At 37.8% G+C, this 288,358-nt stretch overlaps 1 protein-coding gene and 1 long non-coding RNA gene across 6 annotated transcripts; one reads left to right on the top strand and one right to left on the bottom strand.

Moving 5' to 3' along the window:
• The first annotated feature begins 54,048 nt into the window (after positions 1–54,048).
• Positions 54,049–232,754, top strand: ncam2 (neural cell adhesion molecule 2). Of its 5 annotated transcripts, NM_001127425.1 has the most exon segments (19): positions 54,134–54,269; positions 153,473–153,547; positions 162,320–162,526; positions 163,597–163,740; positions 165,859–165,996; positions 174,389–174,506; positions 175,630–175,790; positions 178,819–178,964; positions 181,290–181,440; positions 183,221–183,408; positions 184,422–184,461; positions 184,463–184,518; positions 186,966–187,139; positions 188,895–189,014; positions 191,364–191,485; positions 194,053–194,233; positions 198,319–198,523; positions 224,166–224,282; positions 231,258–231,701. In NM_001127425.1, coding segments are annotated over 12 exon segments (1,431 nt in total). In that variant the 5' UTR covers positions 54,134–54,217; the 3' UTR covers positions 184,474–184,518; positions 186,966–187,139; positions 188,895–189,014; positions 191,364–191,485; positions 194,053–194,233; positions 198,319–198,523; positions 224,166–224,282; positions 231,258–231,701.
• LOC116408756 lies at positions 104,425–114,358 on the bottom strand. Its single transcript, XR_004221210.1, has 3 exons — positions 114,221–114,358; positions 113,962–114,045; positions 104,425–104,457 (listed from the first exon to the last, which is right to left on the bottom strand). It is a non-coding gene; the product is annotated as an uncharacterized LOC116408756 (long non-coding RNA).
• Positions 232,755–288,358: the final 55,604 nt, after the last annotated feature.

Raw genomic sequence — 288,358 nt, 5'->3', positions numbered from 1 at the left:
CCTTACTGGCCCAGAAATCTAGTGATCAAATACTGTCCCTATTTTATACTGTATATGGGAAGCACCACCTAGTACCAGCAGGGCATGTACTAGAATATAGTAATACAAATAGTAGGCGGTACCACACAGGAAACGTTTATTTGGTGCACAAAACAATCATAAATGATTCCAAACTTCAAGAGGAACGGTGCTCAGGTACCATGGAATCTTGGATAGATTTATGATTGTTTTGTGTACCAAATAAATGTTTTCATGTGTGATTCTGCCTAACCTTTGTATCATTACTACTGTATATTGTATATTCAGGGTCTAGGGCAGTATTCACATGTACATCAGATGGCTTACTTGTTATAATTGATGGTTGTGCCTGTATTAGAAGCCTGAGCATATCAAGTTCTGAATCCATCAAGCTCTGAACCCTGTGGAGACCAACAACATTAGAAATGCCAGTGAACAGGGACCCTGTGAATAATCTAAATACAGTGAATGGCATCTTCTGTCATAGCGCTCTAATAGGTGTTGTGAGGTACAAGAGTAGCATCTGCTCCACCAAGGATTAGTAATGTGGAGTTAGTACCCCTCTTGATACCCATGAGTACACAGTGAGAACCTCTGCTAGTGCTCAATAAATCTCTTATGGTTAAGAATCACTGGTCACTAATCATTTCTCAAAGGACTTGTATTTGATTGTGAAGATTCTCATTGTCTCATGATCATGGTATATCTGTAGTAATAAGTCAAAGCAACTGGACTTGCTGTGTTTCTCTTGAAGGCATTTAACCAGTCATCCAACTGGCTTTCTCAATTCAGAATTGAGAAAGCCAGTTGGAAGACTGGTGAAACGTCTTCAAGAAAAACACACCAAGCCCAGTTGGTTTGACTTATTACTACAGATAGACTTGCATTTGAGAGCTACACTTTGGCTTTCTAAACCTTTCATTTACCATCTTTCGAGGGCCCAAATGACAAAGGAAGTCACAATGCAATATTATTTTGCTAGTCAGAGGCTGTGGTTTTGAGGGAAAATCATTGACCACCCACAAACACATCTTACACAGAATGAGACTGACAGTAAATGAGGCTGTCCAGAATGAGAGTGATAATCACTTGTAATAGAATAAAGAGTTCTGAATTAGAATCCATTTAAAATCTCCAATACAAAAATATTGTAAACTAGCGGGATCCAGGACAGACACTTTCTTGGCTTTAAGGCAGTTTATTTACACAGGGGTGCCCATTTCAGCATACAAAACAAATCATAAAAATAAATCCTGCCCTCTGGGCACTACCTTCACACATTAGATTGGTTCCCTTACTAACCTGGGTCCCTTGTGGAATACCAGTGGGAAAACACAAATGTTGGGGTCACCCCTGTACTCACAACACTTCTGGGGAATTAGCTCAGCCTCCTGGCTTTCCTTTCAGCTCCTTAGATCCTCAGTCTCTTGGCAGCTTTCTCAAGTCTGGGCTCCCTCTGCTTCTGGCAGTGGCAGGCAGCCCCCCAGCCCCTCTGGGAGTCCAAACACAGAGAGGTATCCTTCCTGCTCTGTGCCCTGCTCTGAGAGAGGGTCTCACACCTTTCTATACCATTAAATACCTTTTCCACAGGACAGCCTTCCTGAGGAAAGTAAGCTCCAATAGGTGAGCTGGACTACTGGAATGGATCGCCTGATCCGTTTGTTCCTTCCAGAACCCTATAGGTTTCAGGGCCAGACAGCACAACCTTTTAAACAGAGCAAACCTTCTCGGTTTATCATCCTCTCCCTTAGAGATTACATCTCCCACTACGGAGAACTTGAAGGGAAAACTCACCTTTTCTCTCATTTGTTGGGCCATTCTACCACAATATATATATTAAAACTTAACAGGTTAGTGTGGTTTTAACTATTATAAGGGTGAATTATCTAAGCCAAACTAAGAATAATATTCTGAAGTAATCCATTGATTGATAATCTTCAAAATGTAGTTCATCTTGAAGAGGGATTGAGGTATAGAGAAGAAACCAGAGATAAAGAAATCATCTATCATTCACTATGTACTGTAATTCAGTTCACACTGATTGAGTCCTATTGATGTGCAAATCAATACAAATTCAACATAAGCCTGTGTGAAAAAACATAAATCAATGTATGGCCTGTAAATAACCTTAATTTCAATTTGATCAGAATTCACATGAATCATTTCAAAGTTCTTTATTTAAAAACCTATACCATATATTATCTATTTTTAGTTACTTACAGAATCACTGATTTCAGAGAACTTCTACAGTACGGTATATTCTTTTGAGGCAAAAGTCAGAAGACATCCTTGTTGGTGGCTTTGGAGCTCTTATACTGTTTTCAGATATGTTTACTGGGCTTTATTTATGGTGATTAATTGAATTGAAGTATTATAAATGCCACATCCAATCCTCACAAGGCACCATTGGCACAATGCCTTGAACAAATGGTAAATAAAGGGGAATCGTTGTGCATTTTTCCTGTATTGTAGGTGTTTGCTGTAATGAACTCACAAACAAGTCAAAAGGGTTAAGGAGACTGCCTCATACGTATTCAAATAAGTCAAAAGGGATTCTGGGAACAAATTCCTTCAGGCTCTTAGAAAAATCCCATTTACATGGGTTTATCCTATAGGCTAAAGCTCACCCACTGAGTTTTGAAGCTAAGGCCAGGATAATAGCTGATCAGACTCCCACCTACAGACCGGTTTCACCCTTCTTGGGGCTCATCAGTGTAGTGCAGGGTTTTCTGATCAGCTTAGGTAGAGCCAGGAGTGGGGATTCACTAACAAGTCATAAGGGTTGAGGAGACTGCCTCATACGTATGCAAATAAGTCAAAAGGGATTCTGGGATTTTTCCCAGAATCCCTTTTAACTGTAATGAACTGTAACTGCTAACAAATAAAGGCCATGTATGTGTGGCCCTATGTCATGCCTGCAAATCACCCCATCCTGCCCTTGCACAGCCTTTGCTAATGTATACACATTTTACAAAATGGGGTTGGTCTTTGCACCTCCATTATTTTTTATTTCACTTTTACTTTACATAGTCAAAATGTGACTTCAGACAATAGTCCAAATTTGAACAGCCCCTGTCAGAAAAAATAATCATTTTTGTAAATCATCTTTATTATTTAAATTGTTTAGTTTTAAAGCTACAGGTGACTGCTAAAACTCTCACCAATCTGCTCTCTGCTCTCTCAAGGGGATTTCCCAGAACAGGACTAGGCAGGCAGCTAAATAAAAAAGATCACACTAAACATGTGTGTAACATACCTTTCCTCTCCTGCTTCATTTGTATATATGATACAATATGGGGCACATTTACTAATCCACGAACGTCCGAAAAGCGTCCGAATGCGTTTTTTTCGTAATGATCCGTATTTTGCGACTTTTTCGAGCGCTCAATACGAAAGTCGCGACAATTCGCGAAAGTCGTACTGGCTATGAAAAAGTCGCGACAATTCACGAAATTTGTAATGGCTATGAAAAAGTCGCGACAATTCGCGCAAGTCGTAACGGCTACAAAAAAGTCGCAAAATGTTCGTTTTCCAATACGAATTTTTCCCATTTGGATTCGTGGATTAGTAAATCAGCCCCTATGATTCAGCCAATTGGATAAATGAAATGCAAAGGAAGTAGGAGAGGGAAGGCATGCACAGTAACCATTTCAGTGTCAACTTCCTGTTTGAGCAGAATCCAAGTAGGTGTTGGTGATCCCTTCCAAAGAGAGAGCAGAAGAGAGAGAGTTTTAGCAGTGCTGATCCTGGTTTGTAGCTTCAAAACTAAACATTTTAAATAGAAAAGATGAATTACAAATGTGTTTTAGGGGCTCAAATTCTGTTATTCAGTATTGTCTGAAGCTGAACATCCGCTTCTTTAGCAGCATTAAACCTTGCTACTTAACACTCTGAAATTAAAAACCATAACAGTTAAATAAACAACCAACACATTAACATAATAGAACGTAGAATATACTTGCCCTTTTGTTTTTTCTTTTGTGCTGATTTATTCAGCCACCATCCTGTTAGTAAGCAGGCTCACTGGAGTCCCTGGGATCTATTTATATTGCCATTTAGCTACAAATTGTGAAAGGTCAGTGAGCAAAGCATCACATATAGATTTGGCAATGATAATCTATGTTTAAACTATATGAGCAGTTTGAAGACTGTTTTGCCATTCTTGCTGAACACTGGTTAATTGTTCTTTTTTTTCACCACTGGCAAATCCTATGTATATTTATCTATTGAAGTTTTTGATTTTTTTCAAATACCAAATTCTTTGGTGGCTTCTTGTGTAGGAGGAACAAAAGTGCATTCTAATCAGGGATCTACAGACTATTACAGATATCTAGATTGCAGGTAAATAGCCTTTTGTTCTGCAAATATTTTCTGAATGTTTTCTGATTTTGACTGTCCCTAAGGGCAAGTGCACAAAAAAGCTATTCAATGTTCTTTCCGCCTGTGGATTTTAATCAGGTGGAGAGAAGTTGATGCACTTTAATCAGAGGCTATCTGTATCTGCATTGAAAAACACAGCTTCTTCCTGCATGGGGCTACACGGAGTAGAGTTGGAGATTGGTCGGAAAAATGCAAAAGCATGCCCTAAGCTCCTTAAGTTATATTTCAGGATTTTTACATACAACAGCTACTTCAAGAACATCTAAAGGCTTATCAGATGCAGCTGCACTGGTTTAAAGGTGGCCATACACGTAGCAACAATGATCTTTTGGTCTCAGGAAAAATCGTTCCCCCCCCTCCATTGAAGTTCAGGGCTGAATCAGATATGGAGGTAGAAACAATAAAATTCTACCTCCTTCTGCCGATTCAGCCCTAAACGTAGATTTCCAGGCGCCTTCAATGGCACCCAATCAAAATCTTTTAACCTGCCCGATCGATGAGACGACTGATATCCGCAGCCTTTGCAATAATGGTCGTCTCGTCAAGCCCAATCAAAATCTTTCATACAATATTATTGGTGCGTGTATGGCCAGCTTAAGGAAGTAGTCTCATTTAGGATTTCAGAAGCCTGAAAACAAAAGGAATTCTTTCTTGAGGTTCATCAGTGTAGTGCAGGGTTTTCTGATCAGCTTCAGAAAACCCTGCACTACACTGATGAGCCTCAAGAAAGGCGAAACCGGTCTGTAGTTGGGAATCTGATCAGCTATTGTCCTGGCTTCAGCTTCAAATCCAGTGGGTGAGGTTTAGCCTATAGGATAAACCCATGTAAATGGGATTTTTTTAATAGTTTGGAATTCATTCCCAGAATTCCTTTTGTTTGCTTTTGTCTGTATGAGGCAGTCTCCTCAACCTTATTTATTTGTTTGTAGAAGCCTGAAAGCAACTCCTAAACAGTAAAAACTCTAAAGTTTAGTGTAGACTTTTCCCCAGTATAGCTTTCATTGTCAATGTTGTTAAGTTAAATATTTTTGTTTAGATTTTTTGGCTTACAAAGCTCACAATTCTAATATTATATTATCTATCCTTTCTTGATATCCTCATGCATTTATTGCTGTTTGTTGTCATTAACCTAGATATACCCAGCCCTAACGGGGAGAGTCAGTACCATTTTTTCCCTCACTATAAATCACAAATAGTAATTCAGTACCCGGCTTCCTCGCTTCTTGAGAGACTTATTAAGATACTATCACATTTTTTTTAATTAAGTACTGCCACCAATACACACCCAAAGACTTTTAGTTCATTGTTCTTGGAAATTTGAATTCAAATTAAGAACTTCCGACGTTTTTTCTCATTTAAATATAAACCTTTAGCAGTCCGTACACTTATCTGTTGCAAAGCATTAGCTTCAAGTGAGGCACAGTGATTCATTTAGCAGTTGGGATGTCACCAGAATTTAAACTCTGATTCATCAAAATAAATATCCACCTAAAACTGCTATAAGGGAGGAGAGGAGGGCATAAATAATCAATCACTGGACAAGCCAACACATTATGCATGTCTGGCCATTTTCATTGACCCTTAGATGATGTTTAATTTACTAAAAAGGTATTTTTGCTATTGGAGAGGAGAGAAAATAACATTCACTATACCATGACACAGGGGGGCAGACTTATCAAAACGTGAGAGTAAAGCTCACAGCAGAAAAAGTCACCCACTTTTTATTAATTCCTATGGGATATTTTGATGCATATTTATCAATGAGTGAGAACTTCTAAAACAGTGATCCCCAACTTTTTTTTACCCATGAGCAACATTTCAATGAAAAAAAAAGCTGGGGAGCAACACAAGCACAAAAACGTTCCTAGTAGGTGACCAATAAGGACTCTGATTGGTTAATTAGTAGCCCAGTATGGACTGGCAGACTACTAGAGGCTCTGTTTAGCAGTACACATAGGGGCTCATTATCAACACTGGGCAATTTGCCCGTAGGCAGTAACCCATAGCAACCAATCAGCGATTGTCTTTTTTCAGCCTGCTGCAGGTTGAACAATGAAAGCAACAATCTGATTGGTTGCCATGGATTACTGCCCACGGGCAAACTTGCCCAGTGTTGATAAATGACCCCCATGGTCTTTAAGCCTCGAAAACTTGCCTCCAAGTCAGAAATTCAAGAGGGCACCAACTTGGAGCCCACTGGGAGCAACATCAAAGGGGTTGGTGAGCAACATGTTGCTTTCAAGCCACTGGTTGGGGATCACAGTTCTAAAACATCTTTGAAAACACCAAAAACCACAAAGCAAAGAAAGATCTTCCAACTGTAAAAGGGACATCTGCCATTGACTTCTACATGATCTCGACAGGTTTTAGATAGAGTATTTTTTTCAGAATCGAAATTGTCACAGTTTTGTTGCATGATAAATCTTGGAAATGTTTTGGGGTCTTTTTCCTGCAACTTTTTCAGGTGTTCGGTGACAAAAACACCATGCGGTTTATTTGTTGACTTGTATGAATTGTTCCCTTCAGTATGTGGGCTGTACTATTCGTCCACTTAAACATAGGATGCGGGAGCATATTGCACATATTGTTGCAAAAAAAGTAATAGTCCAGTTTCTAGGCACTTTATGCCTATAGTATTGTTGCAATAGTAATGTTGCTTTGCTGCAGATTCAGGTTATTGACAGGGTGTTTCCAGATGAACGAGGTGGGAATCTGTGGACAAAACTTTTGCAGAGGGAAGTAAAATGGATATTTACATTGGGCACGCGCCAACCACATGGTTTAAACTCTATGGGCCTGATTCACTAAAGTTTATCGCACGCTTTTTTGCGGTAAAAAAGACGCGACAATTAGCGCGCGATTCACTACAGCATTACCGCATGCGATAAGTCGCATTTTCGCATGCGGTATTTCTCGCGCTAGTTTTACCGCATACGTTCATTTCCGTGCTGAAACGAATATGATCGCATGATTCACTATAACTTTTGCGCGCTAAATATCGCATTCGGCTATGCGAAAATTAACACCTACTACAGGCAGGCGAAAAATTATACAAAAGTACAGTAAATGATTTTTTGCAATAAAATATGGACTTACAGTGTTATTTATTCAAGTATGTGTTTCCCCTAGAGTGACGCAGCCGCCAGTTTGCAGCGAAATGTTCATTTTTAATACAGTAATTTTCTGCAAGTATTGGCGTGTATGGCTAACATGGCATGCGTTCATTTGCGTGAATATTTATATTTGGCTACAAGTGATGAAATGTTTCGCCAGGCATGGATTCGCAGCGAATTTTTGGACGTGCGTTGAATTTTTTTGCGGCGGATTTTTTCATGCGTTTCGCAAAACAATCCGCCAATGGCGAAACGCCTGAAAAAAATTGCCACGCAAAAATTCACCGCACATACAAAAATGTATACAGTACAAGCGTCAAAAAATAATAGTCACAGCAACAATTTTTTTGCCCGCACAACATTTTTGCCGTTTCGTGGATCTTTCGAAAGATTTGCTAATTTTCACTAAAGAAACCAGAACACATTTGCTCATCACTAGTGGCTACTATTTATAAGCATCTACTATTTATATGTGGCTAATATTTATATACACCATTTATATGCGGCGACAATTTTTATACACTATTTCTATGCTACCATTCATATGCGGTGACTATTCGCGGGCGTAATTTAGCACATGCACCAGCAAATACCGCATTGAAATAGTCTTCGCGAGTTAAATAACGCATGCAATATCGCGCGTAAAAAAGCGCGAGTATGCTTATAGTGAATCGTGCGAAAAATCGCCAAAATTAAGACGCAGTAAAAAATTTAACGCACGCTATAAATAGCGCACGTTAAATCGCACTTTAGTGAATCAGGCCCTATATTTGATATTAATTGTTAAGTTCCCTCAAAGTGACGTTGCCAGAGAATTGTATATGTCATGCTGGTCTATCTTTCTTTATTTTGTTCCGTTTCATTTTTATACACATAAAGATAAGAGGAAAAAAAATAAATAAAAAAATTAATGTGATGTCGTTAATTGATAGGCTTTATATAGCATGTTACTGTCTCAGAATGCAAGCCTATGATTAAGTACCGGTACGCACGAAACGCATCAGGCATTCTGGGTTTTTAAGAATGTAAATAAAGTTCGAGTTTTATTCATTTTCTGGCTGACCCCGGTGCTTTGCGAGTTGCATTCTTCAAAGATTCGGTGACAAAAAACCCAACTTCAAAAAGTTGTGGTTTAGAAAATGCCCCCATTAGTGTCTTTTATTACATTACCCCACTTGAGGTTTGACAAGAGGTTGAAACTTTTCTTTTTGTAAAGAGGAACATTAGTTTGTCCTTTTCTCACGTCACCCAGATCCGTGTACTCACAGGTGTAATCTGGATAAGATGAATACTAGCACTGAAACCCCCTAAGCGGCTGTTCTGTCTGAATGGCATCCAAATGGCGAATGAATTTTCTGCATTAACGTGTCTGAAACATCAGTTCAGTCCCAGCCTTTAATCTGAGTTAACCAGGAATGATGTGAGCAGCCCCATTTCTCCAAAACCTTGAATTTAATAACTTTAGCAGGTGTGAGCCTTGTCAGGTTGTTGCCAAAGCCGGAAATCATTTCTCGTTTTTTTTTTTTTATTTGCAAATCTTCCTAGACACCTGCAAACAATACATCTTTTACAGAGTGGATTACGACTACTGTATATATTACTACAGGATTTCATATTTGGGGGGGAAAAAGAAGGCATAAAGGAGCCGATTCACTAAAGGTCGATAACGCTTATTGCATGCTTTTTTTTGCATTAAAAAACATATATAATTAAGTCCTGATTCATCAAAGTCATTTTGCATGCGTAAAGACGCATATCGCATGCGCAAAAAAACGCACTGCGTTATTTACCTCGCATTGTGTTAATTAGAGAATAGAAATAGTACTAACGCATGATTCACAAACACATTTGAATTGTTAAACACGCTAAATATCGCAATAGTCTGTGGAAATATTAACACCTACTTGAGGCAGGTGGTACTTAAAGAAAATTGCGGTTCGGGAGCTTTTGGCAACACAATATGGACTTTGCAGTGGGATTTATTCAAGTCTGTGTTGGCCCCAGAGTGATGCAGCCGCCAGTTTGCAGGGAAATGGGCATTTTCAGAACAGTAGTTTTCCGAAAGTAATGGTTACGTGGGTAATATTGCGCGCTAATATAGCATGCAGCGAAATTAATCGCACAGCAGGAAATAACGCAAGAAAAACGCTCATCGCGAGTTAAATAACGCAAAGAACATTGGGCCCGATTCACTAAAGTCCGAAATAAGGAGTGCTATTTATAGCATGCGTTAAAAATCTTATCACTTCTTATTTTTCGCTCGATTCACTAAAAGGACACTTGTCATAATTAAGAAGCGATGTTCTTGGCGTTATTTATCTTACGATGACATATTTTAATGAAAAAAACTATGCGATAAGCGTTATAGGGGCCGATTCACTAAAGGTCAATAACGCTTATCGCATAGTTTTTTTCATTAAAAAGCATGCGATAATTAAGTACCTATTCATCAAAGTCATTTCGCATGTGTTAATCCGCATATCGCATGCACAAAAAAAACGCATGATTCACAAACACATATGAAGCGTTAAACGTGCAAAATATTGTGTTAATCTGTGTGAATATTAACCCTACTTGGGGCAGGCGGTACTTAAAGAAAATTGCGGTTCGTGGGCTTTTGGCAACACAACATGGAGTTTGCAGTCGTATTTTTTCAAGTATATGTTGGCCCTAGAGTGATGCATCCTCCAGTTTTCAGGGAAATGGTGGTTTTCAGAAAGTAATGGTTACGTGCGTAATATATTGCGCTCTGCATAAAATATTGCGCGCTGCGTAATATCTTGTGCGCTGCGTAATATATTGCTTGAAAATATGTCATCGTAAGATAAATAACGCCAAGAACATCGCTTCTTAATTATGACAAGTGTCCTTTTAGTGAATCGAGTGAAAAATAAGAAGTGATAAGATTTGTAACGCATGCTATAAATAGCACTCCTTATTTCGGACTTTAGTGAATCGGGCCCTCTGCGTCTTAATTATGACGCCCGTCCTTTTAGTGAATCGTGCGTTAAGTCGTAAAAAAGCAATAAAATTTTTAACACATGCTATAAATGGCGCTCGTTTTATCGCCCTTTATTGTTTTATCGACCTTAGTGTTGAAATTACAGAACAGCAAGGCTACTATATCGGTATGTAGCTCAATGCAAGTAAACAATATCCATATTCCACTAAATAAATGAGACTTGAAATTTGCACATTCATAGGTAAAATTAATGGTAGCTGTCTCACCTGTTTGATAAGTGGGGAATGAGTGGCTAACGAGTGGATGATCACCATTTACTACTAAAGTTGATATTAATCACGTACTAATTTCATCATTATGCCATAATCGGATCATAAAGCATAATTAATGATTAACAAATTGGTAGTCAATCCATCTTGGGTTATAGTTAAAGGAATACTGTCATGGGAAACATGTTTTTTTTCCAAAACGCATCAGTTAATAGCACTACTCCAGCAGAATTTTGCGCTGAAATCTTTTTTAAAATAGCAAATGTATTTTTTTATATTTAATTTTGAAATTTGACATTACCTTACTTTCCCAGGTGGCTACAACCATGTGACCTGTGCTCTGATAAACTTCAGTTACTCTTTACTGCAGCACTGCAAGTTGGCGTGATATTCCCCCCTCTTTTTCCCCCAAGCAGTCAATCAGCAGAACCAAGGGCAGGTAACAAGATAGCTAATAGAACTGCTGGCACTGTCCTGAATTTTAGCCAGTGGTAAACAGGCAAAACTGCCTATACTGTCTCCCAATAATGTAAGGTGACATTAGGTATTTCTCTCCAGCTAAAATGCACTGTCCCATAGCTGCCCCATGTGTCTCTATTAGCTTACACAGTAAAGAAGATGCAGACTGTATATACACCCAGTATGGAATGGTAAATTGACTTCTATGATTTTAGTATCACAATAGCCTTGGATACTGTGCTTGTTCAAGAATTCATCCAGGCCCCTCTTATAGGCATTAACAGAATCTGCCATCAGAACATCAATAGGAAGGTGAGGAACCCCCTACGCTGCTTCACATGGAAGCTCTGCTCCTCTAATCTAAAGGGGGGGCCTCTGGTGCGTTGATTGTTTTTATGGGAAACCCCCCCCATCTGCCTATAATCCCCTCTAATGTACTTGTACAGAGTAATCATGTCCCCTCGCAAGCGCCTCTTTTCCAGAGAAAACAACCCCAACCTCGACAGTCTAACCTCATAGCTTAACCCTTCCATCCCCTTTACCAGTTTAGTTGCACGTCTCTGCACTCTCTCCAGCTCATTAATATCCTTCTTAAGGACTGGAGCCCAAAACTGCCCCCCATACTCAAGGTGAGGCCTTACCAGGGACCTATAAAGCGGCAAAATTATGTTCTCATCCCTTGAGTCAAGACAGAACTTTATCCGTCTCAATTAAGGATCCCCCAACACACTACCATTTAGTGTATAACTTGCATTTTTATTACAACTTTGCACTCTTTAACGAAGAACCTCATTTTCCATTTTGCTGCCCAGTTTTCCAATTTTGTCAAATTGCTTTAGAAAGTGGCAGTGAGGGCGCTCCAGTGCCTACATGGTAAATATGGCTATGTAGATAGCTAGACAGACAGACAGAAAGATAGATAGATAGATAGATAGATAGCACTAGAGATATTACAATAATTCCAGCTGAAAACATTATGTCAGTGCTGCTGCTGTGACCAATATGCCTTAACCGAAGTAAATGAGCATTTTCACACTGCTACTTCTTCATACTAATGTACAAAAATAATTAAACAGCCTGCAAGTTGGTCCATGACCTTAACAATCAATCTATGAATACAAATATTTTGGGAGCCATGAGTTTTATTTTTTCTAAGTGACTAGTATGAAGTCATGGAACAATAAAGACATCTTTTGACAGCTCAGTCTGGAGCACTAGACAATTTCATGGGAGTTACAAGAATAGTTGGCAGAACATAACCAGAGTGAAAATGAAGCCTAATAATTATACACAAAGATAAATATAGAGACAGTATCTATTTGACATGTCAACCGAGGTAATATCACTGCCTGTTAATCAAGATTCTTTTTAATTGCAAGTGTCTCAGCTGTTGCAGAATAAGTTTTTTTGAGCTTGGAGAGGAGAGCAGTGCGTGCATTCATCCATCTATTTCTTATTTATTAACCAACAAATAGGTAAAGACGGTCCTACTATCTGTCAAATTAATCAGTGTTATTTTCTTGCACTTTGTACATAGCACAATGGTCTGCAGAAGTTTATGACTAATTATTTATCCCCTTTGTATGAATTACTGCTTCCAACAGGCAGCAATGGATTAAGCTAATGCAAAACATCTACCTGTGGTCTAAATATCCATTCACTCTATTACATAAATTCCAACTGGAAATACTGTATATCTGTGCTACTGCTCTGACCAATATGCCTTAACACATTTCTATAAAAGGTACTGGCTACGAAAAGTTGACAGTGGGTTGGGTAGGTGTCTGTCATGTCATGAAGGTGGAAGTAAATTTATCTTTAGCTTGTCTGGCTAGTCAGGAGGAGCAATTTGCAAAAGTGCCGGAATTAAGACAAAATGAAACTGGAGATGGACTTGTGGGATTTCCTGCCAGATTCCTAAACCTCTATCTCTACTTTTGTAAATTTGTTTTTTTAAAGGACATGTAAACCCCATACACAAAAATTTAATCAGTAAACAGCCTCTTTCAATACCTGCCACTCTGGTTGCCCAGAGGTTAGTAGTAAGGCTGCAGCATCCCCTTAATCATTTAAATTTCCTTCTTCTCCTGTAACCCACTCGGCCCCCTCCTTCAGGAATTTGCTTTGACTTCTGCCTTGTGGGCATGCTCAGTTGTTCTAAGCTCAGATTACTAAACATGCCCTCCTGTTTAGCAGCCAGTGAAGAGATGGCATTGCTGGTTCCCTTAGAAACTCAGCTCTAGCTGTCTGCTTCAATTTTTTTCTCCTAACCTCCTCTCCTGAGCTCAGCTCAAACACAGCAGAACTTTTATCAAAGACACTGCTGCTTGTGTAAGACTGCATTCTTAATGAAATGTATGCTGAATAAGGGTCTGTGTGTATGCTGTTTGCAGATTTAAATGTATCTGATTATGTGTCAGAGGAAAAATGGCCACTGGGTGAAAACTGCTGTTTGCTTTAGGAAAATGTGATGGTTCTGCCAAGCGGAGGGGATATATACAGTACAAATGATGCCATTTGGGTGGGGGAGACGTGCCCAACTGATATACATTGTAGGCAAATGTAGGCTTTACATGTCCTTTAAAAAGACAGTTTTTAGATTTTGTATTAAAGATTTGTTTACATTTTAAGATTGGTTTGCCATCCCATTGGTAACATCCTGCTTGGATTTGAATCAGTGACCTACAGGTTCCATGCAGTCTGTTTTATCTCTGCTCTATATAATCAGATCTCTAAAGGTTCCTGGTTCAGTTCCTTTGGTATCCATGGATTCTCAACTGGGTATGGCTTGTTTCAACTGCTGTGAATCTGCTTCCCTGGTCCTGTCCCTGTGTTGTTTCCTGGTTTTTACCCTGGCCTGTTCAAGTATTCTATTGGGGTTATGTAATAAAACATACTATTGCCCTGGAGCAGTAACTTACAGTATTTTATCTTGTAAAAATCCTGAGAGTATTGTGATTTTTATAATCTATAATTACATTTTGACTTATATTAGGATAACGTTATGATCTTTTATAAGGAATCCAGATATTCAGAAAGCTCTTAATTATGGGAAGGTCATCTTTATTCAAGTATCTCCATGATTTAATTTTTCTCTGTAATAACAAAACAGTCCCTTTTAATTGATGTTATCCAAGTTAAAGGAACAGTAACACCAAAAAATGAAAGTGTATAAAAATAATTACAATATAATGTACTGTTGCCCTGCACTGCTACAACTGGTGTGTTTGCTACAGTAACACTACTATAGTTTATATAATAAGCTGCTGTGTAGCCATGGGGGCAGCCATTCAAGCTGGAAAAAAGGAGAAAAGGCACAGGTTACATAGCAGATAACTAGTAGATAAGCCCCATATAATGGGGGTTTATCCGTGATCTGCTAAGTAACCTGTGCCTTTTCTCCTTTTAATGGCTGCCCCCATGGCTACACGGCAGCTTACTTATATAAACTATCGTAGTCTTTCTGAGGCAAACACACCAGTTGTACCAGTGCAGGGCAACAGTACATTATATTGTAATTACTTTTATACACTTTCATTTTTTGGTGTTACTGTTTCTTTAAGCTAAATTTCCCTTCTTCTGTTTGGAAAAACTTGATAGACAGATAGATAAACAGACAGACAGACAGACAGATGATAGATTTCGTCTTGTAAAAGTCTGGAGAGTGTTGCAATTTTTATAATCTATATTTATTTTACACACCTAAAAAGTTATAGTGCAGATTTCTTCCAATAAAAATGGCAAATAGTGTCCATAGGTCCAATCTGCTTGATATACAGGTAAAGGTAAAAAGAGGAATAAAAAGTTACCACACAATAGTATATTATGCTTTGGACAGCAAGATGGAGCACTCTCTGTTGGAATCCTACTAACTCATTATAGTATAAAAAAGTAGCACATCTGCCAAGCGTGGGAGAAAGAACTTGATACCAATATACCCCCATTCCTATGGGATAAGATCTTTAGATTAACGTACAGAGCATCTAGAGCTTCTAGAACCAATGAAGCAATTTACAAACTGATAACCAGATGGCATCATACTCCAGCTAAATTACATAGAATTTATCCCAATAGTTCCCCTCTATGCTGGAGGTGCAACAACGCTGAAGGCACACACACCCACATATGGTTGAACTGTAAAGAAATAAAGGAATACTGGGACAAAGTTTTAGACACAATAAACTCAATTACCCACCTCTCCCTCAAAATAGAAAACTGCCCTACTATAATGCTATATATCACTCAAGACAGAGATAATACAATAACAGACCCACTTACCTTACACCTCTTGCAAGCAGCAAAATCGCTGATTCCGCAGAAATGGAAATACCCAAACCCGCCAACCTACAAGGAATGGCTAACAAAAGTAGAAGAAATAAGAAAATTAGAGGAAATATCACATCTAATACACAATAATAGCAATACTTACCGAAAAATCTGGAACCCCTGGGCAGATAACCTAAATAAAATGGGTAAATAAATAAATAAAGAAACAGATGCTACACAACATCACACCTAATAATGTGCTCGACACCACCCCCATCACACAAGGTAACTTTCTCTGGAAAATTAAACATGACTATATACCTGAAGATGTATATCTACGGATAATGACTGTAAACTGCAATATAGCAAGAACTTGTTGTTAGCTTAGAAATTTTGACTTTGAATGTACAACATGTTTTTTTATGCTCCCCCCACCCCCTCCTCTTCTTTCTGTATCCCTCTCCCCCTCCCTTGTTGATAATCTGAAAAATAAAAAACAAAGAATTTAAAAAAAAAAAAAAAAAAAAGTAGCACATCAGTTTACACTCTCTCCCACCGTCTTCAACCACTTACTGCACTCAAATATCTTTATTATTTGCCCCCGGGGAAGGAAAGTGCAATAGTGTAAACCTTTCTCTTAAGCGCCCCAGTATCTCAGATTCTACTTACAGTCCGCTTGTTGAATCCACTCATATCTCATCCACACCAAATGTCAAAAGGTTGTTCACCTTTTTCTTTTTTTTGAGGTTTACCTTCATACTTCATATGAATCTACTAAGTGTGTTGTTGTTCAGTAGCACAGTTGTACAAATCCATATTGGTGGCAAAACAATCCTATTCTGTTTATTTAGTGTTTGAATTATTTTTAGAAGACTTAAGTCAGGGATCCCCAACCTTTCTTACTTGTGAGCCACAGTCAAATGTAAAAAGACTTGGAGAGCAACACAAGCACCATAAAAGTTCATGGAGGAGCCAAATAAGGGCTGTGATTGGCTATTATGCAGCCTCTATGCACCCTATCAGCTTACAGGGGCTTTATTTGGTAGGAAATCTTGTTTTTATTCAACCAAAACTTGCCACCAAGTCAGGAATTCAAAAATAACTCCCTGGTTTGGGGAACTGAGAGCAACATCCAAGGGGTTGGGGAGCAACATGTTACCCCAGAGCCACTGGTTGGGGATCACTTACTTAAGGTATGGTGATCCAAATTATGGAAAGACTCCTTATCCGGAAGACCCTAGGTCACAAGCATCCTGTATCTTTCTTGCTGTTCTGATGCACTGAATGCCTCCCACTTGTGGCTGCAATAATGCTGGAAATTTGGCAAAAACACTACATTATGGGTTAAAACATGCCAATTTGTGTCTAAAATAGCACTTTGCACTTGCTTTCGTCAATGTGGTGATTCACTAAATCTATCATAGTTCTGCCAATTATATTTGATTACATCATAAACGCTCTTCCTCTTGTTGTTACCCTTTCATTTGCCACCATTTGTTTAACCTAAATAGATACCTTGATTCTCTTTGTACAAAAATCCCAAACATCTCTTTATTGACGCGACTTCCTCAGTCCCCTACTGTATATTGAATTAACTTGCTTTTCAATGCCATTTATAAAACATACTTTCCCTGTTTGAGAGGCATTTCTTGGAACTGTTCTTAAATATATATATAGATTTAGCCTTCAATTCACACTGAATATGTACTCACAGTAAACCAGTGTATGCTAGCCATGAATTAATGTTGAACAATTCATTTGTTTCCTCAAGAAGTCGATAAAAAAAGAAAAAAAAACCTCAGCTACGCGCTCTTGGCTTCATGCTTTAAATGTTTTTGTGAGTTTATAGTTTTGAAGAATGAAAAAAGGTCAGCGGGTTATAACGGATACAGCGCTGAATATTCTAAGAAATGTTTGAATGTGTAGATTCTCTTTCAATCCAAACAAACCACAATTTTGGCAGTAAGATAACACTTCTATGAGATGCCTGTATTATATGTACAGGCTTGTTAATCTAATGGGGGCATTTGCTATAGCTCGATTTTTTTGGTTCAGAATTTTTGACACTGAAAACCCAATTTTGTGGAGAAAAAACACATTCATTATGAGACAAAACCGCGACAAATCTGAATGCAAAAATACGCCAGCTAAAACCTGTCTAGATCATGTAGAAGTCAATTGCAGATGTCTCTTTTCCAATTGGAAGATCTTTCTTTGCTTTGTGGTTTTAGATGTTTTCAGGTTTTCTAATGTTGACTTTTGTGCGACAGTACGACAAAGTTGTGGTTTTCGTCCGTTGAATCAAAGAAGTTGCAATTTTCAATGATGAATGGAACTCGCTATCTTTTTCATTTTTGTAGTCTCGACAAGCAGGGGCGATTCTGGACATATCGCCGCCTAAGGCGGCTCCTGGATGCCGCCCCCCCCCCCCCCCCCGCTCCACAGCGCTTACCTTCTGAGCGCAGGAGCGGGTCCGGGGGCGGTGAGATCGCTAGTGCAGAGAGCACAATTGCGCTCTCTGCACTAGAAGAGACGAATTTCAGGTTTAAAAAACGGAAATTCGGCTCTTAAAGTTACCAGGAGCGGCTTTTTGCCACCCCTGGTAACTGGGGCGCTTCTGCCGCCTGAGGCGAGTTTCTCAACTCGCCTAATGGCAGAAGCGCCCCTGTCGACAAGTGTGCACATGTTCAGAGCTTTTTAAGGTGGAATTACCTCTGTCAAATAGGTCATATACCCATAAGTCCATAAGTAAATATACCTTTATACCCATAAGTAAATCATTAAACACAGAGGGGTCATGCAGCCACAAGTGTGGTCACATAAAAAAATGTTGTGTGTATTGACCATTAAAGTTACTTCTGTCCAAAGAACACTCCTTGAACTTTCATATTGTTGTACCAAGCACCACTGCATCCACAAGTGCACCTACTGACGCAAGGAATCACTAGATCTATGGCTAACGAATGGCTAGTCATTTATTAAAAGATCCAAAGTGAAAAAGAAAGAATGAAAAAAGCCAGTACACAATGTTGGTTTCCCATTTCTGTACTATAAATGTATTGTGCTTGTGAAGGTACTCATCATTATAAGCACATAAACCGTATACTAGTGATGAGCGAATTTGTCCCGTTTCGCCGAAAAATTTGCGAATCTTTAAAAAGATTTGCGGAACGCCGAAAATGTCCCGCATCAAAAAAAATGTTGCCCGTTGTTGTTCTTTTGTCGCCTGCGGCTTTTCTTTTGTCGCCTGCAGCTATTCTTTTCTCACCCGCGGCTATTCTTTTGTCGCCCGCAGCTATTCTTTTGTTGCCCGCGGCTATTCTTTTGAAGCCCGCGACTATTCTTTTTTGACGCGGGTGACAATTTTTGGATGCACAATTTATGCCTGACAAAACATTTCGCCCATCACTACAGTATACCTCTCTTTTACTAGGCCATGTAATATGCATCTTTTCCACAATTATCCTGATGCCAGAAGTAATTTGTGTTTCTCTATTTTCTTACCCTGGTTTACCCTGTCTCATAGCAAGGGTAGGAAAGCAATTCTTTAGGAAAACAAGCCAAAGGCTGCGTTGTTATACATTAACTTGTATCTACTGCATTGATTTCTTTTTCTGATTTCTATGTACATTTGGAAATTTAGGAAAAAAGACACAAGGTTACAATTATGGTTAATAAATAGTGTGCCATTCACAGATACTGACAGCAATCAGAAATATTTAATTATTGTCCTGCCTTGTCTTGTAGGTCCTATTTTAGTTGTTTTTCTTGTACCAACTAAGGAGCAGTCAAATACTTTAACCTCTTAAAAGGAATTCTGTCATGGGAAAACATGTTTTTTATACAATATGCATCAGTTAGATAAACTTCAGTCACTTTTCACTGCTGTGCTGCAAGTTGAAATGATACCATTTCTACCCTTTGTACCCCATCAGCCCATTAGCAGAACAATGGGAAAGTAGCAAGATAACAGCTCCCTGACACCTGCAATGCTAGAAATGCTCCCATGCCCACCTAGTGGTAGATATGGTAACAGCACTCAATAGTAAAAATCCACCCAATTCATGACTCCTCCAGTTACACTAGGGGGCACATTCATTAGTAATACAGGCCCAATTACAATAAATTCATTTCTTTTCTAAAGTTTACAACTTTTGCGTATTTCCTGCGATGTTTTCGTTAATTTGCGCAACTTTTTCGTACTTTGTGACAATTTGTGCGACAAAATCGTGTTTGTTGCAACAAGCCCTATGGGAGGCTTTCCTTGGGCCAGGTTGGAGCTGCAGAGTGCCATTGAGCCCTATGGGAGGCTTTCCTTGGGCCGGGTTGGAGCTGCAGAGTGCCATTGAGCCCTATGGGAGGCTTTCCTTGGGCCGGGTTGGAGCTGCAGAGTGCCATTGAGCCCTATGGGAGACTTTCCTTGGGCCGGGTTGGAGCTGCAGAGTGCCATTGAGCCCTATGGGAGGCTTTCCTTGGGCCGGGTTGGAGCTGCAGAGTGCCATTGAGCCCTATGGGAGACTTTCCTTGGGCCGGGTTGGAGCTGCAGAGTGCCATTGAGCCCTATGGGAGGCTTTCCTTGGGCCGGGTTGGAGCTGCAGAGTGCCATTGAGCCCTATGGGAGACTTTCCTTGGGCCAGGTTGGAGCTGCAGAGTGCCATTGAGCCCTATGGGAGACTTTCCTTGGGCCGGGTTGGAGCTGCAGAGTGCCATTGAGCCCTATGGGAGACTTTCCTTGGGCCAGGTTGGAGCTGCAGAGTGCCATTGAGCCCTATGGGAGGCTTTCCTTGGGCCGGGTTGGAGCTGCAGAGTGCCATTGAGCCCTATGGGAGGCTTTCGTTGGGCCAGGTTGGAGCTGCAGAGTGCCATTGAGCCCTATGGGAGACTTTCCTTGGGCCGGGTTGGAGCTGCAGAGTGCCATTGAGCCCTATGGGAGACTTTCCTTGGGCCGGGTTGGAGCTGCAGAGTGCCATTGAGCCCTATGGGAGACTTTCCTTGGGCCGGGTTGGAGCTGCAGAGTGCCATTGAGCCCTATGGGAGACTTTCCTTGGGCCGGGTTGGAGCTGCAGAGTGCCATTGAGCCCTATGGGAGGCTTTCGTTGGGCCAGGTTGGAGCTGCAGAGTGCCATTGAGTCCTATGGGAGACTTTCCTTGGGCCGGGTTGGAGCTGCAGAGTGCCATTGAGTCCTATGGGAGACTTTCCTTGGGCCGGGTTGGAGCTGCAGAGTGCCATTGAGCCCTATGGGAGACTTTCCTTGGGCCGGGTTGGAGCTGCAGAGTGCCATTGAGCCCTATGGGAGACTTTCCTTGGGCCGGGTTGGAGCTGCAGAGTGCCATTGAGTCCTATGGGAGGCTTCCAAAATCATGCATTGAAGTGTCAAAGTCAGAAAGGATCAGCATTCGCAAACAATCAGACAATTTTAGAACTTTCCGATCTTAAGAACGAAATCTTCGTATTCAAACGAAATTTCGTGACTTTTGCAGTCATCTGAAATTATAGGATTTTGTGATTCGGATTCGTACTTCAATAACTTATCTGAAAGCAGTTCTATTGTGTAGTGCTGGCTCCTTCTGAAAGCTTGGAATCAGGCACGATGACCTGAGATGGCGCCTACACACCAATATTAAATTTAAAAATGCATTTTTTGGTTCAAGAATAAAATTTTAAATGGTAGTATAATTTAGTAATAAAAACTACATTATAAAAATCATGACAGAATTAAGATAAACCATATAGCTCTCTAGTTGGTTCCATTAAGCACTGTCTGAGATGGCAGGCATCCATAACTTCTATTTGGCAAAGGAATAGTCAGTAGATGTAGTTGATTGTACAGTACAAGATGATATTAAATTGTGTCTTCTGAATACTCTGCGCTCAGCAACAAGGTAGGAGAACCCCTGAACCCTCTGCTTCTCATTCACTGATTGCTGCAAAGGAACATTTCTAAAGAAATAAAAGCTTATTTTAATTTTATGCATAAAAAATTCTCATATTTTAAAGCTCAGGTTTAATAGAAGGATTGAAGTCATATGCATCAAAAGTGGCATTAGCATAGTAATAACCATTCCATTTACCTGTACGAGACAATCTTAGTTCCCCATGACATAAGCTATGAATCTCTGTTTCCTTATTATTAGACAAAAAAAACATTAAAGGCAGAAGATTATGGCAGAAGGTGCAAGGTTTGCTTTTCCCACACTTCATCGCCATTTGTTAGTAATCCTTTTAGACTTGTTTCACTGTGCTTTCATGTTTCATACAAAGCCAAAATACACGGAGACAAACAAGCTATCATAGTTGACAGCATAAACTAAAATGTGCAAAAAAAGTCAAAAGAACATATTCGCAAATGCACCTTGTGATCATCTATATCAGTGCTGTCCAACTTCTGTTGTACCGAGGGCCGGAATTTTTCCGACCTACGTGGTGGAGGGCCAGTTTTGACCACTCCCCTTTTGGAAACCGCACCCACTTGAAACCACACCCATGTTATCACATGACCATACCCATATTAATGGTTGTAGTACAGCAAAAACCTGCCATACTCTGCAAAACCCTGCCTGTGTGTGTGTGCCATACTCTGCCTGCCCTACCCTGCCTGTGTGTGCCATACTCTGCCTTCCCTACCCTGTCTGCGTGTGCCATACTTTCACTGTGTGTGCCATTCTTGGCTGGTTTGTGCCAAACTTGGCCTGTGTGTGCCATACTCTGCCTTCCCTACCCTGCCTGTGTGTGCCATACTTTGCTTGCCCTATGCTGCCTGTGTGTATGCCTACAGTGACACAATGCTGGCACTGCTCCTACAGTCTGCACAATAACTATATATTAAAAAACTTTTTAATTGCAGTACCACCTCCGTATATGTTCTTTTGGTAGTATGCAGGGATTATTTGTGGGTTTCTACTGCTACTGAGGTGTGAACAGGGGAACAATGTGGGTGATTACAGCCTGAGCCTGAGGTGTGAACACTGCAGGGGGTGAACAATGCAGAGATTAAAAGGTGTCAACAACACAGGGGATTACATATTTAAACAATACAGCCTGATTACAGCCTGAATCTGAGGTGAGAACCATGCAGGGGGGGGGGGGCAGTTAATCACAGTACTGATACCATTTAAAGCTTACACAAGAGTAAGCCATCAAAGCAGCCAGACAGGTGGGGGGCCACACAGAGGGGGTCGTGGGCCGTCAGTTGGACAGCACTGATCTATATCCAAACGGTGACAACCAGCAACTGGAATTAGCACCTCATATATAAAACTTACACCAGATTAAATTGTCCATACGGTGCAACAGGGGCACTTGCAACTTATGGACTACTGTTATGCTTCTGGCAAAATCATGTACATTTTTGAATAGCCGGCCAATAAACAACACAATGGTTGAAGCCATGTAATGTCTTTCCATGTTGCTGTTACCTTAATACAACATCCACAAGCACAGTTCTGGCCCCAACAATTTCCTCTCAGTCAGTTGTGTGTAAATCCACTTTCAATAAATGTACTTGTGTCAAAATGTGCTCCTTGCATGCAGGTATAATTGCACTCGATGCTGCTTAGTCCTTCCTGACTGAATTTGGCACTGTTGCACCTAGGGATGCAGGGCATAACTGGAGGCTCCCACCACCTGCAGACCAGGCAGTAGCTCCAGGATTCCCTTAATGCAGTGATCGCCAACCATTGGATCATGAGCATCATGTTGCTCACCAACCCCTTGGATGGTGCTCCCAGTGGTCTCAAAGTAGGTGCTCAGTTTTGAATTTCTGGCTTGGAGGCAAGTGTTGACTGCATAAAACACATTGTAAAGCCAAACAGAGCCTTCTATAGGCTGCCAGTCCACATAGGGGGCTAACAAGTAGCCAATAATAGCTCTTATTTGCACCCCCAGGAACTTTTTTCATGCTTATGTTGCTCCCCAACACTTTTTCCATTTGTGGCTCACAGGTAAGAAAAAGGTTGGACATCTAGGACAGAAAAGGAGTGATCTTCTATCACCTGAACCCCACAACCTCCTCCCACATCCTCCAAACTTCCCATGACTGCATTTCTAATGCTGAAAGCAGCACCCCCTCTCCATTTTGCTGCTCTGCCCCACTACATCTGACCGGTGAGCTTTATGCACTATAAGCACTGCCTGACACAGCTATGATCATTGGCTCTTGCTCATGGTTCCTTCAGTTCTGGACTTGGTAAATAATAATTGAATTATGGTTTTAGGTCTGGTAATATGTATACAATTATTTTGAAGCTCTTCTAAGGAAATATATTAAGGGTAAAATGTGTCACTGTGATGTTGAGTGGACGACCGTCAATGCGGAAAAGCCCAAAAAGTAGGCGTTGAACGTAAGAATTTGGCATGGCGCACTGAGCGCACCACAGGCCCCTTCCTTTCCCCATATTTCACTTTGGAGATCTAAAACCTACGGATGAGCAAATATGTCCCATTTAGCCAAACTTTTGCAAAGTGGGTTTTTTTGGAGATGACTTTTTCTATGCTGTGCAACTTTTTTGCAGCCATTGGATACTATGGGTGTTAAATTAGCAGCGAAACCTTGTCGTGCACAAATATTAACGTTACATGCCCATGTATTTATTTATTTTCTTTTCAGGCAAAGAAAACCCTTACTATAAACCAGAAGTTAAATATTGTAGTCAACATCCTAATGACATAAAACGAACTCATGCTGCGTAATTAGGTCTGTAGTAGACGGGCCAACAGGCAACAATGTTGTGCATCAGTGCGGCACCAAAGAGACGACTTTATAGAATGAATGAGCCGACTGGTAAAGGCAGGAAAGCTAAGCACAAACCCAAGCAAGCGACCCACACGGACTTTTAAATGTCTGATTTATAAACTTCCATTGTAAAGAACTTTACAGCTTTATTTAAGCCTCTGCAAAGAGAAAATTAAATGGGATCATCGGGAAAGAGGAAAATGATGTGATTTAAATAAACGACGCTTAATGCACTGCTTAGTGACAGAGTTCAGCAGCTGATTGCCGTAACCAGCCAGTATTTTAGCTCGGCTATTTTGCCTTGAGAGACTGCAGCATTTCAGAAGTACTTTGGTAGCATCTCAAAGAGGATATATTTACAAAGAACGGTTTTAATCCAACGTAAATGTGCACAAATGCGTAAGAAATTCATTTCTCCTTCTATCGTCTTCCCCCTACACTATATACATTAGGGTTTTTTCCAAGTTTAGTCTCTATTCTGCTCTAGTGACAGGGATCATAAATCCCCATTACCTCATTTTGGCAAGAATATGTTACAAGATTTATTCATGCTTTTAACTGTTGCTTTGTAGATTTAACTGCGGTTAAACATTTAATAGTTATGACTAAGATACTGTAATACCGCTCATTAAATACAACCTGAATAAAATTTTAATGAGCTCATTACCATCCTCATTTTGAACAATATGGAGTTTTTACTGTCTAAGAATAGTAAAGAATAGGTATTTACTTTGCAATGGGAGTTTTGCACAAAGATTTGTGTCATTCGGTTCAGCTCAGTGCAGTTTTACCCTTTTCGATTCCAGTACATTTTTCCCATTACATTTTACGGAGTTACAAAGCATGTTTTGGTAGAAGATTATCTACTTGTTGTTGTCATTATGACCACTGTGAGATTGTAACTCAAGGAAAATAAAGATTCTTTATTTCCTTTTCTTAAATTAGAATGAATAACAGGTGAAAATGACAATGTATACATAACAAATAATTAATTATACCATTTAAAATGTTATTCTTGAAACAACAAAAGTATTTTTTTTAGCTGTAATATTGGTGTGTAGGCGCCATCTCAGTGCATTGTGCCTGAGTCTGAGCTTTCAGAAGGAGCCAGTGCTACACATTAGAACTGCTTTCAGCTAACCTATTGTTTCTCCTACTCCCATGTAACTGGGGGAGTCCCAAGCCGGACTTGGATTTCTTACTATTGAGTGCTATTTTCATATCTACCACTGGGTGGGGCATGGGAGCATTTTTAGCAATACAGATGTCAGGGAGCTGTTATCCTGCTACTGTCTTATTGTTCTGTTGGTGGGCTGCTGGGGGGGGTGATATAATTTCAACTGACTGAAGTTTATCAGAGCATAAGTCACATGGATGGGGGCACCTGGAAAACTGAGAATATGTCTAGCCCGATGTCACATTCCAAAAAGTACAAAGACTTGTCAGTGGTTGAGGCTAGTGGCAGGCAAAGGTAGAGTCCAGTAACAGGCTGTGAGCCAGGGCTGGTGGAAGGAAAGCACAGTCAGGAGACAGGCTGGAGGTCAAAACCAGGAGATCCAAAGGAATCAGACTAGGAAGAACAAGGTAGAGACTCAGAAATAAGGCCCTTAGAGGCCAGGTAGGGAATCAAAAAAGTTCATTGGAATAACATGTTGGGGACCTTTATTGATCAAGCAACTAGGAATTGCATGAAGCAGGCTATTAAAGGCCCTTGATTCATAGATTGAAGACTCATGCTAATAACGAGATAGGAGGAGAAAACTATGAGGTACTGGATGCCTGTTAGGGAAATTAGCCAGCCCAAAACTAAAAGCCCTCCAGTGACTCAATGGAATAATGCAAAAGTGGTCTAACACACAGTCCAACGCTCAAGTCCAGAAAGATCCTGATATAAGTGGTGGCGCTGTTTGCTTCTAATGGTCTGCTACCCTTTCACTGAGAGTGGTTCAGTAAGTTAGGCCTGTGCCCACACCCAAATAGTGGTAGAGTAGGGACAAACTTATACATTAAAGAATAAGCAAGTTTACTGCTGCTTCTTTAAGGACTAATAATAATAAGTGTGTCTTACACAGCGGAGGCTGAGGAATATAACAGAAAGCAATAATTAGATACATGTCAGAACGATAATATTTTATTGAGACTTTAAAACATTTTTGCCAAGTATGGGAATAACAATGCCTATATTTGGGCTGAGCACTAGTGATGAGCGAATTATTTCGTCAGGAATGGATTCGCAGCAAAATTCCGCAGTTTTGTGCAAAGACGCCCTTTACTCTACACCTGTCTTGAACAGGTAGTAGTTCTTGAGGGTTCCCTGCGCTTTTTGCTCCTACTTGCAGCAAATACATCACAAGCACGTGGTGTCATTGTGCCCCCACACTGTGCCCCCATCATCCTGCACCAAAGGTTTGCACCAGTATTAATGAATTTATTTCAGTTTTTTGCATGACTGCAATTCTGCTGCAATACTGGGTACAATCTTGCCTTGCTGGCAAAAAAACACTGAGATATGCACTGATATTTAACACTTTGCTAGAAGTTCTATTTTAATAAGGTAAACCTCTTGCCTAGTACTAGATCATAACTAAACTTACATGAATCCAAACTTATGGCAAAGCAATCCTATTGGGTTTTTGTAATGTTTAGATGTTAACAAGTATCTTAAGGCAGTAATCCCCAACTAGTGACCCAAGGAAGTGATCCTCAACCAGTGACCCAAGGCAGTGATCTCCAACCAGTGACCCAAGGCAGTGATCCCCAACCAGTGACCCAAGGCAGTGATCCCCAACCAGTGACCCAAGGCAGTGATTCCCAACCAGTGACCAAGTCAGTGATCCCCAACCAGTGACCCAAGGCAGTGATCCCCAACCAGTGACCCAAGGCAGTGATCCCCAACCAGTGACCCAAGGCAGTGATCCCCAACCAGTGACCCAAGGCAGTGATCCCCAACCAGTGACCCAAGGCAGTGATTCCCAACCAGTGACCCAAGGCAGTGATCCCCAACCAGTGACCCAAGGCAGTGATCCCCAACCAGTGACCCAAGGCAGTGATCTCCAACCAGTGACCCAAGGCAGTGATCCCCAACCAGTGACCCAAGGCAGTGATCCCCAACCAGTGACCCAAGGCAGTGATTCCCAACCAGTGACCCAAGTCAGTGATCCCCAACCAGTGACCCAAGGCAGTGATCCCCAACCAGTGACCCAAGGCAGTGATTCCCAACCAGTGACCCAAGGCAGTGATCCCCAACCAGTGACCCAAGGCAGTGATCCCCAACCAGTGATCACTCCCCAACCAGTGACCCAAGGCAGTGATCCCCAACCAGTGACCCAAGGCAGTGATTCCCAACCAGTGACCAAGGCAGTGATCCCCAACCAGGCAGTGATCTCCAACCAGTGACCCCAGTGATCCCCAACCAGTGATTCAAGGCAGTGATTCCCAACCAATGACCCAAGGCAGTGATTCCCAACCAGTGATCACTCCCCAACCAGTGACCCAAGGCAGTGATCCCCAACCAGTGATTCAAGGCAGTGATCCCCAACCAGTGACCCCAGGCAGTGATCTTAAAACAGATGCTCATTTTTTAATTTCTGACTTAAGGTGGCCATACACTTAGCAATTCCGATCTTTTATGTTCGCATGAAAGATCGTTCCCACACTCCACTGACATTCAGGGCTAAATTGTCGATATGGAGGTAGAAACAATAGGAATTCTACCTCCTTCTGCCGATTCAGCCCTAAACATAGATTTTGCTCGGGCGCCTTTATCAAAATCTTTTAACCTGGCCGATCAAGACGACCACAGCCTTTTGCGATATCAGTCACCTCTTCGAGCCGCCATGCACGCACTGAATATCGTAAGAAACAAGGTTTCATACAATAATATCGGTGCATGTATGGCCTGCTTTTGGGGCAAGTTTTGGAGGTATAAAAACCATGTGTAGTCCAGTCAACATTGGGCTACCAAATAACCAATCACAGTCCTTATTGGTCACTCCCAACTTTTTTCATGCTTGCATTGCTCTCTAAGGGTTTTTTTTTTTTTATACTTATATGTTTCTCAGAGATAAAAAAAAAAAAAAAGGACCCCTGGTCTTAAGGTATAGAACCCCCAACAGAAATAGACCTTATCCAGAAAAATCTTTTGCCCAAGCATTTAATAGATCCTATACCTGTATCAGGCAACTTCAAAAATAAATAAATACATAAATACGTGTACCTTATTGTTTACACAGTCAAAGAGAAGAGGTCCTCTGCACTACCCCTTTATTACAATTTGTTATTGTTACATACTGGAGGTGACCATCTGGTTGTTGGCTAAGATTAACCTCTACAATCTATTCTAATGTTATTTAACCCTGTGGTTTGCATTATTAGCTGTTGGAATTGCAATTAGCCAATGAAATGATGAAAACGAAATTTTAAAAAGAAAGTATTCAATAATAAATAATTACACCTATTTTATTTATTAACATTGTTTTGTCTTGTTCCAATGGATCAAGCCACTGAAGACAAAAAGGTGTAACTTGTAGCGACATAAATCTCTAAATTGTTTAATTTATAAAATCCACTTATCCCTATTATATGCTCATCTAATGTGTCATTAAGCACAACTACTGTAATTTTTATGAGATGCTGTAATTTTGCAAGTATTATTACATTCCAAGGTCTCAGTGGCTTCGGCATCCTTGTAATATGGATTCTTGCCACTTGCTGATCACATCAAATGTGTTTGTGTGCTACTCTGTGCAACCCTTCAATGAATTATTTATTTTCTGCTTTTATATATTTCAGAATCATTTCTAATATTCCAGACACACAGAGAGCTACTTGGTGGCTGTAACTTTACTCAGATACTATTAGCAGCATAGCCTCATATACATACCCACAGATACAGGTATTGGACCCCTTATCCGGAAACCCATTATCCAGATTGTTCCAAATTATGGAAAGGCCATCTCCCATAGACTCCATTTTAATCAAATAATTCACATTTTTAAAAATAATTTCCTATTTCTCTATAATAATAAAACAGTACCTGTACTTGATCCCAACTAAGATATAATTACCCCTTATTGGGGGCAGAACAGCCCTATTGGGTTTATTTAATGGTTAAATGATTCCCTTTTCTCTGTAATAATAAAACAGTACCTGTACTTGATCCCAACTAAGATATAATTACCCCTTATTGGGGGCAGAACAGCCCTATTGGGTTTATTTAATGGTTAAATGATTCCCTTTTCTCTGTAATAATAAAACAGTACCTGTACTTGATCCCAACTAAGATATAATTACCCCTTATTGGGGCAGAACAGCCCTATTGGGTTTATTTAATGGTTAAATGATTCCCTTTTCTCTGTAATAATAAAACAGTACCTGTACTTGATCCCAACTAAGATATAATTACCCCTTATTGGGGGCAGAACAGCCCTATTGGGTTTATTTAATGGTTAAATGATTCCCTTTTCTCTGTAATAATAAAACAGTACCTGTACTTGATCCCAACTAAGATATAATTACCCCTTATTGGGGCAGAACAGCCCTATTGGGTTTATTTCATGGTTAAATGATTCCCTTTTCTCTGTAATAATAAAACAGTACCTGTACTTGATCCATACTAAGATATAATTAATCCTTATTGGAGGCAAAACAATCCTATTGCATTTAATTACTGTTAATGTTTTTAGCAGACTTTAGGTAGGCGATCCGAATTACGGAAAGACCCCTTATCCGGGAAACCCCAGGTCCCGAGCATTCTGGATAATGGGTCCCATACCTGTACAAACATATGCAAGATGGCTACATTAAAAAATACATGTTATTCAAAATGCTCAGGACATATGGTTTTCCTAGATAAGTGGTCTTTCGGTAATTTGGATCACCATACATTAAAGTAATAGTAACACCAAAGAATGAAAGTGGTTTAAAATATCTAACATAGTATTTACTGTTGCCTTGCGCTGGTAAAAGTAATGTATTTGCTTCAGATTATATAAACAAGTTGCTGTGTAGCCATGGGGTAGCCATCCAGTCCAAAAAAGGTTCAAGTCACATAGCAGATATACTCTGTAGAATATAATGGTGTTCTACAGAGCTTACCTGTTTTCTGCTATGATGTAACCTGTGCCATTCTGCCCTATTTTAACTGCCCCCATGGCCACACAGCAGCTTGTTTATCTGCACTATATATATATATATATATATATATATATATATACACACACACACCTGTTTTACCAATGCAGGGCAACTGTACACTGTATTTGAATGACTCTGATGCACTTTCATTTTTGGTGTTACTGGTCCATAAATAAAAGAAGCAGGGCAGAAATGTTGCCCAAGGCAACCACAGCCTGTACCCCCAAAATGATGCCCCAGTAGCCCCCATCTTCTTTTCTGCTGATTCCCAGTACATGCTCTGTGCTGCTGTCACTTACCTGAGCTTAGGGACCCACTCACAATATACTCTATATATAGAATATAAATGTCACAATATAAGGCTGATTAGTAATAAATACAGATAATTATTACACGGCAGCTCTGAAACCAGTGCAATTATCATCAGAATGTAATAATCAGCCCTGTAGTATTAGTTAAATGACAGGCCGTCCTCATTTTCTGCTTGATAATTTGCTACAACCCCTAGGCTTAGCTTCTCAGCAGCTGCCCAGAGCCCACTGAGCATGTGTAGTGTCACTGACACTTTCCAAGATGGGGAGCTCCTGTGACAAGTTTAGAGTCCTGGGTAATTGCTGCGATTGAGATGTTGAAACTTTAGTTTGGTGCAGCAAGTACAGTAGATAAAATATGGCATAAACCAATATTTCTTTTTAAGGTTAAGTTTTCCTTTAAGTCTACTAAAAATAACATTTAAAAGTTAAATAAACGCCAAATGATTATTTCATCACCGATAAGAATTAACTATAACTTAGCGAGGATGAAGTACAAGATACAGATTTATCATTACAGAGAAAAAGAAAATGATTTTTAAAAAGGTGGTTATTTGATTAAAATAGGAGACGCCCATCCCCCAATTTCTTCCTGGATAACGCATTTCCAGAAAACAAATCCCCTACTTATCCCCTTAATTTCTTTCCTGTGTATACAATTTTCCTAGATACCCTCATTATTCTTCTCTGTTTCTTATAATCAATTATTGTTTGTGTTAAACTGACAAAAGTGCATACTAGCATACAATCAGAGTTTATAATGTTGGTAAACTGACAAAATGCATATGATTCATGATGATGTTCATTTCCAAAGCTGTTAGAGACAAGCTAAAAAATGAAATTGCCCTTTAAGCTGTGAGTCTCCGTTCCCCCAAGAGACCTGTTTAGCTTATTAGTTACAATTGTACCTAAGTGCAGGCGGGGCTTGTTAACTTTCTGGGCTCTCTGTCTAAAGCTACTTCTTTAAGTCTGAGAAACATTGTATCTATGGGCAGGTGTAGCTTGTTAAGATTTCTGGGCTCTCTGCCAAAAGCTACTTTTTTAATTAAGTTTGAGAAACATTAAATCTTTTTTAGCATTCAGTGCAGGAGATCAAAGGGAAATGAGGGACTTTTCAGAAAGAATGTGGGACTGCGGGCTGAGCTTTTAAAATTGGGACTGTCCCGCAAAAATCGAGACAGTTGGGAGGTATGATTAAAGCTAGGACTCCTTAAAGTAGAAGGAAAGGTAAAAACTAAGTAAGCTGTATCAGAAAGGTCTATGTAAATACAGCCATAAGCACTTACAGTAATGCTGCACTGAGTCCTCTATCAAAAGAAACATGTTCTTCGGTATCTGACTTCCTCTCTCAGAAAAATCCTTCATTCTGGGGGCCAGAGTCTGCACAGCTCTCTCCTCTCTCCCTTCTCCCCCTCCCAGAAAAATTCAGAAGAATTCACTCCCCCTCCCATCAGAATGTCTGATCTTTGCTACCAATGGCTAGAACTGCAGCAGGAAGCTACTGAGACTGAACTAAAATGGCAGCTAAACAAATGGAGGGAGTTTCTAGGGCTGTTTACTCAGGTATAGTAAAGCTTTCTGCAGAATAAATATATTGTTCTAGGTGGCACTAATGTGGCAAATCTATTGGCAGTAAAATTCCAAACTGCACAGTTAAATCCAGGTCCAAATGGACATTAGTGTCAGCATTAAAGGGGCTGTTCACCTTTGAGTTAACTTTTAGTATGAAGTAGAGAGTTATATTCAAGACAATTTATCTTCATTTTTTATTATTTGTAGTTTTTTAGTTATTTCATTTTTAGTTCAGGAGATCTTCAGTTTGGAGTTTCAGCAGTTATTTGGTTGCTATGGTCCAAGTTACCTTACCAACCAGTGAGTGGTTTGGGTGACAGACTGGTATATGAATAAGAGAGGGGCTAAATAGAAAAGAAGGTTACAAAAAGTAACAATACTAATAAAACTGGAGCCTCATACAGTTTTTTTGTCTGCTATGGTCAGTGACCCCCATTTAAAAACTGCAAAAAGTTGGAAAAAGAATCAAAATAATTCAAAAACTATACCAATAAATAATGAAGACCAATTGAGAAGTTGAAGATTTGGCCATTCTATAACATAATAAAAGTTAGTTTGAAGGTGAACCACCCATGTAACTAGCCTCCAGGCTGGACTTCATTACCCAGGTTGAAGGTTTGCACCTGGTCTAGTAACCTACAGTAGCCAACAGTTTGCTTTAAGTGATCCTGTGTTTGAAAGCATAATTGGTTGACAGACCTCAGTGTAATTGTTTTACCTTTATTATATTACCCCATTAGTTTTATATTCTTCACTGGACCTATGGTGGTGCTGTCTCTTGTTCCGTGTTCCATCTTAGGTGCTGTTGCTTGGGAGCTCTGTATTTTCCCAATGGCAATTGAGTATCAAAGGCAATAACACAAACTGGCAGTCGCTAAACACATTTTTTTTTTTTATCTGAAGATATTACTTGCCTAATGGCTCAGGAAACTGATAAGGCCATTACTTTCAGTGCTGCAGATCATATCAACAAAGTAAAAAAAAATGGATTCTATATTGGTATTGGGCAGCCTGAAGGCTTGACTGCAATATGTAATGCAATCTCTAATGTGTTCTATTATGTTCTTTGCTTCCATGACTTGACTAGTGAGCAATGAGACATATGGAATCAAGCGTGTCTGTGTTTCCAATGCCCACATATTTATATGAAGCCCCAGGGGCAACTGAATCTTTAGTGTTTCCTTTATTAGCAGTGCAATCCAAGGTTTTCTAATTTCACAGAGTTGCTTTAGACTCCAAATACTGTATACAGCAGTGATCCCCAACCAGTGGCTCAGGGGCAACATGTTGCTCCCCAACCCCTTGGATGTTGCTCTCAGTGCCCCCAAACCAGGGAGTTATTTTTGAATTCCTGACTTGGGGGCAAGTTTTGGTTGAATAAAAACAAGATTTCCTACCAAATAAAGCCCCCTGTAAGCTGATAGTGTGCATAGAGGCCCCTAATAGCCAATCTTAGCCCTTATTTGGCTCCTCCATGAACTTTTATGGTGCTTGTGTTGCTCTCCAAGTCTATTTTCATTTGACTGTGGCTCACGAGTAAGAAAGGTTGGGGATCCCTGGTATACATTATGCAATTCACAGGAGCATATATACTAAAGAATGAATTTTCTTCTCATCTAACTTCACCTCAGTTCACTTCAAGTCATCAGGCTAATTTTGGCAAAACATGTCATGCTTATTAAAAATTGTAAATTCAATGTTTCAAGTGAAATGTGGTGAATTTTCTCTTCGTGTAAATTCTCAGTGAAAATTCAGCAGTTATTTTCCCATGCAATCGAAGTGAGAACAATATTCTAGAGCATTTGTGCCATGTAGAAATGATGTATGTGGTGTATTAGCATGGAGTAAAAGTGGCTGCTCTGTCTTATTAAAGGAGAAAGAAGATTTGTTCTGTCTGTAATTCATGTGCCAGAGACACGCAGCTCTCTGCTCTCTCCTGCTCCCCCCTCCCTCAAGAATGCTAAGAACTCCCTCCCCCCCTTAGGAATTTCGATCTGAGCCAATCAGCAGGAAGCTGACTCATAGGGGCACATTTACTAACCCACGAACGGGCCGATTGCGTTTTTTTCGTAATGATCGGTATTTTGCGATTTTTTTCGGAAAATTGTTGCGACTTTTTCGTTACTAATACGATTTGTGCGAAAAAACGCGAGTTTTTCGTAGCCATTCCGAAAGTTGCGCAAAATCTGGCGATTTTTCGTAGCGTTAAAACTTGTGCGAAACGTCGCACGAAAAAGGCACAACTTTTCGCGCAAGTTTTAACGGTACGAAAAAATCGCCAGATTTTGCGCAACTTTCGGAATGGCTACGAAAAACTCGCGTTTTTTCGCGCAAATCGTATTGGTAACGAAAAAGTTGCGCCAATTTCCGAAAAGTCGTAAAGACGCCAAAAAAATCGCAAAAAATACGAAAAAGTCGCAAAATGTTCATTTTCAAATCGGAATTTTTCCAATTCGGTTCAGATTTGTGTCTTAGTAAATGTGCCCCATAGTCTAACTAACTGAGCATGTTCACTTGGTCTGGGTCTCGGTGCAGGAGAAAGGCATTATGGGAACTTTCTTTACACAGCTCAGTGTCTTTTCTTCCTGTTTGGCTTCTGATCATCTGAACAGGAGAAATATGGGGAGACCTAAGGGTACTATTGAGACAACTGAAGGTATGCCTGCAGCTTGACATTAACTCTTTATTAGCCTTTCCTTCTCCTTTAATAGCAGTACTCCAGCCTCAACCTGGAGACATATTTCTGGGTGAAAATTAATCCGGAAATTGGAGGATATTCACTGCCGAAATTTCACCTTGAGAAGAAGGGAAATATTCATCAAACAATGAAGTTAGAGCGCGCCACAGCCTGTCAGAGTGAAATTCCGCCACTCTCTATTCATTACTTTGGGATTTTTAAAAGACTTTTTATCAATGGGTGAAAGTCAAAGTTCACTCTTTAATAAATATGCCTTTGAAGATTTGATAGAAGTCGATGGAGAGTGGAAGAATTATACTCTGGTAGACTTCACTCTTTCATAAATAAGGGAATTTACACCATCACAAGGAACATTTTCATCAATATGAAGTTAATTCTACAAAACTTGTACCAAAACTTTACTCCAATTTTGGAGATGGTGTGGAAATTTTTAATTTTTGGCGAAAATGCTCTTAATTTTCCACTTTCACCCTTCAGTATATATGCCCCATGGTCTTGTTGAGCTGCTAATGTTTGTCCATTATATTCATGGTAAACAAAACATATAAATGAACAGGTCAAACCCAGCCAAGGGTTCAATACAAACCGGCATCCTTTATGGTAAATCTATGGATCTTTATGGATAATCTATGGATCTTTATGGATAATCTATGGATCTTTATGGATAATCTATGTTCATATAATGAATGCAAGAGTAGTGATGAACAAATCTGTTCCATTTCACCAAAATATTTGGAAAGCTGCTGAAAACTTTGCAAAAAAAGGCGAAAAATTCCCGAAATGTGGCTACCACACCATTTTTTACGTACCTGACTTTCTTTTTACTTTTCTCACTCGAGTTTTCTCATGGTGAATTTTTGTGGAAAAAATGCAGAATTTCGCAGTGAATCCATGCCTAGTGAAGAAAATTACTCATCGCTATGGAAGAGTATTTATTAATAGATGCAATCTCTACATCCAGCTGTGCATGGGAAAAGTGTTAATAGTGTATACAGGAAGCAACCTCCAAACCTCCAGAATATCCTCTCAAGGTAAAACAACACATTCCTACAACAACAGCCTCCATTTCTCTGCAAATTGTCATCAGTGAAACTGACACAAACAGCCACACTCTCAGGGTCACTGACTGGCCGCCGAGAGTGATCCAATTCTGTCACTGTGTAATGAAATTGGCCCAAACATAATACATACAGTAGCACGATGAAAAATTGCTGCTGGCATTTTTGTGTAGCGAGACAGCAGCCAGTTATAAATACTGCTTCCAAGAAATGTGGCTTCTCTACGATTACGTTGCTCCAAAGTAGCTGTTATGCCTTGTTAGCCATATTGTGCGCATTTTGGCTACCGACATTAGAGATATGAATCACTAGGGCTGCTATTGTAAACCTGGGTTCTGGGATATTCATTCACATTATTATCATCGTCATTATTCTTCTTTATGTTGCTGCTTATTAAACACCACTCTGTAAAGGTTGGCTCTGCTTATCTGCTGTGATCAAAATGTACACACAGTATATACAGGTATGGGATCTATTATCTGGTATAATGGGGTCCTGGGGTTTTCCAGATTTGGGGTCCCGTATCTGTATATAGTAATCTTTCCAAATATAATGTGATATATGTGCTGGACAAAGTATAAAGGGGGTCATTTATGAACACACCCACAAGTGCCAGAGAGCTAAAATGGACACAATGGAGAGCAAACCCACAGTTTATTAATGTATAGGCATAGGTCCTGTTAACCAGAATGCTCAGAACCTGGGGTTTTCCAGATAAGAGATATTTCCATAATTTGGATCTTTATTTCTTAAGGCTCAGAATTTTATTCCGATTTTTTAGTGCTAAAAGTCGCAGAAAAAAGTTGCTAATTGTTTGACATTAACTGTGGACTCTATGGGAGATGGTCTTCCTGTAATTTGAATTTCTGGATAATGGGTTTCCAGATAAGGGATCCCATACTCACAAACTAAAAAAAAAAAAACAAGGCATCAATATTCAACTTGTGAGGTTTGCAGGTAAATCCGACCCACAATTCTGTATGTCAGGGTCATCTAAATAAACCATTGTGCCATAGTTATTAAAAACTTAGCCAGAATCTAACAAATCTTATAAGAATTTAAAAGCATCTGCAGAATGTCTGTTTTATGTACCTGTGAGAAGAGTACAGACAGTCTGAAGTGTCCTTCAGTATTATCAATGTTTGTGATACGCTAGCCAGCCTTTATTTGATTTGCGGCCCAGTTTGCATCCGTTTAAATGGGACATAACTGAATTTAGGTCAGATCAATAAAATGTTTCAGTAAACAAACCTGAGAGAATTCCTGCCGCTTAGTGCTGAGCAGCTCCGCTCCGAGCCATGGGAAGACTGTCAGGTCTATGTTGAACTGATCTGGGACCCAGGACCTAAGTATTCCAGCTTATAGATTCTATGTCCCATATACTGCCTATTAACCAAACGGAGTTGGCGCTCGTAATAGATCCCAGGTACACAATTCTTTTTGTAAAAATAGAAGGTTATATTTTATTATACACAATCAGTACACAGATAAAAAAGAGGGGGAAAAAAACATCCTATACATTCATCATTTCCCACCCCAAAGTCAAAGGAGACATATCCTATAAAAATTAAGAATGTACCAGTGAATTATACTCCTCTAGATATAGAAGGATTGTGCAAAAAAAGTTGTGTTTTGGACTGATTTATTGAGAAATTCCACAAAAACCCCACTAGCCCCGCCCATCTGTTCCACTTCCTGCTGGCTGAATTCTCTGGATGAGCTGGGGAGCCGGCGGCCCTCCGTACACTGCACTGTAGGATAGGAACCAATCAGCAGCTAGGGTGACCTGATAGGGAACTGAAGCCTGTCTGTGCTTGTGTGAGTGCAGGGCTGTGATTCGCTCTCCCCCTCCTACTGTGCTTCTGGCAGGGGCTGTTAGGACACGCCCACTCTCCATTTCAAACTCTGACAGAGAAGTGATAGGATCTATAAGGAGCTCCAATAAAGGGGCCATTGTTACAGATAGGATTAATGTTTAGCCCAAAGGGAAACCAGCACCGTATATTATTCATAATTGCCTACAAAATAAGCGTTTTTCCCATTTATCCAATATGTCTCCTTTAAACGCGTCGGAACTAAATTAGCTAAAATTCAGAGAAGTTCATTAACAGAAAATGCATCAATTCCAAAAGAGGAGTTAAAAAGTAAGTAGGATAATTTTTCAAATAAAATCACACTTAATGATAAGAAGTAGTTTGAGTATCTTAAACAATTCATATGTTGAGATTATATATACAATTCATTCCATAAGGTACACTACTCATATCGGTATCCTATAACATGATTACAAGTTAAGGTTTAAATATACTGCCTATGTAAATTCCCAAGCCAGGGTAGTCATAAGAGAAATGAAATGCTGCCATTGGTCCTAAGTTTTGGCTATGGCCAAATAAACATTACTAAACTGAGCCAGATCTACAGATTGCACTCAGGCACAATAACGGCTGTTTGGGGTGTTTTATATTTATGAACCCATACATATTTAAAAAAAAAAAAAAACAGATATTGTGCTGAATACAAGCAGTTTATTTTTTGTTAAATAAAGCATAAGGAGATTGCAGCATTTATGCATAAGCAGAAAGGAAAATGTTCCAAATGGCATCATTTTCATTTCATTTTGGGTTTCTTGTAGTGAAAGCAGTGGGTGCACGAAAGCTCTGGGCTTAGTACATGCTTTCTAATACAGCCGACATTACAGAGCATTTACATGTACATGATGTTCTGAGAAAGAAAATGACTGTTTGGACTTTGCAATAGGCAAGGATAGGAATACTATAGTCCATTAGTGGGATTTTTGGCACACGTGTGCTTTGTCATTTATCGAGCAGGATGCCACCAATCAAAACCTTCTTTATGTCACCCATTCTCTGCATTAGGCATCGTGTAAATCATATTAGTGATATCTAAGAGCAATCTATGTGGTCAGAATAACGGAGCATATATATATATATATTTGCTTAAAAATAGGGATGACACCCAGCTATGGTTGCCACCTGTCCAGTTTTGACCCGGAAAGCACGATTTTTGGAAGGGCTGTCTGAGTCAAAACCTCCTGTCAATTGCTGATCGCTGTGTCATAGCCCTGATCAGTGGTGTCACGGCCCCACCTCTTCTCCGCCCTGTGACATCACGGTCCTACCTCTTCCCCACCGGCCTAACCTGTAAAACAGCAGCAAAGGCCAGGGCCACTATACAACAGGCAATATATTTGCTGTTAAATTTGTAATAACCTTTTGTTCCACCCTATTTCCTACTCAATATAACCTTTTTCATCCTGATCCTCAAGTCTTTGACCCACAATCCACCTTTCAACCTCATCTCACGTCCTTCAGTCTCATGTACTCCCTAGGGACATCTAGTGGTGATCTTTTCATTGCAGTGGTGACCTTATCTTGCCATAACACAACTGGTTGTAACCAGATACCTTATGGGATCGCTGGTGCTTCATCCATAGCGCCGCTCCTTTATGTTACTGCCCCGCCCATCCGACATCACTGACATGCCCATCTATGTAACTGGCCCGCCCCCTCACAAACAGGCCTAAACATTGTGTGTGCCCCATTATACAAGTAAGCCAACTAATGAGCAAAATTTTTCGCCATGCATGGATTTCCTGTGAAATTCTGCATTTTGCCACTTGAGAATCTTTTCGCCAACGTTTCTTGTGGTGCCGGATACTCAATTCAATAGGCCTATCCAGGCCTGTACTGAAATTCAAAAAGAGGCCCAAACAGCCCCCCACCAGCCCAAATAATAGTGACTGCCTATGGCTTCTTATAGCAGCCCCTCTAGCATTTGACAGAATGTAAAGACTACCGGTCCGGGCCTGGGCCTATTTATGGGAGGATTAACATGCATGTTAGGCTTGCCATAAATATGAATATTTCCACCTACAATATAAACTAAGGCAACCTGGGTTATGTACTGTATATCCAAATGTGAATTCCAACTTCCAATAAACAATAAAGCATTATCTATGTTCAATAAATGTCCTGATATTAACATTACAGGATGCATCTGCAGGAAACACATAGAAGGGATAGAACATTTTATCCCATTCACACAATAGCAACAAAGACCTTAGCAATCTAGTGTTAAGACACAACATAGTCTGTCCAAGTACCAAGTACCAGAGCCATCACCACTGTTTTCGGGAACAAGACTGCTCTTGTTTCACCAAAACTCCCTGTATTTAAAAACCCCATGCATTTTGGAAAGAAAGCAATAATTGATAGTAAATAGAGTCAATGAATGTGCGCTGATTATATTTGTGTGCTGTTTTGTAACAAGGCTCTCATCTGTTATACAGACAATGGAATGAGCCACATTAATGGCTTCAGCGGAAGATCTATTGATATTGAAGATAAAAATATAACTGCGCAAGAGCTCATTTCCATAGCCTTGGGCGAAGTTCTTTATAAACTGGTATGTCAATGCTCTTAATATTCTCTAGAACAATAAACAGGAACCAGGATTATCTAGTGGAGGATCACAGGAAGTAGGTCCCTAAATTAAGGTACAACACTAACCCTTAAATTACAAAATACTAATACTGCCAAACACTGAGTGGATAATAAATCTGTTTTATCTGAACCTTTTCCCAGTTAAGGCTTTGGAGTTGGATTTCCCATCTTGTCCATTTCCATTTTACCTTCATGGACTGAACTGTAGATTTACAGCAATTCTCCAGCCCCCATGTGTAATAAAAGGCACTACGTTTGCCCAGTAGTAGTAACCAATGAGATATTTCTTTTAAACAGATGACCAGTAAATTCTACCTGGTGATTGGTTGCTATGAGATACTGCTTCTAGGCAAATTTAGTTCCTTTTATTACATAAGCCCCTATATTTACAGATTATACTAAACACGGTAAATAGAGCATGGTATTATCACAATAGAGAAAGATCAAAACACAATGGTGGGCAATGGCAAACAGGGCTCAGTGGGGATAAATGTAAAGTAGTGAATGTTCTTCATCATATTAAACAAACCAATGATTAAAAAGGTTTTTCTCTAGACAAATATATTTTAGAGAAACTCTAGGATTGTGGTTTCCAAACAATGTTGTAGCACATTTTCTTGCCATTAAGGAGATAAGCCAAAATGTGGGGGTCAGTTGCAAATCTGTCAGAAAAATGCTAATCTGTTATGGAAAAGGCCTCTATGGAGGTTCAATAAAGTGGTAAAAAGGACATCAGTGACAACATTACCAGCTTTTTGGACATAAAGTGCAGACTAATACAACAACTGGCTGGGTCATCTTGGGATATTGTATCCATGTATGTGCCTAACCACAAGGTACCATTCTGGTCAAATGGCTATTTATGTGACTGAGGCAGCTTTTTGCCTTTACTCCATCCTTAAAGGAGAAGGAACGTCATTTTGGCATTTTACTGCCAATAGATTCGCCACATTTGTGCCACCTAGAACACTATATAAATTCTGGAGAAAGCTTTATCATAAAGAGCCCTAGAAGCATTCTCTGTTTGTTTCAGATTGCAGCTGCCATTTTAGCTTGGTCTTCATTGCTTCCTGCTGCAGCTCTAGCCGTTATAGCTCATATTACACATTCCTAAGGGAGGGGGGAAGTGAGTTTTATGAATTCTTATTGGAAGGGGGAGCAGGAGAGGGGAGAAAGGAGAGGGCTGCACAGACCCGGGCAAAGAGAATGAAGGATTTTTCTGAGAGGGGAAGTCTGATACCGAAGAACATGTTTACAATAAAGGAGACACGAAATCCTATGTTTCTTTTGATAGAGGACTCAGTGCAGCTTTTCTGTGAGTGCTTATGGCTAGTGATGAACAAATCTGTCCCGTTTTGCTTCACAGAAAAACATGTTTGTCGCATGATTTTTTTGTTGACTGCGCCCATTTTGACGTAACACAACTTTTTTGAAGCACAACAAATTTTGCGGCAGGGAACTTTTTCAGAATTTTCGCAAAACAATACACCAATGGTGAAATGTGGAAATTCGCTGCAAATCTATTCCTGGCAAAAAAATTGGCTCATCACTACTTATGGCTGTATTTATATAGACCTTTCTGATAAAGCTTACTTAGTTTTTACCTTTCCTTCTCCTTTAATGTAAGAGTGTCTATTTGAACTGATTGTTATGACAATGGTTTGGACCTTAAAAGATGTGAAAGAACTCAAATCACCCTTCACACTTCCTTGGGTATATAATTATACCATCCCTGTGTCTGCTTAATGTGTAAAATTGGACAACTTCCAGTTTATTAGAATAATAGACACCTAACACCTGAGCCTCCAAACATAAACACCGCTTTGAGAAGTCTCCATAATGGTTAAAAACATCTGGAATCAGGACAAGTAAGGGATTGCCTGTTACTTCCCATCTCTTTGTGCTAACCAAAGCAAAACTAAGAAATGAAAAGACAGAGCCACTTTTGGATCTAGTAGGTCACAAATCACCTGATTTTAATGTCTTTAAAGTCACACCTGGGTAAGAATCTTTAAATTCTACACCGCGGCTTCCATCTGCCCTGCATTTCTCATGTGAAAAGTCGACTGGGACCAGCGATCACTGAACTGCTAATTCGAAAACAGTTGTGGTGCCAGAAACGCCACGGTACATTATTCCTGAAGATACGGCGGCGGCAGCAGGAGAATATGAAAGCACATGGCCAACATGCGAGGATCTGCCAAAGAATTCTCAGCTTGAAACAATTAAAACTGTCCTAGGAACGACGACTGGGACTGCTCATAATGCTTCTGGGCTAATGGGGCCCTAGACTGCTCGGAATGACACCAGCCCAGTCACATATGCTCCCAAAGTGAATCAATGGATTTTCTCAGTTGAGCAATTATATCTTGTTCTGTCTGTCGATTATGCATTGACTTTTGCTTTGAAATATTTCATTTAGTGGATTACTATGAAGTTAACAGGGGTAAGATGTAGAACATGCTCTGAATGTATATATATATATATTATATCTGCTGCTCTATGTTCTCCTTCCCTGGGCTTGTTCAATAGACCTTTGTAAGTCTGATGCCCTTTAATATGTCCTCCTTATTTTTCCCTTGTATGTCAGGGTCTGGTATATTATGTCTGCTGAAAGTGTCAGTGTAAAGTCAATAACTGCTCAGAGAAACATCTTATGCTAAACTGTTCCCCTGTTCATCTCTTTATTATTGTATTGGAAACAGGAAAAAAGAGTGGAGGAAAAAAAAGAAAGTCAGAGCCAGAAAAAAGGAAAGAAATGGCAAATATAATGAGAGAAAACTACAGAGGGGCTAGGATAGATGTATGAAACAAAGTGGGGCTATCTCCCATTGCTAACCCCTAAATCCTGCCTGTATTCTTTATGTTTATAGGGGAACTCCACCCAAACACAGTTCCCCTAAGGACTCTTGAGCCACCCTGGGATGTACCACACTGCTTGAAGCTACAGCCATGGGACCTGTTATCCAGAATGATTTTGGATCTCCATACCTTAGGTGCTAAATATCATTTAAATGTCAAATAATTGTTCTGTCCCCAATAAGGGGTAATTATGTCTTAGTTGGGATCAAGTACAGGTACTGTTTTATTATTACAGAGAAAAGGGAATCATTTAACCATTAAATAAACCCAATAGGGCTGTTCTGCCCCCAATAAGGGGTAATTATATCTTAGTTGGGATCAAGTACAGGTACTGTTTTATTATTACAGAGAAAAGGGAATCATTTAACCATTAAATAAACCCAATAGGGCTGTTCTGCCCCAATAAGGGGTAATTATATCTTAGTTGGGATCAAGTACAGGTACTGTTTTATTATTACAGAGAAAAGGGAATAATTTAACCATTAAATAAACCCAATAGGGCTGTTCTGCCCCCAATAAGGGGTAATTATATCTTAGTTGGGATCAAGTACAGGTACTGTTTTATTATTACAGAGAAAAGGGAATCATTTAACCATTAAATAAACCCAATAGGGCTGTTCTGCCCCAATAAGGGGTAATTATATCTTAGTTGGGATCAAGTACAGGTACTGTTTTATTATTACAGAGAAAAAGGAAATCATTTTTAAAAAGTACAATTATTTGCTTATAATGAAGTTTATGGGAGATGGCCTTTCTGTAATTTGGAGTTTTCTGGATAACGGGTTTTCGGATAACAGATCCCACACCTGTACAGCTCCCTGCAGCCTTGTAAACAATACAGTGTGGGCAAAAAAAGAATTCTACTGTAAATACTGACCCCTGATCTGGCTCATCCCTCACACCTTGAGGGTCAATTCAAAACTTTATTTGCATGTGGTTGCTAAGTACATGTTATTGCCCCAAACGATTAAATATTGCGTTGCTGTATCTGTCTGTCCTTTTTTTGCAAATTGCAGTTAGCAGCACATTGCGCAGAAATATTCGCAAGTAAGATTGGCGTTTAAGTTTGCCCACTGTGCGTGGTCATTGTGCGGGAATACAGTGTTGGCGGTAATCTTGCAAATATATCTCTAAACTGTTTGGCATATTTTAGAGGTGTAACGCCATATTGGGCATATATGGGCAATCTCAGCACAAATAAAAATTTGCAATTCTATAATTCTATTTGCACATTAAATACGCCAGTCGTGTCCAGCTTTATAAGTACAAACATGTGCAGGACGACTATATTCATTGCGTGAATCATTCTGCTCTGTGCTATGTTTATAAATGAGCCCCTTTGTTTTTATACCCTTTATATAATAAGCTCTTTTGAGCGAGGCCCTCTTCACTTCTTTTATTGGCTACTGATGCATTTTGTATGTATCCTGGTTTTCATCTTATCTCTCAGATCGATCCTTCAGTGTCTCTTACAATGGGGAATCATCTTCTCTCCTGCCTCTTTCTGTCGGGGTTCCTCAAGGCTTTGTCCTGGGCCCCTTACTATTTTCTCTCTATACCTCCTCACTTGGCAAACTAATCAGTTCTTTTGGCTTTCAGTACCACCTCTATGCTGACGATACTCAGATCTATCTTTCCTCTCCTGATCTCAACCCAGAGCTTCTAACTCGCGTCTCTTCCTGCCTGGCCACTATCTTTACTTGGATGTCCCAACGTTACCTTAAATTAAACCTCTCTAAGACTGAACTGGTTCTCTTTCCCCCATCCAACGCCCACATTGTTCCAGAGGTATCTATACAGGTTAACAATTCTACCATCACCCCATCTCCCCAGGCCTGGTGCCTTGGGGTTATCCTTGATTCTGCCCTGTCCTTCACTCCTCATATCCAGTCGCTTGTCAAATCATGTCACTTTCACCTAAGAAATATCTCAAAAATCCGATCATTTATCACCCAAGATGCTGCCAAAATTCTTATTCACTCTCTTATAATATCTCGCCTGGACTACTGTAACTCCCTACTAATTGGCCTTCCCCTCCAAAGACTGTTCCCTCTCCAGTCCATAATGAATACTGCTGCCAGGCTCATACACCTCTCCAACCGCTCCTCCTCTGCCGTGCCACTCTGCCAATCCCTGCACTGGCTTCCCCTACCATCCAGGATAAAATTCAAACTAATGACCCTCACATTTAAAGCAGTCCATAACTCTGCCCCACCCTACATCTCTGAACTCATCTCTAGGTACCATCCAACCCGCTTGTTACGCTCCTCTACTGACCTGCTCCTCAACTCCTCTCTCATTCCCTCCTCACACACTCGCATTCAAGACTTTGCAAGGGCTGCCCCCCTTCTCTGGAATTTGCTCCTACAAACTGTCAGACTTTCTCCCAATCTCTCTGCCTTCAAGAGATCTCTAAAAATGCATTTATTTAGAGAAGCTTACCCTAATCTAGTTTAGCAATACCCTGTGCCCCACCTCTCACAACTCTGTCATGTCCATTCCCACACCTTGTGTCTCAACCCTTTCTCCTTGTAGATTGTAAGCTCTTTTGGGCAGGGCTCTTTTCACCTCTTGTATCGGTTATTGATTGCTTTATATATTACTCTGTATGTCCAATGTATGAAACCCACTTATTGTACAGCGCTGCGGAATATGTTGGCGCTTTATAAATAAATGTTAATAATAATAATAATCTGTATGTTTGAGTTATGCAGTTCTATTGTGCAGCTTTCTGGTATATGCTGGCTCTTTATAAATATGTTTAAATAATAAGAATAATAATAGTTTCTCTGCAAAAGTGGACCTGACACTGAAAGACAGTCAACACTGGGCAGCAGGGGAGCTAGGGTGGCCCAGGCAGGGCAGCAGGGGAGCTAGGGTGGCCCAGGCAGGGCCGCAGGGGAGCTAGGGTGGCCCAGGCAGGGCCGCAGGGGAGCTAGGGTGGCCCAGGCAGGGCAGCAGAGGAGCTAGAGTGGCCCAGGCAGGGCAGCAGGGGAGCTAGGGTGGCCCAGGCAGGGCAGCAGGGGAGCTAGGGTGGCCAAGGCAGGGCAGCAGGGGAGCTAGGGTGGCCCAGGCAGGGCAGCAGGGGAGCTAGGGTGGCCCAGGCAGGGCAGCAGGGGAGCTAGGGTGGCCAAGGCAGGGCAGCAGGGGAGCTAGGGTGGCCCAGGCAGGGCAGCAGGGGAGCTAGGGTGGCCAAGGCAGGGCAGCTAGGGTGGCCCAGGCAGGGGAGCTAGGCTGGCCCAGGCAGGGCAGCAGAGGAGCTAGAGTGGCCCAGGCAGGGCAGCAGGGGAGCTAGGGTGGCCCAGGCAGGGCAGCAGGGGAGCTAGGGTGGCACAGGCAGGGCAGCAGGGGAGCTAGGGTGGCCCAGGCAGGGCAGCAGGGGAGCTAGGGTGGCCCAGGCAGGGCAGCAGGGGAGCTAGGGTGGCCCAGGCAGGGCAGCAGGGGAACTAGGGTGGCCAAGGCAGGGGGCAGGCTTGTGTCGGAGGGTCAGGGCCCATGAGGGCTGGAGTCCACCATGTTTTTCTAGGTGTCCCAACGGCCCAGTTTGACCCTGGCGGCTATGTGTCTGTCTGCCCAGAATTCACTGGCTTGTTAGGCTTTCTAATATGAACTCATCGGTACACCCGTGATAATGATATTTCCTTGCCTCCCTTGGTTGTTGAGTGCAGTAAACAAGAAGAAGAAGCAAAGTATCGGCAGAACAAATTTGAAACTTCATCAAAATGCAAAAGCGCATATCTCAAATTCTATTTGGCTTCTCTCCTTGCTTTCCCACATTACCTTGCATTGCTGCCCACAAGATATGCAGTCTAAAACAAGAAAGGATTGAGAAGAATGGCAAGACAAATTTCCCTCCTTTAAATTCTTTCTCGATATCACAGCAGCACGTGAGGCGAATCCCAAGCAGGTCGACAGTCAGTAACGTGATCAGCCGCCAGAAAGCACATTCCTCAAAACTCTCCATCCAAGTCACAATATAAGTTGGCCTCACTTTACTGCTGATCCCTAACTGAATGGGGAATCGCTCTCCGCTGGTTAATTGTAACGAAAGAGGATTTCATTGGAAATTGTACGTACACCTGTGTGTGTGTAAAGAAAGCTGTGTTGTTGCTGTATATTTTATTATTATTATTATTATTCAGGTATGGGACCTATTATCCAGAATGCTCATGACCTGGGGTTTTCTGAATAAGAGGTCTTTCCCGAATTCTGATCACCAAAAATTAAAGGACAAGTCAACTCCAAATTCGCCTAATAAAAGAAAACATAATTCTAAGCAACTTTCCAATGTGAATTTATTTAAAAAAAAGTGAGTGCTTTCAAGGTTATTGGTAAATGTAATATTGAAAGCAGCATTTGCTGAACTCCTGGTTGTTACTTTTTAAACTATGTTGCAAGGTCAGTCTCCTCCAGCAAGTCAGGTCTGTCAGTCTGCTGCCTTGTGTAACATTGTTTCAACAGTCAGAGCCACCAGAGAAAAAGGGAATCATTTTAAAAATTAGAATTATTTGCTTATAATGGAGTCTATGGGAGACCCGGCCTTTCTGTAATTCTGAACTTTCTGGATAACACAGGGGCGGCCAACGGACGGCGCCCTAGGCAACCCGGTCAGCCAACTCCGCCACCTCCCCGCCCCCCCCAAAACGGGGCTATGCCATCCCACCGGCGAACATGTAAGTCGCCGGCGGGATGGCAGACGCGGCGGGGCGATTTGCGCAAATCGCCGAAAAAGCCTCGCGAGTCTTTTTTGGCGATTTGCGCGAAACCGCGCCGCCGCGTCTGCCATCCCGCCGGCGACTTACATGTTCGCCGGTGGGATGGCAGGGGTAGGCAACTCGGGGAGATTAGTCGCCCGCGAACAGGGAGTTAATCGCGGGCGACTAATCTCCCCCGTGTGCCAGAGCCCTTACAGGTCTTACGTAGAAACACTTATGTAATTTATTTGTGGAGAATGATGGTTCGGCTAGAACAAGAGCCTTTCTCAGAGTGAACAAACACAAAACAACAGAAAAAACAGAATGGGGAGCATATACAAAGGGGCACATGAGTATTAGCTGAAAGATAATCATTAAACTGTTAGTATTAGTCTTATCTTCAAACACTACATTATGCAACAAAATAAGGAGATCGAGAAACAGAAAAAGCCCCACCTATGCTAGCCATGATTCTGATAGTGTCAGGAACTGATATAAAACACGCAGCAGTGCTACTAACTAGTACAGGTATGGGACCTGTTATCCAGAATGCTAGGGACCTGGGGTTTTCCAGATAAGGGGTGTTTCCATAATTTGGATCTCCTACCTTAAGTCTACTAAAAAATCAATCAAACATTAATTAAACCCAATAGGATTGTTTTGCATCCAATAAGGGGTAATTATATCTTAGTTGGGATCAAGTACAGGTACTGTTTTATTATTACAGAGAAAAGGGAATCATTTAACCATTAAATAAACCCAATAGGGCTGTTCTGCCCCCAATAAGGGGTAATTATATCTTAGTTGGGATCAACTACAGGTACTGTTTTATTATTACAGAGAAAAGGGAATCATTTAACCATTAAATAAACCCAATAGGGCTGTTCTGCCCCCAATAAGGGGTAATTATATCTTAGTTGGGATCAACTACAGGTACTGTTTTATTATTACAGAGAAAAGGGAATCATTTAACCATTAAATAAACCCAATAGGGCTGTTCTGCCCCCAATAAGGGGTAATTATATCTTAGTTGGGATCAAGTACAGGTACTGTTTTATTATTACAGAGAAAAGGGAATCATTTAACCATTAAATAAACCCAATAGGGCTGTTTTGCCCCCAATAAGGGGTAATTATATCTTAGTTGGGATCAAGTACAGGTACTGTTTTATTATTACAGAGAAAAGGGAATCATTTTTAGAAATTAGAATTATTTGTTTAGAAGGGAGTCTATGGGAGCTTCTGTAATTCAGAGTTTTTGGATAAGGGGTTCTCAGATTCCGGATCTCATACCTGCAGTTTGAATAGAATTTCTGTTTACATTTCTAATTTTTTCAAGGTCTACTTATTTCAACCTTACAGAAAGGCAAAATTCGAATCCATTTTTTGGATAGTTTTGGCTTTTTAATTTCTTTCGGTTTTAGTTCACTGAGAATTTGAATGAAATTCAGTTTCCTGCTCTAATTAAAGAATACGTCTGACAACTCACCACGGAGAGAAAGGGGTGCCCCACCCTGAGCCTTCAGCTAGGGGAGCGGATATCAGCGTTTCTTTGAAGAGCCGCCACTCACTGAGCAAATCTTCAGGCCAATGGTCTACAATTGTCTGCGAACACAAAACGCGTAAGGCGGAACTCCAATAAAGTTACTTTTTAATTAAGAATTCTGCCTGAAGATTTTCTCAGTGAGTTCCTGCTCTTCAAAGAAACGCTGATATCTGTTTCCTGCTCTAATCAAATACACAACATGGTTTGCTGCTTATACGAAGGCGCAGGGATGTCGATGAAGGTCACACCATACATTAGGTGGTCTTTCAACCTGTATGGATTTCTGGATACCCTCTGAAAGCCTGACAGTCAATGCATACTATTTTAATATGCAGCCCCCTTCCAATGATCCCCAGGTGATATCTTTGCCTGTGGAAGCTGAGACCCCTTCCTTTAAAGGAGAAGGAAAGGTAAAAACTAAGTAAGCTTTATCAGAAAGGTCTATGTAAATACAGCCATAAGCACTCACAGAAACGTTGCACTGAGTTCTCTGTCAAAAGAAACAGGATTTCTTGTCTTTGTTTTCCTGTGCCAGAGACATGCAGCTCTCTCCTCTCTCCCCCCCTCCTCAAGAATGCTAAGAGCTCACTCCCCCACCTTAGGAATGTGGATCTGAGCCAATCAGCAGGAAGCTTCCCCATAGTCTTACTAACTAAGCATGTACACCGTTCTTGGTCTCGGTGCAGGAGTGAGGCATTATGGGAACTTTCTTTACACAGCTCAGTGTTTTTTCTTCCTGTTTGGCTTCTGATTATCTGAACAGGAGAAATATGGGGAGACTTAAGGGCACTATTGAGAGAACTGAAGGTATGCCTGCAGCTTGAGATTAACTCTTTATTAGCCTTCTCCTTTAACTGATCAAGGATCACTGGACACTTAATCAGGGCTGCTTCATTGTGCTTTTCTCAATTAAACCTTCTTGGTATCTTACTGAGAGTCCTTATTCTCCTTCATTAAGTACAAGAATATCGTAAATACAGTAAATACAGTATGATATAGACGGTGTCAGTTTAACACAGGGTTAACATTTGCATTTCTTTTTCTAATGTCTTGTTAGAAATAAAGAATCTTTAAATAAATATTTTTAAATCCCTAAAATGAAATAATTAAGATGAAGTTTAAAGTTTCAATGAGAGGCTTTTAATGAGAAAAACTTTCTCTATCTATCTATTGTTATCCTCCCACTGTAATGGGTAGTTTGTGACTTACTCCTTCAGTACAGATATGAGATCTGTTATCCAGAAACCTGTTATCCAGAAAGTTCCAAATTACGGAAAGCCCACCTCCCATAGACTCCATTATTACTTTTTCAAAATGATTCCCTCCCCCCTCCCTTAGGAATGTGTGATCTCAGCTATAAGGGCTAGAGCTGCAGCAGGAAGCTACTTAAAATGGCAGCTGCTATCTTAAGCAAAGGGTGAAAGCTTCTAAAGCTGTTTACTCAGGTATAGTAATGGTTTCTGCAGAATAAATATATTGTTCTAGGTGGCACTAATCTAGCAAACCTATTGGCAGTAAAATGCCAAAATGACTTTCCTTCTCCTTTAAGGTGTGGAGATTCAAATTAAGGAAAGACCTCTTATCCAGAAAACCCCAGGTCTGGAGCATTCTGGATAGCAGGTCTCATACCTGTATCTATAGCCCAAGTTTCTGTCCTTCAATTGCTCAGGTGTATGAGGAAGGCTGGAGAATGAAAGGCCCCGTGAGGTACTGACTGATTATGTTCATTTTTAAAAACATGTTTCCAAAATAACATATTACTCACAGAGCCTGGGATATATCTATAAAGCCCTCAAACTTCTATATACTCCATTGCCCTCAGATTTGTTCTGGCATCACTGAATGTCTATAACACTATTTATCTCTTTTTCTCTATCAATTACCTGTCATCCCTTTCTGTGTGTATCTATTATAGTGACTACAATCACTTTTGTTTAATACACACACAGCCCGTGTGTGCCCGTGTTCCATAAGCTGACATCTAACTTGCACACAATTTAATTAGTTAAACCTGGCAGATGCAGGGTTAAAATCCAGTTTAAGGTGCAGAGCAGCCCTGTCCTTACCACCAATGGATAGGAATAAAGTCCTCTTTCACCCAATGGTGCCTAGGTAAGTATCAGATATGCACACTCAGGGGGAAGGGGCAGTGGGTATAGGGGGCAGTGTCGGACTTAGACCATGGGCCCACTCTCCCAACTATTATTCATTCACTTCTTACTCAGTCTCTGTATTTTCCTAGTTTATTCATCTTTACATACTATAATCTATTATTCTATATATTTCGTTGCTTTTTTCCCATAGAAAAATAAGTAATGACCATGAATTAGGCCAAATGGCTAGAAGCAGGAGGGCCCACTGACACCTGGGCCCACCTGGAATTTTCCTGATATCCCTGTGGGCCAGTCCAACACTGATAGGGGGCCCTGGGGTGGCAGCCTAAGTGGGCCCTGCATACCCCAGTCTGACCCTGAACAGCATTCCCATAACCTCTGCATCTAAATGTCTAACTTAGGGGACAGGTATGGGCAACGTGGGCAAGGAGAGGAGTGCTTAGGTGCAAACCAAGGAATGGAAGTTACTATAACAGATACATCGGGCAAGGTGTGATGGGTAACAGACTGACAGACAAATGATGCACAATTCAGGGAGCGCAGACAGTTGCATAGAGCAAAGAAACCCTGTACTTACTGCCTACCCAATGTATCATTTAAAAATGATCATTTTTCAAGTTCTTAGTTGCCACTTGTGTCTGGGGTTTTCTTAAATGACCCTTAGAACTGACAACATGTTCATCCCTGGCAGCTGCAGCGCCATTACTTGTAGCTCTCATTAGTATTCCTTTACTACATGTAGTTCTTATGGCTGCTCTGCTATAGACATGTATGTACCCTATGGGGCACATTTACAAAAGCACGAACGCTCGATCGTTCATGCGACCGCTCCGAGCGTATTTTTGCCAATTTTTTCTGGCGTCCGCAGGTTTTACCGCTGTTTACAGTTGTTCGGTACGAAAATTTCGTGACTTTCGGATCGCCGATACGATATTATCGTGACTAATACGATTTTTTCGTAAGCATTTTCGTGATATTTGCGATCTTACAAAATTTTCGTTTCCAATACGATTTTTTTCCCATTCGTGATTCGGATTCGTGGATTAGTAAATGTGCCCCTATGTGTCAGATGCTCAGACAGAAAGTCGCAAGGGGCAACAGTGAGCGCAAAATATCGCGCAGAGTCTACATTCGGCCTCTTTTTGCTGTCAGAACTCATTTGAGCGCTCCCTGCTAGGGATGTAGCGAACATCGCCAAAAATGTTCGCGGACCCGTTCGCGGACTTTCGGCAAAACTCGCGAATATTCGCGAACTTTGCGAACCCCATAGACTTCAATGGGAAGGCGAACTTTAAAACCTAGAAAAGCCATTTCTGGCCAGAAAACTGATTTTAAAGTTGTTTAAAGGGTGCCACGACCTGGACAGTGGCATGCAGGAGGGGGATCAAGGGCAAAAATTTCTCTGAAAAATACTTTGTAAAAAAAACCGCAAAAAAAAAAACGCCAAAAAAAAAACGCCAAAAAAAAAAAACGCCAAAAAATAATGCCAAAAAAAAAAACGCAAGCTATTCCTATGTATACGCAAAGGCGAAAAACCGAAGCGAAAAAACGCGGCGGAAAAAAACGAGGAAAAAAAAAACGCGGCGAACCCAAAGTGGCGAACATCGCCAAAAGTTCGCGAATTTCCGCGTTCGCGAACACCCGATGTTCGCGCGAATTAGTTCGCCAGCGAACAGTTCGCTACATCTCTACTCCCTGCGCTGGCGCTTTGTGAATAGCAAAAGATTCTCATTGGGAGCCGCAAAATGACAAATATGGCTACTAACACTGACTACTAACGCCGAAATCGCACTCTGCAGCTGCCAGCCGCACGTCCCACAACCTCCTCTCTCTGCTCCTACCGACCTTGTCTGTAGCCTGCAACGACACTAAACTACAACTCTCAGCGTCACTTTATCAGACTGGAAGATGTAGTTTAGCAACAGATAGATCAGAGATCTTTGCAGAGATTATTCCTTTATTATCAGACGCCTATGACTAACGAGGGCTTCTATGGGTTAGGTTACACGGAGCAATGCAATTAGCGCAGCCATATGCGACAGCAAAGAGCACTTAAACCATTGCCATCTGAGCAACTAAACGCCACATATCCTTATACACTCAATGGTGAAATCTGTTGCAAATGTTCTCCTACACCCAGAGAAGAAATACACTAAAACAGCCCCGGCTTTACTGATAGTAGCCAGTCCGTCCCAGTCTTCCCCTCTCCCGGCCGCGTAGAGATCTGAGCGCAGCCGCTTCACTCGGCGCAGGATGCGGTTTATTGATAACAAGCCGCGGCTCCATCCCTTCTACCAAAAAAAGCGGCGCGGACGAATCCCGGAGCCAGGAAAAGGGGTGACGCGTTTCTTGCGGATGAACACCTTAGCCGCCTTGTGGCTGTTATAGAGCTGCAGTCAGATTGGCTTCTCATCACTTTAGTGCCCGGGACTGGTGCTGCCGGCTGTGTCTGCGCTCTCTCTGCCTTGTGATCTGCATGCAACACACAGGGACAGGGGGAAAACTCACTTACACATTGGCACAGTCACCTTCTCTAGGAACACTCAGCTTGCACCTCCTGCTCATCATGAAAGTCTCCTATTTCTACCTGCTTGGATTACTGGTCAGCAGCGGGCAAGGTAGGAAAGGCAACCCTAAGAGCTTGCAATTAATATACAATGTGTGTGTGTGTTCTGCTGGTAACAGTGAGTTTATGGAATAAAGTAGCAGCTCAGTCATGTTTTGCAACATTGTTGCATGCCTGTGGTTTAGGGAGAGTTTTATGGATGGGATTTTATTTGATGGGTCGTATTCCAAGTACCTACGTGACAGTTCCGTGTAACACTGGTTTAGTCGTGTTCTGGGTGAAATCGGTCATAGTTATTGCAAAATTGATTTCTAATGTATGTATCAAAGCGTACGTGGATTTTAAATTGTTCAGTAGCTTTGCATGCTAATATCATCCCCCCCCATACACTTACACATACACCCCCCCAATTATTTCTCATTCCAATGAGGAATAAACCCCTTAAAAGGTACTTCTTGATTTTAGGAAATGCTGTCTTGGTTAATGTTTTTAAAACCCCCCATATCAGTTGTTTGTCTGCGGCTGGTTTACATAGTGGCTGTGCTCAAAGGCAAGGGTGCAGTCAGCAAGTTCCCCACCAAAAAAACCCAAGTTGTGCATGTGAACAGAAGCCATACAGTTATGCTGTAACTATATCCTATTTGTCCATTAGGGGGCGCCATGGTTCCACTATTTGAGTGCTGAAATGTTTGCCTCAGCTGAGTTAGGCAAGGCATTGATGCACGCCAAGTCCATCTTTCCTCATTCCTCAAGCACAACTTGACATTTTGGACATGAAGCCTTCATTTATTCACACGAGAGCGGGCTAGCATTCAAGCCGATGTCACGATCCCGTGCAGATTAAAGTTCATTGCAAAAAAAAGCTTTTGTGTTGACAAATGAGTGAAACTGCCGAGGAGTAACAACGAGATACATTTTGTGCTTAAGTGAGACAGCAGACCTGACCTGTCACTACCTACATGCCACGGTATAGGTTTAGGAACCAATTAGTGATCCGCGGAAGGCACAGTGACGGACATAATGAGGCACTGTGACCAGAAACATGAATATTTCAGCTTAAAATGACACTTTTTTATTTTTTAATAGGCAGTTAGGGTTTTAATCATCACTCCGCAGAACTATGAAAACCTTTAGCTGCTTAGACATTCATGGCAGCACACTAGGTGCTTCTGTCTATTAACATATCGGTCATTTCGGGAGAATATTATGAGCCAACCAGCCCTGTTTACCCAGACGCTCGCTTGCTGGTGATATCTCTGTTCCATTAATGTGACTTGGGGGAGTAATAAGAAACACATTCGCAATCAATGTGGGAGGAGAAGATGAAAAAATGCATTTTAGTGCCTGGCGTTCTTGGGTTTAATCCGCTAATTAGCTTTATAAATGGCCCAATGTCCATTTGGAAAAATGAATAACAATCATCAAGTAGAATTTTCTATTAGTTTTCAAGCAATAATTAACTTATATTTTGCCCATTGCTCTGCCACCCCCAGTCACAAATCAATATCCACTTAGAGATTGCCCAAAGTACGTCTGGATTTTATATTCCATCTACAGCCCCTCTGTCAATAGCATTTCCCACTGCAACTTTCTTGTAACGAGTGAGGCATTGCAACTGCATCGTCGCTCAGCTGATAAAATAGGGATTTGTAGATTCAATTAGCAGGGGAAGCTCATACATGAGGATTATTTATTTGGAATGAAATACAAGATATTCAATTTATCTTTGTTTCAGTTCCAAGATCATGAAAGACATGATCAGTATGTAAAATATAATATATAGCCATCTGTGTATCTACAGTGTATTATGCAAGTCTGTTATTTAATATTCAGTTATGTGAACTTCCTCAGTACAGGTATGGGACCTGTTATCCAGAATGGTTGGGGTATTCTGGATATCTTTACATAATTTGGATCACATTACCTTAAGTCTACAAAAAATGATTTACACATTAAATAAACCCAAAAGGGTTCTTTTGCTTCCAACAAAGATTCATTATATCTTAGTTGCTATCAAGTACAGGTACTGTTTTATTATTACAGAGAAAAGGGAATCATTTAACCATGAAATAAACCCAATAGGGCTGTTCTGCCCCCAATAAGGGGTAATTATATCTTAGTTGGGATCAAGTACAGGTACTGTTTTATTATTACAGAGAAAAGGGAATCATTTAACCATGAAATAAACCCAATAGGATTGTTCTGCCCCCAATAAGGGGTAATTATATCTTAGTTGGGATCAAGTACAGGTACTGTTTTATTATTACAGAGAAAAGGGAATCATTTAACCATTAAATAAACCCAATAGCGCTGTTCTGCCCCCAATAAGGGGTAATTATATCTTAGTTGGGATCAAGTACAGGTACTGTTTTATTATTACAGAGAAAAGGGAATCATTTAACCATTAAATAAACCCAATAGGAATGTTCTGCCCCCAATAAGGGGTAATTATATCTTAGTTGGGATCAAGTACAGGTACTGTTTTATTATTACAGAGAGAAAGGGAATAATTTGAAAAAATGAAATTTTTTTATTAAAATTGAATCTATGGGAGATGGCCTTCCCGTAATTTAGAGCTTTCTGGATAACAGGTTTCCGGGATAATGGATCCAATACCATTATTTATTGGTGCAATTAGTTCCAAACTCTTAAACGTGACGATAAGATGTCAATATTTTTATATATCTAAAATAAGGATTTACAGAGCATTTGCTCGGTCAGCTGATTTGGGTCATAAAGCGGTAGATTTAGTAGCTTGTATCACAGAGAGGGGCATTTTTGCTTGGTTTGAGAACAGAGAACAGGAGCACTGCTTTTTATTGTTACCGGCATCTCTGTCTAAGTGCAGTCAATAGGTCTTGTTGGGTTATGAGCTGTGTCTGTGTTCATGAGTTCTGCCTCCTCGGTTCACTGTTTCCCACTTAAGTATCTTATTATTTTCTTATTTTTTTTTTTTGCCAGCCTGGGTTCATATACAGATATAGAAGTATCTCATGTTGTGCTATATATGTTGGGGAGCTGGGTAACTGCTGGTCCAAGGAACTAGTATTAATCAGAATGGATTGTATTTGAAACAATCAACCCGAATGCTGGGTCATGATGTGGCTTATTATTATAATTAGCTTGCTTTTTGTATAATAAAAAAAAATGGGGGTATGGGATCTGTTATCCAGAATACTTTGGACCTGGGGTCTTCTGGATAAGGGTTCACCATGGCCATCAAGTACAGATTACTGTATTATTACATAAAATGAGAAAATCAGTCAAGTGGAGAATTATGTGTTTAAAAAGGTCTCTATGGGAAATAGCAATTCTATATTTTTGAAGCTCTCTGGATACAGGGTTTCCAGATAAATGAATCCCATACCTGTACAAAATATACAGCAGGCTCGGACCAAATCATTAAATCATCAAGCAGAGGTAAATGGAATATTGAATACTTATGTAAATACCTATTATATCAGAAAATCCCTGTGTTATTACTCTATCTAAGGGCAATGTTTTCTGGCACTGCCCAGGGTGGGTTCTATATTAACCCTTTAATTAAACATTTCAGTTCTCATTACAAGCTTATTACACAAAACAAATAAAGACTGCTTTCAAATGATCATTTTTTATTGATTTATTTAAACACACATTTCTATGACTTAGTAGGAAGCGAGATATTAAAAGCAATGGTTCCTCTGGCTGCTGTAGAACTGGACTTGTAGTAATGTGTTGGGGCAGCACTAATACATTATGTGAATATGGCATTACATTTTAACCAATTCACAGTCAACGTTAATTGGTTAAAATGTAGTTGGTTGGTTTGATGCAGTTTTAAAGCATAATAAAAGCAAACATCTGTTAGGTGGCTATGGTTTACTAAGTTTAAATGACTATATAGCCCTCAATGAAACTTGTTGAATTGGTGTTACTGAAAGTATTGACTGTATAGATTTTTCTATTGTGGGACTTTTTGAGGTTATTGCTCCAATTCCAATGGGACTTACTATGTTATAGGGTGCATTCTGCCTTGTTCCTTGGAACCAATGCTCTGTGCTGGGGCAGGGAGTGACGACCTCTACCCATTCATTCATACTCTGCATCTCTGAGTTTTTGCCATAATTTGAGCTATATCTTCAAACCATAACATGATTTTCTATACACTCTGTATGTATGACGTTGTTAGTCTGTCCCTGTCTCTGTGTTTGACATCTCTCATTCCCTCATCCCTAGTATCAAGGTCAAAGTCAAGATAAATAGTGGCTTTAGGTATATCAAGGTCATGCACATGAAATATACCCATTCTGTCCATTTTTACGGTCTTTTGTACTGTACATGGAAATGTCCACACTCCATTAACACGCAGAACAGTACCCTGACTAAATCAGTCCAATGCTGAATATTATTGGAATCCCTTTAGATGTATCACCTGTTGTTAGTTTACATATGCTTCCATAAAGAGCTCTCCGGTGCTTGTACCTTTTGTTCTTGTTTTAGATGCTGTCTCTGTAATGCTCATTTTGGGGCATTACGTAGTAAAAGCTGTCACAGATCCTAGAAAACAATCAGCTTATTTCAGATGGCAGTAGATCAAAAAACTGTCAACTTAGTTGCTATGGGCTACTGGACCTGTGCAAATCTTACCCTGTGACGTTTTATATATTTCCCTATGAGCTATACAGATAGGGTTGCCACCCAGCCAGTATTTGACCAGCCCAGCCAGCAAATCTCCAGCTAGGGTCGTTTACCAGCAATATACTTGCCAATAAATCTGTAAGGCTGACCACCCTACCTATAAACCCTCCCTTCTCTAACTCTCCATGACCAATCACCCCCTTTTAAATAGAGACACTATCTGCCCTGTCCATTCCCCGACCCCACACACCCATTTCCCCACACCTCATACACCCATTGCCCCATCTAGCCTGCTCATTTCCCTGCCCTCTGATGCCATTGCCCACCCCAAGTGACATACTAAATAGGTATGTTGCTTATTATACTTTAGCAGGCAACATGGATTTTTGGTAGACTAAATACCAGTGTTGAATAACCTTGAAAACAAATGTATTTTTTTTGCTTCAATAAAATTGAACATTGGAAGTTTCTATAAACTCAATATGGAAACATTCTGTTGAGATGGCCCTTTATTTTTACTAAGTTTTTTAATATATACTTAATTTATTTCTGAATTCTTCAACCTAACTTCCCCCCTGGCTGTAACCAGCACGCGCATGCTGTGAGCCACTGACAAATTTCATCTACTCTGATTGGCTGCGTCCAGCATGAGTTAGGAAACTGCAAGGCACTGCTGACCCACAGCATGGTTGAGCTGTTTGCAGTAGGAAAACAAATGCTCAGTTGAAGAAGCACACTAATAAACCATTTATATCTCATGGTCTCTTAATAAATCTGTTTGTGAGAAAGAATCATTAAACACCCACAGCAGTTTGGGTAAATGTTTATATGAATGACACATTTGATAATGTGAAACAGTATGAAATATATTCTCATTTAAAATATTAAGACCTTTAGAAGGAATATGGCGTTATTAATATTGTGCATCTTATAAGCAATTTAACAGGCAGGGAAAAAAAAAGAGGAGAGATAATGAAAATGTCAGCCGCTAATAAAAAGGAATCTGCCCTAGACTCTTTCTCTGTTATTTAATATACCATATTGTTTAGCTCACTGCAGAGATTTGTCATTATATGCCATAGGAAAAACAGTGACAATTTTCTCAGTTATTCATTTAAAAGGGTTTCTTGGAATGCTTTCTTTGTTCCTGTGGTATTGAAGAAAATTGAAACTAGCTGAAGGGTGGTTTTCAGATATATCATCAATTACCGTTCAGCGCTGGGGCCCTGATTTCAGTTCCAGGCAGGGGAGCATTTGCAAGAAGTTTGTTTGTTCTCCCCATTCCTGGGTGTTCCTCCCAAACTCCAAAACATATGGGCAGGTTAATCAACAGGTCAAGTGGCTGATGATATCTCTTTTACACAATTAAGCCTCATTTTACATAGTTAATGTCTAGGTCCTACAAATAACCCCTAGCACATGGATATATACCCACACACAAGGGAATCTGCCATCACAACATCACCCAGCAGGGCATTCTATAGCCTCGTGGATAAGAACAATTTGCTTCAAGTGAAAATTCTACTTTTCACTTCCTTTCTTGTTTTACTATCCATGTATAATGTTTTCTTCTCCAGAGCAAACAACACAGATATTGAGTCTTCCTCAATGTTAATTATTCATTTACTTTTCCATTATTATTACCTGCTTACATCTCCCCATTCTCTTCAGCTCATTAATGGACAATAATGCCAATTTTTCTAGTATTCCATTGTGTTTCTCTGCACTGAAGACACAGTCCTTTCTTTCTTTCAAACCCCATCTACTTCTCCAGGTGGAGGCATAGAACTATCCTTACTTAGTTACTACGACTATATTACACTCATGGAGCATAATATGACAAAGTTTAATCTATCAATATAACTGTCGAATTCTCCTTCATGGGGTTCTGGTTTCACACACTTTTCTTCAAACAGTAAGGCCTCCTTAAGCTTCTGGCCTCTTAGCCACCTCAAGTGGAGTACCAAGGACAAAGCATGGGAGATCCCTCCCCTTTTTTATCAACTAACAGGAACTACCAATAGTTTAACTTGACCAATCAACAATATATTTCAGCAGTGTATAGGTCACCCCTATGGCAAACAAAGTAAGTCCATACACTCACGGTTCCTTGTAAACTCAGTCCGTTATCCACTGGTGCAAATCCTCCTGATACACCTGGCCAGGTGCCTATAGTAATGAGCACAAGAAGAAAGGGGGAAAAAGGCACACAAAACGAATTGCTGGTGTAAAAAATACCTCCAACCTGTTTATTGTGGAGTGCACATACAGACCAAACGTTTCAAGAGCTACATGCTGTCTTCATCAGTGGAAAAAGTACACACCCCCATGGGACTTTCTGAAACAGAAGCAAAGTAACCTATTTCACATCTCTATGTTGGCATTGACAGGAATTTGCAAGTAACACTTGTTTTGGGGCGAGAGGCTCTCAGTAGTAATGAAGTTTGTCTTTAAGAGAAGACTCAATTATATGGGCACATATAAAATTAGATTTTGATCACAGAAATTATAGTTGAGAAAGCTAAAATGCGAAACGTGAGATTTGCTACTCATATAAAGTACTGTTAGGAATGTCAAATTAAATAGCAACTCTAATTAGGAAAGATTTTAATCCACAGAATCAACAAATAATGTAGCAGTTTGTGGTATCACAACTTGCCTGGTGATAAATCATAATGTTTCTTAGACGTGGATAGAAATCCCCTTGGGTAATATTAAAGAGTTTATTTAGCGAGTGCAAGATGGCTTGTGAAGCAAACTTAATTAGTATTGCAAGACAATTTGCTGAGCTAAAAAAAGAAAATAATTGGCATTATACCTGCTTGTCTGAAGGAAACCCTGTTGGTGGTAAAACTGAAAACAGATCTGAACACAATCTAACGGAAGGATTCTTGTATTAAGCTGCATTCTCTAAGGCAACAAGGTGCTAAGCGTGCCCAGTGTTCAGCATAGACACCTGTGGGTTTGGGAAGAACTTACATGAACCCATAAAGCATCACACTTCTTCAAGTTGTACCTTCATGGGGAAAAATAGGCAAAAAAAAGGGTTTTTTTTTGTAAGACTGCCATTATACAATGTGCATTTTTAGCCTACAAATACTGTTGCTTACACCTTCATGAGTCCATCATCCCAATGGTAGAATATAAAGTGCTAAAATTGTATCCATAAGTTTACAGTCTCGAGGGTAAAGACCTCTAAACATTCATCTACATTTTTTTATCACTGAATTATAAGTATCATCAAATTAACTTTAATGGGCTTATTTATCAATTTTCGAGTTTGGGAATCTGAATGCTTGCTTATTTATTAATACGGTGAACTTATTCCAAAAAAAAAAACTTGAATACCTCAAATTTTTGAGTTTCCAAACTCAAAAAACTCCAATATCTCAAGTTAAAAATATGGCTTGACTTTGACAAGGACAACTCCCATTGACTTCTGCTTGAACTCAAGCTTTTAGCTGCCGAATTTGTACATTCGTGGTTTCAGGTTTTTTTTGCACTTAATAAATAACAGAATAACTCAAATCGTGTTAAATCAACCCCTTAGTTTCTTTTGTCAACTCAGAAAGTCAACTCTTTTTTTTTTTTTTTTTTAACAACTGCATCTAAAAATGCTTCATTTCCAAGTAGATGTCTGTCTGGGAGATTGTTTTAGGCAGCATTAGTGCATATTGCCACTGCTAAACATAGGGGTACATTTATCATGCCTCCTGTACTTTTTGAAAAAGCAGGTACTTTACATTTAACAATTTAGAATTCTTAATAAAACTTGCAAATTTGTCTTGGTGGCCTCAACATTTATGGCCAACACAATAGGGTGACATTCTTGTTTTGGGAGGCTACCAATAAAAGGCTTTTCACTGGAGACCTTATAAATATATTTTAATTTAAGTAATTTCCCCCCATATATAATAAAAGGCACTCAATTTGCCCCGGAGCAGTAACCCATAGCAACCAATAAGAATGTATGCTTTTAAACAGGTGACCAGTAAATGCTGCTTGCTGATTCATTGCTATGGGTTACTGCTCCTGGGCAAACATAGTGCCTTTTTATTATATAACATTTTTATTACATAACCCCAATAGTTTATTTTTGAAGAGGCTAAGGCTGCCCCAATTTCCGCACTTATGAACAATTGCAACACCCCTCGGAGCTGCATTAGTGTTTGAAGTGGCATAAAAAATTTGCCTAAGTGACTGCATTTAGACGGGTAAAGAAAAATTCACACCTTTATAAACACCGTAACTTCTCTTTTTAATTGTTGGCTGCACAGCATAAAATTATATGTAAGGGAATATACACAGCGTTATAAAGATGCCATTTGTTTTACACTGGTGTAAATCATTTAACACAGCTTTATAAATAGACTTATTGATGTGTGTGGCACAGAGCGTAGCAAATCGGCCCATATGTTATATGTGGCACAGAGGGTGGCTAATCCCCTACATGCCAGGTAAACCACCTGCTATAGCAGGACCTGGGAATGACAATACGAGAGCCTTGTATTACTGTTAAAAATGATCTGTTGTATGTTTCTTTTCATGACAGGCAAAGCATTATATATGTTATAGATCAGAGGAAAGATATTATGTAGATACATTTGAAGAATCATTATCTTCTGATCCCCCATCTTAATTGTTTATTTGTAATGAGGTCATGGTGTAATAGCATGATGTCTAGTTAACCAGACTCTAAACTTTACCAAATTTTTTCTTAATCACCTTATTTATACATCTGGGTTGAGGCGGAGCAAAGGGTGTTGCCAAAATATAACAAGATGAGGAATAATAGGGCATGATGTGTATACCTGGGGGTGACTAAGAGTTACCTGGAAGTGATTCCCAGAGGTTGATAAACTGGAATAATTGCTTTAAAACAGAAGATAAAGGCAACTTTTTGACAAACTGAAGCCGCTGTTCAGTTGCACCAAAGGAATAGGGTATACATGTCAAATGTAAAAATATTCAGCACAACTGAGCCCCAGTTGCAACGAAGTGTATGTTCAGTTGCATTAATTTCAGTAACAGCAATGATGGAATTCTGGAAAAACTGCAGTGTGGGAAAAAAACATGGTGATTGTGCTCAAAATTGCACTTTGCTCACTGAACTGGTGGAGTTACATGTGTAGTCATGTTTTTTTTTTTTACCCACATCTCCCCAATCAGCAGTTGTGGCCCATGTGTCAAAATGATGCATTTGTCCTTGCACTTTGATATGAATTGGACACGGTGGCACTGAAACTTGGGGTCACCACTATGGGAATCATTGGGCCAGGTTCCCTTGCAGCAATAGGTGCAACTGCACGAAATTCCAACATGGAGGTCAGAGGAAGGCAGTGGCGCCAAGTGATATTATACAGAAAAGTGCATGTTGGTGCAAATACAGGTATGGGACCCATTATCCAGAATGCTCGGGACCAAGGGTATTCCGGATAAGGGGTCTTTCCGTAATTTGGATCTCAATACCTTAAGTCTACTAAAAAATCAATAAAACATTAATTAAACCCAATAGGATTGTTTTTCATCCAATAAGGATTAATTATATCTTAGTTGGGATCAATTACAAGGTTCTGTTTTATTTCTACATAGAAAAAGGAAATCAGTTTTAAAATTCTGAATTATTTGATTAAAATGGAGTCTATGGGAGATGGGCATTCCGTAATTCGGAGCTTTCTGGATAATGGGTTTCCGGATAAGGGGTCCGATACCTGTACAGTTAATAAATGAGATTTTTCATGCAGTTGACTGCACTGCAAATGTTTTTTTTTTTTTCACCTTTCTATGCTTTTACAATTATTTTGCATCATATACAATCATTTGAACCTTGTCTGAATGCCCCCCATAGACTTGCATTGCATTGAAATGAACACTTTTGGTTTTTCAGGGACTCGGTGTAACTAAACACTCCCTAGGGAACTGCTGGAATCAACTGCTTAAAAAATGTGAATTGATTTTAAAGTCTTGGCACAGCCCGCAGGTTTTGATAGATGTGCCGGTTCATTGAAACACTTTTCTGATCATTACAAACATTTTCTTGACATTCAAAAACATGTTATTAAATGTGATATAATGTAAGCTGTCTACTGGGTTCCCTAGTTCTTTTTATAATTCTGCCCTTTTGTATAAGTGCAAAAACACATTTATATGCTTTGTTCCCCTGTAAGATTATTTTGTGTTCTGTACCAGCCTATAATGCTGTCATAGCAGCTTTGTTATATGTGAATTCTTACTCCCCCCACTTTTATTGCCTAAATCTACATATATTTTCACCATCCCTGCGTGCTAACCTTTATTCCAGAATGTATGGTCTCAGCAATACCTGGGCAAAAAGAATAATGAAAGTATAATGAATTCATTAAGACTTAAATGCCTCGAGCGTTAACCTTTGGGCCGCTGAGCACAATGCTTACAATGCAGTCAGTCTCTAGTCCCCCCGGCTACCCAGGTCCAGAACCGCATGACTAGTTGTAATTATGCCGAACACTCCGGTGAGCTTGGAAGGTTCTTTTCTGTGAAGGAGCCAGGGGCTGCTCTCCATTATTAATGCCTAATAACTGTGGGGTAGAGAGATTATCTCTTCCTTATCCTCGCTCATCTCAGTCCTCACCCATTGTTTAAGTGACAGCTTCATTCCTGCTAATAATGCATTAGGATGGATCCCATGCAAGAGATCACAGGCTCAGACTGTGATGGGAATGGTACGAAATAACAGTAAAAATATATTGCAGAGTTATTTATGTGACTCCCACTAACAGTGCATGGTTTTATGAAAACAGCTCTGCTGTGTCCAAATGGTAGAAAATACTTCGTTTTTACAATTTTTCTATATATTACTGTTTGTGAACTAAGGGAAAGTGGAAATTCATATATGGAACAACTTCTGTACATTTTGTATTAATGTTAAAGAATATTCATATACTATATATACTTTAATACTCTATACTTAATTTAGCACTCATGTACAGCACAGATGTCCAATAATGTATATTAGTTGCTGGCTCAGTGGAGCTTGATATCAATTTTCCTTACCTCCCACACAAAACACACACACACACACACACACAGTCAGTTTCACAGGAACCAGATACAGTAGCCTTACAGAACAGGTTCTGGTACTGCTAGGTTCTGCACAGCCAAGGCTATAATCGGACTCTAGCCCTCAGCCCTGTAAGACAGTAATGCTAAGTATCATGGTACCAGACTATTTGTATTCTTGGAGAGTGGTAAAACAATACACACTGAATGTTAAAGGGATACTGTCATGATTTATATGGGGGTACTTTTTATTACTAAATGACACTGTTTACATAGCAAAATAATTCACTCTACTATTTAAATTTTGTTCTTAAACCAAGAAATGTATTTGTAGCTGTAATATTGGTGTGTAGGCGCCATCTCAGTGCAGTGTGCCTGAGTCTGAGCTTTCAGAAGGAGCCGGCGCTACACATTAGAACTGCTTTCAGCTAACCTATTGTTTCTCCTACTCCCATGTAACTGGAGGAGTCCCAAGCCGGACTTGGATTTCTTACTATTGAGTGCTATTCTGATAGGGATAGAATTTTATTTTGCCCAGACATCTACTAATTTCACAATTTGCACCTCAAACCCGCCCCTCCCACTTACACCTCTTACTCTCTCACAATCTGTTCTCCCCAACCACTTATACAGCTAGTAATAGAAAAGAAGGACTTTGTGGGCAAGAGCTATGATGATTGAATCTACTCCCCAATGCGGGTCCTGGCTTTCTGTTTCTAGCTATATGCTGGGGTTTTCCGGAGTATTTCCATAATTTGGATCACCATACCTACAGTCTAGCAAAAAACATTTTATCCAATAGGATAGTGCCTATGGTAAGGATTAATGATATCTTAGTTGGGATCAAGTACAGGTACTGTTTTATTATTACAGAGAAAAGGGAATCATTTAACCATTAAATAAACCCAATAGGGCTGTTCTGCCCCCAATAAGGGGTAATTATATCTTAGTTGGGATCAAGTACAGGTACTGTTTTATTATTACAGAGAAAAGGGAATCATTTAACCATTAAATAAACCCAATAGGGCTGTTCTGCCCCCAATAAGGGGTAATTATATCTTAGTTAGGATCAAGTACAGGTACTGTTTTATTATTACAGAGAAAAGGGAATCATTTAACCATTAAATAAACCCAATAGGGCTGTTCTGCCCCCAATAAGGGGTAATTACATCTTAGTTGGGATCAAGTACAAGGCACTGTTTTATTGGTAAGAGGAAAAAATACTTAACATTTAAAAATGTCATATTTTATTAAAATGGACTATGGGAAATTGCCTTTCTGTAATTCACAACTTTGTAGATGTGTTTTTTTTTAAATAAGAGATCCCATACCTGAATTAAATATTTAATTCTACAACACACTTTAGAATAGAACATACTGCCTTTGAATGAATCATATAAATCACCCTTACTAAATGTGGTATTGATGTATGTTTAACTTTGGTGCCCTTTAGTTGTATTATTCACTATATACTTATTTTATGTGACAAGTGGTAAGGTGACATGAATGAAACCAGCTTGTACTTCTGCATTTTATGGGGGTGTCTACATAGAAAAATTTAATGAAAGCCCTGGTCTGCTAAGGTTCTCATAACACAAATGAATTTCCTACAGGACAGGGATGTTATACATGGAATAGGCCATTTGTTTTGGGTAGTATTATATGTACAGTATAAATAGCAATTGTACCTGTATTTAGCCTGCCTTGTGGATGTACAGGTATGGGACCTGTTATCCAGAATCCTTGGGAGCTGGGGTTTTCTGGATCATTTCATAATTTGGATCTCCATAGCTTAAGTCTGCTAAAATCATTTAAATATTGAATAAACCCCATAGGATTCTTTTGCCTCCAATAAGGATTAATTATAACTTAGTTGGGATCAAGTACAGGTACTGTTTTATTATTACAGAGAAAAGGGAATCATTTAACCATTAAATAAACCCAATAGGGCTGTTCTGCCCCCAATAAGGGGTAATTATATCTTAGTTGGGATCAAGTACAGGTACTGTTTTATTATTACAGAGAAAAGGGAATCATTTAACCATTAAATAAACCCAATAGGACTGTTCTGCCCCCAATAAGGGTTAATTATATCTTAGTTGGGATCAAGTACAGGTACTGTTTTATTATTACAGAGAAAAGGGAATCATTTAACCATTAAATAAACCCAATAGGGCTGTTCTGCCCCCAATAAGGATTAATTATAACTTAGTTGGGATCAAGTACAGGTACTGTTTTATTATTACAGAGAAAAAGAAAATACATTTTAAAAATTTGAATTATTTGCTTATAATGGAGTCTAGGGAGATGGCCTTTCCGTAATTCAGAACTTTCTGGATAACGGGTTTCCGGACAAGGATAAGGGATCCCATACCTGTTTTATAATAGAAATTGATACTGTATCTTGTCACTTTTTATGTTGTTTTACATGTGATATGGCCCTTGGATACTATGAAGGATTCCATGTAGAAAATGTCTCATTAGCCCCTCCCCAAACATAAAAATCGCCCATTGCCTTAGGGAGCCTGCACTTACTTATGTTTGTGAATGACATACAATCAAAAGCGAGCCAGGAATCCATCTATGTATACGGGACCTTGGTGGCCTAAAAAGACCAGTATGAATAAAGCATTCTTTCTGTGACTGAGCCGAGTGAGTTTTCAGATCGTTGGCTAGGTCTGTATTCAGGTGCAACCATGTGCTTTGTTATCGTATTGGAGCCGCTCTGCTGAGACTGACATTAGGAATTCAGAATCAATCACACAGAGTCTACACTGACACCTTGCAAGCTCCTATCCTTTTTATTTCCATTCATGAATGACTAAAAAAATACAGGTATAAGACTTGTTATCCAAAATGCTTGGGACCTTGGATTTTCCAGATAAGGAAATCTTTCCGTAATTCGGATCACCAGATCATATATCTAAAAATAACTGAACACACTGAATGAACCAAATAATATTTTTTTCCGCAAATATGGATTAATGCAGCTTAGTACAAGGTGTTACCACTACCCACAATAAATGTTTTGCAGTAAACCTTTTTCCTATTTTTTTGGATTTCTACAATTGTATTTGGTTGCAGCACAGAGCAACAACTAGGAACTAAAGCTTTTTTGTCGCAAGTATTTTATACAAAGTTCACCAATCATTTTTTATTTTAGCTTAGTACAAGGTACTGTTTTTAATTAGAGAGAAAAGGGAAATCATTATACAATTTAGCATTATTTACTTATAATGGAGTCTATGGGAAATGGTCTCTTAATGCAATTTGACCTATTTTACTTATAATACAATATTCTTACCCAGCATTCCAGGGAATTGCTCTGGCCACAATATCTTCACATGCCTTTTTATGTTTTATTTGTCAGTACCATTGTAAAAGGTGTGTCTGCTTTATAAATCGAGTTGGTTCCCAGCAATATGAAAAGCATAATACTGTAAATAGACTCACAGTTTTTTTTGTCTCGCAACTGCAAATTAAACATCACTAGCCTGTCAAAATCCAGCTCTCTCAGATAGAACACTTTGATAGTTACGATCCTATCTCTCAGGTAATCCCTCTCTAGGGTGAAGGAACCAAATAATTTATTAACAGGGAGCAGCAAATGCTTTTCTGTATATTCAATATATCAGGTACCGTGGCACACACATATCAAATTCTCTTTGGGGTTCTTTTTACACATAGCTGGTATTGTTTCCCAATGTTCCAGGGTGCCTCATGAGTTTCCAAGGGATTTCATACAGAGTCCCTCCCCACTTGAGTCCCTAACTTGTATCACTTGGGGATCTACCCCACACAATCTTCTTGGTGGAGCACAGGATGCTCTTTTTAGTAACCCTGTTTATCTAACACCCCTGATGTGTTTTATTACAGGACATGCATTGTCTACACCTCATTCGTGGGGTCTCGTTCACCTACTTTACTAAATAAGGGTCCTCCTTCCCTTAGAGTACCAAACGTCATGCTCCAGCATCCACTCTGTGAGGACCATCTCACGCATATTCCCCAGGGCATTGTCTACAGCAAACCAGGACCTACAGGGCACTTAAGTCCTAAAATACCTCACGTGTGTAAAAAAGAAAAAAAAAAGTGCCACCCTAATCTAAATGTTTTATCTGCTATGCATATAAAAGTGGAGGCTGACATGCAGGGATGTATGACATTAAAGAATAAGTAAACCTTTTTTTTCTATCAGTAAAATTACTCTAAACAGCCTCCAGAATTACCTACCTTTGTACCAGCATTCTCTCTGACCTGTTTCCTCAGTCAGAAGGTGTTTGTTCTCTGTTACTTCCTTGTGCAGAATGAAGCCCTGCCTCCACTTTCTGTTCAGTTCTCTCTTCGATTTGACTACCTGTAGTCAACCTGGAGAGCCTTCTGGGCATGCCTGGAGCCAGTCTATACATTAGCAGGGTTTTTTATTTTTTGATGAGAGACCTGAACAGGAAGTGGGGGCGGGGCTTTACTCTGCACAAGGAAGCAAAGAAAAATTATCAGTATTTTTACTGATAGAAAAAAAGGTTTACTTATTCTTTAAGGATAGTTATAGATTCTGAGTCAAATAAACAATGGTACATTTACAAAAGACTTGACACAAGTAGAAGAGCTCTAAGGACTGCAAAAAGTAGCCTAAAGATACATGGAACATACTAGAACAGCAAATAAGGCTGACTTAGCATACTAGCTCTATTAACTATACAGCAATAGTTCTAAGAATTTTCAGTACAATATGTGTTCTTTGCAAATCTCACTTAAACTGACCTTTTACAATTATCTATTGTACTTGGGCCTCTACCACCATATGGCCTGGGCCCCCCTAGGAGGATCAGCTTTGCAGATTGCAAACCACTGCTATACAACATTGGGAACATTTACTGCAACTCTTGACTATGAGGGAAATCACATCAAATTACTAGAAATAGAAGATGAAAGTATTGAGTATATTTATCCATTAGAAGACAGAGCAATCCTGGAATATTAGTAATGCTTTAGAATATAAACCTAGTGAAGAGGAACAAGGCAAAGCAAATCAAGTATAACGCAATTACTGAAATGTCAAAAGGCTCCAATTACCTGGGAATAAATGTGATTCCTTTTAAGGTTTCTTTTTTTATTATTTACTAAAACTAAGCTTAAGAAGCTATTTCAAAATAAAAGTATATTTAAAGTTGTCTAGGTCTATAAATTTTTACAATTAAAGCTCCTAACAATGGGAATGATACCAGTCACAACGGAATGTATTTTTTCCAACTGCGTCCTGGAATCCCTCCATAGACGGACGATGTTACGATGGCACATTATCTTAATGGGATTGGATGATTTCTTGAACAGGCACAATGTCCAAGACTATAGTAAGCTCAAGGGCTACTCTATAGGGCTGTTTTTATTCACAAAAAAAAAAGAAAAAAGCACTGATGCGAAAAAAACCCCAAAAACATCCAAGTATTTTCTGAAATCTTGAATAGTTAAAAAAAAAAAAACATTTACTAGTAAAACTCAGCAATTACAATCTGTCAAGGTTTAATAAAAGTCTATGGGAATATTCTCGTATTTCTTTTTTCGTATTTTAATAGATAAGCCCCATGGGGCAGATTCATCAAAGTATGAGTTCAAATGGGTAAAATTCGGATTAGATACGAGAATTTCTGATGATCGGAAATCGTAATAGTCATGATAATATCGTATTGGCGATCTGAAAGTCACGAAATTTTCGTATCCGAACGACCGTAAACGACGGGAAAACCTTTCTGACTTTGGTCCTTCTGTGCATGTTGAAGCTTGAATGAATCCGAAACTTTGGTACTTGTTGAGACAAATATGATTTTGTCACATAAAATTTGTCGCAAAGTGCAAAAAAGTTGCGCAAATTAACAAAAAAAAAATGCAGAAAATATGCACAGTACGAAAACGTAGAAAAAATACGAATTTTTTGTATTCGGAAACAATCATACTTTGATAAATGTGCTCTAGGGTTAATTCACGGATTTGAATTTTAATAAATAGGCCTCACCATTATGTGCATGTAGATGTATATATATTTTGTGTTTATCTGTGTGCGTGCTGGGCTATCCTTTACAAGTGTCTTTTTTTCAAACCAGATAAACTAGACAGCTAAGTAAATTCCTATAGGCTTCTGTGGCATGGATTTACTTATCTAACTATCAATTACATTTATTGGTAGAATAAGATCATAAAAGAAACAGCTGCTTTGCTCATTGGATAGAATAATTATTGTAAACTCTGATGTTTTGGAAAGAAAATGTGAAAAAATTGATTAATAAAAAAAATATATCTGCTGGAGAATCTATTGTATTCTCAGGCTGTCTGGCTAGGATCGTCCTTATTTCTTTATATAACTCTCCTGCAATGTAATTATCTCCTTGCAAACAAATAGCAGGATGTGTGTTGAAGGTGTGTATCATGTAATCAAGGACACAGTGAAATTATTCATGGAATCACCTCTTGCTTCCAATAAGCATCTCACTTTAATGTTTCTATTGTAGAATGAATTGTTGACTGTATTTAGAGAGATCAAGGTGACCCACCCTAAACAGCATGGAAACACTTTCCAGACACGACCATTAGATTAAAATCCATAGGGGTAATTTACAAACACATTTGCCATTGAAGGACACCTTTCATTTAATGTACTTGCAGCCAAACACACCCCTTGGATTTGTGCATTTTGGTGCCAAGTACCATCATACCTGGCCAGGCTGTTGAGGATCACACGCTAATGTGCTAATTGGTTCAGTGGAATCATTAACCTACCACCACTTCAAAGTCAGCATGTCAATACACATAGCACCAAGCCCCCAAAATGACACCACTGGAATTCTTTTGGATATATATATGTGCAACTGTGAGTGATACACGGCAATGCACAACGAAAAATGCACGTGTTGTGCTAATTTCAGATGCATTTGTGGGAAGTGCTACTCCCCTTGTGGCCATAATTATAGGCAGGGTGGACTTGACGGCTGCCGTTCTCCCTCCCCCGGAGCACCTGAAAGTAACCATATTACACAAGCTTAGAGAAGGGGATTGGGCGGGCAGCGGGGGGTCCCTTGGGGGTGCAGAGGCCACATTGGGGGACCCTGGGTGGTGTGGGGGCCCCTGGGATGGCAGCCTTGGTGGGCCCTGCTCAGGGGCGCTTCTGCCATTAGGCGAGTTGAGAAACTCGCCTCAGGCGGCAGAAGCGCCCCAGTTACCAGGGGCGGCAAAAAGCCGCTCCTGGTAACTTTAAGAGCCGAATTTCCGGTTTTTAAACCGGAAATTCGGCTCTTCTAGTGCAGAGCGCGCAATTGCGCACTCAGCACTAGCAATCTCACCGCCCCCGGCATCCAGGAGCCGCCTCAGACGGCGATATGTCCAGAATCGCCCCTGGCCCTGCTGCCCCAGTCCAACCCTGATTGTGGGAAAAATACTGTATTCTGGGTTTAAAAAAAATGAACTGTGTCTGAAATTGCACTTTGCACAATGAACCAGTGTCATAAATAACACTAAAGGTGGCCACACACGTGGCGATTTGTGATCTTTCGTGTGACTGTCACACGAAAGATCGTACAATCGGCCACAAACGGTTCAGGGCTGAAACGGCAGATAAGGAGGTAGAAACAATAGGATTTCTACCTCCTTCTGCCGATTCAGCCCTGACGGCAGATTTTGGTCAGGCGCCTTCTATGGCTCCCGGTCAAAATCTTTTAACTGGCCCGATCGGTGAGTCGACCGATATCAGCAGCTTCCTGCGATATCGGTCGACTCGCCGACTTGCCATACACGCACCAAATATCGAACGAAACGAGGTTTTGTACGATATTATCGGGGTGTGTATGGCCAGCTTTAGGGCAAGGGAACATGGGACAGATTGTCAGCCTGTGGATAAGCGCAGCCTGGCAATCAACCCCTAAGCTGAAAAGATGTTCTAATTGCGCCTGCACCCAGAAGCATTGAATCTGCCCGGGTACAGGCAAATGCAGCTCATATCCTGATTGCCCATAGGATTTAAGGAATAGCTGCTGCAGGAATAAACAATTAACTCCCACATGTAATAAAAGGCAATCAGTTTGCTGAAGGCCAATAACCCAGTGATACCAATAAGGTGCTTTTAAAGGAACAGTAACACCAAAAAATGAAAGTGTATAAAAGTAACTAAAATATAATGTGCTGCTGCCCTGCACTGGTAAAAGTTGTGTGTTTACTTCAGAAAGTCTACTATAATTTATATAAATAAGCTGCTATGTAGCCATGGGGGCAACCCTTCAAAGGAGAAAAGGCACAGGCACATAGCAGATAACAGATAAAACACTATTGTATTCTACAGAACTTATCTGTTATCTGCTATGTAACCTGTGCCTTTTCTCCTTTTTTCCAGCTTGAATGGCTGCCCCCGTGGCTACACAGCAGCTTATTATATAAATTATAGTAGTGTTACTGTAGCAAACACACCAGTTTTACCGGTGAAGGGCAACAGTGCATTATATTTTTATTACTTTAAAGCCCTTTTATTTTTTGGTGTTACTGTTCCTTTAAACGGGTACCTGTAACCGCTACCTGCCGGTTGCTATGGGCTACTGCATCTGTGCAAATGTAGTGTCTCTTATTACATAGCCCCATTTATCCATTACACAGAAAGTCAAAAGTACACCAGCATAGGTATCCCCCTGCATGGAGAATAATGCAGCAATACATTTTTAGGTTATAGTTGGATTTTTATACCAAGAATAAACATTTCCTTTTAAAACTAACATTTTTAAAGTGATACATTTTGACATTGCAGCAACATAAGTGCAGCAGTACCATTATTGGGCTAAACTATAAAACATATGAAGCAGCCTGCAGTATATTATCAGGCTACTGTGAGTGGATGCATATGAAAGGAAGCATACAGTAATATTGCACTACAATCTAGTTCTAAATATCAAATCTTTCTGCAATGGAGCTTATAATTATTGCATAACATATGGAATATAAATATATTTGCAGTTTTTTTCCAGAAAATGTCTAAGTTTTAATATTTGATGGGGCTTTTGAAGCACATTTCAACTCGGTGAACCCCAGTGCCTTTGAACTTGCAGCTCTCCGTTGCTACAATGTCTCCCTGATCAGAATGCAAAGTGGTGCGGATTCATAAGTCTTTTTTCTCAGTACTGGGATATATTCCAAGTCTGTGTCATCCTTGAACGTTCGAAAATGGCAGATGCAGTTTAACTTGATCATCGGCAATTAGATGAAACAAAGAAATCCATTCAACTGAACTTTTTTTTTTATAACAGAGCTTTTCATCTATGTATTGAGATAGAGAATATGACCACAGCAGCAATAAATTCAGGCTCAAAAATGGCTCCTTATTGTGAAATGCGTTGTTTTCATATTAGTCTATGGTAATCTTTATAAAGAACATATTGCTATAAAAGTATATTTAATTATGTAAAATGCTATATGCTTATAAAATCTCATACAAATACATTCTCTATATTTTATGGATACTGCAGTAAGTCTGTTCTCCTAGCTATCAGCCATGGAACTGCTTTTGTTTTTATTCAGTTTGGCTGCTTCAGGAAAAAAAAAAGCTTTGAGGATAGGAATCTGGCCTGTGGTGTCTGTCTGCGCTTTTATTTATGTATGTGTGTGCTCTCTATTTTATCCATAAAGAAAAAAGACATGATATGGCGGATATTGAGCACTAAGGCACAACAGGATATGGCATTAAAGGTGTTATAATGAACTGTTACTAAGGGGCTGATTTACTAACCCACGAATCCGACCCGAATTGGAAAAGTTCCGACTTGAAAACGAATATTTTGCGACTTTTTCGTATGTTTTGCGATTTTTTCGGATTCTGTACGAATTTTTCGGATCCAATACGATTTTTGCGTAAAAACGCGAGTTTTTCGTATCCATTACGAAAGTTGCGTAAAAAGTTGCGCATTTTGCGTAGCGTTAAAACTTACGCGAAAAATGCGCAACTTTTCGCGTAAGTTGTAACGCTACGCAAAATGCGCAACTTTTTACGCAACTTTCGTAATGGATAGGAAAACTCGCGTTTTTACGCAAAAATCGTATTGGATCCGAAAAATTCGTAAAGAATCCGAAAAAATCGCAAAACATACGAAAAAATCGCAAAGTACCGATCATTACGAAAAAAACGCAATCGGACTCCATTCGACCCGTTCGTGGGTAAGTAAATCAGCCCCTAAGTGTTATTACTAAATTACACTGTGTACATTGCAAATTATTCATTCAACCATTTACATTTTTATTCTTGAACAAATAAATATATTTTTTTAGTTGTAATATTGATGTGTAGGCAGCCATAATTGGTCATTGTGCCTAATCCTGTGCTTTAATAAGAGCCAGTACTTCACAATGCAACTGATTTCAAATAAGCTATTGTTTCTCCTACTCAATGTTACTGGAGAAGCTGTGATCAGAGAGGTGTTTTACTATTGAGTGTTATTCTCTTATCTACCACTAGGTGGGGCATGGGATCATTTTTTAGAAATGCTGGTGTCAGGGACCTGCTATCTTGTTATCTGACCATTATTCTGCTGATAGTCTGCTGGGAGGTGGAGGAAGTAGGGTGTCATCACTCCAACTTTACAGCTGTAAAGAGAGACTGAACACAAGTCACATGACTGATGGCACCTGGGAAACTAATAAATATATGTCTAGCTGCATGTTGAATTTTAAAATGAGAATTTATAATTAGGCTAAAAAAGGAATGATTTCTGCAAATAACACTTCACCTCATTCAAAGTAAAGAGTGGAATGAAGTTTGGGCTATGTATGAGTGAGGCATAATGTAGGAAATAAGCACCTAGGATTGTACAGAGAGGGGCTAAATGAGACTTGTACCCTATAGCAACAAACTAGATATTTGTATTTTTAAGTATTGTAAATGCATTTGAATAATAAAATCTGAGTGGACTGTTGCATGGTTGCCATAGGTTACAAGGTAACTGTAAATGATATCAGTATATGTGCATGGTCCTGTTTTTTAATTTCTTATCTGGGAGAGGAGGCACTATGCTTTAAATGAGAACTAAAGTACCTAATTCTGCAAACATTGTACAGGTATGGAATCCTTTATCCAGAAACCTGTTATCCAAGATGCCCCCATTTACAGGAATGCCATTTCCCATAGAGTTGACACGTCAATAAGTAGGGGGAAAAGGACCAGCTTTCGCTGGAAAGATTAATTTACTTCTTTTAGGTTCATTTTGTGATTATTTCAATGTGTAAGTGAAGTAAATACTTCCTTGGGTAATAAAATACTAATGCCTTTTCCACCCAAATCAAATTTCTTGTTCCTCCAATACAAAAGAATTGTATCCTGCCTCTGAGCTGGTGTGTTTGACAGATATTCCACTTGTGAATCAGTCACAAATCAGCAGAAAAATATCTGTCTACTAATTTTCTGCTTCAAAATTACTATAACATAATAACGCAGTTTGTAAACAAACAGTTCATCATCCCTCATTCTAAAGGAAGGCAAAATAAAAAAAATCTCTAATACCATCTACCAATTATGAAACTCAAAATGTCAACCGGATTTCCCCTGGTTATATGTAGAATTAATGAGTGCTGATTGAATATGTCCCATTTGTTAATTATCAGAAACAATATAAATATATATATATATATATATATAGTAGTAGATAGTGACGGCACTCAAAGGCTTTGTGCAAAATAAAAAAAGTCGAAAAATTTCGGCTTTTTTTATTTTGCGCAAAGCCTTTGAGTGCCGTCACTATCTACTACAGGTATAGGACCCATTATCCAGAATGCCCGGGACCAAGGGTATTCTGGATAAGGGGTTTTTCCGTAATTTGGATCTTCATACCTTAAGTCTATTAAAAAAATCAATAAAACATTAAACGCAATAAGATTATTTTGCATCCAGTAAGGATTAATTATATCTTTGTTTGGATCAAATACAAAGAACTGTTTTATTTTTACAGAGAAAAAGGAAATCAATTTTTAAAATCTGAATTATTTGCTTATAATGGAGTCTATGGGAGACAGGCTTTCCGTAATTCGGAGCTTTCTGGATATCAGGTCTCCGGATAAGGGATCCCATACCTGTACTATAATAACTCTCTGGCACCAAGGTATCAACATGTTAGACGGGTGTGCTCCCCACTCTGGACTATGTATGTGTATATTATATATATATACATTTGAATCAAAATATTTACTAACTGTGGTTTTATTTGAGTTTATACAGATTTGTGGAATGTTTCGAGGTTTTACAACAAAGAAAATTTGCTATAACATTTTTTCCATCTTATTTATGAAATAGAAATGACTTTGTGGAAATGTGTTTTGTAATAGCGAGGAAGTATACTGCCCCTTGTTTTAGCCAGCTACAATATCATACATGTAGGAATCTGAGAAATTAAAATGCAAATATATTGGAATAAATATTTAAAAACTGGCAAGATAGATGATCATAAACAAAGGCTGTCTGTTTTCACAAATGCACTCATACACTGATAGGTACTGACAGGTCTGCAATGGGGATCTGTGCATCCATAGATGAATTCAGATTAGAGAAGGCCCTGGGCAAAATAAAAAAAAAAAAAAGTACAGTGGAATATGAATTCAAGAAGATATGAAAACAGATATAAGGACATGTCTCATAATACAATAAATATAAACTTTTGATTTTTTTTAGAATATAAAGTCAGTTACGGGTGATTAATTACATATAACTATGTACATTAACTATGTAGCTTCGACAGTTATATGAACTGCCAAAAATAATGGTGATGAAGAACACAGAAACAGGTGTAGAACCTTTATTTTTTTTGTATATTCTTTATTTATGAGACGTTCAAGACTTTACATTTTTATACAGTGTAATAGAAAAGAGTTGAGGAAATAACACATATGACATTTTACATCGGTTCAGGCTAACAGATATTTCTCTTGGAGAGTATACTAGTTTATTGAACATACATATGGATTCTAGTATCTTTATTAACTGAAGTCTCCTTTTCGATAGATATAGAATACAGTCTGATAAGCTGCTTTTTGGTTTCAGTTCTTTACATATGGATGCTTCTTTATATAGTTTATCTGACTGTCCTAGCACATTTCTGCGTCAGCCGCTCATCGTATTCTGTTATGTCATTGTGTAAACATCAATTAAACATATAAACAATAATAACAAAAGGAAAACCATCTTTTAAATAGAGGAGAGGAAAGAGGAAAGAAGTTAAGCTTAGAAGATCGCACAGCTGTTCCCGTTGTATTGCTCCAGTCTGTATTTCTGAACTAATAAGTATTTGTTTTGCCCCTGGTTCGCGGTAATACCTTTACATCATTGAGATTCTAAAAACACAACCCACGCTGCCCATGTTTGTACAAACAAATCATATTTCCCCTGAGCACTTGTCAAGAGTTCCTCCATACGCATTATGCAGCCCATTTCTATTACCCATTCGTTCATGGTAGGTGGGACGGTCGTTTTCCAGTGTAGAACCTTTATTTTAAAGTGGTGGTAGCAAAGGGGTGTAGACAGTGATATTTGGAGACAATTTGCAATTAGTCTTATTTATTTTGCTTTTCGTTTATTAGCTCTCTGGTTGGGAATCAGTTCTCTGGTCACTAGGGTTTATTTTACCCTAGAAACCAGACAATGGTTTAGTGAGAGACTTGAAGATGTACAGGAGAGGGCTTAAAAAGATAATGTAGATACATTAGATTAAAAAAAAAAGTTTTTTTGACTGCTGAGGCTCAATGACCTCTTTTTGGAAACTGTACAGAGGCAGAAGAGGAAAGCAAATCATTTATAAGTTGTTTGGAATAGGGCATTACATAATATACTAATATACTAAGGGAGTGATTTATCAACTGTCGAGTTAGATTTTTTTTGTCTCGATCTAAGTTTTTTTTTGTGTATAAAAAGCTTAAATTCGAGTTATGGTTCCCCCCCCTCCCCACTGGCAGCTCTGTACATTTTACAGCCTGATGGTGAGACAGCTTGATAATAGTTTATTTTAGTTAGATAGTGATAAAAGTCAATCAACTTATTGATTTGTTTTGATGCAGCCACCAAGATTGTAACATTTTGTCTTACCATGTCCAGACACCATTTTTTGAGTATTAAATCCTGCCTCTAGATGGTGCTAGAGTGCAAACACTTGGCAGAAAACACCATAAACCATGTGCCACCTGGTGGCACATTTTGGTATTTTTCCCCTGTGTTAACTGGAAGGCTTAACGACACAACATGGGAGAGGAACTTGGCTGCATCTGTATGTTAATTTAAACTGAGCGAAACCAAAGCAAAAAGTAAGAAACACAAAGTCTTTTAGCACAAACTACAGCTGACTTATAGTGACTTAAAATGATAAGTTGTATTTCTGTAATGATTTAGTTATAAATTAACCGTCTCTTAGAAGGTAATCATATTCAAGGTCAGGTATTAGCAATAATTTAGACAGAAGAAAATACTTTCCCACTATAAGCTGTAAATGTAGAAGTTTGAAAGCAAAACATAGCTATTTTTATTAGCAATTTATTTCTCCGTGAGATTTATAACTTGATAGGAAGTTGTAAACCCCATTGGCACAGAGACGAGAAGGAAGAAAGAATAATATCTGTAATGTTTTTCAGCTTGCTATCTGCTAGTATTCCAATTATTTTTCCATCCATGATATGCTGCTTTCTAAACCCTTTATAATTAGCATGTTTATTACTTTGGCTTGGTGCAAAACCTTGTATTTGCATCTAATGAACTTCATCTGCCAGCCCTTCTTAGTTTTAATAAATTAAATTAACTTCGTGTAAATATAGATACTTAGCTCTGAAATATCTTTCACCCTAGCAGGCAATTCTTGAAAAGAATTCAATAATGGAGCCATGAATGTATCTTCAATGAAATGTAGTATTTATCAAAAACTTCTTGATACAGGTATAGGACCAGTTATCCAGAATGCTCGGGACCAAGGGTATTCCGGATAAGGGGTCTATCCATAATTTGGATCTCCATACCTTAAATCTACTAAAGAATCAATAAAACGTTAATTAAACCCTATGGGATTATTTATATCTTAGTTGGGATCAAGTACAGGTACTGTTTTATTATTACAGAGAAAAGGGAATCATTTAACCATTAAATAAACCCACTAGGGCTGTTCTGCCCCAATAAGGGGTAATTATATCTTAGTTGGGATCAAGTACAGGTACTGTTTTATTATTACAGAGAAAAGGGAATCATTTAACCATTAAATAAACCCAATAGGGCTGTTCTGCCCCCAATAAGGGGTAATTATATCTTAGTTGGGATCAAGTACAAGGCACTATTTTATTACTACAGAGTAAAAGGAAATCAGTTTTAAAATTCTGATTTGATTAAAATTGAGTCTATGGGAGATGGGCATTCCGTAATTCAGAGCTTTCTGGATAACGGGTTTCCAGATATGGGATCCCAAACCTGTAATGGGAAAAAATAATTTCATCACAGTGAAATCACGTCCTACCCATCTGCCAAATTTCAAATTAATCTCAATAACTTGAATGGGAAAATAGCGAGAATCACATAATTCCATTATGCTCTGCTCTCCTACAACACCACCCTCTGCCAAGCTAAACAAACCTACTTCACTGCACTTATTAACTCCCTCTCTAAAAAACCTGCACAACTCTTCTCTACCTTTAACTCTCTGCTGTCCCCTCCTCCGCCCCCTCCGTGTGCTTCAGTCACTGCTCAAGCTATTGCTGAGCACTTTAAAAATAAAATTGACACCATCAGAAGTGACATTGCACAACTAAATCACCATAACCATTCCCCTCCCTCCCTACATGCTCCCCAGTCTCTTCTTGGCTCCTTCTCCCCAGTGACTGAAGAGGAAGTCTCAAAACTGCTGTCTTCCTCCCACCTTACTACCTGCCCGCTTGATCCCATTCCTACCAAACTTCTACACAATGCCACCCCCTGTCTTATCAAAGCCTTAACTCATCTATTCAATCTCTCGCTCTCTACTGGAATCTTTCCCTCCCAACTGAAACATGCACTGGTAACCCCTATTCTGAAAAAACCCTCCCTTGATCCTTCCAATCCTACTAACCTCCGACCTATCTCTCTGCTCCCATTCATCTCCAAACTGCTTGAGCGCCTAGTATACAACCGACTGACGCTATTCCTCTCTGACAATAACCTCCTGGATCCCCTACAATCTGGTTTTAGACAACAACACTCCACCGAAACTGCTCTAACCCGACTAACAAATGACCTCCTTTCGGCTAAAGCCAAAAAACACTACTCGCTACTAATACTTCTCGATCTCTCTGCTGCTTTTGACACTGTGGATCACCCTCTTCTCCTCCAGACTCTCCGCTCTCTTGGCCTTCGTGACACTGCCTTATCCTGGTTTTCATCTTATCTCTCAGATCGATCCTTCAGTGTCTCTTACAATGGGGAATCATCTTCTCCCCTGCCTCTTTCTGTCGGGGTTCCTCAAGGCTCTGTCCTGGGCCCCTTACTATTTTCTCTCTATACCTCCTCACTTGGCAAATTAATCAGTTCTTTTGGCTTTCAGTACCACCTCTATGCTGATGATACTCAGATCTATCTTTCCTCTCCTGATCTCAACCCAGAGCTTCTAACTCGCGTCTCTTCCTGCCTGGCCGCTATCTCCACTTGGATGTCCCAACGTTACCTCAAATTAAACCTCTCTAAAACTGAACTGGTTCTCTTTCCCCCATCCAACGCCCACATTGTTCCCGAGGTATCTATAACGGTTAACAATTCTACCATCACCCCATCTTCCCAGGCCTGGTGCCTTGGGGTTATCCTTGATTCTGCCCTGTCCTTCACCCCTCATATCCAATCACTTATCAAATCATGTCACTTTCACCTAAGAAATATCTCCAAAATCCGATCATTTATCACCCAAGATGCTGCCAAAATTCTTATTCACTCTCTTATAATATCTCGCCTGGACTACTGTAACTCCCTATTAATTGGCCTTCCCCTCCAAAGACTGTCCCCTCTCCAGTCCATAATGAATACTGCTGCCAGGCTCATACACCTCTCCAACCGCTCCTCCTCTGCCGTGCCACTCTGCCAATCCCTGCACTGGCTTCCCCTACCATCCAGGATAAAATTCAAACTAATGACCCTCACATTTAAAGCAGTCCATAACTCTGCCCCACCCTACATCTCTGAACTCATCTCTAGGTACCATCCAACCCGCTTGTTACGCTCCTCTACTGACCTGCTCCTCAACTCCTCTCTCATTCCCTCCTCACACACTCGCATTCAAGACTTTGCAAGGGCTGCCCCCCTTCTCTGGAATTCGCTCCCACAGACTTTCTCCCAATCTCTCTGCCTTCAAGAGATCTCTAAAAACACATTTATTTAGAGAAGCTTACCCCAATCTAGCTTAGCAATACCCTGTGCCACACCTCTCACAACTCTGTCATGCCCATGACAGAGTGTAAGCTCTTTTGGGCAGGGCCCTCTTCACCTCTTGTATCGGTTACTGATTGCTTTATATGTTACTTTGTATGTCCAATGTATGTAACCCACATATTGTACAGCGCTGCGGAATATGTTGGCGCTTTATAAATAAATGTTAATGTAATGTAATGTAAATTCCATTAATTTTCAATGAGGTTAAAAAACTTGAATGTTTAATGAACTGGGAAAGGAGATAGAGTTGACAATTCCCATTAGTGATGAGTGGATTTTTTTGCCAGGCATGGATTTGCAGCCAATTTCCGCATTTCGTCATTAGTGAATTGTTTCGCAAAACGTCCGTGAAAATTCGGCAAAGAAAAATTATTTGCGCGTCCAAAAAAGTTGCGGTCGCGCCAAAAAAAAAAAAAAAAAAAAAAGACGCGGGCAACAAAAAAAGTCATGTGCAAAATATGTTTTGTGAATTTTTTGCCATTTCACAAATTTTCTTGCAAAGTGAAACGGGACAGATTCTCTCATCACTAATTCCCATAGTTGTCTTTTGAACCTCACCAGCATTTACTTGACAATTTTCTGTCATTTTTTTTTCTTTAATAAATACTAACCATTCATGGTTCCGTTCTTGAGTATAGTCACATTCATGTTTTTTTCTCTGCCCTTTTTCTTGAACCATAAAAAAAAGTTTTGTGAATTAATTCAAACCATGAGGGTAAACCAGACATAGTTATTTATTCTCTATCACTTATTTTTCAAGGTTTATCTGACATATAATCTATAGCGTTATAAATCTCCCCTCAAAATTATTATTATAATATGATAGAATAGACAATACTGTCTAGTTACTTTTGGAACAATTTCATTTTATATGAATATGCCATATAAGGAGTGAATGGAAGCATCTTTAGACTTCTTAAAGAAGTCATTACCCCATGTAACCCCTAATGGTAGGGGTGGGCCTTGGCTATACTTTTTCATGAGCTTTGAACCGTTTATGTGAATAATTTTGGTGACTACATTTTAGAGCAATTTTTGAAATAAGGGTATTTGTTATATAAAAGGATTTGTACTAGTGTGAGACTACATATTGAATTGTTTGGCTGGAACACATCTACAGGAATCTGAAATGTAGCATTGATTCTGTATACTCCATTTTATATTATAAAGTATCCTATTGGTATCTGATGGAGAAAATCTATATCTGAGCAGGTTTCCTACACTACAAATTCATCTTGAACTTGTGTATTGCTCTTTTCAACTTTTACAAAATGACATACTTCGCTAATATACAGACTCTCATTTAACCCATACTGGTGTCTCAATACATTAAACATGCTCTTTGTTGCATCACATCCATCCATCCACCCATATTTACTGCTTAAGAACGTGAAAATACTTTTAAAGATACAATCTTAACAATTTGAAGTGAAGAGCTGTCATATCTGTCTCTAGAAAGCAGTTTTCTATTTCCCCTGTGCAATTACACTTAACTGCCAACTGTATACCTGTAATAAAAATGAAGTTGCCAAGAGTCCTTCCTCAGTCTCCCCCACCCACTCGATCTTCTTCATACTAGACACCAAACTGCTCAAAAGGTTTCAGTTCAGACGGTAAATTCCCAACTTTTTGTACAATAATGCATGTGTTATATTTCAAGGACATTTCGTCCATATTTTCACCAGCACACTAGCTGCAGGGAGTTGCATACATTTTCTGTTTTACAAAAACATACCAAACAGGCAGGTTTATTGGCTCTTGTGGAAACCAACCCTATTGCTACATTCATGTGCTATGTGTAAATGTGATTGGGAAATAAGACAGTAACTTTTACTGGGGAAGCACTGATGTAAATAGTTTCAGTGTTGTGTACCATGTCAGTATTATATTAACAAAGGATGATAACCTTTAAACCACATTCAGCTTTCCAAACATGATCTACTATCTATGCTAGTAGGGATTCACCAAATTCCGGATTTGGTTCGGGATTCGGGCCGAATCCAGCCTTTTTAAGATGGATTTGTTTCACCCTAATCCACAGTCCCGGCCGAACCGAATCCTTAGTTACATAGTTACATAGGGTTGAAAAAAGACCAGTGTCCATCAAGTTCAACCCTTCCAAGTAAACCCAGCACACACACCCCACACCGACCAATCTATACACTCACATACATAAACTATATATACAGCCACTAGTACTAACTGTAGATATTAGTATCACAGTAGCCTTGGATATTCTGATTGATCAAGAACTCATCCAGGCCCCTCTTATAGGCATTAACAGAATCTGCCATTACCCCATCACTAGGAAGGGCATTCCCCAACCTCACTGCCCTCACCGTGAGGAACCCCCTACGCTGCTTCAAATTGAAGCTCCCTTCCTCTGATCTAAAGGGGGGGCCTCTGGTGCGTTGATCATTTTTATGATAAAAAAAATAACATCCCCCATCTGCCTATAATCCCCTCTAATGTACTTGTAAAATCCTATTTAGTATAAATTAGCGTTTGCTAATTAGCGTCCAGAAAGGGTTACATTTTAGGGGGGTAAAATTTCCGCTGCACGTGCCGCATATTTTAACCCTTCCCGTAGTGCTGGGCAGTATACCGGTATATACCGAACACTGTTTTTTTTAAAAAAAAAAGATAAAAATTTTTAATTTACCGGCATACCGGTGTGGGCGCCTCCTGGCAATTTTTCTTACTATTTCCGGGTTGTGCGCGCTGACGTTACATGCGCGCTGATGTTACGTGCGCGCTGACGTCACGCGCGCAACCCGGAAATAGTAAGAAAAATTGCCAGGAGGCTCTGTGAGCTGTCGGGGGTGCCTGCGGCTGCCTGGCCAGTAAGTTATATTTATGTGAAGGGGATGGGGGGGTGTTTGGGGTTGGATGGGAGGGTGTTTGGGGTTGGGGGGGGTGTTTGGGGTTGGGGGGTGTTTGGGGTTGGGGGGGTGTTTGGGGTTGGGGGGTGTTTGGGGTTGGGGGGGGGTGTTTGGGGTGGTCACCTAATCATGCATGGGGAAAAAAAAATACCGTCAAATACCGTGATACCGATATAATAAAAAAAATACCGTGATATAAATTTTTGGTCATACCGCCCAGCACTACCTTCCCAATCCTAATTAGTATATGGTAATTAGGATTCAAATTTGGTTCGGGATTCAGCAGAATCCATCAGGGTTGGTTCGGCCGAACCCAAAAAAGTGGGTTCGGTGCATCCCTAGCTATTCTCTCCTCCCATGAATGCTAGCAAGATGTTTTCTTGAATCCTCTTTGCAGCTCCCTGTATTAAGAATCGTAAACGGGGAAAAAATTGCACAAATAAGAATAAAAATGTGCATTTTGCAATATAATATTCTTCGTTAGACTGTTATGGCACTGCAATTTTTATTGCATATTGCATACTTTTACGACATGCTTGAAGGAGGTGTATTCGTGTATTCTTTTGGAGCAAACATTACAGCTTTTACATTAAGAAGTTTTATTACATACAGGGCACACTGGTGCAAACTACGAAATTCTTGCTTCCAGTTGGAAGTGGTCACTAAACAGTCCAAGGTTTTCCAAAATCTATATTAAATTTGCACAAAGGAATGTTTGTTAGTGCAGAGGTATACACTTTTGTAAATATTTTTCCCGTTACGACTTTTATTAGATTCTCTCCTTTGCTGCTACTTACCTTAATACCCATATCTTCAATTAAACCTATATCTATTATCCCTAATAGTTTCTAACTCCCACCACCGCTATACTCTTTGGTACACGTTTGTAAGAAAAAATTGCGAGCAATACACCAGACAATAAAGGGGCCATTTAACAACATTCTTATTTCATTTTTTTTTTCATAATTTATTTTTTGCTAAAATTTAATTTGTTTATGACAAAAAGCACACATTTACTACCATTTATTATGCGTCAAAAGCACAAAAACACCTAAAACAAAACTGAACCATCTAAGCTGTTAAGGTCATGGAGAAGTTAATGGGAGTTGTCCTAGGCAAATATTTATTTTATTCATTTTTTTTGGGGGGGGGGGGTTGTTTGAAAGTCCACAGAGATTCGTGGAAAACCGTAAAAACCACAAAAAAATAGTTTCTCATTCTTTTCATTTTCATTCCGCAATTAAATTTCTTCATGCTTCAGTCGGGAACTTTTAATAAATAGACTAGACAGTTGTGGTTTTATTGGATAAGAGTTTAGTTGTGGTTTCAAAAAGAACAAAAATGAGAATTTTAATAAATGGTACTCCGCCATTTTAATAACTAATTGCAATGTGTAAAACCAGGGGATTTAATAACGATGCATAATTATTTTACGCAAATGTGAAGTGAAAACGTCTGGAATATAAAAGGTGTTAATTTGAAAAATGCCAAGTAAAAACGGTTGTAAATGTTGTTCTTTTTATACAAAATTTTACTTTTTTTAAACATTCTTAATTTGTCCAATGGAGTTAAATGAGTTGTGTTGGCTCTTGAGGTGTAAAATTCAGGTTATCTGGTACAAATAATAAATAACTAAATAAACAAACACCTTTATTAACCTTGATAAAATATTTAGCTCCTTGCAAGGATTTTTTTTGTAATCACAATACACTGTTACTCACACATTCACACAGCACAACAACAGACTGATGAATATGCCATTTTATGGTCTTTTAAGCCATTTATCATCACAAAATATTTTACATACTGCTATAAATATGCCTGTATATATCACATTCATATCCTTCTTGGCCCTCCTCTGATTTTGGCATAGTAGACCTGGCCAACACTGCTATATTAAAAAAAACTAATACTGCATGTATCTAATATCTCATGTGACTTAACCTACATTGTGACCATTCATGGGCAGTCTTTTATTCTTGTTTTTATTCACCCTAGTGCAGTATAAAACATGTGGTGCTTTAGAAATAATGAGTGTAATATAATAAAAATTAAATATATATATATATATTTTTTCCATACTGATTTATCAGATTTCCCCTATTTAAATACCAAAACTACGGTTCTATTCATTAAAGTAGGAGTTTGAATCCCGAAATGGGAAAAATTCGGATTAAATACGATAATTTCTGATAATCGCAAATATCACGAAAATGCGTATGAAAAAATCGTATTAGTCACGATAATATCGTATTGGCAATCCGAAAGTCACAAAATTTTCATATCTGATAGATCATAAACGGCAGGAAAACCTTTCTGACTTTGAACCTTCAGTGCATGATTTTGGAAGCCTCCCATAGGGCTCAATGGCACTCTGCAGCTCCAACCCAGCCCAAGGAAAGTCTCCCATAGGGCTCAATGGCACTCTGCAGCTCCAACCTGGCCCAAGGAAAGTCTCCCATAGGGCTCAATGGCACTCTGCAGCTCCAACCCGGCCCAAGGAAAGTCTCCCATAGGGCTCAATGGCACTCTGCAGCTCCAACCTGGCCCAAGGAAAGTCTCCCATAGGGCTCAATGACACTCTGCAGCTCCAACCTGGCCCAAGGAAAGTCTCCCATAGGGCTCAATGGCACTCTGCAGCTCCAACCCGGCCCAAGGAAAGCCTCCCATAGGGCTCAATGGCACTCTGCAGCTCCAACCCGGCCCAAGGAAAACCTCCCATAGGGCTCAATGGCACTCTGCAGCTCCAACCCGGCCCAAGGAAAGTCTCCCATAGGGCTCAATGGCACTCTGCAGCTCCAACCCGGCCCAAGGAAAACCTCCCATAGGGCTCAATGGCACTCTGCAGCTCCAACCCGGCCCAAGGAAAGTCTCCCATAGGGCTCAATGGCACTCTGCAGCTCCAACCCGGCCCAAGGAAAGTCTCCCATAGGGCTCAATGGCACTCTGCAGCTCCAACCCGGCCCAAGGAAAGTCTCCCATAGGGCTCAATGGCACTCTGCAGCTCCAACCCGGCCCAAGGAAAGTCTCCCATAGGGCTCAATGGCACTCTGCAGCTCCAACCCAGCCCAAGGAAAGTCTCCCATAGGGCTCAATGGCACTCTGCAGCTCCAACCCGGCCCAAGGAAAGTCTCCCATAGGGCTCAATGGCACTCTGCAGCTCCAACCCGGCCCAAGGAAAGTCTCCCATAGGGCTCAATGGCACTCTGCAGCTCCAACCTGGCCCAAGGAAAGTCTCCCATAGGGCTCAATGGCACTCTGCAGCTCCAACCCGGCCCAAGGAAAGTCTCCCATAGGGCTCAATGGCCCTCTGCAGCTCCAACCTGGCCCAAGGAAAGTCTCCCATAGGGCTCAATGGCACTCTGCAGCTCCAACCTGGCCCAAGGAAAGTCTCCCATAGGGCTCAATGGCACTCTGCAGCTCCAACCCAGCCCAAGGAAAGTCTCCCATAGGGCTCAATGGCACTCTGCAGCTCCAACCCGGCCCAAGGAAAGTCTCCCATAGGGCTCAATGGCACTCTGCAGCTCCAACCCAGCCCAAGGAAAGTCTCCCATAGGACTCAATGGCACTCTGCAGCTCCAACCTGGCCCAAGGAAAGTCTCCCATTGGGCTCAATGGCACTCTGCAGCTCCAACCCGGCCCAAGGAAAGTCTCCCATAGGGCTCAATGGCACTCTGCAGCTCCAACCCGGCCCAAGGAAAGTCTCCCATAGGGCTCAATGGCACTCTGCAGCTCCAACCTGGCCCAAGGAAAGTCTCCCATAGGGCTCAATGGCACTCTGCAGCTCCAACCCGGCCCAAGGAAAGTCTCCCATAGGGCTCAATGGCACTCTGCAGCTCCAACCCGGCCCAAGGAAAGTCTCCCATAGGGCTCAATGGCACTCTGCAGCTCTAACCTGGCTCAAGAAAAGTCACCATACCGAAGCTTGAATGAATCCGAAACTTTCGTACTAGGCCGCGACAATACTATTTTGTCGCAAAATGTTGTCACAAAGTATGAAAAAGTCGTGCAATTATACAAAAAATTTGCAGAAAATACGCACAGTATGATCACATGAATTTTTTGTATTTCGTACCTGTCGTACTTAAATAAATAGACCCCTACATGTTCTTTACTCAAGTCTATATCGATCAAAAATAGTGAACTATCACTGAAATTTCTCACCATACAACCCTAGACATGATCAACAATAGGTATTTAGCCATCATAAATGCAAATGTCAATCATCCTTAATATCCTAGGTTCGGCCATAATTAAACCGTTCATTAGTAGGAAATCAATTTCTAAGCGCATCATTCTGATTGTATGCCGATATAAACCCTTGCACACAATGGCTTGGGTTTACATTGTTTTATTGAAAACATTTGAATTATTCATGAATTCTTCTTGGATTCCTTGCTGTTCACTGACCTCTTCTGCTGCACCCCTTGCCTCCATAGCGATATGTGTTTCTTTGGCTTGGAAGGTATTTGAAGTGTTTGCCTGTTATTTATGAAGCATATGTCACTCTATGGTAAATTAATGTGTCAGAGAGGAAAATAATATTTGGTGTGCAAGTAAAAAATATATATCCAATAAACTTGATCAGCAGAAATAGACTATGCTATTTTATAGCAGTAGTAAAGCATTAAATAGGATTTTACTTTTACAAGTAAAAATAACTTGTGCATGAATTGTTCATATGTAAAGGTCCATAAGGTCAGAGCACATAACACATAATCGGGGGTTCCATAGAGCAATACAGGTCAAGAGTCATGGTCGGCAACACTTTATTTCCATTTAGAACTCCTCACAGTTCAGTGAACAAGAAGCAGCTAAAAGGAGTAACTGTTAGATTATGGATTATCTCACAGGCATTCGTGCTATGGGTCTAAGGGTCATTTAGAATGCTCCATGTATCAGGACATGTAAGAAACTGAAGTGTGTTAAATATAGCATTATGAAATGTCAGGAGACTTTCTGAAAGCAACGTAACTTTTACAATGTTTCATATCTTCTGTGGGTTTATTGCCATAGGGGAATCAAAAATAGTCCATAATAGTTAAACAGCAAATGTTAATACATGTCGATATTTATTTAATTACTACATCTGTTCAGTTAAAAGGTTTTTTTTGGCTGTTGACATGGAGCATAGCTGTGTAGAGAGTGGAACGGCATATAGTGGTACAACAGTTTCTCTCTTCCTTCAGAAGCACATGTAGATCTACATGGGGGGTGATTTATCAACATTCAAGTTTGATTTGTTCAGGAACATATCCAGTATTTTAGCACTAAAATTAGCAAAATTCAAATTATGGTTCAATAACTCAAATGTCTGACATTTATTAAGGGAAAAAAACTTGAATTTAAAAATTCTACATAAGCGTAAAATTTTTTAGATGCTGAAGTCAATTGTCCTAGGCCAGTCCTAGGCAGCCCCTGGGCCACATCCAGCCTGTGGCTCCCTATGACCAGCGCCCATCTGTCTAGCTAGCGTGATGGCCTACTTTTGTGTAAGCTTTAAATGATCAGAAATTTAAATTACCTGGTCCCCTGCATTTTGTACACCTCAGATTCATGTTGTATATCTGTAAATCACTGTATTGTTCAAATCTGTAAGCTCCTACACTGTTCACACCTACAAGAACCTGCATTGTTCACACCTGTTAGACCTCGGAATAGATTATATATATATACAGTATATATATATATATATATATATATGTAGCCCACTTTATAATTAGATGTGGCACTACCTGCTGATATCACTATACTTGGCGCTTCCAGGAGTCCTGAGCCCCGCTTACTTTGGGGAACAGCTATTTCTTTATACTTTGGCGTGCCTCCACCCAGGATAGGGATAGCTTGAACTATAACTCCCCTCCTGAGAACTTGATACTGTACTGCAGTGTGAGGACTCCCAACACTCCTGGCACCTTGCCCCCTCCCTGGGGTAGTTGCTTACCAGGCAGGTGGATCCTCCAGATATGCAAAGACAGGACACTGGATTGATGTTTAACCCGTGGAACTTATTTATTGTACAGATGTGTTAGACAGGCAGATTGCATACAGGAGCAATGAGGCAGTCAGGGTATACTCCCTCTTCCTTAAGAGACCCTCTCTCCACGAGATATTAGCAGTACTACACGCCAGATGATTCCCTTTAGGGGTTCCCTCCGGTACTTCTCGCCAGAAGCCCCTCTCTAGGGCACTTCCCGGTACTCCCGCCAAGCGGACACCCCCTCAGCAGACTTCACCCCGGTACTTCCACTTAGATACCCCTGGATTAGGCAAATCTCCTATACTTAGCACTTTATACCCTGACTCCAGCTATGAGTGCTGGTGGATCTTAATCCATCACACCTCCTGTCGGGGCCACGCTGCCCAACTAGATAACCTGTCTCCCACTCCTAGAGTGGTCTATAACAACTCTCTAACTATCTAATGCTAACCTGTGGTATACCTCTTATCCAAGAGGGGTCCCAGGCTGAAAGACCTGCAGGCACATGGCTGCACAGCCTTATATACTGTGTGCACCCTGTGGCCTAACTATTGAACTGCAGGGAAGCTAAATCCCAGTTAACCCTTATAGTGCCAAACCACCCAAGGTGTCACACTACGAAGTGTTACCTCCCTGGGGCCTATCCTAGGGGCAACCAATCTAGGGGACCCAAATTTTGGGGAACCCTACATTCTCCCCCCACAAGAAAAATGTCACCTCCCGGCTGACATACCTTTAACCAAAACATTTACATTTTACCATTGCATTTCTTATACCAAAATCACTTCTTCCACAGTCCCTCGCGATGTCTGCGCAGAAACCTGTATGCCTATGGAAGGAAACAGTAAATACAATTTTACCTTTCCCACCACCCCAAAGTCTTGGTATAAGTCCCAAAGTCCTTTTCCTGAAAGAAATTGCACACATACTCAGAAATGCACAGGACAATTATCTCTCAAAACAGAAAAATTTTTATTAAACAGCTCCTTTACTACTCCCTCCTCCTCCTTGAGGGAGTCCTTACCCCCGGGAGATCAGCACCTCCTGGGGTCTTCCACCAACGGGTGGGGATGCTTTAACTGGGCAGCTCCAGCCGGCAGCTGCAATACCCTCCATGGGTCAGAACTCTGTGGGGGCAAACCCCTCCAACTGAACAGCAGCTCCCTTTGTTGGGAGAAGTGGCAGGCAGTCCAGGCCTCCACTAAACAGAAATTTAAACATAGTTCACCTTGGGAGAGTCCTCCTCACACCATGTAAGTGAACCTACTCTTTACATCATCATAGGAGGTGTAATAACGCGGGTGAGGCTTCTCTACCTTCCCCCCATCTGGTAAGGTGTGTTCTATGCTGAAATACCTCGGTTTGGGATTGTGCTTCCCACAACTTTGGACGGCATGTTTGAGCACCGTGCGGCCCCACCACCATTCTTTTTCCCGAGCCCGCACATGTTTCCAGGCCTGTTGCCGTTTGGCCCTGTCAGCAGAATTTAGGATGTTGAGGGGCATCTTTTCCTTTCTTTGAATATCCTCTATTACCCACTCCTCCATCATGTGCTCAAATTTGTCATAGACCCATACCGGTGCATATGGGAGAAAGTAGCCCCACAGCATGTGGACCCGAAAATTTAACACCCTTTGTATCCGGGAGACTGAGCGAAAAACCGCAGGGTCTGCCTGGCCAGGTAAAACCCAAAAGTACTTTTCCTCCTCAGCACTAACTCGGGGAGGGGGCACAAAACTTCGTGGAGAGCCTGCCATGGCCCTTACACTCTCCCCAGCCTCATCAGCGGATTCCTCTGCCCCAGTTGTATATTCACTGAGGGAGCAGACCCCCCTCTGACAATAAGGTGGCGGTGCCCTGCTGGCCGGTTTATCCCTAAGGCTCTGCAGGTAAGATGGTGGTGCCAAAACCTCATCAAGGCCCGACTCTGAGGGTACAGGGGATGGGGGCCCCATTGCCTCAGCCCACGCTTGGTCCCGCTCCCCCTGATATTTATTCTTCTTAGGCCTCCCCCGGTGTTTTCGGGCCCTGGGTAAGGTGGATCTGCGCACCTCCCCCTCTGCAGGTGGTTCCGGGGCTACCCACACATCGCTCTGGGCCCCCCGTTCACTCACCTCTTCGGCCGCCGCTTCCACCGCCTGTGCAGTACCTTGTACAGTAGTGGCGGGAGCGCAGGCCTCATCCCGGTCGACCTCACACTCCGCCGGATCCCCCTCCAGATTGGGGTCCGCAGTGGCGGCATACGGCTCCAGGGGTCCCTCTTCCTCCTCACTGAGGGAAAGTTCCTCACATGCGTCGGCGAGGGCCTCCACCTCAATTACTTGGGCTCCTCTGGGTCCAGCCCCAAACGGCCCACTCCAGAAAGGTCGGTCGCAGGTAGCGCAGATTGCCTCCGGGTGTTTCATGGAGCCAAATGACTCCACCTCGCAGCCCCCGCACAGGGGTACCATCCAGCGTAAGGTATCATCCACCTCCATCTCCGCAAAACAGCCGGACCACATAAATCTTCGGCCAGTGTCGCGTAGCCTCACTGCCATTCTCCTCCGTGCCCCTGCAGGGGTTAGTAATTCCTGCCCAGGTGGCAACGGCTTGCTCAAATTAGGCATACTGATGGTTGCTGTTGGCAAAGTGCGCAGCTCCTCTCTCTAGCTCAGTCAGACACACTCTGCCAAAGTTCCAAAATGGCCGCGGTGACGTCACCGCCCAAGTCGCGCCCTTCTCACTTTGGCGCACTTTTTCAGCCACACGGTTGGCTAACGCTCTAAGGGGCGGCCCCCACAATCAGGAATGTTCTGCCTCCTCCCCCTCACGGGGCTTCCCACGGAATTTCCCGGGTCTGTTTGGCGCCACAAGCCTGCAATCTGATTGGCCCAGGGCAACTCCTCTGCTCTTTTGGCGCCAATTATCCCTCACTGGATACAGATTCAGGGTGCCCAAAATTTATCCCATACGGAGGTCAGGCTTCCCAATTCACAATAGGCCCAAATGCTGTTATGGCCCTTCTGCACTGTACTTGCTGTTCTTTTGCTGCTGTCTCGAAATCTCAGCAGTGCCTCCAAATGTAGCCCACTTTATAATTAGATGTGGCACTACCTGCTGATATCACTATACTTGGCGCTTCCAGGAGTCCTGAGCCCCGCTTACTTTGGGGAACAGCTATTTCTTTATACTTTGGCGTGCCTCCACCCAGGATAGGGATAGACTGAACTATAACTCCCCTCCTGAGAACTTGATACTGTACTGCAGTGTGAGGACTCCCAACACTCCTGGCACCTTGCCCCCTCCCTGGGGTAGTTGCTTACCAGGCAGGTGGATCCTCCAGATATGCAGAGACAGGACACTGGATTGATGTTTAACCCGTGGAACTTATTTATTGTACAGATGTGTTAGACAGGCAGATTGCATACAGGAGCAATGAGGCAGTCAGGGTATACTCCCTCTTCCTTAAGAGACCCTCTCTCCACGAGATATTAGCAGTACTACACGCCAGATGATTCCCTTTAGGGGTTCCCTCCGGTACTTCTCGCCAGAAGCCCCTCTCTAGGGCACTTCCCGGTACTCCCGCCAAGCGGACACCCCCTCAGCAGACTTCACCCCGGTACTTCCACTTAGATACCCCTGGATTAGGCAAATCTCCTATACTTAGCACTTTATACCCTGACTCCAGCTATGAGTGCTGGTGGATCTTAATCCATCACACCTCCTGTCGGGGCCACGCTGCCCAACTAGATAACCTGTCTCCCACTCCTAGAGTGGTCTATAACAACTCTCTAACTATCTAATGCTAACCTGTGGTATACCTCTTATCCAAGAGGGGTCCCAGGCTGAAAGACCTGCAGGCACATGGCTGCACAGCCTTATATACTGTGTGCACCCTGTGGCCTAACTATTGAACTGCAGGGAAGCTAAATCCCAGTTAACCCTTATAGTGCCAAACCACCCAAGGTGTCACACTACGAAGTGTTACCTCCCTGGGGCCTATCCTAGGGGCAACCAATCTAGGGGACCCAAATTTTGGGGAACCCTACATATATATATATATTCTGCCATACAAACTGAATCTTGAAGTGATCCCTGTCTCTTTCCCTACTCTGCCTGTCCTGCTCTTTCCTGCCTAGTCTTGCTGCCCTAAGCTGCCTGCATGTGCCATACTCTGCCTGCCCTGTGCAGTCTGTGCCATACTGTGTCTGTATGTGCCATATTCTGTCTGCCCTGGCCATGTGCCTTACTCTGCCTGCCCTATGCTGCCTGTGGGAGGAGAACCTAGTGAGGGTCTGTTCTGGGAGTTTGTCAGCATTTTGAAATAGTTGTTAGAGGGTTAGTGAGGTGTTTATGTTGTGGGGGTGACTGTGCTATCCACTTCTTTCATATATGAGTGATATCCATGCAGTGAACACCAACCATATTTTTTTTTTTTTTTTGATGTGCTATCACCATTAATGTAGATAAGGCTTTAAAAGCTTTTGAGATAACATGAATGAAGTTTAAAATGGGTATGATTTAAAAAAAGGGAACAGTCAAAATGGTCTTTGACATATGCAATTGGAGACTGGAACAATCCACATTCTAGCAAAGAACCAAGTACACATAGAACGGCAATAAAATCCAAGCTCTCGGGCTGAAAAGTAAAAGCTTCAGGTAGGAAGTATATTTTTAGAAGCTGTGGAAGGTTTTTTTTAGCATTAATAATGTGGAAAGGGATATTGGGAAGAGTATCAAGATAATCACATAAAATAGACCATCTTATTGATCATCTTCTTGTCTTCTTGAAAGTGTCATCGAAGCAATATGTATGGGAGTTTATTTGTATTAGAGAGAGTAAATAATGGTATCAAAATAAAATTCATCATCTTTTTACAGCCATTAGGTGGGGTTTGGGAGCATTTTTAGAAATACAAGTGTCAAGGGAGCTGCTATCTTGCTACCAGACTCCTGAATTGCTAAGCCCCACCTAATGGTAACTATGATAACAGCACTCAATACAAAGGGGCACATTCATTAAAGTACGACAGGTCCGATTACAAAAAAAATCATATTTTTTCTAAGGTTTGCAACTTTTGCAATATATATTCCATGATATTTTCGTAAATTTGATCGACTTTTTCGTGCTAAGCAACAAGTACGAAATGTTTGGATTCATTCAAGCTTTGGTATTGTGACTTTCCTTGGGCCAGGTTGGAGCTGCAGAGTGCCATTGAGCCCTATGGGAGACTTTCCTTGGGCCGGGTTGGAGCTGCAGAGTGCCATTGAGCCCTATGGGAGACTTTCCTTGGGCCGGGTTGGAGCTGCAGAGTGCCATTGAGCCCTATGGGAGACTTTTCTTGGGCCGGGTTGGAGCTGCAGAGTGCCATTGAGCCCTATGGGAGACTTTCCTTGGGCCGGGTTGGAGCTGCAGAGTGCCATTGAGCCCTATGGGAGACTTTCCTTGGGCCAGGTTGGAGCTGCAGAGGGCCATTGAGCCCTATGGGAGACTTTCCTTGGGCCGGGTTTGAGCTGCAGAGTGCCATTGAGCCCTATGGGAGACTTTCCTTGGGACAGGTTGGAGCTGCAGAGTGCCATTGAGCCCTATGGGAGACTTTCCTTGGGCCGGGTTGGAGCTGCAGAGTGCCATTGAGCCCTATGGGAGACTTTCCTTGGGCTGGGTTGGAGCTGCAGAGTGCCATTGAGCCCTATGGGAGACTTTCCTTGGGCCGGGTTGGAGCTGCAGAGTGCCATTGAGCCCTATGGGAGACTTTCCTTGGGCCGGGTTGGAGCTGCAGAGTGCCATTGAGCCCTATGGGAGACTTTCCTTGGGCCAGGTTGGAGCTGCAGAGTGCCATTGAGCCCTATGGGAGACTTTCCTTGGGCCGGGTTTGAGCTGCAGAGTGCCATTGAGCCCTATGGGAGACTTTCCTTGGGACAGGTTGGAGCTGCAGAGTGCCATTGAGCCCTATGGGAGACTTTCCTTGGGCCGGGTTGGAGCTGCAGAGTGCCATTGAGCCCTATGGGAGACTTTCCTTGGGCTGGGTTGGAGCTGCAGAGTGCCATTGAGCCCTATGGGAGACTTTCCTTGGGCCGGGTTGGAGCTGCAGAGTGCCATTGAGCCCTATGGGAGACTTTCCTTGGGCCGGGTTGGAGCTGCAGAGTGCCATTGAGCCCTATGGGAGACTTTCCTTGGGCCAGGTTGGAGCTGCAGAGTGCCATTGAGCCCTATGGGAGACTTTCCTTGGGCCAGGTTGGAGCTGCAGAGTGCCATTGAGCCCTATGGGAGACTTTCCTTGGGCCGGGTTGGAGCTGCAGAGTGCCATTGAGCCCTATGGGAGACTTTCCTTGGGCCAGGCTGGAGCTGCAGGGTGCCATTGAGCCCTATGGGAGACTTTCCTTGGGCCGGGTTGGAGCTGCAGAGTGCCATTGAGTCCTATGGGAGACTTTCCTTGGGCTGGGTTGGAGCTGCAGAGTGCCATTGAGCCCTATGGGAGACTTTCCTTGGGTCGGGTTGGAGCTGCAGAGTGCCATTGAGCCCTATGGGAGGCTTCCAAAATCATGCACTGAAGGTTCAAAGTCAGAAAGGCTTTCCCGCCGTTTACGATCGTTTGAATACGAAAATTTTGTGACTTTCGGATCACCAATCATAAACGATCATTTCAATATGAAAATTTCGGATCATAAATATGAAATTCAAACAAACAGAAATATGTATTCAAACAAACAGAATTTGTGACTTTTGCAACCATCAGAAATTATCAGATTTCACTGAAACTATGTAAACGTAAATACTGATTATGTTTAATAGAAAGCTATAAGAAGTTACAAAAAAAAAAAAAAAGATCAGATTTCGTGATTCGGATTCATACTTTAATGAATGTGCCCCTATATATCCAAGTCTGGCTCACCCAATTCATGACTCTGTTACTTATTGTAACTGGAGGAAACAATAACTTATCTGAAAGCAGTTCTATTGTGTAGTGCAGGCTCCTTCTAAAAGCTCCGGATCAGTCACAATACACTGATATGGCTGCCTACACACCAGTATTACAGCCAATAAAAGTTTTTTGGTTCAAGAATAAAATTGGAGAAATTAACTATTTGTAATGTACAAAGTGTAGTAATAATTGGTAGGATCAAATATTTATCATTTTTAGTGTTGGCTAGTCAGGGTACTGGATTTTTCCCCAGTAGCCCCTGACCTAAGTGGCCCTTTGCCCTTTCTAAAACACACAGCATCTACCTTTTACATGGGGTACTAGTTTTTCTATCTATTTCCAGCAATGAGAAGAAGAGTTTGAGGCCTCTGTGATTGAATTGGGAAAAAATATGCTAAATTTATTCTAATTGATAAGCAGCAGAATCCAGGAAGAAACTAGACTAGGTCTGGCAGTGGAACTTCTCAGGAATTCACAGTGTAAATGGGAGCAAAAGAGTGAATATATATTCAGAAACAACCATATAATCTGGGCATAGGGATAGAGAGGATCACCCTGCACCCTCTTTGTTTGTTAGTTTGTTATCCTCTTCATTCTGTCTGTACCACATTGTGTTGCTCTGGATTCTGGCACAGCTTTTACAAGCAATAACATGCAGAAAAGCACAGTCTCCCAAATGGAATTAGTCCCGGATATGTCTTATTGGAAGCTGTTATACTGGTTGCTGTGATATATGTATCAAATATTTCCCATAGACTTGAACATGAACATGAACTGGCATCTAGTACCTTGGTTTATACTTGATCAATGAATCTCTCAAAGGTGGAGATAACCGATTCTCAGCAAGAAGGACCCTTGAAATAAAGTTCTCTGGTGGGCCCTTTTTCAATAAAAAGAAAAACTAAATCTTTCAGTAGCTACAAACTCATGAGGCTTATGTGATTAAACAATTTTAAGAAAACAAAACCAATGCTTCAATTAGTAGACTAAGGGGCACATTTACTAATCCACGAACGTCGGAAAAGCGTCCGAATGCGCTTTTTTCATAATGATCGGTATTTTGCGACTTTTTCGAGCGCTCAATACGAAAAAGTCGTGACAATTCGCAAAAGTCGTAATGGCTATGAAAAAGTTGCGACAATTCACGAAAGTCATAATGGCTATGAAAAAGTCGCGACAATTCACGAAATTTGTAATGGCTATGAAAAAGTCGCAAAACGTTCATTTTCCAATCCGAATTTTTCCCATTCGGATGCGTGGATTAGTAAATCAGCCCCTTAATGTAATAGCCAAATAAGACTTTTTATCCACAAAAAAAAAAGTAGGCTTGCTTGGTAGACGATGGCATATAAAGGTCACTGCTTGTGAATAGTGATGAATATGTCCTGTTTCACTGAAAAATTTGCAAAATGTGGCTATCGTGCAACTTTTGACATGCAAAACTTTTTGGATGTGACAGCCTTTTTTGACTTAACTGACTTTTTTGATGCAACCCTGACTATTGACGTGCCCACAACTTTTTTTTTTTTTGATGCAACAAAATCCACCAATGGCGCAATGCAGAAATTTGCTGTTCATGCTTGTTAAGAAATATCGCTCATCACTACAGGTATAGGACCCATTATCCAGAATGCTTGGGACCGAGGTTATTCTGGATAAGGGGTTTTTCTGTAATTTGGATCTCCATACCTGAAGATTACTAAAAAATCAACAAAACATTAATTAAACCCAATAGGGCTGTTTTGCCTCCAATAAGGATTAATTATTTCTTAGTTGGGATCAAGTACGGGTACTGTTTTATTATTACAGAGAAAAGGGAATCATTTAACCATGAAATAAACCCAATAGGACTGTTCTGCCCCCAATAAGGGGTAATTATATCTTAGTTGGGATCAAGTACAGGTACTGTTTTATTATTACAGAGAAAAGGGAATCATTTAACCATGAAATAAACCCAATAGGACTGTTCTGCCCCCAATAAGGGGTAATTATATCTTAGTTGGGATCAAGTACAGGTACTGTTTTATTATTACAGAGAAAAGGGAATCATTTAACCATTAAATAAACCCAATAGGGCTGTTCTGCCCCCAATAAGGGGTAATTATATCTTAGTTGGGATCAAGTACAGGTACTGTTTTATTATTACAGAGAAAAGGGAATCATTTAACCATTAAATAAACCCAATAGGACTGTTCTGCCCCCAATAAGGGGTAATTATTTCTTAGTTGGGATCAATAACAAGCTACTGTTATTTTATTAAAGAGAAATAGGAAATCAGTTTTAAAATTCTGTATTATATTAAAATGGAGTCTATGGGAGACTGGTTTTCCATAATTTGGAGCTTTCTAGATAACAGGTTTCCGGATAAGGGATCCCATACCTGTACTTGTGACTTTGCAAAGAGCTAGTTACAGTAAGCCTACATAGGGTATTGGAAGACACACGTTGCTATATTAATATATTATACCATGATATAATTTATATATATATATATAATGGTTTAGAGCAGCATTAGTAATGAGGCCCCTGCTGGCTGTATGCTTATACATTCCCTTGTTCATCTGTTAGCTTTCCTTAATAAAGATTTCTTTCAGCAATGAACTGTGTCTTTACTCTAATGCCTGCTTCTTACTCAGAGCTGCAACTGAGTTTCACTTGGTTAAGAAAGATCAATATGTCAGATGTGGGTTTATTTGAAAAACTGCTTTTATTGACATTTGCTGAGCATGACTTATGCCCTGGTCATTGACTTGTTTCACCTGCGTGGTGACAAATAGCCCAGGGCAATTCAGTGTGACACATTGCAGAACAACAGCCGGCACTAAAATATTACATATTGTATATCCAATATTGTGCTTTTTTTTAAACACAGATTGCTTCATCCCTCCAGATTCTATATTGCATAGGTGTGTGAATATGTGTTCCTATCAAATGTCCTAAACACATACCCGATATTCATGTCTAAAGGTAGTTTTCTCAAACATTCAATTAAATTCTGATTATTATTTATTTTTGGTCCATTTGAAATGTATTTTTACTCCCATTAATTTTACAGAACTACTATTTTAAAATGTTTATGTCTGTTTAAGTTCCAAATATGTTCAGTATGTTACTTTTTTCATAATAAAAAGGTATTTTCCAGTTCAATTTCTCTTGTTTAAGAGAGTATATCTAGGATTTGTATTACTTCTCTTAAACCCAATCAAAATGCCATGAAAGTAAATGAGAAGTGTATAGTCACCATTTAAAGGACAAGGACAGTCATTTTGGCATTTTACTGCCAATAGATTCGCCACATTAGTGCCCCCTAGAACGCTATATTTATTCTGCAGAAAGCTTTACTATACCTGAGTAAAGAGCCCTTAGAAGCTCCCTCCATTTGTTTAACATAGCGGCTGCCATTTTAGCTTGGTCTTCATAACTTCCTGCTGCAGCTCTAGGCATTTGTAGCTCATATCACACATTCCTAAGCGAGGGGGAGGAAGTTTTTTAAATTCTTATGGGAGGGGGACCAGGAGAGAGGAGAGAACTGTGCAGACTCTGGCCCCGGGAATGAAGGATTTTTCTGAGAGAGGACGTCTGATACTGAAGAACATGTTTACAAAAAAGGAGACAAGAAATCCTGTGTTTCTTTTGATGGCGGACTGCAGTGTTTCTGCGAGTGCTTATGGCTGTATTTACATAGACCTTTCTGATAAAGCTTTCACAGAAAGGTCTGTTTTTTGCAAATTGAGACATTTTTGATTTATTAACATTTGATGGAAAAATGATGTGATTTTCTAAATTGCTATATTTTTTCTGGAACTTTATTACATGACTTTATGGCATCTGCAATTTGTGCAATTTTTTTCAAAATATAAAATCTTTATAAATGTGCCGAAAGAGATAATATCGAACTGTGCCACTATTGTGTATTACACAATTACTACAGAAAACATTTAACTGGTTGATTTTCCAAAATATTCATTGTACAGATATTTCACCTAAATCCTATATAAGTAGTAGAGAAAAACATTCTAATTGTCTCCCTAGTTATTATTTCTAGAGATGCAATATGAACATCCTTTCTGACCTTCTGTATTTCTGAGTTTAATGAGGTGTCATATGTGACTCACATGATTATGCTGTAAATTAGTGCCATCTCTGTGCAAATAAGAAATTATACTAGTATGGGATTATTGGCTATACTTATAATTTTCTAGGACGTTAAATAAAACGTACAATGTCCAATCTATTTGACATAACACCCACATTATACATAATTGCCTATATGGTATGGGTATATGTGCATGTGTGCGCATATATATAATAGAAAGAGTGCCGCACACATATACAGTATTTATATATTTGTATTTATACTGCTACTTTTTAATGTGTATATATAAAAACATCCACTAAAATGTTGACTGAGATACATTTTTTATTTTGCTAAATTATTTACCAAGTTCCAATGTGTATCTAGTATTTCTATGTATCATTCTGTGGGGCGGATTTATTACTCTTTTCCCATCTGTATCCAAGTAAATAACTGCTGGTGGTGGGGAATGGGATGGGACATGAGTGCATACCCTAACTCAGTTTTTAGGCATTTGGCTTCTCTGGCTTGCAGCCAAATTGAATTTTTCAAAAATAAGCGGGGTTCATGTTTCTTTGTAACCTGCTTGTGGAAAAAACAAATTTTTAAAAAAATACTATTTAGCGGAAAGCCAAAACAATTATTTTCAGAGAACTCTAGTGGGTTCGGTATTAGTGATGAGCAAATCTGTCCCAAACAATTTGTGAAATTAATTAAAGTCAGTTAAAAATAAGTAAAAAAGCACAAACTAATAAAAATGCATGAAATACAATAACATGAAAATGTCAAATATTTCATTTTTGTAAGAATTTTTGTGCAGTTACAAAAAAAACCTGAAAACTAGTGATGAGCGAATCTGTTCCGTTTCGCTGAAAAATTCGCGAATCTTTCAAAAGATCCGCGAAACAGCTAAAAATTCGCGAAACGGTGAAAATGTTGTGTGACAAAAAAAAGTCGCGCGCGGCTATTGTTCCGTCGCCCGCGGCTATTGTTCCGTCGCCCGCGGCTATTGTTCCGTCGCCCGCGGCTATTGTTCCGTCGCCCGCGGCTATTGTTCCGTCGCCCGCGGCTATTGTTCCGTCGCCCGCGGCTATTGTTCCGTCGCCCGCGGCTATTGTTCCGTCGCCCGCGGCTATTGTTCCGTCGCCCGCGGCTATTCTTTTTTGACGCCGGCGACAATTTTTGGACGTGCGGCGAATTTTTCCGCGGCGAACTTTTCATCCGTTTCGCGAAACAATCCGCCAATGGCGAAATGCGGAAATTCGCCGCAAATCCATGAATGGCGAAACTTTTCGCCCATCACTACTGAAAACACCTAAAGCCATGAATTAAATAATTATTACAATTTGCCTTGGATAAATTGCATTAACTTCAAGACCTTGACAGTTTTAGATGGTGTATTTTAAATTTGCTTTATTTGTGTTTTTTATGCACTCGCCCAGCACCTGATCTGGGAACTGGCACTTATATTGTAGTATCACCCACTGTGACCTACAGCACTTATATTTGCCTATTTGTGTCTGTAAGTTACCCTCCCATATAGATTGTAAGCTCTACGGGGCAGGGACCTCCATCCTCTTGTGTCTTTGACTCTGAACTTATTACAACTGTACCTTATATTTATTTGTATTTATTGTTATACTTTGTATTTATCTATTATTATCTTAAAGGAACAGTAACACCAAAAAATGAAAGTGTTTTAAAGTAATTAAAATATAATGTACAGTTGCCCTGCGCTGGTAAAACTGGTAAGTTTGCAACAGAAACGCTACTATAGTTTATATAAATGAGCTGCTATGTCAACACGGGGGCAGCCATTGAAGCTGGGAAAAAGGAGAAAAGGCACAGGCACATAGATAACAGATAAGCTTTGTAGAATATAAAGGGGTTTTATCTGTTATCTGCTAAGTAACCTGTGCCTTTTCTCCTGTAAATGGCTGCCCCCCATGGCTACACAGAAGCTTTATTTATATAAACTATAGTAGTCTTTATAAGGAAAACACCAGTTGCACCAGTGCAGGACAGCATTACATTATATAGTAATTACTTTTATACACTTTCATTTTTGGTGTTACTGTCCCTTTAATAACCCCGTTTGTATGAATGTATTCTACTGTACAGCGCTGCGTACATAAGTAGCGCTTTATTAATAGATAGATATATATATATCTTTTTTTTTATATACATACATAAAAAATGGCAAAAAAATTCTTTACACTTAGGGGCACATTTACTAAAATCCGATTTTCGGGGGTTAAAACATGATGGTAAAAATTCATTCTATATGCTCTAAAATGCCAAGAAAATGCTTTTATCGGTCATACGAAATTATCGTAATTGCGTTCCGAATGTCACAATATTTTCATACTGAAAAGTTTGTTAAACCACAAAAACCTTTCTGGCTTTGAAGCCTTCCATAGGACTCAATTGCACTCGACAGACCCAACCTGGCGAAAAGATAGTCCTCAATTTAACCAAAGCCTTAATATATTACGAAATGTCTGTAGCCTTTGCGCAAAGTACAGGGCCGGGCTAAGGTATTTTGGCACCCTAGGCAAGGGCTTCAATCAGCACCCCCCCTTCCTGATTGCCCCAATGTACCTGTGCCAGCAGCCATTTTATTGCCCCATATGCCTGTGCCAGCAGCCATCATATTGCCTCCATCCTACTGTTTTCTAACCTTGTAAGTAGAATCTCAATGCAGTCTAGCAATTTACTTTTGTGCTAAGACAATACCAGATGGTATATTGTGTAGTATGTAATTCCATTAAATACAGGTATAGGACCTATTATCCAGAATGCTCGGGACCAAGAGTATTCCGGATAAGGGGTCTTTCCGTAATTTGGATCTCCATACCTTAAGCCTACTAAAAAATTAATAAAACATTAAACCAAATAGGATCGTTTTGCATCCAATAAGGATTATTTATATTTAAGTTGGGATCAATTACAGGTACTGTTTTATTATTACAGAGAAAAGGGAATCATTTAACCATTAAATAAACCCAATAGGGCTGTTCTGCCCCCAATAAGGGGTAATTATATCTTAGTTGGGATCAAGTACAGGTACTGTTTTATTAGAGAAAAGGGAATCATTTAACCATTAAATAAACCCAATAGGGCTGTTCTGCCCCCAATAAGGGGTAATTATATCTTAGTTGGGATCAAGTACAAGGCACTGTTTTATTACACAGAAAAAGGAAATCAGTTTTAAAATTCTGAATTATTTGATTAAAATGGAGTCTATGGGAGACAGGCTTTCCGTAATTCGGAGCTTTCTGGATAACGGGTTTCCGGATAAGGGATCCCATACCTGTGCACCATTAACCTGAAGCTGGAGTACTCTATGGGCACTCAGTTGCGAACACCATTTCAAAATGATTTTGCTTCTGAGCAATAATCTGTAAAGGTGTCACAACTCCCAGATTAATGCAAATACTATTCCCAGTTATACTATTTAGGACTATTAACATTTTGGAATTCTGCTTCAATCTGATAACTGTCAATGGATTTTGTAAGGGGGCATCATTGGTTAACACTAATCAATGTTATGTAGACCATTTAAAAATATTACCTGAGTTTCTTTCCAGTTTAAAGGGGATGTAAACCCTGCTGCACTGCGCTGCTCAACCAAACATTACTGAGCTGTTGCTGGACTACAAATCCCAGAATAATGTAACATAATGAAGCATGCTGGGAGCTGTAGTCCAGCAACATCAGGGTTATATTCTTAAAGCAAAATTGCACAATAAAACTTCCTAAACTTTCCCTCAAATCTCCAGGGCTAGCAGCCGCATTAAAATGCAAGAAATCAACCAATGAGAATCCCAGCTGGTCTGTGTAAATTTGGCTCCCTGTTCCTGCAGTTGTAGTTGGAAGCAATAAGCAGTTTCCCAGCACTGCACAGATCTGTCCTTTATCCCCATGTCTAATTCCTGTGTCATATAATTAAGGGAAAAATGACAATTATCTCTGTATGTAAGGTACCAGCAATATGCCTGACAGTGCTGGGAATCAGCACTCTCATTGGTCGCTTCTCTTGCATTTATAATGAGATTTTTGGGCAGTAGAATTCCCATTGGTGAACTTCCTTGCATCTGTAATTATATTTTTTTAGCTAATTCTATAGCAAAACTTGCGGGTCGCAGTGGGACACAGTGTTATGGTTGGGTTTACATCCCCTTTAATGTTTTGTTATGACATTGAGGAAAGAAAAAGAAATGGTTAGACTTGGCGTGCCAAATGCTTTGTGAATATCAAGCAGGGAGAGAAAGCTCTGCTGGCAATCATTCAAAAAACCATTAAAGAACTCTTCACAAAATCAGCACAATTGTTCTTTATTTGCGTGCAATTTTACCGTGATAGTCACAATTCTAATGGTAGACACTCTGTATTTCTCTGAATTTATCTACATCTGTCCTTTTACGGATATTTGATTTTGGTTTTTCTTCTTATTCAGACACATTACTATGTTTATTACATGAAAATAGTTCTTTTGTGACCTATTTAATTTAAAAGCACGGAACACCATTTCCTGAGGATACAAATCCATGTAAATCAATTCAAGGAGAGTCCCAGTGAGTCAGAAGTGTAATGTAGCCGTTAAGTGATTCTTGTGGCTATTATTTATGTTAAAACACTAGCTTTTAATGTCATTGCCAGTTATATTTCCATAATAAACAGCTCATAAAGTTATTTGACTTGTGAAGCCCTGTAAAAATATTGTCACATCTTTCAGCAGTTTTGCTAATTCTTCAGGGAAGCAAAATGGGACAGATTCACTCATCAAAACAGTTTATCAAAAATATTTTCCATCTTTTCCCTTGAGCCGCCATTTAGTGATGGGCTTTGTGCTCCCTCAGATCACATGACAAGAAATAATGCAGCTGTAACTGTAATAGGAAGTAGTGTGGGAGCAAAAGGCAGAACTCTGCCCATTCATTGGCTGATGGGGCCTAGCATGTATGTGTGCCTTGGCTTGTTTGTGTGCACTGAGAATCCCATGATCCCAGGGGGCAGCCCTTAATTCTTAAAATGGCAATTTTCTATTTAGGATTACCCAATAGCACATAGTACTTATAAAAGTATATTTGTAAAAGTATGAATATGGTTTATCTAGATAAAGTGGGGTTTTAAGACCTACATTGTTCTGGACTATAGTTTTTCTCTGGATTACTACATGTCATTGTACCTCACCCCTTTCCTTCATGTTAATCTTGCATTATTTATATTTTACAGTTTTGAGCATTTTGATTATATTAAAGGAATAGGATAATTTGTCCGGAAACCTGTTATGGAGAAAGCTCTGAAGTATGGGAAGGCCACGTCCATTTTAAACTTTTTTCTCTATAGTAACAAAACAGTGCCTTGAACTTGATCCCAACTAAGATATAGGGGCGTATTTATTATGCTGTGTAAAACTAATTTGCCGAAAAAACGGAGTAAAAAGCTGTGTAATATAAATGGAAAAGATCGCCATCTGAACGCCGGATATTACGCCATTATTTTTCATAAGTTCTGGTGGAAGAAAAAACGCGTAAAACAATTACGCCGATTTTACGTTGTTTTTACGCTATTTTTATACAGCGAAGCCTGGCGATGTGTGGCGAATTTTCTCGCCGTTTTTTACACAGCATAATAAATATGCCCCTAAATCACAATCAAACAATCCTATTGGGTTTAAATAATATCTTAGTGATTTTTTTTTTTTTTAGTAGACACATGGCATAGAAATTCAAATTATAGAAAGACCCCTTATCCAGAAAAATCCAACTCCTGAGAATTCTGGATAATAGAATCCATGCCTGCATTTGTAAAGGATAAACTAGTGTGGACTTCAACTTGAATTAATACATCACAATCACAGAAATAACTCATTACAAATAGAGATGTAGCGAACTGTTTGCCGGCGAACTAATTCGCACGAAAATCGGGTGTTCGCAAGTTCGCGAACTTTTAGCGATGTTCGCAATTTTGGGTTCGCCTTAGCTGGAGCCAAATTTTGACCTTTCACCCCAGAGCCAGCAGATACATAGCAGCCAATCAGGCAGCTCTCCCTCCTGGACCACCCCTGGACCGCTCCCTTCCATATATAAACCGAAGCCCAGCAGCCATTTTACATTCTGCCTGTGTGTGCTTGATGAGTTAGCATAGGGAGAGAGCTGTGCAGGGATTTGAGGGACAGTTTAGGTAGCTTTGCTGACTAGTAATCTACTTTCTACTGCTCTGTATGTAGCTGCTGTGGGCAGCTGTCCTGCTGATCTCATCTGCTGTAACCCAATAGTCCTTTTTATTTGCTTTTATTTTCTGATTACTGATTACAACAACGTATTTTTCAGAGACATTTTTGCCCTTGATCCCCCTCCTGCATGTCACTGTCCAGGTCGTGGCACCCTTTAAACAACTTTAAAATCAGTTTTCTGGGCAGAAATGGCTTTTCTAGGTTTTAAAGTTCGCCTTCTCATTGAAGTCTATGGGGTTCGCAAAGTTCGCACTTTTTGGCAGAAGTTCGTGAACGGGTTCGTGAACTTTTTTTGTGAGGTTCGCTACATCTCTAATTACAAAGAATAAATCAGCATATTTAGGGGCACATTTACTAACCCACGAACGGGCCGAATGCGTCCGATTGCATTTTTTTCGTAATGATCGTTAAATTTGCGATTTTTTTCGGCGTCTTTATGATTTTTGCGTAAAAATGCGAGTTTTTCGGCGTCTTTGCGATTTTTGCGTAAAAACGCGAGTTTTTTGGCGTCTTTACGAAAGTTGCGCAAAGTCGCGATTTTTTTGTAGTGTTAAAACTTGCGCGAAACGTCGCGCCTTTTAAGTTTTAACGCTACGAAAAAGGCGCGACTTTGCGCGCAAGTGTTAACGCTACAAAAAAATCGCGACTTTGCGCAACTTTTGTAAAGACGCCGAAAAACTCGCGTTTTTACGCAAAAATCGTAAAGACGCCGAAAAAAATCGCAAAAAATACTAAAAAGTCGCAAAATGTTCGTTTCCAATCAGAATTTTTCCAATTCGGATTCGAAATCGTGTCTTAGTAAATCAGCCCCTAAGAAAGGAATGTTTTTTTAACTACATTATTTAGCAGCTAAGTTACTGGTGTAATTCAAGTCAAAAGGACAAACTGAGGGACACATTGTTAACCTCTTTGCAAACAACTTCTCAAGTGCAATGAGCAAAGTGCAAGCAATGGGGGCATTTACTAACATTTGAATTATTTCAGTATTTGTATTTTTTGTGCAAAATATGGTTTTATTGTAAAAAAAAATTGCCATTATGTAACAAAAATATGCAATATAAAAGCTGTTGAGATCACATAGAAGTCAATGGCAGGTGTCATTTTTACAACCGAAAGATCTCTTTGCATTATGGTTTTAGAGGTTTTCAGGGGTTTGATACTTCCATATGTGCAGCAAAACAAAAAAATGTGCATTTTTTTGCATCTTTTTCAATTCGGATCTTTTAATAAATGACTAGACATTAATAATTTTAGTGGAAATTAGTTTATTTGCGGTTTCAAAAAACTCTAAAACCATGAAAATAAGAATGTTGATAAATGGGCCTCCCAGGGCAGATTTAGCTAATTGCGAGATTAGAACTCACCGCAGAAAAATTCACCCACTTTCTATTCATTCCTGTGGAATTTTTAGTAGCTTATTTATAAATGGGTGAAAGTTAGAATAATAGAGTAGAATAGAATTTGATTAATATGCTTCTAAAAAATCCCATAGGAATGAATAGGAAAAGGGTACATTTTTCTGTGGTAAACTATCACCATCACATTGTGCTCAATCTGCCCCTAGAGATATGGAGGCCTATTTATCAAAATGTGTGAAATTTTTATATTTTATTGTACTTTAAATAATCTCAAACTTTAAAAATACTTGAATGTTATCTAGTTATTTACAAATCCAAATAAAAAAATGTGATTGAATAAAACACTGGAAAAAATTAGCATTTTATTGGGTCTACAGGTATGCTGCCACACCCCCTAAACTGCACCTTAAGCAGGGGCCCCTTCTGCCTAGCCCTAGTTCTGGCCCTGATGGGACCTGTTATCTAGAATGCTCAGGTCCTGGGTTATATCCAAATAAGGTGTAACATGTAATAAACCCAATAGGATTGTTTTGCTTCCAAATTATATCTTAGTTGGGGTCACTTACAAGGTACTGCTTTATTATTACAGAGAAAAGGGAATCATTTAACCATTAAATAAACCCAATAGGGCTGTTCTGCCCCCAATAAGGGGTAATTATATCTTAGTTGGGATCAAGTACAGGTACTGTTTTATTATTACAGAGAAAAGGGAATCATTTAACCATTAAATAAACCCAATAGGGCTGTTCTGCCCCCAATAAGGGGTAATTATATCTTAGTTGGGATCAAGTACAGGTACTGTTTTATTATTACAGAGAAAAGGGAATCATTTAACCATTAAATAAACCCAATAGGGCTGTTCTGCCCCCAATAAGGGGTAATTATATCTTAGTTGGGATCAAGTACAGGTACTGTTTTATTATTACAGAGAAAAGGGAATCATTTAACCATTAAATAAACCCAATAGGGCTGTTCTGCCCCCAATAAGGGGTAATTATATCTTAGTTGGGATCAAGTACAGGTACTGTTTTATTATTACAGAGAAAAGGGAATCATTTAACCATTAAATAAACCCAATAGGGCTGTTCTGCCCCCAATAAGGGGTAATTATATCTTAGTTGGGATCAAGTACAGGTACTGTTTTATTATTACAGAGAAAAGGGAATCATTTAACCATTAAATAAACCCAATAGGGCTGTTCTGCCCCCAATAAGGGGTATTTATATCTTAGTTGGGATCACTTACAAGGTACTACTTTATTATTACAGAGAAAAGAAACATTTTCAATTATTTGATTAAAATGGAGTCTGTGGGAGATGGGCTTCCCTTAACTAGGAGCTTTCTGGATAATGAGTTTCCGAATACTGGATCCCATACTGTACAAGCATAAACATTTTTTAAAAACTTAAATAGTTTGCATTTTGACTGATAGCCCCATTGATTTCAACATGACCTCGCAAGCTTTCAGATTCCAAAGTTTTACTTTCAAGCATTTCATTTTTTTATGCACAAACGGCATATGTATGCAATATTGACGTACTGTATCCCGTACTGTATAGTATAGATTATATGGTAAACAATATGCATGGGTACGCTTACAAGAGAATGTCTGACTACTAACAGATGGGAAGGGACTCCTAAGATTTATGGTAAATCCCTTATTCAAGGGACATTTTTATTTGGCAAGACTAGAGAGTGCTAGCATATTTTTCTCTGTGTGCGCTGGGCCAAAGCAGCTGTTCAGAGATATTTGCAATCAACTATGTAGCTAAGCCACGTTTGTATAGTGCAAGATTGTTGTGCAGTTTTCACCATTTGCGTTCATGTTTGTGTTTGCTTTAGGCTTCCCAAAGCTTTGCCCTGCCTGTGTACATAACTATACGTATTGAAGGTGTAATATGTAGAGAAATATTTCTTATTTCAGTAAAATAGCACCTGTTTCACAGCCATAGTATAGATTAGAAATTCCAGGTTGCTTTGAAAACCAAGGAAGTTTTATCAAAGGTTGTGTTCATTTTTCCTGTGCAAATTCAAGCAAAATGCCCTTCCTTAAGGGTAAATATTTTTACCATGTCTATTCTGACTCCAATTGCCAAGATAATGGCTGAGTTTCCCCTGAGACCTCTCTCCCTGGGCCTGTATGGAGTTGGCACAACCACTATGGGCAATCTTTCCAGATAGCAGAACTCATCAGACACTTGCAATCCACAAAGGTTCTTTATTTGGAGCAGATGTATAAATCCTGGAGTGGATGAACAAATGCCGGAGGTCAAAAAGAATATTGCTTTCCTAACCCCTGGAGTAGCTTCTCACATGTGGAAAGCAGGAACAGGAAAAGGATGATGGGAGGAACAGGAAAGGGATGATGGGAGGAACAGGGAAGGGATGATGGGAGGAACAGGGAAGGGATGATGGGAGGAACAGGGAAGGGATGATGGGAGGAACAGGGAAGGGATGATGGGAGGAACAGGAAAGGGATGATGGGAGGAACAGGAAAGGGATGATGGGAGGAACAGGAAAGGGATGATGGGAGGAACAGGAAAGGATGATGGGAGACAGGAAGGATGATGGGAGGAACAGGAAAGGGATGATGGGAGGAACAGGAAAGGATGAAGGGAGGAACAGGAAAGGGATGAAGGGAGGAACAGGGAAAGGATGATGGGAGGAACAGGGAAAGGATGATGGGAGGAACAGGGAAGGGATGATGGGAGGAACAGGGAAGGGATGATGGGAGGAACAGGGAAGGGATGATGGGAGGAACAGGGAAGGGATGATGGGAGGAACAGGGAAAGGATGATGGGAGGAACAGGAAAGGGATGATGGAAGGAACAGGGAAAGGATGAAGGGAGGAACAGGGCAGGGATGATGGCAGGAACAGGGAAGGGATGATGGGAGGAACAGGGAAGGGATGATGGGAGGAACTAACCTCATATAAGAAGGGGAATGGGAGGGTCTACAGACTTAGAAATAAACAACTTACAATATGACTTTGGTCACTAGGTGGCAGTATAATGTATATAAACCATGATAGTTAAACCTAATACACAACTGTTTACTGCTGGGGCAGCACAATGTCTCTAAAAATGGAATTGAACTAGAATAATTTTCCTGCACTTTATGGTGCATTATGTGCTCTATGCGATGTCAAAACAACATTTTCTCCATTTGTATTTTTTAATAACTCCAGCATATTTTTTAAACTGTCATCTGCATACATTACCTTTATTCCCCTTGAGTATAAAGTAGATTCTGCTGAACAGTCTCCAGAGACTAACACTGCCTTTGTGCCAAGTTTCTTGATTTACTGAAAAATAGGTTACAGTAGTTTTTATAAAACTGTTGCATTGTCTCAGCTTTCCTGATATACAGAATTATCACTGTAAAAAAAAAAAAGTAATATTCCAGTAATCGTAAATCATAATTTGGACTAGCTAATATAATCAAACTCAATTGATGCAATCCATTTGCCACTTAATTACCTGGGGATAAATGGATCGTGTGGTTTTCTGTTCTTCTGTCTACATCAGCAGATTCATGTATATTTTGTCTTGGTATCTAGTATTGATGAAAGGTCTGCCGAGCTGCATATTTGCATTTTCCCTTTCTTGTAAAGTAAATTAATAGCTGGAGAAAAAGAATGACACGGTGAAATCGGGAAATGAATAATTAGGCGTGTGCCGACAAACATTTCCAGCACTGATACTCTCATTTATGCTTGCTACAGCATTTTAGTAGTAAACGGATTAGGATGATGGCATTATATATATAGGTGCTATCTTGAGGATAATTAAGTAAACATTTGAAGGCTAATAGGCACAAAATTGCACTGGTCAGCGCACAATAAACATATTGGGGGATTATTTATTAACATTCATATTTTTTCCACTATTCAGGGATTTTTTTTGGTGTTCGTCATGATTATGGCACTTCCAGCCTCATGTGACTTTAGGTTGGGCTATAAAGGGTCACTTGCTCAGTCTCTTACACACCTTGCACAGAAGCTAGACTAGCGTCATAGTACCCCAAAGACCAACCAACAACCACAAAATTGATGCCACCTCTCTAACACTGACAATGAGAGATGCAGCGCATTCTAGTAGTAAAAGGGTTAATATAATTGAAACACACACTCTTCTTACCAGCAGTACAATGGTTAATCGGCAAAGAACATGCAGATGGCTAAGGCGCATAGTTACACACTTTCAGGTTAGGATTCTTTTAGTGCATGAAAGTATGCATCAAAGTATGGTTTTCGTATTAAATACAAATTTTTTTGTATCGTGCTTTTAAAAGTACGAAAAAATCATATCTGGAAATACAAAAAAATACAAAAAATCTTATCGTATAATGTCCGAAAAGTATGATTTTTTTCGTATCTGAACGATCGTAAACTGCAGGAAAATCCTTCTGTGCATGATTTTGGAAGCCTCCCATAGGACTCAATGGCACTCTGCAGCTCCAACCCGGCCCAAGGAAAGTCTCCCATAGGGCTCAATGGCACTCTGCAGCTCCAACCCGGCCCAAGGAAAGTCTCCCATAGGGCTCAATGGCACTCTGCAGCTCCAACCCGGCCCAAGGAAAGTCTCCCATAGGGCTCAATGGCACTCTGCAGCTCCAACCCGGCCCAAGGAAAGTCTCCCATAGGGCTCAATGGCACTCTGCAGCTCCAACCCGCCCCAAGGAAAGTCTCCCATAGGGCTCAATGGCACTCTGCAGCTCCAACCCGGCCCAAGGAAAGTCTCCCATAGGGCTCAATGGCACTCTGCAGCTCCAACCCGACCCAAGGAAAGTCTCCCATAGGGCTCAATGGCACTCTGCAGCTCCAACCCGCCCCAAGGAAAGTCTCCCATAGGGCTCAATGGCACTCTGCAGCTCCAACCCGGCCCAAGGAAAGTCTCCCATAGGAGAGACCCGCCCCAAGGAAAGTCTCCCAATGGCACTCTGCAGCTCCAACCCGGCCCAAGGAAAGTCTCCCATAGGGCTCAATGGCACTCTGCAGCTCCAACCCGCCCCAAGGAAAGTCTCCCATAGGGCTCAATGGCACTCTGCAGCTCCAACCCGGCCCAAGGAAAGCCTCCCATAGGGCTCAATGGCACTCTGCAGCTCCAACCCGCCCCAAGGAAAGTCTCCCATAGGGCTCAATGGCACTCTGCAGCTCCAACCCGGCCCAAGGAAAGCCTCCCATAGGGCTCAATGGCACTCTGCAGCTCCAACCCGGCCCAAGGAAAGCCTCCCATAGGGCTCAATGGCACTCTGCAGCTCCAACCCGGCCCAAGGAAAGTCTCCCATAGGGCTCAATGGCACTCTGCAGCTCCAACCTGGCCCAAGGAAAGTCTCCCATAGGGCTCAATGGCACTCTGCAGCTCCAACCCGGCCCAAGGAAAGTCTCCCATAGGGCTCAATGGCACTCTGCAGCTCCAACCCGGCCCAAGGAAAGTCTCCCATAGGGCTCAATGGCACTCTGCAGCTCCAACCTGGCCCAAGGAAAGCCTCCCATAGGGCTCAATGGCAATCTGCAGCTCCAACCTGGCCCAAGGAAAGTCACAATACCGAAGCTTGAATGAATGCGACAAATACAATTTTGTTGCACAAATTGTTGTGTTTTTTGTCGCAAAGTAAAAAAAAGTCATGCAAAAGTACGAAAATATCGCAGGAAATACGCAAAAGCTGTAAACTTTAAAAAAAAATTATGAATTTTTTGTATTCGGACCCGTCTTACTTTGATGAATCTGCCCCTATATGTTATATTGTAAAAGGTTGGACAGTGCATATGTACAAAAAATATGCTACAAAAAATTTGTAGCATACAATGTACAATTACAGTTTATAAAATAAAAAAAACAAAACATACAAAACCTATACTATTACCCAAAGATATAGGATTGTCCTGGTCCTGGATACAAGGGGAAACAAATAGGACAAACTCCCAACTGGAATTGGCCCTCCAAAGTAAATCCAACTCTTGGGCAGAAAGGCTATTTATCACAGTTTGCAGGGGCACCAGGTAACTGGACACTCCCTCTCTAAAAGGAATGATTGGAGGTGTGGCCTATCAGGACACAGCATGAGTTTTTTTTTATAACTTCTTTTAAGTATGGACTGGACCAAGAACATAATGACCATAATTAGTGAACAAATCTGTTCCATGTGGTTCAGTGAATAGCAAAATAGCGAAAAATTCATAACTTTGATGTGTGCAACTCTTTTTATGGTACTGTGACTTTGACTCAATTTTTTTATGCAACCAGGACCTGTTTGATGCAACGGTCATGTTTTTGATGCGACTGCAACTTTATGAAAAAATTTACCAATATCGAAATGTGGAATTTTGAGGCAAATCCATGCTTGCCACAAATAATTAGCTCATCACTAACCATAACTACGTGGAACTTAATAGATATTCATTGGGTTTTTTTTTCCTACCAGTTCATAGTAGCTTAAAACTGATTTCCCTTTTCTCTAATAATAAAACAGTACCTGTACTTAATCCCAACTAAGATATAATTACCCCTTATTGGGGGCAGAACAGCCCTATTGGGTTTATTTAATGGTTAAATGATTCCCTTTTCTCTGTAATAATAAAACAGTACCTGTACTTGATCCCAACTAAGATATAATTTCACCTTATTGGGGGCAGAACAGCCCTATTGGGTTTATTTAATGGTTAAATGATTCCCTTTTCTCTGTAATAATAAAACAGTACCTGTACTTGATCCCAACTAAGATATAATTACCCCTTATTGGGGCAGAACAGCCCTATTGGGTTTATTTAATGGTTAAATGATTCCCTTTTCTCTGTAATAATAAAACAGTACCTGTACTTGATCCCAACTAAGATATAATTACCCCTTATTGGGGCAGAACAGCCCTATTGGGTTTATTTAATGGTTAAATGATTCCCTTTTCTCTGTAATAATAAAACAGTCCCTGTACTTGATCCCAACTAAGATATAATTACCCCTTATTGGGGGCAGAACAGCCCTATTGGGTTTATTTAATGGTTAAATGATTCCCTTTTCTCTGTAATAATAAAACAGTACCTGTACTTGATCCCAACTAAGATATAATTACCCCTTATTGGGGGCAGAACAGCCCTATTGGGTTTATTTAATGGTTAAATTATTCCCTTTTCTCTGTAATAATAAATCAGTACCTGTACTTGATCCCAACTAAGATATAATTAATCCTTATTGGGTGCAAAACAATCCTATTGGTTCAATTAATGGTCTATTGATTTTTAGTATTTTTTAGTTTTTTTATGGAGATCCAAATTACGGAATACCCTTAGTCCCGAGCATTCTGGATAACGGGTCCTATACCTGTACTAACATTCTCAATAACAAATATTCTTGCTTGATTTTGTTAAATACAATTTTTCTGTAAAAATTAGGTAAAACATAACTTATAATTACTATTTTCTTTTTTACTTATCTAAAATACAGAGGGGAACACTTGTTTTCAATTTCAGATGAAAGTACACAACTATGGGGGGGTCTGCATATAGCTTTACAAATAGCATATGCCACCTTGACATTGTGTATGCAATGTTCTGCCTGCTGTTTAAAAATAAAATATTTGCCCTTTACTGTTGTTGACTTTTCTTCTCTTTCCTATGCATCCATGTGTTTCACCATATGTAGCTAGACCAGAGACTTAGTGGGGTGCTAATAGCTTATACTGGATATGCTTTTCAGTGCATAACAGGCCTTAGGGAATGAGCCATCTGGTACCATGGAATGAGGTCCTTGGCACTATCTAATGGCAGGCAGATGTATACTAATAACCTGTAAAGGCTCAAAAGTAAAATAACTGGGTTAGCACTATTTAGACTTTTGTTGGTACTCAGCAAATGAAATTTGCTTCAAGGAAGAGAATCAAGCACAGAGATCAGTAGTGAGTGCATTCAACCCAAATATCCAAATCAGACAAGATGAAAATTGAGAAAAAGTAGATAGTAGAGGGGGTTGGACTGGTGCTAAAAGAAGCTACTGGTGAGCAGAATGTGTACAGATAAAGGTAGGAAGTCTAGTTAATTAGCAGTCTGGAGCAGAAATACTGTAAATATGAACAGATGTAGCAGACTGGGACAAAGTACCAATACCATAAACAGGAACACACCAACACAGTAAAGGCTCTTACACACAAATTAAAGAGTGAGGTTTCTTTTATTTTCTAATATAGGTGTTAATTAACATATCCATGGCAACCTGATTGAATTGAATTGATTACACTCTAACTTAAAGCAGACTGGTCAAACTGAATAGCTTTTTTTTTAGATTTATAACAGACTAGTGCTATTAAGAATTTCTGTTAGGATATCAGCCCCTGGGAATTCAGATAGCATGACTTGTAAAATTCATTGAGTGAATGGCATGAGGAAACTTAGAATAAGAACAGCTACAGGAGAAAGATAACTAATAATGACCAGAACCTTGAGATATAGTGAATCTAATAAAAGTGTAGGTAAGCTTGTTAACTGGTACAGGTATGGGACCTGTTATCCAGAATGCTCAGGACCTGTGGTTTTCCAGATAAGGGATCTTTCTGTAATTTTGATCTCCATAACTTAAGTCTGCAAAAAAATAATTTAAATATGGAATAAACCCAATAGGGCTGTTCTGCCCCAAATAAGGGGTAATTATATTTTAGTTGGGATCAAGTACAGGTACTGTTTTATTATTACAGAGAAAAGGGAATCATTTAACCATTAAATTAACCCAATAGGGCTGTTCTGCCCCCAATAAGGGGTAATTATATCTTAGTTGGGATCAAGTACAGGTACTGTTTTATTATTACAGAGAAAAGGGAATCATTTAACCATTAAATAAACCCCAATAGGGCTGTTTCTGCCCCCAATAAGGGGTAATTATATCTTAGTTGGATCAAGTACAGGTACTGTTTTATTATTACAGAGAAAAGGGAATCATTTAACCATTAAATAAACCCAATAGGGCTGTTCTGCCCCCAATAAGGGGTAATTATATCTTAGTTGGGATTAAGTACAGGTACTGTTTTATTATTACAGAGAAAAGGGAATCATTTAACCATTAAATAAACCCAATAGGGCTGTTTTGCCCCCAATAAGGGGTAATTATATCTTAGTTGGGATCAAGTACAGGTACTGTTTTATTATTACAGAGAAGAGGGAATCATTTAACCATTAAATAAACCCAATAGGGCTGTTCTGCCCCCAATAAGGGGTAATTATATCTTAGTTGGGATCAAGTACAGGTACTGTTTTATTATTACAGAGAAAAGGGAATCATTTAACCATTAAATAAACCCAATAGGGCTGTTCTGCCCCCAATAAGGGGTAAAAATTAGAATTATTTGCTTATATCAGAGTCTATGGGAGATGGCCTTTCTGTAATTCGTAACTTTCTGGATAATGGGTTTCTGGATAAGGGATCCCATACATGTAATTGCAAAGAACACCAAGGAGCTTATATCTAGCCAACTTACTGCATAGGTTAAAATGTAACCCCCCCTTTTTGAAATGAGTTCAGTTAAGTTTATGTCAAAAAGGTGCTGAATTTCCAGAAATAGATATAAATGTATTTTTTTTTTTTATACACAGACATATCTGATTCCAAAGATTGAAAGGAAACCATGCTTGTCTATCTCTGAACACAGGCACCAGTTCCCTATCCCCCCTTAAGCTTAGACTCTAATGCAATCCTGCTCTAATCGTGTTACATTGTCAAGTGATATATTTTATTATATTTATTTTTGCTAGGTCAGAGTGTTTATACCCATTTTCTGTTTAAGTTTTAGTTTAGAAAGGAAATCGGTTTTAAAATTCTGAATTATTTGCTTATAATGGTGTCTATGGGAGATAGGCTTTCCGTAATTCTGAGCTTTCTGGATAACAGGTTTCCGGATAAGGGATCCCATACCTGTTTTGACATGAACATTAAGGGGCCATTTACAATTTTTTTGTGTCAAAACATCAAAAACAAAAAAAAAATGCAGATGGAAAAAATATGCCTTGTAAAAGCCGTCAAGGTCATGTGGAAGTCAGTGGGAGCTGTCTCCCAGGTCAAGGTCAGGTAAATATAAAAACCACAAAAAATTTACAAACATAAGGTTTTTACGTTCTTATGGTATTTTTTGTATTTCCATTTTGTTTGGGCTTTTTCAAATTGGATCTTTTCATAAATGATTTTCACAAAAAATAGGTTTATTTGTTTTAAAAGTCTAAAAACCACTAAAATCCCGATGTTGATAAATCTTTATCGTAAAAAAAATCCACCACAATTTGTTATAAATTGGTCCCTATATCTATGACTATTTTCTGCTATCAGTATCATTTTATGCAATTAAACTTTATTTCCATATCCCAAGCTTGCTGTACAGGTATAGGACCTATTATCCAGAATGCTCGGGACCAAGGGTATTCTGGATAAGGGGTCTTTCCGTAATTTGGATCTCTATACCTTAAGTCTACTAAAAAATCAATAAAACATTAATTAAACCCAACAGGATTGTTTTGCCTCTAATAAGGATTCATTATATCTTAGTGGGGATCAAGTACAGGTACTGTTTTATTATTACAGAGAAAAGGGAATCATTTAACCATTAAATAAACCCAATAGGGCTGTTCTGTCCCCAATAAGGGGTAATTATATCTTAGTTGGGATCAAGTACAGGTACTGTTTTATTATTACAGAGAAAAGGGAATCATTTAACCATTAAATAAACCCAATAGGGCTGTTCTGCCCCCAATAAGGGGTAATTATATCTTAGTTGGGATCAAGTACAGGTACTGTTTTATTATTACAGAGAAAAGTGAATCATTTAACCATTAATTAAACCCAATAGGGCTGTTCTGCCCCCAATAAGGGGTAATTATATCTTAGTTGGGATCAAGTACAGGTGCTGTTTTATTATTACAGAGAAAAGGGAATCATTTAACCATGAAATAAACCCAATAGGGCTGTTCTGCCCCCAATAAGGGGTAATTATATCTTAGTTGGGATCAAGTACAGGTACTGTTTTATTATTACAGAGAGAAGGGAATCAGTTTTAAAATTCTGAATTATTTGATTAAAATGGAGTCTATGGGAGATGGGATTTCCGTAATTTGGAGCTTTCTGGATAACGGGTTTCCGGATAAGGGGTCCAATACCTGTACTAGAGTTTCTGTATGAGGGGCATTTTAATACATACCTTAAAAATACAATTTGTTGAATATGCAGTATGAGCTGTGAACCTATGATGCTGAATGGCTATGTAAAGGTATGAATGACTCTTCTACATAAATTTTGTGATTTGTCTATGAATTTTGTGGTCACAGCCTCAATGTAGCCCCACTTAATGGTTTCACATTTAGTGGTGAATACAGCTTCCCCTTTGTATATACCTGACATTCTGTATAAATGTGACAGGATAGTTGATAAGAATTTGCTCTTTTTATATGGTCAGTATATAATAGTTATTTTACAAGGAGTGGAGTTCTCTTGGTAATAGAAGAATGTTGGCAATCATCTATTATCTATTAGAATGGGCTTTTTGCAGCGGTAACTACTTTTGATAAGGTAACTACTTTTAGTTTAACAGATTTATTCAACTTCTGCCTAAATTCAGGGTATTTTAATAATTAGGAATTTCCTTTTTATTGTTTGCCTGGGTTTTGCTTCCATGGTATTAAAATAAAATGTATGCAGAAGGTATTTATAATCATTTAGTTCAACATAGTCCCAAACGCAGAAATAAATGGCTTCTTATTTTTTATAAATTTAAAGCTTTTATATCTGTACAGATATGAGATCTGTTATCCGGAAACCAGTTATCCAGAAAGTTCTGAATTACGGGAAGGCCATCTCCCATAGACTCTATTAGCAAACAATTCCAATTTTTAAAAATAAAACCTTACCTGTAACTTGATTTCAACTAAGATATAATTACCCCTTATTGGGGGCAGAACAGCCCTATTGGGTTTATTTCATGGTTAAATGATTCCCTTTTCTCTGTAATAATAAAACAGTACCTGTACTTGATCCCAACTAAGATATAATTATCCCTTATTGGGGGCAGAACAGCCCTATTGGGTTTATTTAATGGTTAAATGATTCCCTTTTCTCTCTAATAATAAAACAGGACCTGTACTTGATCCCAACTACGATATAATTGCCCCTTATTGGGGGCAGAACAGCCCTATTGGGTTTATTTAATGGTTAAATGATTCCCTTTTCTCTAATAATAAAACAGTACCTGTACTTGATCCCAACTACGATATAATTACCCCTTATTGGGGGCAGAACAGCCCTATTGGGTTTATTTAATGGTTAAATGATTCCCTTTTCTCTGTAATAATAAAACAGTACCTGGACTTGATCCCAACTAAGATATAATTACCCCTTATTGGGGGCAGAACAGCCCTATTGGGTTTATTTAATGGTTAAATGATTCCCTTTTCTCTGTAGTAATAAAACAGAGTAGAGATCCAAATTACAGAAAGATCCCTTATCCAGAAAACCCCAAGTCCCGAGCATTCTGGATAATGGGTCCCATACCTGTACTACCATATGTGCTTTTTAGCAAGGCCATTAGGGAAATCTGATGTAATATGCACTGAAAGTTTTAAAATGGTTACAAAACTCATGAACCTGTTAAATATGATTGTTGTGATATGCAATTTGCAATCTTAGTTTTTGTTATTTAAAAAAAGATGTACACATTTCAATTGTAAAAAATGCATTCACATTAAAAAAAAAAGTAACATTTACAAGGCAGTGAAAAATCAGGAAAACCATACTATACCTTTCGAAGGCTTTAAAGGGCAAATATGCTATTATGTTTTAAAAAGGACTAGTAAACTAGCAGACTAGCTGGGATTTCTATTGATAGAACAGCAACATTTCAGTCAAAGATTCCCTGATATTTTAGCAACAAAACATTCTATAAGACGGTACTTAATCCTTTTACAAATTAAAACCAAGGTAGCTGTAGTTGATTTATTTTTATACAAAGTTTAGTTTATAACACAAATTAAATTTTTAGCTAAAACACACAAAATCAAATGAGAGTTTCTCAAATGTATGGGACTGAAGCACAAAAAACTTAAATGTAAAATTGTAGCTTCTAAAAGCTAGTTCATGGAGAAGTCAATTGAAGTTGTCTTAGCAAAATGTAATCAATTTGTTTCAAGCTTACATTTGAGTTAAAGTTATTTTTATTTTTTTTTATTTTTAAAAAATCAAGTTGGCTTGTTTTCTTGCAAAATAAAAAAAATGTGAACACACATATATATGCATTTATACTACAGGTATAGGACCCTTTATCCAGAATGCTCGGGACCAAGGGTATTCCAGATAAGGGGTCTTTCCGTAATTTGGATCTCCATACCTTAAGTCTGCTAAAAAATGAATAAAACATTAATTAACCCCAATAGGATTGTTTTGCATCCAATAAGGATTATTTATATCTTAGTTGGGATCAATTACAAGGTTTTGTTTTATTATTACAGAGAAAAGGGAATCATTTAACCATTAAATAAACCCAATAGGGCTGTTCTGCCCCCAATAAGGGGTAATTATATCTTAGTTGGGATCAAGTACAGGTACTGTTTTATTATTACAGAGAAAAGGGAATCATTTAACCATAAATAAACCCAAAGGGCTGTCTGCCCCCAATAAGGGTTTAATTATATTCTTAGTTGGATCAAGTACAGGTACTGTTTTAATTATTATAGAGAAAAGGGAATCATTAACCATAAATAAACCCCAAATAGGGCTGTTCTGCCCCCAATAACGGGGTAATTGATAGCTTCAGTTGGGATCAAGTACAGGTACTGTTTTATTATTACAGAGAAAAGGGAATCATTTTAACCATTAATAAACCCCGAATAGGGCTGGTTCTGCCCCCAATAAGGGGTAATTATAGTCTTAGGTTGGATCAAGTACAAGGTAGCTGTTTTATTATTACAGGAGGAAAAGGGAATCATTTTAACCATAAATAAACCGCAATAGGCTGTTTCTGCCCCAATAAGGGGTAATTATATCTTAGTTGGGATCAAGTACAGGTACTGTTTTATTATTACAGAGAAAAAGAAAATCAGTTTTAAAATTCTGAATTATGTGATTAAAATGGAGTTTATGGGAGACAGGCTTTCCATAATTCGGAGCTTTCTGGATAATGGGTTTCCGGATAAGGGGTCCGATACCTGTATACCATGAATATTCGTTGGCAGAAAAAACATGTAAAAGCTGAGCAGTTTCTATAACAGTTAAATGGAATTGTCTCTAATAACCAATACATTTTTAGCCTCATTAAAAAAAAATAATGGAACAATGTGATTCTTGTGTGCAAGTTATTTTCCATAAAAAAAACAAAACCATGAACATTCGGTTGCATTGATTTATAAGGTTGTGCACCCCCATTTTATTATGGGTTTGTTTGTTTTTTTTACTTGTTTGCATTTTTTCTCTTCACCTTAAAATTGGTCAGTTGTATATATATGAAAATAAATTCATGGATGATTGGTTTCTAGGGTGCTGTGCTACATTTTCAATAGTGATGGTGATACCACCACAAGTTATATGTTAGGTTTGCTTTATGAAATTGATTAATTACCTTAGAAACAATACAGTATATAGTTCGTAAGCTCTACGGGACAGGGACCTCCTTCCTTTTGTGTCTTTGACTCTTAACTTATTGCAATGGGGCAGAACAGCCCTATTGGGTTTATTTCATGGTTAAATGATTCCCTTTCTCTGTATCTCTAGCAAAAGAAACACAAGATTCCTTTGTGTAAACATGTTCTTCGGTATTAGACTTCCTCTCTGAAAAAACCTTCATTCCCCGGGCCTAGTCTGTGCAGCTCTCTCCCTTCTTCTGCTCCCTCCTCCCTCCTCCCATAAGAATTCATAAAAATTCACTCCCCATCCCATACAGAATGTGTGATATGAGCTACCAAGGGCTAGAGCTGCAGCTGGAAGCTACTGTGACTGAGAAATTAAAATGTATGGTATGGTATAGGTAAAGCTTTCTGCTGAATAAATATAGCGTTCTAGGTGGCACCAATGTGGCTAATCTATTGGCATTAGAAAGCCAAAATGCCTTTCCTTCTCCTTTAAACAAAAAGTTATTAAAAAGAAACTAAATAGATGTATTGAATTTCTATACCAGGTTAATTAAAGTGGCAACTAGTGATAAGCGAATCTGTCCAGTTTCACTTTTCCATAAAATCCGCGAAACGGCAAGAAAATACGCGTAACGGCGATGTATCGCCCACATCATTTTTGTCACCCGCATCATTTTTTACGTGACCGTGCCTTTTTTGACACGACCACGTCTAATTTGACGCAACTGCGCCAAATTTGACGCAACCACACCCGATTTGACGTGTGCCAAAAAAAAATTTTGTGCAACAAATTTTTCCGCTGCGCATTTTCACGGAAGTTGGCGAAATTCACCATTGGCTAAATGCAGAAATTTGCTGTAAATACATGCCTGGCAAAACATTTTGCTCATCTTTGGCAACAAAAAAGGAAGCATTTTCTAAAGTGTGTAAATATTTAGCTTTTAAAGTGCAATATAAATCTTCATTAGTGATGAGCGAATCTGTCCCGTTTTGCTTCGCCGAAAAATTTGTGAATCTTTCAAAAGATTCGCGAAATAGCGGAAATGTTGCGCGTCAAAAAAAAATTGTCGCCCGCGACAATTTTTGGACGCACGCCAAATTTTTCCGCGGCAAATTTTTTCATCCGTTTCGCAAAACAATCCGCCAATGGTGAAACACGGAAATTCGCTGCGAATCCATGCCTGGCGAAACATTTTGCCCATCACTAATCTTCATATATTAAAGATGGTTTAAGCTATTCTGGTGATTTTATACTTATTTATATACTTTTATACTTTAAAAACGTAATGCTTTTTTAATTGAAATTTTTAATACAGAAGTAGGACTTGTGCTGAGGGGGGAGAGTTATCTGGGTCATAAAGAGCGTCTCTATGTGGAAGAGAAGGAAGATCAGTCTTGTATTTTTTCATCCAACAAAGTTCCAAATTGTGTGAAGAAGATGAGGAAAGTGTAAACACAACCATCACAGTCCAGGAAGGGATAGCTTTCAAGCCCCTCTAATATTGGGATGGTGTTGGTGCTAATATGATTCCAATGTTGGAATCTAAAGGTTATTATATAAATAGCTCTGCAAAGAAAAATGTAACCAAAAGATGATAAATTAATCTTACTCTGTCTTTTTGCAAATGCACAGAGCTTGTCAGATACAATGGGGAAGCTAGAGATAATTGCATGTACAGAGAATTACAAAACAGTATAATTGGTATCATTGAAACCTGGCGACATGAGACACATTACTAGGCTGTGAATTTAGATGGATATTACCTCTTAAGGAGGGATAGAGGGAATAAAAACAGTGGAGGCGATTGTCTTCGAGTAATACAAGTAAATAGAACTGTACCCAAAAGGCTTTAATGGGAAATGTGTGGAGGTCTTAAGAGATTAGGGACCTCATTTGATTAGTGGAGGAATGTAAAAAGTCTCAAAAAACGGCACAGAGCACTGGTCCATAGGCACAGGTCCACATCTGCCTAAAATAAGAATGGAGCTCTCTACTTACCACATGCCCATGGTAGTACAGGTTTTCATTGCAGCCACCATACTGCTCCAGTGGGTCCCAGCATGTTTTTTTTGCATACTAGATGTTACTATGGAAATGTACTTGCCGTCTATCAGAATATGACCAGACAACCTAGACTGTTGCAGTGCATGGTATTTACATGAATTTCAGTGTTGCTAAAGAATATCAGTACAGGCATGGAACCTGTCATGCAGAATGTTTACAACCTGGGTTTTTCTGGATAAAGGATCTTTCCATAATTTGGATCACCGTGCGTTGTCTATGAAAAATCATTTAAACATTAAATAAACCCAATAGGAATATTTTATATACTGTAAGGATTAGATCTAAGTTGGGAACAGGTATAAGGTACTGTTATTATTACAGACAAAAAGGAAATCATTTCAAACAATTAGAAGTGTTTGCTTATAGTGGAGTCCACGGGAGATGGCCTTTCCGTAATTCTGAAGTTTCTGGCTATCGGGTTTCAGGATAACGGATCCCATAGCTGTACTGTGCAGAAGGTTACATCTTAAACCTGATCTTGAACATACTTGTTACACCTGGATAGAAAACTGGCTGAAATATTATAATGTAGGTGACTGATATAGTTTTATAGTTAATAGAGAACCTCAGGAGTCTGCAGGTCCTGCACTTTTTAAATTACCCATAAGTGACCTTGTGGTTTGCATTGTAGAGCTGAAGACAGTAAAGTGAGAAAAATAGGTTCCATACAGGATGCTTCCAGTTATCAAAGTGATATAAATAAGTTGGGGGCTGTGCAGTCAAAGTGACAAGTTCAGAATTCAGTATGCAAAGTAATGCACTTTGGTTTAAGCATTATTGTTTGTTAAACACTTAATGGAACTAAATGAAAATAATGGCTGTCATTTACTGAAACACGAGATACAAGTGCAAGAGCTAAGGGATGCAAAAGGGGTCTGGCTGCCCTCTTGACTATGTGGTAGATAAAAAAAAATATATAGACCATAGGGCCAAACTTGTACATCAATAAGTGATAGGTTGGGAGGGAGATGTTCATCAATCTCCTTCCACATACTGTACCCCTCATATTACAATATATTCTTATAATCTACTTTAAAAATTGTATTTACCATGTGCTATGTACTGTATATACTCGAGTATAAGCCTAGTTTTTCAGCACCCAAAATGTGCTGAAAAAGTCAGTCAGGGTAGCACTCATTGTTTTTGTTGACCCTCTTCTCCACTTACAGAGCTAGTTTATGGTTTTTCTTTTAAATAAATATTTAAAAACATATACCCCACTGATGCCTCAATTTATGTAATTTACTGGTTTTTATTGTGATTATTGAAACTTAGCAGTAGCTGCTGCATTTCCCACCCTAGGCTTATACTCGAGTCAATAAGTTTTCCAGTTTTCTTAGGTAAAATTAGGTACCTTGGCTTATATTTGGATCGGCTTATACTCGAGTATATACGGTATTTTACTTTCATGTTAAAATATTGCCATTTTGCAAATTTTTCCACAAGTTGGCAAATTTTTTAGCAGCACAAAATGGGGCAGTTAAACTCACCACTAGTCACGGAGGATACAGGTATTAAGAGCATATATTGTAAAAACCTATTGTTTTCTGTGATAGAGTATATATGCTTCAGGCATGCACTAGTATACTCATGTCTAAATCATATGCACTAATTTTTTATGTTACCATTCAGTAAGTCGTTTTGCTAAGGGTTCAAGATATAAAAAGACATTTGATTAATGGAGGTACTGGGTTCCTGCCATCAATGTCATTCATAAAGCCTCATTGACCGGTCTTCTTGTGGTTATACGGTCATTACGGATCTCACCATCTAATTATTCCCCGATGCCTTTCTCACTATTTCTATCAAATGTAAAGGCTTTTTAAAACCTCTTGGTAGCATTATATTATGGTGTATGCAGCTTGTTTATTTTATTATTACATAATAGGATGTCAACTCTGAATTAGCTGGACAACATTGGTCAGATATTTAGTAGAAGTGCTTGGGTACTTATGAATATAACATCCATCATCAGTGACAGCAAGCTAGACCTGTGGTAAATGCCATATTTGTATGTGTTGTGGCAAAAATGTTTAAGGCGGCATAATAAAAGTTGCATTTTACAGCAGTAACCCATAGCAACCAACCAATAGATAACATTCACTGATCTTCCTAATGGTTGTCTTGGACTACTAAATTCACAGTAAGTTTTTTACATCTAATTTCATTTTTAATCAGGTTTTAAAGAAACAGTTCAGTGTAAAAATTAAATTGGGTAAAATATTTGTAATATAAGGCTGGAGTGAGCATATTTCTAACATAATATTCAGAACACTACTTCCTCCTTTACAGCTCTCTAACCTTTTAGAGGGACATAACTTCAGTTTGTGAGCACACAGGTCAGATTTCAAAGCAAACTAGTTTAACAGTTATGTCCCATGTGGCCCCCCTCAAGTCACCGATTGGTTACTGACTGATTAGAGAGCTGTAAAGGAGGAAGTAGTGTTCTGGCTATTATGTTAGACATCTGCTCACTCCAGCCTTTATAGATGACTATAATGAAAACATTTTTTATTTTGCGCTGTCTATTTTACCCATTTTAATTTTTACACTGAACTGTTCTTAAACTGTGCTTGTGCAATTGTCCATAGTCACCATTTCCTTTTGATAGGAAGATCTAATTATCTAAGGTACAAAATAGCACCTATGTTACTAAATCAATTCCTATATGCATATTGAATGAGTACATGGCCCAACAGATAATGTTGTGCATAATGAAAATGCAATTTGAAGTAAGTTTCCTATATAGACACAGAATTTCCAGTGGTTTTAAAGCAATTTGTAAATATAATTGCAGTTGAAAGCAGTAATTGTGTGGTCCTCTCTAGGTCTTTTAATCAGCATCAGTCAGCCTTCAGTCAGTCTTGTTTCAGGAGTCAGAGCAAGGGATGCAGAGAATGAAAGCTGACAGATGAATGCTGCTGTACAGAGCAATTACATTTACTTATAACTTTAAAAAGAATTAGAAATGATCAATTGATAAAGTTTATTCAGCAATGGAGAAGATTGCGGATTCCACTGAGAGCCACTCACGCTAAGCCATCACTGTCTGAAGGAAAGGTGTAACTGTAATGTTATAGAATGTGACAGTACAAATAGAATAGGGTGGTCGTTTAAAAAAGAACTTAAGGTTTATAGAACAAAAAGGTATGGTCTTGGTACAAGAATAGTTTAACCCTTCCATCCCCTTTACCAGTTTAGTTGCAGTCTCTGCACTCTCTCCAGCTCATTAATATCCTTCTTAAGGACTGGAGCCCAAAACTGCCCCCCATACTCAAGGTGAGGCCTTACCAGGGAGCTATAAAGAGGCAAAATTATTCTTATATAAAAATAGATTAAAGGGATTCTGTTATAATAGCTATAACTATATTACACTTTTTACATTGCAGATAATTTATTCTACCATTTAAAATGTTATTCTTGAACCAATAGATGTATTTGTAGCTGTAATATTGTTGTGTATGCATTGAGAAAGAGCCAACACAATAGAAATTCTTACAGATAAACTATTGTTTCTCATACTCAGTGTAACTGAAGGAGTAATGGGGTGCACTATTGAGTGCTATTTGATATCTACCACTATATGGGACATGGGAGAATTTTTAGCAATGCAGATGTCAGGGAGCTGAGATGGGTAAAATAATTTGTGTGGCAAAAAAATTGGCGCACGACCATAAAATTTGCTTTGCGTCGCTTCCTTTGATGCGGGCGTCACTTTCTCTGAGGAATGATTCACACCTTAAATATAACGCTGATGACAAATTTTACAGTTGTGCGCCGAATTTTTTTGCCGCGCAAATTATGCTTTTTCATGTTCAGCAGTAAAGTGTGACTGAAGTTTATCAAAGCACAAGTTACATGACCGAGTGCACCTGGGAAACTAAGAATATGTCTAGCCTCATGTCAGGTTTCAAAATAGAAAAAAAAATCTGTTTGCTCTTTTAAAGAATGGATTACAATGCAGGAGAAGCTCTATTAACTGGTGTTTTTGGTAAAAAAACATGTTTTCACATGGCAGAATCCCTTTAAATACCTGCATATATAATATCCATAATGACAACATCCTATTTCAGCAATGTTGGCAATGCAAACTTGACCCTATCTACCCACTCTTTGATGCCAGGATAGTGTGTGAATCTGACTATTGCTTACTATGTTTAGCCTTAACCCTTTTAGTATGCATGTAGGACATGGACTATTCAAACGAGTGTGTTTAGTTCTTTTGTAAAATAATATTTTATTAGGTTTCCTCTTTAAGTTCAAAACAACCCTGACTGGCAGTGTTTCATTTTCTCAGTTATCTCTGCTGAATATTGGAACAGAAAAAACCACTAATGATTTCAGGAAAAAAAATCAAAAAGTGTTTGACCTCAAAGCAACTTTTGTTTTGACAAAATTAGAACAGAAAATGATGCCTGCCCTATCTCTTGTGCCAAAGATAATGTGTTAATTTAAAAGGAGACTGGGAGGGAAGCAGCGCTAACATGATAATCATCACTGACATTTATTAGTCTAGACAGAACCATATAAAGTATAACTAAACGTTACTTGCTGGTGTGATATTTGTTGTAATTTTTTTCTAAAGTTCTAAAGTATCTTTGTGGTTCCTAGTTATTTATGTATCTAAAGTAACTCAGTGATCCCCAACCAGTGGCTCATGAGAAACATGTTGCTCAAAGCAGTTGGCCATTATCACATTTGTGACTTTAAGGCAAGTTGTGGAAGCACTGAGACACAATTGTACACAATTTTAATAGTGAATCACAGTCCAACATTACTGGTAGTCTACTTTTTTGTGTGGCTCAAGTAAAAAAAGCTGGGGATCCCTGATCTCACTAGTCCAATCAACATTTTCTGTAAACAGATGAAAAACATTATGGCTCATTTATGAGAGCAAGTGCAGTGTAAAAAAGTGCAATTTTGACATGTCATGGTTTTTTTTTACCGACAATCTGGCAGTTTTCCCTTAAGACCAGGTGACTACATATGCCCTCCAACATAATACTGCACAACTGGTGTAAATATCTTAAGGTAGGTGGTAAGGCCAGGCTTCCAATGTGGGCTGCACCTCCTGACCTTACCTTGCACGCCTATTTGCCCTTCTCACACCTTATAAAGCACTAACACAGACAACACTCAACCAAGGGAGCATTCCGCAGATCTCTGCACTTTAACAAGTAGCTTAGAAGCCTGTGGCCATCTTTCACATGTTAAACATTCCGCAAAGTGCAAAAACGGGCAATTGCAGCCATTTTTTATTCATGGGATGGGGCATTGTAAATGAGAGCTAGTGGTAGCGTACAATCTCTCATTTAAGGTGGTTACAGTTATACAATCTCTTAAGGTGGTTCAGTATTTTTAACTCTTGTATCACCTTTCCTTGTTTCAAGACACTACACTATGGGGCAGATTTACTAATCCACGAACGGACCGAAAGCGTCCGAGCGCGTTTTTCCCGTAATGATCGGTATTTTTGCGACTTTTTCGTCGGCTTTGCTTTTTTTTGTATTTTGCGCGATTTTTTTGTCGCCGTTATGACTTTATCGTATATTTTCCACGACTTTTTTGTCGCTGTCGCGAAAAAAATCGGATTGGTTTTTCTGCCGTTTACAATTGCTCAATACGAAAAAATTGCAACGGCGACGAAAAAGTCACGCAAAATATGATAAAGTCGCGACGGCGAGGAAAAAAATTGCGCAAAATACGAGAAAAAGTCACAAAATTTTTGTTTCCAATCCGATTTTTTCCCATTCGGGATTCTGATTTGTGGATTAGTAAATGTGCCCCTATATTTAGGCATTTTTGCACTCCTCCTATATTTTTGGAATATGTTTATAGATTAAGAATAACCAAAATGCAAGTAAATATTTCATACATTAAAAATGCATGGTTTTAAAATACGTATGAGACTGTTGGGTCTGTGAATGTACCATTCAGGTAACATTTTAATTGCAAGGTGCTGTTTTTTTATCCTGGCACATTACCTCAACCAATATGGGATACTATTTTCTCCTGTAACGGATATGCAACGTGTATCTTAACCGAGTTCTATCAATAAAAAATACATAAGCATTAGGGAAGCTCAGAAATAAAAAAATAAATATAAAAACCTAGTTGTGATTTGGCAGCATTTACAAGATATTTGTATTGCAGCGATGATGTACATTTTTATATGAAAAGATTTGAAGTCTGAATCAAGAAAAAGGCTCAAGGCTTCCAAACCTAACTCATTAAAAATAAAAAGTCACTAGCCTTCAGCAGATCATCCAGGCAAGGGATTCATTATTCACTGGCACAGGGTACTATGGAGTTACTGATCTCCAGATTTTTTTTTGTCATCATTTGTTCAAGGAAAGTGTTAAACAATTGATTTATTTAATCCTTTTTCAGATCGCTAGCAGGGAATAGCTTAATTAATGCCCATAAGATCCCTTATTAATCAATACTTAAGATTTATGGGCAGTGAAATTGCAAAGCAGTAGCTAAGAGACTGATGTTTTCTGTCAATTAAAAATACATAGAAAGTATAAGCCCTTGGTTAGTCATTCTTTCTCAGATAAGATTATGTCTGGTCAAGCTCATTAGTCATCATTACTCATTTGAAATACAGACTGTTCAAAATGGTGTACAGATCTTAACCAACATCTCATGTATAAAGATACAGTATCTAGAAGAATTAAGTCTAAAACAACTGGACTTTTCTGAGTTTTTCTTGAAAACGTTTCACCACTCATCTGAGTGGCTTCTTCAGTTCAAATGACTGGTAGGGAATTCCCCGGTATTCACACTTCCAGTCATGTACTTTGAAGGATTAACACCTTCATCAATGAGAATCTTGGTACCATTGTGACTGGATCATACCTTCTTACACCTGTCAGTTTCAGCTAACACCTAACTGAACAAGTTCAATGGAACCATTGTGATTGGATGTCTGTGACTCTACTACCATCAAGAGTTTAAATACCGGGGAATTCCCTACCAGTCATCTGAACTGAAGAAGCTGCTCGGATGAGTGGTGAAACGTTTTCAAGAAAAACTCAGAAAAGTCCAGTTGTTTTAGACTTAATTCTTCTAGATACTGTATATCATGACCTGGATGAATGAGAATCTTCATAGACATATGTATAAAGATCTGTAAATGAACATGATTGTAATTTTTGTGCAATTTAAGAAAATGAGTTAAGGGAATCCTACGAGTGCCTTAAGGTGGCCATACATGTAGCAATAACGATCTTTCATACGATCAATGGTCACAGGAAAGTTCGTTCCCTCCCTCCATTGACGTTCCGGGCTGAATTGTCAGATATGCAGGCAGAAACAATAGATATATTCTTCCACCTGCCAATTCCGACCAATCAAAATCTTTTAACCTGCCTGATCAATGAGACGACCAATATCTGCAGGCTTTGTGATACTGGTCATCTCGAGGAGCCGCCATACATGCACCGAATATCATATGAAAAGGTTTTGTACGATAATATTAGTGCTTGTATAGGCAGCGTAATAATGAGCATTGCATAGAGTTGAGGTGAGAAAGCAAATGTACTATGTGAGTACACAATAAATGGATAACATTGGTACACAACAGAATATATTTCAGTTAGCCTTATGTGGAATATTACAGGGGCACCTACCTTAATAAGCAGAAAACTAGCATTAGGTATTCAGGGGCTGGTTTATTAATATTTAAACTTAAGATGATACAAGGTTTTTGTGCTAAAATTAACTTTATTTAGGTGCCAAAAAACTGTAGCATAAAAAAGTTACCATTTAAAATCTGCCAATTTATGTAGACGTCAATGGGAGTTCTAGTAAAATGTTAGTGACGAGCGAATCTGTCCCGTTTCACCGATAAATTTGCAAATCTTTTTAAAACAGTGGAAAATTCACAAAACCACATAAATGTTGTGCAATAAAAAATTGATGCACGCAGCGTTTTTTTTTACGTGCGTCAATAATTCTTTTTTTTGTTTTTTTAACCGCATGACAATTTTTTTTGCGCAGGCGACACATTTGAGAATTTTTCTGGGGCTAATTTCTGTGGCCCATCAAAAAATCTGCCAATGGCCAAACGCGGAAATTCGCTGCAAATCCATGCCTGCCGAATTATTTTGCCTATCTCTAGTTAGTGATTTTTTTTTTTTTTCGTTTTTCAAGTTTTTTTTTTTTTTTTGGAAAGTTGGTAAACTTATGAAAAATGATGAGTAGAATGTAACTGCACTGTGGTTAAGATTTCCACTGAATATGTAATTCAGAAGTTTAAAAGTATGGAACCCCATTAACTAGTTAACAGATATAAAGGAATACAGAACACACATGTATTCACCCTTACTGGGATATGATAGTCAATGTTATGGCCATCAAGATTGAACTTTTAGTACAATGTAGAGTGATATTCTGAGGCAGTTTGCAAGTGGTTTTCATTTTTCATTACTTGTGGAATTTGAATTATTCAGCTTTTTGTTTTTTAGCTCTTTGGTTTAGAATTTCAGCAGCTATCTGGTTGCTAGGGTCCAATTTAACCTAGCAACCAGGCAGTGGTTCAAAAGGGATACAGGAATATGAACAGGAGAGGGCCCAATTAAAAAAGTTTAGTAAAAAGTAATAATAAAACTGAAACCTCACAGAGTAATAGCTTTTTGCATTTAGGGTCAGTGAACCCACTTGAAAACTGCCAAAGACAAAGGCAAATAATTTAAGTATGAAAAAAAAGGCAATGGGAAAGATTGGAAAGTTGTTAACAACAAGGCCATTGTATAACATACTAAAAGTTAAACCGGAAGGTGAACAACCCCTTTAATATTTCCAAGAAGTAATTTTAAAAACATATAAAACTCTACAAAGGCCACTTTATATATTTTGGTATCATTTTAGCACCTCCATTTGTCATAAACTGTTACAAGATGGTACCAAAAATGCACTGAATGAGACTCACCCACGGTGATATTGAACTGTAATAAAAGGAATCTAAAGTGCAAATGTTATGTCTAGTAAAGAACCACAATCATATCGAAAGCTAACATAACAGTAGCTCTCTATTTATAGTCATGGAAATGTAGGACAAAACCAGAAACCATGAGGATCATGCTTATTTGAGTTATACATAATGTAGAAATTATATATATATAAATTTAGTTAACAATTTTTTTTGTTTGTCAATGTTTCACTGGCCAGGTGTGTGTGTATATATATACAGTGGTGTGAAAAACTATTTGCCCCCTTCCTGATTTCTTATTCTTTTGCATGTTTGTCACACTTAAATGTTTCTGCTCATCAAAAACCGTTAACTATTAGTCAAAGATAACATAATTGAACACAAAATGCAGTTTTTAAATGAAGGTTTACGTTATTAAGGGAGAAAAAAAACTACATGGCCCTGTGTGAAAAAGTGATTTCCCCCCTTGTTAAAAAATAACTTAACTGTGGTTTATCAATTTCAATTTTCAATTTCAATATCAATTTCTGTAGTCACCCCCAGGCCTGATTACTGCCACACCTGTTTCAATCAAGAAATCACTTAAATAGGAGCTACCTGACACAGAGAAGTAGACCAAAAGCACCTCAAAAGCTAGACATCATGCCAAGATCCAAAGAAATTCAGGAACAAATGAGAACAAAAGTAATTGAGATCTATCAGTCTGGTAAAGGTTATAAAGCCATTTCTAAAGCTTTGGGACTCCAGCGAACCACAGTGAGAGCCATTATCCACAAATGGCAAAAACATGGAACAGTGGTGAACCTTCCCAGGAGTGGCCGGCCGACCAAAATTACCCCAAGAGCGCAGAGACAACTCATCCGAGAGGCCACAAAAGACCCCAGGACAACATCTAAAGAACTGCAGGCCTCACTTGCCTCAATTAAGGTCAGTGTTCACGACTCCACCATAAGAAAGAGACTGGGCAAAAACGGCCTGCATGGCAGATTTCCAAGGCGCAAACCACTTTTAAGCAAAAAGAACATTATGGCTCGTCTCAATTTTGCTAAAAAACATCTCAATGATTGCCAAGACTTTTGGGAAAATATCTTGTGGACCGACGAGACAAAAGTTGAACTTGTTGGAAGGTGCGTGTCCCGTTACATCTGGCGTAAAAGTAACACAGCATTTCAGAAAAAGAACATCATACCAACAGTAAAATATGGTGGCGGTAGTGTGATGGTCTAGGGTTGTTTTGCTGCTTCAGGACCTGGAAGGCTTGCTGTGATAGATGGAACCATGAATTCTACTGTCTACCAAAAAATCCTGAAGGAGAATGTCCGGCCATCTGTTCGTCAACTCAAGCTGAAGTGATCTTGGGTGCTGCAGCAGGACAATGACCCAAAACACACCAGCAAATCCACCTCTGAATGGCTGAAGAAAAACAAAATGAAGACTTTGGAGTGGCCTAGTCGAAGTCCTGACCTGAATCCTATTGAGATGTTGTGGCATGACCTTAAAAAGGCGGTTCATGCTAGAAAACCCTCAAATAAAGCTGAATTACAACAATTCTGCAAAGATGAGTGGGCCAAAATTCCTCCAGAGCGCTGTAAAAGACTCGTTGCAAGTTATCGCAAACGCTTGATTGCAGTTATTGCTGCTAAGGGTGGCCCAACCAGTTATTAGGTTCAGGGGGCAATTACTTTTTCACACAGGGCCATGTAGGTTTGGATTTTTTTCTCCCTAAATAATAAAAACCCTCATTTAAAAACTGCATTTTGTGTTTACTTGTGTTATCTTTGACTAATAGTTAAATGTGTTTGATGATCAGAAACATTTTGTGTGACAAACATGCAAAAGAATAAGAAATCAGGAAGGGGGCAAATAGTTTTTCACACCACTGTATATATATATATATATATACACGTATATAATATGGGTGTGTGTGTGTGTTTTAAAAGTGGAAACTTTGCAACAGTATTAGCTTTGGTTAACAAACTGAGGCCTACTTTGTTTGAAACATGTGCCTCAGCTATGCTGGAAGTATGTTGTAAATGGTGCTGAAACTACTGCTTATTGAAAGCTATGTTTGATATGTGGGCTTACAAAGTACATGCATAAAAACCTTTTTTTATGTAGAACATTGCATTTGCTTGTACAAAGTAAAGTTTCATGGAGCACTTACCTAAAGTTCTCAGAGAAGCCATTTTCTAAAGGGGTGGGCAGCCTCTCTGAATGAATATTTATAGAGTAGTTACTGACCACATGGTGGCAGCATAGAGCAGTTTGGAGGCTATAAAAGCTGCAGACTGGTTTCTTTTGGCAGTCTGTGTTAAGCCTTTGTAAGAGGTAGTTCTAGAGGTCCAGGTTTGTGTGGGAAGGGTTAATGTTGGTCTCCTGTTGGTAAAAGTATATGCTGCATCTCTGAAAATGCATTGTGGTTTCCCTGTCAATCTGTCTGGCTACTAAGCATGCATGTAACTGTATATTCATTATATATATTTTTTTTTTTGCAAAGGCTTTTTCTAGATAACTATAACAATGATGTTTAAATGCTAAAGAAAGTGTTTAGCAATTGTATTACTACTTTAAAGGAAAACTAAACATATCCACTCTAGTGTAAAGTGACCTATTAAAGTATCATACCAAACTGGTATATATCTATAAATATTGTCCTTTTAAATCTTTTTCCTTGAGCCAGCATTTTGTGATGGGATATCTGTGCTCCCTCAGATCAGCTGACAGGAAATAATGCAGCTCTAACTGTAACCGGAAGTAGTGTGGGAGCACAAGGCAGAACTCTGCCCATTCATTGGCTGATGGGGCCTAGCATGTATGTGTACCTTGGCTTGTTTGTGTGCACTGTGAATCCTATGATCCCAGGGGGTGGCCCTTAATTCTTCATACTACTAATCTTCGATGCATGAGAAAAGTTGCAGTCACATCAAATAAATGGTGGTTGCATTAAAAAAAAGAATAATAAAGTACCCTCTTTTGTAAAATATAAGGATATCAAGAGTTCCATGATCATTTAAAAGCATTAGGACAAAGGCATTAAAATGTCTGATGCCAAAAATCATGTAATCAGTGTGCAAAGTGCTTGTAATAAAGGCATAAATATATATTTTCAAAGGGTCGGCCGTCTGATAAGTGTCATTACTTCCTTATTTATAAATAAAGTTTTAAAATATTCTGCAGCACTATAAATAGATACATCAAACAAATTACATACAATATCATATATTTATCTAAAATGGAAATCAAGGAAACACTAATAATTTTGGGGTTTGTTTACAATGTTAATATAATCCTTATTTTTGTTTGCAGTTGTATAGTAGGACATATTAAATTAGAAAGCTTTACACCTTAGCACATTTACTTTACCTGGGGCTTTTTTAAATTTATTTTGTATTTGAAAAGTTTGAGTTTGTCAAGAGCAAAGACATAATGGGATCACTAAAGGTGATGATATCCATGCTAGAAATACTGTATTTCTCAAAAGCAGAACCTTAATTATTTGGGATTGTTTATGTTTCCTCCCTAAGCACTCTGATATATGTTGTGTCACCATTCCGTCTGTCCCATGCTGCTAAGTGCTCAGTAGAGCTAGTGAATAAAAATAGATCAAGTGCTATATAAAGATATAACCAACGTTATTTTCCTGGAAGAGTAAGTACTATACTGGGCTCAAAGGAACAATGCATTAAAAAGTTGAGTCTTTGATGCAACACATTTACACTGTATGCATTCATTTTAATGTTACTTTTGTATTTATCTTTTGATAAAATTAAGAATTTTAAAATGAATTAAAAATAAATACACCATTTTGATATGGTTATGCTTGTGTAGCTTTCATTTTTTATCTCTGGATTATAGGCCACATATCTTTATAATCTCTCAAAGTCTTCTATTATCTTTGCATTCAGTTTGTGTTGGAAATGTTATTAATTCACTTCCAACTCATCAATACATCATACTTTACTACAACTACAAATAATGCCAATTCAGTAGAGAATTTTTGCCCTGAAGTATAACATAAGCTCAAGTTTAACATTAAATTATCAATATCTTGGGGATGAAGAGGAATCACAACTAATGTGATTCCTCTTCATCTGTGGTCTCTAACATATCTGCTTGTACAGATCCGTTATCCAGAAATCTATTATCCAGAACGCTCCATCTCCATAGAGTCTATTTTTATCAAATAATTAAACATTTTAATAATGATTTCCTTCTTATCTGTAAGAATAAAACAGTACCTGTACTTGATCCCAACTAAGATATAATTACCCCTTATTGGGGGCAGAACAGCCCTATTGGGTTTATTTAATGGTTAAATGATTCCCTTTTCTCTGTAATAATAAAACAGTCCCTTGTACTTGATCCCAACTAAGATATAATTACCCCTTATTGGGGGCAGAACAATCCTTTTGGGTTTATTTCATGGTTAAATGATTCCCTTTTCTCTGTAATAATAAAACAGTACCTGTACTTGATCCCAACTAAGATATAATTACCCCTTATTGGGGGCAGAACAGCCCTATTGGGTTTATTTAATGGTTAAATGATTCCCTTTTCTCTGTAATAATAAAACAGTACCTGTACTTGATCCCAACTAAGATATAATTACCCCTTATTGGGGCAGAACAGCCCTATTGGGTTTATTTCATGGTTAAATGATTCCCTTTTCTCTGTAATAATAAAACAGTACCTGTACTTGATCCCAACTAGGATATAATCAGGGCTGAGGAGTCGGAGTCAGAGGCAATTTTGGGTACCTGGAGTCGGAAAAAAATGAACCGACTCCGACTCCTACTAAATTTTAATGGGAATAAAAAAAAATAAATAAAGCAAGTTTAAATGTCCCAATTCACAAACAGGCATAATTAATTACTTCTCTGCTATAAGAATAAAGCCCAATAAACGAACACGTTGAGTGACCATGAAGCATGCCTTTCATTGACTGTATGCTTCACTAAATGGGACGTAACGCACAAGGTGGGGCAGCTCCACTGCATCATGTTCTTCTGTTACAGGGAACACAATGCCCATTGGGAACCCAGCCTAACTCTCACTGATACCTAATTAAGTAAAAAAAATTCGCAGGACTACAAATACTTGTATACGTGAAGGGAATGGATAGTTAATAGTTTAAGACTGAAGCTTTAAAACATTTGAAAAACTGCTGTAATTCAGCTGTAATGTTAGCTTAAACTTTAAACATGACTATGGGATCCTAGGGAAATCATTAGGATTAGGAGTATAGATAAAATAGTCTATCAGTCTATCAGTTTATTAAGTGCAGGGGCAGGCCAAGCCAACCGGGCGCCCTAGGCAACCCGGTCGGCCAACTCCGCCCACCTCCCTGCCCCCCCCGAATGGCGCATGCGCCTCTTCCTGTGCTTTGGCGCGCATGCGCCATTAGGGGGGGCACTGCGATTCGATCGGTCATTGCCTTCACCGCTAATGATAAGCGGCAGAGGCAATGACAAAGTAGAACTAGGGGTAGGCAGGAGAGGCTGCCTGGCGCCCCTCAATCGTTGCGCCCTAGGCAGCTGCCTCTTCTGCCTACCCCTAGTTCCGGCCCTGATTAAGTGTCCCTTCCCCCTGCCCCTTCCTGGATGTATAAAATACATTAGCATATTAAAAACAGAGGAGTTGGAGTCGGAAGTATCAGAAACTGAGGAGTTGGAGTCGGAGAATTTATCTACCGACTCCACAGCCGTGGATATAATTACCCCTTATTGGAGGCAGAACAGCCCTATTGGGTTTATTTAATGGTTAAATGAATCCCTTTTCTCTGTAATAATAAAACAGTACCTGTACTTGATCCCAACTAAGATATAATTACCCCTTATTGGGGGCAGAACAGCCCTATTGGGTTTATTCAATGGTTAAATGATTCCCTTTTCTCTGTAATAATAAAACAGTACCTGTACTTGATCCCAACTAAGATATAATTACCCCTTATTGGGGGCAGAACAGCCCTATTGGGTTTATTTCATGGTTAAATGATTCCCTTTTCTCTGTAATAATAAAACAGTACCTGTACTTGATCCCAACTAAGATATAATTACCCCTTATTGGGGGCAGAACAGCCCTATTGGGTTTATTTAATGGTTAAATGATTCCCTTTTCTCTGTAATAATAAAACAGTACCTGTACTTGATCCCAACTAAGATATAATTAATCCTTTTTGGAGAAAAAACAATCCTATTGGGTTTTCTAGTTTAGTCTTGTCTTTAGTTTCTTTGAAAAGACTTTTCTTTTTGAGAATTTCCTGTGATGAGAGTATTACCCCCCCCCCCCCTCTCTCTCTCTCTCCCGATATATATATATACACACACAGGACTACCTCATAGGGAAAAGTAAACATATGTTAGAATCAGTTATCTAACCTTCAAGTCCATTTTGTTAAAGAATGCAGATCTGTTAAAATGGTAAACAATTCAGGATCAGATTCTTTCCTTGATTTATATAAAAAAATGTGTGTGTCATATTATAATGGCTTCATTAACTGACAAAGTGAAGTACTGAGCAGAAGGAGCCACAGTATAATGATTCATATTTTATAAAATCAAAATATTTACTTCATTTTTAAATAAAATGCTGCAGGTATTCACAAAATATTATGATTAAAATGAATCAATGAAAAGGATAGAATTTCAATGTGTGTAACATCTAATCTCTCCACTGGTACCCTTAGCCCCATCATTCCTCACATCATGAAAATTCTGTCATGATTTGTTGTGAAATCCACATCCAGCCTAGTTCTTTGACAGAAATAACATATTTACCAAGGTTAAAAAATAAATGTATTATAGAAAAGTTAAATAAATATTGTTTGTTTGAATTTCATAGAACTTGGATAGGGAATTGGCTAACAGGTGCAGATTACAGCAGCAGCAGATGGCTTAGGCCATTGTCACATGGCTCTTTTTAACTGTCACAGTCTTCTCAAGTCAAAATTTGGCAGTCAGAACACCCTTTCCAGCCTGGATGGAGCCTTATTACATTTTCTTAAAAGGGAAACATAATGCCTGAGGCAGATGCTGATGCTGTTAGGCTGGTAAATGATCACTTAGTATGGTAAATGCATTTACTAATGCAATTAAATGTTATATTTATATAGAGCTGGGCGGTATGACCAAAAATTTATATCACGGTATTTTTCAAAATTATATCAGTATCACGGTATTTGACGGTATATAAATAAATAATAAATATTGGTGGCCAGGGCCCCTAAATAGTTTGCAGGCACCCCCCCATCTACATAAAAATTGGTGGCCACCCTTCCCCCTCCACATAAATAGAAATTGCTGGAGGCCAGGCACCCCCGAAGACAGCGCCCCCATGCACATTGGTGTTCAGCGGAACTTACCCAACTTGTGGTTCCTCCAGCTCCAGCGATGGCGCTTTTGTAGAGCGCTGACGTCACGTACTCACGGGGCGCAACCCGGATATACTTGGAAAAAAATTGCATTAGGCGCGCACACTGGTATTGGGGTATGTTTAAAATTCATATTGTTTTTTTTTTTAAAAAATGGTATTCGGTTTAAATCGGTATACCGCCCAGCACTATATTTATACTATAGAGAGTTATTTCAGAGGAGTTTTAAGCATTAAGCATCTCTCTATCTTAAAATTATAATACAATAATGGAGTCTTTTATGTGTGAAAACTCATTCAGGAACACAAACAGAAAATAGTTTGAATACATGGTTTGATGGCAAACTAACAAGATGCACATAGTGGCAGTACCTGGCATGGGTACTTAGTATTTCCATTTTTCGAGCTCTTTCTGCATATCCATTGGTAAAATGCCAAGCTTTGTAACTTGCCTCATAGTCAGAAACAACTTGGCAAAGAGGCTAAAGACTTTAGTCAATCTTTTGAAAAGCATAACAGCTCTAACGACCATAAATCCAAGATGGCACATGTTAACATTCCTTTTTCTCCCAGCAATTCATCTACATATACAAGTGAGGAAACCAGCAACTTATTGAACATATTTGCTTTGTTTCCTATAGAAAGCAGGTTCCCTTTCTCCCTAATAGCACTTCAGAAAGGGAACGGTTATTACTTTAAGAACTTTCAGATGGAGAATATTTCTTTATCAGCTTGGACCTCCCAGTGCATGATATGTTAGACTTAGTCAAATAAACACATGGATTAATCAATGAGTTAGAGAAATAAAATGCAAGCGTCTAAAGAAAGCGCTAACAAAACTCAAGTGACTTTTTCAGTTTTTTTTCCTCGAATGCTAGCTTAATTTAGAAAGAACTTGAACCAAATAATCAAGTTCCCATGTTTTTATGGGAAAAAGTCACACACCAGTGTGAATCACATTGTTTCATTCATTTTCAATGGGGATAAACAACTCAAATTTGTTGGTAAACTGGGAAAACAAAGTTGTTAGAGAATATTCCCATTGAATTCTATACGACCTCAATTGCTTTGCCCTAACAAGTTTTATTCTGTTGACTTTATTGGCTTTCTTTGTATTAAATCCCAACTATTTGCATTTTTCTTGAATAGAAAAAAGCCAACTTTTCAATAAATAACCCCCTTAGCATTACAGTTAGCAAACATGCCAGCTGGCATAATTATCACCTAATTGACAAACATTCAAAGTATGAGATTCATTTCAACAGTGTTCATTCCATAAAACCCTTATTTTATCATTTTAATAATTTTGCTTACCTAATGTTTATGGTTTGAATACAATCATTCTTATAGTTATATAGTTATCTTTTGCCAAATAACCATGTGTGAATGACACTTATTTAATAATGAACAAATGGTTCACCTTAATGTGAGAGCCCCAAGAGCATAGGGCTATAGTATAGAGATTAGCCTCAAGTTATGTATCTTTAGGCCGAGGAAGCTACATTAGTAAGTTATATATTGACTTTAGGTTTAAACAGGAGTGTCTGGGCATATTGTAGATGACCATTTAATTCTGTATCAGTGGATAAAATATTAGTATATAAGTATATGTATAATAAGTTCTTTAGGCTGATGCCACACGTGGCGTTTTTTCTCAGCCTAAAAACGCCGCACAAGCCACACATGGCGTTTTTCAGCCTAGTACTGGTGACGTAAGCAAATCCCGTTGCCATGGTGCTAATAGTGTGAAATAGCAAAAAACGCAGCGTATTTCTGCTAGGTCTGGCAGCTGCCTTTGCGTATACATAGGAATAGCTTGCTTTGCAAGTACTGGCGTATTTCAGCCTACGCTTGAAAAATCCGTGCTAAGGCGTTTTCTAGCGTATTTACGCTTTGTGTGGTTTGCCTCGAGTCTTTTCAAGTTATTTCTATGGATGATGATATCAGGCGTTTTTCAGCCGCCGAAAATACGCAGCGTAAAAACGCTACGTGTGGCATCAGCCTTAGATCATGGTTTTTGAATAACATTGAGTTAATGCTGGGGTAAGCTTTACTTACCAAGTTAAACATATAAACAAAAGGTTTATTTATAAACTGTAGCTGTAAACCATACATGTGATAAATAGTAGTTAAAAAGCTCGCACATTTTTAGATAAACCAAATTTACTGAAAATGCTTAAGTATTAGACATAAATACAACACCTGAAAATGCTAGTAGTCGTTAAAATTCTCCCTCAGAAAAAGACCCCATAAAAACCAACAGTAGGTATAGATCTATATCTTTCATAAACAATTATATTAATAGGCAAACTAATTATAAGACATATGCAAGGTGTCCTAGGGCTTTCTGCCTAAAAGAGGGGTAAGGCACAATGCCATTGCAGCAATAGATACTTCAATATACTCATAATTACTACTATATGCTCAAATTCATGAATAATTGGTTCTACAGCTGTCAATGCAAAAAAGCATTGAGATACATTTGGTGACTTAGCTAAGTTTGTACAGGTATAGGACCCATTATCCAGAATGCTCGGGACCAAGGGTATTCCGGATAAGGGGTCTTTCCATAATTTGGATCTCCATACCTTAAGTCTACTAAAAAATTAATAAAACATTAATTAAACCCAATAGGATTGTTTTGCATCCAATAAGGATTATTTATATCTTAGTTGGGATCAATTACAAGGTTCTGTTTTATTTCTACATAAAAAAAGGAAATCAGTTTTAAAATTCTGAATTATTTGCTTATAATGAAGTCTATGGGAGACGGGCTTTCCGTAATTCGGAGTTTTCTGGATAACGGGTTTCCGGATAAGGGGTCCGATACCTGTATTTGTAAAAAAAAACAAGGGATAAAAGTCAGAAGAGAAAACAAAATTTCAGCCTACGCCAATGGCTTTTTTAACATAAATATCCTTTTGTCTTGGACAAATAAGCTGTTCCACAATTATTTATAGCAAGTCTTACATAATTAATATCTTCTTGCCTCCATATACTATCCAAAGCCTTTCTTAAAAGTCCACCTATTAATGGGATTTACATGACATTCCATTCATTGTCTTAACAGTGACAAGAGATTACACAGAATGGGATGATATACATTGCCCTATGCTATAAATAAAGATTAGCAGATCAAAGCGACCCGAACAACCGGCTAAGAAAATTTTAGTAGAAAGTAATATATTTATCTGGCTAGACCATCCTGTACAGTAAGCATCTATTTTTACCAGACTGCCTAAAATGTTATTATGCTATCTTTTTGAGTTGTATATTAGTCTGGTGGGGTTGTATTGAATAGATAAATGTTGTCATTTAACATTTTACAGTGCTCATTTGATAGACCTACCTGGATTGGGGAATTCAATCACAGCATACTACATAACACATGCTACCCAATAGTACATTAGGGGGTCTATTTATTATGCAATGTAAAATTAAATTTGCGGAAAAAACAGTGTAAAAAGTTATGTAAAATAAATGACAAATTTATTAGGGTGTGTTTTATTTTTTACTGTCGGAATACCACATTTGACACCATTATTTTACACTACTATTTTACACCACCACTCTTAGGGGGAGATTTACTAATCCCCGAACGGTCCGAAGGCGTCCGAATACGTTTTTTTCATAATGATCAGTATTTTTGCGACTTTTTCGTCGCCGTCGCAGAAAAATCGGATTGGTTTTTCTGCCATTAACAATCGCTCAATACAAAAAAAATCTAAATAGTTATGCAAAATACGATAAATCCGCGGCGGCGACAAAAAAGTTGCAACAAATACTAAAAAATTGCGACCCCGACGAAAAAGTCGTACATTTTTTGTTTCCAATACGATTTTTTCCCTTTCGGGATTCAGATTCGTGGATTAGTAAATCTCCCCCTTAGAGTTCTAGTGTAAGTCAATTCCGGTGTAAGAAAAAACGCATACAAACAGAATTGTTTCTTTTTTATGTGACAAAACTTTGCAAAATATGTTGAATTTGTTTTTTTTGTTTTTTTTTTAATTCTTTATTTTGATTTTCAATAAATGGGGAAGAGGATACAGAAGGAAAAAAGGGGGGGGGACAGTCTTACAAATATTTATTTATCAGTAAAGTCATAGCTGTCTAGTACCATTACATGCTCATTAGTGCTGTTGATAGTATACCTTTGTCTACATTTGGTGTGGGGGAGAAATTATTGTGAAGTTGTGCTAGTAACCAGTTGTTATGCATGCCCTTAGTGGCTTAACTTCTGTAATAACCTGTCCAAGGTGACCATATGTTTCTATAATATAGGCTATTGTTTTGTGTTAAGAAAGATATCTCCTCGAGTTTTCTTATGTCTTCTACCTTGGCTAACCAATCGGTGTAGGTGGGGGGGTTACGTGATTTCCACTTTTGGGGAATCAGCAACTTTGTGGCTTGTAGCAGATGTAAAGTGAGTGGGTCAGTGATAGTAGTGTTTCTCTCTGGTGTTGCATATAACAATATTATAGCAGAGTTATCTATCTTGATAGAGAATTGTGTTACCTCATTTATTGTTTCTATTATCTTGTTCCAGTACTGTTTAAGTTTTGGGTAACTTAACCATATGTGAGTGTGTGTCCCCTCGAGTTGGTTGCAGCGCCATCAAAGATTGGAACTATTAGTATACATTTTATGTAATTTAGCTGGCGTGGTTATTGTTTTTTATACAGCATAATAAATTTGCCCCTATATGACAAATTGAGGGAAAATCCCAAATCCCACAACCTACATTAATTTGTGATACTAGTTTCCAATAATCATACTTTTCCATTTGCTAAAATAACAAAATGACTAGTAGAATGTTATTGTACATCCCTCTTATACTGTATCTACAATATGTTTTTTTACATCCCTCCTACATCTATAGTATTTACGAATTACATAATTATGTAAAAGTATAGGAGTTGACAGCGGTTTCAGTAGCGAACTGACATTTTAAAAAACTCCAGAAAAAGTCCAGAACTGCGAGAATATAACTTGGCTTTGCTTGATAGATGCATACTGAAATCTGCTAGTTTTCTTAGTCTGCCATTCATTAAGAAGTAAGACAGACACTTAAGGGGTATATTTATCATGCTGTGTAAAAAGGGGAGTAAAACATTACCGGTGATGTTGCTCAAAGCAGCCAATCAGATGCTTTGCTTTGGTTTTCTAACTGTTGGAATCTAATTGCTGATTGGTTGCCCTGGGCAACATCACTGGTAATGCTTCACTCCACTTTTTACACAGCATGATAAATATACCCCTAAAGTGTAACCTTTCAGAAGATAAGCAAGCACCATAATCAACAACTTAATGTAAAAAGCTCAGGATGCAATAGGGCAGAAGACTAAAAGATACTAATTTAGTGATATTACACTCTTTGCTGTACACAATATTCCCAAATTTGAATAAATAATAATGGGGATGTACCTCTGAATTAGGGACTAGTGATGAGCAAATCTGTCCCAAAAAAAAATTGCGAAATATGGAAAAAGTTGTTGTGTGCATTGAATTTTTTTCGATAGACATAATTTTTTTCAACATGCAGATGGAAATTCACTGCAGATCCATGCCTGGCAGAAAATTTCACTCATCACTATTAGGGACATTGATGTCTGGGTATGTCCTCATATTAAGTAATTTCAAAAAAATTTGAAAATGAGCTCCAAAAGGATGCGGATCTATATCAGATGCCATTTTCCCCACATGCTACAAGATGATACTACTTTTTTTTTTCAATAACTTGCTGAATGCAGACAAAATTGTAATACATACATTTTGGAAATCACAGTGTATTATCACCATGCAAGAATGGCTGCATAAAGTTGAGATAAGATAAGGAAATTCAGCTGGTTCGGATGCCACAAAATAAAGCCATTTTGGGATGAGTTCAGTAAAAAATGTCAAGACATCACTGGTAACCAAATTAATATATCCCCAACTTCAATTATTCTTTTACACTTCCCTCTCAGGGAAAAATACTTTAAGCATAACCTATTCCTCCGATTATTGATAGCAGCACGCTCTCCAATACCCAAACATTGGAGAGACCCTTACCCACCAACAATTGAAGAATGGCTCTATACAGTCAATGAAATTTATAGCATGGAAGAATGGCCTTTTCACTTAACAATAAACAAAATCATTTCATAGCTACTTGGTTACCATGGGTCTCCTACTATATGACCTAAATGTTCACTTTCTGCAATAAACCAGGCACAACCAGGTGACCACATCACTTCTCTCTCTCTTTTCTTACTGTCTATTCCCCCTCCCCTTATCACTGTCCACCTACACTCCTTCTCTCCTCATTCAGTCTTTATTCAGACTTCAACATGCATAAGTTTTATAAAGCTATACTCTCTCACCATACGTTTGTTACAAGAGGACTATACTCCTGAGATTGTGAAAACAAAAATGCTTAAACAAATGTGAATTGTTGTAACTGGATGCTTTTGAAGCTGTATTATTATTATTATAATAAACAAGTTTAATACAAAAAAGATAAGGAAATTCAGCTCATATGGGTCAGATCATACAAGTCAAGGACTGATGAGCTACCTGGCTTTTATGGCTTTTAATTAATTGCTGAGACAAAGATAAAAATAATAATAATTGTACTAATTTTAGTTGAATCAAATAGTATAATGACAATGGTGCAATTAACCATTCCTAAACTCCGCCTCTAAAGTCTCTTTTTCTATTTCCTTCTATTTTTATTTATAAATATTCTATGTATATATATAAACTGTCTTAAGGTATCACAATTTCATGTCAGTTTTTAAACTATATAAAGCATGTGCACAAAATTTAAAAACATATATATAAATAATATAGAAAAAAATACAAATTGAGCCTGCAATGATGCTATTCAGAAAGGCAAAAGGCATACAATGATATTATTGAATTGATCAAACTGACTTATTATTATAAATAAATAGCAAATATAAAGCCCAGCAGGTAGAACCTTGGGTATTATTTAAGAGATATTGCCATCAAATTGACAATGCTCTGTGCATTGTATGCTCAAAAAATCTGCATTTGCTTTTGATTAGCATCCAAACCTTGTGCTAATGCCACTGTCAAAATATTTCCAGTGTTTGTGTGTTGATACAGCCCAGGCACAGGAGATACCATTTCAGGTTAATCAGTTTCCATGGAGTCAGTTAAAGCTTATTGCTTGACAAAGCCGCACAATAAATTTTACGAAATATTATTCCTTGCATGTCTATTGTGAAAAAATTCTTTCATAATGGAAGTTACACTTTTTCATCCTTGGATAAAGTGCTCTTGGGAAGACTTCAAATAACCTCTTGATAATATTAAAATAACTTTCATCATGAGCTAATGAGTTTTATCATGATTCAGTCAGAAGCTATATTTTTTCCAATGTCACAAAAACTGTTTGAAATGACTCACAAAGATTTATTTGATTCTGTGATTTACAGTCTGCTGGCATTTCTGTTGAATGTAATAAGATTTCCTTGATGCACAGGTAATGTTATTTCCAAGTGATAAAGCTCTGAATAGACAGATGCATCTAAATCAATGAATACAAACAAGTTCTTACAAAAACTTGCATCAGATGTATATGTTCTTTTAAATTTGGACAGAAACAAAATCAATCGGTTTGTACCATTATCTTGCAAACTAGAAATAGAAGAAACAAACTAGAACAAAATATGTGACTTGGTGGGGGGGGGGGGGTTGTTGTTCATATTGGTGTAAATTTGGTGTAAAAGAAAAACAATATGGCAACTTTGTCATGAAGACCAGTAGCTTCGTAACAATTTTTAAAACACAACATTGAACTGTGGTGCTTTTTTTCAGGCTACCACTTCCACCACTCTTAAAAGTAATAAAAATACAAATAAAATGCAGAATAAATTGGCTTATAAAATCAAGTTAATATTTGGGTAAGCTAAATACAGAGTACAAGTTGTGCAAAATACACATTGATTTATACATACCCTGCATTTGTTTAGAATAAAATATAATATAAATATTACATATTATAGAAATATTAAATATTATAGTTGTAGTAGTAACATCTTTAATTTATATAGTGCTGGCATGTTACACAGCACTTAATTTATATAAGTCACTATGGGGGTTATTTATCAAATAAATAAAATACGGCAAGAAATGTGAAAATATGCTGAGTATTTAATGATCCTCGAATAGTCAAGATATAGGGGCCGATTCATTAAAACACGAGTTCGAATCCCGAATGGGAAAAATTTGGATTGGATACGGTAACTTTTTAGGATTGCAAATATCACGAATATGCTTACGAAAAAATCGTAATAGTCACACTAATAAGGTATTGGCGATCCAAAAGTCACAAAATTTTCATACTGCACGATAGTAAAATGCAGGAAACCCTTTCCGACTTTGATCCTTCTGTGCATGATTTTGGAAGCCTCCCATAGGACTCAATGGCACTCTGCAGCTCCAACCCGGCCCAAGGAAAGTCTCCCATAGGGCTTAATGGCACTCTGCAGCTCCAACCCGGCCCAAGGAAAGTCTCCCATAGGGCTCAATGGCACTCTGCAGCTCCAACCCGGCCCAAGGAAAGTCTCCCATAGGGCTCAATGGCACTCTGCAGCTCCAACCCGGCCCAAGGAAAGTCTCCCATAGGGCTCAATGGCACTCTGCAGCTCCAACCCGGCCCAAGGAAAGTCTCCCATAGGGCTCAATGGCACTCTGCAGCTCCAACCCGGCCCAAGGAAAGTCTCCCATAGGGCTCAATGGCACTCTGCAGCTCCAACCCGGCCCAATGAAAGTCTCCCATAGGGCTCAATGGCACTCTGCAGCTCCAACCCGGCCCAAGGAAAGTCTCCCATAGGACTCAATGGCACTCTGCAGCTCCAACTGGGCCCAAGGAAAGTCTCCCATAGGGCTCAATGGCACTCTGCAGCTCCAACCCGGCCCAAGGAAAGTCTCCCATAGGGCTCAATGGCACTCTGCAGCTCCATAGGAATCAATGGCACTCTGCAGCGACAATACGATTTTGTTGCGTAATTTGTAACGCACAGTATGAAAAAGTTGTGTAAAATAACGAAAAGATCGGCGAAAATACGCAAGGTACGAAAAAGTTGCGTAAAATACGAACATTCCGATCGAACAAATGCTCGGTGCATTCGTGGATTGATAAATCTCCCCCTTAGTAAAGAAAAATAATGCAGTTGTGGTAAACTTTGCCTTTTGGGTACTGCTCTTTTTGAGCTTTTATTCATTTTAAGTCATTTCACTACGTTATTTCAGTATGGGGAGCTCTTATGGCCTGTCTGGTCATTGGAGGCATTGTAGATTGTATTGTAAGACTTTATTATAATGTAGTTTTGGTATCACTGTATCTATAATGGGATATACCTTTTTACAGTCACTTCCAAAATGTGGTTGAGGTAGTTAAAAATGTAATTTCCAAGCCGCCATTAAATAGCACATATTTGATCACCACCAAATTATTAAGAATCTACTGTGGTGGTGGATGATTATATATGCCACATATGTTACAGTATAACTTCTAAAACCTTATGTAGTGGAATTCATAATGATAGTGGTAGAGTGGAACAAACTCTAAGGTATGGCAAAATATATCTGCCTATTTCTGCTAGTTTTTCTTTCTGTAACTTGCCATTCAGCTATAAGACTTTGCTGCTTTTTCTGTATTATGTAAGTTACAGGTGAAATGTACCATGAAGCTGCTTACAGTGTAATATTCTAGCAAGAAAAAAAACCGCTTTATTGACTAATGCAATTTTATCATTTTTGTATTTCAGCTCTCATGCAAGTGACAATATCCCTTAGCAAAGTTGAAATCAGTGTGGGTCAGTCTAAATACTTCACATGTACAGGTATGAACTATATCTTTTCTATCACTTGTATATTGTTTTGTATAAGCAGTGTCTTAAAACAATTTTGACAAGTAATATGGCAGATGTCACCTTAGACCTAACATTATTTTGTGCAACACTACATTTACCCCAAAGCACTGGCAAAAAATGCCAAATACAATCTGTGTACCCTATCATATTAATCACTTGGCATGCTCATCATTTCTTAGACATTTTCTGGTGTACTAAAATAAGCAAGCCACATGTATCATTGCATGTTTGCTTCTGGATAGCCAGGTTATTCTTTATTTATGGCTATTTTATAAGGGGAGTAATGAAGCCAGCTATGTAAATTATTATATAGAAATAAACCAGGCATCCAACTGGTAGACATTTGTTTACTTTTTAAGGTCTAAGTAAAGTGTTTATTATTACATTTTAGTGCCCCTTTATACGTTTGTGGACAGATAAGATACATCTTTCCCACATGTTACAGGGTTATAGGTGAAGTAAAAAATTATCCTTGTCTGTGTAATTTAGACCAAATAAAAACAAATCTGCAATATAAACTCATTACAACATTAATAAAACTAGAAGCCTTTGTATTTTGTTTCTTATCCTATTTCCCTGACATCAGTTCAGTTTATAGCTCCTGTAAATTGACACGGCCAGTGGCCATCCTGATAGGAAAAAAAAAAGTAGGGAAAGTAGGGAGCTGCATAGTATCAGACATGGAAAAAACTAAAGCAGGGACTGTCCTATACCAGACATGAAAAAAAACCACAGGACTTAGTTTACTGGAGTGTTATTGGTCAGTTGCTGATAAGAGCATGTCAGGCAAAGATAAGTGAAACACAAGCAGAGAGTAAAACACGCCCACTTCTCATTCAGCTGAAGACACTAAGGAATACAGAGCTCCGGTTAGCTGAGTTTTAACCCTGTTTTAACTGCTTTGCCATCTGATATTTTTAGAAGAATGTATATTATAGTGCTTTTCTATCTAAAGGCTATATATAAACACTGAGTTGTATGTATGTATATATTTATTTATAAAGCGCCACATTGGTACGTAGCGCTGTACAATCTTACAATATACACAATTACACACAGTGTTATAATAAATAAATACAATAAATATGAATAAATGCACAGGGAATAAGTGCCATGTGGTATGAGACACAGTAGGAAGGAGGTCCCTGCCCCATAGAGCTTACAATCTAAGGGGCATATTTATTATGCTGTGTAAAACTAATTCGGCGAAAAAACGGAGTAAAAAGCTGTGTAAAATAAATGGAAAAGATCGCCGTCTGAACGGCAGATATTACGCCGTTATTTTCATTAAGTTTAAATTACGCCATTTTTATACGGCAAAGCCTGGTGATGTGTGGCAAATTTTCTCACCGTTTTTTACACAGCATAATAAATATGCCCCTAATTTAAGTCAAGTTAAGATTTTGGCTTTATATACCCTTTAATTTCCATTGTGGATTTAAAGGGCTGTAGGTATTGTATTATGCCTTTCCATTATGGTCACTGAGAACTGGCACTGACACTTGTGTCATTAAATGATCCAGTTGTGTCAAAAACTGTTGTGCTAAGTTATAGGAAGGGATGTGGCACCATTAATGTAAAATTGCAAGAACATTATTTCATTCTCTGTTATTTAGTGCTCCCAGTTCTGTAATGTAAGGTATTTCTATTTAAAAGCTTTGTTTCTTCTTTGTTCCTTAAATTTGTCAAACGGCATTTGATAAATGTAGTTGGGTTACCAAAAGTTTTCTTCTAAACTTTTAAAGAATAAAATGTATTTCCGATCATCTCATTGTGAACAATGTACTAATGCAGCATAAATCCCATTTTAGCAAACTACGTATTGTAACAGAAGTTCAGATAATTTGCCTAGCAAGATAAATGGATTGCTTCACTTCCTTGAAAGGGTAGAAACATTGGTTATTAATAATTCCTTATTCCTTATGATTCAGAACCTGTTTCCTGCTCAGATAACCTTGGGCTCTCCTTTCCTAGGGTTTGGTTTACAGTCTGAACTAGTAGAACATTCACACTGTTGCTCACTGCAGGACATTTAAAAATACCAGGAATGCAGTATTATTAAGTAACATAACGTTTAAGTATATTGCATATACAGTACACCTAATACCCACTCTCACACACTCATTTTAACAAATTGGTGGTTTCTAAGACACATTCCAAACTTGATTCATTGTTGGTAAATACAAGGTTATTCTTTGTGGTATTTTGGTATTTACTTATTTATTGTTGCTCAAATCAAAGCTTATACAGGTATGGAACCCGTTATGCAGAATGCTTGGGACCAGGGTATCTCCTACCTTAAGTTTGCTAAAAAAAAAATCTATTTAAACAGTAATTAAACCCAATAGGATTGTTTTGGCTCCAATAAGGATTAATTATATCTTAGTTGGGATCAAGTACAGGTACTGTTTTATTATTACAGAGAAAAGGGAATCATTTAACCATTAAATAAACCCAATAGGGCTGTTCTGCCCCAATAAGGGGTAATTATATCTTAGTTGGGATCAAGTACAGGTACTGTTTTATTATTACAGAGAAAAGGGAATCATTTAACTATTAAATAAACCCAATAGGGCTGTTCTGCCCCAATAAGGGGTAATTATATCTTAGTTGGGATCAAGTACAGGTACTGTTTTATTTTTACAGAGAAAAGGAAATCATTTAACCATGAAATAAACCCAATAGGGCTCTTCTGCCCCCAATAAGGGGTAATTATATCTTAGTTGGGATCAAGTACAGGTACTGTTTTATTTTTACAGAGAAAAGGGAATCATTTAACCATTAAATAAACCCAATAGGGCTGTTCTGCCCCCAATAAGGGGTAATTATATCTTAGTTGAGATCAAGTACATGGTACTGTTTTATTATTACAGAGAAAAGGGAATAATTTAACCATTAAATAAACCCAATAGGGCTGTTCTGCCCCCAATAAGGGGTAATTATATCTTAGTTGGGATCAAGTACAGGTACTGTTTTATTATTACAGAGAAAAGGGAATCATTTAACCATTAAATAAACCCAATAGGGCTGTTCTGCCCCCAATAAGGGGTAATTATATCTTAGTTGGGATCAAGTACATGGTACTGTTTTATTATTACAGAGAAAAGGGAATAATTTAACCATTAAATAAACCCAATAGGGCTGTTCTGCCCCCAATAAGGGGTAATTATATCTTAGTTGGGATCAAGTACAGGTACTGTTTTATTATTACAGAGAAAAGGAAATCATTTAACCATTAAATAAACCCAATAGGGCTGTTCTGCCCCCAATAAGGGATAATTATATCTTAGTTGGGATCAAGTACAGGTACTGTTTTATTATTACAGAGAAAAGGGAATCATTTAACCATTAAATAAACCCAATAGGGCTGTTCTGCCCCAATAAGGGGTAATTATATCTTAGTTGGGATCAAGTACAGGTACTGTTTTATTATTACAGAGAAAAGGGAATAATTTAACCATTAAATAAACCCAATAGGGCTGTTCTGCCCCCAATAAGGGGTAATTATATCTTAGTTGGGATCAAGTACAGGTACTGTTTTATTATTACAGAGAAAAGGGAATCATTTAACCATTAAATAAACCCAATAGGGCTGTTCTGCCCCCAATAAGGGATAATTATATCTTAGTTGGGATCAAGTACAGGTACTGTTTGATTATTACAGAAGAAAAGGAAACCCTTTTTAAAAAATGCAAATTATTTGATTAAAATGCAGTCTATGGGAGATGGACTTTTCATAATTTGGAACTTTCTGTATAATGGGTTTCCAGTTCCAGATAAGGGGTCCAATACCTGTATGAGCAATAATTGCTATGTAGAATGTTTGATTTTACAGCACCCAATACCTATAGGCTGCTCAGTTTGTACGAGTACAACTCAAGACATGTTCTTCTCTGTGGAAGTATGTGCCATTGCATTTCAGGCCAAGGGATGACAGTGATAAAATTTAGAAACAAGGTAGATTGTTTTTGCAATAACAAGACTGAATGGCTTAATATTAAAAGACATAGGGCAGATTTTATGGATTCCCCAAGTTTTATATTAAATTTTATTTCCTGGCTATCACACAAAAAGCATTTTTGCAAGTCTGGGGGATTATATATCAATGTTTGCATTTTTTTTTTTCCTCAATTCTAAATTATTTGAGCTAAAAATACATTTCAGTTATGGTTTAAAAACATGAATTTTCAATATTAAATGAACAAAAAGCAAAAACTCAAATTTAAAACTAAAAGCATCTGACATCTGAAAGCTTGCAAGGTTGCATAGAAGTCAACAGGAGCTGCCCTAGGCAAAATGTAACTATTTATTCAATTCAAGTTTTTCAAATTTCTTTTGAACTTATAGACTCAGTTAAAATGATAAATAAAATATGATTTTGTTTTTTTTCTGTTATTAAAGTTTTTTATTTAGTCAAATTTTAATTAAATGTTTTAAATAAATAATTTTACATTTACACTGTTTAAAATTCCAATTTTTTTCAAAGTAGAAAAAAAATGAAAACAATTATGCAAATATGAATGTTGATAGATAGACTTCTATGGGTTAGCTTTTAATTCAATATACTATTTTATTTATACTACTTTAATTCAAATTATTATGTGAGATTATTTTAAATTCTGACTTTATTGGTAAGTTTTTACTATGCAGCAACCATCATTACTGCTTGAAGTATGGTTACATAGGGTTGAAAAAATACTGGAGTCCATTAAATTCAACCCTTTCGAATAAACTCAGCACATACAGACCCATACTGACCTATCTATCCACTCACATACAGACCCACACTGACCTATCTATCCACTCACATACAGACCCATACTGACCTATCCACTCACATACAGACCCATACTGACCTATCTATACACTCACATACAGACCCACACTGACCTATCTATACACTCACATACAGACCCACACTGACCTATCTATCCACTCACATACAGACCCACACTGACCTATCTATCCACTCATATACAGACCCACACTGACCTATCTATCCACTCATATACAGACCCACACTGACCTATCTATCCACTCACATACAGACCCATACTGACCTATCTATCCACTCACATACAGACCCATACTGACCTATCCACTCACATACAGACCCATACTGACCTATCTATACACTCACATACAGACCCACACTGACCTATCTATCCACTCACATACAGACCCATACTGACCTATCTATCCACTCACATACAGACCCACACTGACCTATCTATCCACTCATATACAGACCCACACTGACCTATCTATCCACTCACATACAGACCCATACTGACCTATCTATCCACTCACATACAGACCCATACTGACCTATCTATCCACTCACATACAGACCCATACTGACCTATCTATCCACTCACATACATACCCACACTGACCTATCTATCCACTCACATACAGACCCACACTGACCTATCTATACACTCACATACAGACCCACACTGACCTATCTATCCACTCACATACAGACCCATACTGACCTATCTATACACTCACATACAGACCCACACTGACCTATCTATCCACTCACATACAGACCCATACTGACCTATCTATCCACTCACATACAGACCCACACTGACCTATCTATCCACTCACATACAGACCCACACTGACCTATCTATCCACTCACATACAGACCCACACTGACCTCTCCACTCACATACAGACCCACACTGACCTATCTATCCACTCACATACAGACCCATACTGACCTATCTATCCACTCACATACAGACCCACACTGACCTATCTATCCACTCACATACAGACCCACACTGACCTATCTATCCACTCACATACAGACCCATACTGACCTATCTATACACTCACATACAGACCCATACTGACCTATCTATCCACTCACATACAGACCCATACTGACCTATCTATCCACTCACATACAGACCCATACTGACCTATCTATCCACTCACATACAGACCCATACTGACCTATCTATCCACTCACATACAGACCCACACTGACCCATCTATCCACTCACATACAGACCCATACTGACCTATCTATCCACTCAGATACAGACCCATACTGACCTATCTATCCACTCACATACAGACCCACACTGACCTATCTATCTATCCACTCACATACAGACCCACACTGACCTATCTATCCACTCACATACAGACCCACACTGACCTATCTATCCACTCACATACAGACCCATACTGACCTATCTATCCACTCACATACAGACCCACACTGACCTATCTATCTATCCACTCACATACAGACCCACACTGACCTATCTATCCACTCACATACAGACCCATACTGACCTATCTATCCACTCACATACAGACCCATACTGACCTATCTATCCACTCACATACAGACCCATACTGACCTATCTATCCACTCACATACAGACCCACACTGACCTATCTATCCACTCACATACATAAACCATATATACCAACATCAATACTTACTGTAGATTTTAGTATCACAATAGCCTTGGATATTCTGCTTGTTCAAGAACTCATCCAGGCCCCTCTTAAAGGCATTAACAGAGTCTGCCATTACCCCATCACTAGGAAGGGCATTCCCCAACCTCACTGCCCTCACTGTGAAAAACCTCCTACGCTGCTTCAAATGAAAGCTCCGTTCATCTAATCTAAAGGGGTGGGGCCTGTTGTGCATTGATCATTTTTATGGGAAAAAAGAACACCCCCCATCTGCATCTGCCTATAATCCCCTCTAATGTACTTGTACAGAGTAATCATGTCCCCTCGCAAGCGCCTCTTTACCAGAGAAAACAACCCCAACCCTGACAGTCTAACCTCATAGCTTAACCCTTCCATCCCCTTTACCAGTTTAGTTGCAGTCTCTGCACTCTCTCCAGCTCATTAATATCCTTCTTGGAGCCCAACATTGCACTGCATACTCAAGGTGAGACCTTAATTAGAAGTCATAAATCAACGATTAGGGGGCTATGTACTAACGGTCAGATTTTCCCCCCCCAACTTTTAGCACTAAAAGTTTAATACAAGTTGTGACTTTTCTGAGATTTACTATGAAAATATACTGCTAAAAATCTGTATCCAATAACCCACCAGTAGTGATGAACGAATCTGTCCCTGAAAAAAATTTGTGAAATGCGGCTATTGCTATTTTTTGATGTGCGCAACTATTTTGACATGGATGTGACTTTTTTTGCCGCAACTGCGACTTTTTTTTACACAACCCTGACTTTTTCCGTGAATCAGTGCCTGCCGAAAAAGTTCACTCATCACTATTCACCAGCTTAAACTTGTCAAGATCATGTAGAAGTCAGTGGCAATGTCCGTTCCCTTCCCTGGAGGATCCTGTTTCTTTTTGTGTGACAATTCAAAAAAGTATAGGTTTCCGAAAAGTTACAGTTCTGTGACATTTCTGCAATTTTTTTCCACAGTACTTCATCAGGTCAGACATTTGTTAGACATTTGTGTAAATGAGTTTATTCAAGTTTTTAAAAAGAAAAAAAAATGTAAAAACTTATGGACTAATTTCATGGATTTATGAACAAATTCCAAATTTGAGTGTTTCTCTAAATTAATTAAACTTGCATATACTCACATGCTTGCTTATTTATTAAAGTGGTAAACTTGTGTGAATAAAGAACTCAAATACTTGAATTTCCAACTTGTAAACAAAACATATTTGTTTGAAAATATGGCCTGACTTTGCATAGCACCACTCCCATTGACTTCTATAGAAACTCACAAGCTTTTAGATTGCAAAGTTTTATATTGGAGTTTTGGGGTTTTGCACTTAATAAATACAGACATGTTTTGAGTTTTCTAACCATAACTCGAATTCAGATTTTTGAAGCACAAAAAAAACTCAAATAAAACAAAAATGTGGCAATTGATAAATCACCACCTTAGAGTTTTAGAAAATCTGTCCCTTAGTTTTCAAATATTTTTCTGATATATGTTAATGTCAGAAAGACAAAAATGACAGGGCTCTGCAGTACTGTATACTGTAGTAAGCTGATCTCTCTGTGAAGGTATATTTGCATTTTTAGACATATTTAAGATACACTCAATGCTAATCATAAACTCAAAGATAAATTACCATTAAGTAGATAATATAGATAGTACAGGGGTGGGCAAACTTTTTGGCTCAGGGGCCACATTGACTTACAGACGGCCCGGGCCGGGCTGCACCAGCGTTACGTCCAGGGCCGCCATTAGAAATCACGGGGCCTCTCAACTCCCACCCGGCATCCTGCAGCTCCCCACCCCAGCATCCTCCAGCTTCCCCCTTAGCATCCCACCCCGCATCCTCCAGCTCACTCCCCAGCATCCTGCAGCTCCCCCCTCAGCATCCCACCCAGCATCCTGCAGCTCCCCCTCAGCATCCCACCCAGCATCCTGCAGCTCCCCCCAGCGTCCTTCCCATCATCCTCCTCAACATCCTCCCCCCCAGCGACCTACAGTTTCCTTAGGCTCCATCCTCCAGCGACCTCCTGCCCCGGTTTACGCTGCATCTGAAGTTTTATACGATTGCTCCCCGTGCATTCTGACGTCACGCGCACACGCATCAGGAGTCGGCGGGCCGGATTAAAAAGGCAAACGGGCCGGATGTGGCCCGCGGGCCATAGTTTGCCCACCCCTGAGATAGTATGATATTAATATTTATTGAACCTAACTGAAGAAAATATATCTATACTGTCAATAAGCTTACCTATATTTATTGTATATTTATTTCTTTTTAAGTTATTGGAGAAGCAGACAACATAGACTGGTTTAACCCACAAGGAGAAAAAATCATTTCTGGCCAGAGAGTAGTGGTTCAAAGAGAAGGCATCAGATCTTGGTTGACCATATATAAAGCAAATGTTGATGATGCGGGTATCTATCGTTGCCAAGCTACAGATTCTAAAGGACATGCTCAGGAGGCTACAGTTGTTTTGGAAATTTATCGTGAGTATAATCATTCAGCCCTTAATATTCTTTGAATTGACAACATTTGAAGCAACTTATACCTATATTATTATGTATGTTATCCCACTATGCATTCTTGGCTTACTTTGTTAAATTTCACATTGTTAAATAAGTTTATGAAAAAAACATTAAAAAGAAACAACTTAAGAAAATACTTATAGTGGAGTATATTAGAAATGTATCAATCTGTTGATTATGGTTTTTAATCTAGCTGTTATTATATCTTTTACAGGCATCACTTATAACTTTTCAAATTGTCATACTAATGTAACATTTTCCATGAACTTTAATCCCAGTTATATATCACCATAAAGAACCTGATTATCCTCAATTATTCCACTAATGCAAAGTGGGTTAGTCCTTAAAAGTATCCATGCATCTGTAGATGTGCCCAAAAACATAAATCTGTCACAACTTTTTATTATGGAAAAGTTTTTTACACATATATCAAGACCAAAGGAGTAAGCACAACCAGAAAAGTTCAATCTTTCAATCCTATAAGTGACATCTTTCATTTTATCTAATTCATATGCTTGCTCAAAAAAAGAAGATCAATTCTTAACTAGCATCTTTTCCAAAGCGCTTTTCATTTTCTAATAATAACCAGGGAACAGATTCAACTTTAGCTAATACATTAATTTCGATGATCACAAAAAGTATATATAGACATTAAAGTATAAGGTAAATTAAAGGTAAAAACTAAGTAAGCTTTATCAGAAAGGTCTATGTAAATACAGCCATAAGCACTCACAGAAAAGCTGCACTGACTCCTCTATCAAAAGAAACACAGGATTTCCTGTCTCCTTTTTTGTAAACATGTTCTTGGGTATCTGACTTCCTCTCTCAGAAAAATCCTTCATTCCCGGGGCCAGAAGTTATTGAAGAAACATTTACAAAATGTCTTTAGTGTGTCAAAGTGCTTTTTAGTTCAATTTCATGGGCAGGTACATTTTGAAATATTGATTCTTTACAATAAATGTATCTTTAAAACGTGAAACTCATTTTGGATTGTATAAATTAATCACCTTCAATACTTTATCTCCAATTAGAAAAACTGACATTTGAGGATGTGCCCTCACCTCAAGAATTCAAAAGAGGAGAAAATGCAGAAGTTTTGTGTCTCGTCAGCAGCTCACCTGCTCCAATGGTTAGATGGTTAAATAACCGTGAAGATGTCACAGACATTGATGACAGTTAGTATTTTGGTAACGATTTAAGTTACGTTTTTCAAAAGAGGGCTTTATTACGTCCTACTTTTTAATGCAGTGTCAAAAAAAAGATGTGTGTGTGTGTGTGTATTGAAAAAAAAAATACACACATGTAAGACATCTGAATGTGATTTATTGCATATCATATTGCATCTGATATTTTGGTCCCTCTTGGTCTAAAAATGTCTGATGTAATGTGATACAATAAATCACATTCAAACATCTAATTGAAGTGCTGGTTCTTTCTACAAATACATGCATTTATTTTAACCTGGTTTGTGTGTGTGTGTGTGTGTGTATATATATACACATGAGTTATGTGTGAATTTCTTTGAATTGGCAGTGGAAGAAGAGACAGGGGCCCCAGATTAGATAATGAGCAGGTTTCCAGGTTTTCCTTTGCTCTTCATTATCAAACTATAGCAACCCTGGAGCCCCTCACCATGTACAGCAGAGAAAACAGTACAGCACCTCAAAAAAGGGCACCCCTATATAATTAAAAATTGTAGGACTGGCAACATGCTTGTTTAATTATATCAGAAGAAGTTGCTTGCCTCCATTTATATGAACTCATGGTTTGTCCTAGCGGTAAGAAGGTAAGCAGAAGCTGCATGTTTTTATGTAAAGTGCTCCAAAGCTATATGTGCTTCAACTCTGACAAGGGCTCTGCATTGATAGGGCTTGCCAAGCTATGGACAGTTGTACAAAGAACGTAACCAAATTTGTCTTTTTTTTCACTCTTTTTAGGTTTTTCTCTTTCATTTATTGCAAGTTTAGAGCTTTCTTTCCTCTTAAAGCTACATACATCATTTAGTGGCAAAAGAATAGATAACGTCCAAACATTTTTCACCTATGTATTATATTTTCTGTAATTGTTTCCTGTACAGATAACATTTACATTACATTACTGGGGAGTGCTAATTTTTTAACCACTAGAGGTCCCATGGCCCAGGGTAATTTTTTTTAAGCACCATTCTGAACACTATGCCACAATTTTTTTCTGCTTTCCCAAACATCCCCTGCACTTTTTGAAGCTTGGCACATATGTTACAGAAATAGTCTAGGCATTCTTCCCTCTGCCCAGCCAACAAGGTGCAGGAAATACCTGACAAAGTGGAAAAATATGTCAGTGTAGCATTCGGCTTTGGCTAGTAGCTTAGAGATTGGAATAACTAATTCCCCTAGTGATTTTACCATCACCTTTTCTTTAAATCTATTTTTTCCCCAACTGTTTGTATTATACAGTAATCAATACATTTGGAACCAGTGATATTTACATTTATTTCATCAGTCCATACTGACTGTACATAATAGCTCTTTGGGAACTATGAGTACTCCTACTAAAGGCCTTAAGCTTTTTTTTAACTGAGACACCATTGCAGTTGTGTGAAGGCTCTATGGGACTAAATAACTGAATCCTTAAGTCCTTAAGTCTTATGTCTTAGAAGCAGATAAGGGATTTAGTTAGTTCTGAAAGTATCGATTGCTGTAAGAGAATAAACACATTATTCCAAAGGGCATTAATCTATTATATGTTTAGATGAGAAGCATTCTTTGCAAATTGGCCTGATCAAAGCAGTAGCCTTTTTTCAAATTCAGTTTGAATTGAAAAAGAAAATAAAGAGCAAAGTTTTGTACTTTTAAAGCTGATATGTTCACTTGAAAAGAATTGCAATGTAGTAGGTATACATTATTTATGGATTTAATATGAGATCCCTTTGTGGTAGCGATTCATTGTAGTTGCAGTGTAAGTATCTTGCTAGAGCATTACAGTGTTTATTTCTAAAGAAAGGATGTATATCAATCTAAATCTTATGAGTGTGTCCTAAAAAACAAACTCTTTGTAGAAGCCTTAGGACACTTTTAGATATTCATAATAATAAAGCTAAACAATAACTTTTTTTTTTCCTTACAGAATAAAAGTGTATTCTCACAGCTAAAAAAAATATTGAACTTTGAAAATTACATTTTACTTTCAAATTGAGCGATGCATTTTTCATGAACTACTTGATAATGCCAGGCAACGGCAACTGTTGGAATCAGTAGACCAAAATCATCTCCTAGCTCGTTTATTTCTGACTCTTTTCTCTTTTTCTCTTCCAGGGCGCTTTGCAATGTTACCCAACAACAATCTGCAGATTAAAAACATTAGTAAAAGAGATGAAGGCATTTATAGATGTGAGGGCCGGGTGGAGGTTAGAGGTGAAATTGATTTCCGGGATATCAGTGTCATTGTAAACGGTAAGAAACAAATCTATATTGGGAAATACAGTGAAAGCTAGCTTTTGTAAAAATTCCTGTTTTCACTTGACTTTGATTATTGAGGCCATAATGACCCAGTTTGTGAATTCTGCTAGCCCAAATAATCATGTGCCTGTAGGGTGCGGGGATATAGATCAGTATCTACAATTATTTTGAGAAAATAACAGTCACTGGCATTCCCTCCTGGGAGAGTTTTAATACAGCTCTCAGCACTTCTGCTGGCTACCTACTTTAATTAGACAATGCTTGCTTAGAGCAAGTTTAAAAGTAAGTACCAGACCCAGAAAACGTATGCTATCATTTGTGAAGGGAAGTTGTTTAGCCCAAATAAGAATTTTAAACAGGCCAATAGTGATGAGCGAATCTGTCCCGTTTCACTTCGCCGAAAAATTTGCAAATCTTTCAAAAATGTTGCGTGCCCAAAAATATTGTCGCCCGCGACTATTTTTGCCACAATTTTTGGACACGCGACTATTCTTTTAACGTGCGACTATTCTTGCGACAAATTTTTGCCGCACATTGAATTTCCGCGTTTTGCCATTGGCGGATTGTTTCGTGAAATGGCTGCAAAAAAATTGTTGCACGGCCAAAAATTGTTGCAAGAATATTTGCGCGTCGAAAAATTGTCGCAATAATAGTTGCGCGTCCAAAAATTGTTGCAAGAATAGTTGCAAGTGTCAAAAGAATAGTTGCGCCTCCAAAAATTGTTGCAAGAAGCCATGCCTGGTGAAACATTTTGCCCATCACTACAGGCCAATGCTTACTTAGCTTAAAAGAGAACTGGAGTTTACTCGGATGGGTTGAACTTGATGGACAATGGTCTTTTTTCAACCCTATGTAACTATGTAACTATGGAGAACTAGACCTTAAATATAAATATGGCTAGAATTTTATATAGTAAACTGACTACACCAGCCTAAAGTTTCAGCATTTCTATAGTAGTAATGATATAGGTCTTTACAGTTGTCACAGGAGCTCCCCATCTTGGATTCTGTTAGAACTGCCCAGGGCAGTGCACATGCTCAGTGGGCTCTGGGCGCTGTTGAGAAGCTGAGCTTAGGGGTCATCGCAAATAATCAAGCAGAAAATGAGGTTTCTCTGTCAACTAAGCTGATGCTACAGGGCTGATTTTTACATTCTGATACTAGTTACACTTCAATGTAGTAATTATCTGTACTGATTTCTAATTAGCCTGAAATTATGACATATTCTATATATACAGTATATTGTGAGTGGGTCCCTAAGTAAGTGACAGCAGCACAGAGCATGTGCAGGGAATCAGCAGAAAAGAAGATGGGGAGCTACTGGGGCATCTTTGGGGTCACAGATCTTATCTGCTGAAGGGCTGTGGTTGCCTTGGGCTGGTACAGAAGCTAAAAACATAGGGGCCGATTCATTAAAGTCCGAATTACGACTACGATTTGCGAAAAGTCGCATTAATTACCAAAATTTCTGATGTGCATTAATTTTGCGTTGTGTCTTGCTTGTACGAAAATATCGCGGTATGATCCGAAAGTTATGAAATTTTTGTATCCGAAACCTTTCTGACTGAACCTTTAGCACATGATGGCACTCTGCAGCTCCAACCTGGAATCAAAACGTTTAGATAATAGTTAATGAGTAGTTCAATAAAAAAACAGCTTCTTAAATCTGATTTGAATGGTATTTTTTTTCACCAATGGTAACCATTTTTAACACTAATGACTTGGGAATCTGCCCCTAAGTTTCTTACATATCAGGACAGCAAAACAGGTTTTGGGCAACTAGTATTAGATCTCTTTCTACTTTCATATGTTACAAAAAAAAAAAAAAATTCATCAAAAATACATGGCCTATATAAAAAGTGCCAAAGTATGCACTGTGCCAATTTACATTAGTGTTGGAATTATCTTTTTTAGAAAGCTTCAAATTGTTGCAGTTAAAGTTGGTGTATTTGTAAAATAATACATTCCATCGAAATATTGAATTATTATTAAATCTTATTTGAAGAGCATTTTAGCAACTTTGTCAAAATTATCAGCAGTTTGTCAATAATTCTTTTGTCCTAATGAGATTTTTTCTTCTTCCTGTAGGAAAAAATAATATTTTACCTAATTATGGGTAATATAATTCAAATATATTGTGGTCATGTATAATGGTGTAGATGAGATAATGTTTAAATGAGTAGTTTACCTTTATCTTTCCATTCAGGCCCTCTTCCATTGCCTGGTTGCTAGGATAAGCAGTACCCAGGAATCAGATATATGCTAAAATTTCAGCATTTTTCAAAGAATTTCATCTCTTGTTGCAGAATTTCACATCATCTACGGCATACCAAAACTTCATTTGAACATGAACTACCACTTTTTTAATATATATAGTTTTTTTTAAATGTAACTTAATATTTTTCTTGTAAAGCTCATCATTTTACTGATCAGAACACTGCAGGATAAGGAGCCTAAATGCTATTAGAGTTTTTCTATAACTGGGTAACTAAGTCTATGCAAAATGTTTGTTTCTAACAATAATGTCAATGAGTTAATTTGATATGAGAAAACAAAAGAAAGCAATAACATCATATAAAACATAAATAAATGCATAAACACATAAACAAAATATTGTGTTTTTGCCATTTAATTATACAGTTTGAACTATAACCAGATGGCATCTATCAATTAACTCAAGCATATTCAGAATAGCTTTCCTAGAAACATTAAATAGCAGTAAATCTTCTAAAGTTTGAAGAATTGTTGAGGAATTGTTTTGTAAAAATGCATATGAAAAATCTGCATTATGCTATTTATATTTGATATATGGCTATTTGTATATATATATATATATATTTTTTTTTTATTATTATTGTTTTTTTTTTTCAGACCGGCACACCCAAATAATATTTCAGTTAAAATTTTACATTTTGACCCATTATTTTTAAGGCTACACATCTTGGGACACATTTATCAATGTACGTTTGTGTCCGAATACTAAAAATTTGTATTTTTTCTAAGTTTTTGAACTGTACATATTTTCTGCGATTTTTCTGTTAATTTGCGCAACTTTTTTGCACTTTGCGACAATTTGTGCTACAAAATCATATTTGTGGCAGTGAGTATGAAAGTTTCGTTATTCATTCAAGCTTCGGTATCGTGACTTTACTTGGGCCAGGTTGGAGCTGCAGAGTGCCATTGAGCCCTATGGGAGACTTTCCTTGGGCTGGGTTGGAGCTGCAGAGTGCCATTGAGCCCTATGGGAGACTTTCCTTGGGCCGGGTTGGAGCTGCAGAGTGCCATTGAGCCCTATGGGAGACTTTCCTTGGGCCAGGTTGGAGCTGCAGAGTGCCATTGAGCCCTATGGGAGACTTTCCTTGGGCCAGGTTGGAGCTGCAGAGTGCCATTGAGCCCTATGGGAGACTTTCCTTGGGCCTGGTTGGAGCTGCAGAGTGCCATTGAGCCCTATGGGAGACTTTCCTTGGGCCAGGTTGGAGCTGCAGAGTGCCATTGAGCCCTATGGGAGACTTTCCTTGGGCCAGGTTGGAGCTGCAGAGTGCCATTGAGTCCTATGGGAGGCTTTCCTTGTGCCAGGTTGGAGCTGCAGAGTGCCATTGAGCCCTATGGAAGACTTTCCTTGGGCCAGATTGGAGCTGCAGAGTGCCATTGAGCCCTATGGGAGACTTTCCTTGGGCCGGGTTGGAGCTGCAGAGTGCCATTGAGCCCTATGGGAGGCTTTCCTTGGGCCGGGTTGGAGCTGCAGAGTGCCATTGAGTCCTATGGGAGACTTTCCTTGGGCCGGGTTGGAGCTGCAGAGTGCCATTGAGCCCTATGGGAGACTTTCCTTGGGCCGGGTTGGAGCTGCAGAGTGCCGTTGAGCCCTATGGGAGACTTTCCTTGGGCCGGGTTGGAGCTGCAGAGTGCCATTGAGCCCTATGGGAGACTTTCCTTGGGCCAGGTTGGAGCTGCAGAGTGCCATTGAGCCCTATGGGAGACTTTCCTTGGGCCGGGTTGGAGCTGCAGAGTGCCATTGAGCCCTATGGGAGACTTTCCTTGGGCCGGGTTGGAGCTGCAGAGTGCCATTGAGCCCTATGGGAGACTTTCCTTGGGCCGGGTTGGAGCTGCAGAGTGCCATTGAGCCCTATGGGAGACTTTCCTTGGGCCGGGTTGGAGCTGCAGAGTGCCATTGAGCCCTATGGGAGACTTTCCTTGGGCCAGGTTGGAGCTGCAGAGTGCCATTGAGCCCTATGGGAGACTTTCCTTGGGCCAGGTTGGAGCTGCAGAGTGCCATTGAGCCCTATGGGAGACTTTCCTTGGGCCTGGTTGGAGCTGCAGAGTGCCATTGAGCCCTATGGGAGACTTTCCTTGGGCCAGGTTGGAGCTGCAGAGTGCCATTGAGCCCTATGGGAGACTTTCCTTGGGCCAGGTTGGAGCTGCAGAGTGCCATTGAGCCCTATGGGAGGCTTTCCTTGGGCCAGGTTGGAGCTGCAGAGTGCCATTGAGCCCTATGGAAGACTTTCCTTGGGCCAGATTGGAGCTGCAGAGTGCCATTGAGCCCTATGGGAGACTTTCCTTGGGCCGGGTTGGAGCTGCAGAGTGCCATTGAGCCCTATGGGAGGCTTTCCTTGGGCCGGGTTGGAGCTGCAGAGTGCCATTGAGTCCTATGGGAGACTTTCCTTGGGCCGGGTTGGAGCTGCAGAGTGCCATTGAGCCCTATGGGAGACTTTCCTTGGGCCGGGTTGGAGCTGCAGAGTGCCGTTGAGCCCTATGGGAGACTTTCCTTGGGCCGGGTTGGAGCTGCAGAGTGCCATTGAGCCCTATGGAGACTTTCCTTGGGCCGGGTTGGAGCTGCAGAGTGCCATTGAGCCCTATGGGAGACTTTCCTTGGGCCGGGTTGGAGCTGCAGAGTGCCATTGAGCCCCTATGGGAGACTTTCCTTGGGCCGGGTTGGAGCTGCAGAGTGCCATTGAGCCCTATGGGAGACTTTCCTTGGGCCGGGTTGGAGCTGCAGAGTGCCATTGAGCCCTATGGGAGACTTTCCTTGGGCCGGGTTGGAGCTGCAGAGTGCCATTGAGCCCTATGGGAGGCTTTCCTTGGGCCGGGTTGGAGCTGCAGAGTGCCATTGAGTCCTATGGGAGACTTTCCTTGGGCCGGGTTGGAGCTGCAGAGTGCCATTGAGCCCTATGGGAGACTTTCCTTGGGCCGGGTTGGAGCTGCAGAGTGCCATTGAGCCCTATGGGAGACTTTCCTTGGGCCGGGTTGGAGCTGCAGAGTGCCATTGAGCCCTATGGGAGACTTTCCTTGGGCCGGGTTGGAGCTGCAGAGTGCCATTGAGCCCTATGGGAGACTTTCCTTGGGCTGGGTTGGAGCTGCAGAGTGCCATTGAGCCCTATGGGAGACTTTCCTTGGGCTGGGTTGGAGCTGCAGAGTGCCATTGAGCCCTATGGGAGACTTTCCTTGGGCCGGGTTGGAGCTGCAGAGTGCCATTGAGCCCTATGGGAGACTTTCCTTGGGCCAGGTTGGAGCTGCAGAGTGCCATTGAGCCCTATGGGAGACTTTCCTTGGGCCGGGTTGGAGCTGCAGAGTGCCATTGAGCCCTATGGGAGACTTTCCTTGGGCCAGGTTGGAGCTGCAGAGTGCCATTGAGCCCTATGGGAGACTTTCCTTGGGCCGGGTTGGAGCTGCAGAGTGCCATTGAGCCCTATGGGAGACTTTCCTTGGGCCAGGTTGGAGCTGCAGAGTGCCATTGAGCCCTATGGGAGGCTTTCCTTGGGCCGGGTTGGAGCTGCAGAGTGCCATTGAGCCCTATGGGAGGCTTCCAAAATAATGCACTGGAGGTTTTGGCAGCATTTAAGATTGTTCAGATACGAAAATTTCACAACTTTCGGATCATACCACAATATTTTCGTACAAGCACGGCACAACTTTTCGCAAACTTAACGCACATCAGAAATTTTTGTATTTAATGCGAATTGTTGCAAATTGTACTCATAATTCATACTTTAATGAATCAGCCACCTTGTGGTGTATTTAATTTTATGAAGGTTTTAAAAGCATGACATTTGTGCTTCGAGTTTCATTATAAATATTTCCTTCAAATAACACCTTCTAAAAACTAATTTTGCATAGAAAGAAATAATATCAATAAATCTATTTCTCTGTCATTTGTTACATACAGTGAAACCTTAATTTTACATACCCTTATTCTGAGTTTTCCCACATTTTTACATTTGTGGTCCCACCAATATCATGCATAATGCTTTTACCTGATCTTACATTTTCCTGTATTTTAAACCATTTTTTCACTATAAAAACATAAAATGGCAGTTCTACTGTATTTCCCAGTTCTGAAAATTTAATAAGCAAATGCCCTATGTTACAGTATTTCTTAAAATGAAGCTAAAACTTCAAAAATATCAAAAGCAACCCTTTTGGGGTTAATCATCAGTAGTGATGGGCAAATCTGTCCCATTGTGCTTTGGAGAAAAATTAGCAAAAGTGTTAAAAATTCACGAAACGGCAAAATAATTGCGTATTTTTCATGCAAGCAACACATTTTTTAATGCACGCAACTTTTTTTGTCATGCACTGGATTTTTTCCACTGCAAATTTTTTTTGGACATTTTGCATTGACATTATTGACTGGTTTATGAATTGATAATTCAAAGTATCAGAATATATACAATACTCTGTAGATATAGATACAGTGGTGTGAAAAACTATTTGCCCCCTTCCTGATTTCTTATTCTTTTGCATGTTTGTCACACTTAAATGTTATGCTCATCAAAAACCGTTAACTATTAGTCAAAGATAACATAATTGAACACAAAATGCAGTTTTTAAATGAAGGTTTATGTTATTAAGGGAGAAAAAAAACTCCAAATCTACATGGCCCTGTGTGAAAAAGTGATTGCCCCCCTTGTTAAAAAATAACTTAACTGTGGTTTATCAATTTCAATTTTCAATTTCAATATCAATTTCTGTAGTCACCCCCAGGCCTGATTACTGCCACACCTGTTTCAATCGAGAAATCACTTAAATAGGAGCTACCTGACACAGAGAAGTAGACCAAAAGCACCTCAAAAGCTAGACATCATGCCAAGATCCAAAGAAATTGAGGAACAAATGAGAACAAAAGTAATTGAGATCTATCAGTCTGGTAAAGGTTATAAAGCCATTTCTAAAGCTTTGGGACTCCAGCGAACCACAGTGAGAGCCATTATCCACAAATGGCAAAAACATGGAACAGTGGTGAACCTTCCCAGGAGTGGCCGGCCGACCAAAATTACCCCAAGAGCGCAGAGACAACTCATCCGAGAGGCCACAAAAGACCCCAGGACAACATCTAAAGAACTGCAGGCCTCACTTGCCTCAATTAAGGTCAGTGTTCACGACTCCACCATAAGAAAGAAACTGGCCAAAAACGGCCTGCATGGCAGATTTCCAAGGCGCAAACCACTTTTAAGCGAAAAGGACATTATGGCTCGTCTCAATTTTGCTAAAAAACATCTCAATGATTGCCAAGACTTTTGGGAAAATATCTTGTGGACCGACGAGACAAAAGTTGAACTTTTTGGAAGGTGCGTGTCCCGTTACATCTGGCGTAAAAGTAACACAGCATTTCAGAAAAAGAACATCATACTAACAGTAAAATATGGTGGCGGTAGTGTGATGGTCTGGGGTTGTTTTGCTGCTTCAGGACCTGGAAGGCTTGCTGTGATAGATGGAACCATGAATTCTACTGTCTACCAAAAAATCCTGAAGGAGAATGTCCGGCCATCTGTTCGTCAACTCAAGCTGAAGCGATCTTGGGTGCTGCAGCAGGACAATGACCCAAAACACACCAGCAAATCCACCTCTGAATGGCTGAAGAAAAACAAAATGAAGACTTTGGAGTGGCCTAGTCAAAGTCCTGACCTGAATCCTATTGAGATGTTGTGGCATGACCTTAAAAAGGCGGTTCATGCTAGAAAACCCTCAAATAAAGCTGAATTACAACAATTCTGCAAAGATGAGTGGGCCAAAATTCCTCCAGAGCGCTGTAAAAGACTCGTTGCAAGTTATCGCAAACGCTTGATTGCAGTTATTGCTGCTAAGGGTGGCCCAACCAGTTATTAGGTTCAGGGGGCAATCACTTTTTCACACAGGGCCATGTGGGTTTGGATTTTTTTTCTCCCTAAATAATAAAAACCCTCATTTAAAAACTGCATTTTGTGTTTACTTGTGTTATCTTTGACTAATAGTTAAATGTGTTTGATGATCAGAAACATTTTGTGTGACAAACATGCAAAAGAATAAGAAATCAGGAAGGGGGCAAATAGTTTTTCACAGCACTGTATATATATTCATAAACATTTCAGTCGATCCAATATATCCAATGTTTTATTCTTGTTTATTTATTTCAGTTCCTCCAGAGATTTTAGCTCAGCAAAGATCTTTTAATGCAACAGCAGATCGACTGGAGGATATTACTTTATTTTGCCGGGCCACGGGTTCTCCAAAGCCTTACATCACCTGGCACAGGTAGGCTGCTTCTTACAATTTGTAACTTGTATTTGAATTAAGACATGGTAAGAAAGGAACTGTACATTAATCTATATAATATACTCTTTTACTTTATTTTCTTAGAATATGGATGTCAAAGGGGTTCTTCACCTTTAAATTACCTTCTGAGACAATTTGCAATAGATCTTAATATTTTTTTTATGAATTGCAAATTTTTATTTGCACTGCGATTGTCCTTGAGAGCATCCTAAATATAGCGGAGCCCTTTGGAAATGTTTGTGCACAATGCACATTTCACCACAATTCACAAAAAAAAGGAAAGACAGCACAGCAGTGCAAAATATCAGCATTTATGGGAAAACATGCACAAAAACCCATGTGTGAATAAATGTATGCTACGCAAACTTTATTAATGACCCTCAAAGTGTAATGCAACCCCTCTCTCACCATTGTGTGTTGTTCAGTAATTAATTCTGGGTTTTTGTCACTGTTTTTCATAGATGGCCATGTAGAGATTTTGTGGGAAAGAGAGGGACTTCTAGTCTAAATGAGCTCAGTATAAAAAAACATTATTAATGGAATAATGACACTGGAGGCAGAAGTAGAATAGTTATGTTTACAAAATCAGAGACAAAAGTTAAGTCAGATTCACGCCTAAATTCAAAGGCAGGCGATAGACGGGAATATCTTTGTATCAAGCTCAGATCAACTAAGGTGGCAGACAACACAATAATAAGATAAGGCCAAGATTAAGAACCAGGAATTTGATACAAGAGCACCCAAAGCTTTGCAGAAGTCCTACTATCAAAAACCAAAAACAAGTGTTTTCCCTGTCAGTTGCATCATAATGATATCACAACACATCTATTGCAACAGTGTCACATTATAGTTGTCACAGAGTGGTGACACAAAAATGCCTTTATGTATTGGCTGTAGCAGAAGGTCACAAATCAACACATTAAAATATAATATATTTAGAAATATATAATATATATATATTTTGTCAAAAAAACATTGTAGACGTGTGTCAACTGCAAACTGGCTATTGCATGCCTACTTTGATGCCTGCCCAAAATATAGACTATTATAATGTATCTCCTCTAAAGGATATTAATTATTGTGATTATGATTTGCTCTTTAGGAATGGCAAGCTGGTTGAGGAAAATGAAAAGTATGATTTAAGAGAAGACAATACAGAACTCACTGTCAAAAACATTATAAGTACTGATTCCGGACTGTATGTATGTAGAGCAACAAATAAAGCAGGATTTACAGAAAAACAGTCTTTTCTACAAGTGTTTGGTAAGTCAGTGTATATTCTGCAATAATTCTGTGTCCTTAATAATAATAATAATAATAACAATCATAGTGTTAATGTATTGGTTTCCATTCATCCTGTGTGGTTACAAGGAGCTGATTGCTGTAGCGCCTATTTCCAATTACTAACAGAATAGATTATTATTTAATACTTTTGGTCATAGGAAATGCCTCTGAATATATTTCTGCAGAGCATAATGAATGTGACATAGTATTTACACACAATGAATTCACACCAATGCCTGGTTATTTTATCAAAATACAAGGATTTTGAAAATTGGGAAATCTGGAAATAGTGAACTGTGTATTGACAAAAAATGTCTAAATTATAGGTGGCCATATAATAAAAATGTAGGTAATCTTATGTACCTATGGAGCTAAAATAATTTCAAATGTAGAGTGTAAATTCATGTCTGTCTCTACCACCCCTGAGATTAATTTAATCTCCCATCTACAGACAAGCAGATACTTATATATTTCATCAGTTTTCCAAGTTCAACATTACAGAGTTTGGTATTTCCACCTTCAACTTGAAACAAATAGATGCTGAATTGTAGTAAAGATAATATGCTCTTGTATTTCTATCTCAGTAGTTACAATAATAAGCAACAACACAGAAGACACAAAATGTATTTCAAAAACAAAGTTACTGCCCAAGTCAAATTAATTCCTGGTATTTAAATTTTTTTTTCCCAAGCTTGTCTGCATTCAACTGTAAGTGAGCGATAATATCTAAGCTGGAAAGCAATCAGGACTTTATGCCAGATAACAACTGGTTCCAAATTAATTTTGCTAATTCCAAGTACTGGTTTTACACTGTGTTAGACAGTCACACATTTACTAGGTACAATTTTTAATAAACGGAGCATTACAACATTACAAATGTAATTTAAAGGCAACACCTGTATTGACTAAGATCTTAATCCTAGCAAGCTTCAGGATATTTCAATGACTTTTACAAGGTTTAAAAAAAAAAAAAAACTAACAAAAAAGTGTAATGATGTGTAAGTAGAGACAAACATATGGTGAGGGTGGCTATGCAGAAGTGATTTGGACATGGAATAAAATAATTAGAATGTATTAATATATCTCCTTAGGTTTGAAAGGTGACAAGAGGTTGGTCTAGAAATGTAGTTAATTATCTGAAACGCACAATTTTTTACAGTTGAAAAAATTCCAGAAATTTGAGAAATTGATAAAAATTTCAATGTCTGTTCACTTCCATGAATCCTATTTATTTTTCCCAATTATGAAGTTCTCTAGCAGCCATTTCAGGAGCATTGGTGCTCAGTCTTGGAAAACAATGTGTTTAAGTTTCACTTGAAACTGGGTGAAATAGAAAAAATACAGGAGCTGGGAGTCTGATTTTGATTGATAGGTTTAATATAGCTTTGGGGGATTCTCCATTAGCCTAGTAGAGTGAACCCCAATCAGTGGCTCATGAGCAACATGTTGCTCTCCAACCCATATGGTGGTGTTCTCAGTGGCCTCAAAGCAGGTGCCCATTTTTGAACTTCTGACTTGGAAGCAAGTTTTGGAGGCTTAAATGGCATGTGTACTGCCAAACAGAGCCTATAGTCTGCCAGTCTGCATTGGGCTACCAAATAACTAATCACAACCCTTATGGGTCAACCCCTAGGAATTTTTCATGCTCGTCTTCCTCCCCAACTATTTTTATATTTAAATGTTTCTCATGGGTTTGGGACCCCTGGTCTAGAAAGTGTATTAGAGTTCACTCTTTTAAAATCACCAAAAATCCTGTCTCTCTACAAGCAGAATTTGAGCCAAAGTCAGGTATTTTGTTAGATTTAGGTTGTGCTGGAATCAGTTATTTGAGTTATCTGCTAGAAAAGGGATGCTGCCAAAAGATATATTGGATCTAACTGTCAATCAAAATCTGACACCCGACCCCTGCATGAAGACTGAATGAAGAGAAACAGATATAGAGAGAGGGATAAAAAAATAAACTTGATTTAAGAAATAGTACAGAGTGTTTAACTGAAAGCTTTTTATTTTAGAGAGATGAAGCTTGTATTAGAGATGAAGCTTGTATTAAATTTTATTTTTGCAATAGTTCCCCCATTAAAAGAGCAGAAAAGGTAGAATGAATTCTTACTCTTAGCTAAGGCGATGTGAGTTAATTTCTCTTTCACTATCGCTTCTCCTTTTTCTCTCACTCAATTTCCTTTTCTGCACCACACCTAACAATTAAAAAAAGAATTATGGGTGATCAGCCCAACCTCCCAATAGGAAACCAAGCAACATGTTTCCATATTAATACTTGGTTCCTATGCTCTTCATGCACCACTCTTGGAGCACTCACCCAGCACCTGATCTGGGAACTAGCAATTATATTGTAGTGTCACCCACTGTGACCTACAGCACTTATATTTGCCTATTTGTGTCTGTAAGTTACCCTCCCATATAGATTGTAAGCTCTACGGGGCAGGGACCTCCTTCCTCTTGTGTCCTCGACTCTTATTGTAGCTGTATTTATCTTGTATTTATTGTTATACTTTGTATTTATCTATTATCTTAATAACCCCCTGTTTGTATTAATGTATTCTACTGTACAGCGCTGCGTACATAAGTAGCGCTTTATAAATAAAGATATACATACATACATACATACATACTCTTTAGCTATCTGAAAAGGGGGGATTGACGTAACAAGGATCCAAATGATACCTATAAACTATAGACAACAGAGGATCTTTTATATGCTAGTACACAGATTAGCAATTGGGGAGAAATGTATTCAGCAATTAAATATAGAACCACAAGGAATATCTTTAGTGACAATAATTATGTGATCCCTTTCTATCTCCTTTAATTTGCCTATAAAGGTTTATTATATTTTACAAGTGTTGCCATATAACTTTATAACATAATGAATAAAATGTATTGAACTATTTACTACTTGGAAGAATATTTCCCACTTCATGATTATAGGTGTGCTATGTGAACATCACTAAATAATTTTAGCAGTAAATGTAATTAATTTTCTTAACAGTGCAGCCTCATATTGTACAGCTACAAAATGAAACTACAATCGAGCACGGACACGTAACTCTTACATGCGAAGCTGAAGGAGAACCTATTCCTGAAATTACCTGGAAAAGATCCAGTGATGGAATGATTTTCTATGACGGTGACAAGGTGAGATTTTCTCTATTTGGTATGTGCTGGAGTACGGAGCAAATATGATTGCCTTTACCATTATGGAAGATGTGTGCAAATCTTCAGTCAAAAGAGATTTATAATACAAACACAAGAGACAAAGTCACTGAGCTGTGAAAACAACTTACTGTTCTTAAAACTTGGAAGACTATTTATGCCAGGGCAATAAATGCCCTTTAAGAGATTGCTTTTAATACATCCCTGCACATTACTTTGGTTTGTTCATTCGTTAAAAGTGAAAATGTCAGCCCCAAGAAGCAGTTTAGCACTTAGTAAAATTAGTTTCCTGACATCTTTGACACAGTTTATTAAATATCCGCAGCAAAACTCTCTCCTAAGTAAGTAGCGGTTCACAGAGGTGCAAGATATTCTCTTTCTAACTGTCACAGCGAGCATTGTTCCGTTTAAGTAATTTTTTAAGTTTATATCATCCTGCTTATTTCGCTTTCTTTAGGTTACCCGCAGCCCATTATTATATTTGTCTTATAAGATCATTTCTTTTATCCTTTTTCTGCTTTTAATATGTCTAAACCCTAAAAAGCCTTACATTAAAAAAAAAAATCATATTTATGTTAAGGGGGCTATTTTTTTTTAAGTTACTACTTTTTTAAGATTTACCATGCATCAAAATAACTAAAAATCCTAATCTGACAGTTTGCCAGCTAAAACATGCACAGATCATGTAGAAGTCAATGACAGATGTCCCTTCCCTGGAGGATCCATCATTTGCTTCGGAATTTTTAGAGGCTTTGGTTTTTCTCTGCAACAATTCGAAAAAATCGAGGTTTCAGTACCACAATTTGAAAAAGCCGTAGTTTTTGGACTTTTCTGTGACTTTTTCCCAAGCAAACTTTTTTAAGTTCAGACTTTTTAGGTTTATTTGGATTTTTAAAAAGAAAAAAATGAGGAATGTTTTCATTTTAGTAAATCTATCTGCCCCTAAATGTTAATGATAATTGTAAATGTAAGGGCAGATTTATCAAAATGTGAGTTTAGAGCCAATGACATAAATACTCAACAAAGTTCTCTCCATTCCTATTGGATTTTTAGAAGCATATTTATCAAATGGTTAGTTCTTTCACCCATTGATAAATGCAATTCTAAAAATCCCATAGGAATGAAGAGAATGAGGGTGAATTTTTATGTATTAAGATCTAAACTCACATTTTAATAAATCTGCCCCTTTTGGGATTTTTTTTTATCAATTTTCGATTTTGTGAATTGAGCTTGTTTTTTGAATTGCACGGTCACTTATTTATTAACAAGGAAAACTTGCATGAATAAAAAAATTTAATATATCAAATATTTCACATTTTAGTCAATGTGCCCATAGGACCATTTCAGGATAGGACAATTAACATTCCTGTATTTGCATTGCAAGTAGTGCCCAAACTAGAATTGAACTCATTGACCTCATTGTTACACAGCAGAATTGCTAACCACCAAGACACTGTTACTTCCCTCTCCAAGTGGCCAGGACTCAAAATATATTGAAACAAGCAGGACATTAATGATAATTTAGGAGTTTTATGTGCCTCTTTGGCCCTACCTGATGGAATGTTGTGGGAATGCTTAATTATCCAGAACATGATCATTAAGAGATATTTAAAATGTTGGGGGCCCTAGGTCATTTTTAATTCAGTTATTTTTAGGGGAATAGCTTTTATTGATTATCTGAATTCAAATGACTTTCATATCTGATCCCCCCCTTTCTGCACTTTTTAAATATATTCATTTATTTGAATAATATCCACCAGTACGTTTACTGTAGCTGCTAGTTATAGTAGTAGGAGGAAATGTAAAGTTGTGTTACTGCAGAGATCCCCAACCTTTTTTCCCCCTTGAGCCACATTCAAATGTAAAAAGAGTCAGGGAACAACACAAGCATGAAAAAGTTTCTGGGGGTGCCAAATATGGGCTATTTAGTAGGCCCTATATGGACTGGCAGACTACATGAGGCTCTGTTTGTCGGTTCATCTGGTTTTTATGCAACCAAATCGTTCCTCCAAGCCAAGAATTCAAAAATAAGAACCTGAGAGCCACTGAGAGCAACATCCATGGAGTTGGGGAGCAACATGTTGCTCACGAGCCACTAGTTGGGGAACACTATGCTACTGTTTATGGCAAAAATAAATTAGTATACCTCAAAAAGTATGTTTCAAAATGTATTTTGGCAAGTATTTTTATGTAATAATAATATAATTTACATTAACATATTGAAACTGTTGATTTAAACTAACATTTTTATGAATTGTGGCAAACCTACCCTCTTTTTGTCTTCACATATGACATTACCATTAATAGAGCCAAGATGGACGTATAGAAAGCACAGGACATCATGGAAAATCCTCCTTACATATTAAATCTGTGATGTTGTCTGATGCAGGGAGATATGACTGTGAAGCAGCAAGCAGAATTGGTGGCCATCAAAAAAGCATGTATTTAAATATTGAATGTAAGTTTTATGATATATATAAATATTTACTGAGTATGCCAATGCCCCCACTGATCACACCTGGCATTTTTCTATCTTAATATTTATCTTATAGCTGCTTAGATCTTCAAATTAATGTCAAATGTTGTATCCTTTTTAAATTGACAGCAGTTTGAGCTATTTTTGCTTTTTTTAATTTACAGAAAATAAACTGTTAAATCTAAAACTTTTGTCAGCTTTTACCCAACTGTAAGAATGATACAATTTTTAAATTAGCTTATGGACCCATCACCACTAGTTACGGTAATAGTCTCTGTTGTACTTGACTGTAGACCCAGCCACTTGTAAAGGGAGATCAAGTTTTTATGTCTTTTAGAGTAGTCAATATGTTTCAGAGTAGTCCATATATTATATTTGCATCAGACATATCCTGCAGTGTGTGTTTGTTAGCAATATACAGGTGTAAAATGACTAAACTTTTCATGACACAAGGAAAAAACTGCTTTACCTATTTGTGTCTCAATAGTATCTTGTGCCTATTGAGGTTATTGTCCATTCCATGATACTAAGGGGCACATTTACTAATCCACGAACGTCCGAAAAGCATCCGAATGCGTTTTTTCCGTAGCGATCAGTATTTTTGCGTTTTTTTCGTCACCGTCACAACTTTTTTGTGAATTGTCGCAACTTTTTCGTCGCCGTCTCGAAAAAATCGGATTGGTTTTTCCGCTGTTTACAATTGCTCAATACAAAAAAATTGCGACAGCAACGAAAAAGTTGTGCAAAATACGATAAAGTCGTGACGGCGACGAAAAAATCGCGCAAAATACTAAAAAAACACGATGGCGACGAAAAAGTCGCAAAATTTTCGTTTCCAATCCGATTTTTTCCCATTCGGGATTTGGATTCGTGGATTAGTAAATGTGCCCCTAAGTGACAGATAGGGATGGTTGGCAGGTAAAGTGCACTGGGTACATTGGGACATGTTTGGTTTCAGCTAGTCTTGCTTATGATTATGGCTATGGGTCAGGCCTATGGGTGGTTGCCTATGGGTCAGGCTATGCTCCAAAGCCAAAATATCTTTAAAATACAGCCTGACCCATAGGCAACCACCATGCATTACCAAAGAAGAATTGTCCTTTGTGGAAACACATTTATCTCTGTGTCTGAGGTTGATTGTAAGTTCATATTACAAAATGGCAGCACTCCCATTCAACAGCAGTAAAACTGCCTTTATTTCACATATGGCAAGATTAAAGCAACGTTTATAAGATTTTTAAGTGCCCACTATAAAATAAGAGATACAAAATACATTAAAATATTTAACATTAAACAAATCCATACCTATATCAATTGACATAATGCATAATCCTTATTTAATCTCTTGGGTATTAATGTTTCTAATTTTCTTATCCAGCATGCTTCTTATTTTAACAGCTTTTTAACTATGTTAAAAAGATGTTGTGGTACCTAAAACCCTGATTAAGCATCTGTGTACTGTACATTGTTAAATAGACATGTAACTGAATGTTGTTCTCCCTCAACCAATATCAGTGCAACATCATATACTTTTTTTAAATTAATATACTTATGGGCATATTGCACTATTAAAGCATGATTCATCACCACCCCTTATCTCCTGTATCTCATTTGTGCTTAGTCTTTGCCAACATCTTCATATTCTTAATCTGCTTTGTTTTCTTTTCCTACATCAGACTAATAACATTTTGAACAACTCCCTATTTTGTAACCTGTGCTTATTTATTATAATATGATAACTCATTGTATTAAAATTCTGTAGATGCACCGAAGTTCATATCAAATCAAACCATTTACTATTCTTGGGAAAATAACCCTATAAACATAAGTTGTGATGTGACGTCCAATCCGCCATCATCAATTTACTGGAGCAGAGACAAATTATTGTTGCCTGCACGAAATATAACAAACATAAAAACTTATAGAGATGGAAAAAGAATATTGCTAGAGGTAAGTTTGCACCACCCTCATGTTATGCAAATACACTGTATGGTATGAAAAGTTAAATGGAATTTAAGTTATACAAAGCAAAAGTTTACATATAAATATAAAAAAAAAATGTTATCTAAAAGATAGTGAGTTTGTGTAGACATGAATGGGAGTTTTTAAAAAAAAAAACTCAAGCTATTTTTCAAGTCAAGTCTATGAAATTCATTTTGAAATTTGGCTAACTCAAAAAAATTGGGGTAGAATGTGATTTCACTGTTTTTCATGTTTTTGAAATTTGAGTTTTTAAATAAATAGATAGAGAAGCAACGTGCGTAGAAGAAAAATTGTCATGCACATTTTTTGACACAAGACAATTTTTGTTGATGCAAGACATTCTTTCCGTTTCATTAATTTTTTGCCGTTTCGCAAATCTTGTGAACAATTCGTAAATTTTTCAGTGAAATGGGACAGATTCGCTCATCACTATCATCATCATTTTTGTAGAAAAAGATGTCAAAGAGTTATCTGCATCTTTTACTTTTAATAACAGTGCCCTTCAGCTTCTGTAATAAGTACTTGACTGTTAACACATTCATATAACCGTATTTTCAAACACATTTGGTACAAAGACACAGGGGCCCATTCATTAAAGCATGAATTTTGGGTGGTTAAAAGCACGATTGAAAAAAATTTGTAGTAACCACGATAATTTTTTTCTGGTCTTACAAAAATATTGTGGTTGCGATCCGAAAGTCACAATTTTTGAATCCGAACGATCGCAAATGGCGCAAAAACCTTTCTGGCTTTGAAACTTCAAAGCAGGATTTTAGAAGCCTTCCATAGAACTCAATGGCACTGTACAGATCTAACCACAAAAAAGTTTTTGGGGTCATTACAAAAAGTTCTATAAATAAGAAAAAATACGATTTTTTTTTCTGAAAAAAAAAAATTGTGCTTTCATAATTGGGCCCCATAGTGTTGACATCATGGTATGATGAAATTATATTTGTTTTTCTACTTTTTGTTTTATTCAGATAACACCATTATCAGACAATGATTTTGGGCGTTACAACTGCACAGCTATAAATTCAATAGGATCAAGAATTCAGGAATACATACTTACTCTAGCTGGTAAGTACAGTAAAATTATACTGCATAATCAACTTGGAATTTTAAATTTAAGCTTCTTTTATAACAAACATTTGTCTACAAATATTTGCTTGAAATATGTAATGCAGTGGGGTAATTGATTTTCACTTAATTTCCTCTGATAATTTGATGTCTAGAAATGTGCGCAGGATAAGGGATATTTTTTTGACTGATAAAAATTAGAGACATCAACAGCAGCTATGAACTTTTTATCAAGGGAAATTGTGATGGCGGATATACTAAATAATATTAAAATTGTTTTGATACAACATATTATTTCTGACAATAAATATTATAATAATAAAAATAAAGGATAAAGATAATGGAAAATGTTATAAATAAAATAATACTATACAACACCGCTAGTAAAAAAAAAAAAAAAAGACTTTGATTTAATTAAAGCCACCAGTATTAAATTAAAAAGAGTATAGTTAAACTTCATTTTCATAACAACAGTCAGACTGAACATGTTTTAAACTACAAGCACAACTGTCAGATAATAAAATGTAATAAGGTTTATAACAAAATTAAACTTACAATGAGGTAAAACTATAGAAATGCCAAAAAAATTGCATCTGTGTATTTACCATTACTGTAAGAGAAAAAAGTAAGCATACAGCTGAAATTTGATTTGAAAGTCTTGCAGTCCATCTTGCTGGACTACCATTCTCTACCTGCAATGTTCAGTAGCAAAACTTCAACCTTTGTAAATCTGACAACAATGAATTTACTATGCATTGTAATGTTTAAAGGAACAGTAACACCAAAAAATGAAAGTGTATAAAAGTAACTAAAATATAATGTGCTGCTGCCCTGCACTGGTAAAAGTTGTGTGTTTACTTCAGAAAGTCTACTATGAGTTATATAAATAAGCTGCTATGTAGCCATGGAGGCAGCCATTAAAAGGAGAAAAGGCACAGGCACATAGCAGGTAACAGATAAAACACTATTGTATTCTACAGAACTTATCTGTTATCTGCTATGTAACCTGTGCCTTTTCTCCTTTTTTCCAGCTTGAATGGCTGCCCCCGTGGCTACACAGCAGCTTATTATATAAATTATAGTAGTGTTACTGTAGCAAACACACCAGTTTTACCAGTGCAGGGCAACAGTGCATTATATTTTTATTACTTTAAAGCTCTTTCATTTTTTGGTGTTACTGTTCCTTTAAGTTCTATTTTAATTGCACATATGAGGTAGTGAGAGGGTGTACTAATATTGCCTTACCCTTCAGGCCTGCCCTCTGGGGCAAAAGTTGTTCTTATTTAAGAAAGCCTGCTTAGATAAAAAATATGTCAACTCACAAGGTTTTTTCCCCCATAAACCCTGCATAAGTTCCTTAACTCACAAGGGGTATCCATAGGGGTCCATTTACTATCTATCAGATTTTTTTTTTCTTGATTCAGATTTTTAGTGCTAAAAGACGTAGAAAAAAAGTTTTCAAGATGTGTCCAAGGGGCTAAAAGTCTCAATCTGACCATTTGCCAGATAAAACATTCTGAGATCATGTAGAAGTCAATGTATGTATGTATGTATATCTTTATAAAGCGATATTTATGTACATAGAGCTGTACGGTAGAATTGATTAATACAAATGGGGGGTTATTAAAATAATAATAGATAAATACTAAGTATAACAATAAATACAAATAAATACAAGGTACAGTTGCAAGATAAGATAAGCATCAAAGAGACAAGAGGATAGAGGTCCCTCCCCTGTGGAGCTTACAATCTAAATGGGAGGGTAACTTACTGACACAAATAGGCAAATATACATGAGTGCTGTAGGTTACAGTGGGTGACACTGCAATATAAGGTCAGGTGCTATGCGAGTGCTCCAAAAGGTAGTCATTAAGTTCAGTTTTAATGGCAGATGTTCCTTCCCTTTCCTTGAGGAGCTTTCTTTTCTCTCAAAACTTTAGAGGTTTCTAATTTTTTACGCTGTTTTTTTGTGCAACAGTTCCATAAAGTAGAGGTTTTGGTGCGACAACACGAAAAATTTGCAGTGACAATTCCAAAAAATTGCTCTTTTTCTTGCACAGATTTTTCATATTGTATCATATGATGTCAGTGAAGTGAATGTCAGACATTCGAGGAAATGAGTTTAGTCAAATTTTAAAATTAAAAAAACAAAAGAGAAAAAAATGCCCCTTGATACCTTGAGAGGAGAGGCTCGAGCAATCATAAATTGGTCCCTTATTATTGCATATTGATTTTATTTTTATCCATTTATTACTTTTTTGATCATTGCTATTCTCATAAAAATACTATAAAACTCATATACTGTACAATTTGTGGTATATTTTGTCATCCCCAATAATTGTCTTGACTTATAATTACTCATATTTAATTATGTTAGGCTATGTTTAAAAGGTTATTTTTAGAAATTGACTTACATTTATTACATTCAATTTAAATTCTTTTTTTAGATGTGCCTTCCAGTCCCTATGGCTTGCGAGTTATAGAGCTTTCACAAACTTATGCCAAAGTGTTTTTCAACAAACCAGACTCACATGGAGGTGTGCCCATTCACCATTATCAAATGGATTTCAAGGAAGTATCATCAGAAATATGGAAGGTTGTCCGATCTCATGGAACACAGAGTAAGTAACAAAAATAATACAATTATATACTGAATATTAAAGTCCATTGATGAAGATTTGAGTTCACCAACAAATTATAAATCTATGCAGGATTTTTTTTAACTGCACACTAATGTCAAATTTACATCTATATTTTATTTCTGGGTATATTATCCTTTGTCATGACATAACATAGATTATATTTAAACCAATGTCTTTGTAGTGCAAGGGAGCAATTATATGTATAATACCATTATACAGGTATAGGACCCATTATCCAGAATGCTCGGGACCAAGGGTATTCCGGATAAGGGGTCTTTCCGTAATTTGGATCTTAATACCTTAAATCTACTAAAAAATCAATAAAACATTAATTAAACCCAATAGGATTGTTTTGCATCCAATAAGGATTAATTATATCTTATTTGTAATCAATTACAAGGTTCTGTTTTATTTCTACATAGAAAAAGGAAATCAGTTTTAAAATTCTGAATTATTTGATTAAAATGGAGTCTATGGGAGACAGGCATTCCGTAATTCGGAGCTTTCTGGATAAGGGGTTTCCGGATAAGGGGTCCGATACCTGTACTATGTATAATGTGCTTTAGAAGCACATTTATCAATGGGTAAAAGTCAAAACTCACTATTTATAAATATATTTCTAAAAATCCCATATGAATGAATAAAATGTGGGTGAGTTTTATGTAATGAGCTCTAAACTCACATTTTGATAAATCTACCCACAAAACTTCCCCATTCTAAAGAACACTTAGCAACTGTATAATCATTTGTTTTAAGGGTCTGCATTAAACATTTTTGGGCAGATGCTGAAAACATTGTTGGAGGGGTGTATTTAATCATTCCAGTGGATTTTATATATACTGTAGAAAGCATTTGGCAATATGGTGCAAGGCGGACTATGTCTCAGATTAGCCCTAGGCCACATCAAGGGAAATTGAGCCATACTTAGTTCCCAGGTTATGGTCATAGGTGTAATCTGGGTTGTTGACCTATGGCTTCTCTAATATAATCCCATAAAGGCTTAATAAATACAATTATTAATCATTGTGCTTCAATAAGCACTGTTGCCATTTACATTCTTTTTTTTTACTTTTAGAAAAGTGATCAGAGGCTAAATTGTAGTATAAATAAGTAGAAAAGAGGCAATCTATGAATGATAGCTAAGAAAACTTAGGCATTTGTGGCCAAAAAAAATTTGTTCTCTAACCTTTTCAGGCCTGTTTTCTGTATTTGTTGTATGTTTTCCAAATGTAATAACCAGTTCACTTTCTAATTTAACTTGCAATTATAATTATGATAGCTTTTCATAATTAGATAATAAAATATAAAAAGTTATAGCAAGGCACTGTTTTGTTGGGTAAATAACATACAACAATTTCTAAATGACTTATATGGTTATTAATAAATACGATATGGTCATTAAATCTGTTCACTTATAAAAGTGCATATTCTGACTATCTGGCAAATGTCACACTGTTTACTTTTCCCTTGCTTAATTATATCTAGTTAATTATGATCTCTGTGATACTGTAAGCCAATTATAGTTTTCTTTACATAAGACTCAGACTTTCCTTTGAGGAATGAGAAGTCAATAAAATAAAATTAAAGAGATATTGTTGACATTAATTTTGTTTACGATTAGAAAATCTAGGATTATATTTTACATATTAATGAAATAGTCAATTAGGAAATTTTGAATTACACGCTATTAGAACATCATTGCTTTAATTATTCACTTATTTTATTGTGCAACAGCAATAATTGTCCTTGGAAACCTAGACGCAAATACAACGTATGAAGTCAAAGTTGCTGCTGTAAATGGAAAAGGAAAAGGAGAGTATAGTAAAACGGAAATATTCCAGACACTCCCTGTTCGTAAGTAGTTTTCTTTATTACTCTGGGTCTTATTTGATTCATTTATTGTGCCTGTTATGAAATGTGATTGTCTATTTACTAGGTGCCTGAGCTACCTCATTAACTAACAATTATATCCAAGAGATTGATATCCTTATTTTCATTAAGGCTAGGGGAGGCTAAGCCTCCCCAAACCTGCTTGGCACCTTAAAATAAAAAACCTCACTAGAACCTTTAACATTGGGGAAACCTTGCATTCCTCTTTCGTGCAAGCTCCGGTCCTGTTGTACTCAGCTGTGCTCTGATTGGATCTTTCTTCTTGTGGCTTCTCCAATCAGAGCACAGCTATCTTGACAGACTGTAAAATTGATCAATGCACAGATGTATGCAGGGCATTAGGCTGTAAACTGTACCTAAGAACCTCACCAACTCTTTTGCTGCAAATTTCATCCCACAGATACTATACTGTATATGTTCTAAAGGTTGAATCACTAGCTGAAATGAAATACCTTTTTTGTCACCTGGCATCTATAATATCCCTATCACCCTTGCTCCAGTCCTAGAATAACTCTTTCCCTCTGAAAAAAAAAGCGAATTGCGCTTTTATATACTGTATTTGTTGTTATACTGTTGGTATACTTTTATCACTGTTTTGTTCATTTCTAGTTAGTTACAGTGGAGCCCTCATGAGGCTTCATAGCTGGCATCAGTGCCCACTACTTCTCACTGCATATAATGAGCTGGTTTTGTAAATATAGACTGCATTTCCCTGTATATAATGTGCATGGGATGTCAGTACCTACTGCCTTTCCTGCTATAAAACTAACTAAAACACATTTACGCTAACTTATCACAAACACAAATGGATGGAGAACCCCTCACAGTGCATGTATTAATACTTTTGCATTCTAAACATTTTATGGTGAAAAAAGCACTCCCAGCTGCACTTATGCACAGTATCACTGAAAGTCAATTGAGGGGTTCATTTTTTACATTGTGACTTGTGTATTTAAGGATGTTGTGTAATTTTCATATTAGATGCAATCTGGTTACAACAGATGCCAGCTTTGACCAAGGGTAGTTTGAAATTCAATCCCTTTTGTCCTCAATTGTATTTTCCCAAATTGCATTGTCCAATCTGCCTCAGGAATCCATGGGCAATGCCTTAAAATTAACTTAATGGTCATTGACCAATCAGAACTTGACACATGAACCAACTATATACTAAAATGGCAGAAGAAGTACAGTATGATGGTGATGTTGCATGCATAATTGAATCTCTAAATGGCTCTGTACACAAAAATGCAGTTCATTGCATTCTATCCTAACATCGTGTAGAGTCAACCTGGAGAAAAAGAGTAGGACATTCAAAATGGTGGGAAATGTAGTATAAGATTGTCTACCTTGGAGTTCCCATATAAGGCAGTTTGTGTTGGAGTAGCAGCAAAGAGAAGAGTGTCTAATTTCCCTGATAAGATTTAGTAGGTGTTTGTCATAATACTATATCTGGGTGTCCCTACAATAATTGAAATAAAATAGAGTGGAGTTTAGCACTTAAGTATTAAGCCTGTGGGCCCATCAGTTGGTAGCGCTAAAGTCAGCAAGTTATTGCAGTGATGGGTGAATCTGTGCCGCCTCACTTGATCTAAATGTGTGCAAAATATTGATAATTCCTGAAATCCATTAAATTCAATGGGCATTTTTTTTCCTGTGCACAATACACTGTAGTCTATGGGCATTTCTCATCAATAGTGGAGATAAATAAGTCTTATTTTAATCGCAGCTACTTTTTCTAGCATACTGTATATACTCGAGTATAAGCCTAGTTTTTCAGCACCCAAAATGTGCTGAAAAAGTTGCCCTCGGCTTATACTCGAGTTGGGTGCCATGGGTCCCTCCAGACTAGCACCCTCTGTCCTTTGTGTGCAAATTAGGCCCCCCGCAACCAGACCCTCCAGTGCCCTGGCCCACTCCCATATTCATCTTCATCTCCCATCCTCACCTGTCCCATTCTGCACTATAAATTGCACTTTATATTCTATATAAACCACAGTTTTGAACAATTTTAACTCTTTGTGTTTTAGCTTGGTTGCTGATTGAGCTAAAGGGTTAGTACTCTTAAGGTATCATTGTTGATACCATATAATTTCCCACTCTAGGCTTATACTCGAGTCAATAGGTTTTTCCAGTTTTCTTAGGTAAAATTAGGTACCTCGGCTTATATTCGGATCGGCTTATACTCGAGTATATACAGTAAGTTAAAATAGAAGTGGCTGGGACTAAATGCCCGTGAATTTTTGCCCCATGTGCCTTCACCCTTAATGCATTAAAGTTTACTATTGTGCTGACAATAAATATTGTGTCGTGTAGGTGAACCAAGTCCACCATCAATTCATGGACAACCAGGTGGAGGGAAAAGTTTTAAGTTGAGCATTACAAAACAGGATGATGGAGGAGCACCAATTCTGAACTATGTTGTAAAGTATCGAAGTGTAAGTATTTGTGATTACAGATTCAAGATTAGCAGATCTGTCTCATATTGCTTCTCCGAAAAATTTATGAAAAACAGTGAAAAAAAACGCAAAATGGCAAAAAATCATGAAATACGAAAAAATCACAAAATATGGAAAATGTTGCACATTAAAAATATATCATCACTATTTAAAATATTTTTTGTGAAATCTGCTGTTTATTGCATAAGACTTGAAAAAAAACCCCAGTACATTCCTACATCAGAATGCACCATTTATAAGAGACGCACAGACTATTCTGTGTATATCTTGTAGCAAATACTCAAAATATTTTTGTGAAATCTGCTGTTTATTGCATAAGACTTAAAAAAAAGTGTATTCCTACATCAGAATGCACCATTTATAACTCATAGAGACACACAGGCTATTCTGTGTATATCTTGTAGCATCCACAACCCCACCGCCATTTTTCTCTGAACTCATGCTGCCCAGTTGTTGACCTCCACATGGGAAACTGGATTGCCTCTATGTGTGTCAGATTGCATCCCTCAACATGCGGGACAAATTTCCTGCCTCCATATGTATGCCAGATTGGCTGCCTCCAAAAGTGATGCCAGAATGAGTCCTACCCTCATTCTGGAATAAACAACAGTGCCTCTTCCCCTAGCTGCATCTCAAAATAGTGTTATGGAACTGCAATATTGGAAGAAAGACAAGGGAGAAGAGAAAGGTGAACTGGGGCAAAAAGGGTGGGATAATGAAGACTAAATGGTTTTGGGGAAGAAATCAGGGAAGCTAAGGGAAATGGAGATAGCAAAAGGAAGAGCAGGAAGTTGTAATGGGGAGGAGAACAAAATAGAGGAAGCCCTCCACATACACATGACATGACTATTCTTGTCAAGCCACCCACACCAACAGAAAAGATGCCTACTCTGATTCATATTTCAAAATGTAGGGCATCAGTACTGGGGGCAGCCCTTGGGTACCTTTATGGTAAATAAAACTTTTTTCAATTTATTTTCCTGCTGGTAGCAGGTACTGATATTTACTATGAAATCTGGAGGCAAAGGTGGAGGGGTACCTATCATGGCACTGTTTGTGGAAGTGACATCACATGCATGGTATGTCATGATGTCACTTCCTATTGTCACTGCTATTGTTGACTGGTAGCATTTGTATTATATCTATTGTTTTATGTAAAAAAGGAAGATTATTGGTTATTTTAGGAAATAATTTTGTTACATAATAATAATAATTTTTGTTGGTGTATTATGCCATCTATACATTTCATACTTATTTCCAAAAGTTGTAGCAGAATAAGGTATTAAAGCTTTAAACCAGAGTTCTGTATAGTTTCACTTTTAATTTATATACTGTTAAATTAACAGGAATGGCAAATGTATTTTTTATAATTTATAAATTATTAATAATATTTAAATTGTTAAATTTGGCAGTGGCTGCTTTTAACAAATGTAATAAAAGACTTTTATATACACTGCGACATTTATTATTATAAAATATATTTTAGTCCATTTGAGACGTCCATCTTGTACTGTTAAATTATAGACCTATTTTCAGGTGTACTTTATGATAAGAACAGCATGCAAAGAAGGCATTGATACAATAAGAGCTAGTTATCAGTAAAACTGGCCCATTTGTCTTTGCCAAATTTTTTGTGAAATAGCAAAATAAATGCATTCGAAACATTTTTGCCACTCACATAAACACAAGTTGTACCATAAATACTCAAAATATTTTTGTGAAATCTGCTGTTTATTGCATAAGACTTAAAAAAAAGTGTATTCCTACATCAGAATGCACCATTTATAACTCATAGAGACACACAGGCTATTCTGTGTATATCTTGTAGCATCCACAACCCCACCGCCATTTTTCTCTGAACTCATGCTGCCCAGTTGTTGACCTCCACATGGGAAACTGGATTGCCTCTATGTGTGTCAGATTGCATCCCTCAACATGCGGGACAAATTTCCTGCCTCCATATGTATGCCAGATGCATTCGAAACATTGTATGCCAGATGCATTCGAAACATTTTTGCCACTCACATAAACACAAGTTGTACCATAAATCTGTACCATGTGAAAAAAATTCACTAATCCCTATTAAGAACTTGCAGATATCAAAAAGGTCCGAAAAGGGGTGGACAGTTCTTAAGACCCTGCTGTTAATAATAGATTTGTGAGGATTTTTTTTCATATTCATAACTCAAAAGTGCATCAGTGTAATCTAATTTGTAACAGTTAATTTGATTAATATTGATACTTCCAATCATTTGACTTTATTCATACATATTATTCATCAAGTATATTACTGTCAACGATAAATTGTTAATTTGCGGAGATAATCAAAATGGAAAAAAATCTTTTATTCTGCTTCCCAAAATATAAATTTATACATTTTTCTAAAAATACAATTCCACTAGTTTGCTTTATCCATTCTCATATGTAAAATGGATAAAGTTTCTAGTCACTGCTATAATTTGCAGAATCTCACAGAATAATTATTTCTTAAATGTAATTGTTTAAAAATTATAATTTTATTCCAGTGAGTTCTTAATTTATTACAGAAAGACAAAGAAGACCAGTGGCTTGAAAAAAAGTTTCTTGGCAATAAAGATTACATCATATTAGACCATCTACAGTGGAATGTGGGATATGAGGTTCACATTATAGCTACTAATAGACTTGGTCACTCTGAGCCAACAGTGTTTGAATTCCTCATGCCACCAAAACCTAATATAATTGCAGGTGAGTTTCTAATTAATGTTGTATTCACAGCTGTTTGAAAAGATTTAGTTATTAGTCTCAATATTAAAATGTAATTTGCTTTTAAAGGAAAACTATACCCCTTTCCCAGAATGAATATTAAACCAACAGATAGTTTATATCATATTAAGCAGACTAGAATATATAATTCAATAAATATTGCCCTTTTATATATTTTACCTTGAGCCGCCATTTAGTGATGGGCTGTGTGCTCCCTCAGAGATCAGCTGACAGGTAGTGATAAGTGAATCTGTCCTATTTGGCTTCGCCATAAAATTTGTGAAACGGCAAGAACATTCGTGAAACGGCGAAAAATTTGTGAAACAGATTTTTCCACGCCAGATTTTCACAGAGGTTGTCATGAAGGTGTATCGCAAAACAAGTCGCCAATGCAGAAATTCACTGCGAATCCATGCCTGGTGAAAAAATTAACTCATCACTACTGACAGGAAATAATACAGCTCTAACTGTAACAGAAAGTAGTACAAAACATCGAATGAATATTAAACCAACAGATAGCCTATATCATATTAAGCTGTCTGGAATATAGATTTCAATAAATATTTCCCTTTTATATATTTTACCTTGAGCCGCCCCTGTGTGATGGTCTGTGTGTTCCTTCAGAGATCACCTGACAGGAAATAATGCAGCTCTAACTATAACAGGAAGTAGTATACTGTAGGTGCAAAACACAGAACTCATTAATTTTCTGATTTGACCAAGCATGTACCTGTGCTCTTCACTGTAAAAATAAATGTATAATCCCAGATACCCTTAGCAAGGGAAATGGTAATTTTCTATTAATTATTATCCAGTGGCAAATACTAATGCGAAAGTGTATTATTTATTAAAATAGTTTATATAGCTGAAGCAGGGTTTTAAATATGAGCTGAATATATAGGTGATACATTTTATAGAGACCTACTTTGTTTTGGGGTATAGTGTTTCTTTAGGTATATTAGTGCATAAATAAAGAAATGTTTGTATTTATGTATGAACAGATGATATAGGGTAAAATGGTATATAAAGCATCCTATCATAAATATGCAGGTTACATTTATTTTTTTTAACAATGCAAATAGCTCATGGTCAGATTTGAATCCCCTTTGTACTTGTTATCTATATTACCACGCCTGCTGCACAATTTTAGTAGCAATTTCAGTGCAAGTTTCTGATTTTTTTTTACCCACAATGCATAGTGCTACAAATAAAAAAAAGTAGTACAGGTATCAGATCCATTATCCGGAAACCCATTATCCACAAATTTCCAATTTACGGAAAGGAAGTCCCCCATAGACTCCATTATAAGCAAATCATTTCTTTTTCTCTGTAATAACAAAACAGTACCTGTACTTGATCCCAACTAAGATATAATTACCCCTTATTGGGGGCAGAACAGCCCTATTGGGTTTATTTAATGGTTAAATGATTCCCTTTTCTCTGTAATAATAAAACAGTACCTGTACTTGATCCCAACTAAGATATAATTACCCCTTATTGGGGGCAGAACAGCCCTATTGGGTTTATTTAATGGTTAAATGATTCCCTTTTCTCTGTAATAATAAAACAGTACCTGTACTTGATCCCAACTAAGATATAATTACCCCTTATTGGGGGCAGAACAGCCCTATTGGGTTTATTTAATGGTTAAATGATTTCCTTTTCTCTGTAATAATAAAACAGTACCTGTACTTGATCCCAACTAAGATATAATTACCCCTTATTGGGGGCAGAACAGCCCTATTGGGTTTTTTAATGGTTAAATGATTCCCTTTTCTCTGTAATAATAAAACAGTACCTGTACTTGATCCCAACTAAGATACAATTAATCCTTATTGGAAGCAAAACAATCCTATTGGGTTTATTTAGTTTTTAAATAACCTTTGAGTAGACTTAAGTTATGGAGATCCAAATTATGGAAAGAGCCCTTATCCGGTAAACCCCAGGTCCCGAGCACCTGTACAGGTATGGGATCCATTATCTGAAAACCCATTATCCAGAAAAATCCAAATTACGGAAAGACTGTTACTCTTAGGGGCTGATTTACTAACCCACGAATCCGACCCGAATTGGAAAAGTTCCGACTTGAAAACGAACACTTTGCGACTTTTTCGTATGTTTTGCGATTTTTTCGGATTCTTTACGAATTTTTCGTTACCAATACGATTTTTGCATAAAAACGCGAGTTTTTCGTATCCATTACGAAAGTTGCGTAAAAAGTTGCGCATTTTTCGTAGCGTTAAAACTTACGCGAAAAATGCGCAACTTTTTACGCAACTTTCGTAAAGGATACGAAAACTCGCGTTTTTACGCAAAAATCGTATTGGTAACGAAAAATTTGTAAAGAATCCAAAAAAATCGCAAAACATACGAAAAAATCGCAAAATACCGATCATTACGAAAAAAACGCAATCGGACTCCATTCGACCCGTTCGTGGGTAAGTAAATCAGCCCCATAGACTTGATTTAAATCAAATAATTCTGATTTTTAAAATGGATTTCCTTTTTTTTATGTAGTAATAAAACAGAACATTGTATTTGATCCCAATTAATTCTTATTGGATGCAAACTAATCCTATTGGGTTTAAATAATGTTTTATTGATTTTTTTATAGACTTAAAATATGGAGATTCAAATTACAGAAAGACCCCTTATAAGGAATACCCTTGGTGGTCCCAAGCATTCTGGATAACGGGTCCTATACCTGTACTATTAAACTCAAATTACTTTAATTTCATTAAATGTTTGAAATATGGAAGAAGATAATAGGATGTCTCACATTTACTTGACCATATAAATGACCTACTAGATAATGCATATTTGTTATATCTGCTTTCTGGGATACTATTTAGTATATTTTGAATTTACTAAGGGGGTCATTTATCAAAAATCAAGTTGGCTTTATTGCTTGATTCGAGAAAAGACATGGCAAAAAATGTGAACACAACAAAAAAGGGTTGAGTGTTCTCTGAAACACCAAACATCTAACTGATTAAGGAAAAAATTAGAAAAGTCGCCAGAAAAATGGTTAGTAAAAGTTGACGAGTTTCTACAGAAGGCAATGCAAATTGTCTCAAGCACATTTATTTTCCCAGTTTATTAAAGATTTCAACCCTATTGACAATAAATAGATCAATGATTGTCGCTTTTATGTGTTTTTTCCTGCAAAAAATTGCTCACATTCTACCCATCATTTTCAGTCTGCAAATTTTTGAATTAATTTTTAAAACTGGAATTGGAATATAGCTAGAATATTGCTAAAGTTTTGCTAAAACATCTTCTTCTGCATCAACTTTTCTGTATGAACTTGCCAGCTTTTAAATGCTGTATTGTTTTATGTGCATTTTCATTAACGCAAATTCAATTGTGTGATTTTTGCCACACAAAAAAATTACATTACGCTAAAAAGTTGAATTTGAATGTTGATACAACTGCCCCAAGGATGATATTTTCTGGACATAAATATAGAAAACATTCCTAGAAGAATTACTTGTTGGATATAGTTGATGCAGAATCCATCTGATTATATTTCAAAGCCACCACTGTTTAATACAAAATAACACCATACTTTTCACCATAAAAATAAAGTGAGAATTTTGAAAAAAATTAAACAAGCACTGGGTAGTCCCACAACAAACTGGGTGTCTATCAGACCTCATTTTAGTGGGTAAAAATAACCCCTCCATTACAATATGCTTGTAATAAGCAATAACCAAGAATATGCAAAGAGATTTCTAAGGACCCCCATTGTGCCCTACATAATGTAGTGGACTATAGGTGCTAAAAAAGTGGTCTAGTACATATCTATTTACCCTTGCCAAAAACCTAAAATGAGGCCTAACCTGCAGGAGAAAATGTATTTTGCTGTACCTGCCAAATTACCCATAGAGCCTAATCATCTAAAGTATCTCTACATGTTTCAAAATCCATAGGGGCACTAAACCAAAAGCCTTTTATTTTAAAATCAATAGATGGAAATACAATTATATAATATTTTATTTCTGTTATAATTGGACATAGAGATAAGATTGACTTGTAACACATTGCATAAATACTTTCTCTTAAAGATACACTTTTCAGCGGACTTGGAGTTGGTGCAGTTATTGGTTTGGCAGTGGCTGCACTTCTACTTGTTTTAGTTGTGACAGATGTCAGTTGCTTTTTTATAAGGCAATGTGGCCTACTAATGTGTATAACTAGAAGAATTTGTGGAAAGAAAAGTGGCTCCAGTGGAAAAAGCAAAGAACTGGAAGAAGGAAAAGCTGCCTACTTGTGAGTAAAATATATTTTAGTGAAATTCTATATATATATATATATATATATATTATAAAATACTGTTAAATTAATTTATTATTAAAGATTTATGTAATATATGTTACTCACCATACTGTAATTGTGAATACTTCACTCATTCTTTTTCTTCTACCTATCTATCTATCTATCTATCTATCTATCTATCTATCTATCTATCTATCTATCTATCATCTATCTAATTATCTATCTGTCTAATCTATCTCTCTACTTAAATATGATATACATTTGGCTATCCATCCATCTATCTATCAATCAATCGATCATCTATCAACTTTATCATCAAATCAGCAGTTATTAATTTTAAAATTAATTTCCGTTTATGTGTTGCCAAACTGATGGCATTGCTACAATACATAATGTAATAACATGAAATTTTAGTGTAAACATTTATAGAATTCTGTGTTTTTTTTCTGAGCTAATTTTGTGGCATTGTGCAGATTTTTTAAATATATTATTATTTTTCTATAGAAATTAAGGAAAATCTGTAAAATATATGTAAAATATGTAAGAAATAGTCTACCTGATGCATTTATCTTTATTTTGCAATACAAACAAGGGGCAAGATTTCAATTTCTTTCCTTTGGTAACACATTTTTGTAAGCTGAAAACTTTAATTGCAGTGCCCCAGACATCATTTGTTTGGTCTGTATTCAAATATCATTTATTGATTTGTATGCTTAAGGGCTATGAGATAAGTTTCATAAATAAAACACAATTCACCTAAAAATGTAATGTGTCCTTCCTAGTGATTTTTTTTCTTTCATGTTTGCATTTGCGCACAACAATATTGTGCACTGTTATTGTGTCTGTATATGGTTTATTGACCTAAAATGGCTTTTATTTATGACCTTGCAGAATAAAAAAAGAAATCACAGGTTGGGTTGTTTAAAATGATAATTTCCAAAGTTATTATTTTGGATGTATTTGTCAGCATGCAAATAAAGTACTGTATTCTATAAAATGAGATTCCATAGGTCATAGAAGTGAGAATCTAAAATGGAGTAAATGGATGGGCATTAGAATTATTTATGGATCATTTTGTGGGGCAGATGTGTATATTAAAACTAGTGGATTGTCCCTTTAGGCATATACAGGTATCGGACCCCTTATCCGGAAACCCATTATCCAGAAAGCTCTGAATTACGGAAAGCCTGTCTCCCATAGACTCCATTATAATCAAATAATTAGGATTTTTAAAATTGATTTCCTTTTTCTCTGTAATAATAAAACTGTACCTTGTATTTGATCCCAACTAAGATATAATTAATCCTTACTGGATGCAAAACAACCCTATTGGATTTAATTAATGTTTTATTGATTTTTTAGTAGACTTAAGGTATGAAGATCCAAATTACGGAAAGAACCCTTATCCGGAATACCCTTGGTCCCGAGCATTCTGGATAACGGGTCCTATACCTGTACAAGGAATTGCCATTACTTTTAGTATGTTAATATAGCATTGATGGGTGCAGCCTCCTTTATCTTAATATCAACATGCGCTCACCCCATATAGGAAAAAAAGAATCCAGAACCTCAACAAAAACTTATTTTGTACACTACTTCACATCAAAGCAGTAGAAAAATAAGTTTTAACAAGTGAAAGATTACTGGGAATCCCTCAGAAATGCCCAATTTTCATAAACTTGTCACATAGTTATAGTGAATCTCTTTGATTATAAGTATGGTAAAATATATACATTTCATGATGCATTGTATCGTTTTTTGGTTTTTTTTTTCATAAAACATTATGGCATTGAAACTACACTTTAACTTGAGCTGTATGTGAAATATTAGTCAGTACAGGTATGGGATCTATTATCCAGAAAGCTCCAAATTACTAAATAATAAAACAGTGCCTTTTACCTGATCACAACTAAGATATAATTAATCCTTATTGGAAACAAAACAGTCCTATTCGGTTGAATTAATGTTTAAATTATATTTTAGTAGATTTAAGGTATGGTGATACCATAGGTATGGTAAATTATGGAAAGGCCCCTTATCTAGAAAATGCCAAGTCCCAAGCTTTCTGTATAATAGGTCCCATACAGTATCTGTACAGATAAAAGTGTAACAGCATTTAAACAGTAATAATTATGTCAACTAATGTTGATACCTGATCATGTAACATTTCTTGTAAAAGCATAAATTGTAGCAGTAAGTTTCAAGCTCTCAAAAAGTGCTGGAAATAGCAGAAACATTTGAGACGATTTATTTATGGCATGGGAAATAGTATTAAAATGTCCCCTCCCTTCTGTTTCTTATTTATTCCTCTAGGTTTATCCAGTATATGTATGTATATCTTTATTTATAAAGCGCTACTTATGTACACAGCGCTGTACAGTAGGATACATTAATACAAACGGGATTATTAAGATAATAATAGATAAATACAAAGTATAACAATAAATACAGATAGATACAAGATAAATACAGTTGCAATAAGTTAAGAGTCAAAGACACAAGAGGATGGAGGTCCAATATACTATTCCAAACATTCAGTATTGATAGTTTTGCCCTTTCACCAAATAATGCCCTATATTGACTAACCTGCTGATCTATATTACTATATTTGAACCTTCCCTGATGAGTCCAATAAATACACAGAGCAATTTATCTTTTTGGTTCTTCTGAGTTCAGTAATAATTCAATTTAAAAAAGTATATATTTTCAGGCAGTTCATAATATATATATATGGGGGCACATTTACAAAGGCACGAACGGCCGACCGTTCATGCGAGCGCTCCGAGCATATTTTCGCCGTTTTTTTCGGGCATCCGCACGACTTTTTCGTACAGCGCACGACTTTTTCGTACAGCGCACAACTTTTTTGGACGGCGCACGACTTTTTCGGAAACGGAAAGGTTTTACCGCTGTTTACAATTGTTCGGTACGAAAATTCGTGACTAATACGATTTTTTCGTAAGCATTTTCGTGATATTTGCGATCTTCCGAAATTTTCGTTTCCAATACGATTTTTTCCCATTCGTGATTCGGATTCGTGGATTAGTAAATGTGCCCCATGGAGTAGGATTTACACTTTTTTTTTTAATTTGAATTGTTTCTTGATGTCCAATGCCCGGGGTCCTTTAATACCTTTTGATTAATCTTTATATATTGGATAAGAAACCCACTCATATCATACTAATTAGTTGCTCATCACCAAACACTTCACTTATCAAAAAATGCATCCTTAGGTAAAATAATTATAGAAAGTTGACTATTGTAAACCATGTCTTCAGAAATTATGCCACTGAATTTGAAGGGGGGGATCAGTTATGTTCAAATAAGCACCCTTCAGAAATAAAGGACATTTTATTAAATAACAATATTGAAATGAAATCATGCATATTGTGAGTCAGTGTATTCAAATTTCTTTGGAATATCTGGAATCAGTTCATTCGTCTAGATGATTGAAAAGAGGGATTGACTGAGCATCTATAAAAATTAGAAAAAGGCAAGATTCTGAAGATTAGTTGTAAGGATTTCTGATTACATTAAAGGAGAAGAAAAGCCATTTTGGCATTTTACTGCCAATAGATTTGTCATATTAGTGCCACCTAGAACGTTATAGTTATTCAGCAGAAAGCTTTACCATACCTGAGTAACAGCCCTAGAAGCTTTCTCTGATTGCAGCTGCCATTTTAGCTTGGTGTTCATAGCTTCCTGTTTGCAATCTAGCTGTTATTGCTCAGCTCACACATTCCTAAGGGTAGGGGGAGTGAGTTTTATGAATTCTTAAGGGAGGGGGAAGCAGGAGAGGGGCGATAGGAGAGAGCTACACAGACTCTGGCTTTGGAATGAAGGATGTTTCTGAGAGAGGAAGTCAGATACCCTAAGAACATCAATTTAAAGAGAGATGGCATGCACTCCTTGGTCCACTAAAACTTGTCTTTATTAGTCCTAAGGACTTTCTTTGTTTTAAGATCTCTACAATAGAGACAAGTTTTAGTGGACCAAGGGCTATCTCTCTTCAAATTAATGTTCATTTAATAACAGGCTACGGGTTCAGGGCGCTGTACCTGGACCACCACTTGTCTTTGGTGAGTGTATTTCCCAATAACATTGCCAGGACTGTTTTAAAGTCGTGTGTTGGAGGTGGAGGGTCCGGGGTGTATATACCCAGACCACATAATTTATTGGGTGAGCTCATTATCACTTCATTTGTATTTATTTTTGAAAGGGAGCCTGGGGATTATATACACTGGTGCTCATATTCATTCCCCCTCGTGTTACCACATAACTGAGCCACTTATTTTTAGGATTGATATCTTAAGAACATGTTTATAAAAAAGGAGACAAGAAATCCTGTGTTTCTTTTGATAGAGGACCCAGTGTTCAGCGTTTCTGTGAGTGCTTATGGCTGTATTTATATAGACCTTTCTGATAAAGCTTACTTAGCTTTTACCTTTCCTTCTCCTTTAAAACATTTGGAAAAATTTGGAAAAGAGGAAGATTCAATTTCTCACAGCTGCACCAACCAACTATTTGGCTTAGTACATTATGTACACCTTTGGAAATATGTTGTGGTTACTTTTTATAATACATAAAACTGTAAATTTGCAGGGCCGCTTTCATTTTAATAATTCATGATTGAATGAATGAAAGCATCTTGTTAAAACAAGAAAGCTCCTAACAGAACCTAAACATTATGTTTAAACAGTGCTAAAGGGTTAATATTTTATTACTTTTTTGTTAAATACATTTTTATCATATGTGCTTGTATTAATTAATTACATCTTGCTTTATTTTCTCTAAATTATTACATACACACACATTTATATAAAAAACTGAATTTATGAAGTAGATGTGTGTTAGTGTGTGAACATTATTAGTAATAACTAGTTTTGTTTATATGGTTTTTTAGTAACACTGTTTTATATAATGGGAAGATGCAATTAAACAGAAAATGCATTCTTGAAGATGATAAAGTGTAATAGTGTACAAAATGTCTGCACTGTGTGTAATTTAACTCTACTCTGTAGATACTGTAAATAGAGGCCAGGAATTCTTGTTTTAATGGATTCTTGCCATGCACTGTGATTTATCCTGAGTATATATATATAAAAATTTAATGTAATCTGTTTTTATTTTGGTTTTGTTTTTAATAAAGACATGAGAAACTATTTCATTACATTGTTCAGTGAATTCATTTGCATTAAATGCAAGCCCATTTTTGAACATTTTGGGATCTTTCATTTTTGGTATATTTTTGGGGGAGTGACTTTTAAGTTTAAAAAGGAAAATTAAACTATGCATTTTAATTTGATTTCACAAGACCAAGTACAAATTACATCATTTTCATTATATAGAAAAAATATCATAAACATATTTTATTATAAACCTAAAATATCCCCATAGCTCCTAAATACTCAATACACAATATAGTTTTAAAAAAGTCCTGATTTATATTCCATATAAAGCCACAGCAATGTAATTCATCTTTTCAAAGAACTGCAACAGCAATAAATATACTTACATAGATCACAAACCAAAATTACGTAAGTAAATCCATGTCAGCATATATTTATGGAAAATATACATTTTGGGAAAAAAATAAAACGGGTAAATGTACCTTTGCATTCCAAACTAAAATGTCTATGAAGATTCTCAATTATCCAGGTCATGATATACAGTATCTAGTATAATTAAGAGTTTTTTTTCCTTGAAAATGTTTCACCACTCATCCAAGTGGCAGTTCAGGAAAAAACTCAGAAAAGGCCAGTTGTTTTAGACTTAATTCCAAAATAAAATGTTTCGCTAAAATTTGCAATTTGTATAAAATTTCTGAAAATCACTTCAAAGCTTGCTTTTTACTTGCATCTTGTCACATTTCTGTAGGAACAAAGATAAAACATGCAGAATTTGAATGCCTATACACTTGTGAACAATTTTATGTCCAATATGGATAGGATTACAAAAGTACATAGCCTATGAAGGCCCCAAAAATTACATATGCAGTATCAAGAAAATTGCATAAGTCAGTAAATTCATAAAAAATCTAATAAAAACAATAAATGCAATAAAATAGATTGCACATAAGAACTTTGTTCAAAATTATAGTGTCACCTTTCTCACTGTACAATAAATATTTTTATAGGCTCAAAAACGCAATGTGGAGCTGCATTTCATTAGAATCACAAAAAATGTGATATAAAATAGAATTAAATAAAAAGTAATATGTAATATGATTAGTTCCATGCTATTATACTGCTAAATAAAATAAACGTTGTCATAAAAAATTCACTTGATACAGAATAAAGTATGTGTGTGTGTATGTATATACTTAAATTACATGTGTGCTGTATGAAAAAGTCCTCCCAAATTGTATTGTGTGTTAGCATAAGAGAAAGCATGTTAGTATAAAAAGTAAGAGTGTTTATGTGTTACATGGGTGCAAGCACGCAGACTGAGTGTGTAGGAGGACCACAGATAAGCTGGAGGAATACCATGTGACTTTACATAAAGCCAAGTAAACACTTATTCCCCCCTAAACTTCACCAATTTTGAAAATGTTGAATTTAAATGAATTGTACAGACCAGGATGAGGAGGAGAGTTTTTAATAAGTTGTTAAAGGCAAGACTGATGGTAAAATGTAAGAAAATTAGTATAACTAGTGTGTCAGTTTTAGAGCTCCTTATACCTACCAGTTGCAAATCCATATTTTACTGCCTGTTAACTCTACAATGCATCCACTATTCCCCCTGTATATTTAATTAGTTACTTTTTGTGCATTCATGTTTGCAGTCTCATTACCACAAAGATACACATAGGGGCACATTTACTAAAATCTGATTTTTTGGGGGCTTAAAATATGATATGGTAAAAATTCAAAATTCAGAGTAACCACAATAATTTCTGATGTTCTAAAATGTCAAGAAAATGCTTTTAACGGTCATATGAAAATATCGTAATTGCGTTCCGAAAAGTTTGTTAAACCACAAAAACCTTTCTAGCTTTGAATCCTTCAATGTCTGGTTTTGGAAGCCTTCCATAGGACTCAATGGCACTCGACAGATCCAACCTGGTGAAAAGATAGTCCTGATGAAAGTTTAACCAAAGCTTTAATGAATTCTGAAATGTTCATAGTCTTTGCACAAAGTATGGAACTTTAACGAAAACCAAGAACAGTAGTGGAATTTTAACAAAATTTTCGCATACATTACAAAATGTTCTATAAGTTAGAAAAAATACGAATTTATCTCATAAATGCTTAATTGAAATTTAGTAAATGTGCCCCATAGCATATAAAAGCCAACAATAACACACTGCAAAAGACAAGCCTCACATTATTAACATTGCAAACAATAAACAATATCAGCAGTTATTCATATAATATGTTAGATATAATAGTAATACAAAATATAGTCTTACAGAAATTTGAATGTTCAAAATGTATTGAAATTAAAAAAAAACCCAAAATGTAAAAATTTGGAATTTAAGAGTTGGCAAGTTAATTTAGAACAGGGGTCCCCAACCTTTCTTACTCATGAGCCGCAGACAAATGTAAAAAGACTTGGAGAGCAACTCAAGCACCATAAAAGTTCATGGAGGTGCCAAATAACGGCTAAGATTGGCTATTAGGCAGCCTCTATGCACACTCTCAGCTTACAGGGGGCTTTATTTGGTAGGAAATCTTGTTTTTATTCAACCAAAACTTGCCCCCAAGTCAGGAACTCAAAAATAACTACCTGGTTTGGGGGCACTGAGAGCAACATCCAAGGGGTTGGGGAGCAACATGTTGCTTACGAGCCACTGGATCACTGGTTTAGAAGTTAATCGAAATTGTTCTGGTAAAATCCAAGTGTTTTCTACAATTCAACTTGTTCAATTTATTTTGAAAGTTGATTGAAAATTATGAATAGAATGCAATAGTGCTGTGTTCCAGTTTTTAAGCAATCAAGCTTTTGAGACATGTTCAAGCATAAAATATGGACTTTGTCAGATAAACAAGGGTTGCAGCTAAAAAGAAAATATCTAAGAACTGCAATTAGATATACTTTCTATAGATATAAGAGATTATGTCACAGTTAAAATTAGTTATCAAAAGCTTTATTATTATATTTGATTATTATTATTATTAGTATTATTATTATTATTATTATTATATCAATTTCCAATTTCTATAAAGTTCTATAAATGAATACATAGGGGCAGATTTACTAAAACTAGATTTTTTTCTGACTTTGAAACTCATATAAACTCGACTTGGTATTTTTTCAAATAATACACAATCACTTATTATATGTCATAATAATGTTGGTTGGGTCAAACAAAATATTGAGGTTATTGTCCGAAAATCACCATTTTTTTGAGCTGAAAAAAATTATTGGAAAACAATTATGTGTTTAAGTTTGAATTAAAAATTGGGTGAAATGGAAAACAATGATGGGATTAACTTCCCCTCGAAAATGTGTCAAGGACGGGCTATCACTGACTATTTTATTCCTCTACTATTCTAAGATTTCATAAGACTCATGGTTCTTGCCAGCTTAAACCTGGACTACTTTTTGTCAGTCAAAAAAGGTCACATAACGTTTTATACATTTTGAAAAATGCTAAACAATGATATACTGCCAAGAAATGTAAATCTAAAAAAAAAAATTTACTTTTCTCCAAAAACCTTAGTAAATGGGCCCCTTAGTGATAAAACATAGAGGTGGAACCTATTTAAAGAGAAATGATATGTGATTTCACTGCTTTCTGAAATTTGAAATACATATTTGTTATTATATTCTGTCAAGAACATTTGACTGCTATGATAAGTGCTACCCACTTGGAATGACATCTAGCCATTTGGAAATTAAAGTAAAACTTGCTTTTGGAATTATTCGTGAATCTATATTAACTTTGCTTTTTATAAATCAGTTTTAAAGGGGTTGTTCACCTTTAAATTAACTTTTAGTATAATGTAGAGGGTGATATTCTGTGGAAATTTACAGTCGGCCTTCTTTTTTGTTTGTGTTTTTTTTATTATTTAGCTTTTTGTTCAGCAAATCTCCAGTTTGGAATTTCAGCAGCTAAACTTGCCGAGATCATGTAGAAGTCAATGACAGATGTCCCTTCCCTGTAGGATCCTTCTTATGCTTTGAAACTTTAAAAGTTTTAGAATTTTGACACTGTTTTTTTTTGGGGGGGGGGAGAGAATTCGAAAAAGTCAGTTTTACAAAAAATTCTGAATTTTCTTGAGTTTTATGCAACTTTTTCATTTCAGATTTTTAGTGAATACCAGACATTTGTGAAAACGAGTTTATTCGAATTTTAAAAAATTAGAAATGTTTAAGTTTTTGTAAATCTGTCCCTTTATATCATAAAAAGTATTATTATCGGTGCAGGATAATGTAGGAGGGAGAGAAGATTGTATATATAATACAAAAGGACAGAAAAAATGTAGAGAACACAAAACTAATAGTAAGAGAGATAATATAAAGAAGGTTAATTATTAACAAGACTAATAATTTGTTGTAGTACAGGTATGGGGTCCCTTATCCAGAAACCTGTTATCCAGAAAGTTCTAAACTATGAAAAGGCCATCTCCCATAGACTCCATTATAAGCAAATCATTCTAATTTTTAAAAATGATTTCCTTTTTCTCTGTAATAATAAAACAGTACCTGTACTTGATCCCAACTAAGATATAATTACCACTTATTGGGGGCAGAACAGCCCTATTGGGTTTATTTAATGGTTAAATGATTCCCTTTTCTCTGTAATAATAAAACAGTAACTGTACTTGATCCCAACTAAGATATAATTACCCCTTATTGGGGGCAGAACAGCCCTATTGGGTTTATTTAATGGTTAAATGATTCCCTTTTCTCTGTAATAATAAAACAGTACCTGTACTTGATCCCAACTAAGATATAATTACCCCTTATTGGGGCAGAACAGCCCTATTGGGTTTATTTCATGGTTAAATGATTCCCCTTTCTCTGTAATAATAAAACAGTACCTGTACTTGATCCCAACTAAGATATAATTACCCCTTATTGGGGGCAGAACAGCCCTATTGGGTTTATTTAATGGTTAAATGATTCCCTTTTCTCTGTAATAATAAAACAGTACCTGTACTTGATCCCAACTAAAATATACTTAATCCTTATTGGGGGCAAAACAATCTATTTGGGTTTATTCAATATTTAAATGATTTTTAGCAGATTTAACTTATGGAGAGGTCCCTTATCTGGAAAACCCCAGGTCCTGAGCATTCTGGATAACAGGTCCCAAACCTGTAGTGTGATTAATATTTGGATAAGCAAATGTATTGCAAATGAAGCAGATAAATTCAAAGGAGATAAAAGAAGGAGGCGTGTGTGAGTGAATGTTATTCTAAATGAAATAGTGAGAGGGACAAGGCCAGGTGGAAAGATTTCAAAAGTATGCAAAAAGGATTCCATAGCCAAATAAAATGTAGGTGAAATTGATTTTGACTAGTTTGTGTTTGTTGTTGTTGGTGTGTGTGTGCTACTGTGGTAGACAAATTAGATTGTAAGTGAAACTAGGACAGAAACCAATGTGAATGATTCTATGTAAAGCTCTTTGAATATAATTTGAATATATCAATAACCATTTTCAGGTGATTTGGTAATAATTTTCCATTATCAAAGAAGATAAGCAATAGAAGGTATGTTTAATTCAATATAATATTTAATATATTTTATATACATTCATATTTATACTCTATAGGTTTATGAGATATAAATGCATTTAAAAGACATAACAAAACAATTTGGTCAGTTTAATGCAATTGTTTTCTGTAAATCTCCATCTAAAATTGAAACATGCTCATCTCATCTCTAAATATCAGTGAGGATGAATTAGTTCACTCATTTCAACTCCAGTTAATCTGTTTGACCAAAATATTTCATTCTGTTTTGTAACTTTACAAATACATTCTCTATGAATCCAAGCTTTGGTTATCGTTTCTCAGTTGACTTGCAAAGTAACGCCAAAGTGCAGCCTACATAATTTCTATAGAAATGTCTTTATTAAATTTAGATAACGTTTAATTTTTTTTTATAGTGTCACCTTAAGATGAATTTGAAACTAAAGCTTTACAAATGCCAGTTGAAGGATATCTCTGCTGGGGGATATACCATTCAAGCTTCAAAAGAATTCATCACAGATGAATCACATCACACTACTATACATAGAACCAATTTCAAGGATCATCAAATTACATTTTAAAGAACTGTATGTGTGGAACCCTATGCTACAAGGAACACCTTAATATCCTCTACAGAAATTACTCTAATGTGTTATGTATATACAATTTTCTTTATATGATTACCTATTTAAGTATAATTACATGTTCCTGGTTTTGAATGAGGAAAATGCAAAGAGTTGTGTACATAGTGCACTAATACAAATAAAGAAAGAAAATCAAAGTGACCACTAACCTGAAAACTACATACATATAGGGGCTGATTTACTAACCCATGAATCCGAATTGGAAAAATTCCGATTGTAAAACAAACATTTTGCGACTTTTTCCTATTTTAATATTTTTTCGTCGCCGTTACGACTTTCATAAATTGTCATGACTTTTTCGTAACCATTACGACTTGCGCGAATTGTCACGACTTTTTGTAGCCATTACGATTTGCTCGTATCTTGTTGCGACTTTTTCGTATTGAGCGCTCGTAAACTGCGGGCAAAACTTTAAGACTTAGCATGATTTTGGAACCCTCCCATAGGACTCAATGGCACTCTGCAGCTCCAACCCGGCCCAAGGAAAGTCTCCCATAGGGCTCAATGGCACTCTGCAGCTCCAACCCGGCCCAAGGAAAGCCTCCCATAGGACTCAATGGCACTCTGCAGCTCCAACCTGGCCCAAGGAAAGTCTCCCATAGGGCTCAATGGCACTCTGCAGCTCCAACCCGGCCCAAGGAAAGTCTTCCATAGGGCTCAATGGCACCCTGCAGCTCCAACCTGGCCCAAGGAAAGTCTCCCATAGGGCTCAATGGCACTCTGCAGCTTCAACCCGGCCCAAGGAAAGCCTCCCATAGGGCTCAATGGCACTCTGCAGCTCCAACCCGGCCCAAGGAAAGTCTCCCATAGGGCTCAATGGCACTCTGCAGCTCCAACCTGGCCCAAGGAAAGTCTCCCATAGGGCTCAATGGCACTCTGCAGCTCTAACCCGGCCCAAGGAAAGTCTCCCATAGGGCTCAATGGCACTCTGCAGCTCCAACCCGGCCCAAGGAAAGTCTTCCATAGGGCTCAATGGCACTCTGCAGCTCCAACCCGGCCCAAGGAAAGTCTCCCATAGGGCTCAATGGCACTCTGCAGCTCCAACCCGGCCCAAGGAAAGTCTCCCATAGGGCTCAATGGCACTCTGCAGCTCCAACCCGGCCCAAGGAAAGTCTCCCATAGGGCTCAATGGCACTCTGCAGCTCCAACCCGGCCCAAGGAAAGTCTCCCATAGGGCTCAATGGCACTCTGCAGCTCCAACCCGGCCCAAGGAAAGTCTCCCATAGGGCTCAATGGCACTCTGCAGCTCCAACCCGGCCCAAGGAAAGTCTCCCATAGGGCTCAATGGCACTCTGCAGCTCCAACCCGGCCCAAGGAAAGTCTTCCATAGGGCTCAATGGCACTCTGCAGCTCCAACCCGGCCCAAGGAAAGCCTCCCATAGGGCTCAATGGCACTCTGCAGCTCCAACCCGGCCCAAGGAAAGTCTCCCATAGGACTCAATGGCACTCTGCAGCTCCAACCTGGCCCAAGAAAACTCACGATACTGAAGCTTGAATAAATCCGAAACTTTCGTACTGGGCGCGAAGGCTACGAAAAAGTCGCGACAATTCGCGCAAGTCGTAACGCTACGAAAAAGTCGCGACATTTTGCGAAACAGTCGTAATGGCTACGAAAAAGTCGTGACAATTTCCGAAAAAATCGCAAAATACCGATCATTACGAAAAAAACGCATTCGGACGCCTTCGGACCGTTCGTGGATTAGTAAATCAGCCCCTCACATTTGTAGATATTAACAAAAAAAGTGTAAATTAATACACAAAAGTATGTGTTTATATACTGTAAGCTTAAGTATTTTTATGGACTTGGATCTACATTTCAGAACTTGAATTGCTAGAGAAATTAAGCTTTGATACACCATTTTCAATTAAAGTTTAATTTTCTTTTGTACTGGCTATTTTGCCATCAATATTTACTTTGGTCTTTGTTTCTAGTGCTTCTGTTTGTGTATAAGCTCCGCTAAGTAAAAGCATCCATGTAAATGGGTTCTTTTCAGTACTATAATGTGTATTTTTGTGTACTTTCATCAGTCAAGATATATATTATAACATGTTTTCAATTGGGTAGAATGAACAATGTCTGCTTTAGGTTTACTGTTGTTGATCTTGTAGAACAGGGTTCTTAAGAATATCATTCATATATGAAAAGGGCATTCTGTTGAGATAAATGCACATATGAAATAACCTTCTTAGAAAAACGAATCACAGAAACTTTTATTATGCACTCGAGAAAGTGTTATTTTTGGTGCACTCTGTGTTCTCAACTGTAGGGGTTTTTTTTTTTTTATCATTGAACAAAAATGATTGTGTTTGTGAGAAAAATGCCGCTGTATATAAGAGTTTTAATTTAATTTGTACTAAAAAATCCTTTCTGCTCCTTTATCACATTTAAACTTCACAAAACTATTCCTTGAAGGTATTTTCTATTTTGCAACTGCAGAACCAGGAACATAAACATATTGTTTATGCCCTGATGTGGCGTCTATCAATGGCAGAACTATAGAAACTGTTATTTACTCTGGAAAAAAAAAAGAAAACATCAACTATGCTTTTATTGTGTTAGTCTTTTCAATGCATTATTCAATACTTTAACAATTTTTTTAAAATAAAATCGCAGTTGTATATTGTGTCTTGTTCTTTTATTCAACTTCATTCAACACCAAACATCGATTTTCTTTTCAGTTCTTTTTTTTTCTAACCATTTTGTTCTGTAATGCAGATCCTTGATTTAAAATGTTTTCTTCATATTTGTGCTACAAAAATCATCAAAATATAAAGTGTATATGGGGTTTAAAAGAATAGGAAAATCATCTTTATTTCATTAAGACAAAGATACCTTTTACTATTTATGTTTTTTCCTAAAAACACCTATAGAAAGTTTTGTAGAAAAAAAAAACACAAGGAACAAAAAGCTACTATCGCTGTACACTCTTAAATAAAGAAGATTCAGTACAACTTGTTAAACTTTTTAATTTAACGTGGCAGTAGATTAATTGTAATTAATTAATGATTATAGATTAATACTTTCTTAGTAACTGAACTTTATTCATATTGTATTGTTAATAAAATAAAGAGTACTGTAGGTCTAGGCATTTCACTATATATATATATCTTCAAATAAGTAATATTGTTTTAATATCAGATTACATACACATGCTGATTTACTAATCCACGAATCCAAATCCCGAAAGGGAAAAAAACGGATTGGAAATTGCAACATTTTGCGACTTTTTCGTATTTTTTGCGATTTTTTCATCGCCATTGTGACTTTTTCGTAGCTGTTACGACTTGTGCGAATTGTCGCGACTTTTTCGTAGCCATTACGACTTGAGCAAATTGTCGTGACTTTTTTGTATTGAGTGCTCGTAAACGGCGCCGAAAAAGTCGCGAAAATTCGTGCAAGTCGTAACGGGTACGAAAAAGTCGTGACAATTTACGCAAAAGTCGATACGGCGAGGAAAAAAAATCGCAAAATACCAATCATTGCGAAAAAAACGCATTCGGACGCTTTCGATCCATTTGTGGATTAGTAAATCGGCCCCACAGAGTTGTACTGTCCTGCTAGGGTACAAGGAAAGTGCCCTGCTCTGGGTAGGCCCTTTGCTCTTCCTGGAGCACAGAACATTAACCTTTTACTATATTTTACAAGTTCTGCTTCTGTGTCACTGGTGGAAAGAACATTTTAAAGACTCTGCAAGGAGGCCAGGGAGATATATACCAAATATATCACCATGTATAGGCCAGAAAATCAAGTGTTTGTTAATTATATTGCTTTTATAAAAATTGTAAAATGGTAGTTCAGTTTCAAGAGGCTAATACACTATAGAAAATAATATAATATACATTACTGCACAAATAAATTCCACATCTTACACGTCTTGCAAATGGATGATATCCCATATCCAGCTGTATGAAACTTCTTTATCAAACGTGCCATTTGCTTGGAAGGTTCTTTCAATTCAACTCATGACTGCTCCTTACCAAACTTTAGCATTGCCTGAAAGTATAGAAATAAATGGCACTGCTCATTATAAGACAAAGATAAAAGGATTAGATTCAGGTCAGGTGGAGTAATGGCAAACTTTTTATGAAAACCACATTATGGCTAAATACAATGTAATTATATAATAATAATATAAAAATACAAAATGTTTGTTCTCTATGTAAACCATACATACTCTATGTAAATCTTGTATATCACAGCATTAATATTTGAGAATACATAACCTTTGGCATGGAATTACTACAACTGGGGCAAACCTTTTATTATTATTATAATTATTTTTATTCCATTTATAAAACAGGGAATCTGTTGCAAAGTTTTACCTTTATATTGTAATATAAGTTTTAGGGGCTGATTTACTAATCCACGAATCCGAATCCGAATGGGAAAAATATGGATTGGAAAACAAACATTTTGCGACTTTTTCGTATTTTTTGCAACTTTTTCGTAGCCGTTACGACTTGCGCGAATTGTTGCGGCTTTTTCATAGCCTGTACGACTTTCACGAATTGACGCAACTTTTTCATAGCCATTATGACTTTCGTGAATTGTCGTGACTTTTTCATTGCCATTACAAATTTCGAGAATTGTCGCGACATTTTCATAGACAGTACGACTTTCGCAAATTGTCGCGACTTTCGTATTGAGCGCTCGAAAAAGTCGCAAAATACCGATCATTACGAAAAAAACACATTCGGACGCTTTTCGGACATTCGTGGATTAATAAATGTGCCCCGTAGGGTTGAGGTTATCATGAAAAAAAACTGCATTTAAGGAATTTAAGTTAGCTAGAACAGTGGAAACTTTTATTAAGTACAAAGAAGCCAAGAGCATTTCAACAAAAAGTAAACTTAAATGCAAAATCATTTTTTTTTAAATAAATAATTAGAAAAAAAAGCTCACCATAGTAAAATTCCACATTATCTATTCCACCTTTCCTTTCTATTTATTTCTATGGGGTTTTTAAAGACGTATTTATCAAATGTTGAACTCTTTCACCCACTGATAAATACGCTTCTAAAAATCCCTTAGAAATAAAAGAAAGAGACAGAATTTTATTGTGGTAAAGTCTAATTTCCCATTTTAATATATCTGCCCATAGTATTATTGGAATGTCAAATGGTTGGTAAGAGCAGGGAAAAAGCAGTGATTCTAAACTGTTATTTTTAATCTGTCTACATAACTAAGGGGGAGTAACCACAAAAACCACAAAAGAGACAGGTTAGCACAAAACCTGACAGAAGTAGGAACATACACAGTTGAGCTCCAAACATCTCCGGACACGATATGCTGCTAAAACCAGGTCTTTATTATTCCATCTAATAGCTAGACGCCTGACGCGTTTCGTGCGCGTACGCACTTACTCATAGGCATGCCTATGAGTAAGTGCGTACGCGCACGAAACGCGTCAGGCGTCTAGCTTTTAGATGGAGTAATAAAGACCTGGTTTTAGCAGCATATCGTGTCCGGAGATGTTTGGAGCTCAACTGTGTATGATATAGATTCTCCCTCCAGCTACGGGTTCGTTCGGGGCCCTGAGCACCCGGACCATTTGTGGACTCTGGTGAGCTTTTTCTGATTCTGCATCATTTGCAAATTTTTATTTGGGGCCCCTCGGTGATTCTTTGCAATTACGCTAGGTCTGGGGTGTTCACACCTGGACCTTACTTATCCATTTGGTACGGGTTTTGATTTATTTGGGGCTTCAATTATTATTGTCTATATTTACTTTGTTATAAACATTATTTAGACTTTAGGCTTTATTAGAAGTAGGAACATGCTGCTTAAAATTTATATGTATTAAGAACTTAATAGATTCCATTCAAAGTACATTTAAGCCCTATGCGTTTTGCGTCCCATAATCATAGCCACCCGGACTCACTGTTCCAAGTTGTGAGTCTTATTTTGAATGGGATTAATTTTGTCTTTTTATGTGTACATAACTGAGGAAACAAGTAACGAAGGGTTTGTTTTAATAAGACCCAATTCTAATTCTTGAGCTTTTGCTGTTGGGATGATTCAGAATGAAATTCAAAGGGATTAGAACATGTAACAATGTAAACAAAGGTCCAGCACTGGATGTTACTCATCCCAAGGTACTAAAAGAACTCAGATATGTTATTGCCAAACCACTTTACGTCATTTTTTGGGGGGATTTTTTGAGGTCATGGTACAGAGAGATTTGTGAATTGCTAATTGCCATTATTCAAAAAGGGCAGTTAGTTTGACATCAGTGATAGGAAAGCTTTTGGGAAGGATAACATCGGGCAAGATACTTGAATACTTTACAAGCATAATACTATGAGTTTGGTCCAATTTGTGCTCAATACTGTAGTTCTTTCAAACTTTATTTAATTGTTGTCTATGAGGAGATGAACTAAACTTAAGCTCTGGGACGGCAATGGATGTGATCTACTTAGATTTTACTAGAGTCACTGATACAGTGCCACACAAAAGGTTACTCATTAAATTAAGAAAATTTAGACATAACATAATATAATATTTGTATTTGTATAAATAACTGGCTGAAGGATAGATGACAAAGGGGCGAATGAAAATTGTTCTAATTGGACCATTGTTTTTAGTGGAGTATTGCAGGTTTCTATCCTTGGCTCTTTGCTTTTTAATTTACTTAGGCATTATAAGTAAACGGTGCACAATAAGTTTCATGCAAGATGCTGCCACATTGCAGAGGGATTTAAATTATATAAGTAAGCAGCAAACTAACAAATGAGGGTCACTGTTAATAAATGCAAGGTTATGCACTTTGGAAGAAATACAATAAATGTAAGTTATACCGAAAATGGTGTGTGTTGAGGTATTCTTAACTGAAAAAGATTTGGAGATATTAGTGGATAACAAACTATGTAATTAGTACGTGTCACTCAGTTGCTACTAAAGCAAATAAAGTGCTGCCTTGTATAGAAAAGGGAATCAATAAGAAAGTATGTTATTTTGTCTCTTTAAAATCCCTAGTATGAGCTCAAGTAGGGTTGGGGTTGTTTGCTCTGGAGAAAGTACACTTGCAAGGGGACATGATTGCTCTTTACAAGGAAATTTTATACAGACAGTGAAGAATCTTTGTTTACACAGAAAAGATCAAAGAACCAGAGGCCACTTGTTTAGACCTGAGGAACCGAGCTCTGAAGCAGCTAAGATGGTTCTTAATAGTGAGGGCTGTGAGGTTATGGAATGCCCTGCCAGGTGATATTGTGATGGATGATTCTATTATTGCCTTAAGAGTGGCTTTGGTGACTTCTTGAGAAAAAATAATATCCAAGGTTATTGTGATATTAAGATCTGCAATCAGTTTAGTATAAGTATCAGTATTTTAGTTCATACTGTATATGTTAGAATTTCAAAAAATGACCATATATTTTAACACCCCAAAAAAATGTTTAACAAATTCTCAATTTTGACATTCCCATAGATGCAATTTCTCTACCTACGACAGAATAATGTTGGTAGATTTTTTTAAATTAAGAAAACACTAAAATTTTCTGAAAATTTTGGATATAGGCTATAATAGTTTTCATGGCTAAAACCAAATTTTGTTTGCATTTTTATTCAAACTGTATTAAAATTATTATCAAATAAAATTATGGTAAAATACAATTGGAACAAAAAGCATTGTTTTTACTTTTAGATGTCTGGGAGTTGAACAATCAATATATTGATATTACACACCAACGTTTGATCTGATAGTGGAAACTATTATATTTTATCACCATACCTAATACATATACTTTATTAGCTAGCTATTTCTACTTTGAATATTGACTAGGAAAGGTTTCGACAATTCACGCAAGTCGTAACGGCTACGAAAAAGTCGCACAATTTACGAAAAAGTAACGAAAAATTACAAAAATCACAAAAAATACGAAAAACTCGCAAAATGTTCGTTTCCAATCCAAATTTTTCCCATTCGGATTCGTGGATTAGTAAATCAGCCCCTAAGAGTACTGTAAAGTTTTCTTTAGCATTTCCAAACAAAATATGAATTGCAGATAATCATTGAATTAATGCATATTATTATTATTATTAACAGGATTCAGAAAAAGATGCCGCACTCACAGGACTTAGTGCAAAATCAAAAGTTCATTTATTTGTTCCAAACGTTACACTAATGTTTCGGCTGTCTCCACAGCCTTTTTCAAAGTGAATAGACAGTGTACAACCCCCATCTTAAACCCAGTATGGCGCCAAAATTCAAACAATGACGTAAACTAATCAAATACCCCACTCGTGTACAAACATCAAAGGTGGAAATACAAACATCATTAAATTATATTTGTAAAGAAAGAAAAAGAGCATAAGTGAATAGAATGAAAAGCCAGAAATATAGATAAGGTAAAAGTGACCTGCTGTGGCTGAACTGCAACTCACACTTCGAGTCACTAGTACAGGGTAACCCTAACCATGCGGAGTAGAAAAAATAAAAAAATTGGTTCGTTGGAAACATCGCTAGTGTAAAGTTAGCAAAAAATCTTGGGCGGTTTGCAGCTAATCTTTCTTTTTTAATTTAATCCGGGGGATCAGTGGTATGAAGGCGTACATGTCGCCTAGGAAACCGGAACGCCAGTCGCGACACTCACGGGGACGCCAGTTGCGCTGCTCCCGGTCCTCTTGCGCTAGTGCGATCCTGCCATGGACTCCTTGTGCCCATATCATTTTACAATTGGCACATAGAACAGGAAGTGTGGTTTATCCCTGCTGTAAAGTCACTGTTATGCGGTGGATTCTTAATTGGAATACCAATTACCCTCTTAGGGTTCTTTAGGGTGGCGGGTTCATTTAATGATGCCAGGAGTTAGTGTAACGTTTGGAACAAATAAATGAACTTTTGATTTTGCACTAAGTCCTGTGAGTGCGGCATCTTTTTCTGAATCCTGTTATCCTGAGTTTTGATACTGCACCCAGGCAATCTTTGCCCAACATTGACATGAGTGCCGGCTTCTACAGATGCAGATTATATTATTATTAACATTTATTTATAAAGCACCAACATATTCCGCAGCGCTGTACAATAAGTGGGTTACATACATTGGACATACAGAGTAACATATAAAGCAATCAGTAACTGATACAAGAGGTGAAGAGAGCCCTGAGAGAGCTTACAATCTGCAAATGCATAGGCAATCACATAGGTTTCTAGGGTTTATTCCTAGCATCTCATGCTAATGCTAGTGTTTATATTCAGTAACCGACATAAGAGCACAAGTCTATAGTATCTAGATTTTGTGAAACATCTGAAGCATCTTTCTGCACCCTGATGGAAATTTTAGACTGTATATCAAAAGCTGGGCCATGGAGCATCATTGTCAGACATGGGGCAGTGTTGGATTGTAAATTGCATAGGAGGAACTGGCCAGGTGGCACTGGGATGTGGAGGAAGAGAGTGGTTTGACATTTTGGATGATAGGGAGGCTTGCTTATGGTGATATTGTTAAGCAGAGAAAAGGTGCGATGACAATGCAGAAAGGTAGCCATCAGCTACTGTCTTTTGTCAGAAACCACACTCAAATGCTGTGGAAATAAAAAGGTGCAAACGTTGTAGATAGGAAAATAAGCATAAGCAATTGTAGTTTGGAACATGTATGGATGCCTTGACAAGCAAAGTATGTATTTTCATATTAAATGCATGGCTGTTATTTATTTGCCAGGGAACTGTAATATAATAACGGAAGCATGCAAATAATACTGCTCTAAAATGATCCCTTCTACATGAACTAGTAACATGTTATTTCATTGCAAGAAGTTTGACCCAATTATTAGACCCAATATGCTTCCAAAAGTGTTTGAGGTTGCTGTAGCACCCTGTTAATAATCTTTAGCAAATGCTTCTTTCTTTCAAAGTTAGTTTTACAGGTTGTAGATTTGGATCAGAAACATCTTTGCTGTGTTCAAGAAAATACTTTAGGATGTCATGTATGCTTGAGTACAGAACTGTAAGACAGAACATGCCCCATGGCAGAGCTCCGCATGGGCATATGCAATTGGAGTGCTTCATATATCGGCACCCACTTATGATATTCAGTTTTATTCTTTAGTTTTTGATAAACCTTGGCCAAGCTGATAACTTTATTATGGTCAGTGGAATTTGTGGGGACAATTTACGATAAACCACCTTTATCAGATGAAAATCCCCCAAGAACCTAATATTAATTTACTTGATTTCTTAAATACACATTTTCAGCTTTGGCTTACAATTGTTCATTACTTAAACAAGAGAAAGTTTTCCTCATATAGGTTCTGTGCTCTTCTAGGGAGGAAGAAAATATAAAGATATTGTCCAAATAGATGATAATGAAGATATCAAGGAAGTCTCTGAATGCATCAATTACAAAATGTTGGAAAGTCTCGGGTGCAGTACAAAGAATGAACGGCAGGACAAGGTACCTAAAGTGTCCATACATGATTCAAAAATCTGCTTTCCACCCATTCCCCTTCTCAGTGAATGAGTTCAGGTATGAGTGGAAAGAGGTAGCTGTTTTAGTTTAGACTTTTTCTCTTGTTTTCCCACAAGATGGAAGCTTGAAGAGCTTTAGGGCCAAATAAAGTTATGGTTTCAGTTGTCTTTAGTTTATTTTTAAAGTGTGAAAAGTTAGTCAATAAACCTTGTGTTTGCTCATGGATTTTGCTATGAGGGCAATCCAGATAACATGGTTTTCAGGCTGGACCTCATGTTTCTTTATACAGTGTTTCATGGGTACTGTATTGTACAGGATACTGTAAGAAATAGGTTCCATCAAGGTGAAAATTAAGGCCAGTGTCAGATACACATTAATGAATCAGAATTATATTAAAGCCAGATAGCAATAAGGAAAGTCTAGCAATCCATATTTGAGCAAAGCCAGATATACAGGTTCATCAGCAGAGTTGTTGGTAGATTGTGTAGAATAAAAAAACCACCAAAGGTATGCCATGTGCAGGTGCATTTGCCATTTGCTGTGTACATCAGTGAATATGCTTTTGGATAGTGTTTGTTTTATTTGGCAATAATTCTCTATGTGCTACCAATATGTAAAGGAGAAAAGATTTTGGTGTTGTGTTTTGATAATGATCAAGGTTGGAATCTATGCTGATGAATCTGCTTTCTGTTACATATGATTATCCATGACAAGTGCTGCAATAGATCAAAGTATCGGCTTTTACTCCATTCCATTTACATCCGTATACTCCATGCTCTGGATTTGATGCTAGCCTGATCTAAAATAACCTCAATGTGCATTTTAGATATAGGCAAAAACAGGCATCAGTGGACTTATTTTCTTTGCCCATCTTACTGTGTGTTTTGCACTTTTTGCATGCTCTTTGTATACTCTACTATCCATTTTCAGGTATGCAGGTACTTTTCATGTTAATATAAGGTTCTCTTCCATGCTTTCTCTCTCTCACTCTTTATATCAGTCAGATGTCATGAACATTAAAGTCATGTGCATTAGGGCTGTACTGAATCCAGTTTTTCAGGTTCAGCCAAACACCCGAATCCACCGTAAGGGATTCGGCCAAATACCAAACCGAATCCTGATTAGCATAGTCTAATTAGGATTTGGAAGGGTTAAATGTTAAAAATGTTCCCCTTCTGTGTTAACATGACAAAAAGTCATGTGACTTTTCGAATTCGGATTGGCCAGGACCGTGGATTTAGCTGAATCCGAATCCTGCAGAAAAAGGCCAAATACTGAACCGAATCCTGGATATAACCCTTCATCACTTTCCATTCATCCATTTATTTTGCCTAAACATACATTTTCTTTACCTGTATTCTACCCATATTAATACCATCTATCACTAACATACTATAACATATTTGGGGTTATGTGATATCAGGAGCAAAGTGTGCTACACTACTGTGGCCCGCTGACATGTAGAAGCACAGCCCATATAAATTGGCCAATATCTATATAGCACCTCCTACTCCAACAACTCTTCAGGACTTAGAATGTCACCCCTAAAAAGGCCAAGGCGCTTCCATTATAAGGAGGGACCATAATTGCTAAAATGCATTTCTGTATTACTCCTAACCTACCTGTATATTGCGATTGGTTAAGCTAGCATTATACTTTGTTAGCAAACCACTTAAGTGTAAGGTCAAAATATTTTGGCGTGACTCTAAAGAAAACATTACATAAAGAAAAATGCTTGCCTTTTTTTTTTTTTTGCAAAGGTTTCCTAAAATGTGTACTTCCCTAGGTGGTTATGGAATAAAATGGCCACGCCTATTGCAAATATGCTGTAGGTATTTACAGTTTTTGGGTCCATTATCCAGAAAACCATTATTCAAAAGGCTCTTCCACAGACCTCAGTTCACGCAAATAATTATAAATTTAAAAAAATAATTTCCTTTCTTTCTGTAAGAATAAAGCAGTAACTTGTACTTGATCCCACTTAAGATATAATTACCCCTTATTGGGGGCAGAACAGTCCTATTGGGTTTATTTAATGGTTAAATTATTCCCTTTTCTCTGTAATAATAAAACAGTACCTGTACTTGATCCCAACTAAGATATAATTACCCCTTATTGGGGGCAGAACAGCCCTATTGGGTTTATTTAATGGTTAAATGATTCCCTTTTCTCTGTAATAATAAAACAGTACCTGTACTTGATCCCAACTAAGATATAATTACCCCTTATTGGGGCAGAACTGCCCTATTGGGTTTATTTAATGGTTAAATGATTCCGTTTTCTCTGTAATAATAAAACAGTACCTGTACTTGATCCCAACTAAGATATAATTACCACATTTAGCCATTGGCGAATTATTTTGCGAAACAGACATCAAAATTTGGTGTGGAATAATTTGAAGCATGTAAAAAAATTGTTACCCGCGTCAAAAATTTTTTTTTGCGTGAGTCATTTTTTTGACAAGCAACATTTTCGCTGTTTCGTGGATTTTTCGCTGTTTCACAATTTTTTTCGCCAAAGCGAAACAAGACAGATTCACTCATCACTATTACTGAGTTACAGACCATTATATTTGGTTTAATTAAGGTTTAAATGATTTTTAGTAGACTTAAGGTATTGAGATTCAAACTATGGAAACACTCATTATCTAGAAAGCCCCAGGTCCCGAGCATTCTGGATAGCAAGTTTCATACATGTATTTTATTATTATTTTTAATATAACATCATCGCTATACAGAGTGAAGGATTACAATACAAGACTAAACAGTTGACATATACAGACAAACATTTCACTAGAATTATCTCACCGTTTAATTGGATATTAATAAGCAAAAATAGGGGGAGGGCCCTGTTTGCAGGAACTTACAATCTACAGAACAGCTTCCTACCTAAGAAAATGCAATGGAATTCTTTTACAGTTCTAAAATGTTTGTAAAGTTTATGTGTGCTATAACATATCATGAAGCATTTATTAAATGGCTATTGAAAGATATTGTAGCAATGTCCAAATATAAGATTTTATTCTAGTCTACTTTTTATCATAACTTGGTGGCTCCAAAAATGAAGCCCGTAACTTGCATGGACTATTTTTAAATAAGTGTTAAACAACATCTTTTGGCAATATCACTCTCTTCTTTAAACCGTTTTGTATATATTTATACTTGTTATTTATACTTTGTATGATAAAATAACTCCAAATAGCTGTGAGCAATATAGTTTGTAATATAAATTATTTCCTTTGTATAAATGAGCTGTTTTGCAAATTCTGTATTTATTAAATATTTATTTGTATTTATTACAGATGCTATTTCAAATTAAATCAAATTATGCATTAGTTGGATAGAAAGTAAATATTTTATATCACTATAATATATTCTGTATGGTATTTTTATAACTTTTGAAGGCTGACTTTTTCAAAGCCTGTATTTCAAATTAAGCTTGATTCATATAGACAATTGAATGACTATGGTTGGCTTTTCAGTAACAGCCGATTAAATTATCGCTTTCCACAGCTATCTAAAATGATTTTTCTAGCCTTTTGTAACCCCCTGGCCAAAAAGTAATTCAATCATGGAAAAATATTGTGCTGAGAAAATTGAGAGGTAGTTCAGGGTAAGCTGGCCCTTCATTTTTTTATGTTACCGTTTAAATAGGTGCCACAAATTCTGATTCAGATTTAAAGAAAGCATAAAAACTTAAAAAATATTTAATATACAGTCAAAATGTTCAGTACAGCCCTTAGATATAGCCAGTAACAAAAACAAGAAAATAAAAAATGATAAAATAATAATTGCATAGAACTGATTTTAATGTGTGTCATTTATATTATGATCTTAATATTAAGCAAATATTTAGCCGCCACAGTCTTGATTTTGAGTGTATAAATTCATATATTTAAATAGTAGAAGTATAATTTCAGAATTGCTTAATATTTTGTAGGAAAGATGGATCAAAAGAACCCATAGTAGAGATGAGGACTGAGGATGAAAGAGTTACTAATCATGATGGGAGTCCAGTAAATGAGCCAAATGAAACCACACCCCTAACAGAGCCTGAGTATGTATAATATTTTTTTGTTTTCTTTTTTCGCAACAATGAAAACCCAGATGGAGTCTATACTGTGAGTTAAGTGCCTATGAGACTTTTTCTCACAAAGTATCTTTTTCAGTATTCCATATTTAGATTTAGCTGGATTGAAAAATGATATATATATATATATATATATATATATACAGAAAAGAACAGAGCACACCCTAATAGTAATCAAATGCCCTGCGTGTGCGGCTCATTGTCTTGCTATATATATATATATATATATATATATATATATATATATATATATATATATATCAAAATAAAACAGCCAGCACCAAGGGTCTTTGTATTTCAAAAAATCTCTTGTGTATTATAATTGCATGTACATGCAATTATAATACACAAGAGATTTTTTGAAATACAAAGACCCTTGGTGCTGGCTGTTTTATTTTGATATTTATGTGATATCCCGTGCACAGGGGCAGCTGCAGAGCAGCAGATTTTGGAGTGTGGTGCTGTTGTGTGGACTGTTTTATATATATATATATATATATATACCCCTTGGATGTTGCTCTCAGTGCCCCCAAACCAGGAAGTTATTTTTTATTTCATGACTTGGTGGCAAGGTTTGGTTGAATAAAAACAAGATTTCCTACCAAATAAAGCCCCTGTAAGCTGATAGGGTACATAGAGGCCCCTAATAGCCAATCACAGCCCTTATTTGGCTCCTCCATGAACTTTTATGGTGCTTGTGTTGCTCCCCAAGTCTTTTTACATTTGACTGTGGCTCACAATTAGGAAAGGTTGGGGACCTATATATATTGGAAAAAAAAAATTCTGTCTCTTCACCCTAAACTATTACATGCATATATCCATAGTAGCATTTCTATTAAACAGTATGAGTTTTTTATGCTGACAATTTTTTTTTAAGGCAATTTTTTGCTGCAGTCTCGCAAACACATTTGCCATTGGCAAAATGTGGAATTTCACTGTGAATCCATGCCTGGCAGAAAAGTATGCTTATCACTTATCTACACTTTATTTTTGTGAAAAGAATTATCCATTTCTAATTATATATATATATATGCTATCTTGGATGTGTTAATCACAAGAATTGAACTAGGAAATAGAAGAATTAAAAATGTAGGGAAGCTAATCCTAAAGTATACCAGTAATCAAGAGCAAACCCAACAATATTTGGGTGCATCGCAACCTAGGCAACTAAAGAAAGGAATGGAGGATACAGGAGAAACACAAAATTAAGTCATATTGTACATCAAGGAAACATTGGATATAAAAAATATATGAATTATATATTAAAATAATTATAATAATAAATGTACAAATAATTGTAGAAATACATCACATAAAATCTATCCTAATATAAATAAGCTTGTATAGTTCAAACTTTACTCAACTGCCTAATTAATAATCATAGATGTCCATAAAGCGGTTGTAAGGGTGGCATATTAGAGGCAAACAAATGATTCAGTCGGTACATTATACTCTCTTAAAATGGGCTGTTTGTGGTGTTTATTGATTTAGATCTGTGCTGTGATCAATATATAACAGCAAGTATATATTCATCAAGTTGTTAGTCAAGAGGTCAAATGTTTATAGATACTATCAGTGATATATAATTCTTAATTTCCAAAGGTCCACACCCTCCGTAATCAAAGATTAATCGTGCCACAATGCCAGGGCACAGACCTATTTCTATGATGCTAAAAACTAAAATTACTCTATAGCGTAGCCTAGAAGATGCAATAGTGTTGGGGGGGAATCAACATTAAATATTATAGCCTTGTTTCTGAGCTATTTCTAATATGAAAAGGATATTGTCTTAATTTTACTATCAGATATAAGGGCACTGCTACTTAACATCACATACTACATACATCAATCACATGGCAAACACATGGCACCTAGTCTAATAAACCAAAAAACATGTTATGTAGCTGACTCCTCCTTCAAAGTTACATTGTATTTTTATATTCCAACTATACTCAGCTTAAAATGAACTATGTTAAAGCTCTACAATCACCCTTTGAGGAAACTATACTGTTTTGACTGCATAATTTTTGTATATAATATGCTGCTTTATAAACTTTTACTTTTAGCAATTAAAAACCATTCGGTGTTAGGGGGCATTAGAGGTCTGGGGTTTAGGCGCCTTTGCTATGCATAAACTAACAGTGACGCTCATTTATCAACACTGGGTAAATTAATACCTGTGTAACAAACCCAAGGAGAACAATTACATTTCTGCTTTAACGGTAGCTGGCTGACAAAAAATTGAATAATGATTGGTTGCTATGGGTTGCAGCCCAGGAGTTGCATATACATGTCAGATATCTCCATTCTCCATTCAGTACTGACATGTTTAAGAAGGTATAATGTTTTTAAAATTAGTTTTCATGCATATAAAATGTGTAATAAAAAGTATAATACTTTATATTTAGCTAGATTTATGTATCTAATTATCTGTTATCTGTATTTTATTTCATTAAATTACATAGCATGTGGAATTAAATTTGCATCTATATATGGAACATAAACTGTAGTATCGTGTTAGCCAGTGTCAATAATAAAAAAAACAAAAAACCCCCACAAATCATCTATATATGAAAACCTTATATTGTTCTAGACACATCAATATATGCAGCTTTCTTAGGTTGAATAAATATTGACACAGGAACTTATGCCTACAGGTCATTTCCTTTTGGGCAGACCCAAGTGCTGGATGGCTAAGGGGTGAAAAATTTTCACCATGATTGGTATGTAGGGGTATACATGGGGCATGTTTTTGCCTGCCCAATGGCTTCCCATGTGTAACTTACATTGCAGGTATAAGCAATATGTAAGAAAAAAAATAGGTAATGTAGTTTGTAAAATTCTGGTGCAATATTTACTTTTTGTATGTGTGAAACTTCACTAAATCCCTCTTTGAGTTTGTGGTTCTATATTAAGAATGTAGGATAGACAACCACTTGTACAGTGTTGGAAAGGATACTGGTCTTCAGCAAAGTCCAACAAAATGCTGATTTAATTTGTATACTTAATTTAAACTAGGATTTTTAAGGTATGTAGGTATATAATAATGTAATTCTTGTGTGAAAAGGGTTATAGCATTAGCATTAGACTTTTGGTCAAAGAATGTTAATATAGATTATCAGGAATTTAATAACCATAACTAATATACAATAATGGCACAAAGAACAGTATATTTGGTGGTGCAGTTGCTGTTTCTGGATTGCATCTCTTTAAAGTTTGTCATGCCTTCAGCACAATTAGCGAGAGTGCTTTGTTTGTTTTGACTGCTTTCTTTTTTTTATGTTGCCCACCGTTCTTAAATTTTTAAAAACTAAACATCAGCTTTTACCTTCTTAATAATTATTAACTTGTCATTTACATTTCTTCAACATTTTTCCTGCTCTATTACATGTTTCAGCTTACATACCATATATACTCGAGTATAAGCCGATCCGAATATAAGCCGAGGTACTAATTTTACCTAAGAAAACTGGAAAAACTTATTGACTCGAGTATAAGCCTAGGGTGGGAAATGCAGCCGCTACTGCTAAGTTTTAATAATCAAAATAAATACCAATAAAATTACATTACTTGAGGCATCAGTGGGGTATATATTTTTCAATATTTATTTCAAAGAAAAACAGTAAACTAGCTCTGTAAGTGGAGAAGAGGGTCAACAAAAACAATATGAGTACTACCCCACGCTCATTGCACATTGGCAAACTGGCAGCAGACCCAGTCCCGGAGGAGATGTAAGGGGAAATAAGTATTGCTAGTGGGAGCCTAGGCCAGGGCACTGGAGGGTCTGGTTGCAGGAGGCCTAATTTGCACACAAAGGAGAGAGGGTGCTAGTCTGGAGGGACCCATGGCACCCGACATTTTGGGTGCTGAAAAACTAGGCTTAAACTCGAATATATACAGTAATGGTTTTGTCAATGTAACATCTGAAGAAAACACCAATAATTGTAGCATATTCCTTTTCCTAGACCTGATTTATTCATATTGATATTAAACTATAAATGGCTTCAGTACAATCTTATCTTACTTCTTTTAAATATAAGCTTTTATAATACACCCATTGTTTCTTATGTATTTATTGCGTTTCACCTTGCCCATAAGGCAATGAATTAATGTACCCTTCTCCTGAGATATGCAGTAATTCTAAGACTGCAGTATCCTTCATTCATACTATAACCTGTCAGACTAGTGGGGGTGCATTTTTCCAAAGAGTAGTAACTGCAAGTCAGACAAGTGAAAAGAGAGATTTCAGTAGCTGTTGTTCTTTTGTTGTATTGTTCAAATGTTTTCTAGCTAAGGTATTCCATATTCTCATATGTAGGCCCCTGTCCATGATTTCTTTTATCAGTGCCTTTGTATGACAGGAAACCCTGAAGGTTGAAGCAGAATTGCATAATATGTGCTAAAGTTCCATTTTTCCCCACAGACCCTGAACCATGACTTTGAAGCCATTGTAAAGAGCTTATTTAGTTTTACTGGGTTATAATACCACAGAGATGTAACTTTCTTTATGTCTAGTTTTTCGATCAATCTAACATAGGCCTTGTTATTTTTTTTTATAGCTCATTTATTATCTGTTTCTTTATCTGATTTTACTATACATGTATATTTATGTTTTGGATGGAAATGGATCTGTTGGATGTCTAAGTAAATGTTTTTTAGCCATGGCAGGCCAAAATAGCATTGTGTAAGTAAATAGATTGCAAGTCTTTATATTGTGTCTGCAGACACACAAAAACATATACTTAAGAATGTGCTCAGTGGCTAAGGGGTCTGATACCTGTACCTATTTTACCCCATAAAAGTTTTAAAAAGACTGCATGTATACTGTATTTCCCTTAAGAACAGAACTCTATGGTAATGTTAGGAATATAAAAGAGGTGTTCGGCACACTGGAAACCCACAGACAGGCCAGCAAAAATGTGGTTAAAAGTTGAAAAAACCTTTATTAAATATTAATCTCACAGAGCCTTACACTTTTCGTGTGGGTTCCCAGTGTGCCCAACACCTTTTTTGTTATTTTACTTACGTTTTTTCTGCTTCCCTGAGCTGAGGTTCTGGTGCTGGAGCACTTGGGCCACCCCTCTATTTTGACAGGACTTTCATATAGTCTATGTTCGATTTATGAACAACAGAGTTTGCTATATGCTGATAAAACATTCTGAATATTAGGTAGTGATGCAAGTGGGTTATTCAATGTTAACAAAAGGGAGCAACAATGTCATATCACATTCCTAAAAGGTATGAGCATATTAGTGGCTTCCATTAACTGTGGTGTATGGATTGGTGGTCAGAAAGGAGCCCTTGTAACCAACCTTAAATGGTTAATCAATCATTTAGTACCAGTTGAGGATATCAAATGCCCACTCAGAAAGCAAGCTTGGAAGATATATTAGGATATTGTCTTGACAGCTTTAATTGCTTTGTATATATGGTCCCATACTTGCATGTTATAATTAAGCCTTAATCAATCTGCAACTATTAGTCTAGGGAGCACAAGTGCTAATTTAATAACCAATATTTAGTAAAACAGCTTGTGATCAGTATTCAAGGCATTAGACCAATGTGTGCCACAATGGCTTGAGTACTTCCCTTACTTATTAATAATTTAATGTAGGAAGTAAAATTGCATTAAGTATTATTTTTCACAGTTGAAAGCTTAATGAAACTTGGCACTTAAATGTGCCCAAGGTTTTTATAAAACAGACTTTTGAATTTAAAAAGTTGTTTTCCTTTTTGTCTTTAGTTATTTCATTTAATTTTGTAATTTCTCCTGAGACAAGTTTTGAATTAATGCTATCCTTAATAAATTTGCTTATTTTTATCTTATATCCCTAGAGGGCTGTGATAGGGTTTGGAAGCTATAAAGTTTCTGTATGTCATCTTGATTTTGTATAAATATACATTGTTTTACGCATATCTTAATCTACAGATACAAAAAGTAAGAAATCTTTTTAAAAACTTCCCTAGTGACGAGTGCATTTTTTCATCAGACATGGATTCACAGCAAATTTCTGCATTTTGCCATTGGTGAATTTGTTTTGCACAACTTCCGTGAAAATTTGTTGTGAAAAAATTAGCCGCGAGTCAAAAAAGTTGCATCAAAATTTAAATTTTGGGAAATTGGGTGTGACCGCGGTAAAATAGTTGTGACCATGGCTGCATAAAAATGGGCGCGGTCTTGTCAAAATGGGTCATGACAAAAAAAGATGCGACAAAAAACACCACATTTTCGTGGATTTTATGGTGTTTCGTTAATTTTCCTGTCGTTTTGCTGATTTTTCACACAAGTGAAACGAGACAGATTTGCTCATCACTAGATATATCCAGTTTTTGGAATTACCTTTTGTTTCTGTACCCTTAGGGGCTGATTTACCAATCCACGAATCCAAATCCCAAATGGGAAAAAATTGGATTGGAAACGAACATTTTGCGACTTTTTCGTATTTTTTGCGATTTTTTCTTCGCCGTCGCGACTTTTTCTTCGCCGTTACAACTTGCGTGAATTGTCGTGACTTTTTCGTAGGCGTTACGACTTGCGCGAATTGTCGCGACTTTTTTGTATTGAGCGCTAGTAAACGGCGGGCAAGCCTTTCCGATTTTTTTGCGACGGCTACGAAAAAGTTGCGACAATTTGCGCAAGTCGTAACGGCTATGAAAAAGTCACGACAATTTACGAAAAGGTCGCGACACCGATGAAAAAATCGCAAAATACCGATCATTACGAAAAAAATGCATTCGGACGCTTTTGATCCGTTTGTGGATTAGTAAATCGCCCCCTTATCCTTCGGAAATAAACAATAAATAAAGAATTAAAAAAAAAAAAAGAATTACCTTTTGATGTATTCATTATACAGGTTTTAGATGTATTTTATAATATAGTGTGTACTGCTAAACTGCTTTTATTGAATGTATCTAATGTTATGTTTTCCTTTTCATTTCAAGGAAACTTCTGCTAAAAGAAGAGAATGGTAAAGAAGCACTGAGTGCAGAAGCTATTGAAATAAAAATATCAAATGACATCATTCAGACAACAGAAAGTGATAGCAAAGCATAGCATGATGCAAACTCTGTTGTCAAAGTGGAAACCGGTGGTGCAAACGTAACATCAGTGCTCTGCTGCAGAAATTATTGGCTAATACTAGCTTTCACTTGTGTCCATATCTGAATTTACATCTATTCTACTCAAAGGTTTTGTTTATTAATTTAGTATATTTGTCTGACCAATAACAGTATAAATGTATAAAGTTGAAAATTACTGCAAAAAATATTTAATTTATTATAAAAAAATAAATAAAGTGTTCTATTTATAAAATGTTTTATTCTTTGTTGTCGGATTTACTATTCAGCAATTTGCAAACATGCCAAAATATAAACTGATGGAACCTTTATGTTTGGGTGAAATAATTTTATATGCTCAAATTCAACTTTAACAAAGGAAATGAAGTATTTTCCTTTATGATATTCTGATTTATATGTTCACAAACTGCATTTTAAAATGTGATATTAGATCTACAAAGATTCCAGCTTGAACTTTAGTGAAACTATTTGAATGTAGTATTCAAACTATTTTCTGTATATCTATAAAAAATTAAACAACCAAGTAGGTAATCTCAGTAAAAAGGTTTGCTAGATGTTAATGGAGAAGGAAAGTCATTTTGGCATTTTACTGCCAATAGATTTGCAAATCTTTCAAAAAATTAGCGAAATGGCGAAAAATCTTCAAAATGGTGAAAATGTTGCGTCAAAAAAAATGTTGCACTTGTCAATATGAAACTTGTCATTTTTTTTACGCGCTCAACAATTTTTTTTGGATTCAGATGGCAAATTTTGGTTGCATGGCAATTTTTTCTGTAATGAATTTTGTTGCCTGTTCATCAAAAAAATCCACCGATGGCGAAACTTAGAATACATACGATTTTTGATAACACAGAATAGTGAGACCATTAAGCGCCATCTATAAAGATATAATTTACAGGGTATTTGTGGCTCTCATGTTAGATCTATTACATTCTTTATTTTCTACTTAATAATTGTCATTAAATCTACAAAGGGAGCAGAGAAACATAACAGCTTGCCAGCAATATATCTGAATTAAAATTCCCCTTTTCTTTCCTAAAACAATATTTTTCTGATTGTATCTTATATATCTATATTTCTAAAAGGTGTATTAATATTCTCTGGTTTACTTTATTGTTTCCACTTTACCCCAGATTTCTGTAAATAGTTAAATACATCACATATATGGAATATATATATATTATTCACTTTATAAGGTAGCAAAAGGAAGCAAATATTTTATTGTTTTATTGACACCGAGGGGCACATTTACTAGGCAATCATGAGATAAAGTTGGATTTTTTCTTACTTCTAGATAATTTCAAGATTAACAAGTGATTTTTCACCAGAACTCTATTTTTCCATTATTATTCCCAGAAATATTCGAGTTATACTAAAATAACTCCCATAATTCATGATTTATTAATGTTTAGTTAACTTTTTTTTGTAAAATAAAAATTCGACAGGTTTGATCTGTCAAGTACCATTGGGTCCTATGGAGGCTTAGAATAGTAGAGGAATAAAATAGTCAGTGACAGCCAGTCCTTCAAGGGGAACTTAATCCCACATTGTTTTCAGTTTCACCCAGTTTAAAGTGAAACTTAAGCACATTATTGTTTTCCAAGAGTGTCAATGCTTCTAAAATGGCTGCTGGAGCAATTTATGTTTTGGAAAAATAAAGAGGATTCATGGAATCGAATGTCTGTTTAAACTCAAATTGTTAAAATCTTGACAATGCTTTCAACTCGAAAAATGTGGGATTTTCAAATGTAAAATTTTCATTTGAACAATTCAGGCATCATCGCAATATTTTATAAATACAGCAAGATTTGAGTTTAATTCAAATTCATATCATGTCGAGTTTATATGACTTTCAAGGCTAGAAAAAATGAAATAAATGTGCCCCTTTGTCTACAAAAAATCTCAAGTATCTCATATGATATTAAGTAAATGACATATGAAAGCTGATCTAACTGGTTAAAGTCAACAACATTTCCATCTTATGCAAGTTCTATTTAGCTACAGTTTCCCCCTTTTCCCATATAAGGTTTCACCCTATGCTATACAATGATTTTTCTTTTATGTTGACATGATTTACTGGTTTACATTATATATTTCATGTAAAACTATGCAGCATTTCTTTTTTATCATTATGGGCAGTTGAAATAATGTCCACAGACACATCCAGCAAAACAATTATTGGTTTCATGTCATCTCACCATTCATACCATAGTGATGCTTTGTCAAGCTCAACTTTTGTACTGATCATCAAACTGATGTAAGAAAGTGAATAAAGCAGGCTATGGTGTATAGTAGATATGTGTATGTTCATTTATCTTTGGTAGGCGCATTGTTTTACTATAAATACAGTCTGAAAAATGTAATTTGAATATCAACAATGTAAAAATCAAATTAACAGTTCTATTATATTTTGCTAACATGTTTGCATCTATATTTTTGGTTCAAAAAGATGAACCGATTGTTAGAAGGTCCTAATTTTCATATTGTTTTTGTTTTATACAAGGCATATTAATGGCGTAAGTTGTATTTTGACAAAATATTAGGGCCTTAATTATCAGTAGTTCTTTAATTAATTATTTCTTCCAGATAAAATATTGTTGATAATTATGGAACAGTCCAACTACCAGATGATTGTTCCACTATTGTCATGATTGATAAATGTATTCTTGCTGTTTCTGTATTTATACAAGAGAAATTGTAAATAAATTGTACATTCTCACAAGTGTACTAAGTGTACTCCGATTTAGAAAAACTTCTGCTACTGAGTTTTCCTTAATGCTATGAAATGTGATTGGTGAGAGTTAGGAGAGAATTGCCCAGTAAACCAATCAGGTTTGCAAGTCAATGGGCCACATAACCAAGATCGATACCCCTAAACACTAAGGGGCAGATTTACTAATCCACGAATGCTCCAAAGGCGTCCGAATGCGTTTTTTTCGTAATGATCGGTATTTTTGTGACTTTTTCGACGCCGTCACAACTTTTTCATATGTTCCGTGACTTTTTCGACGCCGTCGCAACTTTTTCGTATATTTTCTGCGACTTTTTCATCGCCGTCGTGAAAAAATCTGATTGGTTTTTCCGGCATTTACAATCGCTCAATACGAAAAAATTGTGACACCGATGAAATAGTCACGCAAAATACGATAAAGTCGCGGTGGCGACGAAAAAGTTGCGACAAATACGAACAAGCTGCAACGGCGACGAAAAGACGGCAAAATTTTTGTTTCCAATCCGAGTTTTTCCCTTTTGGGATTCAGATTCGTGGATTAGTAAATCTCCCCATAAATTGCACATGTTTTGTTTGTCACAATGTTCTTCAATACTATGGATCGGCCCAATCATGTTGGTCAGGCCTATGCTTTTTGGATAAATGAAAAGCAAACTGTTGCACAGCACCTTCTGGAATAGCACTATTCTTTTGATCAGATGGACATGCTGGAAATTGTGGGATAAACCAATAGCATATGTTGTTGCATTTGATAATACCCTGTGGAACATTGAAATGTGAAAAAGTAGTAGCTGACCTACTGGACAAGAGCATAGTTCCTGAAGAGTTTTGTTGCATTCCTTGTTCAAATAAATCATATGTAGTAATGTAACACTTCAGACAGGAGCCCTAGATATGCAGAGTCAGTACCCATGGGGGCTACATTTTTATGTGAAAAAAAGCTTTTCCCCTTCTCCTGAATAAGAGCATGGTCCCTGAGAATTTTAAACTTGTCACGGGCCAATAGGGTAAGGGGGTGTGAAATACAATCAATTAAACACTGCCCATATGTAAACCTTTAAGAAAAAGTCTGTAGGGAAGCACAAATTAGATACTACAGCACCCTTAATTAATATTAATAACTTACTTTTTATAAAAAGATGTTTCGAAAAGGGTTCTTAAGGTAAGTTAAACCACCTTAACGGTAACATTGCCTGTTGATCAAACTCAAAAAAGAAACACACCAGTTAAGTTTATGCTGAGTCCATGATGTCTTCTTGTATTCACACAATATTCATGATTATGAAATGGAAAAAGCATATAATAGTACCATACCTGTTTCAATTCAAGGTTAACATGTCTCCCCTATTCACAAAATCTTTCATAAGGGTAATTTCATTTATATCTACTGTATGTATGTATGTATATCTTTATTTATAAAGTGCTACTTATGTACGCAGCGCTGTACAGTAGAATACATTAATACAAACAGGGGGTTAAAGATAATGGATAAATACAAAGTATAACAATAAATACAAATAAATACAAGGTACAGTTGCAATAAGAGTCAGAAACACAAGATGAAGGAGGTCCCTGCCCCGTAGAGCTTACAATCTATATGGGAGGGGTAACTAACAGACACAAATAGGCAAATATAAGTGCTGTAGGTCACAGTGGGTGACACTACAATATAAGTGCCAGTTTCCAGATCAGGTGCTGGGCGAGTGCTCCAAAAGGTAGTCTTTAAGAAAAAAGGACAGTATAAAAGGGGTCTTTTATGAGAGTAAGAGCATTATTCAAAGTACAAATTGCCATGTTATTTACCCATAATGCAGTATAATAATTCCAGTATAACTGCAGCTGTGCTGTTTCCCCTGATGTGTCAAATGGGTTTTGGCATTGTGATGCAAAGCAGGTTCAAGTTTAATCTAGCACCTTCAGCAATTTCAAAAATGTGCTTGCAAACATGTAGAAGTGGAGGAGGCTGTTCGGACCCTAATTGCATCAATATGCATAGCATTTACATAGCGTCTACAAAAAAATACTTTTTGAAGAGTCATTCATGCCTACAGGGGTTTGACTAATAGATTTCTTGATCTATACTGCCTCTTTTTGCAGGAGCAGTCTAGAGATATCCCATTTTCAAAGTATTATCCTTATGTTTCTTAATTCTTAAAGGAACAGTAACACCAAAAAATAAAAGAGCTTTAAAGTAATAAAAATATAATGCACTGTTGCCCTGCACTGGTAAAACTGGTGTGTTTGCTACAGTAACACTACTATAATTTATATAATAGGTTGCTGTGTAGCCACGGGGGCAGCCATTCAAGCTGGAAAAAAGGAGAAAAGGCACAGGTTACATAGCAGATAACAGATAAGCTCTGTAGAATACAATAGTGTTTTATCTGTTATCTGCTATGTGCCTGTGCCTTTTCTCCTTTGGCTGCCTCCATGGCTACATAGCAGCTTATTTATATAAATTATAGTAGAAGTAAACACACAACTTTTACCAGTGCAGGGCAGCAGCACATTATATTTTAGTTAGTTTTATGCACTTTCATTTTTTGGTGTTACTGTTCCTTTAAGTACCTCCTAGTAGGGTGAATTAACTTCTCACCTTTTATAAATCCAGAGCAGCAAACAAAATTAAAATACCATATTTAGGAGGACCTAAGAACTATTGCCTAAGGTCTTCTTCCCTCCCTCAGCTGGACAAATGAAGGAAGTTCCTCTTTGAAAGCTTAACAATGGGGTATTTGGAAAACTTTATTAAAGTTCTTATCCCCCAGTAGTTTGGGCCAATATTGCTTCACCAGTTTTTTTTTTTTTTAATTTGGTACTGTGTTCTAGGTCATTGCTGACAAAAGATAATCCATCCTTATCTTCCTCTTCCTTTTGGCTCCAAGACAACTGCAAGAAAATATCAACTTCTTTTTTCTTACAAATGAAGACCCATTGAAAACATGCAAAACAAAAATATGTTGCATAATTATTGTATGCTGACGTATAGTGACGTATAAGGCTGTGAACCAATTTTCTGCAGTCCCAGTCCAACTGTTTTAGGGGTTTATAAGTTGGAGACACCATGTGGCATATTTAGGGCAGCAGTTCAAGTTTTTTGCCAAACATAAAAATGTTCCATGTCATTAAACATTAATATATTTTCATCAAATAAATCTCTCCAGTGCAAAACTGTGAATATTCACCAATTGAATTATTCACCAATTTATCACTTTTTTATTTATAATTTCATTATATATATATATCTATCTATCTATATATATACAAGGAAGAGTGGAGCACACCCTATAGAAGTTCAAATGCCCTGGGTGCTGGCTAAAATGAGGCAATATATGAACAGAGAGCCGCACACACAAGGACTTAATAATGTAGTGAAAAAATTTAATTAAAAAAAATCCAACGTTTCGAGTACTGACTGTACTCTTCCTCAGGGACAAACCAACTTTGGTTTGTTTTTGGTTTGTCCCTGAGAAAGAGTACAGTCAGTACTTGAAACGTTGGATATTTTTTTAATTACATTTTTTCAGTACATTATTAAGTCCTTGTGTGTGCGGCTCTCTGTTCATATATATATATATATATATATATTAAATTCAGCTACTTTATGATTATAATGAAATGCAGTATCTCATCTCCTCCATGCTACATATACATCAATTATTTATGGCGTAAAGTCTAAGGTATTTTCGCCAATACAATTGTATAGGGAAAATGCACTGCTGAATTTTCACAGGAAATTTTCACCAATAATAAATTCTTGAAAAAATGCACAATTTTTAGTAAGTATGAGAAATAAAACAAAGACATGTAAAGAAAAAAGTCACACTAGACCAAATAATGTAGTTTTACCATATTGCATGACTAAAACACATATCCGGTATATAAAAGTTTAACCTCTACAGTGGGAATGACAAGACTCTAGTCTCTTTATCCACAGAACAAATGGACCCACAGTTGCTGCAATTCTTATCTACTGTACTACAGGTAGGGGATGCCTTATCTTTTTTTCTAATAAATAAAATAGTATCTTGACTTGATGGTAACTTAGCTGCATGTAGGATTGTTTTGCTACCAATAGGGTTATATATTGGTGGCAAAACAATCCTATTGGGCATATATGGAGGCCCATTTACTAACTTTTGAGGTTGAAAAAATCCCGGGAGTACAAAAAACATACAACATTTTTGAACACTAGATTATTTACAAACAAAATATTCATGCTCACTTTTTTGCACAAAAAGGTTGTACACCAGTGACAATAATTTTTTCATTAAATGTTAATGAGGCTGAAGATCTCAAATACTTTAGTAAACGGGAAAAATAAACTTCCCAATGGCTTTTATAGAAACTCAACAGCTTTTACTTGCAGGGTTTTTATTGGTGATTAGTGATGGGCGAAATAATTTGCCAGGCATACATTTGTGTCAAATTTCTGAGTTTCACCATTGGCGTGTTATTTTGTGAAATGAACGATAAAATTTACATCGTAAAAATATGTTAAAAAAAATTGTTGTGCATGTCAGTCAATTTTTTTTTCGTGAGTCATTTTTGCCGTTTCGCAGATTTTTCATGTTTTGTGAATCTTTTCAAAGATTCGGGAATTTTTCAGTGAAGTGAAACGGGACAGATTAGCTCATCACTACTGGTGATTTTTTCTTTAATAAATTTTTGCTTTTAGTGGTTACAAAGAATATTTTTGAGATTTTTCTATGTGTTTTTCTCTTATTGGAAACAAAAGCAAACATACATTTTGATAAATGAGCTGTAAAATGTTTAAATGACTTTTAGCAGGCTAAAGCTATGGTGCTGAAAAACCTCCGGTCCCAAGCAAATCCTTTACCTGTATAGCAAATTTATTTTGAGAATGATATCTGAACCCTCCAAAGGATATTTCACCAGGCATGGATTTGCAGTGAATTTCCGCATTTCAACATTAGCGAATTGTTTCACAAAACTTCAGTGACGAATCTCAGTATAAAAAAATTGTCGCACATCAAAAAAAGTCACTGCAAAATAGGTGTGGTCTGTCAAAATGGCTGCAGTCGTGTAAAATTGGGCTTGGTTGCGTCAAAATAGGTTGAATTTCCGCTATTTTGACAATTTTTTTAAATTTTGTCTGTAAAATGGTTGGAATAGTATTTTTTTTATTCCATGTAATATACTGTAGGTATAAAATAGTTTGATATAAAGTGGCATCATTCTGTTTTTGTATATGTTGATATTTTATTTTATTTAAGAAAAAAAAAAACAAGAGCTTTTACTGAAATTGGATATGTTGCCATTTATGTCTTCAAAGCTTTTACCATAATTGGTTGTTGTTTTCTTTGATCCAAAAAATATGACATTTCCAAATGCATTAGTCTTAATCTGAAAAAAACACCCTTGTGGAATTTTATTTAATAAAAAGGATGCTACAAAATCCTTAGGAATGTTTTCATATTTTAAAAGTAAAATGTTTTAGCGGATGACAAAATGACCAAAAAATATTACTTTTATATGATATTTACGTAGAACTGTATATACCTGTAAAATTGTGTATTGCTTATTATTGATGAGTGAATCTGTCCTGTTTCGCCCCACCGAAAAATTCTCAAATCTTTGAAAAAATTCGTAAAATGTCGTAAAATTATCGCACAGCAAAAAAACGTGCACATGCATCAATTTCTTGACATGCGTTATTTTTGTTGCTGTGGGCAACAATTTTTTGCCACATTGTGAGTTTTTCCAAAACAAATTTTGTCGCCCGTTTAGCAGAAAAGTCTGCCAAATGCGAAATACAGAAATTCGCCACGAATCCATGCCTGCTCAAAATTGTCACCCATCACTACTGCTTATTTATATCCTGTAAGAATTATTTATTCATAGTAATGTTGTTCTGTATGTTTATATGCAGCAAAAATTAATTCTCTAGATGTTAAGAGGTTGACATCAACAACATCAGGTGCGACTGTCAGTTTTGGACCTATACTGGGCATAGGTTTGCCACCTGTTCGGTTTTGACCCAGACAGCCTGGTTTTTGAAAAGGCTGCTCAGTTCAAAACCTCCTGCCCAGTTTCCCTAGTTAGGAAAACTGGGCAGGACTCATAGCCCCGCCCCGGTGATGTCATGGCCCCACCTCCTCCTTCCTGCCCCACAATGTCACAGCTCCATCTCCTCCCAGCCCCACAACATCATGGCCCAGCCTCCTCCCCGCCCCCCATGACGTCACCCATGCCCCCTGCCCGGCTTTCTTAACCAGTAGAGGTGGCAACCCTAACTGGGCAAGTATTTTTAGAAACTATATATGTGCTACAAGCACATTTGGACAAAAAAAAATTGCAAACAAATACAATGCAGCACATAAATGAAAATAATTACAGGTATAGGATCTATTATCAGGAATGCATGCCAATATGGATTCAAGCAGTTTAGTTACCATCAAGTATAAGGTACTGTTTTATTTACAAAGTAAATAAAAAAAAATAGAATTTGATTATAATGGGAGATGGCATTTTTTAATTTACTTTATAACAGGCTTTGGGATAAGGGATCCCATACCTGTATATTTTTTTCCAGATATTTTAACAATGGGCAATAACCTTACTCAGAAAATAGAAAATACAGAATCCCAAAATGTTTAGCACAGGTGCATCTGATCAGTCAAATCATCCTCGATTGCAAATCAGGCACAGCCTCACTCCCAGACACAATTACACTGGAATTATGGGGAAAACATTGCATTCTGGGTAAAAAAAATGCAAATTAAATGCAATTGCATTCATAAATGAGGTCTTTACATTTCCTAGCTTAAGAACACCTCACCAAATTTAGCAGTGCTGCTTATAATAGGTCTTAATAGGCACAATAAGGCACAAATTTGCACCCATTAGTCAAGCACTTGCTCCTGTAGTTTTCCTTTATTCTTATTATATTCCACATTAAATCTACGCTATCATATGGTAGTATATCTACGGTTCCATTCAATGTCATTCATTTTCTCTCTCTCTCTCTCTCTCTCTCTCTCTCTCTCTCTATATATATATATATATATAGTATATAGTATAAAAGTCACCTGGGAATTCTGTGATCATATATAAAGATTGAACTCTCAAGTGACTTCTACTATCTTTATAAATTGTAGAAGGGGTACATTATCCATTATAAGTATAATAATCTACTTTAGATTGTATATATAGAAAGACTGCTGTCTCTTTAAACAGTTGCAAATAGCAAATTATAATGTCAGAAAACACCATTTCAAAGGATATAACTCACAGGCTGGATCATTTTAGATAGATAGATAAAATAAAAATTGAGTTAGACCAATTTAAAAGTTGAGTCTCTTACAGGAAGAGCGCAAGGATTCTTTATTATGTAACAGGATACTTTCTGACACAGCAAGAAACTGATTACCTTTTATATAAAAGGAAATCTTACATCATCCATAGAAACAAATACAATCAGTTAAATGAATACACCTTCTGATAAAATTAAGTTAATATTAGTATGTATGTATGTATGTATAACTTTATTTATAGAGCGCCACAAGGGTACGCAGCGCTGTACAGTCTTACAGAATACAAAATTACACACAGGGTGGACAAGTGATATAATAAATAAATACAATAAATACATATATATATATAATTGCCATGTGGTATGAGATACAGTAGGAAGGAGGTCCCTGCCCCGTAGAGCTTACAATCTAAGTGGTTGGGTAACATACAGGCACAAACTGGAAGGTAAGAGTGCACCAGGTATGGGCATTTGCCCTTAAGCGCAGGACTGGGCAAAATAATGTCTTAGTGCTCCAGAAGGTAACAGCTGAGTTTTTTCTTAAAGAGAGTGGGTGAGTGTTCCCTACGGAGGGATTCAGGGATAGAGTTCCAGAGGTAAGGAGCAGCGAGATAGAAAGGTTTAAGACGAGAGAGCGCAGTGGGTGTGGATGAAGTAAAGAGACGGAGGCTCTGAGAGGAGCGGAGGAGACGACCAGGAACATGTAGGGAGACCAGTGAAGAAATGTAGTGAGGAGCAGAGGAGTGAAGGGCTTTGAATGTCAGCAGAAGGATTTTGTAAGCTCCTTTGCTTGATAGGCAGCCATGCTAGTGAGCTTAATTGAGGCTGAGCTGGATCCCTCTTAGGAGAGAGCAGGAGGATCCTGGCAGCAGAGTTTAAGATTGATTGCAGGGGAGAGAGGTGGGAGTCTGGGAGGCCGGTTAGTAGGAGATTGCAGTAATCTAAGTGGGAAAGGATAAGGGCATAGATTAGTGTTTTAGCTGTTGCTTGTGAGAGAAAGGGGCGTATCTTGGCAATATTACGGAGGAAAAAGCGGCAGGTTTTGGCAGTGTTATTAATATGGTTAGAGAAGGAGAGGGACTGGTCAAAGATAACCCCAAGGCAGCATGCAGAATTTACAGGGTTGATGGTCATGCCATCAATAGTAATGGTGAAAGGAGGAGGGCCAGGTTTGGGCAGGAAGACCATGAGCTCTGTTTTGGCTAGGTTAAGTTTGAGCTGGCGTCGGTTCATCCAGGAGGAGATAGCCAGGAGGCAGTTACCAATCTGGGTTTGGACATCAGCAGTTAGTGCAGGGGTGTCTAAATATATCTGGATGTCATCTGCATATAGGTGATATTTAAGACCAAAAGAAGAAATAAGGTCTCCCAAAGAGAGAGTGTACAGGGAGAACAGCAGGGGACCAAGCACAGAGCCCTGAGGCACCCCCACACTAAGCGGAACCGGGGTAGAGGATTTGTTAGTAAGAGCGACAGAGAAGGAGCGGTTAGAGAGATAGGAAGAGAACCAGGGTGCTGCCTGATCCCGGATACCCAGAGAATAGAGAATTTTCATAAGGATAGAATGGTCGACAGTATCAAAAGCAGAGGAAAGGTCTAGGAGAATGAGAACCGAGTAGCTTCCTTTGGCCTTGGCAGTCTGGAGATCATTTGCCACTCTACATAAGGCCGTCTCAGTGGAGTGCGCAGGCCGAAAACCAGACTGCATAGGGTCCAGCAGATTATGGGTGCAGAGGAAGTTAGTTACACGAGAAAAGACAAGACGTTCCAGGAGTTTAGAGGCTAGGGGCAGGAGAGAGACGGGATGGTAGTTAGAAAGGCAGGATGGGTCCAGTGTAGCCTTTTTAAGAATGGGTTTGACACATGCTTGTTTGAAGAGAGAGGGAAAAGTACCAGAAGCCAGAGAGGAATTGAATATGTGGGTAAGAGCTGGAGTAAGGGCAGGGGCACACTGTTTTAGTAGGGATGAGGGCATAGGGCCCAGCGAGCAGGTAGTAGGCGGAGAGGATCGGAGAAGCTGAGAAACTTCAGACTCTGTTACGAGACTGAAGGAGCTGAATACGGAGAGAGGAGATTTAGGAAGGTTGAGATTACTGGTATCTGAGGGTTGGGAAAATTGATTGCGGATAGAATCGACTTTGCTTTTAAAGAAGTCAGCAAAGTCCTGGGGGGTGTGTTCAGATACGATTGATTCATTAGGTGAGGGATGAAGTAGCGCGTTAAATATGGAGAATAAGCGCCGCGGGTTTGATTTATTATTATTTATAAGTGTGTTATAGTATGCTTGCTTGGCCTGGGATAGGGCAGTATTGAGGCACACCATAAGAAATTTATAGTGGAGGAAGTCAGCTTTAACGCGTGATTTCCTCCAAATGCGCTCAGCAGATCGTGCACAGGAGCGCAGAAATCGCATCTGAGGGTTAAGCCAGGGACGGGGTTTTGCGGGCATGACTGCGTTGTGGCTGCAGGAGGGCATGGGTGTTAATTGCAGATGATAAAATTGAGTTGTAGCTATTTACCAGTAACTCAGGATCAGAGGAAGCGCAGGAGGAGGAGAGGCTAGAACTAAGAGAGTTAGAGAGAGAAGTTATATCCACCCTTCGAGTGTTGCGAATCAGGGTTAGAGGCTGAGAGTTAGAGGGAGAATGAGACACGTGCGAGATAGAAAAAGAGATAAGATGATGATCTGAAAGAGGAAAAGGCTCACTGGTAAATGTAGATAGAGCCAGATTTTTAGAAAAGACCAGATCTAGGAAATGACCATCCTTATGGGTAGCTGTATTAGTCCATTGCCGGAGATCAAAGGAGGAGGTTAGATGGAGAAATCGAGAGGGCCAGGGCTGAGAGGGGTCATCTATATGGCAATTGAAGTCGCCTAAAATGATTGCAGGGGTGTCAGAGCATAGAAAAAAAGAGAGCCAGGATTCAAAGTCAGAGAGAAAAGTAGCCAAGGGTTTTGAAGAAGGAGGTCTGTAAACAACTGCCACCCGCACAGAGAGAGGGTGGAACAGCTGAACCGTATGCACCTCGAAAGAAGGAAACCTGAAAGTAGGGGGTATAGGGATAAGTTTAAACCGGCAATGAGGGGAGAGCAGAACCCCTACCCCTCCCCCACGGCCAGTAATGCGGGGAGTGTGAGAGAATGAAAGGCCGCCATAAGAGAAAGCTGCCTCAATAGCATTATCATTCTGAGAGAGTCAGGTCTCTGTTATGGCAAAAAGGTGAAAGGACTTGGAGCAAAACAGATCATGAATAAAAGCGGCTTTGTTAGTTACAGAGCGGGTATTGTACTTGATCCCAACTAAGATATAATTACCCTTTATTGGAGGCAGAACAAGTTTCAAATGTTCTCAGATTTTCTTGAGACAAGTAGATACAGTTGTGGGACATATTAAGTAAATGCAAGGGGAAAAAAGAATTGTGAAAAAGAAGATTTTTTTGTTGTATACAGATATGCTTCTTCTATGCTTCTTACTGTCACAAATTTCTAGGTAAAACTTGCCTGAAGTGGTCAGAACATTTCAAATAAAAGCTAGATATAATTATCTTCGTATCTGCACATCTTAACACAGCCTGACACGAGAGCCTGATATATTCCAGTCCTGGCAATCAATAGTTGACCTGAATAGTTTGTTAAAGTTTTTATCTGACATCAATTTTCATTTGACAAAATTCTATTAGCAGCAACTCTAGCTTTCTATATTTGAGTTGTTACACCAAGAATGTGATTTATGTGGTGCGATTGCCATTATATACGTATCTATATATCATGAATGCATATACCTTTTGCAAGGAATTTCCTTATAATGGCATTTTTTTCAGAAAAGAAGGAATAGTGCTCCAGTAAGGTTTTAACACTTGCTTTATTGCAAAATTCACCTTACTATACTATATATTTCTTTTCCTTTATTTTGACCAGCTTGGAAGAAATTAAGAAATGATAGGAGATAAATGATAGCTATAAAGTGATGGATGGATATGGCTTTTAAATTATATTGACGTTTCAAGTAAAATGTTTCCTCTTTCCAGAGTGATCTAAAAAGAAACAAAAAATGGGAGACTAGATATCAAACTGTAAAATGAGGTTCAATTGTGATACAGGTATCGGACCCCTTATCCGGAAACCCGTTATCCAGAAAGCTCCGAATTACGGAAAGCCCGTCTCACATTGTCTCCATTTTAATCAAATAATTCAGATTTTTTAAAAATTTCCTTTTTCTATGTAGAAATAAAACAGTACCTTGTACTTGATCCCAACTAAGATATAAATAATCCTTATTGGACGCAAAATAATCCTATGGGGTTTAATTAATGTTTTATTGATTTTTTAGTAGACTTAAGGTATTGAGATCCAAATTATGGAAAGACCCTTTATCCAGAATACCCTTGGTCCCGAGCATTCTGGATAATGGGTCCTATACCTGTATATGCAAGTTTAGAAGATCATGGAAAAACATTTGGGGCAGTGAGTATCAGGCAATGAGTATCAGCTAGAGCATAGCTTTAAAGGGTAGGTAGTTATAATATAAAAAAATCACAATTCTTGTGTGTTATTTAGACCAAATGAAATAAATTTACAATATAAACTCATTGAAAATTCTCCACCATTTTTTAATTAGAAACTTTTGTATTTTGATCTTATTCTATTCCTCTGACATGAGCTCTGATCACAGCTCCTGGAAACCTATACAACCAATGACCACCCTGATGTGAAAAAGAAAGCAAGGAGTTTCTCTGTACTAAACTTGGAAACAAAACAAAAGCAGGGACTGTCCTATACCAGACCAAAACAAAAAAAGCACAGGACTTTATTTACTGGAGTGTCATTGGTCAGTTGCTGATAAGAGCAAGTCAGACACAGATAAGAAAGTGAAACACGAGCAGGAAGTGGTATACGCCCAGTACCATTCAGCTGCAGACACTGAGGAATACAGAGCTCCGCTTAGCTGTGTTTTAACTCTGTTTTAACTGCATTGCTATCTGATTTTTTAGAACACATTTAGATTTTGACTTTACTTCCCCTTTAAAAATATCTAGGACAACAGTCCAATTCTCACCTTTACTGGCCTTCTAACTGGATTTTCATGTTAATCTTGATGAGCAAAATGTATTTTCTATGTTTCTGTGGTTGTATGTGTATGCTGTAAGAGTTTCATACTGCTGTACAAGAGGCTAAGGCCAAAGCTTAGAGAACAACCTGACATCACTTTGTTGTATAGAATAACCCCAAAAGTAAACAAATAAAATAAAATGGGATAAAAAAAATAGTTTAATAATGAAAAATGTGAAATTTTCTACAATATGGACATTAACCCCCATATGGAATAAAGGCACTATGTTTGCCCAGGAGCAGTAACCAATAAGATGTTTGGTTTCAAAAAGGTGACCAGCAAATTCTACCTGCTGATTTGTTGCTATGGGTAACTGCTCCTGGGCAAACTTGGTGCCTTTTATTACACAACCCCATAATGCCATCACTAACTCTCACAAACCACTAACCCGTCTAACCTTATTCACATTCCCACTCTCTCCTCTTCCTATCTCCCCTTCTCTTGTGCCCTTCTCAGGTACTGTTTTATTATTACAGAGATAAGGGAATCATTTAACCATTAAATAACCCCAATAGGGCTGTTCTGCCCCCAATAAAGGGTAATTATATCTTAGTTGGGATCAAGTACAGGTACTGTTTTATTATTACAGAGAAAAGGAAACCATTTAACCATTAAATAACCCCAATAGGGCTGTTCTGCCCCCAATAAGGGGTAATTATATCTTAGTTGGGATCAAGTACAGGTACTGTTTTATTATTACAGAGAAAAGGGAATCATTTAACCATTAAATAAACCCAATAGGGCTGTTCTGCCCCCAATAAGGGGTAATTATACCTTAGTTGGGATCAAGTACGGGTACTGTTTTATTATTACAGAGAAAAGGGAATCATTTAACCATTAAATAAACCCAATAGGGCTGTTCTGCCCCCAATAAGGGGTAATTATACCTTAGTTGGGATCAAGTACGGGTACTGTTTTATTATTACAGAGAAAAGGGAATCATTTAACCATGAAATAAACCCAATAGGGCTGTTCTGCCCCCAATAAGGGGTAATTATACCTTAGTTGGGATCAAGTACGGGTACTGTTTTATTATTACAGAGAAAAGGGAATCATTTAACCATGAAATAAACCCAATAGGGCTGTTCTGCCCCAATAAGGGGTAATTATATCTTAGTTGGGATCAAGTACAGGTACTGTTTTATTATTACAGAGAAAAGGGAATCATTTAACCATTAAATAAACCAAATAGGGCTGTTCTGCCCCCATTAAGGGGTAATTATATCTTAGTTGGGATCAAGTACAGGTACTGTTTTATTATTTTCCCTGCAATCATTGGATCATGAAACCCTTATTTATTAAGTGTACTTGCATCAAACTGCACACGTTGGACTTCAGTATGGTGGCTTTTCCACTCCTTTCTTCCTATCTTCCTTTTTGAATTGAACACAAGCGGTAGCTTCAGGGTTCCTTCTGCGCTATGCTTCCTGCACTTGCACAACCTAAAAGAGCCCTACTAACTCCAATATTTGCAAACCCCCCCATCGCTTAATTTTTTTTTATCACAAAATAGCACCTAAGCAATAACCCATGACAACCAATGAAATGTGTACTTTCATTGTTCAACCTGCAGGAGGCTGAAAAAAGCCAATCACTGGCTATGGGTTATTGCTTTTAGCAAATTTGCCCAGTATTTATAAATGAGCCCCTTCTGTAAATCTGGGATGCAGAATTTGTTTTGTAATGAAGTTTGCTTGATATACTGATCTTCAGACAATGGCTTTATCTGTGAAAACCTATTCAATGTCCATTGTATTTAGAAGCTTTCACTTTATTTATATTTGGTGTTGGGTAAGTCAATTTACTAAGCTGCTTGACATTGTTGCTAACATTTTGAAAATAGATTTCAGTTATACATAATATCAGGCATGTGTAGTAGACACCTCTTTGATTCTCTTCACAGTCAAAGAGAGAAAAGTTCAGAAAATAAAAAGGGCGGAGCTTCACTCTAGACTAGGAAGTAGCTGAGAGAGCTAAACCTGAGCTGATTGTGATACACAATCTACATTAGACTGAATGCAGGGGAAAAGGTATGTTATTCTCGACACTATTTCAAGTGATTTTAGAGAAAGAAAAGAAATTTACTTATGATTAAGACAAAAAGCAATCTTTACCATTAGGGGCAAATCTACTAATATCCAGTTGCAGTTCTACCTCAATTTGTTTACTTTTTTGTCAAGTTTAAAAAAACCCACTACTAGTGATGAGTGAATCTGTCCCATTTTGTTTTGCCGTAAAATTTGGGAAACATTTTTGTTCCGCGACTTTTTTGTCACTCATGCCTTATTTTTTACGTGACCGCGCCAATTTTGACTCGACTGTGCCTATTTTGATGCAACTGCAGCCATTTTGAGATGACCACTCTCAATTTGACGTGACCGTGACTTTTTTTGATGCAAAATGAATTTTCATGGTAGTTTCAAGAAACAATTCACCAATGGAAATTTGCTGCGAATCCATGCCTGGTGAAAGAATTCGCTCATCACTACTGACCACCTAAAACTTACAATGCTGAGAAAATACCATGATTGGGGTGAAAAGGGCTAAGAGGAGCCAAAGAGCCCTTTACTATGATAGTCATGCAGTGAAGACATTTTTTAACACAGAAGGTATTTATACACTTCATGATATACCTGCATTTTTTCTGTAGCACCAGAAATCAGAGGGATTATGCCTAACTTGAGAAATTATGGGCAGAGACGTGCAAATTTCTCCTCAAGGTCTTTATGGTCAATTATGCATCCAGAACTATTAGGAAGTAATTTGTGTGTCTCTGCCCATAATTTCTTATGGGCATTTTTTAAATCCTAAAAATGAATATGGCTAGAGATGCCATATTTTATATTTCAAACTGTTTGCACCAGCCTAAAGCTTGAGCATCTCTATAGCAATAATGATCCAGGCCTTTATATTCTATATATACTGTATATTGTGAGTGTTCAGTTAAGTGACAGCAGCACAGAGTATGGGCAGGGGAATCAGCAGAAAAGAAGATGGGGGACTACTGGGGCATCTTTGGGGGCACAGATCTTCCCTGCTAAAGGGCTATGGGGGCCTTGGGCTGGTACAGAAGCCCCAAAACATAATGTGCAACATTTCTGCCCTACTTCATTAGTTAGGCTTTAGTTCTCCTTTAACGTGTCTCATTTTTTTTACGCAGTACTATGTTTGCAGCATGTGAATACCTCTTGTTTTAAAAAGGCTGTACCTGGATGCCTGAAACCTCCCTACATTAGTTAAAAATTAGATTATAAAAAAAAAACGTGAAAGAGTTTTTGTAAAATGTCTGCAAAAAACTCACAAATTGTCATTTGCTTTGAGACTTGCATTTAGGAAAAGTAAAAGTCCTTTTAATTGTGTGGACATATTGCAGTTACTGTATAAGGACAGTGTTAAGACAGCAAGCTAAACTCTAAAGATAGTTGCATCAAAGTTAATGTCCCATGATTTCAATCTGGTATGTTTAAATGGTCAGTAAAATCGGTCTAATTCCTTTCATGCAGTGATTTAAGTACAGGAAGGAACATGGGTAATGACATGAAACTGTGCACAGTAGGGACTGTACTTTAGAAAATTTGCCTCTGAACTTTTGACTTTTTAAGTTTTAGTTTGCACTAAATTGTAACTGATGGCTACACATTTTGTATCTGATTGGTAAAACAAGTTTCTTTTTAAACTGCTGGATAATTTATTACTGTTTTGATTGGTTGCATTGAAGACTCAATTTCCTGGTACCCATGTGTATTTCTGTTTCCTTTCTTGAAAGCAAGGTTTGGCCGGGTGCCTTTTATTGGCAGCTGAGTAAGTAAAAAGTGCAAGCTGTTAGATCATTGAAAAAGGTTCATGGGCAATAAATTGGGAAGTTACTAGTGATGAGCGAATCTGTCCCATTTCGCTTCACCATAAAATTCACGAAACGGCAAGAAAATTTGCGAAACAGCAAAAAATTAGCCAAACGTATTTGCCGCGCAGTTTTTTTGACGCCCACATCTTTTTTGTCACCCACGTCTATTTTTTGTTACCCGCGTCTATTTTTGACGCGACCGTGCCCAATTTGACGTGCGTCAAAAAAAATCTGCGTGACAAATTTTTCCCCCGCGAATTTTCACAGAAGTTTTGCAAAACAATTTGCCAATGGCGAAATGCAGAAATTTGCTGTGAATCCATGCCTGGCGAAAAAATTCGCTCATCACTAGAAGTTACCAATAGACAGAGATAACTTGTGAAGATAATAAATAAGGGTGGGTTGTAAATAGTCCAGGGGTCTGGATTCAGTCAGGTCACATATTGTGACATTGACCAAGACATACTAGGGTGGGGTTAACAGAGTGCACAAGTAGGAATTTGACAAGAAAAAAGTGAGAGTACAAGATAAGGGTCCGCTGGATGGGATAACGAATGGATCCAGATCTTATCCACTTCGGTCCATATCAGACTGTAATAAATAAACTACAAATGGGAATTATGACCTGAAAAGACAAGAAAATATTTTGGTCCAGATATTGATAAGCCCCCAGGGCCCCCCAGAAGCAAATACTGATACAATTAGCACCTTGGTGTGAGGCGAAGTCAACCTAAGGAATGAGATGTAATTTGTTATCAGAACCCTTTGTATGAGAGACTCATTACCATTTACAACATTTCTGATTGCAACGTCGGTCACTGATGTAGTGATAGTTAAGTGAAGAGAGAACTTAACTGAAAAAACTGAGTAAGAGAAGGAGAAAATATGTATGTGAAATCTGGATTTAATGTCTAATGTATTGACTTTGGCTCCTCCCCATGTATGTATACGATGCAGCATACGCATACCCAATAAAATCGCTGCACTTCCACCTTTGTGCCGCAATTCTGCATTTCCCGGCTTAGACGCGGTCCACCAGAAGTCCACGGGGCATCGACTGGTGGACCGCGATCAATGTTTTGACACCCCTGGTCTAATGTGACATAAGTTTTGTGCAAAACATTAAATGGTTTTATTTAAAGGGGGTGATTATGTAACAACAGTATGACTTTTGGTTAGTGATGGGCAAAATGTTTCGCCAGGCATGGATTCGCGGCACGTCCAAAAATTGTCGCCAGTGGCAAAAAAGAATAGCCGCGGGCGACAAAATAATAGCCGCAGTGGCAAAATAATAACCACGCGATAAAATAATAGCCACGGGCGGCAATTTTTGTTTGCCGCGCAACATTTTCGCCATTTCGCGAATTTTTCGGCGAAGCGAAATGGAACAGATTCGCTTATCACTACTTATGGTCGATTCTTTTTCGAACCCCTTGAGCGTTATAGGCATACAATCACCCAAATATGTGTTGCAGCAGGTTATTTACACTTGTTTGGAAATGAAAACTTCATCATTGCAGGAAATCAGTTAATTTGAAAATGTTTATTATTTCAGCATAATAACAATTCATTAGTTTTAATGTCTTCCATAAATTATGTTATGTTTGTATTCATAATATGATATATTTAATATCAAGTATACTCACTGCACTTTGGGATTTACACTTGGGCAGTAAATCCTAGGCATAGCAATTGATTTTATGCAAATAGTAATTCCTTTTCAATACCTTATTTTTTATACTCGGTGCTAAAATATTCCCTGTGGATGATAGATTAATTCGGTTATAATACCAGAACAATGGTTTTTTTTTAGGAAAGCCATTTGCTATGAATTGCTCCGTCGTTATACACAAAAGTTTTCCGAATTTGAAATCATCATTGCTACTAGGATTTAATTTCTATTCCCTTCCCCCACCACATTGTTTCTCCTTTGGGGAATTTAGGGAGATACAGTGATTTGTTGCTTGTTTACGGGCTCGGCTTAGCTAAAGCTAAAATCATTTGCTACGCTGAAAAAGTGCAGTAATGAGAAATACATCATCATTTTATAGTCTCATCTTGGCACATTCTTGTCATTGATTGTCACAAGTAAGACAGACTGTAACAGGCAGATTGATAGTCTGAAAATACACGCAGAACACCTGATCCAAATAATGTTAGTACATGTGTTCTGTAAAACATCCTGTTGTTTAGATTAGATTGTGCCCTAATGCTCTCCAGGCATACAAAAAACATTTCCTTTACCAATGATTAAAATGTCAAAATGTCTTTTAGCAGATGGAATTATTTTCATAGCTTACTTCGGATTCCAGTGGCTGTTTATGAGCAAAATAACATATTGCTGTTATAAGCCTGTTACACTGTTTTTTGACCTGACTTAGTCACCCGTTATTGCTGATTCTCTGATTACGGATGGTGTGTAGCTATTGAATGAAACATTAACACAGGACTAAATTTAATGTATTTGACTGTTGTTATGCAATGCAACCTAGTCCTAAGCGGTCCTGGTCATTAAGTTCAGTCTCCCCAGTTTGGGTTAAAATTTGAGGCTTTACTACCTGACCAAGTTGCTGCTTCTCTTTAAAGAGAGACATCTTTTGGGGGTAATCACATGAGGTCTTTTTCCGGCCACTTGTACTGTTCACTTGTACTTGATCAGTATAACTTTAATAGGGTATTCTTAAATGTAATGGGTTCACATGGGTGGAAGGAGCATGTAGAGGGCAACCTAAATCTTTTGACAGGGAACATGTATACATTCATATTACTATTTATTTTTGGAGACTGAAGGAATGTGTCTCTTTGAACACCACAAATATATATTTTTAATTATATACAGGTATCGGACCCCTTATCCGGAAACCCATTATCCAGAAAGTTCCGAATTATGGAAATGCCATCCCCCATAGTCTCCATTTTAATCAAAGAATTCACATTTTTGAAAATGATTCCCTTTTTCTCTGTAATAAGAAGACAGTATCTGTACTTGATCCCAACTAAGATATAATTAATCCTTATTGGGGGCAGAACAGCCCTATTGGGTTTATTTGATGGTTAAATGATTCCCTTTTCTCTGTAATAATAAAACAGTACCTGTACTTGATCCCAACTAAGATATAATTACCCCTTATTGGGGCAGAACAGCCCTATTGGGTTTATTTAATGGTTAAATGATTCCCTTTTCTCTGTAATAATAAAACAGTACCTGTACTTGATCCCAACTAAGATATAATTACCCCTTATTGGGGGCAGAACAGCCCTATTGGGTTTATTTAATGGTTAAATGATTCCCTTTTCTCTGTAATAATAAAACAGTACCTGTACTTGATCCCAACTAAGATATAATTACCCCTTATTGGGGCAGAACAGCCCTATTGGGTTTATTTAATGGTTAAATTATTCCCTTTTCTCTGTAATAATAAAACAGTACCTGTACTTGATCCCAACTAAGATATAATTACCCCTTATTGGGGGCAGAACAGCCCTATTGGGTTTATTTAATGTGTAAATTATTTTTTTTTAATAAGGTAGGAGATCCAAATAACGGAAAGACCCCTTGTCCGGAAAACCCCGGGTCCCGAGCATTCTGGATAATGGGTTCCATACCTGTATCTCTTTTTATTGTTTTGATGCATTCATTTCTATGTTTTTTTCTCACTTTTCAAAATAAATAGCAATACACATCTCAAACACAGCTTCTTCTGGTGAAAGAAAACTGTGTTGTGTACCTGGAAGCTACTCCCATGCCGTTGACACTCTTTGTCAAATAAGCAAATATTTGAGTTATCCCCTACACATACTTCCATTTAAAGTTAAGTTTCTGTGAGCTAATTCTTAAAAGCCAGCTGCATGTGGAATGCCTTGGTGTATGAAGGGGGCTTTAGGGTCTGAGGATCTTTATGCATTTCAAAGCTCTCTATTTCTAAAGAAGTTCCCTAGGCTCATCTTTAAAACAATGTCAAAAAAAGTAAACTAGGGTTCATGCAGTTGACTATGACAGACAGGTAGAGTGAGAAGGATTCTTGTAAAGCAGCAATAATTCAGGAGAAACAACTGGAGTTGTTCTCAAACAATAGCTCAAGTTTGCATTTTAGGTACAAAAGAACTTAAACTCAAGAGGCAATAGGAAATAGTGACTGTGAAGTAGTAGTAGTAGTTTCCAAAGCTGAAAAATGCTAAACAATATTTAAAAGGTTAGTTCACATATAAATCAACATTAAGGGGCCCATTTACTTACTCACGAACGGGCCGAATGCGTCCGATTGCGTTTTTTCGTAATGATCGGTATTTTGCGATTTTTTCGGAAAATTATCGCGACTTTTTCGTTACAATACGATTTTTGCGGAAAAACGCGAGTTTTTCGTAGCCATTCCGAAAGTTGCAATTTTTTCGTAGCGTTAAAACTTGCGCAAAAAGTTGCGATTTTTTTCGTAGTGTTAAAACTTGCGCAAAACGTCGTGCCTTTTAAGTTTTAACGCTACGAAAAAAGCACAACTTTTCGCGCAAGTTTTAACGCTACGAAAAAATCGCAACTTTCGGAATGGCTATGAAAAACTCACGTTTTTTCGCGCAAATCGTATTGGTGACGAAAAAGTCGCGATAATTTCCGAAAAGTCGTAAAGGCGCCGAAAAAATCGCAAAAAATACGAAAAAGTCGCAAAATGTTCGTTTTCCAATCGGAATTTTTCCAATTCGGATTCAAATTCGTGGGTTAGTAAATCAGCCCCTAAGGGGCAGATTTACTAATCCACGAATCCGAATCCCAAAAGGGAAAGAATCGTATTGGAAACAAAAATTTTGCAGCTTTTTCATCGGCATCATGATTTTTCTTATTTGTCGCAACTTTTTCGTTGCCGTTGCGACTTTATCGTATTTTGCACAACTTTTTTTTTGTATTGAGCGATAGTTAACAGCGGAAAAACCAATCCGATTTTTTCGCAACGGAAACGAAAAAGTCGCGGAAAATATACGAAAAAGTCCCGACAGTGATGAAAAAATTGCGGAAAATATACGAAAAAGTCGCGACAAAAAAGTTGTAAAATTACCGATCATTACGAAAAAACGCATTCAGACGCCTTCGCACCGTTCATGGATTAGTAAATCTCCCCCATAGCATTTATTCCAGCTAATTACACAAATATTGAGTAATCTTAGCACAAACAAAATACTCCACTAGCTTTACTTAATGTTGGTTTTGAGGAAATGATACTGGGACGTAGAACCATAGGACCATAGAACAATTATTATTTTGCAAAGTTTAATTTCACCTAAAATGTATCAACTTTTTACTGTAAAAACCCAGCTACTCCTCCCAATATAGTTATTTGGAAACCAATAGGAAATGTAAAATGTGAGAAAAAGTACTATTTTAGTTTAAATCTACAATAAATATAACAAGCATACCCTCATATGTAATAAAAGGCACTAAGTTTGCCCAGGAACCCATAGTAACTAATAAAATATTTGCTTTTAAACTGGTGACCAGTAAATTCTATCTGCCGATTGGTTGTTTCCAAGCAAACTTAGTGCTTTTTATTACAGAACCCCCATGCGACCATGAATTCAGTACCTTAATGACAATTTAATATCACAATATTGCAATATTTTGGAATAACAAAACAAACTATACTGTTTATTAGAAGTTTATCCATACTGGAACTGTAAACAATCTTCTCTGTATTTTCTCCTCTTACTATTTTTATCAGGTGTAGCCATCATTTTTTACTTGTGTTTATGAGCCTGTATATATTTTTTTGGATATAGGGGAGCCAAACTCCAATGTATCCCTTTTTATTACAAACTACTGTATATAAATGCAAATAAAAATGAAAAAAAAAATATTGTATTTGCTTTCATTATGCTATATTATACTTTTTGGTTGACATCCCCCCTTAAAAGATGTCACATCTGACTCAAGTTATACAGAAGGGTAACAAACATGTACATGGACATCTTTTTGTAGAAATAGTTATGCTCTGCAGTAAGCTGGATAATGTTACTCTTGTGCAGTAACCACAGCCAATAATTTAGTTGTTTGTGTTCATTATTATATCTGCACTAATAAATGATAACTGCCAGGCCAAGGGCTAATCTGAATCTATGGGGTAAACCTTGCTTTTTAAAAGAAATAAATACTGGACCATCATACCCTTCTTTTCAATGATTTGTATTGTTTTTCAAGTTTAACAAGATGGACAACCTTTTGCAAATGAAGTACAATGTAATGTGAATGTTCTTAAGGAGCTAGCAAGAAGAGAAAGAAAGTCTCGAGTCCAACCCAAGGAGGAGTCGAAATTGAAAACAACTAAATCAAAAAGACAGTTTACAAAGATTATAAATGTTCGGATGATACCTTTGAGGTCCCAATATGCTATAAAACACTGAAGAAATGGGCAGCTGTGGGGGGGGGGGGGGGGGGGGGGGGGGGAGCGACATAGGCTGAACGTTTTCATTATCATGAACATTGTATTGTTAAGGTCTATGACCAGTACCCAGGGTCAATGGTATGGATTCATTGTTCCGGAAAAGATAAATGTGTAGAATTTGGTAAAGCATAGATAGATATACCTTGGTTCCCATGCTTTAATACATTTTTCATATCTTTCATTTAGTATACAGGTATCGAACCCCTTATCCGGAAACCCATTATCCAGAAAGTTCTGAATTGCAGAAAGGTCATCTCCCATAGACTCCATTTTAATCAAATAATTCACATTTTTAAAAATGATTCCCTTTTTCTCTGTAATAAGAAGACAGTACCTGTACTTGATCCCAACTAAGATATAATTACCCCTTATTGGGGGCAGAACAGTCCTATTGGGTTTATTTAATGGTTAAATGATTCCCTTTTCTCTGTAATAATAAAACAGTACCTGTACTTGATCCCAACTAAGATATAATTACCCCTTATTGGGGGCAGAACAGCCCTATTGGGTTTATTTAATGGTTAAATAATTCCCTTTTCTCTGTAATAATAAAGCAGTACCTGTACTTGATCCCAACTAAGATATAATTACCCCTTATTGGGGGCAGAACAGCCCTATTGGGTTTATTTAATGGTTAAATGATTCCCTTTTCTCTGTAATAATAAAACAGTACCTGTACTTGAACCCAACTAAGATATAATTACCCCTTATTGGGGGCAGAACAGACCTATTGGGTTTATTCAATGGTTAAATGATTCCCTTTTCTCTGTAATAATAAAACAGTACCTGTACTTGATCCCAACTAAGATATAATTATTCTTTATTCCAAAATCATAATTTTAGTGGTTATACCAATACACATTATTAATGTTTTTCATGGAATTATTAATACTTGGAATTTTCTTATTCAGTAACACAGTTTGAATATCTTTTCTCAAGTTTATTTGTCTAACTGAATAGATTACATTATATATTTTTGTCCAGAATCACTGGACTTTTATACAGGTCCACCATATGTACAGCATGGTTCCGGGTTGGCCACATTTCCTAAAACAATCTTTACTATATTGAGTATTAATTTTACGTAGGCGAGACGGAACCATGGGACCATCATACCGTTAACATAGTTTTATGATTTTCGGTTTAGGAAAAGAAGCTGTGAAGTAGCAGGAAGTATAACATACCCAGTTGTACACATTCCCTTGTCTAATGGACCAAATCTCTAATATTAAAACTTAAATATGCACTTACTAAGCACAAACTGCTATAGAAACCAGTTGATTAAAAATTGGATAGTATTGTTGACAGCTGTTTTAGAGCAGATGGTAGAAATTAGTGGTACAAAGAGAAACACAGTAGAAGCCAAAATCGCATTTATGCAGCAGAGAATATACACCAGATATATTTTTTTTTCTATGTTGTTTTCCTGTTTCCTTTATTTTCTTTCAAAAGCAATGTTTATGTATATTTTTGGAATGTAATTACATTAGCAGCATTGATGCCCTAATGAGTCACTGGATTTCTAAGAGCCGGATCTATCTGAAACACATATCATAGTTGATATTTATGCTATTATCCTTAATTACATTTATCTTTTTTTTTTTTCAATTACTTTTCAGTAGCCTGCTCACTTTGGTTTTCAGCTCCATGGTATGAAATCAGGAATTCAATAACAATCTGTCACTTGGAATGTTTTCCTGGTATTTTTTTTTGTCATTGTGATTAATGTGTGTGGAGATTAATGAGAAAAAAGTAGAAAATTAAATTCAAGTATGTGTTCAGTATTATCTGTTAAAGTATTCTCCGTATAAGGCTGTGTGTTCTGTAAGTTATTTTTAGACAACTATTGACTAAAGTATTTCTAATTGTTTTTCTTTTTGCACAGGTCAGTGTTTTTCATGGTAATTGGCCGGTCATTTTAAGAGTTTTATGTTGGGGCCATGTTAAAAGTGTATAATCTAATTAGTGGCTTACAATGAATGCAGTTTTGTATTGGTTTTTAATTATGTTTGAATCACGATATATTGCTGACCAAACAACTAGAAAATGATTTAAATGAAAATGATTAGAAATATTTATTATTCCTCTGCTTTCAATAAGAGCTTGGTAACGGCTATATTGTCTGTAATTATAAAGCACCCAATGCATGGAAATAACAAAATGCTAGAACTAGTGATGAGCCAGGCATGGATTTGCAACAAATTTCTGTATTTCGCCATTGGCGAATTGTTTTGTGAAACTTCTGAGAAAATTCACAGCAAAAAAATTTGTGGTGTGTCAAAAAAAGTCACGGGCGCATCAAATTGAAAGTGGTTGTGTAGAAATAAGCACATTCACATCAAAATAGACACAGTTGCGTTAAAATGGGCACAGTTTTGGCAAAATAGGCGCAGTCAGGGCAAAAAAAGAACCGGGCAACAAAAAAAGACACACACAACAAAAAAGTTGCACGGCAAACCCGTTTCGCTGATTTTTCGATCTTTCGCAAATTTTCCTGTTGTTTTGCCAATTTTACAGAAAAGCGAAATGGGACAGATTCCCTCAGGGCCGGAACTAGGGGTATGCAGAAGAGGCAGCTGCCTAGGGCGCAACGATCGAGGGGCGCCCCCCCTCTATGTCATACTATGTCATTGCCTCCGCCGCTTGTTATTAGCGGTGGAGGCAATGACCGATCTGTTCGCACCGCCCCCCTGCACCTCCTCCTGTGCTTTGGCGCATATGCACCCTTCGGGGGGGGGGGGAGCGGAGTTGGCCGACCGGGTTGCCTAGGGCGCCCGGTCGGTTTGGCCCGCCCCTGGATTCGCTCATCACTAGCTAGAACGTTTCTTCTTTAGACTGACCACATAAAGAATTTATTTATGGATTCTCTGTACAATAGCAGCCCTATTCATTCAAATATTAGATCATATTTATTTCTAAAAATAGTTTATTAGAGAATTTCAGATTTTTGAGATTTATCTAAATAATCTGTTTGAAAACTTTATATAATTGACTAAAAATTGAGCTAAAGTCCAGCTTCTCTAATGGAAACTGATAATGTGTAATGGTAGGTTTTTCTAATATTATCACTGTTTTATGTTTTGAATTTTTTAAACTGAAATTTGTACAAATGAATGCTACGATATGATTTTCACTGCGATCAAGTTTTTTTCATGATTTAAAGTTTTCCCAGTTCGGGTTTTTCATAAATTACTGAAAATCACGAAAAATAAATAGTGATTGTTGAAAAACCTTGAGTTTAATCTCAATTTTTTTTTCTCAATACAATTCCCAATAAAATATGATTCAAATATTGATATATAGCTCTCCCCAATAGTGAAGAGGGAAAAATTTGCGAAATGCAGCTACCGCATGACTTTTTTGATGTTTGCCTTTTTTTTATGCAACTGTACCTTTTTTTTTTTTACAAAATAAGTACATAATATTTAAGCTACATTATTAGAAGATTTTGAACTAAATATTTCAAAATGTTTGTTTAATTCCTGTGTGCAACAGTTTAGAAATAACGTGAGATGTCTGTCAGTTTTCTATTTTCTTATGTGATAATGTCTTAACATTATGTAACCCCTATTTGGCTGTGAATACAGACCAGCTAGATAGGCTTTACAGCATGGGGTATATAGGACTCCAACACACAGGATGGGCTTTCGCAGAACAGAATTTTGTTGTTTGTCCAAGACAAATGACCACCTCTTCTACCTCAAAAGGTAGAAGAGGTGGTGTTCACTATTTTATCCCACCTCAGGCGAGTGCTGGATAAAGACCCCGCACCACTGTGGAAAGTAGTCTACATAGTAATTCTTTATCCTTAGGATGTGTACCTTAATTGCCACGGATCCCAACAGCCAGCGATGCTTCAGGGATAATAACTAACCTGATACCTGTGTCTTAACTGCAGTCCTACATTAAGGCAACAGTGCCTGTAGGGAAGAGTACTTCCAGTTAATCTCTCCTGGTTGGAGCCAGAAGCTTCTCTTTCTAGCTAAATTAACTACCTCACTTTTCTAGAAAGTGCTATGAAAGATGTTATCCTGATATTACTAGTCCTCGTTCACGGGGTCCCTGTTCCCTGGCTTCACTAGAGTTTAGATAGTTCTCTAGGGTATATGGCTTTACTGGGGCGCTGTTGATCCCAGGCTCAGTGGAACTTCCACCTGAATCAACAGATGCAGCCAAAGCAAGAGATCCACCCCTTTGCTAAACACTATATTAGAGTGTAAAGGGAGTGGTCTACCTATTAGCCAATAATGCACAAGATGCTAATATCAAACTAGATACATGGGTCTTTGCCCAGTAATAAGGAAATGGTAGGGTTTAAAGCCATAGGGGCATATTAACCCTATGGGTCCCTACAATTACCTTTAGCTTTACAATGATTATATTGCTTTTTTGCACAAAGCTGAATGTTGTTACAGTTTTTGTTGTTCCTACGGTGAGAAGTAGAAAAGTTATTTGCTTCCCCTGCCCAGATTATACAGTATAGTTTTGGCTGCATTTTTCATTCTCTCTTTGAATAGAGAATATTTATCTACTTAGGAAAAATTGTATTCACTTTAGAAAAGCATGAATAGCCCACTGTTTACACTGCAGGTATAAGGACAGGAGCAAATTGTTCTAACTAACAAAAATTGGTAGTGAAAGCTTTAGGGTAAGCGAAGGTCATCAAGAGTTTTAGGAAGAAAACAATGATTTAAAACTTGTTTGGAAGCTGCTCAGAGAGCTCGAAGGTTATGTATCTTCTACAAATGCTTTTTCTTTGTAATCTACTATTCTGAAATACATGACCCACAACAACATTAGCTTCAGGTAGGTCAGGCATCATGACTTTTTCATATAGACAAGTGTATGTGGTTTGTTGCCATTGTCAGAACTTGGTTAATGAAATGTGCAGCCAAAGCTAAAATACTGAGGATAAAGCAGATGTGAGAGCGGAAACATATACGTCTTTTCCAAAGTTTAGTGACAATGAGGGGAAAAAAATTGACATTTCAGCACAAATGTTTTCATGATAGAGGAATATATTAAAAAGGACAGATGGCTCTTCGATCACAAAAGCAGAAATGTTATTGCAATATGATTTCTAGCATTGCCTACCCATTCTAATATGGAAATTTTGTCACACATTCATACTGTATTTTAGAAACTGTTTGAAGTTCATTAAACAGCTACAGAAAAATTCCTGGATAGCTTTAATAATGCCAGAGCTGTTATACTTGGCTTTATGTACTAGGACCCTAAGAAAGGACACTTCCATAGTTGCCCATTATAACGTGGTACCACACATCCATAGATAAGGGTTTAGAGAGCTACAGTATGGTGACTTTCACTACTTTTAATCAATCTCTCATTTGTAGTGTTACCTTGATACCCTCTCAACTCAGTTAACTATCTCAGGCTGAGCACCATTTCCGATCTGCTGTATACCACAGCATCAGTGTTCTTTTGCAATATTCACCATATATTCACCACATTTGATTTTCGCATTTTTCCTACTACCCAGCATTGTCGAAATGAACAGAACTGACAAATAGTGATGGGCGAAATGTTTCGCCAGGCATGGATTTGCTGCGATTCTGCATTTCGCCATTGGCGGATTGTTTTGCAAAAAAGGATGAAAAAATTTGCTGCGTGTCAAAAAATTTTAGACAAAAGAATAGCCGCGGGTGACAGAAGAATAGCCGCGGGTGACAGAAGAATATCCGCGCAACAAAAGAATAGCTGCGGGCGACAAAAGAATAGCCGTGGGTGACAAAAGAATTGTCGTGGGCGACAATTTTTTTTTGATGCACAACATTTTCACCGTTTCGCTAATTTTTTGCCGTTTTGCGAATCTTTTGAAAGACTCGCAAATTTTTCAGTGAAGCGAAATGGGACAGATTCGCTCATCACTACTGACAACATTATTGATAAATTAAATAATAAAAATGTGTCCTTATATTTAATCTGTTTCTGGGAGCCGGGACTGAGGTTTTCACTGTGCAGGATTTTATTTTTTTAAACTTGATTGATCTACACCTCATTCACAAGCTGTTAAGGTTGGTGGCATTCAGTTAGGGCAAGTGGCCACCAATAGAGATTAAACATGAAAGAATAGGAATGGCACTCACATATACTGTATCTAGGTTCCGAGGGGGGGGAATAGACCCTCCCTCTCATTGAATATAATGGAAACTGCCTGTTACAATGGCAGAAGTGTTCTTTGGCCAGAACACAATGCACATTTGTTCAGCCAAAAACCTGTAGTGTGTAGTGTCAGTGGTTTCAGTTAAACTGTGGGAAGGGGGCATCAGGGGTTTCAGGCATCTCCTAGAAAACACAATTGGGTAATTTATCAAGTGTATGTCAAGGTGTAAAGTGCCCCCTAGCCATACACTAACAGGTCAAGGAACTCAGACAGGTGCATTTTGCAATGGAGCCCTGTAATTAACACCTGCCCTGTAGCAGTCTTTGTAAATTGCTTTGGATGTTTGCTGCCGAGCACAGGTCATAGCCAGACCCTGGACACAAGTAAGTTTTGAATGATGTGTTTTTGTGTACATCTTCCACTTACAGATAGGGGCACATTCATCAAAGTACGAGTTTGAATCCCGAAATGGGAAAAATTCAGATTAAATACGTTCATTTCTGATGATCGCAAATATCACGAAATTGTTTACGAAAAAATCGGAATAGTCACGATAATATCGTATTGGCGCTCCGAAAGTCACAAAATTTCGTATCAAATTATCGTAAACGGCTGGAAAACCTCTCTGGCTTTTGATTCCATGATTTTGGAAATTTCCCACAGGGCTCAATGGCACTCTGCAGCTCCAACCGGCCCAAGGAAAGTCTCCCATAGGGCTCAATGGCACTCTGCAGCTCCAACCCGGCCCAAGGAAAGTCTCCCATAGGGCTCAATGGCACTCTGCAGCTCCAACCCGGCCCAAGGAAAGTCTCCCATAGGGCTCAATGGCACTCTGCAGCTCCAACCTGGCCCAAGGAAAGTCTCCCATAGGGCACAATGGCACTCTGCAGCTCCAACCTGGCCCAAGGAAAGTCTCCCATAGGGCTCAATGGCACTCTGCAGCTCCAACCCGGCCCAAGGAAAGTCTCCCATAGGACTCAATGGCACTCTGCAGCTCCAACCCCGCCCAAGGAAAGTCTCCCATAGGACTCAATGGCACTCTGCAGCTCCAACCGGCCCAAGGAAAGTCTCCCATAGGGCACAATGGCACTCTGCAGCTCCAACCTGGCCCAAGGAAAGCCTCCCATAGGGCTCAATGGCACTCTGCAGCTCCAACCCGGCCCAAGGAAAGTCTCCCATAGGGCTCAATGGCACTCTGCAGCTCCAACCCGGCCCAAGGAAAGTCTCCCATAGGGCTCAATGGCACTCTGCAGCCCCAACCCGGCCCAAGGAAAGTCTCCCATAGGGCTCAATGGCACTCTGCAGCTCCAACCCGGCCCAAGGAAAGTCTCCCATAGGACTCAATGGCACTCTGCAGCTCCAACCTGGCCCAAGGAAAGTCACGATACCGAACCACAAATTTTGTCGCAAAGTACAAAAAGTCGTGCAAAATACGAAAAAGTCACGCAACTATATGGAAAAGTTGCAGAAAATACACACAGTACGATCAAATACAAATTTTTTTGTAATTTAATAAATGGGGCCCATAGTGTCTTTGTAAATTATGCCCAATGGCTTTTCTGACTTTAGCCTTACAGTGACATGCAAGTAATTAAAATTGCAAATTAAATACATTGGAGACAAAAAAAATCTTGAATGTATTAGCTACTGAGAAAATACTAGTTGTAATAAAGAGCCTTTATTGCACCTTGTTGAAACCCCCTGCCATTTAATATGATCCAATTATGCAAACAAAAGTAAAAATGCTATGGAAATACAAATCTATTAACGGGCAAACATAATTCATATTGTGTGCCAAAATACAATTTTGTTGTGAAAAAAAATGCAATTTCTTGCCATTTATTATGTGACAAAACCACAACACATCCCCCCAAAAAATATGCCATCTAAAAGTTGTTGAGATCATGTAGAAGTTAATGGCAGGTGTACTTTTTACAACTGGAAGCGACAATAAGAAAAAGGTACTGTTTTCAAGTTTTTCAAGTACCTGTATTTGATCCCAACTAAGATATAATTACCCCTTATTGGGGGCAGAACAGCCCTATTGGGTTTATTTAATGGTTAAATGATTCCCTTTTCTCTGTAATAATAAAACAGTACCTGTACTTGATCCCAACTAAGATATAATTACCCCTTATTGGGGGCAGAACAGCCCTATTGGGTTTATTTAATGGTTAAATGATTCCCTTTTCTCTGTAATAATAAAACAGAACTCTACTTGATCCCAACTAAGATATAATTACCCCTTATTGGGGGCAAAACAATCCTATTGGGTTTATTTAATGTTTAAATGATTTTTAGCAGACAAGTTATGGAGATACAAATTACGGAAAGATCCCTTATCTGGAAAACCCCAGGTCCCGAGCATTCTGGATAACAGGTCCCATACCTGTACCAACAGCTTTTTGGTATGTTCCTCTTATAACATATGTGTCACAAAAGATACTAGTACAACTTGACATTATACCCTTTTAGCCTATTACATGCCTCTGAAACAACCTATAACAGATAAAGCAACAGATCTTCGGGTAGTGTATTGTGAACATGTTTACATAAAAACTGTTGCTTGGCACTATGTTAAATCATTTCCATCTTCATATTGTGACATCCTGTCGTGAAATACTAGTAACAGACATCATGTATAATAACATAAAACAGGTGGCTTACATCATTTCAATTAAACATTTGTCTAAACTTGACAAATTATTTTTAGTTTTAGTTCTTGTTATACATAATTCCAGATATTTACTTAATACATGTGAAAACACCGCAAAATGTTCAAAAAAAAGCAATCGTTGAATGTAGAATCAAATCCGTGAAAGCAAGAAATACAAGAAATGCAAATAGGCCATATTAATGTGGATCTTTCTGGATAATGGGTTTCTGGATAACAGATCCTATACCTGTAAATGGTGGAAATAATGTGAACAAAGCGAACAATTTTTCCTCTGCGCAACTAATTTTTCGATGGTGCTCAATTAAAATATACTTTAGAGATTTCACTGGTATTTGTCTAAAAATCACAACTTTTTTGAACTGTTGCAGCGAAAATTCAAAAAAGTTGAGTTTTTGACATGCAACTGTTTTTTTTTTAGTACATATTAAACATTCAGGAAAACAAGTTTAGTCGAATTTGAAAATAAAAAAAGAGAAATGATTGAGTTTTAGTAACTCTGCCCCATTATTTAATAAAATGCAAAAGCAGGTACTTTGTGCTAGAAAAATTATGCCACCTTGAAGCTGGTCTTAAAGGAACAGTAACATTAAAAAATTAAAGTGTTTCAAAGTAATTAAAATATAATGTGCTGTTGCTCTGCAAAAAACTGGTGTTTTTGCTACAGAAAAGCTACTATGTAAATAAGCTGCTGTGTAGCCACGGGGGCAGCCATTCAAACTGGAAAAAAGGAGAAAAGGCACAGGTTACATAGCAGATAAATAGTAGATAAGCCCCATATAATGGGGGTTTATCTGTTATCTGCTAAGTAACCTGTGCCTTTTCTCCTTTGAATGACTGCCCCCATGGCTACACAGCAGGGTATTTATATAAACTATAGTAGTCTTTCTGAGGCAAACACACCAGTTGTAGCAATGCAGGGCAACAGTATATTATATTGTTATTACTTTTATACACTTTCATTTTTTGGTGTAACTGTTCCTTTAAAGCAATACTGTCATGGAAAACATGTTTTTTTTCAAAACCCATCAGTTAATAGAGCTTCTGATCCTGCATTGTAATCTGTTTTTCAAAAACAGATTTTTTTATATTTAAACATTTCTCATTTAAGCTAACTGATCCCAAACACAAATGTATTGATAACCCCTCACATAAGTGCATGTATGAATACTTTTACATCCTAAACATTTTTTTTTTCATCTTAAAATGTTTAGGATGTAAAAATATTCATACATGCACTTCTGGGAGGGGTTCTCAATACATTTGTGTTTGGGATCAGTTAGCTTAAATGAATTTGTTAGTTTTATAGAAAGACAGTGAAAGGCAGTGGGTACTGGTATCTCAGGCACATTATATACAGTCAAATGCAGTCATTTTTACACCAGCAGCGAATGTCACATTAGCTTTTGGTCAGTCTATTTTAGTATGGCCGATCTTTAGCCTCCCCAAACAAAAAAGCCACCCACCGCCTATGCCTTTGAGTGTGCCAAAATAAATGAAATGCATCAGTTTGTCGCATAAGACCAGGCAGCAGAACAAAGTTGTTGAGGCAGCCTCGGGTACATATTTTATTAGAGGCAAACACCTCTAATACCTTGACTGTCTGTGTTTTGTATTTTGTTTTGTATTTATGTTTTATATCAGACAGCCTTTTATACACATGGAACATTTTAATTTAAAAAAGGAATGAGTCGATTTTTGTACCACAAAATTTATTTTTATGGTTGGCAGATTTCCATTGATTGGATATATAGAAAATAAATTTCTGTTTGGCTCATTACCCCTTTCTAAAATGTCTGAAATTACAAAGTACACAGGGTGCAGCAAACAGAAAATACATGTAAGAAACATGGTGTTATAGCCTTTGGGACCTGGGTGAGGTCACATATAACATGATAGAAAAAAATAGGTGATTAGTATTATTTTAAACTACATTTTATTTTGCTCAAACATTTTGCCATCTCGGTGGGATAAGATGTTTCTAGTCTATATCTTTGTAGAGTTTTTATTTTATATTCCACCTATGGCAACTGGAGCAAAAAAAAAAAAATCTCCCTGCAGCCAATAAAGATAGTTTTTGTTTATTCCTTTGCGACAGATTAATGAGTGATGAACTATTTTTACTGCAAGTGTGACCGGCAAGAAACGACAATTGAACATAGTTATCCCCAAACTCCAGTAAAGCCATAAGCTATGGATGGGAGGTTCTTTTTTGTCGGATGAGATTACGCTTGCACGGAGCGGGAGATCACTTTTGTTCTGCATAAGCATTGAGGTCTCCTGCTTGGCACAGGCATTGAGGATAGAAATGACAGCCAGGGGAAGCAGGAGTTGTAATTGGATTGCATCTCCAGCTTCGCTTGACTGTCAAAGGAAATGGCCAAAAATTTAACCATCTGTTAACAAAATCTCCTGTATTTTGAGCCCGCTTCATTCATTGACCAGTTCTTTGAACATTAAATCTCCTGACCTTGATGCACCATGCAATTCTTTTGTGATCCACTACTTGGTTCCAGCATTGTATCCTGAGTCCAACTAAACTAGGGTTTGCCCCTCTCTGGGGTCAGTCCACTACTGGGATTCATGCAAGAAAAAACAAAGTTAGACCCAAAGATCACGTTTTCAGAAACCCTCAGACCTACAGTACAATGATGCTTTTTGACACAGATCACAGAAATACTAGTCATCCCCTAGGGGAGAATATCCATGGAAATTAACACTATCAGGCCCCTGTACATGACTAGGAAAAAAATGGGGTTAAATCTACCGCCCTTGTATGTATATATGTATTGTGACATGCTGAATGCCTGTACACGCAATTTTGGGGGAATTAGCAATGGTAGGCAGGCAGGCATGCAGAGGATCTGGAGCATAGAGACAGGGACACCAAGTCTTCAGGCAAAACTCAGGTTTATTAAGGGCCCCATTCTTCCCAACAGAAACATAAAGACAATAGTTCATACACAGTTCAGGGTTTTGAGATGTCCCTTCTTCAGGGTTCTCACCTTCCAGGGTTATTTTCCACGCTCTGGAACCCTCAGGCTTCACACTAAGCCTTGCTGAGCCCTCTCAGCACTCATTCATTCGGTCAGCACTCCCTCTGCTTCCTGGCAGTGGCAGGTGGCACCCCCAGCTCCTCTGGGAGTTCCTCACACAGGCAGCCCTCCTGCTCTGTGCCCTGCTCTGAGAGTGACCTTCACTCAGTCACGGTTCAATCCCCACTCCGTAAATCACACAACCCTTTTTATTGGCTGCTCACCTGCAGCCTAATCAGGCAGCTCCCTACAGCTGGCCAAATCAAACCTTAAAGGAGATTTACTCCAAAACAGCATTATTTGTACATGCTGTGCTATACATGAGAGAAATACATTAATAGAATAGGGGTCAATATTCTAATAAAATATAAACAAATTCATACTACTAATATTAAATAGACAAAAGGAATTCCTGTAGAGCCCAGTACAATACCCTCCTCCCCTGTTAATAGCCCAAAACAGGCACAAATGAAGCGACTTTTTTGTGTGTTCAACACACAATAACTAAACTCATTTAACTCACTTATCCCATTTAACATAGGAATTTGCATCACAGAGTCCCATCTAATTAAGGAGGTGCCTTATGTCAGGAATTCCCACCCTTTCAAAAGTTTTGGAGAGCAATACAAGCATGAAAAATGTTCCTGGAGGTGCCAATAAGAACTACAATTGGCTATTTGATAGCTCCTATGTTGATGGGTAGCCAACAGAAGGCTCTGTTTGGCAATAACACTGGGGTTTTATGCAATCAAAACTTGCCTCCTAACCAGAAATTCAAAAACACCTGCTTTGAGACCACTGGGAGCAACATCCAAATGGTTGGTGAACAACATGTTGCTCAGGAGTCACTGGTTGGGGATCACTGCCTTATGTAAACAATGGTGCTCTTTGAAACATTACATTTGAGTTTACATGACTTAAGATAACACAGATTCTTCAGTTTATCAGTTTATCTCAAGTTATGAAGCATTTATCTCACAAATCCAAGTGGCTTCATCTGTAGGTAGGTCATTCCTATTAATTTAATTCTGTGTCTGTTTAAGCTATTATTGTTATAACTTTTGCAGGTGGAACATACCATAGTGGTACTTATGGCCATACAGCTCAAGAGACACACAATTCATTTAAAAGGAAATACTTTGGTTAATCTTACATAATCTGTACCTGTATGAGATAAAATATTTAATAAGTGAAAGTGGTGGTTGTGATGAGTGAAATTTTTCACCAGGATTAGCCATGAACAAACCTCCATAGACTCAAATGGATGCAAAATAAAAGTCACATGGTAAAAAAAAAGTAGTGCAGTAGGGGCAAAAAAATGTCCATTGACTTCAATGCATTTCATGACTTTTTGACGTTTTAAACATTTTTCTGGGAAGTGAAACGGATCCGCTCATCACAAGTGGTGATTTTTTTTCTGCAAAATTTTGTCCAAATGCATTGCTAAAACTATCTTGTTAGAGAAGACCCTTCCCACTATGCTAAAACAGTTTTTTCATAGAAAAATGGCTCCCATGTTGACAATTTCTTACAAACATGGCACCCTGACATCTCCTTACATAGACAGGGGGAGGAATGGGTAGGGCTGTGATCCCATTGGCTGCTGACTCTCAATAATGCTACATTTACATTATTTTTCTTGGTGTTTTTATCTGATTTCATATTCTCATGAGATAAAGACATTGCTATCATTATTTCTCTGTAAGTAGTATTAACAGCATTAGCAGTAATATAGTGATTGATAAAGAACCAAATGCATTCCACTGTAATTCATAATTAGGGGAAAATGCATTGCTAATTATCTATTATAAATTCCTTTTAAAGAAAGATACATGTTTTTCTCTTGAGTAACCATTCAGTCTGCCATCTTAATAAGCCAGTGTAGAAATAAGAGTTTTCAATTTACCGATGCTCTTTTCAAATTAAACATCCTTTTATTTTTCATCATTTATTCCATCTAAACTTATTGTACCAAAAATGCCTCCCAGCATGCAGTAAATATTTATCAGATTTATGCCATTGTGACTTGACTTCTTTTTTTTGCAAAACTCAATTTGTCGCAACTGAAACAGTGCTTCTGCAGAACTAAAAGCAAAATTGAAAACTATTAGGGGCAGATTTACTAAGACACGAACGCTCGGAGCGTTCATTCGAATCTTTCGACCTTTTCGACGCCCGCGCAACTTTTTCGTGCACTTGCGCTGTTTACAATTGTTCAGTACGAAAATGTTGTGACTTTCGGATCGCCAATACGATATTGAATACGATATAAAGCATTTTCGTGATATTTGCGATCTTCAGAAATTTTCAAATCCAATCCGAATTTATCACATTCGGGATTCGAACTCATGATTTCATGAATCTGCCCCTTAGATTTACTAACCATCAGATTTTTTTTCTCCGATCCGACAATTCCCCATCCAAAACTTGCTGAGATTATGTAGAAGTCAATAGTCCCTTCCCTTTCCTGAGGGACCCTTCTTTTGCTTTGAAACTTGGGAGGTTTTGGATTTTTGGCGCTAGTTATTTTTTTGTGTGTGACAATTTGGAATTCACAAAGAGAAAGAAAGATTGCCAGCGCTTAGTTTGCCTTTAAAGATAAGTTTTACAAAAAATGAGGTGTTGCCGACCGGGCACCCTAGGCAAACCTGGTCGGCTACCTTGTCCCTGCACCTGCGCTATCGCACCCCCCCACACATGTTTTTTGGTGCTCATGCGCAGTTCGGGGGGGGGGGGCTGTTGATGTGAAGCAGTGGGGGCAATGAAAACGGAGGGAACAGACTAGGGGTAGGCAAGAGAGGCGCCCCCCAATCGTTGTGCCATAGGCAGCTGCCTCTTCTGCCTACCCCTAGTTCCGGCCCTGGTACCACACTTTGGCCAAAATATGTAAGCTCACGTGCTACATCAAAGCCCCTCGTTGTATGTGAATCCTACACTGCCTGTTAACACCGAGTCTGTGATGCAACTAAAATAAAGTCCCCCGGCAAACAATGTGACTGAGTAGTAAGACCTTGTTGCACATTGTCAGTCACATTGTTTGCTGGGGGACTCACATACAATGAGGGGCCTTGACGTGTCACGTGAGCTTACATCTTTTGGCCAAAGTGTGGTACTAACACCTCAACTTTTCCGGCGAAGTGAAATTGGACAGATTCACTCATCACAAGTGAAAACTCATGGAGGAGATTTAATTCTAGGAGAAAAAACTTTTCTCTTAATTCAGTTCCAGCTATTTCCCATAGACTGCAATAGATTTATCACATGATAAACCGTGAGATTTTTCTCAATTGTATTGCATCTCAAATTAAATCTCATCCATGATTGTTCATGTGATAAACCTTTTTCTCACTGAATTGAGTCTGGCCCAATATGTTATATTCTATTACAAGTAGAACAGGTTGGTACTGGTTCCTACTACGGTGTTGTTTTTTGTTGTAACTGGCAATTTTAGCTAGGATACTTAAGATTTCTTATTATAATTTTTACAAAATGGTTGAAAAAAATGAGTAATAGCCTGCCTATGATAGATATTGGAATGCTCCAATGGGGAAGGCTCACCCAGTGCTTAACACATACCAAACAGAACTGGAGGCTTGGACTTTCAACTTGTTTAATTCCTGGGATGTAAAAGCATTGTATAAATAAATAAATGTCCTCCCATGAATGCTTCACCTCTTTCACCCTGTCATTTATGCTACCCAGAGACTTTCTAAAATCTCAAATCATGCACTTGGTTTTGAATGAATGTACTTTATAAAACAGTCAACAATGTTTAATGGAATGCCCCCTAGATACAACCGGGCAATTTTTTTAATAATTGAGTTTTATAATTTGCAAAAACTCAAAAACTTATCAAACTTGAAAGTGTGCTGATTTGTTAAAAAACATTGATGTTGATTGATTAAAGATGAGGGAAAAAAACTCATATGCAGCAAAATTGCATTCTACTCATTAATTCCAACTTTAAAAAAAAGATTTAAAAAAACTTGAATTGAAAAAATTGCTTACATTTTTCTAGGACAACTCCCATTAACTTCTACATGAACTCCCCAGCTTTTGGATGTCAAATTCTTACATTCTAGGTTTTCAAGTTTTGTGCACTTAATAAATCTTGAAAATTTAAGCTTTGGAAACTTGATGTTGGGCTGTGAGTTTTAGTGCAAAGAATATTAAATTGCAGTAGAAACTCAAATTTGAACTTTGATAAATCTGTGCTGAAAACCCACAGTGGACATGCTAGCAGTAATGCCATTGAGAAGTGTGCTATATACAGTATATCTAGTATAAATAAATTTGAAGCAACTGGACTTGTTTAGTAATAAACAAGTCCAGTTGCTTCAAATTTATTTATACTAGATATACCATGACCTGGATGAATGAAAATCTTCATAGACATATACAGTATGTTCTAAAGGCATTTGGAGCACAGGCTGCCTAAGTAATGGGCCCTTTTATAGTGGTTGACACTGTTTGATTTGACAAAGAAGTGGATTTCAAAAGAATTTTTAAACGCCTGGAGAGTCTCTGAGAGACTAATACAGAATTCAAGAGGATGAGTGAAGCATGTGAATCGTCCTGGATGTGGGAGTGTGAAGTGGTGTAAAAAGGAGAAACTTATACTATGGGGCAAATTGATCACAATGTGAGATTGGAGCTTAATACATAAAAAGTCACCGGTGTTCTGTTCATTCCCTCTTGAATTCTGTATTAGTCTCTCACAGACTCTCCAGGCGTTTAAAGATTCTTTTTAAAATCCACTTCTTTGTCAAATCAATAACATGGATTACATTTAGCAGGAAAACAAGTTACAACTACAGTCACTACTTTGTCAAATACAGTGTCAACCACTATAAAAGGGCCCATTACTTAGGCAGCCTGTACTCCTAATGCCTTTAGAACATACTGTATATAGCACACTTCTCAATGGCATTACTGCTAGCATGTCCACTGTGGGTTTTCAGCCTATGCTTAAAGACAACAAACTTAAGCCAAGGTTTGAGTGATACAACAGGAGATTCAGTAGTAGAAATTGACACTGATACACGAGACGTTTTATTAGCACAATAAGATTCTTAAGCATTTCTTATTTTCTAATGATACCCAAGAGCCATGAATATCTTATAAATGATATCATAATAAACAATCAGTGCTTAGTGATATAATTTATGTCACATGACTCACTAAAACGTGTGTATTATAATAATTATATACCTCCTGTTGTAAAACATGAGGATATTAGAAGTCAACTCAAAGTTTCATGATCTGTATAAAGTACTCAGCCTTAGCCTTTATATGGTCATGGAACTCCTATGTGACTGAACCGAATCCCAACTTAGAAGTGGAAGTTGCCAAAAATTAGATGTAAAATGCTGCTACACACGTGAAGGCACCAGTATTTTCAAATATATAGGGTTCGGATTTAGTTCAGCCAGGCTCTTGGATTTCGATCAATCCAAATCTTGCTAAAAATGGCTTGGATTCAGTGCATCCATATACGTTTCTATAAAATTCCCAAATGAGTTGTTATATATTTTTCCAATCCACTTTTTAGCAAACCATTTCTGTATGGACCTTGCATTGTGTATAAGGGGATTATAGGATAATGGCCTTCCCCAAACAGTTGCCGAAATGTAGGAAGCACAGAATGTAATGACTACTAAGATTTTCATTCATTCAGGTCATGGTATATCTAGTATAAATAAATCTAAAGCAACTGGACTTGTTATTGTTAGTAATCATTGAAGATGTTTCATTACTCATCTGAGCAGCTTCTTCAGTTCAACTGACTGGTATGGGAAGTCCTCAGCATATGTACTCTTCCACTAGTCCAATCACAATGGCACATTCTTCAGAAACCTGACACCTGAAACTCAGAGATTGCATTGGATTAGTGGAAGAGTTAAAATGCTGAGGACTTCCCATACCAGTCAGTTGAACTGAAGAAGCTGCTCGGATGAGTAGTGAAACATCTTCAATAATTACTTAACAAGCCCAGTTGGTTTAGAACTATTTATAGTAGATATACAAAATGTAATTTGATCATATGATGTAGTATCACATGTGCCATCAATGATGGGTGTGGATTAAATAGTCCATTTCTAGCATTAAGTGTGTGTGCATACTTTTGACCATGTACTTTATTGTCCTAAAGGACTTTATAGAAGAATTCTAGTAGTCTAACTATCAAGCAATAAGAAGGAAATCCTAATATGTTTCTTAATTTTTTGTGAAACTGAAGGTAGATTTCTGCTTTATATTGGGAGTAGGCAGCATTGCAACACACTGTGCAAAAATAATGCAATCTGCCATCCAGAAATGACAGAGAGCTAAGGCTAACACTGTAACCTCTGCAAGTATTTCTGCTCTGCATACAATAAGCCTACAGTGCAATTGCAGAAAGAAAATATTTTTTATATTTAATGATAAGGCCCTTTTTTCTAGTTGAGGAATAAATGCTGCTCTAACATTCACTATTCAACCAGTAAATGTTGCACTGCACATTTTCCATGGAGAAATAAAATACACATTGCCTAAAACTAAGAACCAGTGCAAAGAAAATCTAATTCTGGCTCTGTTACAATATTTATGGATCAGACACTGTACTTTAGACATTCAAGAATAAATCATATAAAGGAGCAATGTGAAATATGCAGTAATAACCATTAAAGACTCAAGCTTATCAGCAGTGGGGAATTGATCTTTGACTTTACCATAAATGGCATTAAACATATGCTATTCCAGTGGCCTATGGGTTACACTGTGTCAGTCTAACTTAATGAAGGCAGCAATTAAGCAGCATAAATGTCTCTTCTAACTGCTCCTTTATGTTATTTTTAAATATATTCAGACGACACTTGATTCAGTCAATGCTTGGGATGAGTTATTTTTTGACATGTGATTCTTCATTTCGATGTATTTTTATTCTAATGGTGGTGAAATTCATGACTGTAACCAATAAAAGAAAAGATCTTGAACAAAAATGCTATGTCCAGTGTAGAGAAGTCCAAAATGGTCCTACAAAAAGGACAAGTTATAGTGACTTATAGTGAGTTATAATTGTACAGGTATTAGACCTGTTATCCAGAATGCTTGGGGACCTGGGGTTTTCCAGATAAGGGGTTTTTCCATAATATGGATCTCTATACTTTAGGGGGCCCATTCATTAAACCACGATTTTTTGGTGTTTAAAATCCCGATTGGAAAAAATTCGGAGGAACCACGATAACTTCTGATGTTCGAAAATGTTACGAAAATTATTTTCTCAGTCAGACGAAAATATTGTGGTTGTGTTCCGAAAGTCACAAAATTTTCGGATCTGAACGTTCATAAACGGCGCAAAAACCTTTCTGGCTTTGAAACCTTTAATGAATAATTTTGGAAGCCTTCGGTAGGACTCAATGACACTCTACAAATCCAACCGGGCCAAAAGATAGTCACAATACCAAAGCTTGAATGAATTCCGAAATGGTCATAGTCCTTTTGCGAAAAATAAAAAATTTTTGTGGAAGTTAATGAAAACCATGAATAAGTTGTGGAATTTTAACGATATTATCATGGACATTACGAAAAGTTCTATAACTATCTCAAAAAAGAAAACATGGTTTAATGAATGGGCCCCTAAGTCTAATAAAAAATAATTTAGACATTAAATAAACCCAATAGGGCTGTTCTGCCCCCAATAAGGGGTAATTATATCTTAGTTGGGATCAAGTACAGGTACTGTTTTATTATTACAGAGAAAAGGGAGTCATTTAACCATTAAATAAACCCAATAGGGCTGTTCTGCCCAATAAGGGGTAATTATATCTTAGTTGGGATCAAGTACAGGTACTGTTTTATTATTACAGAGAAAAGGGAATCATTTAACCATTAAATAAACCCAATAGGGCTGTTCTGCCCCCGATAAGGGGTAATTATATCTTAGTTGGGATCAATTACAGGTACTGTTTTATTATTACAGAGAAAAGGGAATCATTTAACCATTAAATAAACCCAATAGGGCTGTTCTGCCCCCAATAAGGGGTAATTATATCTTAGTTGGGATCAAGTACAGGTACTGTTTTATTATTACAGAGAAAAGGGAATCATTTAACCATTAAATAAACCCAATAGGGCTGTTCTGCCCCCAATAAGGGGTAATTATATCTGAGTTGGGATCAATTACAGGTACTGTTTTATTATTACAGAGAAAAGGGAATCATTTAACCATTAAATAAACCCAATAGGGCTGTTCTGCCCCCAATAAGGGGTAATTATATCTTAGTTGGGATCAAGTACAGGTACTGTTTTATTATTACAGAGAAAAGGGAATCATTTAACCATTAAATAAACCCAATAGGGCTGTTCTGCCCCCAATAAGGGGTAATTATATCTGAGTTGGGATCAAGTACAGGTACTGTTTTATTATTACAGAGAAAAGGGAATCATTTAACCATTAAATAAACCCAATAGGGCTGTTCTGCCCCCAATAAGGGGTAATTATATCTGAGTTGGGATCAAGTACAGGTACTGTTTTATTATTACAGAGAAAAGGGAATCATTTAACCATTAAATAAACCCAATAGGGCTGTTCTGCCCCCAATAAGGGGTAATTATATCTTAGTTGGGATCAAGTACAGGTACTGTTTTATTATTACAGAGAAAAGGGAATCATTTAACCATTAAATAAACCCAATAGGGCTGTTCTGCCCCCAATAAGGGGTAATTATATCTTAGTTGGGATCAAGTACAGGTACTGTTTTATTATTACAGAGAAAAGGGAATCATTTAACCATTAAATAAACCCAATAGGGCTGTTCTGCCCCCAATAAGGGGTAATTATATCTTAGTTGGGATCAAGTACAGGTACTGTTTTATTATTACAGAGAAAAGGGAATCATTTAACCATGAAATAAACCCAATAGGGCTGTTCTGCCCCCAATAAGGGGTAATTATATCTTAGTTGGGATCAAGTACAGGTACTGTTTTATTATTACAGAGAAAAAGAAATTATTTTTAAAATTTAGAAATATTTGCTTATAATTTTAGTCTAAGGGAGATGGCCTTGCCGTATTTTGGAACTTTCTGGATAACGGTTTCCGGATAACAGTTCCCATACCTATATATATATATATATTGTACACATTTCGTATGGTTTCAGAGATTTAATATGCAATGTGAACATACTGATATGTTGGTTTGCCTTGCCTTTCTGTTAACCAACTGATAGAACATGCGTGCAATCTATTGAATATAAACAAACTGTTTTCTTCCCGTTGTTAAAGCAGCTAGAGGTATACGGTGACTGGTATTCTGAAAACACAAGAATTCACACCAGACCCTTGTATGTACTATGTTCCTCCGCCCTGGGTACAATTTAAAATGAATAATTTAAGAGGGAGTTGCAAGTATAAGGCTGAGAGGCAGAAACACTTGACAAAGAGACTGGTGCTCACTTGAAACATGTCGTGCAGTGAACAATAAACACTTTGAGCAGTGTTTCTGCCTCACAGCCTTCTCCTTGCAACTCTCCCTTAAATTAAATCAGCTAGAGGCACACGGTGCAGCAGTGTAGTAAATATTAATGAACCTTTCATGTAAAGGATGATTGATCCTGCTTTGTCTAGTTGGTCACCGGATTGCAGAATATAGGCCTTCTAAATGCATTACTGTACACGGCCAACAGAGATATAATTGAATGCCAACACTACAGTTCAGCATACAGTTGGTAGGACATTACAACCTTCTGTTTATTTTAAAGAAGTGCATTGGTATTGCTCTATTTCTAAACAGGGCAACCAGTTTAACAGACATGTTGGTTGCCAGCTGCAGTGCCAGACATCTATAAAGCATAATTAATTGATAATGTGCTGGCCAACCAGTAGCGTGTACTACAGGAACTCCTAATATAATATGCCATGCAGGTCTGGCTCCTCCCCAGTATTAGCTCCAGTGAACTGGGTAGGTACACTAACTAAGTTGAAAGCTTTGGTAGAAGCTACAGTACGTTTATATGGGCTGCAAGTTCATCAACTGATTTACAGACAGTTGGTAGTTTTTTCATGCTGGATTTCTTCAATAAATGACCCCTCTTACCTTTTGTCCACAATGCTGTGATTATTCTTGAAAGAAATAGAAAAGATTCATGGTATAAAACAGCAATATATATATAGCTTCTCTAAAAGCCTTCAGTCATTGATGTTTTTGTATTTTCATAGACACTGAACTCTCTTGGTTCTTTTCGCTCACAGCATAGAGTCTTCCTCAAGGTGTGTTTATTCTTTAATTCCCACTTGTTCCTTGATGTCTGTTCCTCTACAATTATCCCTACAACAATATCCCGTATGGGGATTCTCATATCTATGTCGGAAATGAATACTTCAACTGATAGAAAAAACAAACTAACAGGAATATCACAGAAATTACTAAGCAAAAACATATACATAGACCGCATTATTAAAAAAATATCCAAGAACAATAAAAACAGCTATGTATGGAGGAATTATTTTGCCAGCTATTCGTGGCAAAAATCTTCTTTTGGTGCAATAATTTTTTATTGTATATTTCTCTTTATTGAAATTATTTTTATTTTATAATTGTTTTTATATTGTGATAATTTATGGCAAAAAATAGCTATTAATATAATTGGATCTCTGTTCTTCTCTAAAAAGTGTATGGGCCTGGATACTCTGTAGATTTGGAACAAACTTAGGGGCCTGAAATTGGTGCACAAAATGTACTTAAATGCTAGAATAAATAAAGTAATTTGTTTCTAAATTATTTTTGATGGACCTTTGTGGTTTTTTGAGTGCTCCTTTACCCTGTTTTGATGTTGATGAATACGGTTTTTCTGCACCCCTAGCTGAAGGTCTGGGGCTGGTGTACCTGGACCACCTTCTACATTTGATGAGTTGGTAGAGAGATTTTTGGGCTGGATGTGGTTGTATTTAGTTTGTTTCCTTTCTGACTGGCTTGAACAATGATAAATGTGCCCATTAGAAATATTGTCATCTCAGTATAAAAACATGTACCATGCTTATGTGAGTATTCCTTGTATGCCTTAAAGGAACAGTAACACCAAAAAATGAAAGTGTATAAAAGTAACTAAAATATAATGTGCTGCTGCCCTGCACTGGTAAAAGCTGTGTGTTTACTTCAGAAAGTCTACTATAATTTATATAAATAAGCTGCTGTGTAGCCATGGAGGCAGCCATTCAAAGGAGAAAAGGCACAGGCACATAGCAGATAACAGATAAAACACTATTGTATTCTACAGAGCTTATCTGTTATCTGCTATGTAACCTGTGCCTTTTCTCCTTTTTTCCAGCTTGAATGGCTGCCCCCATGGCTACACAGCAGCTTATTATATAAATTATAGTAGTGTTACTGTAGCAAACACACCAGTTTTACCAGTGCAGGGCAACAGTGCATTATATTTTTATTACTTTAAAGCTCTTTTATTTTTTAGTGTTACTGTTCCTTTAAGGGATACGCAAATTATTCAGCCTGAATTTGCAGCAAAAGAAGTTACAATTAATGAATATAAAACATATGGGACATTTTTATTTTACTTGCTTATTCTGTGTTATTCTCCACTATATTAAATAATAATTTCATCACATTATGTCACATTATGTCAATCTTTTTTAAAATATACTTTTTAGGAAGTGTGTTTTTTATTTAATTTTTATATCAACTTTGGTACCTGCTTTTGAATATGTAACTGTAACTTTAAATTTACCTTAGGGACTCCTATTTACATTCTATAGTTCTAACTGTTTTTATAATTAAATACTGCTTTAAATTGTTATCACATTTACAAATATTTTTAAGAGCACTGAGACATTTCAACTAATTTATATTGTAAAATTGCTTAGAATACAATTTTTTTTTAAATTGTGCAAAAAAACTTTTTTGGGTGGTGTTCCCTTTTTTAAAGAAAGAGTATTACATAAGAAAAATTGATGCAGGGGAGCACATGCCCCCAACTGACGGGGGTTAGATAGGTTCCAAGAAAAAGCTCAGAATTAGTGATGAGCAATTTTTTTCACTAGGTATGGATTCACAGCGAATTTCTGCAAATTCAGATTGAGCATGGTCGTATCAAAGTGGGCGTGGTCACGGCAAAATAGGCGTGGTCACGAAAAAAAAGACACGGGTGACAAATAAAATACTCAGAATTTTGTGACCTATATAAAGGGCATTTGAGCTGTGACCTTTTTATTGTAACATAACTCCTAAGTGACATGGGACAGATTTATCAAAATATGAGCTTAATACATAGAAACTCACCCACATTCTATTCATTCCTATAAGATTTTAAGAAGTGTATTAATCAGTTGCTAAACTCTAACCCATTCACCCATTCATAAATACACTTCTAAAAATCCCATAGGAATGAATAGAACGTGGGTGATGTATTGTATGTATGTATTAAGCTCTAAATTCACATTTTGATAAATCTGCCCCTATATTGATATTCATCATCAGGAGATTCATTATCCTTTATACCTTTCTATTGTTAGTTAAATATTCCTAATATATCCATATCTTTGCAGTTTAATTCAATCATCTATTTACTTTATTACCTAGATTAACCTTCTGTTCCTCTATGTTTTGCTATACGACAACAGCAATAGATGGAATCTTAGTGGAAGGAGCCTCCATGAATTACCTTTTACATACTCCCCAAAACATCTTGCACAAAATGCAAAACAACCCCCTTTTAACCTTCTGTTCCTCTATGTTTTGCTATCTACATTATTTGAAATAAATATCCTGGTTCTTATTTCTTTGTCCTTATGTGCAACTCTTCTGTTTATGGAAATGCAAAAGTCCCGAAATTTTCGTACCGAACCATTGTAAACAGCGGTAAAACCTTTCCAATTTTTACGAAAAAGTCGTGCGGACGCCAGAAAAATTCGGCAAAAATACGCTCGGAGCGTTCGTGCTTTTGTAAATGTGCCCATAGGAGGTGTTAATCCAAACATAGCAGAATGTAATGAAGCAGCAATTCTACGCTACGCAGGAGACTGGTTACATCATAGAGATGTCTATACGACAACAGCAATAGATGGAATCTTAGTGGAAGGAGCCTCCATGAATTACCTTTTACATACTCCCCAAAACATCTTGCACAAAATGCAAAACAACCCCCTTTTAACCTTCTGTTCCTCTATGTTTTGCTATCTACATTATTTGAAATAAATATCCTGGTTCTTATTTCTTTGTCCTTATGTGCAACTCTTCTGTTTATGTATTTTTTGTAATGTACAAATGTCAAGTTGTTTTTATGCTTATTATTTATATGCAGATTAATTAAACTTTAAAACCAGGTTTTCTTCTAAAACACAATCACAAAAATTCAAGGATTTTCTTAATTGCTATTATATTATATTGCTAGCATAGTAATGAAAAAAATAATCGTATTCATTTGTACAATAACATTAAAGTCTTCAAAGTCCAAAACAGCTTTAATGATGAAAACATGTGTCCACTGACTTTATAGAGGCTCACAAGCTTTATGTTGCCAATTTTTCATTAGAATTTTCAAGATTAATTTAACTGATAACACTAAAAAATTCGAATAGAACAAGAAATGCAAAAATGGCTTAACACCAACTTAACTTTCCTAGGCAGAATTCATCTAGAAAAAATGGTATTCTTCCCAAAGTTACTATACAAAATCCAAATGTTACCATACCGAATGCTACCCAAAGGGGCACATTTACTAACCCATGAACGGGCCGAATGTGTCCGATTGCGTTTTTTTCGTAATGATCGGTAATTTTGCGATTTTTTCGGCGTCTTTACGACTTTTTCATATTTTTTGCGATTTTTTTCGGCGTCTTTACGATTTTTGCGTAAAAACGCGAGTTTTTCGGCGTCTTTACGATTTTTGCGTAAAAACGCAAGTTTTTCGTAGCCATTACGAAAGTTGCGCAAAGTCGCAATTTTTTCGTAGCGTTAACACTTGCGCGCAAAGTCGCGCCTTTTTCATAGCGTTAAAACTTAAAAGGCGCGACGTTTCGCGCAAGTTTTAACGCTACGAAAAAATCGCGACTTTGCGCAACTTTCGTAATGGCTACGAAAAACTCGCGTTTTTACGCAAAAATCGTAAAGACGCCGAAAAACTTGCGTTTTTACGCAAAAATCGTAAAGACGCCGAAAAACTCGCGTTTTTACGCAAAAATCGTGAAGACGCTGAAAAAATCGCAAAAAATACGAAAAAGTCGCAAAATGTTAGTTTCCAATCGGAATTTTTCCAATTCGGATTCGAAATCGTGTCTTAGTAAATCAGCCCCAAAGACTGTAAATGATTAACAAAGTCAATGTGAACCTTTATATGGAACAAAAAATGCCCCAGAATTAGTATTTTTAATTTACAACAAACTAAAACACTAGGGGGCAGATTTACTAATCCACGAATTAGAATCCCGAATGGGAAAAATTCGTATTGGAAACGAAAATTTCTGAAGATCGCAAATATCCCGAAAATGCTTACGAAAAAATCGTATTAGTCACGATAATATCGTATTGGTGATGCAAAAGTCCCGAAATTTTCGTACCGAACCATTGTAAACAGCGGTAAAACCTTTCCGATTTTTACAAAAAAGTCGTGCGGACGCCAGAAAAATTCGGCAAAAATACGCTCGGAGCGTTCGTGCTTTTGTAAATGTGCCCATAGGAGGTGTTAATCCAAACATAGCAGAATGTAATGAAGCAGCAATTCTACGCTACGCAGGAGACTGGTTACATCATAGAGATGTCTATACGACAACAGCAATAGATGGAATCTTAGTGGAAGGAGCCTCCATGAATTACCTTTTACATACTCCCCAAAACATCTTGCACAAAATGCAAAACAACCCCCTTTTATACACACTTTCAAGGCCTGGCACTCAGAAAAAGACACAACCTTTTTTCCTGCAATTTAATGCACCTGACATGGATAGGAAACAAGGATTTTATACCAGGTCTTGACAATGCCCTATTCCAAACCTGGCACTCACTAGGATTGCAGAACATCAAAGATCTAGCCACAGAAAACCTCACTATAGCACCTATCACAAATCTAACACAAAAATATCCCTTTATAAGAGACCAAATTTTACCAATATCACAATTACTACACTTTACTAGGCAAAAATGAACACAATTGACAGATAAAGATAAAAAATAAGCCTTTAGGTAAACCTTGGATAAGACAAGGAACCGTGAAATCAACCTCACAAATATATAAACAACTCAAATCAACTATAAATACAGATAACCCTGGAAAAAAATGTGAAAGGTGGACAGAACTAATTCCACAAACAGATATGCATACATACTCCCCGATACCATAATCATGCTATGAATATATCTACCATTCAGCAAATACCAAGAAATGTCCCTGCAAGTCCTACACCAATCATACCTCACGCCATACACTGTAGGTTGGACCTCATCAGACAAGTGTATAAAATGTGGCAATTAGTGATGAGTGAATCTGTCCCATTTCGCTTTGGCATAAAATTCACAGAACGGCAAGAAAATTCGCAAAGCAGCGAAAAAATCTCGAAATGCATTTGTCACGCAACTTTTTTTGACGCCCGCATCTGTTTTTTGTTGTCCACGTTTTTTTTTCGCGACCTCGCACTTTTTGTATACGCGACAGTGCCCTTGTCGGCGCGCCCACGCCTAGTTTGATGCGGCCCAACTTGATGTGCGGCACACAAAAATTAATTAAATTAATTTTTCTGTGGCGCATTTTCACGGAAGTTTCACAAAACAATTAGCCAATGGTGAAATGTGGATATTCGCTGCGAATCCATGCCTGGCGAAAAAATTCGCTCATCACTAGTGGCAATCCCAGAGCAGATCTCATACATTGTTTATGGTCATAACAATTCTGGAAGGAAACTGCCAGTTACTGGGAAAGACTATTGGGGAAAACATTACACCAACCTGGGCAATATTTGGCAAATATATTTCCAACACACAAATCACACAATCAGAAAAAGCCTTAGCCAAAAGACTGGCAGCAGCAGCCAGAAAAACAGTTTTGCAACAATAGGGTTGATTCACTAAGGTGCGTTAAAACGAGCGCTATCGCTTCTTATTTTTCATGTCTTAACGCATGATTTACTAAAAGTATATTTGCTTTATTTTAGACGCGATGCTGTTTGCGTTATTTAAGTCGCGAAGACTATTTTCGTGCAGTATTTGACGTAACACGCGCTAATTAACAGCACGCTACTTCTCACGTGTGCTAATTAATGCACGTGCGCTACTGTTCGCACGCGCGCCATATTAGCCATACACACCATTACGCTCCTAAAATTACTGTACTGAAAATGCCCATTTCCCTGCAAACTGGCGGCTGCATCACTCTGGGGCCAACACAGACTTGAATAAATCCCACTGCAAAGTCCTTATTGTGTTGCCAAAAGCTCATGAACTGTACTTTTCTATAATTACCGCCTGCCCCAAGTAGGGGTTAATTTTTACAGACACTAATGCGATATTTAGCGCATCTAAGTGTTTGCGAATCATGCGTTAGTATTACTTCTGCGTGAGAATTAACGCAATGCAGTAAAATTAATGCATACGGTTGCGTGCTATTTAACGCATACCATATGCGACTTAAGGCATGTGATGTCTTTGGCGAATCGTGGGGGGTTTTTTTGCGTCAATTTTAAAGCAAAAAAGCATGCGATAAGCGTTATCGCACATTAGTGAATCAACCCTAATGGCTTTTGCACACATCTTGATTGGATAGAAACTTTACCCAACAAAGAAAAACACACTGAAAATGTTTTTGACACATGGCTAATATACATAACTTCCCTACCTCAAGCTACAAAACACCAAACAATACACATTTTTCAACACACCACCTGATACAGCACTGAAATATTCCCAAACAACCCATTAGTCCATAAGTCAGAGCAGACACTGCTGCACTCAGACCCCCAGAGGTCACCTTCATCGGCATATGAAACCCCCAGGAGTCACCGCGTTGACTGACTACTGACTAATTGGAACCAGGAAGAATTGCTACAACCTGCAAACTCCTAGTAAGAATATTGAAATCTTAAATGGTCTGATCAAGAAACAAAACAACTGGATACACTTTGTTTAAAGGGAAACTATACCCCAAACAATGTAGGTCTCTATAAACATATATTGCATAAACAGCTCATATGTAAAATCCTGCTTCATCTAATTAAACCATGTGCATACAAATTTACTTCTCTAGTAGTATGACACTGCCTGGAATTAGACAACTTGTTATCTACAAAAATCGCCAGATTCTTAAAGATACCCCCAATGCACTACTTTTAGTATTTATCAAAATGTGAGATTAGAGCTTACTACAGCAAAACTCACTTTCTATTCATTCCTTTGGGAAATCCTGCATGGAACTAATAGTTTTGCACATTTTAATATCATCAGCAAAAATAGAAACAGTACTTTCAATGCCCACCTCCAGGTCAACCATTTACTGTAAATTGTGATGAATTCCCTTGCAATGTCACACAAAAAGAAATGTCTTATAGGTCAGTAGGCTGTTGATCAATCCAGCTTTTATCATTGTGAGGACAACCTAGATACTTGATAAAATCCAATGTTTTTCCCTTTTTTCAGCATGTTATCTGTTCTGCGCATGCAGTGCTAATCAATGTGTACTTTTTACATCTCTTTTGTATAGAATGACCCATCATTAACTTTCCCAGCCTTAATTATTTATAGTTTATATTGTATAATCATTACACATTACACATTAGTGTAAATTTGCTCAATAATTACCATTGTGGCAAGCAATTTTAAAATGGCCCATTTTTTTAATGTGCTCCAATTACATAACCAAAGTAAATATTCTTTCAATCTTTAAAGTAACACAGGTATGTCTGCAACACTGGGTTTGTAATAATTCACCAGGTGTGGTAAAATATTAGTGCATCTTGAAGTGTTTTGATTCGTTAGACATCGCCACATTTTATATTTCAAAGTTTAGTTAACATTTTTAAACAGTTCTGCTTTGACAATAATTAATATAGAGAATATTATCATCTTATTCCAAAATTCTCTGTCACAATCTGTTTGACAAGTTTTATCAATCAATTTAATTCAGATATGAAAAATTGCACCTCTTTGTGCTCATTCACTCAGCACTTGTGGTCCTGGGTATAGCCACTCCCTGGGTATGGGTGCTCCCTGGGTATGGGCGCTCCCTGGGTATAGCCACTCCCTGGGTATGGGCGCTCCCTGGGTATGGGCGCTCCCTGGGTATAGCCACTCCCTGGGTATGGGCGCTCCCTGGGTATGGGCGCTCCCTGGGTATGGGCGCTCCCTGGGTATAGCCACTCCCTGGGTATGGGCGCTCCCTGGGTATGGGCGCTCCCTGGGTATGGGTGCTCCCTGGGTATAGCCACTCCCTGGGTATGGGCGCTCCCTGGGTATGGGCGCTCCCTGGGTATGGCCGCTCCCTGGGTATGGCTGTTCCCTCTGTATGGCCGCTCCCTGGGTATGGCTGCTCCATGGGTATAGCTACACTACTCCCTGCACCTTTAGACAGAATAAAAATCCAATGTGAGGTTCAGAGTGCAGTGCTGGAGGGTACAAGACAGCCCTGTACTCACACACGGCACGCAGTACAGACAGGGCTTTTATGCACCCTATGCCTGCTGACAATTCTAACTTGCTTGTTTTAATGGTGTGCAAGTCAGGGAGTGGGTAGAAATTTGAGAACTTTTTCACTTGGTACAGTTTTATAGTGAAACTGTTTCACCAGCACCAAAATATTTTCAAATCTACACCTGAAGTCTAGCATTTCACTAGTGATGAACGAATCTGTCGCGTTCACCCAGAAATTTTTAAAACTACAGACAGATTAGCAAGAAGGGGAAAAATTCGCAAAACACCGGTGTCGTGCACAACTTTTTTTGATGAGGCGCACACCGAATTTTTTCACAGCAAATTTTTGCTGAAGTTTCTCGAAACAAGTGGCCAGTGGTGAAATGTGGACATTTGCTGAAAATCCATGCCTGGCAAAAAATTGCTCATCACTACATTTCACCATTCTCAGGGGAAAAAATAAGACGGTCTGTTGCTGATATTATTATTATGAACCCTTTCCAGTGGTGCTGGAGGCCTCCCCAGGTCTGTCTAACGAGCCTGGTCATGAGTTTGGAAAAAAATTGGCAACATGGGAGCCTTTTTCTTAAATAAACAACATAACATAGTGGAATGAGCCAGTCTAACAATGCCTACATTTTTCAATTCAATGCATCTTATTGATCTTTCAACATTTCATGAATTTTCCATTTTTTTTACAAACGTACATGTTTCGCTCATAACTGGAGGTGGGAATAAGCATCACCTACATGCTTCCCTCAGCCCGCCACTCATGAATACACCACTTTCAAATGCAGGAGAAACATTTCAGGAGAGTGCAGGTCCTTTTGCTTTATACTACAGTGCAAAGACTTGTGCCTGTGGCCTTTCATGACAGGGCAAAATTCAAAGTGCAAAAAAAAATGGGGGCTTGTGTGTTTTTTTCGAATTGGATACAATAATTTCTGAAGATCGCAAATATCACAAAAATGCTTACGAAAAAATCGTATTAGTCATGATAATATCATATTGGTGATCCGAAAGTCACAAAGTTTTCGTACAAAACGATTGTAAACAGCGGCAGAAACTGTCCGAATTTCTCGCGCAAGCGTACGACAAAAGTCGTGCAGGCGCACGAAAAAGTCGGCGAAAATACGCTCAGAGCATT

The sequence above is a fragment of the Xenopus tropicalis genome, chromosome 2 (assembly GCF_000004195.4).
Source record: "Xenopus tropicalis strain Nigerian chromosome 2, UCB_Xtro_10.0, whole genome shotgun sequence".
In the NCBI taxonomy this organism is placed as follows: domain Eukaryota; kingdom Metazoa; phylum Chordata; class Amphibia; order Anura; family Pipidae; genus Xenopus; species Xenopus tropicalis.
Note: the sequence above shows the minus strand (reverse complement) of the source record. Positions and strands in the feature narration are given on the sequence as shown.

Bases quoted from the DNA above. Each gene is read 5' to 3' on its own strand.
- ncam2 (XM_012956509.3), top strand. From the start codon at position 54,128: ATGCAACACACAGGGACAGGGGGAAAACTCACTTACACATTGGCACAG. The intron at 165,997-174,388 runs GTAAGAAACAAA...TATTTATTTCAG, and splicing joins TATCAGTGTCATTGTAAACG to TTCCTCCAGAGATTTTAGCT. The intron at 178,965-181,289 runs GTGAGATTTTCT...TACCATTAATAG, and splicing joins TTTTCTATGACGGTGACAAG to AGCCAAGATGGACGTATAGA.